Source organism: Pezoporus flaviventris, unplaced genomic scaffold (genome assembly GCF_033815535.1).
Source record: "Pezoporus flaviventris isolate CSIRO_AGI_PZ_B2104156 unplaced genomic scaffold, CSIRO_AGI_Pfla_v1 ptg000016l, whole genome shotgun sequence".
Taxonomy (NCBI): domain Eukaryota; kingdom Metazoa; phylum Chordata; class Aves; order Psittaciformes; family Psittacidae; genus Pezoporus; species Pezoporus flaviventris.
The window spans coordinates 1649376-1937733 of record NW_026892564.1 but is presented as its reverse complement, the minus strand read 5'-3'; the positions used below and the strand labels follow the sequence as shown (position 1 = coordinate 1937733).

Sequence of the window (288358 nt, the reverse complement as noted above, 5' to 3'; positions counted from 1 at the left end):
CCGAATTCCTTTACTAAAATCATTTTAATGGATTTCTGTAGAAGTTACGGATGATCTTCTGGGTTAAATTAAAACAAACGATACAAAACATTTTGCTGGAGTGAATTGTTTAAAGAAACGCTGCAATTTTCATTGGAAGTGCAAAGCACTTTTCAAAATAATTTTAAATGTATAAACATGAACTCTCTTGCATTGGAAGTCTGGCTTAAAGGATTAAGTGAACTGTGACTAAGACCACATTTTATTCTGACTTTTTTGTCTAGACACAGTTAATCAAAACAGTGAACTTTCTTAATCAATGACTTAGAACACCCTTATCATTTTCTACAGATCAAGAATTTTTCTGCAAATTATAATGAAGAGAAAAACATAGATTCCAAAACTGCCAGAACAGTGCCAGAACAAATTAAAGATTCATAAGCCATACAAAGAGTATTAGATTTCAATTATTTCTTTTCCAACAGTATGGGGGAATATTATTTCTATAAAGAAATAAAATGACAGTTTCCAAACAGAAGAATGGCTGAATAAAAGAAGCTGATCTTGCAACACGTTCGTTGAGAAGCCATTAACGTGCTTCCCCATTTAAGACCAGCTGGCACATCATAGAAGACTTTAATGAACATTCTGATTTTAATTATTCCCCTGGGGTTCTGCACTGACCGCAGGACAGTTACACAAGAATGAGATTTGTCTTCTTGTTAGAAACAATTCTGTTTATAAATATGTCTTTAATTTTGGTAGGAGCTGGGTGGATTCTTCACTCTTTCTCTGTGGACCACTATGAGTACAAAGCTGAGTTATTTGTTCTTTGTTCAGCTGCTGCTTAATTAGGCTTCTCAGTTCTAACCAAGTTTGTTATGGAGCTCACCTGTCGCTGGGCTTGTGTTATAAACCCAACTTTCATCACAGGCTCACATGGTCTTGTTTGTTTGCATCTGCAGCATGCTTCCTATGGTTTTCTAGATGCAAGAGGCCAAACTTACGGCTTTCAAAACGTAGGTTAACCTAAGGGAGAGGCGCATAGTCTTATGTGACTTCTTTTTATTCAGCTGCGGTTTCTGATTTCACATGGGCTGGGGACTCCATGCAAAATTAACTGGGAACAAACAAACCAGCACAGATTAAGATCACAGTAAAGCCTCCCATTAAAATCATCCATCTTTGTGTTAGCCATAAATCTTCACATGTCAACCTAATCTGTGATCACTTTCACAGCAAGGAGCTGTGATGTTACAAAGAGACTTGAGGAATGAGTAGCAAGTGCTGTTGAACTTGTAGAGTTACACAAATTCCTATCTCTATGTCAGGAAGCTTGTTAATGTATCAATAAGGAAAGGTGGGGAGAGGAAGGCACATGGGAGAAGAGCCAGCATTACACCTTCTCCTTCAGGGGAGAGTGAGTCAGAAATTTTTGCCTTCCACACATCCTTGCTTTGAAGTGGTTCATTTTGGCTTGATTTCACCATGCAGGAGGCATTGCAAACCAGCGTCTCTGCTGATACTGTCAGCCCTCCGGTGGGTAATGAATCTGGTGCAGACAGCCACCACAGCACTGCCCAAAACGTGTTTAAAAACATCAGTCACGGGGATTACACAATGTATTTCATAGCTATTTACATGCAGAAATCTCACCAGCTGGGTTAATCTTGTAGAAGCAAGCACAGTTAGATATTTTATATGTATTATAAAGGCTGAGCCACAGGGTTCTGTGCCAAGCTCCACTCTCATAAACAGCACCGTAAATCCAGAGCAACTCCCTCAACTTCAGTGGAGATTGCATCAAAGCAGAGCCAGGATTCATATTCTAGGTTGCTTCTCACTGCCTACACACAGCCTACTACGTTGCCTAAACTGAACCCTGTCTGTCTCATTTCTGGCACCTTAAAGGAACAGTTACCAAACACGCACATACATACGTATTTATGTATATGTATATATAGACAGATGTAGTGTGGATTCTTAGGAATGCTGGAAATAGTAACCTAACACCAAGAATTTACTAGTTTGTCACCTACATGACATTCACACAGACATTTACAGCTTTTATAGAGGTGTGTGTGAGCCCTAAAGAAAAGGAAGAGAAAGGGAACCTTAGCAAAACAACAGAGAGAGAGATGATAGGGTGATTGCAAGGCTGTCCTTCCAAACTTACAGTAGTGACAAGCAACACTCAGGATGACTACACTGGGGGAAAATAATCAAGTGTTATATGGTGTGGTTTGGACCTTGGACATGACTTTCAGTCACTTTCCCTGTTTTCTGATGTAGTCCTTTAATGAGGATATTCTGTGGCTTGGGTAGGCCAGTCACACAGCAAGAGCTTACAGATAATTTATTTTTAGTTGAATTTCCTAAAGATATCTGGCTGTTCACCTGATTACAGGGCCTGGGGATCTGTCCATCTTTCTTCTTCTCAGTGACTTTTGGCCTGTTGCAGCCGTATCAAAGAGAGATGTAGAATTCTTAAATACATTAAATTCCTACAGGTTTTCTGACCTTTTGTGACGGGGTGGAGGAGAAAGACCTAAAATAGTATTGTTACTGTGAGCTCTGTTACCAGAGACTGAAGGAAGCCACCCAGGAGGAGAAGGGAAACTTCCAGCCATAGGAAATTCTTCCATCAGCATGAGTCGCAGAATATCATTAGTCACTGAGGCACAAGTAACCAGAGCTCATCGGGTCTTCTGCTCAGGGAACTGTTTCTTAAAACAATGAGAAATGTGATGCTTCAACCACAAAACCTGGTTAGGAGTAGAAGGCTAAATCTGAAAGCAGTTTTAAGAAATTGCCCTAGTTTTCCAATAAATCTCTAGTCATTTTCTAATTGGCAGTGACCCTTTAATAGCTGCTTTAAAAATCTGCTCTAAAATGGTGCCATTAATTTGTTCTGTGTGTTGAATTCCCTTTCCTTAGGGTCTTTAAAAGCGATTTTTTGGCACTTTGTAGTACCTTGCATAGGAAGCTCTAGCCAGCTCAGAAAGATTTGTTGTGGCTGGGTTTTAATCTGGAGCTTTCCAGGAGCCTTACAGATAAAACTTTGACTTAAATACGACATCTGAAACCCACACCCACCTTAGCAGATACAATTTGTATCTCTGGATGAGCTGATCCCTGAGAACTCTTGACATTCTCTGTGGAAGTTCACTGAACCCAGGACAGCCCATTGCACCTCCACCACAGCTCAGCATCCACTTAAGATGAAAGGATCAGGCCAGTTCTCAAGATTTTGAAGAAACTCTTGAAAACAGATATCCCAGAGTTTGAGCTTGCAGCTGTCTGGGCAGTGGCTGGGAAATACGAACTCCAGCTTTGTGCCTCCTTGCAGCTGTTAACTGTAAAGTTTAAAGCTGACATATTAGGCACCGAAGACAAATAAATCATGTGCATTTAATTTAGTATTCAACTAAACAAATTTAGAGTTCCTGTGGCTCATCTTCAGATGGAAAAACAACACACCAAAAACTTTAGTTTTTTTGAATGCCAACAGGTCTAACAGAGAATTTGAATCCAGGTGTCACCAACAGCAAGCACTGCCAGTTCATCCATTGGATCTTTGATGAGGATGTACTGTGCTGGTATTTGGAAAAGAAACGTTCAATTAATTTCCAGGAAGTCAAACTTTCTAAACTGTAAATCTATTGATACAAGCTTAATGCTTTCAGTCAATACTGATAAGCTTTCTTGGCTGCTGAAAGAGACTCTTTCTGGAGCTGCACCCCTTTCCCACAGGACATGCCATGCTTACACCCTTAATCACTGCAATCACAGAGATGTATATTTCTGTAAGGCCTTTCATGATACATCACACTGCTCTACAGATGTGCTTTCTGCCCATGCTGAAATCCTGTGGAGAAAGGGGGAAAGGAGGTTCTCTGAAAACAAACAAAAAACAAGCAAGCAAATAAAATGTCCTATTGACACCTTGCCATGCCAGCACTGCATGTGTTTGCTCTCCCAGGCAGCCTGCTGGCTAAATCAGCCATGCAGTAAGCTGAACTGATTACTCTCCTGCCGCCTTTCCCAGCCGTGGCACTCACAGAGGATGTCAAGAGCATCACTTGGTAGAAGACATTATGTGGGAGCTGTCCCTACCATTCTCAGCCAGCCAATGGGCTCCAGGGGCTGCTGTTCCCAGCAGAGCATGGTGACTTTGCCTGTGCTCCACCTCTCCTCACCAAATGCCGAGCATCTTTAACCTGCCAGGCTGCCAGAGCGGGCATTGCTCAGGCTCCCCAGACGTGTCAAGCACTTTCTTTTGGATGGGGACCAGCAGCAGCAGCCTCTCCTGCCTGGGGATGGCTTGGCCACTGGCTGCTGGCTGTAGCTTTGCTCATTATCCCAGCAGCATGCATGGTTGAAGTTATGATGATTTCTACTTGCTTGAGGATAAAACCCTAAATGTACAATTTCCTGCCCTTAAGGCCTTGGCTTTCAAGGATATTTCAAATGTGGGCTTCTTACTTAAATGAAAAGAGGAGTAAGTGCCTAAATCTTGCTCAGGTATTGATTTTAGACTCTACTTATAATTTTCCAAACAATCCCTCTTAAGCCAGGATACTTAACAAAAACAGGCTTATTCAGTTCCATGTACACAAGCCAACTAAAACTGAAACTGGAGGACAGCAGCAAGAAAAGATCTGGGGTCTGGGAGGCAAAGGCTTAATTAGCTGTGGTGCATTAGAAGAACTGATAACACATAACAAAGCAAAATGGTTTTTAGATGATCTGCATCAATAGGGAAGACTCCTGTTGTTCCTTAGCAGAGCAGGAGGGTAATAAGCCTCTTGCTGCGCCATTCGTTAAGGCTGGAATGCATTGTCAATAAGGAAAAGAAAAGCAGCTCTGACACTTTTAACTGATGACGGTTTTTTAATGAGACTAGCTGGCCTGAATTTCAGATGTTCAATAGACTTGTGCAGGGTCGTGTGGAGGTTACTTCAAAATTGTAATGATACTGCAAATTAAATGAATGCAAAGTTATGTGAAACCAGTGGAATGTGGTACAGTGAGTTACCTTAAGTTACACTTATAGAGTATATCTAATAAATATGGAAACTAGCTGATTTCAAGATAAAGGGGTGTTTAAAAATGGTTCTTTGGAGCGCCTTCTCAGGCTCATGTTTTGACATTTCTTTTTCACCTTGTTCCTGCCATGACAGCCTTCTCCAAATGCAAATCATGTTTGAATTCTGAGGTTTAGTACTGTTTTTCATTTTGGTAATGGAGTTCATTTAGATTTTGTCTGGTTTCTCTGCACTAAAACTACATGAAGCCACCAGTTTATTAGTGGATGAACCTAACAAAAACTATCAACATTTACAACATTCACAACACTTAACATTTACAACAAACAGAAACTTAAGTAAATATGTAGGATCCTGCTTATGATTATCTTGACAGTGAGTCTTCTGAGTTAAAGCAGGCCAAGAGCAAACCCCAAAGAAGCTGGTGTCCACAAAATGTAGGCTTTAAATAAAAGTTAAAGATCTACTTGTAATTTAAGGCCCCTTGGAGCTTTTAGCTTATTTTGTTTAATTCAGGAGTTCAGTTTCTTAATTCGTCCTAAAGAAATAAAAAACAAAGAGAGGAACTGGTCCATCCATACCCTGGAATCACACTGGAGTTCAGGATCACTGGTAACTTGTTTTGATGAACAAGGAAGAGATTTCTACAAAGCGGGTGATAATTCCCGCCCACTTTCTGCAGTGCGTTCCACCAGCCCTGGAGCCACCCCATTGACATCTGCACCATCTCCTGTGCTGCCAGACAGAGGGGACAACATCAACCTTTATTTCCATGCAAGTTCTACAGACAGAGCTTGCAGAAGATGCAATGTGAATGCTACCCCAGGATGTCCATTTGTGCCGGGGGAAGAGGAAAAGAGCACCTTTGGCAGGAGAGCAGGGTGTCCCCATGGTGGGACAGAGGACAGATGGCAAACAGCCGACTGACACACTATGTAGAGAGCTCGTAGATGCCAAACCACCTGCCCTTAGGTGTCCTGAGCGACTTCTAGTGAAATGGTCACTTGTGGAAAATAACCTTTATGCTGGAGTGCAGTCAAACCAGGAGGGCTGCGGCATCCCAGCTGAAAGGCAACAAGAATGCTGTTTCACTGGGTGGATCAGGCAGGCTCACACCACGCAGGCAGTCCCCCTGCAGCAGGCAGGTCTCCCGGAGCCCTGTGTCCCCACCCCCTGCAACCTGCCATCCCCATGGGGAGAGGAGTCCTCACCTTCCAAACCATGATGCAGAAGAAGCGCACATCTGAAGTGTTTATTTGGGGAACAAAAAGTTCCTTATACCTTGACAGCAGGGCTGCCTTCAAAGCCCTTGTTCAAACAGAGCTGTGTTTATCGAATTCCTCTGCGCTGAGTATACACATGCCTGAGATTTTAATTCTTTCATAACTGTGAAACACTTGGTCGTATTTCTATCGGAGGTATCAGGATGGGAATTATTAGATATTTGTGCGAATTTTGGTCTGTTCAGCTCAAGATTGGTCAAATATTAAGTATGTGGGACTTCAGAGGTTCCCCAAGCAGAGAGACTCGGAGGGAAATCTCTTCTCCCCAGTGGCCTGTTCTGTGACAAAGTATGTCATAAAATCTCAGACATGGAATAAAAAAGCCCACATATTGCTTTTGATAACTACTCACCCTCAGGCTTTCTGAACAGATGGGAGCACTAAACACCAAAATTCTTCAGCTTACAAACTGGCAAAAGGCCCGGCAGTGCTGCTAACAGAAGGAGTTGTACGAGCTCTTCATTATTTACAAATTGAAATTCTTCTGGAAAGAATTACTATAATATGTAGGACATGATCCCAGGGTTTTGGCAAAATATATTAGTAACATGAGCTATTGATCCTTGGAATTAAATTAGATTTTGGAAGGTTAAAGTGTGATGTTGTCTAATGTATCAGGAACTTTACCTCTAATGGAAAGTTGTTTACACCTGTTGTGAGTGCTTTGGTTAATACACGAAAGGCGGTCTTTCCACAAGGGAACAGGCCAGCAGTTCCTGTCAAATCATGCCTCTGGAAATCAGGTGAGCTGTTCTGGGCTAGAAGCATGATTATGTCACTGCCACACAACTGAAATGCTACATCTGCTTTAGCTGCTTTAGCTCATTTTTCCCAAACACAATCTTTTGGTCCCAAACATCTCATTGTGGAAACTTCCTGCAAATAATTCAAAACTTAGGAATGTTTATCAAAAGAAGTGGGACTTTTTGCTTCTAGGTACTGTCAAAACAGTTTACTTCTAAGGACAACTGTATCATATCAAATTAGACATGCATTAGACACTGCCTTTGTAACACAGAATCAAACAGGGTTTTGAAACAATGGTAATTAAATGGTGAGAACAGAGGGCTCAGCTATACAGAGTCATTTCTGTGACTTCAGAAAACTAAGGAGCTCTGGGTTCTGACGGCAGTGGGAGCTAGGAGCTGCCAATTCCGGCAGCGGTGAGACAGTGAGGAGATCTGCTGGGAAGGGAGCAGGAAGCATTGTGCAGACATTTCCTGCTTCCCAAGGAGTTTCTGCCAACACACTTCATCTCTAATTTGGGAAGGGAGGATGCCATCTGGCATACCGGCTTTAAAGGGAGTATGTCCACAGTTTATGCTCCAGGCGGCAGCTCCAGTAGGTCAAGGCAAAGGGACACACCCAGGAGCAGATTCAACGAGGGAGGGGTAGATTCCTGCTTGTCAAATAATGTCCCTTCCCATGGTGTACCCATCAATTGGAAGTGGACACATCTCTCTCTGAAATACTTTTCTCGTTAAACTTTCTCTGGCACTCCTATTGTTTCCTTTAAATGTTTTGGTGTTGACAGTTGTTTTGTTGAAAAATTCCTGTCCAGCTCTGCTCAGTATCCCTTCCTTCAGTAAGCTGTCAGTGCTCTTTGATTTGCCAGGCTTACGGCAGTTGCACAACAAGGAAACTTGCAATATGAATCAGTGATATATAAGCATCTCCCAGAGGATGCAAGTGAGAGAAATCCCCGTTATTGGTTATTATTGGACCAGTGGGAGCTTAGGGCTGGGAAAGAGATCATCTTACCAGTCTCACTGTAGTAAAAAGAGCCCCTTCTTTGTTCCCCTGAAGCCAGTAATTGAAATGGCAGTTATGTTCAGGTCCCAATTTTGGGACCATCCACATGGAGTAAGAGAGTCTGAAGCAGATTATTGTGCTTGAGCTTTTGTAGGCTTTGAGTCAGAACAAGCTCTCTAGAAGGCAGTCAAACTGTGATTACTGCAATGCATTTCAGGAATATCCAAACTGGCTTTAGCCAAGAAGCAATAGCACTGATTTTTTGCAAGGGTTGTGCAAGCTTTAGCTGAAGCCTGCTGTTGGTGTGCTGTGTTTAGAAAGCTAATAGTGGGAAGGAGGCTCAGGAGCTGTATCTTCAGATAGTAGCAAAGGCAGAGTGTTTGTTCAGCTGTCCACATGAAGGAGAGTAGGCTCTTCTCCCTGCTGAGGGTTTAGTAGATCTCTCACTGTTTTATTGTCCAGCCTTCACTACAAAAGATCCTGCTGCTATTTTTTTAGTATCTTTTTCTTTTTTTCAGGAAATCTCAGATTCCTACTCCTGCCAGCTTGTCTGTACGGGGCATCAATATAAAGGACGACTGTGTCAGGCCTCCTTCCATGCACTCGCACTTTTGCTTCTGGCAGATCTCTTTAAAAAAGCAAAGTCGAGTTTGACCCGTGCTCTAAGTAGAAAAAACTCTGAAGGACAAAACCTGTTGTCTTTGTTTAACACAAGTATCTGTGGTTTATCTACAGCTATCTGCTGGTAGGCCCTGTGGCAGCTGGGCTGTGTTACTCCCTTCTTACCCACCCTGCTGCCATATTCTTCATTAGCTTAATTCTTTAAATAAATATTGTTCTTTCCCACTGCTGTGAATGCAATTGTCAATCATCTGCCAAGTGGCTTAGCAACTTGAGCCCACGTCCCAAGATGTGCAAAAGCTAAAGGCACTGGCCTGGCCTGTCTTTACACCTGCTGCAAGCAGGCAGGTATGACATGATATAGAGGGATCTTTATTAAGAAGGGAACAAGGTTATCAGTCTGGGAAAACACAACAGAAATTACATTGGCAAATAGAGTCAAGTGCTTGTTCTTTTTTTTCCAGTAACAGCCAGTGCTCTCCCAGCCCCTATCTTAGCTGCCACTGAAAACAGTCCCTTGCACCAAAGTCCTTACAAGGCAGACAGAGCCCTGGAGCAGCCATTACAGCTTCAAAAGGAGCTGCTTGCCCCAGCATATGAGGTCCTGAGGGCCATCTGTACTCTCAGGACACAACTTCTTGGACAACCTTAATGACTTCATGTGGCAACAGCTAATCTGTGAGAAAATAGCTCATGCAAATAAAACTCCATTGCAGCACCTCTCTAGGGAAAAAAAAAGTTTTAAGATGGTGATTGGACTTGCCAGAGCAACATGAATTTGTTCAGAAGAGGATTTGGGTGTTTTGGAAGGTGTTTTCCTCCTTTTGGGGAGCAGATACCAAACTGTTCCGTGTTCTCCGAAAGGAAGTAACAGACATGGGCCTCTCAGATCCAATACCAAAGGCAATCCAGCAGCTGAGCTGTCATGGAGTAGGGCAGGAATACGTATATGCCGACATACATGCACGCATTCATGCATACATCAGGCAGGAGACTGCCAGAGCTTTCTCTGAACGATTTCAGCAGAGTGTTTTGATTTCTACAGTCTGACACATTCCAGCCATTTAATGAGAATCTGGGGATTTTTACTGAGCTCACATTTAGGGAATTGAGCAGACCATTTTCCTGTGGGAACATCAGTCCTGTACCTTGCACGGAAATGGCATGAAGTCGCCCTTAATTTCTATTATTTACTTTCTTAAACCCAGGATCTTGCAGAACACAGGGAAGCGAAACAAGGTGATATATAGCTTACAGAAAAATGTGAAATTCTTTTCAAAGGCTTGACATTGCAACGCATGCCTGAAACTCACTGTTGCGTGAGCTAATATCAGGCAAGTGAAAGCAACTGGCTGTGAATAGAGGCAAATTTCTGTTAAGAATATGAAAACCTTTCTGCAATCAACAACAGCACTGTGAGGTTATTTGTCAGGCTCTCACCATGCTGCATTATTATGAATTGATTTCAGGCAGAGGATCAGTGAAATGATATCTGACTTGGCCAGAGGCCAGCAGTGCTCAAAACGTCACGATTTCCAGGAAAAAAATGATGATTTCCAGGAAGAGAACATGGTCTCTATCACCTGCAGAACCATGAATTGTCAGTGGCTCCCAACTGTTTTGTAAGAAAGGCTTACTGGAAAAATCGATAGTATTATGTGCTTTTCCTTCCACACCTAAAATGTTGCCCCTTTCTTTCTTGACACTTGTCCTGAGTGCTGCTGCTACCACCCCTCCCCTATTCTTCTCTGGCCACCCAGCACAAGATTCTCCCCACATCCTCACCTCCTTTTGTCATTGCCTCTCAGAGGAGACCCAAGTGAGAGCTCTGTCAGTAGTTTTCAGCTGGAATCTACCCAGATGTTGTTGGAGAGATGACTTGACAGCAGCGCATTTTCTTCCTTTACCTGAAGATGCTGCAAAATGCTCATAGGGTTCTCACTAGATAGTTATATCTGTTGAGATGTATGCCTTTCACATGTTAGAAAATGTGCATTTTTCTAACCACTGAGGACTGCAAATAAACATTCTCAGGTCTGAATGTATCCTTAGACTACCTTGATGCTATTGCACTTACATCCACTAGTTACCAACAGAACAGAGGTCACTAAAATACTGAGGAACATGAGGAAAGAGTCTGAAAAAAAAATCTGTAGTTGATTAAAAAAGAATCTGAAACAGCACATTTCTAATGGTGGTGGAGGAGATGTTTGAAGTTCACCACAGGATTAATTGATATCTTGTTTCACCAATACTTTTTATGAGTTTGTATAACAGCAGAGATGCACAGCTTATTTTCGGCAGATTCATCTCAAATCTTATTACAAGAATCAGTTTTTTTTAACCCTGTAAAAACATATGATGTTTATGAAATACCTCTTAAAGTTCTCTTTTAGGTCCTTTTTATTATTAATTCTGCTCACATTTCACTTGTGCACTTTAATAAAAAGCTATTCTTTTGTGAGGAAACATCTTGACTGCAGCTGAACTGAAGTCCATTGGCGACTGCTAGAAAAGGGTTATTGTATGAACCTTTGGACAACAGGCAGCCCCACAAAAACTAGTGTCACAGGCCGAGTTACGGCAAGGCACGCTGTTAAAACTCGCTGGGGAAACTGGGTCTGTCAACTGAATTGGTAGCGGCACCCTGTGGCCAAAATGTAGACTGCAAATTTTAATAGCCCAGAGATTTCCAAACAGCAATTCCAATGTACTCGCGTCCACCAGGTAAAAAGCTTTCATCTAGGCTCAGGGAGATCCTAGCAAGGGGAAACAGCTTCCAGCCTCTCTCGTGAGTACTAAAAGAGTTAGGCGTTGAGTATCTAATCACCCTTGTAATATGCCTTTTTTTCACCGAAACAGCTAAATATATACATATTTTCCTAACATTCTTTTCCTGTTCAACTGCTGCAGTTGCCATGGGAGAGTTATATAATGATTTGTGGGAAGGAACGTGATTTTTATAATTGCAAATAGGAAGCAATATATCTGCAGTGAGCTCCTGGCTATATATAGTCTATGCTATAGCACACACTGTAATATTCCATCTTTGACAGGGAATTTCTATTTACACGTGTCTGTGTATAATTATATATGTGTGTTTGTGTGCACGTATTTTGTAGGAAAACAAATGAACAGACCCAGAATATCTATAAATACCAAGAGTTCATTATCCACTGGTCCATGTTGCTGATGATTTTAAAGGCTGACATGAAGTTGTGCAGTGTTAACACCTTATGAATCGGTGTTTGTGGAAGAAACACTGGGACTGAAACACCAGCCCACTGAATGTATCCATCCCACGCAGGCACAAGGACAGCTGATGCTCATGCTCCCCTGCAGACCTCACCCACCACTCAGGGTAACATGGCAACTGAGCGGCAATGGTACTGGCTATGATCTGTGTTAACTGGAGATGTGTTGTGTCCCTTACGTGTGTGTAGGAAGGCTCTTGCTGACGTACCTTCCCTGCAGCTGGCAAAACTGTCATGGACTTCCTTGAGACATGGGTTTCTCGCTACATGGCCTTGGGCCTTCAAATTGAGCCCCAAGACCCTTTCAGGACCCCTGAGGGCTGAACCCTGTGGCGGGCACCCTGTGGGTGCTTGTCCAAGAGGGCACCTACTCTGACAGTAACAGCTAGAAACATCTTGCTACAATAGCAAATGTATTTCTAAATACTCAGCCAAAGCTTTTAGTGCACCACATAAAATAGCAGTTTCTAGGCACTGTAAGATCAGTACTAACATGAAAACCAGCAACACCCCCTTCACACGAGATAATAAACACAGGGTTTTTGAGGTGCACGCAGTTACAAGTTTGTGGCCACCCATGGCAGTTCATTCGGAGAGATAACCTAATGTGGGGAGAGCTGGGAAGGAGCAGCAGAAAGAGCCATGCACTGTTTAAAAACAGGAAAGCTGGCCGATGCAGAGAGGCAGTGAGAACTCGCTGAGGGCACACCACAGCCCAGACCTCGCCTGCCGGCTTGTGGTCATAAGTACAGATCACTGCGGCCCTCGCAAAGCCATCTGTGAATCTTAAGGGGAAGCTGCCAAGCACACTCACATAGAGAGCTTTAAAACCATGCACCAGCAGGTGCTGTGTTGTTCTGTCTCTGCTGCACCAAGATGAATGCCTGGTGGGACAGTTTCCAACCTGGTTTCTGTTCTAGCTGTTTCTCCTAGTTGTCAGTCTCCCTCCTACCATGACAGATTTGAAGCACCGGAGAGAAAGATGCCTACTGCTCAACCAGTTACAGATGTGATCCTCACTCTGGTGCCTTGCTCTCCTTTGGGAACCACTGGCTGAGAGAATATCCTACAATACAAATGCTTGCTTCCAAGTGGAATGTGCTGGAGTCAGGAAGGAGCAAAGAGCTGGAAACATCCCCATCTCTAACTCAGCCACTCACCTTCATGGGTACTTTCACAGGCTGGACTGTGAGCTTTCTCCGTTTTCACTCTCCATCTGCTGGGCAGACACCTCAAACAGCAGGATGGGACAAGAAACCCTTAGTGATAGTCTCTGAAATAGCCAGAGAAGACCCGGTTCAGCTTATTCATTTAGGTTCTGCCTGTAAGCACAGGAATGGCCTGTCTTCGGAGGCAGAGCACTCTTCACCATTGATGACTCTTAAAAGACGAGAGAGAAAAATCTCTTGAGAATTATTTACTTGTAGCTGTTCCTCCATTATGAGAGAAAGGATGGACTAAAAGATCTTTAAAAGTACCGTTGAGCCCTATTGTATGATCTCTAATTGTGGCTGAAATTTTTGGTCTCTAGAGTTCTCTGACTGACATGAACAGACTTGCTTACTGATTACAATCCTAACAATTTAGAAAAAAATCAAACCCCCAAAACCCCCACCCCCCCAAAAAAAACCAACCAAACAAACAAAGCAACCAACTAAAAAACCAAAATCCCAGTACCCCAAGAATAGTGCTGCTTCCTTGTAGCAAATGTATCCTTATCCTGTCTTAAGTCCATTAAATATACAAAAATATCTTCAGATTAGTTGCGGTCAATTAAAAAAGTACTGATTAATATATGACATAAAAGAGGATCCACGTCCTTTTTTCATGCCTCAGTAACTGCTGGCTTTCATATCTGAGATAATTCCTCTACCTTTAATAAATATGCATTTGTGAAATATTTTCTCATCAGTTTTCCCAGGCAATATTATAAAATGCCCTGCCTGCAAAATCTTGACCTTATTTTGCCTTACTCAAGCTCAGTGGCCCCTGCAGCTGTCATACAACAAGGGACCTTCCCTTTTTTCACAATGGTAATAGAGAAGTCAGAATCCCCAGGTGGACTTGCAAGAGATTTTTCCTAATCCCTGTAAAATGCAGGATGTTCCAATAGCATGAGAGAGTGAGAGCCCCTTTCCCCACTTTCCCTACAACCAAAAAATAGTTTGAAGGGGGAGAAGTAATGGTAAATACAGGAAACTGATAAAGAATGAGAGAGAGAAGGAAATGCCATCCCATCATCATACAGAATGTTACTGGCCCAAGTTTGGGATGAGGATATGAAACATGAATGCATAACACATCTTCCCCAATAAATGGTGTCATCCCTATACATACATACACAGCCATCACCCTCTTCCAATTATTCATTATTCATGTCTGCTCAGGGTCAGTTACTTTCAGCAAGACAGAGTCAGATTTGGTGGGATGTTGTGGATCTACCCAGGCAAGACCAACTCTGCCTGTCATTCCTAACCTAGGTTTACATTCCTAAGTACTGCCCAGCAATTGACCCTTTGAGACTTCACCTTCCTGACGTTTCCTAATGTCAAATCTGAACCTTACTCATTGTAGTTTTCCTGTCATGCAATCAACCGCAGACAAGGGGAACAAACAGTTTCCTTTCCTGTTGCGTATCTGAAGATCACTGCAACCCTTCTCAGTTTACCCTTTCCTCTTTTCCTCTGGAGAAAAATTAATTCAAAACAATTCTAATTAATTCAGTCTTGTCTTCAAAGGCCCATTCTGGTTTTTACTGCTTTCCACTGGTTCTCCTCCTTCTTGGAAGGGGGATGCCCAAAAGCAGAGGCAACACATCAGCGGCAGCCTTGCTGTGCAGAAGGATTGCCTCATGCTCTTACAGGCAGTATTTCTGCTTATACAGAAGTTTTGTCTCCATGTGATTTTGTAAAATGTTGACTTCTGTTCTAGCTTGTGTTAGCATACCCCATGGATACTTTTTTGTAAAACTGTGTGTTTCCTTGTTTGTCCCAGTCTTGTGCCTGTGACACTGGTTTGTTGAGTTAGATGTGAAATGCTCTACTTTCAAGGAACTTGCATCATCTTTCCAGCCCTGGGTTTTACAGCCAAATAAATCATGTGGGGTTTTCTTTTCCTTTATTGAATTTCATTCTATTTTCCCCCCAGGCTACTTCTCCAATTTGTAAAGATCATTTTGAATTATAATCCTGTCCTCCAAGATATTTGAATCCCCTCCCAGCCTTGCAGTTGCCAACACTCATTGCAAACAATGACCCCTGGAGACTTTTTGAACATAGCTGTTAAATGTTGACTTTTTGCTGAGCTGCATCACCTATGGGTCAGTTTTGGAAAGTATTTTCCTTAGTTTGGATTAAGAGACTCAAAGTAACTGGAAAAGTGAGAGACTTTATTTACTACTACTCTTCTAAATGAAGAGACATCTGGGGTGGCAAATGTTAATCCATAGCAGTACTGCAAAGATTGTATTTCTTACAGCTCTTCCCTGTGTAAAAGCAAACTTACTGTTTTGCTCTTTGAACCAGTGTCTGGCCACCACACACTCCTATACCAGATCTAGCTCTTGAACTGTGTTTTTGAACCCAGGCATAGCTGCATATATGATTTTTTAAAGACAATGATTCAAAGGCTTTTTGTGCAAGCTGAGACATGGACAACTCTACCAGACCCTTTTCAGAATGAACACAGTGAAGGGAAATATTAGGAAAAAAAGAAACAATTTCAAGAAAACTCATATTGAATGTTGGTCCCTGTTTCCTTCAGAGACACCTCTATTCAAGGAAAGGGTGCAAGCTCTGGCATTTACTGCATGTCACTAATTAAAAACAATTATTGTTGTAATTAAAATGCTTAATTCCACTGCTCTCTGGTGGCAAAGGTAGTGTATATCTTGGGTCCTTGTATCAGCTAACAGTGAGAACAATGAGGAGATTATTTGATGGAAACTATCTTTGTAGCTTCTGGACACAAAACTGAAAGTTCTTTTGGTTAATTTCATTAGCTTAATTAATTTGGCTAACTTAATTAATTAGACTTCCATTAAAACCAATGCAAAAGCAAACTAAGTACAGCTTTTATGTTGATAATGGTCTTTTTAAAAAATCATCATGAAAAGATTGCTTCTACTCAGACAACTTTGAAAAATATTCTCTATAGGAATTGGGATTTTTTACGTGCCAAGCTAGTCTTTCACTCTGTTCTTTTTAATTCCCTTTAGGTGACCGTAGAAGAAAAAAAAATCAGCTTGTAGATCACAGCCTGCAGGCACTGCAGCACTGAGCTAGCCTCTAATGTTCTGTTTCCATGCAAAAGTCTCTTCAGCACAAAAGGGGAAGTGAGACAGAGATACATGAAAAACAATTGCCAGAATGACAATTAAGGAGTTAAATTTGGGTCAGCTTTTAGCTTGAAGATTTGCTCATGGAAACCAGCCATGAAGTCAGGGAGGAAAAGGTCAAGCGCCAGCAGTGAAAGATCAAGACTGGTCTGCACACCAGAATACTTTTCACATTACCTCCCGAGTAGAGTTAACATCTTTCATTGCCTTCCTACACACAGCAAATCACAAAGTTATTTTTTCCCTGACAAGCCATTCGTTTCACAGCATAACTGCATAGAACTTTAACTTTGGGAAACAATACAGTTATTTTTCTTTCTCTCACCAACAGTATTTCAAAAGATACAGGTCAGTATGCAAAGAGAAGTAGATACATATGTAAATAGGTGCTTGGTTACACAGTTCCTTAAATGAATGCATACTTGGAAAAACATTTTGGTTTTTATACCAAAATCACTTTTATTTCCATGCATTTCTCTATATTAACTTATGTAGCACCAGTGCATTGTTTACATTTTTACTTACAAAAGAAAAATCCAGTATTATTTTCTGCAGCCATGGTTGACTTTAACACAGGTAAGTATTTTCATGTTTTGAACTGGGTATATGGAGGCCTGTGCTCTTGGTAGCAATAGGATGCTGCCGTTGGTGTTTCAGATGGGATCTCTCCTACAGTTAGAGGTTTTGCTCTAGGATGATAGGGCTGTAGGATGGTGAGACTCCTAAGCCAAAGGAGGAAAGATGCATGGAAAAAAATGGAATTTCTGGCACACAAGAGATTGTGGAGGAGCTTTTTCACAAACTGCCCTGGCAAAGCAGGTTTGGTATGCTGTCGTCTTTTAGTCCACATACTAGAAAGGATGCAACATCAGTGTTACAGTGCTGAAAGGTAGACTTGGAAAACTACCTGAGCTTAGATTCAACTGATGCAAGTGGGTCTAATGGTAAACAAAAGTAATATTTCATACTGTAAGTGACTGTCAGGAGTAGTGGAAAGGTATTTTAATACTTCGGAAACTATATATAATTAAGGCTTGTTCCTTTGTACATCATAGCCTTTACTACCCCTCTCTTAAAGTTAACAAACTTTCCTACTTATCTGCTGCAGTCGCATATATCTGCAATTTGATTCAATTCTCAAGTCTCTTTATGTCAGATTATGAAACACTGGCTGTGACCAGATTAACAACCACAACCAAAAACTGGAGTTATAAGTAACAGTGTGTTTACTCACATCTGCAGTGGGATTGCAAGAAATAAGTATCATTTTGGGAAATCAGAGAAAAGAATGGTGAAAATAAATAGTACTTTATCCATTCAGAACCTATTCTAATCCTGGAACATATAAATATGCAATAATGCTATGACAGCTCCTGCACCAGTTCTGTAATTAAAGCTGAGATGGCTATTCTTTAAAGCAGTCATTCATTTTGCTTGTCCTTGAGGAAGATCACAGCATCTTGTTCCCCAACTCTGAGTACTTGGTTGGTTGTTTTTTTTTTCCAATTCTGAGTATTCGAAGTTTAATTAGAATTAAATTTGATGAACAAATTTCAGCATGCATTTTAACTTTTCTGCAGCTTGAAGGTTCTTATTAGTAGAGTGACACAGGCTTGCTTTTCAAATCCGATTAGGTGAATATTTCTTGAATTCAGGTATAAAAAGCTCTTTTTAAAAGCTTTTGCTAAACTTATCCATTAAAAAGTGTTCATATATCCATTAAATGTTTGCTAAAAACTAATAGGGTGAGGACAACATTGCATATGAGAATGGTGCCATAAATAGGAAAATATTTAGGGATTAGCCAGACAGCGACTCTGCAAATGGCTGTGCTGATGCAAGACAGGAGATGGTAGTTTTGTGCTAGAAGCTCTTAATGACAGCTGGTGAGTCTTTAATAAAAAGGTAAACTAAGAAACAATCAGGGCATCTGTGAAAGGGATGTACACATCCCACAGCCTCAGTTCACATCAACAAGACGGTAACAGAGACATACCTAGACTCCTGGGGGGTCAGTCACCATTTCCTTTACCACTTCTTGGCCCATATCCAGCTGTTTACCACCACAACCCTCTGCTTGAATTTATCTTCTCTTCAGATCTGCCAGCAGAAAAACCTGCACAAACTCTCCTACAGCTGTCTTATTCAAATAGGATGGGCTGGTTTAGACAGCTTAAGCAGCAAATGTGCTGACCTAACAGATTTTATTTGAAATGATTTAGTAACCCTTCATATAGTTATCTATTCTGCAGGTGTAAAGGTGCAAAGAGGAAAAATGAAGAGGAGTTTAGGACAGGTTCTTGATAGTTTTCCTTTTCTACTGGCAGAGTTAGGTGCAGCAGATTAAATTTGTTCCTGTTTTACTCGGGGCGTGTTTGTTTCATGCTGAGGAACTGACTTGATGCGGAAGTTTCTGTTTTGTGTTTTGGCTCATACAGCGAGGGCCACTTTATACAGTATTTGCCCTTTTCTCATTTGATCAGAATTGCTCTTCAGACCTCCTCTAGATCCTAGGGCCCTCCACTGTGTATTACCACTGTCTGAAGACACAGCCAGCTCTGGAGCTTGGATCACTTTTAAAGGCATTTGAGTTACATCAGGCACCACCCTTCCTGGCCAGTTTGACATAAGAATGAAGCACTGGAAGGAGCCTTTTGGATCATAAAGTTCCTGCAGGTTTCCATGTCATATACCCCCACAATAAAGTAATGAAATTCCACTCTAGAAGTATTGCTGCTTTCTGTAGGCACTGTTCCTGTTAGAAACTTTTTCAAAGCCCATGTTCTGATGGTCAGAACTCACTTCTAAATTTCCAGCCCAGGTTAACTGGAGCCTGAGTCTTTCAGTTATAGCATGATGGTCCATTCAAGGGAAGCATTAACCAGCATCTGGAGCACTCTGCTAGGTTAGAGATGCCCAGGCTTTGCACATAGCCCCCGAGTTTCATCAGAAAGGAGCATCATCTTGGGCAAGTGGCTCAACACATCAGTGGGACTCCAGCAAAGCAACATTCTCCCTGGTGCCCACAGACATATCACTGACGCCACCCCACACAGATCCCCAAGGACTTATAACAACATAGTCCTCAAGCCTTCTCTTGAGATTTAGCTACATTTTGCTCTCTCTTTTCTAAAAAGGTATTGCTCCCTTCCTATCAGCTGCCTCACATCCTTTCCATGGTTCAGCTCCTCTCCCTCAGTAATCCCTAGTATTATCCCCATAGTTTATCCACATTCCCTCGTCACACCCACAAAGCTTTTCTTTGCTCACACCCTGGCACCTTTTGCTTCAACTGGGGCTTTTTGCCTTTATAGAGAGGCAGCACCAGAAGAATGAAACAATGTGCATACCTACAAAGGATGGAGGGACCTACCACGGTTCTGAGACACCATTGTGCCTTCCTGATTCTGCATTGCCTTGAATATTCTTGAATTGCAAGATACGCTGACACACTAAACCCGTTCCCAAGTGACTATAGGAAAAGGTCCCTGCGCTGGGTACTCTTTGTGTGCATCCAAATGGCAGAAGCAAATACACCAGCAAACAAAAGTTTCAGGCATATTACCACGGTTTGGCCAGTACCATCCTGTCACATCATCTTGCTTCAGCATGGTACAACTCAGACAACCCTACCCATGAATCCTACTGGTTGTGAAGGAAAGAAAAGGAGATTAATACTGTCCAACTCTCATTCCTCTTATTTAATTCATATTGCTTTGCTGAATGCCATGAGACAAACTTTTATAATAAATAAAAATACATCCTAGGTAAAACATAGCTGTTGATATATACCATCTCTGAAAGTTAAGCTGAGGATGAGAAAAACATTATTTTCAGTTATATTACCTGTATGACAAGTGTGCCTTCCGGTAATCCTATAATCTTACTTCCCATGCATACAATGCCTTTACTTGTGTGGATTCCCAGAGCTTCCTTGGAAGGTAAGTCATTTTACTTCTTTCATGAACAGAGGAGACAAACATGGGTTTAGTGAAGGATTTATCTTGTCCAGTGTTCTATAGGAATTTTGTGGCACAGCCTATCTAGAACTCAGGTTTCCTGCTTATATTTCTTGATAAAAAATCAACCTTCTCAGTGCCACTTTAATTTAGATTATGAACATCTTTCAATGTAGAGAACAGCAAAGTATATTTTTCCTTTGTGTGTATTCCCCAGTTCTTTTTCTGTCACATTGCTATTGTATCTCAGAACCATCACATTTGAAAAGAAAGGAAACATAATGTGATTCAAAAAATGTGTTCTGCATATATAATTGTGGTTTCCTGATTTCTTATCCAAAATTTAATAGCATTTAGAATGGAGGTAAGATTAAAACCTTCTTCCTTCCTTTGTTTCTTCCTCTCTGCCTCCCTTCTTTCCTTCTCCCTCCCACAATACAGAAAGCATTAGTACCTGTGAATATTTTAACACAGACAAATACATGGGTAGTACATTCATGAATTCAGATCAACCTCTTCTCCTTCCAGTTGCATTATTTGCAGACCTTTCACAGTTAATTGCTCATTATTTGCAATAGCGACTGGAATTTCCTCTCGAGGGTCACAAAAATGCCTGTTCTTGAATTTGCCATTTCCTCGCGGTGAAGACCACCAGAAAAAATGCAGACAGGTCAGTGACTTTTATATTAAACGATGCATACAAACAAAACTGAAAAGCAGAACTGAAATCCAAATCTGCAAAGTCAGTTTTAGCATTCAAATGCACTTACTCTGCCAGTAAGGGAATCCGTCTCAGCAAAGCTTTTTGAAAAACTGCCCGGTATTTCTTTTTTATTTTGTCAACATTTAGTTACAGTATAAAATTTTCTTAAGTATATAATGAGAAAAGCAGTTATTTCAAGCATTACATTGAGGAGAAATGTATGCTAACATTAATGCTACCTATTACTACTTTGTGGACAAAAAGTTATTTACCCTTTGAGAAAAAAAAATTTCAGAACCAAGCTAAAGTAACCACATGCATTAAATAAATAAATCAAATCAAAACTTAATTGGGCTTGGAGATTCAAAACAGGAAAAATACCAAAGTTAAGCTAAATAGAGTAAACATAAAACAAAAATCTCATTTACTGAGTAATATTTTGTCATTCTCCATGGAGTCATAAATTCACAGGAATTTAGCATGCAGATGAGAAATAAGGACAAGGGAAGCAGACAGATGAACTGCAGTTGGAAAGCAATCGTAAGTCAATTCAGGATGTGTTCTGCCCAACACTGATGATCTAAATGAGAGCTCTTTAAATTGTATGCGTAGAACCAAGCGCTACTGTGATTCACATTCTAACTTCAGATCTCTTACGCCCTGCTGAAATATATAAAGCTCGCTTCGGATGGTGAAGGAAGCTCAATTTGGTTCCCTGGCTTTCTTAGATATTTTGGTTGGAGTGCCAGTTAGACAGCAACGCTCTGTAAAGTGCAACGCTAACAGGCAGACAGTTTATCTTAGAATCAGCTCCATCATGAACTGATTGCACTGTTTTCTGGTCTGCTGTATTAATAACAAATACTGTACTCTGCAGCATTATAAAATAAACCTGTAGCCTCCCTTTCTATTTCCATAACAACCGTAGAAGCTCAACTCTTCCGGAATCCTAATGAATATCTCTGGAAGAACGGGTTGAAGAGAGGAGCTCCTATTTACTTCAGGGGCTTTGAAAGGAATTGAGAATACCTTGTCACTTCAAGAACTGGGCCACTCATAAGAAAAACTTCATGCATTAATTCTCAATGCAAAGCTGCTTCAGTGGCTTCCAGAAGCATGTGCAAAATTAAACACTGCAAGATGAGGCTCTGGTCCAAGCTACTGCTTTCCTAGAAAGAGGGAGGAAGGAACAGAAACAGAAAAGTGATGCAGGCAGGGAAGACCCTGCAGAATTGGACTCCAATGGCTGTCCCTGGGACAGGGGGGGTGCAGACTCCTATCCCATCCCATCCTATCCCACCTCATTGTATTAGTACCTGCTACCCCACACAACTATACTGTTTTCTTGTTACACGAGCTGTATGCAGTCCAGCCTTTCCAGGTCCTAGAGTAAGCAAAATTTGAAGGAGAACACTGTTCTGGCAGCTGGAGAAGTCTGCAGCCTTAGGAAGTGTTGCTGTTCTTGACAAATAGAACAAGCTTGGCCTCACCTATGTAACTAAATCAGTTGGTCCATGGTGTACATATGGATTATTTTAGACATCAAACCTGAGAAACAGACTGTTTAGTCTGCCCTGAAAGCCAAGAGATGCAGAGCTTGACGATTTTGCAAAGAGAGGAATGTCTCTAGAAGACCTATTGCTGGACATGCTCTGTGGTCAAGAGCACAAAGTTTTGCAGGAGGTTGGTATACTTTCCTGGTTAGCCTTATGGGTTATGAGCAAGACATAGATCACGGAGAGCTTTGTACCTGCACTGAAAAGCAATTAGAAGGCAAGGCAGCATATAATACACTCCAGCGTGACATGCTCAGCCTCCTTTGCAAAGCTGTATAAATTGCATTTTTGTACACAATCTCTTTTGGCATGAGGATTTACTCTGCTTACATGTTGACCAGAAGTCCTGCACAGGGAGCTACAGGCAGTGTTAGTATGTAGAGCATTTCTTCACATCTGACAAGAAGTAAAATTGTGCAATGATTCTGTTCCACATCCTCTGTTACATTTTGCAGATTTTGGACGCATTTTTAAACACTGCACAAGACGGATGGAGAAGAGATCTGAATTTCATGGTAATAGTTGTCCTAGATGCTTATTGCTGCAAGACGGTCAAATATTTTTCCTGACCAGAGCAACCACCAATTCTTGCACAATAACCCCTGCTGGGTTCAGCACTGGAGAAGGAGAATGAAAAAATTGCTAACTACATTGCACTTCCTACTTGAAAATGTTGTGCTTGACTCAGACAGAGGTTACTTTTGTTCTAGTTTTGACACTTCCACTTATTCCTGCTGCAAAGATACTTTAAGATAAAAGCAGTGCAAATGGAGGGTCAGATGGCCTCTCAGTTTTGAACATTACGCCCTCTTCTCAGTCAGAGTGGCAGTGGGCTCTATGCCCATCCTCAGAGTTCCCAGAGACACCCAAGAGAGAACACTAAAGTGCATCATTGCTACCTTTCACAAACCCACGTTTTCATTTAAAATTCAGCAAAACAGTAAGTTACCGTTAGCTGAGCATGTCGCCCGTACTTCTCATTTTGTTGAGCCTGTACCGGCAACGGCCCAGTGGGAAATAAAGTAAATGAGTTGCGCCATTCAACACAGCCCGACCTGTCCCGCAGCGCGCTTTGGCTGGGCGTCCATCTCGCTGCAGCACAGCTGGAGAGGGCTGGGCTTTTTGTCTGCCCTGCTGAACTCAGGGAGAAAGCCTACAGCCTTTGTTCTACCTCAGGCCATGAGATTTCTAAGCAGGGCTCCGACACCTCAATCTTCCCGCTCACGGTAGCAGCGACCGACCGCGCTGCGGGGCTGCTGTTCAGCAGGACAGCGGTGCAGAGTATTGAGGGACACAGCCGGGTTGCCGGGCGTGCAGCGTACACATCAGCAGCGCCTGCCCCTGCGCCCACACCCCGCGCCCACCGGCCCGCAGGCCTGCCCCGCTCAGCACCCTCCTTCCCCCGGCAGCGCTGCCCGCACGGTGTCACAGGGAGCGAGACAGACCGGGGTGCGCAGGAGCCGCCCTGCCCCGGAGGGGTCCCCGTGTGGGACCGGGCGGTCGCCGGAGGCGCGGAGAAGGGGCGCCGCCCCGGCTAGCAGCGATGCGAGGCGAAGTGACCCGCCCGAGGCGAGGCGCGTCTCGCCCCCCCTTCGCGTCCCGCCACTCCGCGGCGAAGGAGCCGCCCCCAGCCCCGACCCCCCAGTGTCCGGGTGCCGAGGTGGGATCCCGCCGCGCCGCCGCGGCCGCCGCCGCCCACCGTCCACGGCAAGGCGGGCCGGCGGGGCCGGGGGGCGGAGGGGCAGCAGGGGCGCACGGCGGCGAGGTAGCTGGACAGCCCTCCCGGAGGAGCCCGGCCCACCTCTCCCGTGCAGGCACCCCCTCCTCCTCCCCGCCCCGAAAAGAGGAACTCCCCGCCCGCGCACAGCCCGGTCGCGGCGGAGGGAGAAGCGGCGGCAGCGGCGGCAGCGCGCCCGGCCCCCTTCGCGCAGCATGGCGCAGCGGCGCCCGCCGCCCGCTGCCGCCTGAGGCGCCCCGCGGCACCGAGCCGAGCCCGCGCCCATGGCGGCGGCGCCGCCCGCCCTCAGCTGGGCGCTGCCCCTGCTGGCGGCGCTGGCGGGCGCCGGCGGCCCCCAGAGCTTCGAGCTGCCGGGGGCCCCCATCGACAACATCGAGGTGAGCAGCGGCGGCGTGCTGGTGGCGGGCGGCAGCTGCCTCTACGAGCTGCGGCCCGAGCTGCGGCTCCGCCACCGCGTGGTGCCGGCGGCGGCAGGGCAGGTCTGCGGGGAGCCCCCCGGCATGCGCAGCAACCTGCTGCTGCCCTACGTGGAGGCCGGAGGGAAGGGTGTCCTGCTGGCTGGCTGGACCCAGAAGGATGGCACCTGTGAGGTGTGGGAGCAGCCGGCCTACCGGCAGCGCTTCAACCGCAGCGAGGTGGTCAGCTGCCTGCCCGACGGCTCCACCGCTGGAGTCGTCTTCCAGCTGGCTGGAGCCTGGTACCTGGCAGTGGCGGCCACCTATTCGACTGGCAGCTATGGGAACTATCTGGGCTGCGAGCCCTCCCAGTCGGACAAGGCAACCGTCATTACGGTGCGCAGCATGAACAACCTGGAGTCCAAGGAGGAGCTGGGCATCATCAAGCGCAAGGACGAGCCTTTGCACTTCGTTGACGCTCTCCAGTGGGGGGACCACCTCTTCTTTCCCTACTATACCTTGAAGGCCAGGGCAGGCAACAGCACGGAGCCACCGAGTATGGCTGTCCTGCGCCAGCTACGCCCCTCAGAGGGTGGCCTTACTTTGCAAGGGCATGTGTATTTGGACTGCGGGTGCAGGACTCTGATTGTTTCCTCCAGCCTCGTCCGCCAGGGCGAGCGGGGCTGGTGGGTTGGTGTTTTCCTCTACAAACAGGACGCCAAGGCCTGGAATGCCACTGCTGTCTGCATCTTTGGGATGGAGGAGATGAAGGAGCAAGCCTGCGCGTCCACGCACTTTGTCATGAATGGGAATAGTTGTGTAAGTCTGGGCATCGTTTTGCTAAGCGCTTGTCCTGCACGCCGTGGTAATGCTGTTATTGTGGCTGGTGTCACTGCATGAGTCATTGGGTGTCTCTAACCTGAAGGCACATGAAGTTCATTGGGGAACTTCAGAGCTGCAACAGGTTTGTCATATCAGCCCCGGTTCCATCAGCCCTAGTGATTTCTCCAGCACTGTTTCTGAAAATCTGACCCCTTACCGGATCCTGGCATGTAATTCCCACCTACATCTTGGGAAAGACATGTCTGAGGGAGCACCTGAGGGCATCCTGGGCTGGGCCTGAGTCTCAGGCTCACCATTCCATGTGCCTTTTTCTGGCAATGATTAGTTGTACTTTGCTGTATTTTTCATATAGGCTAGATAAAACATTTCCTACCTTATTCTGTGCATTCACATCTCCTGTCATTGCAGCTACATCAGAAATGAAAAAAAGCCCATCAAATTGACTCCTGTGTGCTGAGCTGTGTGTATTGTTATCCCCATTGCTCACTAGTTACTTACGGTTGCTTGTTTGGTGGTAGGTGTTTCCCAGACCTCCCAGGATTGGCCTTGCTCCAGAGGGCTCGCAGCCACCCCCTTCCCTAAACCCATATGCACAGCAGGCAGCAGTAGGCAATAAGTCTTTGTTGTTGTGGTTACATTTTCCCAGGCAGTGGTATCACATGGAGATCCCCATGTCACCTACTTCTGTAACACACTCTTCAACTGCTTCCTCCTTTTGAGGGTGAGCTGGGCACATGGAGGGCAGGGTGGGCAAGGCTACCGGCTTTGCTGTGGCCTTGGTAAATAGTAAAGAAATGAACTAAAAAATAAGGAAGCTAAAAATATGATTCAGGCAAAGAAAGTGCTCTTGCAAGGCCTGCTTGTGCTTTTAAGTCGCACTCAGAAGTCTCAGAGCTGTGCCTGAAGGAGCAATTCTGGAAAGTGTCAGGGAGAATGGCAGGGGGTCAAGCAAGCCATCATAAAGCAAGTTCCCCCACCATTAAGGCACTTTGCAGCTTAACCCCTGAATCCTTGCTGTGTTGCAATGGGAGTTTATTGAAAACTCTGTGGAAGACATGTGGTAGGTGTACTGTCACTTAGGCTTTCCAAACCTATCCCATAGCAGAGCACAGTGCTGAGATTCTTCCGAATGCAAACTACAGGAGGGCACGTGTGATTCGTTGTGCTCATCTTCCTACTGAGCTGCGAGACTATTGTCAGTGTTAGAGGACATAGTTATAAATGAGAACCCCATATGTGGGTGAAACAACTGTGCTGAAGTAAATAATGAAACTCTTACAACAGAGCTGGAGCCAAACCTTTGATTTCCAATGCCAATTTATAGCTTACTGCATGGTTTACATGCTCTCACAAGGCAGACTTGCTGAATGAATTTGAAGTCTCATCCTTACCCCAAAATGCCTATCTGCTGGCTGGATTTTTAGTTTTCATTATTTGTTCCTTATTACTCACCGAGTTTCTTCAGGAGGTGCTTTCTGAGCTTGCAAACCAAAAAAATAAAAAACAGAAGACTCTCATGGATTTCATACAGTAAATGCAGGTAAAGCTAAGGTGGGTATTTCTGTGTTTGACCAGTGTTCCTCTCCGCCCCTCATCCCTATTGCCTCTCAATGCCTGAATATGAAAAATCAGCAATCCACTTGCTTATGGATTAGTTTGATTCAGACCAGACTCCTGTAACTCCAAAGTTACTTTCATGTCCCAAAAGGCTCGTCCTTCCTGGAAATGTAAATTATATTTGGGTACAGTGCTGATGTAAAGGTGATTAAACTGTAAAGGTGATTAAAAGGATTGTGTGCTTAACATTATGTCCCTAACTATGGTGATGTTATTAATCATGATATTTTGGCACAATAAATACAGTTTACCACTGACAGGGAAGATGGATTTTGTAAGAGAGCAGGACATCTGGGTGTTGTGTAGTAATATGGCCTATAACATTATGTGGCTAATTAGGTTCCCTTTTAAGCTAATTATATGTGCTTATGGTGTATAAACATAGAAATAAATGCATGTAGTTCAGCTTTAATGTTTTTCATACTACAGAAGGTTAGGCTAGGCTATTGCAGAGTAAGTTTGGAGATGACAGGCCCATATGCTGCTGCTTCTGGGTTGTTTAGACCAGATTCTTCTACTGTCTCTCACCAAATCATGGGAGTCCGTGCAAATGTGGAACATGTTCTTTTTGGACTCAGAAGCATGTAGCCTTCAGAACTGGCAGGAGGATGGTGTGCAGCACGTTTCTGTCAGTGCGCAGCTTGTGGACAAAGTGTGTGTAGTAGCCAGCAGTGGCTTTGGCCATAAAGGAGTGCTTTGTAGCACGGAACTGTCATGAGTACGTTGTAGTACAATGTGTAAGAATAGCAGCAAGGAACAGTGCTGAGCATGTGCTTTAAAGTCCAGTCTTTCAACAACAGTGTTGGGACTGAGCAAATGAATGTGTTGCAGTGCTGTGATTGCCTGGGGTGTAAGACCTGTACAGTGTTTGTGGTGGGTGGACCATGCTGAATGTCAGCCTGACTTTTGCATTGCAGATTCCATGTGTTGTAGGTTGCTGTGGGTCTTATCCTTCTTTGCTGGGTACACTTGAATTCTGGAGCTCAGGTGATGTGATGAAGTACACAGATTGCAGACATGGTCTGTCAGTTTATGTAGGAATTGAAAATACACGTTTTTCACTGCAGGAATACAGTGTGTAGTCAGAATATATGTTAGAGAGTAGTGGCACTTTGTTTTCCTTCTGACGTTGTCATTCTTCAGACTTATGTAATTATTCTGATTACCTTTAGGCAAGACATCCTCTACCTGTCTGCACTCACACAGCTGCTTGTATTTGCACTGTGTTGGCACTGGGTGTTGGCACTGTGCTTCTCAATAGTACAGAGCAAGAGGGACTTAGCCCAAGGTATCTGTGGTCCTAAATTCCCTGCTACACTACTGCTGTATGTTCTACTCCAAACTCATGCCTGTAAGGTACTGAGCTTTCTGGCCCTAACCCAATAAAGCACTTAAAGGCATATTTAACATTAAGCATATAAGTAGTTCCATCATCTTCATGCCCATGCATTTAAGGTTAAGCATGAATTTGAGTACCTCATTGGATTGGAACCAAATTGCTCCACATCCTGTAGGAACTTATTGTAGGTTCATAATCTCCTTAGCCTCTCATTGCTGCTTAGGCCAGAGTTGACAGTTGCATGAAGTTTTAGTGTTATATTTGCATCTGTTGTTGAAAGTTTGTTATTAAGATTTTTTGCTTACCAACTTTATCAAAAAGTATGTGACTGCTACAAATTCTGTGGAGTTGCTCCCTGTGAGAGCTAGCCCTGTGAGAGCTAGCTAGTTCTGTTTCATGCAGTAGCGTGCAGAAAGCATTTTGTCCTAGTTGGATGTGTTTCTTCTGGACATAGACAATACTGGATTCTCAGAGACATGATCCCTAACTAGCACAAAGCAGATGGTGTCTTAGATGAAACTACTTTGAAAACATTTTGTGGATTCATGTTCAATTTGTTTTCCTCTGTTCCACATATCTCTTAGTTTGAGTGTACCTACATGCCCGCATTGTTGAGGTGTAGGCGTTAATGGACTCTCTAGTACAACCTGCATGTATGTAAGCGCATCGTCCTCACAGTTTCCCTAGTTAATAAATGTGAATTTGCCAAATCTCATTCTCCATTTTTTTTCAGACAGCTGAGTACTAACAAATGTTTTTGGTGAATCACAATTGTGAAATTGAAGCTCCTTAACCAGTACATAGGGGTAATGCTGGAATTTGCCACAAACTTGCTTCAGTAGCTAGTGAACATTAAGAAAAAAAATCCTTCTGTTGTTCAGTGGCTGAACAGGAGCTAGTAGAGTCTCAGATCTCTTCCAGAGATCCCAGGATCTTGTGGATCACAGCCAAGCAGATGAGTAGGAGAAGTGCTCAAATTAGAGGACATCAACAGGAGGGAGCTGTAGTATGTTACCTAACCACAGTGGCAAATCTGGAAATTAGTTTTGCCATTTAAAAAAGTCACATGGGAAGAAAAGGATTCTGCAGTTTTTCAGAGAGAAAATAAAAAAAAGTGTCAGGCATATACCTGTTGCTGTAGTTAATATCAAAATGTTTATTTTATGATGTGCAAAGGCTAAGTAGCTGTGATAGTTACTAAATGATAAGATGTCTTGGTTGGATTTTCGTCTGCTATTTAATGCAAGTAAAGATATGAAACAGTCTGTTCTTCCATTTCTTGCATTTTTCAGTGGGTGATAAATATGTGGGTTGGTATATGCCCCTTAATTTATTGAGCTTAGTTTGGAATCCGAGGACAAATCTTAGCTGTTAAAACCTCTGCTGAAGTGAGATTTTGAAGTCAACAGAGCCATATCAGTTTAATCATGGACATTAATTTTCAGGAGTGACATTTGAATTTGTGTGGTAACTCATTCCAAAATGATTCATGGTCTTTTATTTAAGGAAAGAATTACAGAGTTCTAAATATCATTTGGTATCAAAATTGATTCTGTAATTAATTTTCTAGTAGCAAAGTCATCTCCTGTGTATTACCAGACTGCTAGTATTTCACCTGATGTTTGATAGATCTCTAGAGTTAACGTTTCTGAAGTGAATAGTTCTCTCTGATTACAGTGAGTTTTCAGTTCATCCCTGTTCTGTGTGGGGAGTAAACCGTAGGAGACTTGTAAATTCTCACACTGCCAGTAAAAAGAGTTGCTTTTAGTCTTCTGACTTCACCAGGTGTTCTTACTGGAAACTTCTGAGAATCTGGGGCTTCCTGAGCACAGGTATTTGCTTCCTAGGAATCACCAAGTCTCTTAGGTTGGAAGGAACTTCAGAGGAGGCCTCCATTCCAGCCCCCTACTCAAAGTAAGGTCAGCTCTGTGATCAGGCAGGTTTGCTCTGGGCTTTGTCCTGTTGGATCTTGAAACTTCCACAGGTGGAGACTGCACAACCTCTCATCTTAATTGTCCTCCTAGTGATGTATTTTAATCTCCTGTCCAGTAGAAATCTCCCCTGTTCCAGTTTGCATCATTACATACATCTAATCCTGCATGCAGCTTATTCCTGGGTCTGTTTCTCTGGTCCCTCTGAAATTGTCTCTTCTGTAGGCTGAACCAGCCCAGTTCTTTCAGCCTTTTCTCATGGGGCAGATGCTCTGGGCTCCAGCCATCATGGTGACCAGCCACTGAAATCCAGTTTATCAAGATCAGTGCTGTACAGAGGGTCCAAGAACTGAGTACAGTATCCTAGATAGAATTGAACATGTGCCAGGCAAAGGAGAATAATTGCTTTCCATGATCAATCTGGGTATTCTCCTCTTGATACAGCTCAGGGTGCTGTTAACCTTTGCTGCTGCATGGCTGTCCTATTCAGCCTACTGCCCTCTGGGACCTCCTCAGCTTGTACCATCACAGGGGGTTAGACCATTCCAGGTGCAGGACTTTGCATTTGTCCTTGTTGAATTTCTTGGGGTTCTTGATCCATTTCTGCGGCTTCTTTAGGTTCCTCTGAATGGCAGCCCTGCAGTCAAGCACATCAACTCATTTTGGTATAATTCAAACTTAACCCAGAAGCTTTCACTGTCTTCCTCCAGGTCATTAATAAAGATACTGAGCAAGACATGTCCCAGGGTAGGTTCTCTGAGGAACTCCACTTGTAACCAGTGACTAGATAGAGTACAAACCATTAACCAATAGCCTTTGAGCCTGATGATCCATCAATTTTTTTCAATGCATCCAGCAGTCCTACTGTCTAAACTGTTAACATCTCGAATACAAGGATGCTGTGGGAAATGGTGTCAAGAGCCTGGCTAAAGTCAGAGTAAATGACATCCGCTGTTCTCCCCTTCTCCACAAATTGAGTCATTTCATCACAGAAGGTGGTGAACCACTAAACCATGTCCCTAAGTGCTTACATCTACATATCTTTTAAATCCCTTAAATTGCTCAGGTGTGATTTATCCTTGGTGAATCCATTCTGGCTTTTCCTAGTCACTTTCTTCTTCTTGTGTCCAGAAATAGCCTCCAAGAGTATTTGCTCCATGATTTTTCCAGGGAAGAAGTGAGACTGACCAGTATGTAGTTTCTAGGTTATCTTTGGCTTTTTTGAGGATGAGTACAGTATTTGCCTTTATTCAGTTGTTTGAGACTTCCCCTGATCTCCACAACTTTAGAAATATGAGAGAATGGCGTTGCAGTGTCATCAGTCTCTCAGCATCTTTTTAAAGATCCCATCTGGTCCCCCTGACACTTCCATAAGCTGAGATTTCTTAAGAGATCCCTGGCTTAATCCTCTTCCACTACTGGTACTTTCTCTCTTGAACTCTGGGTTGAGGGGACCACAAAACCTTGCTGGTGAAGTCCAGAGCCTTGTCTGAATCCATTGTAAGTAAATCACCTGACCTATTAAGCAGCTGATGCACATTTTCATTGATTATTCTTTTATTGCTAAGGTGGTGGTAAAAGCTATTCTTGTTGCCCATAACATCCATAACAAAGTTTTAAGTTGACAAGCCGGTATTCTTTGTTCTGGAGACGGGAGACACAGGTGATAGCTCCACCTAGCGTGTGTCTCCCTAATTGTTACGCAACTCGTCCTTTCATAGCCACTGGGGATACATACATATTCCTGAGGCTACGTATGGATTACATAATTTTCCAGAAAGTTCTTCGCATGCGTACAAAATTGTGGTGGTGGTCTCTGAGTGTCGTTTACTTTTTCCAACAATCTTCATCACTTCTGGCAGCCTTTGAAGCACACGCAGTAGATGCTAATACCAGCTTAATTGGTTTGTTAACACCACAGACATAATAATCCTCCTGTCCTTCTACTTATCAGTTAGTTTAACTGCAGCCCATCCTGGACACCTGCCGTTCCCAGATACTCCTTATCCCTGTGTCCTGTTCTTCTAGACTGTTTTTCTTAAAACTATGTCAACTATAACAATTTATCTTGTACAAGAATTCTCAGTATGTTCTCTAGCTGTACTCTATTTTCTTTTTCTATGTATCATGCACCTCAGTAATTTTCCATTGTTACTGTTACAAAGCAATCAAAATTAACATTACTTAAAACTAATTCTAAAGGTTTATATATTCCATTTTGTGATTTTGTGCCCCCCTTGTCTCACTTGCCAGCTTCAAAACCGGGTGAACTTGAGCTTTCCTAACACCGTTCCTATGTGTCCAGGCAGTTCTTCCTTAGTTGTTTGTTTCTGTTTTCAACACAAAGCTGCCTGGTCTCCAGCTCTGTACTCTGCTGTTCACCTTCAGGATGCTGAACTCAGTTATTGCACAGTTATTGCAGTGAAGGCTGCTATTGATGATTACATCTCCAGTCAGTTCTTCCTAGTTTGTGAGTAGCAAATCCAGAAAAGCACCACCTTTCACTGACCCTGTAGGGTTAACAAAGCTTGGGGTCCCATCTCATTCACTTTTCCCCCAGAGCTCTGTAGTTCTGATGTGCACTAGGCAATGTCTTTAGTGTCTGCATAGATGTGCAACAATGGGTAGTGGTTCAAGGAATGGAAAATCATTGTCAGTCTCTGCAGTGTAATGGATTCCATGGATTCCACCCCCACCCCCCCCCCAAAAAAAAAAAAAAGGAAACCTGTTGTAACAGCATGGCTGTTTAGCAGATGTGTGTATTCATCTTTCACAGGAAGGAACCTCCAACTAGAGTCACCCATTGCTTCTTCTTGCTCTCTGGTAATGCTTTGTTCAAGCTCAGTTGACTTCAAAGCTTCCCTTAACACTTTACCAATTCTATAAACTTAAATCTGAGGATGGAGAAGGGGCATTTCTGCTGCTACAGGAAGTCACAAATTTCTAACCTCTCCATCTTGGCTCAAGCATTGCCTCTGACTGTCTCTCCTGTCTTGCACCATGAGGCTCAGGATCTTGCCTCTGCAAGGTCTCTGTGAAGACCCTGCTATGCAGTGCACAAATTAAAAAAACTCCTGGAAATAAAATCTGGGACCAGTTCATCTCCTCATTCCTTAGCCCTAATAAAGGCTCACTGCATGCACCAGTATTTAAGTTTGTTATGTTCTGATATAATAATAATCATTGATGCAGGTGGTTGAAGGGTGGTGAAGTTAAGAAACAAGAATGAGCTTCCAGAAGTTTTTTCCCCTAGAAAAAACATGTATGTATTGTTCTAGTGTTGACTAGTCTTGTGTCCTTTTGTATAGCTGCATCTGTTCATTCACTCTGATGCTCAAACCCTTAATTTTCACTTTTTGGCCAGCTGCAATATGATGAGGGCTCTGCAAGCTAAAAATGCTGCCCTTCCCTCTGAGGCACGCAGTGTAAAATAATCAGGAAGAAATCAAGACAGAAAGTAGGAGTGTGAATATGGTTGCTGCAGCTGGAATCATATGGAGATAAATCTGAAAATGAGATGCAAAATGAGTATAAATACCTTTCATGCCAATAACCAAACAGTATAGTGGAGTGAACTTAAAAGCAAAATGTAGGTTGACTCAGGAAATCCCTAGGTTTAGCTGTGCACATCAAGATTTTGAGGGACTATAGAATAGAACAGAGGGTAGAACTGAACAATTAAAAAAAGAAAGGTCTTCTAGAACAGTATGGAATTTTCTTTTGCTTTTCTTGGTTTAATATGAGCCTGAAAATGTTACCGGATAGGAAGATAGATGATCATGGAGATGAGTGACTCTTCAAGTACAAAGGAAGTTTAGACTGTAAATCATTTTAAGGATGGATTTCGCTGTGAAAGATGAAGCTTGGGAAGGCCCTACAGTGCTCTAACCCCATTAGTCACAGTGGAAGAGGTAAAGGGCTTGTTAAAAAAATAAATGCACATGGAAAAGGGGTGACAGAAGGGTGGAAGCAGCAGCTGCACCCTGGAGGGAATGGGCAAGCTAGAGAAATAGGTTGCAGAAGCGAGAAGGAAATTTTTGTTGTGACTGCCCACCGTCTGAATTCCCCTTCTTCTTTTCTGTATTAGCTCAACGTTGCATTGACCCTCCCTCTAGCAAGCAGAATGAGGGGAGGAGGCTTCCACACTTGTCAGTATTGGTTCTTCAGTCAGATGAGGAGGGTGCACTGATATGACACTAGTTATTTTACTAGTATGTGGGTCAAAATAAAATCTGGCAGCAAAGCTTTTCAGAGACTGGGTGAGTCCTTTGCTCTTCTGTGATCTGATTGTACAGCCCGCAAGGAACCTGGGGGAGTTTGTTTTCCTTACACTACTACACCATGCACTGCAGAAAAAAAAAATCCTAGTTCTGATGGAAATGAAAGCCTGACAGCTTCACTTTCACACTCCTTAATGGGAAAGAAGGCTCATTGTGTGTGCCAGTGCAGGAATTCTGTTACCTTCTGATCTAATAGAAGAGTAAGTTAACTTTCCCCCCCCCTAAAATGCTCACAATCTTTTTTTCTCTCCCATATCTAAAATAGACCTCCATGGTACTAAAGTTTCATAAATGGGTTTTACTGAAGTTCTGTGCCAGTAAATGGCAATTCCAGTATCTTTTTCCTGCTGCATGGAAAAAATAGTATCTTTAAATATGAAAGTTAATCAAGTCTTCTTTTATTCCAAGCGGCTGTTCTGGCAAGCTAATTAAAATAATTCAGATGACTGAAAAAGATTTTAATTGATTTAGGATTGCAGTTTAGAAAAAAATCTGTTTCTATGTGAAAAGAGTTTTTGGGGTTAAGCCAGCATCCTAGCATGCAAGACAGTTGAATTCAGCTGTTACTGTGTCATGGATGCGCTTCATAACTTTGAGAAATGCCTTCGCCTTTCTGCAAAATGTCAGTTTTAATGGTCCATTCTCATACCTTGGTTTTTTTGTGTGTGCATTTCATTGAAATAGGTTCTTGCACACTCAGAGGGTTCCTCTAGGTTTAAAATCTATCCTTGAGGCTGAGATTCTGGACTTTGTAAGCTGACCCATAGGGCTATTTCCCAAGGACCTAGTCTTACCTGAGCTCTTGCCCCCTGTCTCTCCATGCCTGACACTCCTTTGGGCCAGCACTGGTGCCCATGCAGCCACATGTTCATGTGATGAGGAGAATGGCTCAAATGAACATTTAGGTACACAGGTAGATGGACTTACAGGAAACTCTCTAGCCCTTAACTTGGTCCTTAACTCTAGTCCTTAATTCAGCTCACTGGAAAGCATTATACTAATAGAAGGGAAGGGGAAGTAAAGTTGTCTGGGATTGAACCTGTTTGGAGAGCAGGTGGTATCACCCTTTTGGCAGTATCTGCCATGGAGATTGACTTGAAGCAATTAGAGGATTGCAGAGCTGAGTTACTGCTTATTAGGGAGATACTTTGGCTTGTAGGGAGTTTGTGGCAGAGACCACCTCTCACCTGGCAAATGACCTTATTCTCACACATCAGGGCTTCCTTTCAGCAATCATCTTTTGTTCATCTGCAGTCAGGGTTATTTGGTTTGTTTTTTTCCTTCCACAAGATACAGAGATTTCCTGCGCAGTGTTTTCTTTCATGAGCTGCTTACGTGTGATTGCCACTTTACTTCCTCCAGCTTGGATGGAGAATTGTAGGTAGCATGTTGATTTTAAAGTTTACACAAGTACCTTTACAATCTCCCTGACATGAACTTTATACTGCTTTATCTAAATTTTATGTTGATGTAATACACAAGTCTCCACTTCCTTTAGTGTAAAGTCGGAAACCAGAAAGTAGAGGATGAAGCTCAGCATTTTTTTGACATAAGCACATACAAATGTCTGTGTGCTTGAAGTGGCTCCTTTCTTCAGCATATTTGCATGCCTTTAAAAATGATTACTGAGTGTATCTGTAGCCTTTCGTGGTAGGTTCAGTGAGGTGATGAGTTCTTCATTGAGAAGAACTAGCAATTCAGAACCCAAGGGCTATATTCAAAAAAAGAAAAATTCCATCGCAAAGTAACTTGCTGCTGTTAGGCCAAGTCTGTGTCCCACTGAGGTCAGTGGTTTAGCTGCAGTAGACGTGATCTTTATCACAGATGTGACCAGTTGCCATGTATTAAAAAAAAAGAAGTCATTTCATGTGCCATTTCCAATGATACGTTGCTCTGAAACTGTGTCAGAGTTAAAATGATACCCTAAGTGTTGTGTAAAGCTGAGTTCTCTGCGAATCTTTCAGGGGATTCTTTTTCTTAATGTTTTGCAGTATACATAGATGATTTTGTGATGGTTTTTTCTTATATCTGATTTTCAGGAGGCACGATCAATCAAGAAGTTACCTACCTTGATTCACTCTGGTTTAGTGGCTGTTTATGGCACGGTTGTTTTGAATCAGATAGTTCTCTTTTTGGGAACAGATGATGGACAGTTACTGAAGGTAAGATGATTGTGGTGGTTCTCCATTTCTCTGTCGACTGCTGCTGTGTTCAAGTGGGTAAATGTTTCCTGGTTTAGGCACTGTATTATAAACAGATACAGTCCCCTGAATCTCTATTTCTTTCTTGTTCGTTTGTGAAGTAACTGTTATGTTGTTACTTGGAGAGCAAACTTAACTTTCAGAATCAATTATGTACCCTGCTTCAATTTCATTGAAACATTTCATTCAACTGCTAGTACCCACAGTGTCAATTTATGGACTGTCTTTTGTTTCCTTCCTTATTTTGATTTTCCAGGAGAAATATTAAATATTGTTAGATTTTTGGAAGCGTATTTGTTTGTTAGCCTATCTGTATGATGTGAATAGCTGTCTGTTAGGGAGAAAAGTCTTTGCTTCTGAGTAGTTGACATATTCTAGCTTAAATCAATCACCTGGAAGTGAAAGTCATCTTATCTCATTATTAAACTTTTCAGCTATCCCGTAGAATGTCTTTTATGCTTGAATTTTTTACTGGGTTTTGCAAGAATGTGCATTTCCTGTCTACACTGCAAAGGGTGACTCTAATTTTTGGTTTTAATAAGCAGACACTTGGAGAAGAATATAGTAGAGAGCTTGAAAAGCTTTTGCCCACTTGATTTCATTGTGCTTTTAGTAATGAAAAACGGATAAGAGAAGGCTGCATGGAGACCTCATAGCAGCCTTCCAGTATCTGAAGGGGGCCTACAGGGATGCTAGGGAGGGACTCTTCATTAGGGACTGTAGTGACAGGACAAGGGGTAATGGGTTCAAACTTAAACAGGGGAAGTTTAGATTGGATATAAGAAGGAAATTCTTTCCTGTTAGGGTGGTGAGGCACTGGAATAGGTTGCCCAGGGAGGCTGTGAATGCTCCATCCCTGGCAGTATTCAAGACCAGGTTGGACAGAGCCTTGGGTGAGATGGTTTAGTGTGAGGTGTCCCTGCCCATGGCAGGGGGGTTGGAACCAGATGATCTTAAGGTCCTTTCCGACCCTAACTATTCTATGATTCTGTGATTCTATTCTAAATGGAAGTCTTCCATGTCTCCTTAACACCGTAGAGGTCATGAACATATCTCCCTTTTTTAGTTGTGTTTATGGAAAACCTTCTATCAATGTTGGTATGCTTCTTATATTGCAAAATAAATTTTCTGAGTCTCTGGTTCTCTTGAATTCTATGTGAACAGTGGCAGAAACCTGTGGAGTTGGGCAAGGTAAGAAAAAGAAATACCGTCTCAGATGTATACTCACAGAAGCCACAAAGAACATTCTGTCCTGGAGACAGTTGTCAGTAACGTGCATAAGTTCCTCTTTACATTATGGGTCTCTGGATGTTAATTTATTTCATGAAGGCTAATACTTTCTCCATTTGTAGGACTATGTAGCACATTATGACTGGGATATAGGCATATCTTCTGCATTGAGTTTCCGCATCAATCAGGAACATACTCAGTGGAAGTGATATTTCATATACTAAACCAGTGCCAGATTCAGTGCAAAATGTGTCTAGCATGGATTTGGTTAAAAATCTGTTGTGGAGGTCTTTTCCTCCATCTTTCTGCAGCGTGAAAGCCAATGCAGTAGGTGAATTGAATCAGGGCACAGGAAATCACCTCAGAAGCTTTGATGTAGCTGAAATTATGCTTTTATTTAAAATGCTAACTGATCAGTAAAAGGACTTTTGAATAATTCAATTTTATGTGTTTCAGGCTATTCTTAATGAGGATATGGAATCTAATTGCCCAGAGATTTTATATGAAATTAAGGAAGAAACCTCCGTTTTCCCCAAACTTCGACTTGATCCAGTAGATAACAACTACATCTATCTGTCCTCTGCCAATAAGGTAAGTACAGTATTAAATTAAATAATAAATTCAAGCTAACTGCTGCTTTAAGGATTTCTGTCACTTTATGAGTGAAGCATCAGTTTGGGTCAGAGTTATACCTTAAAATACTCAAACTACAGTTTCTAACTTTACATCTACTTTATGTTATCTAAGTTTGGGCTGCACTTCTGTAGAGCTCAGGATAGCTGAATAGGTGTATTATGCTGTCCACTGATCCAGAAACACCCTTAATTCATGCTTAATACGTCATTCTGTTGAGAGAGTCCTTGTTTCTCTTTTTTCCTGGAGGCATCATGCAGAATCAAGCTAGGAGTAAGCAACAAAACTTGTAGACTCTTTGGAGACAGAGTTCCTCTGAATTAGTAATCCAGGTATTGGCAGGTCAGGGTATGCTAGTTCTTAAGGGGGAGAAATCTCTTAATTTGAGATGGGATTAGTTCTTTAGTTTAGAAGTTTTAGTTCTGTTGAAATCGATGATAAAATTCCTATCATCTTCAGTTAGGCCTAGATTTTAAAACAAAACAAAACCACAATCAGAAGTGATTAATGTCTATGCAAAGTGAGGCGAAAGAGTTCAGCAGTCACTGGAGCTACTGCATGTGAGCAAGCATCTCAGAGCTGCATGTTAAGCAGAGAGCTTCTCGCAGGAGCTGGTGCAGTTGTTGCTGCCTGTCCTGCATCAGGGCTACTGAGCATCAACTCAGCATATTCCTTTGTCTCACCAGCAGTGGGGAAGATGGCAGTGAAAACGTAGGGTTTGTCTGTCCATCTTAGCTGGACAGGATTTTACCCAGCACTTGGTTACTTTCGTTTACAGTTAAATCCCTTTTCCGCTAGTGAACATAGCATTTTAACATGCTGTATGAGTGGGTAAGTTGGTAGGAGAACTCCTGACTGAAATAACCTGTTCATCAAAAATGCATAAGGGATCAAAATTTCAGTCAAAAGTGTATGTAGATATTCAAAGTAACGACTTTCATTTTCTATAGCTTTGGTAAAGGAGTTACAGAGGAACAACAGCTTTTAGGAATAAATGCCTCTCTGATCATCTCTTGGAGCTTACATAAGGCTTCTACACTGTCTTTGTTAACTTTCTAGTAGTCTATGATGTTGGCTGGTTTCTGAACTGGTCATCTCACATGCCTTCAGATAAATTGAATTTTACAAGATACAGCTGAAAACCCCAGTAAATATAGTTTTGCAGAAAGCCATGTATCCTCGTTGCTTTTTCAAACAGTAGGAACTTTTAATTCTTATAAGTTTGTAAAAAAAAAGGTTTGAATAAGGACTATTTTTCTAAGATTATTGATTAACATTGTGATTAATAACAGTATTTGTATTCAATATTTGTAATCAGCTTTCTCTTTTTCTTTTTCCTTTCCTTTTCTGAAAATGGCTGGCTAGGATATTCAAGCTGAATGTACAAGTATAGCTACATACAATATAGCTGCAATTATCTACATTTATTTATTGAAATGGCATTTTCATGCATGCTAAGTAGTTGCATGTATTTGTTCTAGTGTGCACATGCAGGAACCTGACATGGTGATGCAAACACAGATGCATTTTGTTTTGTGCATGCATTTTTGGATGCACCTTCATCAGTCATTTAATAATCTCAGTTTTGGTGAGAGGAAAATGGTGTTCTGCTAAGCAAAGCATCATTTGTAAAATATACCTCTTTTCTATTGTTATCTATAATTCACTATGCTAATCAGTCTTTCTTGCATTAATCTGTCCATGCTGGCCTTTGAGTAATAGAACCAAATTGTCATTATCAGAAGTGTTTCATCATCTGATGGCAAAATACAGCGTGTGTAAAATAGGCTGCATATTTCTATCCAAAGGTCTTCTGACAGAGGGGAGTCCATAGGGAAACTTCCCCAGCGGGATTGTGCTTGGTTGCTGTCAGATTTTTAATGGTAACCCTCAATTTCCTGCTTTATGGAGGCTATTTTAATTCAGTGTGTTATTGCGTTCTTTGGTTTTAGGTGAGAAGAATACCAGTTGCAAATTGCAGTAGATACATTTCCGAGCAAGAATGCTTATCTGTAAAGGATCCGTACTGTGGGTGGTGTTCTTTGACTCAAAGGTATTATTTTTTGTATTTTAGACTTTCATGTAAGAGGAATAAACTATCAGTCAGTGTACATTTTGGCTGCCTTGGGGCTATTCAGCATCAGAATTATATATCTAGTGAATTTTTATGGAATCAGTTACAGCCATAAATGTAAGACAATTTATTGTCATGTGAAAGGGAGCTCTGCACCTTTTAAAGACCATGTTAACCCTCAGATTTTTGAGACCTAATCATGGAATATATGTTGGGCTAAGAAGAAGAAATTACTTTGTTTATAGAACAGCTGGTTTTGCTTTCCAGGTTGATAGATACAATCCTGTACTCATGCTTGAAGTATCATAGCTGGGAGCAACTTGCATGGGTGAATGGGGAAAGAGTGCTCAGTTATCTTAAGTATTCATAGTTCCTTGCTTTGGAATCACCGTCTTTGGTTTAGGCCAGAGGAGAATTTCTTTCTAAGTGTTTAATCCCCACATTTGAGTCATTAGTTTTGCCACTTTCTTTGAAGCAGGTTTGAAAGCTGTTGCATGTCTTTGGCCGGGACTGAAGAAATTCCTGGGTCATCAAGCCTCGTCTTGCAGTTGCAAGCAACCACATTATGTCAACTTATTCATAAACTAATCCTAAATTTAGATATGCTTTTTGTCCTTCCTGACCTGGTTGTGTGGCTGCGAGTCTCATTTTCCTGCTGGTTAAAATCTCTCTTTTTCATTATGTGTAAGTTCATGGACAGGTTATACTCATTTGTTCTGGTGCTCACATTGCCTGGGCTTAAATATGTGATCCCCCCTCCCTCACACCTCCTCAGTGTTATTGCAGAAGCAGTCTCTTTTTTTCAATTCTCTTCTGATGTGCTGGAGCAGCTAACGTCGCTAGTATCTTTTCACATAAGATTCTCTTTTCTTAACTCCGCTTCAGTAGCCCTTCTGTGGAGTTTATGCAACCTTTTAAGATAAAGATGGCCAGAACTAATTATCGTAGTATTCCAGAAGAAATATCAGCTGTACCCTGCTCAAAGGTGTTTAATCAGTCTGTCCAGAAGGCACCTTACTTAGTGTGTCCTTGGATTACAAACGTCTTTTTCATGACAGCATCACATTGATGGGCCACAGTCACCCATCATCAAATAATGCCCCAGGTCATTCTCTTTCTTTGTTTTCTTTCCATCTGATGAGTTTCCACTCTATAACACATACGGGTTGTGAGATTTTTATTGCTCTAGGTGCATGTTCTTGTACTTTATACTTTGATATGTCATCCCATTTCAAGGTTATTCAAGTTTTTCTGTGATTTTCATCTTCCTCTGCATGGTAATGTTCCCAATTTTGTATCATCAGCAGACGTCGACAGTGTAAACTTTCTTTAATGTCAGCTTATCAGTGATTAAAACATTAAACAAAAGTGGTTGTAAGATTGATTTTTGAGGAAATCCACTAGTAGCCTTCTTTTAGAAAGTTAATATGACCCATTTTGGAAGTGTTCAGGGCCAGGTTGAATGGGGCTTTGAGCAACCTGGTCTAGTGGAAGGTGTCCCTGCCCATGGCAGGGGGCTTGGAACTATATGTTTTTTAAAGTCCCTTCCAACCCAAACCATTCTATGATTCTATGATTTTGGTTTGTTTTGGTGTTAATGTGGTTTTGCTTATTTTTTTTGCGTTTGCAAAATTAGTTACTAGAAGAGAGTATACTGTAATGTCTTTTCTTCAAACTCTTTTTTTGCTACGTTGTTAGAAACTGTATATGTTACAGTGCTAACTTTTTTAGTTACCTCATAAAGAGTTGTGAATAACAGTTATTAGTCAGTAAATCCCCTGTTATGAGGGGAATCACCAAAAGTTTCCATCTGGTTGAAACAGAAACAATTTATTCTTTTGAAAAAAAAAAATTAATATGAATCTTGTTCAACACCCACGTAATTTTTCACTCTGAAGTACTTGGCATCATTAAATATTTGGTTTTGTGAACAGAGAGCACTGAGTGAAGCTTTAGAAAAATAAAACATGGTTTTAGACTATGTTTTAATTCAATACATCCATCCATGTCCACTAAAACAATATATTCCGCAATAATTTTGAGATCAATGATATGTTTTGAACTTTAATGGGAAATAAATTTTATATTAAATATGCACTCCATTTTTTAAATACAACTTCCCAGAAGTGCTTGATTTTAAAGACTGTGTCAATACAAATCCAGTATTTTGATAAAAAAAAATCTACACATCTTACTGCAAGTGAAAACAATATGAAACAAAATGTTTCTACTGTTCCTATTTCTACTCTTTCTTCCATAGGGACAAATATATAAATTCTTTTTTTCACTTACAATCATTCAAAACAATTATTCATAGCATTTCATAGCATAGATTCCTCTCAATGTTTATAGATTTTCTCTAGATGAATCAGATTTACCTAAAGTATGCTGAGGTTATTCCAATACAAAGCACTAATGCTTTACATTTATTTTCCATATGGAAATAACATGATATGCCTCATTTATCTGCTATGACCAGACCCACTTTTGAATTTAGTCAGTGTGCATGGCATCTGTGGACTTCATTCAGGGGCTGGCACCCTGAAAAAGGAAGCCAAATCTTTTCCTGAAGCTGTATTCTCGCTCCATGAGGAAATCAGTATGCTTTAGCAAGGCAGACAGGGCAAACTCAATAGGCAATGTAGTTAATACAAGATTAGCGAAGCAGAGACTTAAGTAAATATGAATGAACCGGTATGCATAGGTATTGTGTTATCAAAATAAAAGGAACTCGATCCCAATTGTGAAGAGGAATCCTTAGCTGTATAAAGAACTAGCTTTCTGTAAAAGATTAAAAAGCATCTTGACTCTGCTTTTCACTGTATGCATATCTATGTATGTCTGAAATCTGATCATAGGATTTCATACCTTCATACTTCTGTAGGTTCTGGTCCAGTCCAGCTTTTCAGGAAAGCCAGACATAGCAGTTGTCTGAGTCTGTATGTTAATTTTCAGAACCATGTGGTTCTCAAATAATATTTATCTGTTATATTCATTCCAGTGTGCTTGCAAACAGTGTCAGTTGTCTAAAAATAGGGAAATAATAAAATAATCTCATCTTTTGGTGAGTGGAATTCATATTATTCTTGGCCTGTGCAAAGTTATTGCAAGAATTTATACTGAGGGGCATCAGATACTCTACTACTCCCTTTGTGACTGCTTCCTATGAAATGGTTGTTCTCCAGAGCACATTGTTTGATTGTTAAAGGTCAGCTTTTAGAGCAACAAAAGGCACATTTTTCCTGGTATGAAGACAAGCATGACCCTGCATCCTGGGTGGCAGTACTTTTTTTGCCATATACTCTTAGATTATTCATTGTAGACTGAGGGAAACAAGTTCATTTCCCTCAGGCAGTCTAAGGCAGCAAATAACTTTGTCCTAGGACAGTTTTACATATATAGCTTCATGCATAGTTTTCTTTTTTAATATTTTAGTATTGGTGTCATTGAAATGCATACACTTGTTTAGTTCCAAAGATTTTAAGTGTGTTGCCTTGCATCCTAAATATCACCATTTTCAGCCTGTCAGAAACTGTAGGATGTCTTATGTGTCATTGCCAGTGAGAGTTACCTATCTGTACATATCCAAGCATCTGGTTTCTGCACAGCTGTTGACTACAGATCCCATCTTCTGTGGTTCTTAAACTGTAGTGTTGATGGACCTTTGTGATCTCAGTAACGTGAAGAGAGATAAGAGACTGAAATTCATCCTACTTGAGACAGTTCGAAATATGCAAGGCATAGTCTCAGTTTCTTACAGTATAGTTATGATCTGAATGTGTTCAGATGCAAAGCCCTGCCAGGTTCTTGTGCAGCAGGAACTCAGTTTCCTGAGTAAGACCACAAAGGAAGTGACCTTGTGCTTAACTGCATTCCAGTTGCCAACATCGTGGTCTACGGAGAAGATGGCTTTATGGTTTCTATAGTTTGTGGGGTTGTTTCAGACATTTTGGAAAGAGGTAGATATTTTTCTTGGAAGTCATTCATGTATTGTTCCTTCTGGAGAGAAAACTCATTGTTTGTGAAATTCCTTTATACAGCGAGCTCCTCATAAAAAAGGCCCATGCTTTGCAAGTGTGTTCTCATTTCTGTTTTTGAATGAAGGAATAGTTCATTAAGGTGCATGTTACTGATCACATGACAGAAGCTATACGTTCTTCTGCATTTGGTAGAAAAGTAGTAGTATTAAAACAATATTAAATGTTACATTTATAATTATTCAAGCTTAGTATTTAAAATAGTAAGATACATGCAATTAGCACTTGTCTTTAGTTGCTAGCTATATGAAGCTACTTGGAGTTAATCTATGGATTCTTCATTACCTGTACACAGTTAGTGAACACAGCAGACAGTATTTTAAGGATTCACCTTTCAAACTCAGTGATTTCAGAATTTGTATGCCTGTGTTCTCTTTTGCTTATCATGTTATTAATATATGTCGTCTTTATATTACTTGTGTATCGCAGTGTTTCCTCATTCTTCCTTAATTTTCTGTTGTGTAGTTTCTGTTTCCTACAATTTGGCATCTATAACATTATTTACTTTGTGCCATCCTACTTCTGAAATGGATTTTATTCTTGAAGACAGAGAAATCTATTTTGAACTGCCATTTCAAATTCGGTGTTTTGTAACCAAGTGCACTGACATAAAAGGGAGAGATTACCATTCAGTTCAGTGGGCGACAGAGTGGATTAGGAAGGGGGATGCATCTCATCAACTATGCACATTCATAGCGTAGCTCTGCATCTGAGCTTCACCCCCATCTCCTCTCATACTCATTGGAGAGAAAAAGCAGCTTCTATAGTATGATTCATTTCATTTTGAATGAATGTCTAAAACAGGAGATGTGAATTGCACCCTGAAAGAGCATATTTCTTCCCACTGACTATAGAGGGAACTGGGGTGGATCAGATCTAGAGCTGTACAATGGAGCAGTCAAGTTGGGGTTTATGAATTCCATCCCAGGCTATGAAGCCCACAGTTGCTGGCCAGGCATCTAATATTTGTTTGATTCCCATTGACTTAATGAGGACCCTAAAGCATATATCAATGCATTGTAATTTATTTTGATAAGCAGATTTTACTGATTGTTTTCCTGAAGCTTTTTGTACTTACAACCATATTCCTGTAAAAAATCAATAGTGTTTGTGTAAAAAAATCAATAGTGTTTGTGTTAAAAAATCTATATTGTTAAATAAGTTACGGTATTTGAAGTCAAAGGCATGATAAGGATGAAAATTACATATAATACATATAATATGTATAATATACATATATATGTATATCTGAATATATACATGTATACATATACATATATGTATATATACATATATACATATAATACATAGAAAGAGGAAAATTACATATAATTTTATGTATACTTTTAGGTGCACATTGAAAGAAAATTGTACACATTCAAACAGCATAAAGGGTTGGTATAACATTTCACATGCACATGATAAAGATCTGAAAATCCACCTGAGTTTCCCTGCCAGAAATCAGGTATGTACACCCAGTTTTATGCATGTTTGTTTATTGTGACTTAAAATATGTCATTTTGTCATGTATTGCAGCTTCCCTTCTTTTGTCACCATGTTCCATGTATTAGTCTCTCTTGTCTGGACAATTGGCTAATGTATTGGAAATCCCAATAAGTTGAATGTGTCCATCAGATAGATGTCTTCTTCCTCTTGTATAAAACCTATCCTGAAGCTATACTTCATAATGTTAAGTCAAAAATTCACCCTGCTGACAAAGGCAACATTTTCATTATATCACTTGTCAGCTATTTTAATATTTCCAGTGACAATATATCAAATGCATTATGTAAGTTTTGAGCTTCGTAACAAGTTACAAAGCATTCACTGGGACACATATGCTAACACAAATGCGTCTTTAAGTGCTCAGTATTAGTATTTACTCAGTATCTGTTCACAGCGCACACAGCCTTGAGTATTTGATTATCAAGTATTGTGACTAGCCACTTAATCTGCATGCTATTGTTTCTGGTTTCCTGATTGAATGCACTAATGTGATCATATTTGTAAAGCGCTCTCAGCCAGAAACAAAGGATAATTCATTACAAGTCAAATTCTTTTTCATAATTAAGTGCAGTTTGGTTATGGATGCAAACGTTGTCTCTCTGTGAGGATTTGTATATTCTGGCTCAAATATTTCTAAAGGACTATAGCAGTATATAATGCTGTTATATATAATGCTGTTGTAATGCTGTTATATAAAGCTGTTACAGCAAAATTCTTGGTTTAAAATCCCAAATTGTTCCAGATTGCTCCCCTAGCATACCTTACAGATCCATTTGATTTCTGGAAGTAAGCAATGCTGTTCCTTTCAGGACTCTTTGGGTATTGCTTCTTCAGCTGGGAGAGGCCCTCTCCTTTGAGAAGCTACCTAGTGAACTGTCTGCTTCCACCACAAGCATTTTCATTTTGTGCACTTCCTGATTTGTATTTTGCTGTAAAGACAAGGTGAGAACTTAGCAAACATTACAAGAAATGTTGTATTCTTTTTTTTATTGTTTTATAGGTTGCTATGTCTGCAAGTATAAGCAAAATCCTTACTTCCTGTATGATAAAGATTATAACACCTGCTGAAATATTTTATGAAAATGTCGTACTGAAAAACTCATCCTGTTTCTGCAATCTGACCACTCTGGTGATAACTGATAATGGTATGTTTTACTAGTATGTGTATTTAATGCTTATTCACTGTCCTTTATTACTGAGAAGAACTGAACATAAATACAGGCCTAATCGTGAGAGTAGGTAATGCTTTTTATTAAATGTCACTGAAAAAAAATGTTTTGTCAAGTGATTTGAGTAAACTCACACTATTCTTGATAAAGATTTGATAATATGCAGTTCTTCCTAGGAGTAATAAAACGTGTTAACCTATGGTTAGAAGCAGCTTCTTCAGTTCAGCCTATAGCAGTGCAGTGAGTGCATTAAGAGTATATTTACATGGGGCCATTAATCAGTGTCCAAGGAAACTTTAAATAGCTGCAATGTCAATCAAGCAGGCTGGAGCTGTGTAAGCAGCACGGTCCAGTGCTCTGCCTTGACAGATTAACCCGTCTTAAAACCCTTCTCTCATCTTCCAACAGAATTTGGTTTTGCAAGAAACCGTACTAGCATATGTAAGAGGAAAGTCTGAGTATGAATGCCTGTACAATAAATAATCTTAGCATTCAATTAACTGTTTCAACCTAACTTAGACACTATGAGAAAGTGATTGTCTCATGTAGAGGATTAGCAGAGAAATTGAGGGGCAGTTTGACTAGTACATCTTTTTGGCTAATTTCATTCATTGTTCTGACCTACTGGTTGAATCAACTTGCAATATGTCTTGTACTGCTTTGTTCACCAGTAATTCTCAGAAAGTAGAGATCTGAGCCATTTTTCTTGGACACATGCTGCATGTGGTCTGTTTTGTGCATCTTATGGGCAACTACAAGTTTTAGAATGAGGTGATAAATTACTGAATGCCTAAACATTTGAGTTGTTCTCTAGGCTTTGGTTTTACAGATCAGATGATAAGCCTTACAGTATAATCTTACTTGACTAATAGGAGTAAAACATCCCCCTTGCATTGCTTCAAGGGTCTATATAGAAGCACAGTGCTTTTATAATACAGGTTGACCTTGTTAATTTTTTTATTTGTTTATATTGGAATAGAAAAGAGAGTTTTAATCTAAACTGAGGGACAGAGATAGCAAGCCCAAGGATACCGTGTGCTCTTAAGTGACTTGAAGAGGAATCAGAGAATTCAGATAAATGCCTGCCTTTATCTTTTCCTAGATAATACACCCAAAAAGACATGTAATACTCTGCATGGATCTGATTCTCTTATAATACCTTTGTGTAGTAGGAGTAATGGCAGGCTTAAAATGACCTATTGTTCTGAAGAGCTTAGTGCTGCAAAGAGCTTTGTTTCTCAGGGACCCTTGCCCCTGAAGGAGGTTCCTTGGAATACTGGGAATATTGGGATCTCAGGAGCTCAACCTATGGCCTTTGTATGGGAAAAGCCTCTCTGGCATCATGCAAGGGTTGTGTCAAGTTCCTGTCCAATATTAATTTGTGAATCAAGAAAAGATTGTCACTAGCAGGTGACAGGGTGATATGATCCGTAAGTATCCTGGTCTATTAAGCTGTCTTTAGTAAACACTGCTAGTAGATTTTTAAGAGGGACAAATGCATTAGAGAAGAAAAAAAAAATGTCCTTTATTGACTCAGCCCATGAAGACCTGTTTTCTTAGAATTATGTAGTACATTGCTTTGGTTCTCTGTCTTCCCAGATTAAGGCTTTGTCTTCCTCCATTAGCAGGTTTTAGGAGTATAGTGTTACAGAAGCCAGCTTGCTTTGCCTGTGCATTGTGCCAAAGATGAGCCCTTTGACGGTCTTAACCAGAAGGCTGTGGGTTTAGCTTGTGCCTCCCACTATTATTGCCACTCGTGCGCTCTTATGAGCTGAGATATATTAGTGGATAATGCAAGTGTGGAAATTGTGTTAACTCTTTATGGTACCTTATGTAAAGTGACCTCAGTTTCACAAGAAGGTGCCCTTTCAAAACTCCTTCAGATATCATTTCTGGAAAAAATAAACAACCACTTTGAAATACCTTCTACACAATGCAGTCTGGTGCATTTGAAAGGTCAGCCCAGGCCCTAGAGAAAATAATAGGTTCCATTAATTGCAGCTCAGGCAAAATCGGGAAGCCATTTTTGACAGCATTGTTTTTAAAATATTTGTACAAACTTAAAAGGATTTGTACAAATGTAAAAGAGAAAGCAAGCTCTGCCAGAAGTAGATCAATTCCTAACTTTTACTTACTACTCCTAGAATCATACTATTTTTCAGTAGCTCATGGCTTGAGACCCTTCTTGTATAATGATGTAGGCAAGTGATTTAGGCAATTAGATGCTTGGTGAAGGATTTTATTATGTCTATGTGTGCTCATCCACATCTTCACGCATTAAGCACCTTTAAAAATCAGACTCTTTGATATCCATAAAGGTGTTTAGGCATACAAACAGTCCCAATGGCTGTTTCTAACACATCGAGCAGGTGACCTCTGCAGTGAGCACCTGAGTGCCATGATGACATGTAGAGCAAGGAGATACATTTTATTTAACAGTGTATATGTAGCCAAAGCTGGCTTTCATCTGAACAAGCCAGCCTGTCATGAAGACAAAGCTTTCTCTACCTTTGCAAGGTAGGTATACTTTAAATCTGTGTAACTTTCACAGATTAAAAAAGCTATCTACTTCCTAGCATAGAGAAGCCAGAAAAGTCTGCACACATGGGTTTCATTTGATCTCAGACAGTCATTCATTTCACAGACGTACACATCTGCAGGCACACAGATGAAAGGGAACATGGTTTAAGTGGTACATATCTAACTCTACTTTTCGATGTGGTATTCTGCTCATAGGAGAAGATACTCTTTCATTCCACAGCTGCCAGTGAATTGTCGGTATAGTAATTGCTAGCTGAAATAATGGCAAATTGACTCATGCTATCATAAAAGATTTAAATAGGATGAAAATTGCTATGGCATAGATTACAAAAGAAGACTTTGAAACCAAGTCTCAGACTGAAAGAGAAGTGCAGTATGTTGGGGTCTCTCACATTGAAACAGTCTGTTGTGTTAGAGGGCTAGAATTTGGGGTCTAGCTGTGCCACAGTATACCACTGTGTGCTCTTTGGGAGATGATCTTATATCCTGGCTTCGTGGTAGCATTTCCTTATCTGTATCCTTACAATAACGTTGTTTTTGTATGTCATGCAGTGGTAGCGTCAAGCTTAATTAGTGAGAGTGTATGAAGTCTTGGAATAACTCAGCTGAAGGGGGTGCTATGGGAGGATAAAATTTAGTTATTTTATCAGAAATCAAAAGAGTGAGTGAATGTATGAGAGAAGGTGCATAGCACGTAGAGAACAGGTGAAGAAGGCACTTGAGCTTTCAACTCAGTTATTTTTTACAGTTATTTCTTGTAATATCCAGCATATGTCTAACTGTGACATTTTTCCAGATTGTCTTGTTATCGAAGCATCGCTGTCCTCAAGCTCTTGGAATATCACACAAACATTTCAGTTGAAAAAGTAAGAGCCTGGTTCCTATTGAAGTTCACTGAGGGGTTGGAAAAGGGGAGGGAGGATGGGGGCCTGAAGTATGATAGTTCTTTTTTTTTTTTTGTATTTATTAAGGAAATGCATTTCACTGAAGATTATCAAATCCCTTTTCTTGGCCCATTTCTTGCTTCTCCTCCTTTTTTATTGTCCTCAGAAAGCTACTTCTTCTGATGACTTTTATTTAAGGGGACCCTGGCAGCTGGCTGTAGGGAAGTCGATACAATGACTGAACTTATGACAAGTGCCTGAAGAGATAATGAAAGATGTCACAATGACATTAAAAGTTTTTTTGTCCTTGTGAAAAAGGTGGGCCTCTGGTACTCAGAATAAGACCTAGATTGGAGGAGTCAAGATTCTGTAAAAGTTATTTATGGAGCTGTTTTTTAATAGAGCCAGGTACAATTTAAATATGGTCCACAGGTAACATAAATACAATTAAAACAGAAAATTGCATCTAACTGCTTGTAGGAATAATGAATAACTATTGTTCTGTGCACGTTATTTTTCAGAGCCACACACTTTGTTGAGAGCTTGCAATAGAAAGCATTTCTACCCAGTACATGGCCTAACCCTTTATGATATCTGGTTGTTAAAACTTAGATCTGGTTAACACATGCTGTAGGTAACTACAGTGTTCCTGTTCAGAACCCTCTTCTGCTATATGCAGAGGCTAATTCACAGGCCCTTGGGATGAAATCGAACTCCTGCTTTTTTGGGAAGTGGTACATCACTTCCTGGTCCCTGAAGCAATGCAGGGAAGGAGCTGTCTTTCTCTAAATCAGAGCATTTCTCAGCATGTGTGGAGAGGGCTTGTGCTGCTCTTGGCTCTCCTCCATGCTGATAGATGCATTGCAAAGCAATATGTGGACAAATTAGTCTCTGACAGGCATATTTTTTGGTAGGGGAAGGCAATAGCAAACTAGCAGTACTTGCTAGCACTACACACACGGAACAGAAGTTCAGGCAAGCTGTGAGTCAGTAATGGTTTTCTGCCCCTTTCTAGTTAAAAAGTATTATCTGGCCACTTTTGTACTGGAGAAAACCACAACAGAATGAAATCCAAAGTGTTCCAGCTGCTTCGTGCTTTTTGGAAATTTATGACTCAGCATCTCAGCATAGACTGTATTTCAAACCCTAGATTTGTCCTCAGAATAAGCACAACAGAACAATAGACTTGGAGCGTAAATGCAGGTTATGTGGTTTACACATTTCATTACATATTTGCCAGGTTGTTCTCAGCAGTTTGTGCTGTTTTCTGTCACTTGAAATTTTACATTCACGGCTGAATCTAGATTGAGTTCCTGTGTCTTACAAAACCTCTGTTTTCTGTGTTCCCAGCTGCTTACAATGTATACACAAGGGTGAATGTGACAGCTGTAAATGGACGCGTGTCTCTCCTGCCACCACCTGCCAGGTGAAGTTTCTTGGGGAGAACTGGGATCCCCTGTGATGCCTTTTTCCTTGTGTTTCTCACATCTGAGCAGCAATTACTCTCTTCTTTGTCCTGACATGGAGAAATGCTGGTTGTTTTTTTTTTCAGGATAGCTGTAATGCAGCTGCTTCCAAGGGGATCGCCACTCCACAGAAAACAGAGGTTAGTTAGCATCTTAAGATTGGCATTATTGTGTTTCTGTGGGTTGGGGAAAAAATGTATTTAAAATGAGGAGACTCTGCAGTAGGAGCAGAAATCTGGATGAGGAGCCAGTCAGTTGGTTACATAGAAAGGTGATGCAGAGCTTGATACTGTTTTTTCTATAGTGCTTTGTAAGTCCTTGTATGCTGTATTTAGGCACTCCACAGGAGCCAGCGTACGTGAGTGCCGGGATGTGTAAGCTGACCAACACCACCACCAAAAAAAAAAACAACCAAAAATAGAGGAGAACATCTTGAACTTAATCTCTTACCTAGACTTAAATGCATGTTTGAGTTCTGCTGTCATAGAGAACTCTGCTAAGTTAGGTTTCAGAGTCCCAAACTTCTTCATTTTGTGTAGTCAGATCACAGCTTCTCCTGAAACATAGCTGCCAGGGGAGCAGAAGAAATGGAGGGGGGGAATGTGCCACCCAGTTTCTAAGTGGCTAGAGGATGCACCCAGGAACTGAAATCCCTGGATGTTAGTAAATGCCTGGTTCACATTTCAGAAAAAATTTTGTTGCTTTCAGGCTGTAGACAAAACTGGAAGTGGAGCTACTCTCCGTCTATCCTGCTCAAGGTGGATCACTGAAAATGAAGGAGTGTCACTGGTGCCAGAGTACCTTTTGAATCTGGTTGTTGAGTTTTTGTTGAAATCACACAGACTGTATGTGAGCCTACAGTCTTACGTGATTTGCCTCGTAGAGCAGCCCTTTAACCACAAGGTTATCCCTTCATTCTCTGTGGTGCCAAAATGGTTTTATTTTCTCATAAAACTAAGTGGTCTTGTCATAAGTGGTTGCTTATGACATGCAGGTGTTAGGGAAGAAATGAGCAGTGAAGAGAAATTTGACTGATGAGTAAGTACATAGAGGTTTACTGCCTACACTCTTTGGTTTCTGCTTTTCCATGAGTGATAGCACAGTTGGTATAAATAGCAAGTGTGTTCTTATCCCTAAATGTTTTGTTAGAACTACCCAAACTTTTACCTAGGAAGACAGGTAAAATTCAGCCTCTTAAATTCAGATGTTCAGTTGAGGTTTCTTACACAAAATCACAAAATTCATTTTGTTTTTCACAGAGATGAGTGGGATTATAGTACTTGTGCTTCTGAGCATTAATATTCTAGATTTGGTCTGCATATAAAGCATTATGGCTGGTGAAAGAACAGAGGAAATTCTTCTTTGCTCTGCTTCCAAGTGCATTAATTTGACATTGGTAAATAGTTGGAATTGCCTGGGAGATGGCTTTCTTCCACATGCCTTATCTTGGAAAGACAGTGATGGACAAAGCAGTGAAAGCACTAGAGGCAGTCCAAATGCAGACGTTTGTTTAGAAGTGATTGATCCATTCAGAGGGCTTGAAATTGCATTTGAAATCCTGCTCTCCTTTCACTGCTGGTGCTTTAAGGAGAGCATACTGGAGAGCTGAGAAAGGGGGTTTGTTTTTTTCCCACAACCGCAGCTGATCATTTAGATTAATACAGTTTTTTCAGTGGCAGCCCCAGCCTCCTCCTGAGTCCAGCTGCTGGATTCCATGCATGCACCTTCCCGCTCCCTGCGCCAGAGCAGCAGAGTGGTTGCACAAGTATGGTTGGCTGGGGAAATTTGATTTGTCTGGAAATAAGCATTGTCTTTTGGCTGGTTATTTTTCATCTGGGCTAGTTCCTGATTGAATTCTTCACACGGCCTTGAGGCCCTGTGCTGGCACCACAGGAGGGCTATGCTGGAGCAGGGATGAGCTGCCTAGGGTGACAGAGCCTGCTTAGCCTCAGATGCTGCCAGGTATCTCAATGGTACCTGCAGTCATGCTAATCACACCTCTGAGGATGTGGCTGGCACTGTTTACACAGCCCCGAGGAAGAGTTAGGCCGTCCAGAGGATGTGGCAGGGTGGCTGCAGCTCAGAAATATGGAGCTTTATTGAAGTTGACAGGGCTGTGCTGATTAACATCACCTGAGGACCTGGTGCAGTCTTTCTGTATCTCTCTCTGAGTTTACACTGCTTCCATGCCTCACAACTAGTGATTTTTTAAATATCCTCCCTTCCCTCCCTCTGCCGGGCATCTCTCCCCGTGCCACACAGCAACTGGAAGGTCAAGGCCCTTGACCACTGGGGACATGAGCACTAGGAAAACAAGCACTGCAGACCCCAGTGAGGACACTTGGTCCCTCCCACATTCAATGAGGAAATTCACAGTTTTCTTTTGCTCCTGAGGAAAGTGTCATGGACCATGGCGGTCAAGGCAGGAAGCAGGCTCCCAAGTAGCTGAGGCCAGCTTGCCTTCAGCGCTGTGAATGACTGTGCTGATGCCATGAGTCCAAGGCAGGACATGGCGAGGGAGTCTGTTGTGTAGCTGCAGGGAAGGCATGATTTCAGGGAGGGACTGAAACTTCCAGAGTGAACCATTCTTCACAGGATTTCTTCTTGGTATAAGAAAAGAAACAAGGCGTGCTAAGCTGGCAGGAAGGGGTATCTGACAGGGAGGCCAGCAGGACCCAAAACAGTGTTTTACTCCTTTCTGTAGTATTTGGGTTCTGGATTTCTGTTTGAGGATATTGACTGTCCTTGGTGTGCTAAGGTAGGGCCTAAGCATAGAGATGGGATGCAGCTAGAGAAAAGCACTGGTATTTCACTGGCTTGGATTTCTGCTTCAGTTGTCCTGCTTGCATACTAAGGGTTAAAGTGATCCTCAAGTCAGGGTGGGAGTGAATTTTTTCCCTCAGGAGTTTCTTTTGCCCTTCTTCATTATCCATACCCGAGGTCACCTTGGAGGCCTTCTTGCAGGCCCTCTAGCCCCAGCCTTTGCACTCTCTTGCCCTTTCCTAAGGCACAAGTTGCAGCTTTCAATCAGTTGTGACAAGTCTCAGATTTGCTGCAGAGTGCTGTGGCATTCTGTGGGCAGTGGTAGCATGTGAGGACAGCTCATCTCAGGGACCTTTCTGAAATGGGCAAGGTTGTGTTTGCAACATGGTGATGTGACTCCTGTGGTCCCCTCAGGCCACCAGCCCGAAGTCATGGTGCTGTGTTGAGTACGTGAAAAATCAATGGGAAGACAATCTCTGTGGGAAGGATTTCCTAGAGGCTTTGCACCAGCACGCATCTCACAGTGAGGAGGGCTGAACTGCCCAGTGGACGGATGTATCCACAGGTGTACAGCAGAAATCAGGATAATCACAATACTCTAAAATCTCACTTTAAGCTAGTATTATAGGCAGTCTAAAAGCAAGCTAGTAATCATTTGCCTGAGAAGGTCCCAAACAGTTTGTGGTTTCACATGCATATTTTTCTGTTTTATGAATGTTTTCAGTTTGTTATCTGAAAATCACACAGAAAAGAAACCGTCTGTGTGACCATAAAACTGGGGAAGCAGCAAAACTGATTAAACATGAGATGCTGTCAAACATATCAAGTAAATATACTGGGGGAAAAAGAATCCCTCTTCTAGCTTGGTAATGTTAGTAAGTTACAATAAGTAAATATAAAGATGCACAAAGAAAAACACAGTTTAAAAATCAGCCACATTTCTGCAAGACTGTGACAGCATGAGAGCAAACTAGGATTATTCTTAAATCCTGGAATATAGATTTGTAAATTTCTTAGCATCAAAACGGGATACTAGAAAATCCCCGCAGTTGTGTTGTGCCTTTAGTTCTATGTATGACTTTCAAAAGACTTTCTAGTAAAACTAATTCTGGGGCTCTTTCTTGACTTTTCATTCTAGGAGTTGACCCTGCTTCCCCTTTTCAGGCCACAAGAGATGCCTTCATTTGTTTCTCTGATCTGTCATGGTGATGGCTCTGTGGGTTTTGTCTTGTGTTGCTTCTTAGTTCTTCAAGGGTCACACAAAATAAATCATTTCAAGCTGGGGTTTTATGATACTTACCTTCCAGCATGTTGGATTGTGATTCCTTTGCACAACTTGGCTATGAGATAAATTGAAATATAAAATATGTAGGTAAAAATAGTTGGCTTGTAAAGAAGCTGTAATTGACAGTACTTCCCAGGATCAAGCCTAACGAGATTGAAATTAATAAGAAAAATGTATCTCAGTGCTAAAAAACCCTACATTCCTGAGTGGTGGTTGTTTTCGCAGCTGTTGTTTAACTGCTTAGCCTTTTTATAATTCGATTTTATTTTGCTTTGTTTTTTGATAGCATATCAGCATTCATTCCATTGAGCCTTTGTGGATTTCTACATTAGGCAAAAGTGAAATAACAGTCAAAGGAGAAAACTTTACACATGCATCAGGCATAAAACTGATACTGACTGGAATCACCGGCTGTAAACCTGACATGTGAGTTAAACTTTGAAAAATACTATTTAATTTGCATGGTGAAAATTAAGCCCATTTTGCCTTAGCAATAATGTTGTGTGAACAGTTTGTCAGGGGCCTCTCCTCAAGGGCATGCTTTGCACTCCTTTAGTTATACTTCCACTTTAAATTCCTGAAGGATGGAAATTAATTTGGTGTTTGAGAGGGATGGGGAAGTGGCTGGTTCTCTCAGCAGTAGTGGGACAGCTCTGTACCTATGTCCCTCTGTGCCTTACAGCATCTGTTAGGTCACAGGGAAGCCTCAGCTTTTGTTTAACTCTCCTCTGCTTCAAAATATTCTGACTATATTCTAGGATTCTGCTTGTGAAAGCACAAACAGAGTGCCAGGGAAGGGGATCTCTCATGCAACAGCTTGTACTTTTCTCTGTTGATGATTGCACAGTGCAACCCCCTAGATAATTAGGCTGTCTTAGTCTGAATCAGTCATTTTCAGGTGCAGCTGGAATGGCTGTGTGTGATTACTGAGCCCATTTTGCATAGCTAGCACTTGAGAAAGTATTCATACGGTACTGTTCAATTTTTACTGCAACCATGAATTTCCTGGGGACCACAGAAAACAAAAGGAGAAAAGGAGGGAGAGGGAGGAAGTAGAGAGAAAGAGAAAGGAGTGAAAGGGAGGAAGGAGGAGGGAAAGAGGAGAGAAAAGAGGGAAAGAGAAGAAGAAAAATGAGAGAAAAGGAAGCTTAAGATTCTCATTCATCACTAGCTCATGGACCATATTGGTAGCACAGAGAAGTATACAGTAAACAACAAAATCACACACTGGATTACATAGCCTCATCCCAGGGCCAGAAAACCAATATCTGAATTGTCTTCTCTGATTATTGTGACACACAGGTGTCACACATTCCACAGGTGTCCAGTTTTGTCTTTTCAACTTCCTGTTCTGTCTTTCCACGCCCATCTGGCAGCTCTAAGAGAGATTTCTCTTTTCTCCTTACCCTTTGATTTAGGTTATAGGCTTCCTGTAGAAGCACCAATGAGTAGCATAGTGGCATCTGTGTTTCAACAGTTTTCTTTCTCCTCCAGCATTAAAGTTAGAAATGTGCTAAACGATACACAAATGACGTTTGCTCTACCACCAACACGTAAAGAGGCCAAAAGTATATGTATACAGGCTAATGGGAAAAAATGTTCACCACCAATGACCCTGCATTATGTTTCACCTCCATCATGTCTTGCAATCACACCAAATACCTCCTGGATCAGGTAAGCTTCTCTTTCTATACTTTTTGTACATATATTAAATGTAGGTTTTATGTTTATATTGAAAGGTAGTCCCACTGAGCCAATATGAGCCTCCCTCCTTGGCCAGACTGCAGTTGATATAAACTTGGATGACTTGCTGTAGCCTGTTGTGGAGAATGAATTTATGCTGGTGAACTGATTTAACATTTAACAGACAGATAGAGTGACAATAGCTGCAAGATGGATTCTGTGTTCTGCAGGATTCTGTAAACTCTTTCCTGCCCACCCCAGGTCTCCTTTGTAGAAGTCAAAAATAGTCTCTTCATACTACAGCTAAATCCAACGTACTGGTAGCACACATAAATTCAAACTTAAGTTAACTTTCATTTCTTCATACTCGATAGACCTTTCATCTCCAAAACAGTATAAAGTATCAGTGAATTGGAAATTAAGTGAACATAATCACCACTGCAGTGATACAGGCAGATTTACTGTAGGCCTGGGGCTTGAAAGACCCCCTTTCAAGCCTTTGCAGTGTCCTGTGGTAGACTTACAGCTCTTTACAGTGAAAAACTTACAGGGTGGTTTTAAGATATTCTCAGGCACAGCTTTCCACCTGTCCCTCTGCCTGCACAGTTATTAACCACTTTCACATTCTTAATCTGCTATCTTGGTGTCAAGCACTGGTTAAGTGTGGATTTGAGGTAATGGATTGGGCTGGCAGCTGCAGCAGCTGAGCAGCTAGGATGCATGCCCTCATCTCCAGGTGAGAGTCAGCTCAGGCAGCTGGAAATTAATAATACCTTAAACCACTCCAACTGTGTTCAGCAGAGGTTGTGAGCCAGAGCCCTTAGACACAAGCACCATTGTGTGTGCTGAGACAGATGGTCTGAACACTGCTGAGAATGTTTCCTGTGAGGTGCCTGGCACCATCGGTTCGTCCTGAAGAAGGCAAGAATTAAGCACAGGCAGGGCTGCTCCGGGGCAGTGAAATAACATAATTCTCTTTCTTCTAGACAGATTATTAAATCACAGTCTAGTTCTTTGGCTGCATGAATAGAAAACAAGGTGGAGAGTCCCTGAAAAGGAGTATGCATGTGTATTCATTACATGTCATTTGGTTTTGTGGTAGCAAAAGTATTTACCATTACATGATGAGGAAAGAATGAAAGTACTCTGTATAGCTCTAATTATCTTGTCCTGCAGTTTGACTTTATTGTGTTGGCTGCTACCAAAGCAAAATGTACAAGAGTAGTTTATGCACAGCTGAAGCTGTAATGCAGGACTTATCTGTGGGAAAACAGATAATAGTAACCTCCCTTCCCCCCCCCCCCCTTTGTTTTTTTTACAGTGGTGGTCGTAAAATTACTACGATTGGTAGAAATTTTAATGTTGTGGACAGTGTGATTATTTCAGATGACCAGAGATCAAACCTCACTGTAAGTCTTAATCTCCTTTATAATACCAGATACAGGCCTCTCGATGGATTAGGTTTTGTTCTTAAGGTTTAAGGAGGCTCTCAATAGTTTTTAAACTCTTGCAGGCACGTATCAGTCACCCTACTGAAATAAATATGACCACTTGTAGGATTACAGTTGCTCACATTCTCAGTACAAGATCATGGATACATAAGCTACTCTTCTGCATAATTCCCTAAGCCTTTTTTCTATGCCTTAGAGATTTGTTCTAAATCTGTCATTTTTGAGTCTCCCCAACCTCCATACATGGATCTGTTGGAGGGGAGGGTATGGCTTACTTCCCTCTGGCTTTGTGTTGAGAACCCACATGGTGCCACTGCCTCAGCTGCAGGCCGCAGACTGGAGCTGTTGTTGGGATGAAACCCTTTCCCCAAGGCTGTGAGGAGGTGCAAACCCTGTTGACCCCTGGGCTTGCAGCACAGACACCAGAAAACAGCAGCACCATCCCATGGAGTGAACAGTGGGGTGACTATAGCAACCCCCATCTCTCAGGAGTTAAGCTGGCCAGAGCAAGTGCCCAGGGTGCCAAAGAGCTTGTCCTGCTCTTCTTTTGTCACCTGCATTGAGGGGAAGGAGGGAGAAATCACTGTCACTATTCCTGTCTCACTGCAGGAACTATCTGCCTTAGCAGTGTGCCATCAGCCTTAAAGCAGCGTGCAGAGTGTGTGTTAAATGTGCTTAAAGGTAGACACAGGCTCAAGGCAGAAATTTTCTCAGGTGCTCTGCATGCAGCCCTGATCGGAGAGAAGAGGTTTAGCAGATAATCTGTGTGAAGTCAGGAAGACATTAAAATGGTTTTGAGTGCCTCTGTTTGTAATTGTACCCACTGTTCGGTACTTAATGACTGTTACAGCTTTGCTATTGCATTTCTAGGTCTCTAGGTGTCCTGGAAATGAATCTGAATATCATTACTTAACCCCAAGCCTGAGCCATGCAACAGAGGGTAAAGTTGTTGATATGATGTTAAAAGTGGAAACTACCTTTATACCATGTGTTAAATTACACTATCACCCTGACCCAGTGTTCATTAACTACCAGCTGCACACTGAGCTTGATCCTGATCTGGAATTGAAAATATATGTAAGTTTGAAAGTAATGAACTGCAATTCCTTATTTTAAATAGATGTTTGGGATAATTTTACTGCTTATTGTATTTAATGACTGTTGATTATCTTCAATTTTTTCCCCTCTAGAAAGAAAATGACAACTTGAATATTTCTAAGACTGAGGTAGAAGTTTACCTGTCGTATATGAATGGTGCACAGACTAAAAAGATATGGTTCAGTGTCCAGAATATTACCAAAAAGCCAGATCGTAGCACCATACTGTGCAAATTCAAAAGGGAAGGAACAGACAAGATTGACTTTTCCACAGTGAAAGTTTTTGTAAGTAGAATTCCCTTTGTTGCAATTCAGGAGTGTTTGGATGTTTATACAAATGTAGCAAAATGTAGCATTAATGCTCTCAATGTTCTTTATAGAGGTAGAAACTGGATGCATTTTCTGCTCTCTGGAAACTTGGTAGCACAGTATCTTCTGCATGTCTAAGCATGCCTGACTAGCTTAGGTGTCGCTAGAACTCATTTACGGTATGGTTGCTGCTGTGATGTCAGAGGTAAGCCGTGCCACCCAAACTGAACTCACTGCTGCTGAGCTCCAGGAGAGCAGTAGATTGTCACACCTCTGGCTGCAGCACAGACATGACCAACACAGCATGACTGGCTCTGGGAGAGCTCCTCATTTTAGTTCTGTAAGCAATCTGATGCTGCAGTGTGGCCATGAGGAGGATTGTGCCCTCCCATTTACTTTTTTGTACTGAATTAGATGAAGATCTTGAACAGTTCATAGGGATCACCACTGAGACAAAAGAGAAAGCATTTCTGGACGAAGAAGGGGGTGAAATTCAGTGTGCAGTGGGAAGGACAAAATGCTTTGAAAGCACGGCACAGAGCCAGGCCCAGATGTAAGAACATTAGCATGGGTGTCAGAGCTAAATGGCAGCTTAAGATACTTGCTCCATGAATAAGATGAAGATACGAATTTTTTAAAATGCAGTCATCACCATTTATGAGGGAGAAAAATGATGCCAGACTCTTATTGCAGTATATGGTGATATAAAACTGAAATAACTCTATTGACTTCAAGGCATATGTCTCATAGTAAAGATTAACGAAGCTATTCTCAATTTCATATCACTGCTAACTGATCCCCCATCTGTGGATCCTGCCATCTGAGCCAGTTATGGCATGGAAAAGCCTTTCTGAGAGTGGTGTTGCATTTAAATATTAACATTGCCTTGCTCATCCTGCAAGCTTCATAGGAGTGACTGCCATAGAAAGGTCACCACTTTGCTAAGGCAAATCAAATGCAATAGTAATATAACATTTCACTTCTGGTACCTTAAAAATGGTTCTTTCCAACATCAAGAAAAGTGTAAAAGCAATAAATCATCACGTGTTTTTTCAATCTTATGAATAAATCATCATGGAAGAAGTAGGGCCAGTCTGTAGAAAGAATAAGCTAAGTATAAAAGATAGGTATTGCCTGAGAATAAATGTATGTCTTGCCACAGTTTTCAGGAAGAAAGAGGATATTGAGTGTGGTGTCAAAGACAGGATGATCAGTCTGAATGGCAGTATCAAAGAAGAAAATACTGTTCTTGTGACAGAAGAAAGATTCATATAGATCAAGAGGCTTAAGACAGCAGTAACAGAATCATTCCCATCACAGGACGGAGAAGAAACTGGCACATGATATTGTAGGCTTAGTAGGAAAGATATGAAATAAAACTGCAGTCAGGAGGCAGTGTATGAGCAGAGAGCTGCAAATATAAACCAGTATTTAAAAGAAAAAAAAAGCAAACAACTAGGCAAATGGGGGCTTGCTGATTTAATTCTGTTTCTGGGTAAAGCTTTTTAATGTATTTTGAATGAGGGACTCATGAAAGACCGGGAGGTAAATGGAAAATGGGTAATTGTCAACTTCTTTTTAATAAAAGCAGATTATGCTAGATATCTTTATTTCGTAAGATGAGTGATTTCCTCAACAGCAAAAAAGCAGTAGATCACATGTACCTGGAAGTCATTCTGTAAACTACTTAACATGGTGATTATGAAGACGCAGGTATTAGAAAACCTGAATGCTGTGTGCAGGGAGCTGACTCTGGGCAAAGTTGCTTTTCATACAGATATTATTTAGTATCACTAGTGACTCGAGCACAAAAATAAGGCATGTGCTAATAACATTTGCTGATGACAAAGTTCAGAGGTATTACCAGTCCAGAGGAGGTTTCATAATGTCGTGCAGGAAGAATGAAATTAATTTGGGAATCAGAACTGGATGAATTCAGGTGTACTTTATTTAGTCCATGATTCTTAAGCAAAATAAAGAAATGGGACCACTTGAATGGGAAAGTTATGATGAAGATTAAAGATAATTCAAATATGAGCAGAAAATGAATGCTTTGTCTTAGTTTGCAGTAAGCAGAGATGATAAACAGAAATTTCTGCTTTAGGAATGCTTTGGTTGGACATGACAAGTGAAGAAAGGCAGGTGTATTAATCACACTATGATGCTACCAATGCATTTCAGCCTTAGAAAAGGCAAATGGATCCTAGGAAGGTTCAGACCAAAAGTACTTCATATAAAGGAACCATGAAAAAATATAAATATATGAGGAAAAAAGATTTGATGGAGGAAATGGGTCTGCTTTGTCTTCTGTTCTTTGTAGCCCTAGAAGTATGAAGGCTGTGCCCCTTCCAGCCCTGAGGGGTTTCATTGCTTGCTCATGTCTGTGTATCTGCAAGGGGGCTATCTAGTTGGCAGTTTCCAGCTGCCCTGGCTGCTCACCTCCTGTGACAAACCAGTGATTGAAATCACCAGATCTCTGCCTTCCCTGCTGTAACTCAAAATAATTTCAACCCAACTCTCCTTTTCAATTATCTCAGGCTCGTTTCTATCCCTGGCACTCGGTGGTATTCTTTTTCTGTACCACAGTGTATTTTTACATCTAGTCTGTTTATAGTCTTAGCTACCCTTTATTTATGTGCTTTCACAGTCCTCTTTCAGATCCTCCTTTGTGAAATTTCTTCTGCTATAGTTATCAGTGGTGAGTGAGTCAGTTTGGCATCTGGCAGACCTCGGCCCTTTTGTATATCTTTAAGAAATAATGCCTGTCCTGCCCTTGACAAACCCAGTGGCTGTTGGGGAAAGTTGTAGCTGTATTGTACATTGTGTTTGTTCTTAAGTGGACTTTCAGGAATGCCCTACATCCTACATAAGGAGGTTGAAACTTCTGCAAAGAAATAGGCAAGAGGGCTGTGGAACAGGCATCTATCAAAAATTTGATTTCCCTCATTATTTGCATGATTCTTACCTTACTTTTCTGCTCAGCAAAGTAGCATTGTGAGTGCAAAGGAATGTTTTGTACTATCAACACGTGCTTTCCTTGCCTCAAAGTGCCAGAACGTTTACCAGCAATTCTGGAGTGCATGAGCCCCTGGGCTAGCTGGAGGCCATTCATTTGAGCACGCTAGTTTGCAGTGAAGCAATGGCAAAATTTGGTGCTGCATTAAAACAGTTTGGTCTGGAGGTCCTCCTTGTCACTGATCTGTTGTCCTATTTAAGCATCCAGTACAGTAAAAGTTAAATTTGTGTTGGTTCACATACATTTTTTCCACATTGCTGCTGTCTTCTCAGAACTCTGGAGAGCCATGCCTTCATGTGCCTCAAATACATTTAATTCTTTTTATACATAAAATGTTATTTTAAGCACTGATGTAATACCTGTCCTCTATTAATACAGCCATTATTTTTCTTCAGGTCAAATTAGGAAATTTTGAGCATGAAGTCAAGCCAACGTCATCGCACATATATTTGTATGTTCTGATTTTGCTACCTATTGTAGTGGGTGTCATTATAGGTAAGTACAATAATGTGTTTTCAGGTTCTTATTTGCTGAAGGCTATAATTATGGCACATAAAGACATATACATACATGCACACATTTGGGACTGTCACAGTCTGATGGTTTTCCCCTGTTCCACATAAAAGTGGACAAAGTTAACTCTGGTCTGGTGGTGAATTCCATCTTGTCGGACTACAGGCAGGCCATAGGACTGACATCCTTGTGTCCCAACTTGGGCTGTTCCAGCTGTCCGAGCTGGGCACTCCTCCTGTCCCCGAGGCAGATGTTCCCTAACAAATGGCTTATTCTCAGGCAGTGTTTGTGCTGTTTCTGCTCAGTCTCATTTGGATCATTTGTGAATTTGTGGGTCATTACTAAATCGATGGAGGTAAATAGTTATCCCCTCCTCTTTCTGTCACTCCTTATTTCTGAATGTTTTGACCTGGCTATATATTTGATAAAATTCCATTTTTGTAGTAAGTTTAAGGGGTTGTTTTTTTGTGTTTGTTAATTTCAGGTTTGGTTTTGTGGGGTTTTTTTTTGGGGGTGTCTTTTTAAAAAGTGCATTACCTTTACAGGAGCTGTATCTCATGCCTTTATTCTCTCAAAATAAGCTTTAGAGAAGTTAACCATTTCTGCTTCAGGTTGCTAGTAGTAGAAGTGGAAGAGTCTGTGTCTCACGGTGCAGGTTGTACACTTAGCAGGGTGTACTGTATTTTCAAACAAAGCTGTATTGACAATTCTAAGATGTTAGAAGAAATGTTTCTTATTAAACATTAGGGTTTAGACCCAGATAACCAGAGCTCATGCATACTTGCTCACAGACAACAGTAGAAACTGATCCTCCCGGAGAATGCAAGTGTATGTTAATCTTTCTGTTTCTTAAAATAATATTGGAGCTCATCTTTTATAGGGCTTGTCTGTTTTGCAATGTCTGTACTCAGAATCTGTTTTTGATTCCTTTTTAGCGGCATTCATAGTTACTAGATACAAATCCAAAGAGTTAACTCGTAAACAGAGTCAGCAACTGGAACTGCTGGAATATGAGATTCGGAAGGAAATACGTGAGGGTAGGTCTAAAGGGCTTTATAGAGCTTAAGTACAGCGTAATTTCTCAACTGAAACTGTCAAGAAGCTCACATTATACAAATATTTTAATATTATGGCTGATAGAATATTTTTATCATGTATCAGAGTTTGTCTTTAATGTTGGTGTGCACTGCAGTAGCAGATAGCACTGAGCTAATAGGATTGCATGTAATATTTCCTTCAGCAAAAGTGGGGAAAAAATTGACTGGTACTTTCCCACTCATAAGAGCTTCAGCTAGAAAAACAGCCCTTCTTCCCTGAAAACTATTTTTTAAGGAACATCTACTGGGGTCAAGTTATAACTGTGAAGATGATTTCATGTCAACTAAACTAACTGTCAGTGGTGGGGGGTGCTTTTTCAGGATTTGCTGAACTGCAGATGGATGAATTAGATGTGGTGGATAGCTTTGGAACTGTTCCATTCCTTGACTACAAGCACTTTGCTCTTAGGACTTTCTTTCCAGAGGTAAATATTTACAAGTCTTTCAGTTGTCAGCCCTAGCTAATAATGAAAAAGCTAGGAAGATTAGGGTCAAATAATTGAAGTAAATACTACACCGTAATCATACATCGTTTTCACAAGAAACTTTTCTTAAATCAAGAATTACCAAAGAACACTTTAAGACTGTGTGTCTCTATATTTAACCGAGCCTTAAATGCTGTAGATAAAGCACCGCTGTTGAATTTTCAAGGGTTGTGTGTGCATCCATTTCTTTTTTGCCCAGCCTCACTAAGCTGCTTGCCTTTCAGGCCACCCTAACTAAGCTATAATTTATCCATTGCTTTTTCTGTTCTCATGCTTTCACTTTCCATGCTGTAGCTAATTAAAGTAACAGGCTAGCTAACATGCTAGCGAGCATCATGACACTTCCTAATTAGACCTGTGGGATGAAGAAGTGGCTGTAAGGTTGTGCTGACTTTCTACTCCAAGCTGCTGACAGAAATGGTGAGACCTTGATTCAAAGGAGTGCAGGTCAAATGCTTAAAAATTACAGAAGTACTTAAGTGCTGCCTAGTTTAGAGGTGGATATTTTCATTGTTCTTCAGAGCAGTTTGTGCCTCTATGTCAGAAGATTGAAGGCACAATTCTCTTAAATGTTTTACTTTTCTTTTTTTTTTGGCACATGTGACACGTTACAGTGCTGATAAGTGCATATCCACAGCTTTCAAAATTACTTCATGATGTTGAGCATTTGCTAATTGGCAGAAGCTGTGATCTCAGCCTGGTGGTATTTTGCTGTGTAACTGACACCAGTGAGTAGAAACTCTTGCTTAGTGTTGTGGTGTTGTAGGGTATAGGTCATCTCTATGTGAATTGTCTACTAGCCTTCATGTGTTACTCATCACTGCTGTGGCTCAGTCCTGCAGTCTTGTCTGTACACTGCTTCCCTTTATCGCCATGTGTAATCCCACTAAAAGCTCATTGTGATAAAGTTAAAGACATGATAGTCCAGAATCAGGGCCTTTTTTTTTTGTACACCACCAAATACCAGATACAAAGGCAGAATAATATTTAATAATTAATATATGCATAATCTTTGTACACTTTGATTCCAGTTCTCCCACCAAAGGAAACTGGGAATATCTCTTCTGGTCCTGCTGTGATGCCCCCAGTTTAATCTGTATGGGGTCACTAGGAGGTTTGGAGGTTTGAAGAAAGTGGACCAAGGAAACCTTATTTTCTGCATCTCTTCCCTTTCAGTTATTTTGTTGCCAGGCATATTTGCATTTAAATAGTGGGTTTACTTTTAGGAATGCATCTTTTCATAGTGATAGTCCCCTGTCAAAACAGGAACAATCTGTAGAAGTTGTCTGGGTGGAAGTGATTTGCTTTATGCAAAGAAAAAAGGCGCAAAGTCTGCCACCATGTTGGATTATGTGAGGTCAGAAAGGGAAGGGCTCCTGTTTTGCCTTGGCAGTTGTCATACCACTGTGCATCCTGGAAATGATTCCAATTACATTTTTGGCTCAGTTTGAAATACTGATACCACGAAGGTAAACTTGCCACTATTAGCGCTCTATAGACATGCAGTGTCAGGGAAGTATTTTAACATATTGCGTCCCAATTTTTTCTGCTAAGTACTTACCATTTACATTGCAGGAGTGTTCAAACATGCCTTGTGCTGCATGAATGTGGTAGGAGAGCAGTGCTCTACCAAACAAATATTAGATGAATGGAAAAGGTGATGGGGTGATAGATTGCAGCCAAGTGTGAAACGGGTTGTCAGAAGGATCGAAGAGACAAACTACCAGTTTGCTCACTAACCCATGTGTTTGCATGATGTCCATATTGTACTCTTTCTGCTTTCCAGTGTGTTTGATGGGCTTTGTCTTGTCTAATCCAAGCTGTTTAAACACAGACATCAAAGGTTTTCACAGAGCATCTTCAAGAAAGTGGTTCAACCCACTTGCCTGAGACATCTCTCTCAGGATGGAATGAGTTGCTTAAAGAGGGAGTCAAATACTTAAAATCAAGAGTGACGAACCCCATCTTTATTTGTAATTTCTTTCTTCCTGCTGCTTTCGTTTTCTATATTTGATCTGGCTTGATAGCTTTTGTTTTGTGCTTAATGCTTGTAGGTGTTAAATGGATATTACATCTATTCTTAAAACATTCCTTTTGTTTGGCCCAATTTTTGCTTACTTGTTAGATTTTGATTATTATTTCTGTTTTCCCTCAATTTCCTACATTGCTTGCTTTAATGCTACCATGCTTGTTCCCTGTTCACAAGCATTTTTAACCTTTAATGTGGTTCTGGTTGTTTCACTGTGTGTGTGTGTATGTTTTATTGGTAGGTTGTTTAGGGGCACTGAAGAAGTTCTGGAAAAATGGGAATAGCCAGTGGAGGAAGAAGAGTAGGGGAAAAGAGAACAGGAGGCATGAGGAAATGGAGGGATGAAAAATCAGATCTGTACATGAAAAATTAGATGCGAGCCAGGACTGTGTGCTTGCAGCCCAGAAAGCCAGTCGTTCCCCAGACTGCATAAAAAGAAGCCTGGCCAGCAGGTCAAGGGAGGTGATTCTTTCCCTCTGCTCTTGTGAGATCCCACCTGGAGTACTGTGTTCAGCCCTGAGGTCCCCAGCACAAGAAAGACATGGACCTGTTGGAGTGAGTCCAGAGGATGTTCAGAGAGCTGGGACCCCTCTCCTGTGAAGACAGGCTGAGTGAGTTGGGGTTGTTCAGCCTGGAGAAGAGAAGGCTCGGTCGGGGAGACTCTACTGCAGCCTTTCAGTATAAAGAAAGCCCATAATAAAGACAGAGGCAGACTTTTTACCAGGGCCTGTAGTGACAGGATGAGAGGCAATGTTTTTTTAACTGAAAGAAGATAGATTTAGATTGGTCATAAGGAAGAAGTTATTTACAGTGAAGATGGTTGCAAGAGGTACACTGAAACAGGTTAACCAGAGAAGTGTGGCTGCCCCATCCCTGGGAGTGTTCAAGGCCAGGTTGGACAGAGCTTTGAGCAACCTGTGGAAGGCGTTCCTGCCTGTGACAGTGGGGTTGAACTAGATCATCTTTGAATGTCTTCCAACCCAAACCATTCTGTGATTCTATGATCCCGTAAGGAAGCTTGGGGCTCGCAGCACCACAGATAAAGCAGATGACAGTAAATGTTACTCGTGTGGATTTGTTTCTCAAGGGTGCTGCTTTGGGAACGTACAGCTGGGTTGGGACCTTACAGGCTCTAAGAGTCAGACAAGAGGCATTGACAAGGTATTTGAGAACTGGGTGCTTCCTTTTTTTGTGAGAGCCCTCATTAGGACTGGATGTGTGGTGGCACCTGTGCCTCTCCAGAGACTGACAGCGTGGACCTCCTGGGGAGTTCATTAGTGAACATTCATGAAGTGGCTTGAAATGAATGGAGGCAGATGAACTGAAGTGTCACTCTGTTACAGAAACCCCATATACCAAAGGCTATCACTGCTGTCCAAGAAGGAAGCAGCCTGCAGCACCCCTTGCACACCAGCATGTTCATAGACAAGGGTAATAAACAGCTTTTCCTGCAGAGCGTCAGTTGACTGCTCTGCCAGTGCAGCTCAGCAGCCTGGAGTAACACACAGGGTAACACTGAAGGTTACCTTAGAGAGTTCACTTTTCAGTGAACCTTGGCAGCACCTTTGCAGAAGTTATTGTGTAGAGCTGTTACAGTGAAGCCATGTTAGAAGCCATGTTAGATTTCCATTGTTCTCTTTCAAGTTGTACACCGTCAGGAACATGCTCGGCATGTTTAACATGTTCATGTGTTAGAAACTTCTGGTATATGTAAGAATGATAAATATAACCTGTCTTATATTTTAGTCAGGAGGCTTTGCATCCATCTTCAGTGAAGACATGCCACAGGTAAGTTGATGTAGTGTGTTATGCCTTAATAAGTATTTTTTCAAGAGTGACTGTGTCCTTGTATCTCAGTGTTGTCTGAGAACTCATCAGATGATTGCATCTTCAGTCTGTTCCCTTTTCCCCATGAGGAGGGTTACATGGTTTTATATGTAAAAAGAAATTGATACCTAGGTTGCTGTTACCCAATATGTACTATGACTTATTTAAATAAACATAGTTTAGTCATGGGAAATGACAGGCAAACTTACCTATTGTCATTACTTTGTGTGCATGACAGAAGCTGTATGCTCTGCATGTGTGTACTCTGTGTTGTACACAAACCCAAATGCATATTCTGTAAAATCCTGAGACCTATGAAATAAATGCAAAATTCCCACTACTTTGAATGAGGCCAGGATCTTACCCCATATGTTGCTTACCATTTTTCTGAGCATGAAGAATCCATCATAGCCAAACTACAGTTTGCTTATTTTTGTTTAACTATTCCAGAGCAGAGACCAAACGAGCAAGGATGAAAGCTTCAACATGTTGCATGCTTTAATTTGTAACAAGAACTTTCTTGTTACTCTCATTCACACCCTTGAAAAGCAGAAAAATTTCTCTGTGAAAGACAGGTATAGTATGATTATGCTTATCATCTTCAAGACAAAGAATTAGCAGGAAAAAACCACATGGATTGTAGCTCACAAATGTAATTTCGACCTCTTGCAAAGCAAGCTTGCATTACTCCAGAGCATTTTTCCATCTTCTCCATCTGCACACACTGAGGAAGAAAAACATTGCCATTAAAACAAGCTATTAAAGAGAAATCAGAATGTTTGTACATGTAAACAAAAGGTCAAAGGAGCAGGAAAACTCACTTCAAAACTGTAAACACTTCCTGCAGTTAGATCAACAGTTGTACAGTTTAGAAATGTTCTGTCGCTGAAGCAGGTGTTGTTCAGCAGAATTACATTTAGAGATACAAATTGTGTTTGAAAAATAATCACAAGAGCAGATGGACTTGTGTTTTTTTATATTTGTGTAGAGATCAGTGGACACTTTCTGTGCCGGAGAGGGAAGCTTAGGATATGAGCTGCATTAAAGTGTGTTTTGTTTATTAAAGTTGACTTGGAAAAGAAACTCCAATATTACAGCATTCTCTTTTTCTCCTTTTCTTTTTTTCACAGGTGCTTGTTTGCATCCTTCTTGACCATTGCACTACAGACCAAGCTAGTTTATCTAACCCATATTTTGGAAGTGTTGACAAAGGACTTGATGGAGCAATCAAGCAATGTGCAGCCTAAGCTCCTGCTCAGAAGAACAGAATCTGTGGTAGAAAAACTCCTGACAAACTGGATGTCTGTCTGCCTTTCAGGGTTTCTCCGGGTATGTGTACATCTTTTCACCATGCAAGATACACAAAGAATATTAACTGATTTCTTCCATAGGAATTGTTAGAGGGAATGGTTTAAAGCACTTGATCTAACATTTAACATTACTAATATGTGCTTTTCTAGTTTAGGTGACTTAGCTGTCATCAATGGGGTGTAGGAAAAGAGGTTGTCTGTAAGCAATGACAGTATCCTTTCTTTGGCTAAGATTTGGGTAATTTTGCAATTCTAGCATATTTTTGTCTTGTGTCAGACATTATTTCAACTCTATGAGATGTGTAGCAATCATACTAAAAGACTGACACTCTTGTGAAAATGCAGCTGTACCTTTCTACGCAAGCTGTTGGAAAGCTACCAAATAATGGACATATTAGGAATACCATCTTTTGGAAAACTGAAGTTCTTTCCAAACTTTTTAACCTCCGAACAGCATTGCAAATTTCAGTAACTAAGTGACTAAGCTTTTAATCTTTTTGATTTTACCATTTGTTTATTTTTGTCCACTTGGTAGCACTTCGTTCTTGGTTTCAGTGCTTGTTATGCTTCCTGTCTCTCTTACCAGTATGGCAGTGTTACGGTGTTGCACTGTTGGTATCACTCAGATCAGTCCTTGCATTAATACAGCAGCAGAATTGTTGAGGCTCAGCAGCTTTGCACCAGTTTTCTGTAACCCCAGAAGAGAGCCAAGGAACTGTCAGAGATCTGTTCTTGGTACACCAGTCATCTTTACAGAGATGTGCTAGTGAGAGGCTGTAGCCAGACTGTGGGAATGGTGTCACATGGAAACAGATCCATCCTTTCTCAGGTGCTTTCCTGAAGCCTGGGGTTGAGGCTGGAGAGGGAAGCCCTCTTTCACTGAAAGACCAGTGAATGTTCCCCTACAGTTCCCAAAGCTTTTTTTCCAGGGACAGCAAGAGGAGACGCCAATTCAAAAAGAAACTAGTTGTTAGCCTGTTTTCTCACTAGCATGAAAAAGGAAGAAACAGCTGAAGTATGCATGTGAACACATGCACGTCTCACCCCCCACCCACTCTTTGGTGGAACTGGGAAGCGTCTGCCAGGTGGAGTAGGAGCAGCTTGTCTGTTGTGTGCTTGTGCACAGCGAGGGGCTGTGAGCTTATCTTGCCACACGCTCCAGCTGTCCCTTGCTATTTGCATGAGACTTTCACACTGAAAAGCAAAGGATGGAGGTTAAACAAATAACTGGATAAATCTGCTCAGAGGGATTTGCTTTTCTAATTGCAAGATAACAACTTAGTTAAAAGGAAATAATTTGTTACACTTGAGTTTTTTCTAGCTATCTGTGCCCATTTAGTGATTACAAAAATAAACATGTTCCTTGCTTTTTCTCCATGTCCTAGGAGACAATTGGTGAACCTTTCTATTTGCTAGTGACAACCCTCAATCAGAGGATAAACAAAGGACCTGTTGACGCAATAACTTGCAAAGCCCTGTACACGCTGAACGAAGACTGGCTGCTGTGGCAAGTGTCTGAATTCAAAACAGTGGTATGTTTGCCAGTTTGTGTTCCCTCCAAAAGTGGACGACTACAATGTTTTCTCTTTTTCTGGGAAGCTAAATTAAGGCTCTTGAACACTAAGGTGATGGTTAAGTACCCAGATAATACAATTGCTATTGCTGACAAAGTTTCAAAATGAAATAGTATTTAGCTAGCTGGTATTTCACCACTATACATTTCACAAATAGCACTCTCTCCTTACTTCACAGTATGCCTTAATTGCCAAAGGTTAGGTTTAATGAAGTCTCAGGGTATTAAAATTCCTTCTTATTCTAAAATGTACTACAAAAATATAAACGTATGCTTAAAATTTAAACTAAATTACACTTTTCCAATGAATGAAAGGATGGAATGCAGAGGTTTTGTTTTTCTATTGTATTTACTTGTGGCTAGTCTTCAGGCAGCAATAATTTGCTGTGGGTTTCCATGTTATTAGCTCCAAATTAGCAAGGTTACACTGTGGTGAATTTTACTGAGTCGCTTGGTTAAAAACAAGGGATCTGGGAAGTCTGGCTGAGTTTCTGAACTTTACCATAGGTTTCTTCCCTTTCTCAAAGCAACTACTAAGTGCTTCCTATTTTACACTTTTACCAGGAATTCTTTGAAAGCTGGAATTCCCTTACTGATTGTCATTCTGACACTGAGGAGAGAAGGGACGGCAAGGGTTATTGCACTTCAGAGCACGTAAAAATTGCGACTTTCGAGTAGGAGGTCTGAAAAAGGTTTTCAGAATAACCAGAGTCCTTTTTTTCACAGAATTTCCAACTCATTTTGAGTCTGAGAACTTAAAAATCTGCATCTCCAGTCATTTCCATGGCTTCCTCACTTCTTAACTCCTGGCTTCCTGTCAGGGTTACCAGACGTACGTAGGAGTATGAGAAGCGCGACTGAATAGTGGGCTTCAGAGCTTGGGATTCAGAGCAACTGCAGTGGTAGGGACACTGCAAGTGCTGGTGGCTTTGGAGGAGAATTCAGTCCTTTTCAGAGCCCATGTCCTGAGCTGCAGGTAGTGCTGGACCTTCCAGGTCTGCCCATCTTGTTTTGTGGGAATAACCTGAAGATCCTAAGATACCATGCATACGTCAGTAGACTGCGTGACCCTGGAAATTTTGGCTGGTCAGCAATCCCTTGGGCTTGGCTCACTGTGTCATGTAGGAAGCTCACTGAAAGCACAAGCTTTCTGTGAAACATTTTCTGCTGAAAGCTCTTGGACAGACAGATTTATGGTCAAATCTTCTTATAGTAATTTACAAAGCTGTTATTGGAAGTTTCACGTGAAGGTGCTTCAAGCTAAGTTACCACAGTGCGCATTTGGAAAGGAAGTCTGTGACTAAAAATTAAATGCGTAATACCGTGTTTTTGGTTTCCTTGCTTGTGCACTGCATTCTGGCATGAATTTGGAATCCAGGGTAAATTTAAGTATATGCTATATATATCCATAGGATACAAAACCAGTAGTTATGCAAAGCAACAATTTGCAAGTAAGCTCAATATGGCTGTTACTAGTAGACTATGCAGGAACATCTGGTCGTGTGGAATTGATTGACTATTTCTTATTTATAGCACAAATTCAAGTTGAGGGAATTGTAGGGAGATGTCTGACTCTGAAACTGCTGAACACTGCCTTAAATACGTTTTTCTAGTGTTATTTCTATGCATGCAGTCACTGGTAGGGTCTTGTGGGCAGCCTGCAATGAAGGGGAGACAGAGGAAGTGGTCTGAAGGACTCTGTAAGTGGGGAAGGCTGTTTGCAGATGGATGAGGAAGTGAGAGATCAGATAGCCTTTCTCAGATGTTGTTCACTGCCTTTGTATCCCAGCTTTTTAAATAGGAGATTATGATACTGTTACAGGGTTAATAAATTAGCTTTCCCCACTAAGGTTCAGCAGTTTGTTCAACTCAGTTGAGAAGTGACTGAATGTTCCCTTTAAAACCATCAGAAAAGGAGGGAGGATCCTGCAGTAAAATTACAGAGATGGAGCCCAAGGACTCTAGTTCTGTCTGGAAAGAGAAACAGTTTTGTTTGGTGTTTTGTATAAGATTTACGCTGGAAACTAAAACTGTACTGTGATAGAGATTTAAGTGGAACAGCAAGGCTTTCTGGGCTGAGGAAGCAGGCCAGCTATGAACATTTTCTCTTCAAGAATAGCTTTTAACAGGATGCTAAAGTGGAAGGAGTCAGCTTTTCTTCTCTCACTAACCATTTCACATGCAGTGCAATGACATGAAGGACCTGTGAGTATACAGAGAGGGAACCAAGTATTTTCTCCTTTCTTTGGAAGAAGATTTCCACCTGAAGGATTTTCTAAATGGAATAAATCCTGAGCAGAGTTTTAAAATGCATTTGCACATTTTCTCACTGCAGTTACATTCTGAGTATTGTAGTATTTTGCTGATATTTTATTTTCCCCCTTTCCACAGACCCACAAAGCAGTACATTAAAACCTACTTGTCCAGAGCAAAGTATAAAAACAGCCAAACAGCCAAAGTAAGGGGGATAAAAAGATACTGAAGCACATCTGTAGACATTTGATGTCCAGATTTTTAAGCTATGTTGGCACTTGAAGACACAGGGCTGCATTTGCTAGGAGTTCGACACTGAAATCAGTGGCAGGGCACAAACAAGGGTGTAGGCATTCTGCATGCAAATTGTCCTTTCAGGATTTGGATTTCAGTTTCAAACCAGTACAAGTAGGATACAAACAGGCTCCTAAAAATTAGGGGGAGGTCACACAGGTCTTCTCCTAAACACTATGCAGATAAAATCTTGGGGCAGAAGAAGGAAGAAGCACTGGACATAGAGAAAGAAGGAAGGACAGGAGAGATTTTCTAAATTTCAGGCCATCTGTAGGAAGGAAAAAAGAGAACTGAGAAACATGTTGGTTTTGAATTGTATCAGAGCTGTCCCTTGGCTGAGCCCCATGCCTTTTTTTATAAAAGGCCACAGACCTCAGGACCAGCAAACCCTGCTGTTGTTATCCTTCTCTGCTGGAAAGGGTCAGATATTGAAGAGAGATGAGCTGCTCAACTAAATACTCAGGCAGAGGAATTGAAGGAAAGATGCTTCTAAAAGCACTGGTCCAGTATGAGCTGAGGAGCTGTTTGGTTTCATGCTGTGCTTATATTTGAGTACTGAGAAATAAAACTGCCTTGAAAGAGACTTGGATGTGTCATGGAGCCTTTTCACGGGCCGAGGAAGCAAGCCTGCTTTCTTACAGGCAGACAAGCAGCTGCCCCCCTCTGTGGATAATTCACCCCATGACTGATGAAGAAGTGCAGTGCACAGCTGAGTGTTAGCTTTTCACTAAAGTGTTTCATTTTAAATAGAAACGCTGTACAATGCCAGCCTGGCATGGGAGAAGTTCTTAGTGGCATCTCTCCTGTGGAAAACCAAGGGAGACTTCTTCATTTGGTAGACTTGGAGCTTTGGCATTTGTTTGAATAGTCACTGCTTATTTTAAAAAAGGGATTGGGGCTGTTGAATTCTTTGCTAAAATGAGTTTGCATTTTAGATGGGAAGAAATTATCTAATTCACCTGTTCACCAATAACCTTTTATTGAAAGTGAAGCAAAGCCACGTGGTGGAAGGTTGTTTAAAGTATGCAGCTGCTTTATGAGTTAAAAGAAGGTTGTTAAAAGAAGTGGGAGGGCTGTAGGGGAGTAAAGCAGAGACAGGGAACCCAATTTCCTAGTAAGATGCCATGGTTGTGGTATTATTAGGCACGCTTTGTGAGAGATAGAGAAGCTACTAGAAGCATGTGACATATGGGGATTTTTGTCAGCAGAGAATGAGACAACAGCCCTCTCTAGGAAGCCAGCAATGCAGATGTTGGTTCTGGGAGAGTCATCTGAATTAGATACAGATTGAGTATCGTGTGATAGCATTGAGAGTACAACCCCTGCTTTGCATAGTCCCTATCCAGCCTACATTTAACTCGTAACTTTTTTCTCATGCCAATTTGTTAGCTGTTCTGTAACCTCTTCATGGGTAAGTGTTCTGTTCTGGCTGCTACAGAAGGAACAGAAAATCAATCTGATTTTTTCTGTTCATTGTATTTCATAGTCTAGGAGATAGGGGAGTAGGTTTAAGGCAGTTTCATTGTGCTTTATGTCATGGTGCTGTCTCCTTCACCTCAAATTCTCTTTTACCAGTCAAAAGTTTTTCTTGTTTTTTGAGTCTGTCTGCTATATGGAAAACTGCTTTGTTCACATGCACAGCTAAATAGAGAACAGGCTAATGAGTAAGAGCCCTTGAAAATCCCAGATGATTTTTCTTGGAAAAAAATTTGTCAGTATCACATTTCTTTATTAAACCACATCTCATTTATTATCTTCTATGGTTATGAATAGCTTTACTAAATAAATCATTGTTTGAAATTAATTTTCAAGAAAACTACAAATATGAAAAACCATCTGTAAACATTGGCTTCAAGTATCATTATTTCTGCCACTGCAAGAGTGGAAAACATGCTTTTTCAAATTTGCTCCTGTCTTCTACCTAGATTCCAAGCCTGTTCCTATAGAGGTAGTTGCAGGTGCTTGCTGGTGCTCCTTGAGTAGCCTTTAACAGTTCTTGCAACCTGTCTTAAGCCTTTGCTGAAGGGCACTGTGACTTTGTGTTGCTAATCACTAATTCGAATGCATAGTCTCGACTCGAGATATTACTGGGTTGAACCACACGTCCAGTAATTTCCTCCTGAATCTTCCCCTAAGTTGACTTGTATTTTCATTTCCTTTGGAAAGTGAGAGTCAAAAAAAAGGCCTGATGATGTTTCCTCATGACTTCCATGTGTCCTCCTGTCATTCCTCTTAAATGTTTTCTGACCTTCAGAGCTGATCATAAAAGGTCTTTCATAATTCTACAGTAATTTCTGATTCTTTTTTCAGTGCTGCACTTTGTGTCTAAGTGCAGTGATTGTGACTGTCAGGTTCTGATTAACGGTTTCCAAAGTCAGGATTGTGCTGTCAGACAGGTTGAATCTGATTTATGAAAACTTCAGCTGCAGAGGGAAGACTTAGTAATAATTGGCTCTCCTAGCTTCTCATCAATTGCTACATCAGTTAAGATTAATTTCTGCAGGAAATCGTTTCAGCAAAACTGTCTCTCTTGGTTTAGGGACTTCTGTGTGTTTAAATATTTCTTCCCATCTGACCACTTCTTTGAGTGGTAAAGTGTTGTTATTATCCTCACATTGTGGATACTTTTGATTAAGGAGTTCATAAATTACTAGTATTCCACCTACATAAAGGACTGCTGCTCTCTTTTTACAGTCCTGTCATCCTGCAGTGAGTTGAGTGAGGACGGGAGGACTGTCACATGCTAATAACTGAAGAGGCAGCACATTTATGTGTGATCTCTGTGAGAGCATGTGCTGAAAAGGAGATGCAGCAGAAAAAAAGAGACAGTTTCTCTTGACAGTCTGAAAGGAAGAGGAAATTAAGCAGTTACATGAATATTGCAGTGCAGGAATAATGTTAGAAGGAAAGGATCAACTAAAGGAAGGAGTGATTCCGAGGATGTAAAGACAGTTCAAGGTCAGTTAAAGTGTGAGCAGCTACTCCAGAAAGATCAGTTTGGAGACGAGAAGAGACAAGGACTTCGATTAAAATGAGGTTTTTCAAAGACAAAATACAGTTGGTCCCTGTCCACATTTTTGTCCTAGAAGACCATGACCTCAGGGCAGTCAAAGTCAAGGGCAGGACTGCTGTCTGTTCAGTTGGTCTGTGGGCCTAACCAAGCATGACTCCCTCATTCCTGTTCCAATATATTTTTTACTAATTTTCCGCATGAAATGCTGACCTGAGGCATGGCATCCAGTCTGCTTCTCCTTGTGCAGGCACCATTCCCACATACCTTCTTCTTCTGTTCCATCTGTCCTTTCCATGGACTCATTTTCTCCACAATTAAACGTCTTGGTGCCCTGATTAAGTTATTCTCTGTTACTTCAATTGCATCCTACAGTCTTTATTAAATCCTGATCTTCCGCATTTTGCAACCCTGGTTTTAATCCTCATTTTGCTTCTGTAGAAACAGTGAAGTTAGTTCATGTCTCATTGGACTACTGTTTTTCACCACCAGTGTGTTGTAGTTTCGTCTTTTGCTGGGTAGTAAAGCAGAAAATAGCATTTTACAACTATTGATAACTACCCATTTTTCTAAGAAGAGAGAAAAGTTTTCCCTGCAGCAACCTGCACAGAAATTCTTTCTTTCACATGACAGCAGGGAAAAAAAACATGTTTAAATTGCTTCCTCTTTTAACAATCACTCCTTCACTGAGTCACACCTGCAGTCCTCTCATTTCACTCAAAAGATACAGATTATACCAGAAGTGTCCAACAGCCACAATGGTTTGAGTATGTAGATTTTCCTGTGCTTCTTGCAGTCAGGTGAAGGCACCTAAAACACTTGTTTTAATTCTGCCCCAAGACACCTCCAGCAGTATCTGTGTAGCTGAACTGTGATTTCCTGCAAGGAGCAGGCTGTGGCACTGCAAATGATGGTTATCAATGCCCTGCACTAGCAGTTCTGTGTTTTCCCCTGCCTTTTAGCAGTTGATCTGCCTGGTCTGACCAGAAGTACAACCTGACTGAAAACATTCCCTGGATATGGTCACACAGACTCATTGGCACCTTCCTCTAGCCCATACTCACCTTGTGGGCAGCCTAGCAGATGAGTTGTGTCCCAGCTAAGAGCAGCTGTGAGCTAAAGGGCAGGGGTGTGGGTGTTTGATCTGCAGCGATAACTTAACAGAATAAATCACACTTTTTGATGCACGCTTTGGGTTCTGTCTGCTGCAGCTTGCTTTCCCTTTCCTTCTGTTTCTGCAGTAGCCCTGTCCCTGCTGCCTCTAGAGACACGGCTGTATGCAGACACTGATGTCTCCAAGGGAGGTGTATTTTTTTTGTATGATACAAGGCACTCAGCATAAACTGCTGGTGTAAATACGCATTTCAGCACTGCTTCCTCTCCACTCAAAATCAATCATGCTTACCATGACAACTTACTTAGCAACCCTATCAGATCTGTAGTTGCTTAGAGTTTTGCTTTTAAGGCCCTCATTTTAAATAAAAGACATGCTCTTTTTAGAACATGCATTGTAATTTTTCCTGGTCTCCTGTCTTTTTTATTTTGTTGATAATTCACTGAAATACATTTGCACAAAAGCAGAATACCAAATAAAGTTTTGGAAGTACATCGCTGTGTATCTTTGATCCTTTGGACACGAGGAATTCTAAATGCTTCACTGTGTAATTCCTTCATAATCTTCATTTGAATTAGCTTAAATAATAAATATGCTGAAAATCTCTCAGGTTTGCTGTCAGGAGTTTGTAGGTTTCCCATGTTCCCTGTAAGTCAGATGTGTTTTTTTCCAGACAGTGAACATTATCTTTGAAAAAATCCCAGAAAATGAGAGTGGAGATGCCTGTCAGACAATCCAAGTTAATGTTCTGGACTGCGACACCATTGGCCAAGCCAAGGAGAAGAGCCTTCAGGCTTTCCTTAATAAGAATGGCTTTCTCTATGGTCTTCAGCTGGATGAAATTGGTCTTGGTAAGAGAGTGTCACTGTGTTGTATTTTCATGGTGTTCGCTCGTCTGTCTGTGGAGTTTTCCTGTTAGGAATTGCTACTGTTGGCTTTCATTTCTTTTTTTTTTTAGCATTTAGGCAGAACATAGCTTTTGTAAGGAAGTTATAGGGAAATACAAGATCATTTATACTCCTGCTTAGAACATTGGAACTGCATCTGTTTCGCTTCTGCAAGGATTTGAGCATGCAGTTGACAAACACGTTATTTATTGAACACATGTAATGTATATGTTCCTTTTCTGGGTTAAGTAAGGTGGTCCATCCACCTCAATACAGGTGATTGGTAAATTCTGTCAATTAGATGGCATGTCATGGTTACCAAGTACTTTAGTCCCTACCGGCTATCCCTCCTACCACCGTTCCTTCCAACAGGCCTATGTTTCCCTTGATCAGGAGAACCTGCAAATATAGTTTATTTACAGCCAGATTAGGTTTATATAATAGCTCACAAGTGACTCACAAAGATACATACAGTATCTACAGAAGTAAATTAGGCCATTCCAGCAAATCAGTTGAGCCATCATTTCTTGTTGGGTTTTCAAGAGCCCAAGGTCAGATAAAAGCCTGAAGTTGCCACCATGCCGCTTCCACATGCTCCAACAGGAAATCTAACAGTCTTGTACAGTGGCTTGTGAAACCTTTCTTCTGGTCCCAATGTGGCCATAACACCAAGGCACACTTGTGCAACAGAATAACTAGATCAGGTGAAAGCACCTCCAAAACCTCTGCCTTGACCAAGACAAAGTGAGGCACCAGTAGCCTGGTGGAAGCCACCCAGGCTGTTATCCCAGAAAACAAATCTGTAGTGTGGGAGTGCAAAACCAATCTTGTGTGACCTAGCACAAGGACAGAGAGAAACAGCTCAGTTGGGAGCCACTGGTCCAAAAATAATTAGGTGTTGTTTTTCTTTACAAACATCTGTGCAGTGAGAATGCCATTAGAATGTAATTGTTTTCTGTTGCTGTCATACTGCAGAACTGGTGTCTGAGGAGCAGCAAAGAGAACTGTTAGATATTGATGGTTCCTCTGAAGTGATGGAGGATGGGATAAGAAAGCTAAATACCATCGGTCATTACGAGGTAAGCATGGAAGCCATACCAATGAATCAAGAAGCAGTTTCTCCCCAGCTCCAAAATGCTGTCTGCACAGAAGTATCTTGATTGATCAAACTGTTGAAGAGACAGCTGAGCATCGTCCACAGAAGGAAAGAGCTGTGTGACACACAACTTTCTTGCCAATGAGTCATATGTTCTCTGTTAGTTTTCAGAGGTTTGCTTGCTGCAGGGTTGTTTGGTTCAAGCATATCAGATAAACTGTTACTGCTGTTGAGCATTTCAGTTGCCCGTCTAAGGCATTTCCACTGACACTAGTCAAAATAGAGGGTGATGGGCTGAGGTAACATGTTCAGCAGATGATTGGTCTCAAATGATACGGGAGCTCACATTTTGATGCTTACATATAGATTTTAGAAATTAGGTTATCATGTTGAGTGCGTTTAGTAAACGTTCTTCGTGCCTCTTTGTTGAATCTGAAAGTCTGGCTCAACACATAGTCAATTTTTATTTAGTTAGAAGTTTTTCTGATGAGTATATGTGTGTGCCACGCAATGCAGTATGGTGCTGAGAAACCTGAGCCAGCCTTGAACACATTGCTCTCTGTGTGAGCAAATACAGTGCTATACACAGAGAGAAACAGGGGCTCCTAGGAGGACTGTTTGTAGCTTGAGCAGAGCACAGGGCTGCTCAGAGCTGGAGCAAGCACATTTGGAGTTGCTTGACAGACAGATTTCTGGAGGCATTTTTTGCTTTCCTTACCTTCTGGTGAGGCAGCAGTGAACTCAGGTGTCCTGAGTCACCCTCCAGTGTCTTAAATACAGCTTGTCCTGTGCCTCTCTTGAATCTTGTCTATAGATTAACATGGGGCTTCCTCCACTCTGTTTGTAAAGATTCTGTACAAATTAAGACATTGCAGCAAAGGTCAAAGTAGATCTGAATATGATTAGGTGTTTGAACTTCTGTCTAATGTGGTAGTACCCACCCTTTTTACTACAGGCAGCTGTTACAAGTGCTCCCTGATTTTACCAGGCAACTTTTTGCACTTCCTGAGCTCATGCCATGCCATGGTGAAAGGTTGACATTCCTCATGGCAAATGAGTCTGCTCCAGTTGGTCAGTGACATCCCTGGGTATCTTTTCCCAGCCCTTGTTTTTGTTTGAGGTTTCTGCAGGCAGATGCAAGTTAGGTTGGAGGCTCAGCTGTTCTTGCAAAGCTGTAACTACACTAAGTATAGCTTAGCAGCTGCCTCGTGGAAATTGTACTGGGTATCTGTCTCTTAGATATTTTAGTTCACTTCTTCTGACACCGACAAAATCATGTACATGTTAGGCAGAAGCTTGGTGACATTTTAGGCAGTGGCTTAGTGTCAAGTATCAGCCATTACCATATATAGTTTATTTTCTTGTATGTATGCATATTAATACAAAAAGGAGTGTAAAGATGTCCAGTTATCACGACAAAGGAACATTGCATGCACAGTATGAGGGCAGTAATGTTGCCTGAGGAAATTCCAACTTACATTTCAACAGTGCTTGAGTTTTGTGGCAAGCCTGATTTTTTTCCTTTTATTTGCCAGACTTAAATGTTAGAAAGGAACCAGGTTTTTGAAACTGGGAAGTACCCTCAAATCTTTTTAAGGCACTGGAGCATGAGGGTTGTGCTGTAAAGGTCCCAGAATCACCGGTCACTCCGGAAAAAGCAGACTTAATTTCTATACCGATTTTAAAATGTTCAGGTAGTGGATGCTTGAATGTTTGTGTAGTGTTTCTGAGGGAACCAAATCCACTGTACTCTTATTGGACTTTCATGTGTCTCTGACTTACATACTCCTTTTGTTCTAGCTTTTTGCTCCTGGTAGGGTTACTGATGTGATTATTCATGAGGTCTGCACTATTTGCCTGAGAATAACCACAAGCCTTGACAAGAAAGTTGCTGATTATCGTGATGTCCTATTTCCCACATGAGAAGAGAGCTAGAGAGCCACTTTCAGATCTGCTTTCCAAGTCAGAGGTCAATTTCTCAATCTGTACCTGCATTGCATGTTCCAGGAGTAGGCACAGCCCCAGATAGCAAATCTGAATGATCCAGGGAGCTCACTGACAAGACATGAATTACAGGGAGGACAGCAAGCCTGAAGAACAAGGAAGAGGGGTAGAGCCACACTACTACATCTTCTGTTTTGCAAAGTAGCAGTACTCCATGTTGGGTGGATCCAAACAGATCTCCCCCCTCCCTGTTTTTCCCCCTCAGTAACACACCTGACAAAGTAAAGATGCTTTGAGGTGCCTATGGGAGCAGCCCACCGTGAAAGTGTAAAGGCAGCAGGATATGAAAAGAAGGGCTATTTTTTTATTTAATTGGATCACACTGTATGGCTGTTGCAAGCGGTGGCTGCTGCAGCAGTGATAAAGATGGGAAAGCGTATTCCGCTCAATGCTAAGAGCATAATGTATCCCAGAAATAAAACCTGAAGTGGGGACTGGGATCATGGCTGCGCTGCACCAGCGCCTCTGGTTCCTGGAGGGAAGCACAGTTCTCCCACTGAGCTCTGCCTGTCTCCCTCAGGACAGGAGCCAACACATTTCAGCATCGAGCTGCTCTCCTGCTTCTTGGAGAGGGAGTGGAGCGCGCATATTGCCCACGTTGCTGTGGGGTAGGGTGAGCTGCTGGGTAGCTGTGCTCCTGTTTACCTATCTTCAGGGCCATGTAGGAAGACTCTCTGGGTTTGTGTTACCTCACAAGCCAGACTTAGAGCATATTCTCACTTGTAGTGTGTTTTAAAGCACTCTGTGTTATCTGAAAGAGCTCTTGGAACACTGTGATAAACGGAAACCCTGCAAAAAGTCATACTTATAAAATAGATTGCATTTACTTTCCAGGAGCAAGTGTAAGTGCAGATTTCTTTGGCGCGAGACACAGCTCTTGATAGAGTATCTTAATGTTAAAACTGGTTTCTTCCACCAGGCTGGCTGCCAAGGAGGTTTAAAAAACACTTAAATTATCTTGGCAGAGATCCCTTCCTAGGACTGGCCAGTTGTTTTTGTAATTATAGAGGGAAGTACACAGCACTTGGCAAAACACAGTATTTGACAGCAGAGCAGTGGTGTAGTTCTCAGTAGGAGCTGGTTTTGCATGACTCTGATAATAAAAGCATGACTTGTCAGTTTCTGTTAAAGATAATAGTTACTATCCTGGCAGCAGTGTACATTCAGGGAAGGAGGAGGTTAGATTTTTCCTAGAAATCACCAAGTAGCTTTATTCGGATCTTGACCTTACAGTGCACAGGGCGTAAGTATTTTGCTCAGTTTGAAAATAGTTGGGAGCACCAGGCTGGACCCTCAACATGGTCCCTCCATAGGGCATGGAGGGAATGGACTGAGCTGAAAGAAAGGGGGACAGAAGAGAAACCATCCTTGTGTCCCCCTCCCTTCCTCACCTTCCTGTAAGAGCCTATTGCTCTGGAGCCAGAGAATTCAATCAGGGCAATCTGTAGAAGCAGCACGAAGCAGTATGTGAAAATGAAAATGTCCAAGTGGGGGCTGAATCAGAAAAACCAAAGAAAGAGAAAGGTGTTAGAGGCCGGTTTGTTGGAAGAGCTGCCTGCATGCCTTGCCAGGTAAGGCTGACAAACTGCAGCCCTGGCTGCCTGCTGAGAGCTGCACACACCATGGTGAGAGCAAAGCAGGCTGGCATGCTCTGCAGTGCCACAGACTGAGGGACAGAGGAAATGAAACCGAGGGCTTTGTGAATTCTTCCGTTTCAGTGTGATGTGTTTGGTTTTATGCTTTCAGATTTCAAATGGAGCAACCATTAAAGTCTTTAAAAAGAAGGTGACTACCCGATCAGGTAACAAAGGAACTGCAACTTGTTTAATCTTGTGCGGAGAATGGGCTGGGAATGCAGAGAGCTGAGCTGCGGCAGGTTGTATCTTTGTCATAGGAGGTCAGAAAAAACTGGTACTTTGATACAGCTGAACCAAATGAAAAGCCATGTTACCCTGGCTCTGGGTGTGTGGCAGGCACAGGGGTAGTGGGAAGAGGAAAGGACAGAAAGACTTACAGTTGTCAGCAAATGAATCTTGAAATACTTGGAGATATAGACTCATAGGCAGCAAAGCAGGGCAGGGAAGCACAGGTGGCACTGACAAGACCAACACAGGGAACATGCCCTGCTCCAGTGCCTGGTGGTGTGCATCATGGATATAGCGGTGTGCTGTCCAGAGACAGACATAGCAGAAAAATACAGTTTGGGAGCTTATTCTCCTGACTGTGTTTCTGAAAGCTTTTACTCTGCTGTCTCAACAGCAGGTCAGGAGTTACAGGGTGCTTACAAGGGGTCAGTTCATCTCACCTACCCCTGTGATGCTGGTTGCTCCCACCCCAGTTGTGACTTGGAGGAGGTGTACTTTCTGAGCCCTTGGGGGAAAACAGACACACCATCAAAGTGGACATGTAAAGTTAGGAGAGATGTGTCCCTGAGGTGCAAGTCACTGGGATGGCATTGCTCTCTCCCTCAGCAAGGACAGGGCTGTCTGTTCTCAGCCATTGCTTTCAGGCCTGACCTCAGCCTGCCTGCACAGAGTACTCTTAGACTAAAGAAATGCAGTCATCTCGTGTGCTGTCTGTTGTCCTCCTTTCAGAGGAGCTGCAATTTGCTCCCAGCTTATTCCAGCAGCAGATGATGATGCCCTAGCTTAGTGGTCAGAGCTACAGGCTGGCACTGGGGAAGTGGGCAAGGACCTGTGTGTTTCTCTGAGGCTTCCCCACACTGCAGGCAGGAAAGCATGATGCTGAGCTTGCTTGCTCGGCATCCTGGCATGAGCAGCCCAGAGCCCAGCAGCATTCAGAAGCATGTAGCTGTGTGTTTTATTAATGCCTGTTTACTCTCTGCTTTCTGTTGTTTAGATGTGGACTACTCGGATGAGCACTGTCATTTGGTGAGTTCCATCATTACACTGTTAAGTGGGGGATTTAACTGAGCTGTATTTATATCTGTGTAATCTCCTTAATCTCTTCACGACAGATTTTACCAGACTCCGAAGCAAACAAAGATGTGAAAGGAGCAGGTCACAAGGGAAAGCAAAAATTCAAAGTGAAAGAAATGTACCTGACAAAGCTTCTGTCAACCAAGGTAAACTTTAATGGCCTTGTTTTGAAGAAGGGCTGGTGTTGGGCTTGGCTAGTTTGCCCCAACAGAAATAGAAATTAAAGCAGAAATAATGCAACTTCCTCTGCATACAACATTGTGCTAAATACGGATTGTGACCATTTGCAAAGACAGACACATTTTCTAATGCTAGAGCTGTAAAACTATCCACTACTCGCACTACCTGCTCAGTAAGCACAACCTTTCTCCTCGGGTTGAAGAAAAAAGATAATTATTGAGCTTATAGAGAGTGAATTTTGCCAATGGGTCTCATGGGGTGTGAACAATCCCTTCTGGAGAGACAGTTTAGAGTCAACAATCTCCTGACTTTCTACTAGAATTTCCCCAGCTTAGAGACAACTTCCAAGACCTGAGTTTCACAAAATACTGCCCATGAAATTAAATCTTCTAGGGTCTCAAATTAAGCATCCAAAGTGACTAGATTAATTTTAAAAGCAAGGTCCTTAGGATTTATAATACGATTACCTAATTTACACAATGCACATTTTTTAGGAATAAACCCTGCTCACTGCCTCCAGTTTCTGACTTAACTCAAAAGGGTTGTAAAACTCTTTGCAACAGTATGTTAAAATATTAATCAGTGCACAACACCGAGAGCTGTGTGATACAAGAGGCCAGAAGGGATGGTGATTATGGCCGCCTTGCATTTAAAAATCTATCAATCATTATTTCAGACTGGTCATTTCTCATTAGCTGTGGAAACTAACATAAGCCCTTAGGTACTGCTGGAGTAAACCAGTAATATCTTATCATGGAAGACTGGAGTACAAAAGAAAAGATCAGGCTCTTAAGAAACAGCCCTTTTAAAAGGTTTTGAATTAATCATTTCATTCTCCAAAGGAGAATAATGCTCCAGACAACAGTGCTGTGATATCCTCACTGTGAAATTCCACCCATGATGCACACTGCACTAAATGAAATTGCATAGAGCTGTGTCTCTCTCTGTCTCATCCATACATGCACACAGAAGCAATTGAAGAGTCTGTAACATGAAATGAACTGGCCAGTAGCACATTGAGGCCCTGGGGTACACTTGAATCCTTCCTGCTGAGAGAAGACTGAGCCGAACTGAGCTTCAGAACAGATGTGAAGAAAAAAAACACAGAACAATGTTCTGCTTTGTTTGTCTCTACTCATAAATACTCTGTGATGATGTCAGTGAGTCCATCAGCAACCAAACCCTTGCATTTGTGAGCCAAATAGCTTCACTTCTGGATCAGAAATGCCCATTTTTTTCAGTTCTTCTCTCTAATACTGGTGTCTCCGTATGCCACCCAAAGCTGTTATTCCTGAATTAGATCAAGCGCCACAGTTCCTTGGCTGTGAAGTGTTGATGATCACGTGTGTTCAACATGTGTCACAGATGGCACCATGAAGACCAGTGCCCCAGAAAACTGGTTAAACTTTCGCTCACCTCCCTTTCACTTCAAGTCACAAGGTTCAGATGCCTTTAGCAATGGTGCCCACAGCATCTGAAGAGTTGACGTCTTTGATGTAATGAGTGATTCCTTCCACCTATGATTTATCACAGAGTTCACCACAGTCCTCATGTTGGTAAAGTGATAGGACGTGTGACATGTGAAAGCAGCTCATTATGGTGTATTTGTAATTTCTTTTTTGGTATTGACTCTCCTGTTTACCAGTAATCCGTGGGCTTGGTGTTTGCCGCAGGCATATTATAGTTCCTCTGTGTGGTTACCTTGGGGCATGCTCAGTGCCCTGAGACAAGAAATCCAGTTCTTTGCTTTTGTAACAATAGCACTGTTCCTTTTCTTACTTTTCAGGTTGCAATTCATTCGGTTGTTGAAAAGCTCTTCAGGAGCATTTGGAGTTTACCCAACAATAAAGCACCAGTTGCCATCAAGTATTTCTTTGACTTTCTGGATGCCCAAGCAGAGAGCAAAAAAATTACTGACCCTGATGTGGTCCACATATGGAAAACCAACAGGTATGATATGCACAGGAGTGCATGCACCCTCTGAAAATATAGTGGCAAAGGTAGAACAGGTCAGCTGTCACCAGAAAAGTAAGATTTTTGGCATGTCTAGGTGAAGGTGTGGTTTGGCTTTGTAGATCCCATTAAATTTAGTATGTTGATTTTAGTAATTTTAGTATATTGACAGGACACTGATAAAAACCACCATAGCTTCCAGGGCTTCTCAGTCTGCATACTGACTTCACACTTAGAAGCACCTGCAGGTTGAGAGCATTATTTAAAGATGGAAAGCTGACTGACTGATGTGTGTGCCCCCTGCTCCCTTTGTTCCCTGACCCCTTTTTTAACATGAATAGGCAGACCAGAAACGTGCTTCTTTCCATGAATGCAGTGTAATTAAAACACCATTTCAAAGCAGCTGTGTTACCTGAGCGGTTAATTTTAAACATGCTTGTTCTTTCTCTGTCTAGTCTTCCTCTTCGCTTCTGGGTGAACATACTGAAGAATCCCCAGTTTGTCTTTGATATTAAGAAGACTTCACATATAGATGGCTGTTTGTCTGTAATCGCACAAGCTTTCATGGATGCCTTTTCTCTAGCTGAACAGACACTGGGGAAGGTAATGCTGCCCTACCATTCTTTTGCTAACTTCTCAATCAATGCCTTTTTCAACTGCATAATGATTTAGGAGATGGATCTGCTGACACTGGGCGCAGAATTGTCTGGTTTAAGCTGGGTTTCCATTCTTTGTTGCTCCTTCTCATAACACCTTGAAGAATTCACTGGAGTGAACACATAGAGCTACTAGAATGCCTTATTTATAGTTAGCTGCTGCTTGTCTTCTCTGCAGTTAGTTTCTCCACAGTGTGTTTATAGAATATGTGGAAGAGGGTGGAAATGAGAAAAACTTAATGAAGTTTTAAAGAATTTTTAAGCAAAGGTCTAGGAAGTATTAACATTATTTGATTAGTCCAAATTTTGTCTGCTGCACACCAGTGTGCAGGAAGCACACATAGTAAGCTCCTGGCAGCTGTAAGAATACTTGAAAGAGCTCTGAAGTTTGAAACAGTTCCTTTCACATGTATTAGCTGCTCTCTTTTTATATGCAAAATTATGTGCTGGAGTAACAAGTCCAGAAATCTTACATTCAGAAGTTCTTCAGTACGTTGTCCAGAACTCCGGGGGTCAGAAATACTTCATTTTTTCCCAAGGGTATTTTCCTTTTCTTTGGACCACAGCAGGAAGCATTTGCTCAGGCTCATGCTACCAAGAAATACAGTCTAGAGATTTTTTTAGCCTAAAAAGATGTATATAAAAAAGGACTGATTTCGTGTGTGATCTGAACCAACTGCTCATGTGTTAAATAACAAATAATGTGCGTATTTATCTTACTTTAGCAGTGAAGTGTAATGAGTTAAAACTAATCACATCACTTAATGCAAAAGCTGCAAATGAGCATGCTCTGTTAGGTTTGTGCTGAATATCCATTGCGAAGTACTGTTGATACAACAGTTCCGTTAGCCATCTGTAAAGGGATGCTGAAACCTCATAAAGGTTTGCAATGCAGTAAACATCCTGTGGCTTTTTAGTACTAAAATGTATTTACTTTCATGATTTTCAGCCTTTTACCTTAAAAGCTTGTAGACACTTAGAAAACAAATATTTAAATCATTTCATGACATGGTGGAAACAGTAGTGACAAGGTATCACGTGGCTGTGTCATCTATTCCCCGGAATTTAAACTAGAGCAGTGACAGGAAACTACCAGCACCCACTTTTACATTCTGAAAACATGGTTTCCAGGCGGGGCTCCAGCTCCTACCACAGACATCAGCACTTATTTCCTCAGATGAGCCCAAAGCTACTGGTAGGTCTGTGCTGACCTGAGCTGCTGAAGCCCTGGGGAAAAAAATCAATCCCTTTGGCTGTGCATGCCTGGCAGTCAGCTCTCTGTGCTTGTGAACCCCTGAGTGAAAGGAATAGTAGGGACCAAAGAGTTTGAGGCGATCCTCTGCTGTGACACGTTACCCTAGGGAACTTTGACCAGCACTGCTGTATGCTGTGTGTAAATTGGGGTGTCAGCCTCAAGCCCTTTGGTTCAGCTTTCACAGTTTTTCAGGTCTGAGGAGAGGTGAGGAGGAAGAAAGAATGAAAAATATATCTAAGGGGCAGATGATCATCACTCCCGATGTCAATAGAAATAATTATATGGCAGCTGTCATGAAACACAGCGCACTATTCCTGAGGTCCTGCATCTGTGGTTCATCTTTATTTCAGCCTTGATTCCTTGCATATAACCACTGCAAAGAGAAATGAGTCACACAGAGAACAGACACAATTAGATGCAATTAACTGTGTGGAGGTGGAAGCTTAGGAAATCTGTGCTGTGAAAACTGACAAAGCTTCAAATATTTTCTTTTAAGGAAGCACCAACAAATAAGCTTCTCTATGCCAAGGACATTCCACACTACAAGGAAGAAGTAAAAGCATACTATAAAGCCATCAGGGATCTGCCTCCACTGACCACTTCAGAGGTTGAAGAATTTCTGACTCAGGAATCTAAGGTATGGCTGAGAAGCAGCAACTTCATTTGCTTTTATGGTAAGGTTTTTAAAAAGGAGAACTATCTGAGCAGAGCTGTTTTCTGTTTTAGAAACATGAAAATGAATTTAATGAGAATGTGGCCTTGAATGAAATCTACAGATACATAGCGAAATACCATGAGGAGGTAAGCATGTCTCCTATTCCTGCTTGACCCCTTAATGTCAACTTGCTACCTCAGGCTTGAAAGTTGGACTTGACAAAAAACTGGCCCATGTGAGCCACTGAGTGCCACTTCAGAGACAGCTGTGGATGCTTCTCCTACTGAGCTGAGCTGTGTGGGCCAGAGCAGCCCCCACAGTGGCTGGAGCCCCCAGCTCTCGGAGTGGTCACAGGCCAAAGGTTTGTAAATGCACCTTTACTGTCACAGTGCGTTTCACAGAGATGGTAGCAGCAAAATTCTCTCCGTGGTTTTGAGAAAGTTCCTATGTAAGCCTAGACTTCCTGTTGCACTGTGTTTGCAGGGTATCTGCTAACGCCTGTCACAGCTCCTGTGCATGCGCTCCATTTCCCTGGAGATTCAGAAATCAGACAAGACTGTAGCACCAGGGATCTCAGTTTAACAGTCAGTACAAACACCCCAGCGAAGCACGCTCAGCCTTACAGCAAGAGGTGTCTGCTCCTTTCCCATCATAGCCCTCTTATGCTGTGCTCTAATAGTCTCTCTTAAAGAAGCTCCAGCTTCCAGTCCCTGCTATTGCTAACAAATCTTTTCTCAACTGAAAGCATTTAGTCACAGGCTACCTCTAAGCAGCTTTGTAAGAAAATCCTTGCCCTCTGCTTTGCATGGTAGGATTCTCCACTCCATTTTGCTCAGCATCCTTAACAGAGGCTGCGTGTGCCTGCGCAGGGAGGCAGATAAGAGCCAGCTGGGGCGTGTTGCCTGAAAGCCTCATTACCGCTTCCAGCAGGTTGTCTGGGTCTCCCAGCAACCAGACCTTGCTCTCTTTCATGCCCAGCAGCACAGCATCAGCACTTACTATAATCATTCAGCTCTCAGTCACCTGTTAGCTAGCTTACCAGTTCAGATCTCTAACATCTCAAATTATCTGGGTTCAGCATCACATCTTCACCTCTTAAAAGATGCTTGGAATGATACTCAGAGTGGTACTACACTTTATTGAGCTCATTAAGATTGTTGGTAGAGGAGACTTCAGAATACTTTCTAATCTTGTTGCCCCTTTATTTCTTTTTTGAAGCTAGTACTAGCTAAACTTACCCCGTTCTTAAAAGGAAACCGTCCCTGTGCTCTTCCTCCTCTGGCTTTTGACTGGGAGCAGCTAAACCTCATTCATAGTTCACTGAGACCTCAGTCACTTTGTAGAGTTGCCAGTAAGGAGTTTCCAGACAGCAGGAGTGCGCCTTCCCATCCCCTGGGCCAGTGCCAAGTGGGCCAGTTAGAGGAAGAGAGGCAGTTTGCCCTCAGATTATAGGGCAAAGGAAGAGAAATAAAGTTTCATTTGCAGATCTGCTCTAGGCTAAAACTGGAACACTGGCCTCGCCTCGCACTTGAAGAGATGAACATGTGTTGGATTTGTTGGGGTTTTTTTGCTTGGCTCTGTCATTCTTTTTGTGGAAGTGTTGCAAATCAAAATGACTTGAAAGGAAAACTACCAAAAGAAAGTGTTAAAGTCAGAAAAGAATGTTTGCATATAGTCAGGCATTCAGATGGGTTTTTCTGCCAGTAGTTGTTAGAATGCAGCAAAGCAGGCTTTAAAAACCAGCAAGCAAAATAAGCACTGAAAAAATTATTCTCTTTTCTGCTAATTGTTAACAGATTGACAGCAAACTCGAGCGAGAACGGGGGTTTGAAGATGTCCAGAAACAGCTCCGGCAAGTAAAAGCCTTATTCGACGAAAAGAAAAAATGCAAATGGATTTGAGCAGAGCTCTGACTCACAGTGTCACTGTGGGGGATTTTAAATAAGTGCTGCTGCTCCCAAAACTGTTCTGACTGACTCTATGTACAGGGTTTGAAACATTTGGACACTCTTCTCCACTCTGATCATTCCAAGTAATACCTGCATTTGGGAGAGAAGTACGGGCAGGGTTACATATTCAGACATGGGCACATGAAAGCAAAAGTGCATCTAGAGTTGGCAGGGCCAGCATTTTTAGGTGTTTGAACACACATACATACCTTTTGGTTCCAAAATACTGCCTAAGTGAGCTTTCTGCTTACTTAAAAACAAGCTCATAGAGGATGTGCAACACATCCCATGTGGACTTGTAAGCTGCTTAGCTCTTTGTTTTGTAAGAGAGAAAGCTGATGTTTCACCACATCCTCTTCAGCAGCCTTGACAAAATGTGAGGATGAGCTCTGGCTTCAGAATACGGGTCAGCTGCAGTTTCCTTCCTTACAGACAAACGTACACTGATTCCTGACTGGGGGGGGGAAAACCCCACACAAAACAGCACCAAAGTGACACTTACGACAAGTGTGTTTAGCAGAAAAAGTAGGTCTGAGGTTTGAAGGGCAAATGCCACACAGCTGGACTTACCTTCCTTAAGTTAGGATTTTCACATCCAAAGTGAAGCGAGCCACTGAGCCTGGGGAGAAGCTTTTGAAGCAAGGCACTAGCCTGGCATCAGTCTGTGTTTACATTTCTACCGTCCCATCCTTAAACAAGCTGTAACACACTCATGAGCAGCTTCACATGTGCAACCTCTGTGCAGCTGCACCCACATCAGGCCACCCCTGCCATCTGATGAGGCAGCTGACGAGGGCTGCACTTCGGTGCACAAATCTGCAGCCGTGCTGACTGTCCTGGCCAGTCTTGCCATCCATGTACAAGGGCCTCACAGATCTAAAGCCAGCATATTTTTTTTTCCAGGCTTTGTCAAAAAAAAAGTGTTAGTTTAATAATATGTGAGACCTGGAGGGCTCTGTGTATGAGAAACTGCTACAAATATGAGAGCTGGGTTTGGGGAGGGGTGATGGACCTCTGCTGGGGTGGTTTTGAGGCCTGGCCGGTTTAGAAGGAGGACATCCATTAAATTTGCATTGGTAGCTAAAGCCACACCTGCTGGAGAGCAGGTGTGTGCCCATGCTGCTGAGATGAGACTGGTGCAGTGGCTACAGTGCAAAGCCATAGCAGCTGTGGCTCTGCTGCCACACCAGCACAGTTCTGCCCTCCACTACAGAGCTGAAATGGTTAGTTGCTGTGAGCTCTGCTCCAGTCACAGGGAGGCACATAAGGCTACCACCTGCCCTTAGATTTGAGGTAAGGTGGTGATGAGCCAGAGCTACCGTTCCACAGTTCCCAGAGGGCTCCACCACTGGGGGTGAGTGGCATAATACAGTGGCCCACGGGAGCAGGAAGAGCTGTCCGTACCTTGGTGAGGCTCCTGTGGTACACATGGCCCAGGTGTAGTATAGAAACCCCGTGCTGGGCTGTGACCAGCTGGAGATGCCTATGTGGGGCTCCCAGGCAGTGGAGCCCTCAAACCATTTCCTACTGTGTGCTGCTGCTTTGGAGGAGCCCAGAGGCTGCAGAAGAGCAGAACTGAAGCTGGCTGGTTCAGGTGTGAAGGCCTCCAGAGGCCAGGGCTGGGCCCAGCGCCGGCACATGCTAACCACGCTTTGGCAGAAGCAAGACCGCTGTGAACGTGGAAGACAAGGAAACACAAAACCACGTTGCCTACTGGTCTGCCCCCTCCCTACGACGTGATTGCACAAGTTGTACCTCTTGCATATCAGAGAGGGCAGCCACTAACCCATACTGTGATGGCTTTTGTTTTTGTTTTTTAGTTTTAAATTCAAGTCTTACACTTGCTGTTACGTTTACACTTTATACTTGATGGAATGTATGGCTTTGTTCAGGAAACTGCACTACGATGTTGCAGTACTTTCAGCAGTTCTCTTTGCTGCCTGGCACAGTGTATTTTGATAAGTTTTAATTTTAATTGGAAGAAAACACGCCACTCCTAACCCTAACCTATCTTGCCCACTGTCCTAAAGGAATGGCCCGTGGCTTGAGTAGCACTTAAGCTTAGAATACCTGTACTTAAGGGCTTGATTTTTATCATTCTTAACCTACCACTTTAAAGCAGCAAATAACTAAAGCACAGTCATTAATATTAAAGAAGGGGCATGAGCACATTAATTACTCTTTCCATTCAGCCTGAGGTTTCAGCAGTTCCGTTCCACCTCAGGTGTTTGCTGGCAGTGCATTGGGATGAACTGTGATAGTTTTGTTCAACAGTAACTTTCTGTACAGGCAGAAAACTAAACCCCAACATTTCTGCTTGGAAAAAAAAAAAAGAAAAAAGATAAAAAAAAAGCTGTAAAATATAATGTTTGCGTGGGTCTGATCCTGTGAACTTCACTCTATGTGTTTATATGATGAGGGAACAAAAATCAGTCCTATTCTGTATTTGTACTACTGCTTGTTTGCTACAATAGCTTTAATAATTTCTAGAGATTAAGTATGTGTTGAAACAGGCCGTGTAGCTTTAGCCTACAGCCTGGAATAGGATTATTGCCTTTTATTCAAGCCTCCTCAACAGCGTCACTCTGTTAGTAAACCATTTAAAGTCATGTTGGGACTTTGTAACCCATCAAGTGGATCTCACGAAGTGATGTGAAGTATAATGAAGTGATTGTGGCTCTTTTTGGTAGGTTTGGGTCAGCACACAAAACATTGGCACACCTTCCATATCCGCACCTCGCTCTTACTGCTACACAGACAAAAAAGAACGACCTCTGAGTAAAGCTGTGTTATGGCAACCTAACAGTTCTAACAGCAGTCTCTGAAATGAAAGCAAACTTCTCTTTAACTTATGTTCACATGTTTACAGGCAAACTGGTATGGCAAACAGCATATTTTCTAACACTAGCTTACAGAGCATTACTTTGCAGACATCTAGTTTAAAGTCTTACTAATGTGTAAAGTAATTCCTGTTGTACAGAAGTTAACCTGTTGTTTAAAATGAATGGTTAAAAAAAGTGCAAATGACAAATACATGTCGGTGTTTGTATGGGTTTATCTAGAATAAAATGCATTTGGAGGTTATTTTGATTGACGTGTGTTATTTAAAATGTTTAAAAACAAACAAGCACAGCTTGTAGCAATGCTGAGGTCACGCAAGGAACAGAGTTTAAGACACTGAATGGCAACCCTGAGGAAGTATGACTGCAGTTCCAGCCCCATGAGGTTCCAAGGGAGAGAAGAGCCACATGGATCAAGACCGTGCATGGCAAGCCTCTTCTGCCACTCTGAAGTTGGAAGGTACTGAGCTGCTATGACCTCCCCACAGAGCTGGAGCAGGGGGCTGCCAGCAGCCTTTCTGCCTTTGGGAAGCAGCAGTAGCCAGTGGCCCCTTCCCACAGACTTCAGTGACCACCATGTCACTGCTTCAAGGTGCTAAGGCTGATGATACTCTTAAAAAGCTACAAGTGTTAAACCCAAGGATAACTGATCACCCTGCTCTCAGGAGAGGCTGCTGCAGGGACAGGAAATTGACTCTTCTGCAGAGCCAGACTGGCCAAGGAGCCCACCACCCAGAAGGTAACCATCATTCTTCCCCATGTGGTTACCCTTTTTCTGCCCCCAAGGCTTTCTCACATTTATATAAACTGCCCTCCCTGCCCTCCAACATCAGCTGATGGCCTACTGAAAACCACACAGTGGGGGTCAGGGTCAGGGCCTAACATGCAAGACTGCCACGAGCCAGTTCTTGGCCCCCGTTGCACACTGGTAAATCAGCAAGCCTTAGCTTGGGCAAAGCTAGCTCCAGCCCAGAGCCTTATTTTTCCCAAATTAATCCTGCAGGGGAGGGTTGAAATAGCTGCTGTTACTTCTAATCACAGAATCAACTAGGTTGGAAAAGACCTTCAAGATCATGGAGTCAGACCATTGCCACCACTAAACCATGCCACTAAGGGCTTCATTCACACATTTTTTCACACTTCCAGGATGGTGACTCCACCGCTTCCCTGGGAAGCCTGTTCCAATGCTTGACAACCCTTTCAGGGAAGAAATTGTTCCTAATATCCAATTTAAACCTTCCCTGGTGCAGCTTGAGGCCATCACCTCTTGTCCTATCACTTCTAACTTGGGAGAAGAGACTTGTTACTTAGGAAAAGCGGGTACAAAGGATGAGCTAATGACCACTAACAGCAGGGAGAGTTTGATGCTTTTATTTGTAGTCCTCGCTCTGGGCATTGCCTTCTCCAGTGACCTTGTTTGTAGCCAAGTTCATGTGTGCACCCACCAGTACTGACTCTCTGGATGGTGCAAGATCTTGCAGCTCTTTTCTCTGTGTGATTTCTAGTTCTTCCAAAGGTTTGCAAAGCAGGGATAGCTCTCTTTAATGCTGCTCCTCCGTGAAATTAACAACAACAAAGTAGCTCTATTACATTTTGCATACTTACAAAGGACCAAAATGAGCAATTTTCTTTCATTAATGATTTTGAAATAAAAATTGTGAAGTCCAAAATAGTTTTATTTGTTAAATTCAATGTTTTGTAGGGCTCTTTCTGACATTCATGATGAACAGCATCAGCAAGAAATGTGTATAAATAAAACTTTTTCAACCATACAACATGTCAAGAGCAGCAGTGCTGCTTTTTAAGAATGAAATTGTGGTGTGAGAACACCATTGTGGTATTTCTTGCTGAGGAGAATCCATTTGAAGCCTCTCAGGAGCAGAACCAGGTATGGAGAACCAGGTTAAAACTGCCCGTCTGTTACATTCTGTAACATATCATTCATCTTTCAAAAACTCCTCCTACTGCGAGGAAGGGAACATCACTAGAAGTGTTCCTCAAAGTTTCTCTCCCTCTTCAAAGATCAAATGTTCCTTCCTAAAGACAAAGATCAGTAATAAAGGACTGTTCAAATACCCTCTTTTGTTGTATTATTTTCACAGCTTGTAATACATCCCCACCTGAAAAAGGGAGGACACTTCAGGCCCAGGAGGCAAGGCAGACAACAACATTGGACCAACTGGATTGAGGGACAGTATGCTAGGATTCAGAATTATACTCCGGAATTCACTGTGCCTACGTTGCAAATCCTTTAGTCTCTTCTGGAGGCGCGCATATTCTTCATAGGAAAAAGTCTGCCTAGGGAAGAAGAGATTTCTTAGTGCTCAAAATCAGCAACACACCTCTCCACAAGCCCAACACAGCAACACACCTCTCCACAAGCACTCTGGCTTTTCCCTATCCTATGAAGCAAAATTACATACTAGAATGGGAGGGTGGAAAATCTGTGTATATTCTTCTGCCCAAATGTCCATCTAAAAGTCCCTCTACATATTTTACAGCTATCTGCAGATTAGAGATTAGAATTTACATGGAATAAATTAAGCTTTTAATAGCATTCACAGTAGTGAGCCACAGGAGCCACATTACATTAATTATTGAATCAAGCCCTCCACAGGTGTTCAATGAAGAGAAAAAGAAAAAAAATAGGAGTTTGTATTTCAAAGAGGATGCTAAGTAAGTCTGTTTCTCTTGCAGTTCTGAAGTCTTTTTCACTTCCGTCTTTTGCAGGGATTCCTGTAACTGCATCTATTGGACCATTTTCCTCTCTTTCTGAGGAGACAGTCCTGGAGTTGGCTTACAAACTCACAGATACCCATCATAATGGACTCCATGCTAAGAATTCTAGTGCTTAAAATGCCACTAGACTTTATTACAGTTACTAAACCAAGTGTCATGTATCTTCAGAAATACTTTATAACTCAGCCCTTGAGCATGTGTAATTTTTCAAGCAAAGGAAAGCAAAGGTTATTACCTCTTTAGCAACTGATTTTGTTTTTCTAGTTCTTCTATCTTGGTTTCTAAAAGTTCTAGCTTCTCTCTCATCCTCCTTTGCTTATTATCATTGAGAGTCTTTCTCTGTCAAACAGATATTTCAAACAGTTAAGTAATGCCTTGATACATTGATACAGGTCCTGCAAAAATTACATCTACACTGTACATCGTTTCAAGCTGTGACTGTTTTTAGGATTTTCTTCCCTTAAGAAAGGGTGCTGGGCTGTTTGAAAGTTCTGAATCCTGTGATGGGAAACAGAAGAGATGGGAAACAATCCATAGCTGTCAGTTACTCACTGGTCAGTGACCAGCTGTACTAACAAGCACTAACTGTATTTGAGAATTATAAAATTCATTCTCTAAATGACCACATACAAATAAGTATAAACATGACCAAAACAATGTATTCTCTTCCTTTTTTCCTCTTGCTGATCTCAATTGTTTGCAACCTTAAAAGCCACTGGCAGGTTCCATAACCTGTTTATGTCCAATGTAGAAAACTGTCAATTAATCTCAAGCTTTTATAAACAATTAATCAGTTTTTCCTTTCAAGTTATTTCATAAAAAGCAAGCTTAGGAGAAATACAATTTTCATAGTCCATCAAGAAAAAGTAGAAAATCATTTGTCTAGTATCAAAATACCATCCTTGCTATTCAAGGAGTCCACCTTTTAATCCTACACACACACGCACACAGAAAAGAGCGTCACAACATCTTGATGGCATTATAACAAAGTTGTTGGCTGTAATATTCTTTTGCATATTACTTCAACCAATTTCTATGCTAATCCTTAGGAGCCTGATGTATTTTGCTATTATATACAATAGACTGCAAATAAACTCTTAATATTAAAACAATGTTAGATGGCCAAAGTAAAGTTGAACTTTTCATAAGCTAGAACACTGATGAAAGAAGAGTCAACCTGCCTTTTCCTGAGCAACAGCAGCTTGGTATAGCTTGCTCTTCACTTGGTTGTATTTCTCTTCTTTCTCTGTCATACGCTGAGTAAGCAAGCGCTTCTCCTCCAGCCATTCCATTCGTTTGTATTCGAAAGTCCTTTGAAAAAATCAAGTTAAAAGATGAAGAGGTTATACAGACAGAGCAGTGCATTTGGTTAATGCCTTAAAGCTCTTAAAGCAGATGCATCTTTTCCTACCTTTATATACTTGAAGGATCTGATTTAAATTTGATGGTGGTAACAATCTAATTGTGACTATTGACATTCAAACCCATGCATTAACATCACCTTAGGTTTTGTCCAACCACGAGGCAAATTTTGAAAGCGATTCCAAGAAGCAAGTTAACTGTTGGCTGCTTGTTGGTTCGGCATACTGCCAAACTGACAGCAGAAAATTCCTGAATCTGGATAAAACAATCCCACTGGAACATAAGAGCAGACACCTACGCCAAACATCAGTTGTCAGAAGAGCTGACAACTACCTTCTCTCTTTGGGTGGTAAGATGTAAAAGAACGTGTTGCTGCCCTGCGCAGACTACTATGCCTTTGAAACAGAGAAGTACAGGCTTGACTGTATGTGCTCCCAACCAGAACAAACACTAACACAACAGGAAGCTCACGGCAACATGGCTCTTTAGACAACACTCCAGCCGAGAACACACCACTAGCAGCATACGTTATCTGGTTAGGCCTTTGCATAGTTAAAACATAATAAAAATAGGCTGTGGTCTCTAGCAGTGGATAGGAAATGAGCCAGCTTCTCTCTGCTGCTGTGTTTGGGTTATCTGCATTGTGGGTCAAAGTAAACTAACAGCATATTTAACGATATGATAAAAAAAGAAAAAAAAACAAGAAAAAAAAAAAGGTGAGACTCTGCAGCAGTTTTTAAGAAATGCAGTTCAAGGTTTAGTATCAGGGAGTCCTTACTACTCCAATCCTGGGCCAGTGCTGTTTCCCTACAGGGACTCTGAATATATCTCCATCAATTTCTCAGCAGACAGCCTTTCCCTTCCCCATAGCTAAAGTATTAATCATCATCCATTCTTAGGACTAGGATCCTGATCCACCTGGTACCTGTCACAGTTTCTTCAGTAGACCCAGTGTGGTTTGTACCTTGCTGTTGACTGTAAATAACTATCTACTACCCAGGAGCCAAAGAGCTTTGTCAAAAAGCACTGCTTACCAGTAAAAGAATTTCAGTGGAGATAGTGGTTAAATGCCACAAGTTGGGTTGTTTTGTTTTTCTAAATGCTATCACTGTTTCTGAAATGCTTCACAAGTGCCTGATTGAGCTAGTCTCTGATCTGTATCAATCTGTTTGCCTTCAGCCCTTTTTGTCATTTCACATTTTCATTTCCAAGCCTGAGACTGACAGGTCAGGCAGCTGCTTTACCTGCTTACAGCCCATTATTTTATTCATCTGAAACTTTATCTTAGGCTTTCTTATCTTTTGGTCTTTATTTCACTTCCTCTTTAAGCCGAGTTGCTTTGGTGCCACTTAACTCTTGGAGTTCAAGTTTATAAGAATTACTGAGCTGAGGAAGGAAGTCCTATCACCACAGAGTCAGAAAAAGAATGGAAATATGTCCCACGGCTCCCAGACAGACCTGGAGGACTTACAGGTAGCCTGCAAAGCGGCTTAATTTCTGCAGTATCAGCCTTGGTGCATCTCCTTTATCTACCTACTTATACAAGATTCTCTGAGGACTGCCAAGCTCCTTCCACTGCCTTCTTCAGAAAACCTACTCCTGACTTGTCTATAGCCCATAAATATCTAAATGATATTGTTAGTCTCACTCAAATAACAATGAAAATCTCACTCAAAACGGGAATACATCTTCCTAAAGTAAACATCCAAAGTACTTAACATCCTACTGACAACTGAACATAGCCTGCAGTCCCAATGCAGTAATTTCTTCAAATGTTAAACTGAAAAGCAATACTTAAGCTAAAGACAACAAAGCAATTATAGTACCAATTTGTAGCAAAAAGGTAAGTTAAAACAAAACATGTCCCATTATATCTTTTGGAAGTTTTCTATTTAACTGGGAGGCTGACTTTTTTAAAAACCCACCACACAATAGTCCAATACAAGCTAGACATGTGTTTGGCTGTATAAATACACACACATACAGACTGGGTTCCTGAAACCTACAAAAGCATAATACAATGCTTAAATGCTTTATTCACCCTTGATGCTTAAACATTCTTAGAAGAACTGTGTGTGAAACTCTAGATCCACTTAAACTAATGTAAGTTTGACATTCATTTCAGTAGAAATAAGATTTCATTTTATACAAATAGTATATTTCACTATTCAATAAATGGAAACACACTCCTATTTTGTTATTACTCCCACAGGGGCTTGCAGAAGTGGACGCCATGGCAGGGGGGGTGGAACTCCATGATCTTAAGGTCCTTTCCAATCATAACCATTCTATGATTCTATGATTTTTGAAGTTACCACAAGCCAAACTATTACACATCCTGCATATCAAAATGTATAGCCATTTATTACAATTGCCCGCTATTTCCTGTTCATTTTTAACTTCTGGCTTTATTAAAAATCTACAATCCACAGCCAGGTAATCTATGTGAAAGGAACACAAGCAGTATGAAAAGGAAAAGTAAAGCCAAAAGGAAGAAAACAGAGTATTACTCTGCTTCTAGTTGAGCTTTTTTGGCCTGATTCCTTGCATGTTGACATTCTTGTTTCAATATCTCTATTGTTTCCTGCAGCTTCTGATTAGACTCCAGCAAATTCTTTTCTGATTGAGAAAGTGAGGTATTCTGGAGTTGCATGTCATAAATTTGCTACAAAAAGAAAAAAAAATTCCATTTAAGAAGGTATGCAAATAACTAACAATTAATTTTGAGATACTGAGATAAAACAAAACACAGACACCAAATGACTGCATTAGCTTTTCATAAGCCTTTCTTATTTGTTCCTTATCGCCTTACTCAACAGCTTCTCCAAAAGCATTACAGTATATCACTACTAGATAAAGAAGGTTTTCTCTTGCAGTTAAAATGAGAAAGGGAGGCAGCAGTCTTCAGTCATTGATGTGTCCCCCAGAACTTCAGAAATCCAACATTAAGCCCCAGGACTGAACAGAACTAGATACCACACATTTAGTAGCAGTGCCTTGGAGCTATGCAGACTCTTATATCTCTATGTGTTACAGCCAGCCTTGGCTGTTCACAAAAACAAGTATAGAGCCTGAAAAGTCCAGCCTCTGCAGTCAGCACATAGAAAGGGTAATTTCCCTTTCCTTTGCCTCTCCCCACATGGATACTCATACCCTAATTTCTGATTTGCGGAGGAAAAAAATATTGCCTAGAACTTCAAGTGCACACAGCTTGCGGAACACTTTGATGCACAGCTATGGTCTTACCTACTAAATGACATCATGGGTGAGCAGGAGTTAAAAGAGGTTTTATTTTCAACACTGCCATCAATTCACTTTGCAATAGAAATATACCTCTTTACACTAGTTTATTCATTTATGAAACATCTGTTAAGCACTTGAAGAACCTCAGATGAGAGATGCAGTGTAAATGCAAAGCATAACCTAGAAACAATTTATAAGTCTCCATGGAAACTGAATCTCCAGTTAAATAATCCATAACTGTATTCAATATACCAGTCTATAAACATTCAGCTTTGAAATCCTTGGTAGCCACAAAACAAATCAAGCAAAAAGCTGTAATTCATTTATAAAGATCTAGGAAAGCATGACTGATTTCTGAACATTTTTGTTTTAAGTATCTGTTTTATGTGTTTTGTCCCTCAGAAAAAAAAAAAGGCCTTAAAAATTCAATCTAATCTTCACATGCGGGGCATGGTGACTGCAGAAAAGATTTTTTCTCTATCAAGCACTACAATGTAGTAATAGTAGTAGAAACCTTACTTGTTTCAGATGAGCACTTTCATGTTTCTTTTCTTCCAACTCCTCTATCTGAATAGCTTGCTGTTGAATTTTTAATCTAAAATTGTACAAGACATCCTTATTTCTATCTAATCAAAATATAGAAGTTAGAAGTTAGGACAAATCAGCGTGACAATAGAACATGTTCTATAATTTGAAAGGCTGCTAAATATGCAACTAAGCAATGATTTTAAATGTATTTTGACTATTAGAATTCATACAGGAGTAAGAAATACATTTATTTCTTTGCTTTTTTTGGAGCATCACTTTTGCTCATTTTATCATATTGACCTTCATAAAAATACTGTAGTATAATGACTTCATCAAGAACTCAATGAACTCAAAGAGGTATCATATTAGGATCCCAATTTGCCGATTGCTGATATGGTGCCATTGTACAAAGATAAATGGTTTACTCTTGGTTGCTGGCATAGCCCCAGCATTACATGGACCCAATTTTATCAAACATGAATATTGCAAAATTATGTCTTAAAAATGTTCAGTAAATGATAATCATTACAGATTTGGATGAAAATTGTTCGGGGTTCATTGGGTGTTTTTTTTTTAAACAGAGCATTTTTTAATGCTGCCCCCTTTTTACACAATGCAAAATATAATGTTGTTTAATTTAACATAATGAACATTTGCGTACCTATGAATAGCAAACTTTTATATTGACTCCTATATAGAAATAAGGGGGGAAACTTAAGAAATCCATATTAAAAGTTAGAAAAACCACTCTACCGCAGACACTGAAGTTTCTTTTTGCTAGATTCTTCAGCCATCTGTAACACACGTAGTTTCTCTTCATACTGATCCTTTTCGGATTGTCTCAAAGTGTCCCAGTTTCATCTTCTCTAGATCAGCTAATTTGTTCTCGAGTTCTAACCTGAGACATCATTCAACATGCACACAAGAATCATGACAAAATGCGTGTTTAGTTGCCAAGAACGACATTTTAAGAAGTTACTCAAAATACTCTTCTGTTAGAAGGTGAGCAGTAAATCAACAAACATACTTTTCAGCCTGTAAGACTGCAATTTTTTCAGAAAATTCCTTTTTGCAAGCTTTCACTTTACAAATTAGATCCCGATCCTTTTCTACTAAAAGCTCCTTATGTTCCAGCTGCCTTAAGAATTTCCATGTCTGACAGCAATTCTGTATTATATAATTCAAAAAAGGTTAAAATGTCATTATGAATATCAACCTGATGAAGTTCAATATTAAAATAGTTTTATAAATTGATAAAAGGGAGCTAAAAACCACAATTCACATGACAGAATGAAAGAACGGGAAAAATCCAATGAAACAGTTCCACTTAAACTTGAGAAGAAACTTCTTCTCAGTGAGGGTGACGGAACACTGGAACAGGCTGCCCAGGGAGGTTGTGGAGTCTCCTTCCCTGGAGACATTCAAAACCCGCCTGGACGCATTCCTGTGTAACATTATCTAGGTGTTCCTGCTCCGGCAGGGGGATTGGACTAGATGATCTTTCGAGGTCCCTTCCAATCTCTAACATACTGTGATACTGTGTGTGATACATGGCCTTTCTTAGTATAACAACAGCAACATTTTGAAAACTTTTGAAGAGTAATAAGTGCACTGGAATCTCTGCCTATGAGGGTTTATTATTTTAACACACTTGGAGTACTGTGCAAAGTTCTGGTGTCCTCACCATAAAAAGGACATGGAACTGTTGGAACGAGTCCAGAGAAGGGCCACAAGGATGATCAGGGGACTGGAGCACCTCCTGTATGAAGACAGGCTGAGAAAGTTGGGGCTGTTCAGCCTGGAGAAGAGAACGCTGCGTGGAGACCTCATAGCAGCCTTCCACTATCTGAAGGGGGCCTATAGGGATGCTGGGGAGGGACTCTTCATTAGGGACTGTAATGATAGGACAAGGGGTAATGAGTTCAAACTTTAACAGGGGAGGTTTAGGTTAGATATAAAGACGAAGTTCTTTACTGTGAAGGTAATGCTCCATCCCTGGCAGTGTTCAAGGCCAGGTTGCACAGAGCCTTGGGTGATATGGTTTAGTGTGAGGTGTCCCTGCCCATGTCAGGGGGGTTGGAACTAGATGATCTTAAGGTCCTTTCCAACCCTAACTATTCTATGATCCTATGATTATTATAGATTTAAACTCTAAAGCAATTACTGTTAAGCAGTTGTGTCTGGATAGATTAAAAAAGTGTTCCACAATAGCTATAAAAAGGTCAAGCAAGAAAGTTTTCCTTTTATGGAAAAGTTTATGGGAAACAGTAATTGGTTACCAGTGAAACTGTAGTAACCTGGCTACAACAAATCTCACATTTTAATCCACTCATATTACCAAATGAGGCAATTCTAAAATGATGAATCTATAGGCTGGGACATAAGATGCAAATTAAAAACTGGTGGTGACCAAGGCACCTGTGTTCACTGGCAAATAAGCCAACATGTGCAACAATGACTCCTGGTTATATAGCTAATTCAGTCATGCAAACTGGATTCCACAGCAAGCTCAGGACAACTTAAATCATGTCTGTATTTAGTTTCGTATTTCATAGGGTTTGAGATTCTTAATTCACAATATACTGTGTACGTATTGTCAATAGATGAAACACTACCTTTCAGTAGCTCCTAGAGAACTTAATATTAAAGCAAGAAAGCAGAAAGATTAAAGTACTGTTTTGGGGTTATGGCACATCTGTGAGGACAGAAAGATGAAGGTACTGTTTTGGGGTTATGGCACATCTGTGAGGACAGAAAGATGAAGGTACTGTTTTGGGGTTATGGCACATCTGTGAGGACAGACCACCAAAAGCTGTGTAGTAATTTAAATCAACACATAACTAGTACTAGATAGCTTTGGACTTTTCACTCTAGAAAGCTATTTCAAGTTGCCTACATACTCAGATGTACTGAGTAACTTTGAACATTGCCTACTTTCTTCAAAGAATGAGCTAGAAATTGTATTTTGTTTCACATGGCAGCTGTACCCAATTGTTATCAATTCCATGGACACAGAATCAGAAAACAAAACAACTGCTGAAACCCTATGATGTGTTAAAGTTTCAAGCGAAGTGTAGAAGACTAGAATTTGGCAATAATAGAAAAAATAACCAGATGAAGTACGTGATTTGAAGCAGATTATGTTCAAATTGCGTCACAGATTCACTAATTTATATAAATGTAAAACTGTTCTGTAACTGCTCTTCAGTAGACAAAGTGAAACAATGCAATTATTTCACATACAAAATAAGTTTTCAGATCTATGACCTAGACCAGAAGTAGAAGGCGAAGATTGTTGGGGAATGTTTGGAGGAAAATAATTGTAGTATTCTACCTAGAAGTTACAAAAGAAATAATTAGAAAATAATTGCATGTTTTATGATCCATTTTGCTTTGAATCTTGTTTCTCTCTTTTTCTGTTTCACTCTTTGTTCTTTCTGCTTCCAGTTTGATGTTTGTTACTTCCAATTTATGTGAATGTGTAAGTTCTTTTACCTATGAATTTTGGGGGGGGGGGGGGGGGGGGGAACCAAAATAAATGTATATACATATTCACAGCTTTACTGCAATTTTTTTCATGTGATACTTTGCTAACAAGAAAATCTCCCAGATAATCATGGACGAAGCTTATTTTAAACGTATCTTAAATTTTTTTTCATCTACTGTTTTCCTAAAGGCAATCCTGAATATCCACTCTTGTAGATAATTTTTAATGGCAATACAAATTCTAATGGTGATGATATAGATACTGTAACACTAAAGCTGTTAACATGATCTGATTCCCCAAATTATAGTAAGTACTATTACAGGTTTTTATTAACTCCTCAAGTCACACACTGAAGATTACTGAATCATCTTGATTACTGAGTCATCTTGAAATGCTATTTTCTATATTCTCTGATTAAAAAAGTGCTCAAACACAACATCCATTCCAGGAACCAAGCTGTCCAACTATTGATGTGTATTTCATCTTTAACCAGCCAGTTATTATAAGCTACAGTGTAGAAAAGTTACTGTTTCACAAAGTCTTGATGATATATGCACAGATGCACAGGATTGCCTCTGAAAACTGGGTTTCTGAGTAAATACTATGCACTCTGCAAGCCAGCCTCTGAATATTTGGTTATTTCTGAAAAGACTACTCATTGGGAATATCTTGATATGACACTGATCCAAACTGCGTAAGACCCTGATGCCTCGCTAACTCAAGCATTAGCATGTCAGTTTACACATACTTCGCTTCTGACTACAGATCCCTCAAACTTACACAAACTTAAATATAACCTCCCTGAGTAAAACAAAACAATGATATGCAAAACCGAATTATCGATTGCTCCCCCAGCTAATTTCAATTGGTAACTACTTATAGTGACTCTGGCCTCCTAGGGTGCCACACTACTTTCTCAAAATCCAGGTCTTTATAGTTTTTTTAAGTGTATTTCAAATCAAATACTTCTCTACAACTGCGACATACATAGAAAATGGCCCCAATAAAAGCAGGAGTTTTAAGAACATCAAATCAAAGAAAATTACTGCTTGCATGGAAACTTTCTATAGTTTAGGCATTTGTACGCAGTAATTACACGGTCAATAAGAATTAAGTATCTAGAGGAAAGCAATTACAATGAAAATCTATTCACAATGACAAACGTAATTACAACCTGCTTGCATATACAGTGGCAAAAGGTTAAGAATGACATACTAGCTTATTAAGTAACTACATGGTGGCTTTGGTTCCTTAAATACTAAGTTGTGAACATTTCAGGGCAACTTGCAAAGATTTAAGGTGTTTTTTTTAAGGCACAATGTCTGGAAGACAAATGTACTCATGAATAATTTTGAGTGGGCGCTGAAGGGGGTGGAGGTCAGTATAGAAATTAGTATCTACTTTCTTCCCTTCAAGAAACACCACTCAACATTTTACATTTCTCTACTTCTTTCTGGAAGTGAGCAGAAACCACCACTTGATACAAAAAGTAAAGACTTTAAATGATCCATATATTCTGATAGACAATTGACTAAAAAACGTTTAGCAGAAGTTTTCCTCTCCTATTTATTACTCCTGTGACACAAGTATGGCACATTGTATAAAGTGGCTTTAAATAGTGGTAGAGGTTTTTAGCCTATTCTTAAGGTAAATTAAAACTTTTTTGGATTAAGGACCAAAATGAAATCCCTCATAAATGTGAACTGGAAAGACTGTTTTGAATTAAATTTGAGATTGTTAAAGAACAACTATGGTAGAAGTTAAAAGTTTTCTTCCTGTATTGTATCTTTCTTGAGGTATCTTACGACAATACTAACTTCTGTACCCATACAAAGCCCATAGCTTTGTCATTTTGGAGTGTACATTCAAAAATGCAGGACAGCTTTATGTCAACAGAGAGCTTAAAATAAATCTCCATTCAGACACATATAGAAGGCCAAAGTGCCTGGCTTTACAGTTACTTCATAACTAACTAGAGCTTCTCCAGGAAGGTAAGAAAACAGGGGATTAAATTTGCTACCAGGAACTGACAGATGTGACAAAAAATTATCTCACAGTATTCTCTAGAGAAAGGAGGGCATAAAAGTAGAAAGCTACTATTTACCCAAGTAACTTCCATCAGTTCCATCAGTTGTCCAGATAATTTATTAATTTCAGATTAGCATGATGTCTCAAATTCCATCACAAATGCAATTAAAAAAAACATTAAGCAAGGCTACTGACTGTCATTTATCAGAAGGCAAGTCTATTCTTACTTACAATAGCACAAATGATATTGTGATGCATCACTGAACAAACCCACAGAGACAGCTTTAGGCTAAGTCATAAAAGTGTTTTGAGAATTGAGAGAACAGAAATAAACACTACATTATGAAATGGCATCATACTGACAAGCCATCAAGTGCCAACATTTTCACAGTGTTCAAGCAGCTTTGTCATCAGATATATTTTAAGCTATGGCAATTTTCTATGTACCTCAGCTTCATATTGTATTTTCTTCTCTTCTAAAATACGTGAATGTTCTTCCTGTTGATGTTCAAATTCTGACTTCAGAAAAGCATGTTCATAGCGAAGTTTGTTATACTCTGTTCTGTACTTTTTCAATTCCTAGGTTAGACAGAAAAAACACAAAAATATCTATCAGTGATGTTTTCAGCTTTATTTTCTTCAAATGTCCATTCAGTGTTCCTATCATTTCAAAAGTTATATTGATGAACTGAATCCCTTCCTCTCCCTCTTCCAGGGTTTCAACAGTCACTGCCTGGGGCAATAATACCAGAAAAAAGAATGTTATACTTTGCTCCCCTTTCAGTTTTGATTTCCTAAGGTTTGAGGAACAACTATAAACTGGTGATCACAATTCTAAAAGAAACAGAATTTCAATACATACTACTTACATTTCCTAGCTTCCGAAGAAGTTCTGTCATAGAAGATTCTAATTCCTCCTGTATTTGTGCTTTTAACAGTTCTAATTTTTGAGGAGTTATCACCTTAAGATAGAAAAGTATCATAAATAACTAGTCATAGTAATTTATTTGCACTGTCATACGACAAACAGCCAGGAATAAAGTATTTCAAATATGATTTTAGGAATCCTGCTTAATATTCTATGTTTTTCTAAAGACTTTTCAGTAATAGTTACAGAAGAAAAAAAGATGTATTAGTAAACTACAAATATTCTGGGAAGATAACAGAAGCATTTAAAACATCAGTATTTACTGGTAGAAGCAATGCAAATGTCAAGATGAATCGCCAAGAGATTTATGTCCTGGAGGGGTGGGGGGATAAAGAATTAGAGCTTGGGAAAACTTAAACAGTAAGGGAACCAACCCCAAAGAATCAAAATGAGCAATACCAACCCAATTATTTGTAAAACATTAGATACAAGGTATCTGTTGGAGCTTATGTATTAGACTGAAATGAAACTAAGATCAGGAAAGATTCCCTGCTTTAAGCTCCAAGCTACATAGTAATTTGTTAACTTTTCTTGGGTATGGCTAATACAGCAAACTATCTACAAAGAAAAAGTGTTATAAAAAAAACAATCTCATCCACAACCTGTGACATATTCCATTTATTCTACTTTCCTTCCACTTGTATCCTGAAGTCCCTGAAAATTAATTCTAGTCATAGTAGCAGGGCATATGTCCTCCAGTCAAGAGTCTGGGATCCTTTGTTAGATGCTGAATTTGTTTTCTAAGAACATCAGAAATGTTCTTAGAAATGTTTGTGTATTAGTTTAAGGAAAAAAAAAAACAAAACAGTTATAGAAAGTATCACCCAAGTTACCTTAAAGATTCAGGGGTTTTTACTTGTTTCTGTGTTTCTTGGTTTGGTGGCATTTTTTTTAAGATAGAGATGATTCTCCCCATAACAGGGGAGCATGCACAAAGACCTAAAAGTCTTGCTATTAACATAGGACATAACAAGAGAATTTGGAAGATTTGGTTAAACTAGAAAACAATAATTTCAATCCATAGTCAGTCACCCTGAAGAAACTTTACTCAGGTTGGGTGGATTTCCAGACACCTGAACTATATTCAATCTAGGTATATACATGTTACATAACCAGAAATATATACATGGCCCTATTAAAGGACCTAACACCATATTAGGTCCTGACAGTAAATGATCTCACTTGCATCTTCAGGTTTTCCAGCTCTCGTGTTTTATCCAGCAACACCTCTTCATATTCAGAAAAAAGCTGCTGAATATTCTCGTGTACAGTCTGCTTTTCAGCTAACAGTCGTTGTGATTTTGTATATTCCTCCTGTAATCTGCAAGATAAAAACAATTTATTTTACATTTACTCTCTAAAATTAGATATTAAAGCTCAAAAACCTCACATGCAGAAGCAAATGGCAAGTTAGAACTAAACTATTACTATCTTCTTCCTGTAATATACTGAAAAGGTATCCCATATTTACAAGCATAACAAGTATTGCAAAACCATAATCTGAAATGTCCTGAGGTATTCTGAATTGTTTATTCTCTAATATGAACAACGCTCTGTCCTTAAATACAGAAATAGCTAACACACGCAGGCACAAATCCCTCCCACATATTAACAGTTGAGATTAAGAAACCTGTTTAAATTACCTTAGAATTTCTGTCTTCACATTTTGATAATATACTTTATTGTATTCACATTGCATTCTTTCCTCAATCAGAAGTTTTAGTAAGTTTTCTGAATCAGCGGTATCACTACTTTCAGGCATGGAAGGAAGAGGGCTACCTGAAGCCTCCATTTTATGATTGACTGTTCACAACAAGTATGGAGAAGACAAAATTAACTTATAACTAATCTACAATGCCATCCACTTTTTCTGCTGTTATCCCAGAAGATCAAGTCACCTGATGAAATACAAAGACATGAAATCAGCAGTCAAGCACATTCACTGTTCAAAGATTTCACATGCCACTTTTGCTTTCAAGTACAGAAGACTCCTGGCTCTGCTGTAACCTGGGTTAGAGACCTTTACCGAAAGAGCAACTCTGTTCATTCTGCCTAGTCCCTACCAGGGACATGAATAACATGGATATTATTGAAGTCAATACAAAATAAGCACAAGCACTTCTATCTGACAGATTACATGGAATGTTATTTTTCCTTATGCTGTACACTGAGAATCAAACTGCGATGCTAGTAATGCCCTAATTATGCCCTGTTAATCAGAGTTCAAGCAAAGGCCAAAGACATCAGACACATAGTACTTTTACTACTACTGATTACAAGGCACAGTCTGTCACACTATCCTAACAAGTTGCACTACTCAGTACAGTCATTTGCACATACAATACGTTCATCTTCCAACTGAAACGATGGTACTACTCAATACCATCATTTCAGTTGGAATAAGAGGAGATCAGTTGGGGCTGTTCAGCCTGGAGAAGAGAAGGCTGTGTGGAGACCTCATAGCAGCCTTCCAGTATCTGAAGGGGGCCTACAGGGATGCTAGGGAGGGACTCTTCATTAGGGACTGTAGTGACAGGACAAGGGGTAATGGGTTCAAACTTAAACAGGGGAAGTTTAGATTGGATATAAGGAGGAAATTCTTTCCTGTTAGGGTGGTGAGGCACTGGAATGGGTTGCCGAGGGAAGTTGTGAATGCTCCATCCCTGGCAGTGTTCAAGACCAAGTTGGATGAGGCCTTGGGTGATATGGTTTAGTGTGAGGTGCCCCTGCCCATGGCAGGGGGGCTGGAACTTGATGATCTTAAGGTCCTTTCCAACCCTAACTATTCTATGATTCCATCATTCTCACTGCTGAATTCTTATCAAGCCCTCCCTGGAGAAGAGTTAAGGTTACATGGACAGTCTGGAAGATACCAGTCCAAAATTTAGCCCTGAAATACATCATTAATACATGTCACTTCCTTGTTTTCTTGTGGTTTCTTGTGACCTTTCCAGAAAGTTTTGCTAAATGTGACAGCATCAGACTGGTGTGAGAAAGCTTCAAATCGACAGATGCCAAGAAATGAGGAAGTGTTCTAACAAGCCTCATTAGTTCTTTTCAGTATTAGAAGCAAGATACATTAATCTGATCATTACTGACACTTCTAAAGGATCTAAGAGAGTGAGGACTGTAAGTGAGTTTTAGGGAAATTAAAAAGCTTTGAAACTAACTCCTCTGCCATTTTAGCTTTTGGCATAGCTGGACTGATGCCTAAGAACACCATGGTTGCAGTGTACAAAGTGTAATTCAGAGTTATAAAGTGTAATTCTGTACAAAGTAAAACTCAGTAAAAATGTTAGATCTCCACCATCACTGCAAATACATCATCTTCTTTACATATACACTTGAATATAAAATGTTTTCTTCCATTCCACTCTTTAAATCTTTCATGTATCTATCTTTAAACACTTACCATGTGATTTCATAAATCCCTGAACTATAAGCAAGTTGAAAATCTATCTTCCACATATGAAAATAAACACTGCATGGCAGTGCCTATTCCACTAGAAGACATAATAATGTCAAGAGAGTCTGATATTTAAGTTTACTTTCCCATTTTTCTTTTCTCCATTACCAAGATGGTGTACTGGGTTTTGCAAGGTTTTGATAGCAGGGGGGCAACAGGGGCAGCTTCTGTGAAAAGTTGCCAGAAGCTTCCCCCATGTCCAACAGAGCCAATGTCAGGGGCTCCAAGACAGACCCACTACTGGGCAAGGCTGAGCCCATCAGCGACAGTGATAGCACCTCTGGGATAAGATAGTTAAGAAGGGATAAAAATAGTTACTGAGCAGAAGCAATTGCAGTCAGAGAAAGAGGTGAAAATATGTGAGAAAACCAACTCTACAGACACACAGGTCAGTGCAGAAGGAGGTGAGAAAGCACTCCAGGCACCAGAGCAGATTCCCCTCCAGCCTGTGGTGCAGCCCATGGTGAGGCAGGCTGTGCCCTCACATGGTGAGATGCAACACTTGGAGGCCCACGGTGGAGCAGATCTCCACCTGCAGCCCATGCAGGACCCCACACTGGAGCAGGGGGATGCCCAAAGGAGGCTGTGACCCTGTGGGAAGCCTGCACTGGAGCAGGCTCCTGGCAGGACTGTGGCCCCATGGAGAGAGGAGCCCACGCTGGAGTGGGTTTGCTGCAGGACTGATGACCCTACAGGGTACCCACGCTGGAGCAATCTCCTCCTGAAGGACTGCACCCTGTGGAAGGGCTCCATGCTGCAGCAGTCCATGAGGAACTGCAGCCTGTGAGAAGGACTCACATTTGAGCGGTTCTCCTATGGGAGGGACCCTACACTGGAGCAGTGGAAGAGTGTGAGGAGTCCTCCCTGAGGAGAAAGAAGCTGAAGAGACTGTGTGTGATGAACTGACCACAGCCCTCATTCCACATCATCCCCCTGTGCCACTGGAGGGGAGGAATCAAAGAATTTGAGAGTGAAATTAAGCCTGGAAAGAAGGGAGAGGTGAGGGAAGGTGTTTTTAAAATTTGGTCTTATTTCTCATTATTCTACTCTCGACTTTGATTGGCAACAAATTAAACTCATTTCCCTGAATCGAGCCTGTTTTGCCCATGACAGCAACTGGTGAGTGATCTCTGTCTGTGTCCTTGTGTCGATCCACATGTCCTCCCCTCTATCCAGCTGAGGAGGTGAGTGACAGAGAAGCTTGGTGGGCACCTGGTGTCCAGGCAGGGTTAACCCACCACAGATGGAAAAAGGTCAGAGGAAAATCTATACCAGTTACACCACCAGTATAGGCAAAGTGACAACAGCAACTTTGTATTCTGCTTTGCCCAGATTTGCTGAGAGACTAAGGGGGAAGAACTCCAAATAAAGAATGTTCTTCCCAGGGATTGTCCTCTACATACAGTCAATTTCAAACATTAATAGCACAAGTTCTGAAGAACCTTCTAATCTACAGAGTATCTGTTTTTCATTCCTGAATTTTTATTAGTTGTTGACAAACAAAAGACAACAACAATTTCCAAATTCAATGTAAGACATTTTCAGTTGTTAAACCAACAGCTGTATGAGGAGACCTGGTCAATGATCCTAAGGACAATAAACCATATGAAAGAACAGAAAGTTCTGGTACACAGGGAAAACCCAAGATAGCACAACCCTAAGAATTTCTAAGCATACCAACATGATCACTGTAAAAAAAAACACAAACAAACAAAAAACCCCACCAGACAGTAGTACCTTTCTCTGTCTCAGGTCTTTGCTTCCATAAGCTATAGATACCAATGTAACTATCAAACTGTAGGCTAGAACTCACAATTAGGAACACAGGATCTGAAGTCAGGTCTGAATCCTGCAGCTTATGTAAGTAAGAGGTATTTCTGAAGTGCCATAAGAGATACAAAGTCAAAGACCAAAAAAACATGACTTATTCTGAGAGCCTATCAACCAAAAGAAAAAGACAAATGGAAATGCAACCTTTCGGATTCTCAGTTCCAAACCGCTGTAGGTGAGAAGTATATTCTCTCCTCGCAGCTTTTGCTAATATCAGAAAGTGCACAAATTATAAATCAAGACACACACCTGGTCAGGTATTCATCTGCATGAAGATTTCATGAAAAATTAAAAAGGAAAGAACAGAAGGGGGAAAACTGCAGCTGACAAAACAACTGTTTCAGACGGCAAAAACCAGTATGTTTTCTAGGAAACAAAACTATTTTGGCTTGCAGGGACATCTAGTGGCAAATTTCATTATTTACATTCCTGGTGACAACTGAAACTAATTACAGTAACAGAAAGATTTCGTTACTTCAGGAGAGCTCTTTCCTTGAAATCACTAATAGAAACTTGTAATATTTAACCTAATCACATTCTTACAATAAAAAACTCCCACTTCCCCCACGCAAAAGAAAAAGGAAATATGTAAATCATACAATAAATCCTGGCAGTGAACTGTCAATAGCAAACATTGCTTAGGGCTACAGATATTGTAAATATATTACTATGAAGAATTTCTTCAGTGCTAATGGCTTGCACTACTTGCTTATAGTCAATGAATGAACCTTCGATAATCTTCAAAATTACACAGACTACACCCATCATTTCTGAGAAATACTTCAAGGAACACAAGTTAAAATTTGTTCCTCTCTTGGAGATCTGTTCAAGAGCTAAAAAAACAAGCCATAAAACATAATTTAAAGAAACTAAAACCACATCATACCTAAAATTAATCCTCCACCTACACATTGGCCAAATTTTATCAAGTTACAGAACTGCAAATTCGTATCAGTCACCCTATACTTATACTAGGAAACCTTAACATAATTTTTTGCAAGCATAAATAAAAACGTATTGCTACAGAAACCTGAAACGCAGGAACTGCACTCTCAGTAGCTAAAATAGCAATATTTATTTTAGAATATCTAGCTAAGTCAGTCACATTTCCAAGCATCACCTTTGTTTTTCATCTCCAATTTCTTATTTTCATACAGAGAGAAACATGGCTTAAAGACCTCCTTCACACCTCTCTCTTCTTCATATCTACACATTGTGAAAGGGACTTTCTTCTTTTAAAAGACTTTTCAGCTATATTATTTTAAACTTTTGTTTACTACAAGCACTTTAAAAGGCAAGAATTCCTGCATTTAGAGAAAAATATGAACATATCAACATAAATACATTTATTTTTATTGTAATCTGTTTATAACAATGTGGCTTTCTTCTAGCTTACATGGTATAACCAGACTACATGATTTCAGCATGTACTGGTAATTTACCTGGGTGACATATGTAACTCACTCACAGCAATGTTTTCTCTACCACAGCCACACTTAAAGCATGTAAATTCATCATATTCAAACACCATTTTAAACAGATGATACAATGAATGTAATTTTGCAGGTACTGATTAAACCAAACAAAAGTACTTAGCCTTGTGCTGTGTTTTGTTCAAGCAGTAAAAATCTCAGTAAAATCTGTGGAAAGCCAAACAGCTGTTTCACACAATGTATAGTTCAATCCATTTGCCTGCTTCTGTCAGAACTCTACACTGCTTTATATGCTCTTTCTTTGCTTTTTTTTCGTGAGTCAGCGAAGGTCTTTTGAAACAACAATTTGCCACAAAGGATAAGTGAGACACTCACAAGCAGCACAGGCTCATGAAAGCGAGCTCTTCAAACACTACCCCTTCTCATCCCTGCTTAAGAGTCTACAATAAGACTAGATAATGCACTAATGAAAGTGTAATCCAATACAAGAGCTCACTGCCACCTCGCAGGGGAGGTTCCACTCCTCCTTTCTTCATTCCCACTCCAAGATTTATTATTCATCAGACCCTTTCATGAAATGATTTAACTCAAGAAGCCAACACACTTAAACAAGCAGAAAACACTCAATGGTTTTTCTGTGATGTCAGAGAGTCACACTAGCTCATGGAAGCATCCAACAAGCTACATCATCAGTGAAAGGAGGCAGCTGGTACTGGGTAAGAGAAAGGAACAAAGAGCCAAGCAAATAGGCACAAGGAGGAACAAGGCTTTCTCCTCTAAGGAGCAGAGAGTTGTCCCATCATGAGCTCATAAAAAACCAGCCTTGAACTAGACATCTAGTTTTTAGACAGTCAAAGTTAAGTGAAACAAATCCTACCTTAAGAAAATATGCCAGACACTCATGAGAGATCAGACTTCCCATGAACACCAAGTGAATAAAAGCCAAAACAAAACAATATATCATTTGAGAAATACGATAACATACCTCTCATTTCTGTAACAGTCCATATTCTACCAATCTACCATAAGCAACTTGCAACGGCCAAAGTAATCAAATTAAAAAAAAATATATAGGTGGAAAAATAACAAAGAGAAACATGAAAACCTTTATTATAGGAGTTCCATAATCTGGATGCTGCTCAGATATTGCTGAAGAGAATCCAGTGAATATAAACGCTTAATACCTTTACGTGCCCAAGTGCAGAAATTTGGAAGAACATCTGTATGATTTCTGTATTACAGAAGACATAAATGTTATTCAAACTATCACTTTCTCCACAACACTGTTCAAAATACACATCCCAACAATAATTAAGTGTACATTATTTAAGTGTCCATCCCTACACATCGCACGCAGCATTAATCACCCTTTCAATTTCTGTCTTACACTAAGAGATAGTTAATTATTTGGTGAAAAGCAATAAACAAGTTTGCATCTTAGCTCAGGATTTTTGCTTTAGCCACATACACTATTAAGTCAAACTGACAGCTGTTACTGAAGAAGCTGAAATGTTACAGGGGAGCAACACTTGGTAAATCTAGCTGTACTCAAGAACAGCTACTCTACATATGCCATGTATGTTTTCCGCTGTTTTTTCCTGACAAGGGACCTTCAAACACACATGAGAAACCTTTGCTCACTAGAATTTCACTCAAAGTTTTACTTGGGCCTACAGATGACTGCTTGATACAAACTGTTCTATATGCTACAATGAAAAAGCTCTTCTGAAAAATCACTTCCCTTTCATATTGAGTTAAAAAGACAGATGCTCAGACACAGCAGAGGTCTTCTGTTAGCATATGTATTCTACACCTCCTGGATATATGGTTATATGTATCTTATGGTACATGGACAAAGAGCATGTGAGAGGCCGTGCAAGCTGTATACCACCATTTTTGTTGTTGATTTTCCTATGACTTACAGACATAGGAGCTTGGTCAGAGGAACAACACTACTAACGGGTGCCCCACCTCCAGAGGTGCAGAAAAATAATCATTTTCCTCAAACTGCACACGGCTGAAGCTCGCTGGTGGAAAAGAAAGCATGCAAATGTAAACATCTGGAAGCCTGGCAGCGAGCACGCGCTTCCTACCCTTGACCTTGCGCTGGGTGACTCCCAAACCCACCACCCCACGGCCAGCCAACAGAAGGCTGTTACCACCACACGGAACACAAGACAAAGACGATTGCTCCCCACGATCTCTCTACCTATCCCTGCAACCTTCTGCTCTGCAACTAATGGTCGAGGGGACGACCGAGCGAGCAGGGCCGGAGCAAGGGCTGGAGGGCCTCCCAGCTTGTAGGCCAAGAAATGAAGCCCCAGTCAGGCCGGCCACAGCCCGCCCACCCCTCCCGGCCTCCCCTCACGCCTCGGCCAGCTCAGTCTGCAGCAGCGGCCGCCACCACACCAAGGAGTTTAAAAATGGCGCCCCATCTTCCTCCGCCCGTCGGGGTTCCGCGGGCCGCGGAGCACCCTGGGAGCCGGCTGAGGGCGGGGCAGCTTTGCCGCGGGCTGGCCGCGCCCCGAGCTCGCGGGCTTAGGGCGGTACGGGGGGCACCCGTCGCTGTGGTGGTGTGGTGAGGAGGGGTGTTGGTGGGCCGCTGTACCGGAACGACACCCGTCTGCTCAGCGCCGGGGGTTGCTGGCCCGTCGTACCGGAACAACACCCCTCTGGTGAGCGCGGGCTGTTTTCTAAAGCGCCGGGCTTGTGCCGCTGTGTATAGTGGTTTCCAGCCTCTGCGCCCGAGTGATGGGCTAGTCGTTGCAGTTCTGCTTAAGAAAGGAGGGGAAAGCGCTGGACCTGAGGCTCACAGCAGTTTATGGTAATAGGTATCTGAGGTAAAAAAGTATGCATTATGTGGCATTTCACAACACAGACTCAAGCTGATGAAGAGACACAAATCCAACTTCATTGCAACCAAGCCCTTTTTTTCCCCTGTTTGGTACTTTCCCAACCAGCATATACATACAATGTTCTATCTCATTGCCCCCTGTAAAACTGTTCAGGTAAATAGTCTATCACAATGCTGCAGACCCTCTCACAACCCCCACATCCTCTGGCCTTCAATGCCCCAAGTCATCGCTCCAGGGTTTGTCAAAGCACCAAGGCCTCAGAGCTCCTTCCCAAACTGTTCTTCATACAAATCTTATTGCCTTCACTCCCCACAGCATTATGTTTTGTATTCAGTGGTACTAAGTAGCTGTTGTCTGACTGTTGTCCGGTGGCCAATACCGAGGTGAGCGCTCAGGCTTACGTAGCCAAGTACAAACCAAAACACATTCCGTGCTTTCCTGGCAGTGGCCGCTGTTTTCTGACAGAAATCAGCTGGTAGGAGCAGTTAGGATGCTGTAAACATGATCTTCTCATACACGTATTCAGTTTTTCCATAAAGTCTCTGGCTAAAGCGGGAGATTGATCCAGACGAGTATTGACACTCTCCTAATAAGATTAACAATCCTTTAATAAGGATTGAAATTGTCTTCAAGTAGTGTATTATAAGGTGGGTATTACTGATGACACACACACATCCCCAAGGAACACGAGAAAAGAAGCCAAGTGTTAAGTTTGCCATTAGCTTTATCAAGATCTGGAGATGACAATTGCCGTTGGCTCCCCTAGAGGTGGTTGTAAGCTCAGTTTATAAGAACGTGTCTGAAACATACTACAATCACTTCCACAGCTACAGTGAATGACAGGGGTTTAGTACTTACTTCACTGAAGTCTGACTGTGCAGACTGATGTTGCTGTACAGACATGTTGCGCTTGCGGTCAATACCTTTGCGATACTGGAAGTGAAGTAACAGTATTCAGTGTATACCAATGTATACCTATATTAAGTAGGTAACATTACAATAACTTGAAAGCTCACCTTCCAAAATGAACTAAAATTTAATTTTGATGCAAAATGGCAAAAGAAAAAAAAAGAGAAAAAAGAAGCTGCAGTTCTACATGGCTTTACAATGCAAAAAATCTTTTAAAAAGAATGATGAGGCTGCATACCTGATTCTTGGTTCTGTATTAAATTTGCTTAATTTGGTATCAGTCTTAATTCTGCATCAAATTTGCTCATTTTAAATTTTTTTTTTCCACTATCAGCTGTAACAATATTAATGGTAACTAAGGTCAAACAGAAGTCTTCCTCCCTCTTACATCTTCATTAACAGGAATGGTAGCATGCTCCAGACTCTTTGGTTCTATTAGTGTCTGTTCACATCAGGGTTATACAGCTATAATTGATTGGAAAACTATTGATTTACATGAGAAACATGACATCAGGAATCTATGTCACTCAGCGTGAGCTCTGAGGGAGACATAGCATAAGAACTGCAAAATTTAAGATTATTTAACTAAAACCAACAGACAGGGTTGGCTGTCTCTTCCAAGCTGATTTGGTGATAAGGGTGCAGTTTCTGTGTAATCATTTCCAGTGTGTAATCTTATTCTAAAAGGATGACTCAAGATGGTGGAAATCATGTTACTTTATTTTTGCCTCCACCTTTTTCACACTCATTCAAAAAGGGTACTTGTTTCCCTCTGAGGCCCACTGAGTCAGGTAATTCCAGTTAATCACCTGGTACCCACAGTTTTGAAGTACAGGTGGTAATGATACTGCTCTTGGTCACAGTGACCATCTCCCTCCATGTCTCACAGCAATGTGAGAAGCAGCGCTAAAAACCTGCTCCTACCTCTGCTTGCTTTAAAAATAGAGCTGCTGTAGTGACTGAGATAGATTTGACCTGGGAGTCTTGTAGAGTACAGAGAAAGAGAGAGAAAAAGCAACAGACAAAATGGAGTCCAAGGGCATGAGGAGGAGAGGGCTGAAGGAAGAAGGAATTTAGAGCAGGCGTGTAGGGCTTATGGGTACAGCAAAGAGGGTCGAGCAAGAGGGAGAAATAGCTAGAAAATTAAGGCTAGAAATATTACAGGACAACTGGGGGGAGAGTAGAGAGGTAAATATCATGTGAAGTTATCTTGTTGAGGAGAGAGGGGAAATATATATAGGGGTTGGTTTGTTTGCTTTTTCTTTATGTCAGTCTTCTAATTAAGTCAGTACCTAAAGGATGCTGGTATAGTACCTTTATAATATGTTAGGTTTTTCCAAGTGGCAAGTTCCCCTTTTTGAAACATCTCCCACAGCAGAGATGTTTTTCTAGAAATAGAAATATATGCAGCTATAGATATCAGTAGTTTATTTTACAGAAAGTGAAGTCTCTTTAAGGTACACTGTTTCAATTCACTGTGGGGCTTAAGCAAAAGCAGATAAATCCTCAAGCTCCTGTAGCCCAGTGGTGTATCTTTAGAGAAGGGTTTTGCTGTTATGCACACTTGCTGTTGGTCATACCTGTAGTTTAATCCCCGCTTAGTTTACGTCACCTCAACCTGAATCCAAACTAGCAGGATAGAGGTCATGAGGGGAATTAGTGTTGGGAATACAAGCTCTGTTCAGCCTCTGGGTCAGCAGAGCCTTAAAGCATCCAAATAGTTTCATTGTCCAATACAATTGTGGCAGAGGTGTCTGTGACCGAGTAGTGTGCTCTTTGTGGTGGAGAGTTAAAACCAGACATTGCTGTGTGTAGATTTCTTGAGAAAAATAATATCTTTGCCATTACAAAATCAGAAGACAAAATTGCTTTTAAGTGCCATAGTGTTGATAAGAGTGCTAAGAGTCTTCCCTGGTTAAACTTGGAGGAGGTTTCAGCATTGAGCTCAGTAGAGCTGGAATGTAATTTTTACCACATAGAACATCAGTAGATATAAAGCATGAGGCAGTTTATGAAGCCATTATTCAGGCAATTGTGTTTGTCGTGGTTTAAACCCAGTCAGGTAACTCGTTCACTCACTCCCCCCTTTCTTTCCCTCCCCCTACTCCCAGAGGGACGGAGAGGAGAATCGAAAAGAATGCAACTCCCACAGGTTGAGATAAGAACAGTTTAGTAACTAAGGTATAACACAAATCACTACTGCTACCACCAATGATGATAATGATAAAGGAAATAACAAGGGAAGAGAATACAACACCTCAGCACCAGCTGACCGATAACTCGCCCCCCAAGCCTGACCAAGCTCCGACCGATACCTCCTCCAACCCTGCAGTCTCCCAGCCCTTCCGGCTAACTCCCAGTTACATCCCGGGCATGACGTGCTGTGGTATGGAATAGCTCTTTGGTCAGTTTGGGTCAGGTGTCCTGTCTCTGCTTCCTCCCGGCTTCCCCTCCTCCCTGGCAGAGCATGAGGCTCACAAAGTCCTTGGCCAAACCAAAACATCGCTATCAGCTCTGTTCCCAGGCCGAAAGTCAAAACACAGCACTGCACCAGCTACCAAGAAGGAGAAAAATGACTGCTACTGCTGAACCCAGGATAGTGTTCTATGGGACTACTGATCACATACGCAGTGTGTTCTCTATTTTTCTGTTCAGCATGTACGTTAGAGTATCTTGTGCTTATAAATACTGATCTTCTGCGTCCTTCCATTTCAAACATGTGTCTGTGACTGTGGGGAAAAACAATGTTTCCCAGACCAATTTATTAAAATGGTATTCAACAGAAAAATGAAGAGGGAATTCACTGGGCTGTGAGATTTCATGTTCATGTATATTGTTCTTATGTAACACAGGCATCAGTCCCAACTGTACTTTCATTTCCATTGGATTGACTCCATTGTAGCCACTAACGGAGTTTTTCCAAATTTAAACACACAGATGGGTAGAATCATGCACTGACAAAGTGAAGGGATCACAACTACATCAAATGCAAGCTCAGTTCCTACAGTTTCTGTCAAAAGTGTGTCAATGATTCTTTCAGCAGCTTAGTGCTGGCCAGCTTCAGAGATTAACACAGGGGAGTCCAGTCTCTGCTTTACTTCTGTCTGAATCTGGAAGGCTGCACATGAAAGGTAACACAACATCAATCTACTGGGTAACTTCACAAAACTAATGAGTTGTCACATCAGTCAACAGTCCAAACAGGAATTGAGGAGAATACAGCATGGAGATTTCTTCTTCCAATTACATCAACTCTGTAATAGCTGCTGTGGGTGGCAGAACCTGTGCTTTGATTGCTGTCCTCTTCCACGGTAGCACAATGGCACACATGCATTCAGGAAGCATCTATAACCAAGTTTAAACTGCACTGCTCAGCGTCTAAACCAGCAAGTTCAAAACAGGCTTCAGTGTTGCAAAATGAGTTGCGATGTAGCAGCAAATGAAGTCTTGGGTGTCTTCAGCTAGTTTCTGCACATTAGTGCAACTTTGGTTCTCAGGGGCATTGGGGGCACCAACACAAAGCATTTTAGAATCATAGAATAATTAGGGTTGGAAAGGACCTTAAGATCATCTAGTGCAAACCCCAATGCCATGGGCAGGGACACCTCACACTAAACCATATCACCCAAGGCTTCGTCCAACCTGGCCTTGAACACTGCCCGGATGAAGCATTCACAGCCTCCCTGGGCAACCCATTCCAGTGCCTCACCACCCTAACAGGAAAGAATTTCCTTCTTATATCCAATCTAAACTTTCCCTGTTTAAGTTTGAACCCGTTACCCCTTGTCCTGTCACTACAGTCCCTAATGAAGAGTCCCTCCCCAGCATCCCTTATAGGCCCCCTTCAGATACTGGAAGGCTGCTATGAGGTCTCCACACAGCCTTCTCTTCTCCAGGCTGAACAGCCTGATCATCCTTGTGGCCCTCCTCTGGACTTGTTCCAACAGTTCCATGTCCTTTTTATGTTGAGGACACCAGAACTGCACACAATGCTCCAGGTGAGGTCTCACAAGAGCAGAGTAGAGGGGCAGGATCACCTCCTTTGATCTGCTGGTCACGCTCCTTTTGATGCAGCTTTCTGGGCTGCAAGTGCACACTGAAGCTGGCTCATGTTCATTTTATCATCGACCAACACCCCCAAGTCCTTCTCCGCAGGGCTGCTCTGAATCTCTTCTCTGCCCAACCTGTAGCTGTGCCTGGGATTGCTCCACCCAGGTGTAGGACCTTGCACTTGTCATGGTTAAACTTCATGAGGTTGGCATCAGCCCACCTCACAAGCCTGTCAAGGTCCCTCTGGATGGCATTCCTTCCCTCCAGGGTATCAACCAAACCACACAGCTTGGTGTCATTGGCAAACTTGCTGAGGGCGCACTCAATCCCACTGTCCATGTCAGCAACAAAAATATTGAACAAGACCGGCCCCAACACCGATCCCTGAGGGACACCACTCATTACTGGTGACCAGCCGGACACTGAGCCATTGACCACAACTCTTTGTGTGGGTTGTATTTCCCTTTTTCCAATTGTCAGGAACTTCACCTGACTGCCATGATTTCTCAAATATGATGGACAGTGGCTTAGCAACTTCATTTGCCAGCTCCTTCAGGACCCATGGATGGATCTCATCAGGACCCATGGACTTGTGCACGTTCAGATTTTTGAGATGGTCTCGAACCAGTTCCTCTCCTACAGTGGGCCCAAGGTCTTCATTCTCACAGTCCCTGTGTCTGCCTTCCAAGACTTGAGTGGTGTGGTCACAGCCTTTGCCAGTGAAGACGGAAGCAAAGAAGTCATTCATAACCTCAGCCTTCTCCAAATCCTGTGTAGCCAGTTCTCCCGAGAGCTTCCTGAGGGGGCCCACATTGTCCCTAGTCTGGTTTTTATTTGCTACGTACCTATAGAATCCCTTCCTCTTATCCTTAACACCCCAGCCAAGTTTAATTCTAACTGGGCCTTAGCTTTCCTGACCTGGTCCCTAGCTTCCCAGACAACATCCCTGTATTCTTCCCAGGCCACCTGTCCTTGCTTCCACCTTTATAAGCCTCTTTTTTCATTTGAATTTTCCTCAGGAGCTCCTTATCCATCCAAGGAGGTCTCCTGGCCCTCCTGCTGCACTTCCTTCTGGTTGGGATGCAACACTCCTGAGCTTGCAGCAGGTGATCCTTGAATATCAACCAACAGTTTTGGGCCCCCCTGCCCTCTAGGGCTGTATCCCATGGAACCTTCCTAAGCAGGTTCCTGAAGAGGCCAAAGTCTGCTCTTTTGAAGTCCAGGGCAGTGAGCTTGCTGCACGCTCTTCTCACTGTCCTGAGGATCTCAAATTCGACCATCTCATGATCTCTGCATCCAAGGCTGCCCTGGAGCATCACATTTCCAATGAGCCCTTCCCTGTTGGTGAGCACGAGGTCAAGCATGGCACCTCTCCTTGTCAGCTCCTCTATTACCTGCAGAAGGAAGTTGTCTTCCACGCAATCGAGGAACCTCCTGGATTGCTTGTGCCAGGCCGTACCGTCCTTCCAACAGAGGTCAGGGTGGTTGAAGTCACCCATGAGAACAAGGGCCTGCGAGCGTGAGGCTTTTCCTATTTGTCTATGGAGTGCTTCATCCGCAGGTTCTCCTTGATCAGGCGGTCTGTAACAGATCCCCACAGTAATGTCTCCCATAGCTGTTTTCCCTTTAACCCTGACCCACAAACTATCTGTTAACTGATCACCTGTTCCCAGGCAGAGTTCCATACTCTGTGTACATTGCTGGTAATGGTTATTTGTCTCATCCGCTGATCAACAACGCTGTATTGTGACCACTACTTGGCTATGAGGGACACTTCTCTTGGTGTGCCAAGTCAAACAGCACCATTTTCCTCTCTGCTTTTCTATTTTTGTGTGCTAAAACAGTTGCCAGGGTGTGTTATGCATGCTTCAAAGCCAGAGTTATAAACAACTCTGAGCATAGCTTATGAACGAGATGCATTTTTTCACATCTGGTTTGCCGCTGCAGGGATTATTCAGCCCATGCCAGAAGTGGGCAAAAGTTATTGGCGGCAGGGGGGAACCTGCTGCTTGTGGAGTCAGCCATAATACAGGCTGAGTTCCAGGCGTCCATGGGAAACTCAGCATAACACAAGCTTGAAAAGTCTGCAGGTGACATGGGGAGCCACTGTGTGCCATTTCTTCAAATAGGTGGAAACAGGAAGTACAACATGAGTGCAAAGCCACATGCTGTCACTGCACTGTTTTTACTCTGTTCTTGGTATAAAAATATCATCGTTCCCCAGGCTGCCAGTGCCAGCTGACAAGACCTCTGCTTTGTGAGAAACACATGCAAATATGTTGCTTTATGTCAGCTATTGTTAGCTATTAGGCATGTCAGTATTACATTTTTGGCACAAGTGACCAAGATTCCTGACAAGAATGTAAAAATTCAGCTTAGGTTTCTAACTCAGTTTTCCAAAACTAAACCCAAAGCGAGTCCAACCGCCTGGCACACTGCAAACATTTGCTCAGCATGTTCACCCAAGCTCATACCTCATTTGATGTTTGCAGTTTTGCCATGGCATAGCTGTAAATAAAATTCCAATTACCACTTTTGGTCAAAGCTGCAGAACGCTCAGTTTTATAAGGATTATAAAGCTGGGGCCTGTGCTGAAGTGAACAACTCTGTCACTGTCTATTGACTAAATTTGTTAGCAACAAATTAAAATGAAGGGGGACTCGAGTGATCAGGCAGTATGTTTAAGAAACAATGCTCATCATCAAAGAAATGTAAATATTTTTATTTTAAAAAATGTAATGGCACCTTAGAGGCAGTCATGACTACACAACAAAATATACAAAACCTACATTGTCGTAGTTGCATCTTTCCACAGTGCTGCACAAAATGAAGATGGTATGAGAAACATTGTAGGTCACACACTGAGACAGTACTTTAGTCAATAAAACCAGACAATTTTTGGTACACCTTGACACTACCAGACCCAGTCTCCCTGGGTAAAAAGGAAAGGTGGCTTTGTGCAAGACTTTCCAACGATGTACAACTTAACGCTAAACATACAGCAAATCCACTGTACAAGGTAGTTTGACTAGTCCTCATGCAGTCTTTATATACAGCATCAGCTCAGTTCCCTCAGTTTGCCTTTTCAGGGAAAAGAAGCAATTGCATTAACTAAAATGAAACTTTTGTCTTTCACTGCTGCAATGTAAAATTGTCTGATTCTTTATTCCGGATTCTACTCAGCATCAAAGAGACCATTCAAACTTTCTCTAAAAGCAAGCCTTTTATAATCTCTTGCATTTTAAAGGGGAGCAATGTAATTAATTAAAGGCCACATTCTGGCATGATGGTAAATGAAAAAAAAGCTGATAAATATTTGCTTGCTTAAAAAAAGATAATAATCGTGCCTGATCGCTATTCCTAGATGGACTTTCAGAAGTAATTAAATTCTGTTATCCCAAGTTAAAGTGCTTAATTACATTAATCTGTGTTTACCTTCTGTTGTACCACTGAATCCAGAAGTAAAATGTATTTGTAAAAAAATCTGTATCGCAGAGGAAAGTGACTTGGTTTGCGATTGTGGTTTCCATGCCATCTAAATGAACCACAAGCTTCCATGGGTTAAGGTGATGGGTTTGGCAAGTTTTTTTGAAAAAATGATTTGTCTATTGATTTAAACTTCAAAAAGCACTACCTGTGATTATGCACTTGACTTTGTATCAAACAGAACCTGAAACTGATTCCTCTTGGAGCAGCAGCGTTCATCTGCTGGAGTCCATTGATGTTTATGTTACTCAGCAGCTACTAGCTACCCTTATGAGTACAAAACTGAAGCTTATGCTTTCACTGGATTTCTCTAGCTTAGACTTGTAGTGAGTGGATTATGTCTTTCCTACAGCAAATTGCCTTCACCTATTGAATGTCTATTCTCCAGATAATTCCCCAGATAAGCAGTCATGGTTTGTTCAAAGAAAACCATTGGCCTTTAAATGTCCTTCATGCAGTGTAGATATCAGGTCTATATGTGATGGTCCCGCAACATGGGCACTGCACAATGCAAGCATTTTGATACTAAACTAAAAACCAGATTCGATCGTGCTTCTCTAAGGATTCAGAACAAGCCAACATCACAGGAGTGCACTGAAATGAGAAGTTGCATGAACACATATAATGTAGTGCAGAAAGGAGAAGGACTTTAAACTAGGTCTCATTCAGTGCTGTCAGTGACTAATTGGGTGTTCAGCAATAATGGAGTTATAGTCAAAGCTAGTGGAGGAAACCATTATACAAGTTTCAGGGGAAAATTAATTTAGACCTGAATTCTGAAATGGGAGAGACCAGGAGGATTGTGCTAACCCTCATGAGAAAATAAATCTCCAGAAACCTCTGCGGAAAAAAGCTGCCAAGAGCCTACAGAACAGGTATTAACAACTAACTGAAGGGTTTTTCTGTTGGAGAGCTACTGTCAAAGGGAAATAATTGACTGTCAGGCAGCATCAAGTAGAAACTACACCGTCTGGCAACTTTCTGTTAAGTGGGAGTGTTTTAGAGGCTCATGATGAGTAAGTGTAAGGAGAACACCAAGAATGTCTAATGTGCCGTATGAGAACATAAAAGCAAACGATATCCTTACAGAACATGGTTAATTCATTGAGAAACTGCACTAAGTTCTCATTAAGAGAGGTCTGGTAATGGTTTGGGATGGCCTAGGTACACTTCCACTGCCGGCAGAGCTCTGGCTGCAAGCCAGATACACTCACATAATCCCAGCTGGAGCTGGTGGCAGTGACATCAGCCCTGGCTGGCCCAGCCACCAGCCTACTCTTGCACCTGGGTACAGACGCAGCTGCCTAGCCTGCACTACCACAGCCTAGTGCTATTTGTATCTGTTCCCCGTAGGCAAAAGCAAGACCCTTTCTGCACTGAAGCTGCCCCATTATTCTGCAGGGAGGCTGCCTAGGGTGCAGTTTTAGAGCAGCTAATGATTCACTGCAGCAGAAAATAAAAAGGCTCATCTCCCTTTTTTGTCCCTGCTTTGCACTCATGAGACCTTTAAGTCTCCAGCTGTGGAGAGCTGTGCACTCCCCACTTTGGCTAGGTTTTTCTTCCAGCGTCCTGAGCTGGAATGTGATGCAGTCTTCCGGCACACAGAAGACTGCATCACACCCAAGTGGCAGCACCAGGTAAGAAAGGGGAGGGTGAAGGTAAGAGGGGAGACCTCTGCCCTCCTTGGACAGCCTGCACTTGGCAAAGCTCATACACAGAACTACAGCAGTTCAACTCAGAAAACAGGCTTTTGCCCTTCACAACTTTTTTAATTCCTTGATGTGTGTCACGTCCTCCAGTGATTTAAATCCAGCAAGAAGAATAACGTGGAAAAGTGCTTTGTCCAGTTAGGGTTGTTTTAATCTGCAAGAGTAACATTATGCAGCATTTACAGCGTTTTCTGTGTCCATTTTCTGTGTCCTCTGCCAGCTAGAAGGCCACTACGGAAAGAAGAGACCCTTTTGTTTCTAATTTGAACCCAGTCAGATTTTATCAAGACAGTGAGCAATCTTTGGTAGGCCCCTGGACAACTTCTGCCCTCAGTCTGCACTGAGATCCTCTTCCAGGATTGTAATAGAATGCCCTGGGAGCAGAAGCCTTCACCTCCCCAGGTTGTACCATACCAACTTCCTTTGTTATAAGAAGAATGACTTTTTCCTGCCTGACCTTGAGGCTACCTGACAAGACATTTTTAAGTATGCACACTAGCACTAGGAGGATTCTCTCTTTAAACACATGACCATGCAACAGGCAAAAGATGGAAATTGTAATGAAGATGGCAACACACCATCCAGAGACACAGCTTTCTGAGGATCAATACTGGCACTCTTTTTTTTTTTTTTGTATAATCTTGTGGATCAGTAAACTGGGTGGTGGAATTTAGGAAAAGGCTTCAGACGGGAAAGAACTCTAAATAGAAGTACACTCATTGGATAAAGTAATGGAAAGTACAGACTATAAATAGATATTGTATGCCTTTTCAAAAATGAAGATAGGAACAAATTATTTGAAAACAGTGGAAAAGACCAAGGACACATCAAAAGGGCATAAAAAACAAAGCAAGGGAAACCCTATCTTGTGATGTAAAGGCCAGGAAAGAGCTGCTACTTTTGTTCCTTTTAATCTTTTTAACATTGTGGAAGTGACCTTCCTGTGAAGATAAGTTCATGAGCTTATCTTCAGTGGAAGCAATCCCCTCAGTTTATTAGCCAGCTGTAAAAGGAGGCTAAGTGCAGGTATTTGGAATTTAAGGGTGAAGGCCAATTGCAATGCATGCATACAGCACTGAAATGGGTGAAGAGACACTAGAAGAAAGGTCTCCCTGATCTTTCCTTCTTCAGGGGATACCAGGAATATTGGGGTAAAGGCAAAGAGAAAAAAATGATAAGGAAGAATGTATCTATATAATAATTCTTCCTGACACAGCCAGGGATAAACCAATTGGTAAGTCTGGGCTTTAGAAAGTCATATCCCTCTTTGCAGGACTTTGGCTTTCCACTCCACCTTCCTCTGAAGAGGAGGCAGGGCTGGGTTAGGATAACATGGGTGTGCCTGATCTGATCTATTTCCAGTGCCTGTAAGCCAGCACAATCCTTCCTGATTTCTCTGTTCAAAGATGTAGCACACATAAAAAATAAGTGTTTTAATTGAATTTTCTAAATGCTGAGTCATATCATTATTTATGCATCTAATTCTGTCCTTCCTTCGGTCCCTGAAGTCACAAAAAGTAACTGTATTCACTGTTAATCCAATCATGGTAAAATGTCAAAGCTCTTCCCCTGCCTCCCCGTGCCCACTTCCTCCCCTCAGAATAAGGTCTTCCAAATATCTACGTCAACTGTTGTACTCGATTAAAAACAAATACACACCAAGTAACCCCTTTCCCCCCTCCTCATAAAAGCAGCATAACAACTGAAAAGAATTTCTGTCATGACAATTTTTTCTAAGCAAGTAACACTGAACATCAAATAACTGGAGATTGCATTTAATGGAGAACAGAGAAGAATTTTGCTTGTGGTGGTTTGTTTCATTTTGTTGTTTGGTTTGTCTGGTTTTTATTTACGATCTTGGTTTACATCAGGGCTGAGAGCCACGGATTTATTTTTTTCTTTCTGCAGTTCTTAAATCAAGCAAAATAAATTCCAGTAAGAAAACAAATCCAACCCTGTGTCCCAGTAGTGGTACTATGCTAACACATTATTTTCAGGAATGTTTGTCAAGAGAGTCTGCACAGTGTTTGGATATTTACAGAAGTTTAACTCCCTGCTCTCCTAAAAAGCTGTTCCCTCATCCTTCCACATCCTTAATTTGACATAGGAGAAGAATCCACCGTACCCAGAGTCCCACCACCTACCTGTTCTGCATTCAGTCAGAGCACCCCAGCAATTCAGTGCTCACACAGGCTAACCCGAGTGTCACCTTGCTGTGTATTTTTTTCCCCTTGCCAGTTTCAGGGCTGGAAGCAAGTGAGTGCTTTGGTCTGCATGACAGCCTCCCCACCAGTACTTGCTTCTATACTCCTTAACATAGTGGCCTGGAGAGCTCATCATTCAATTCAGTGCATCTTTGGAAGTCTTACACCACATTTATGTCTTCCCTGAATGCAGTAGTGAACAGTGCCAGGATAGAACAACCGATGACTGTTGATCACAGTTAGCACTGGTCTAATTTACAAACAATATACTCTCTGTGCAAAAAGGTTACTAGCAGAAGCATCAAGTTTTGCTGGTCCTGAAAACTAAAACTCCCATATACAGATATGCCTGAATTTAGAATCAAGAACTATTAACACATGTGACACTATCATTTGGCTTATCATTCTAGTTGGATCCATTAGTTATTAGTCTAACAGGGCTGACAATACACATTGCAGTGCACTCCCTCCTGATCACTCTCTCTGCACTCCAGCCTAGCAAAAAGCACGCCTCACACTTTGCAGTTGCCTGGATCCCTTGGTGGAGCATCACGCCATCTTTTGTGGGTGTGGATTTGCAAAGTGGAAAACCCGTTGGATTAAGGCAGGAGACTGATATAAGCAAGCAGTTGGTCACAGATACAGCCAGTTAGACACAATCGGATTGAACAGGCAACAGACTGCCAACAAGTATGTATTTACACCTCAAAGTCCAGGAGTCTTTGTAGCCTTCTCCCTCCAGTCTGCACATTGAAACTGACAAAAATAATTTGTATACACACTGCACTTACAAAACAGCAAGGGGAGCGGTAACAAAAAATAAAAAGGAACGCAGCCAGGCCAGCGGCTTCATCTCGGTATGATCATCCTTTCTATGGCACAGACAATATGATCCCAGTTTTTACAAAATATTGCCAGCAGCGTCACTGCGAAAAAAGTGCAGATGATATGAAAGCGGCTCTTCATCATCGGAGCAATGAACTTCGCAATGGTAGAAACGCACACCAAGATGACAGTCATGAAGGCCAGGATCACGTTGATACATTTCCCCAGGAGCACTTTGGCATTAACGGTTTCGGACTGCTGTGCTTGCTGTTCTTGCTGGTGGAGCTCCAGTTTGGAGACCCGGGTCTGGCATGATTCCAAGGCTTCCTGGAGACAGAGAACAAGAATTAGGGCAGCTGGAATTCCATACACCACATTCCTGTTTTAGCTACAGAGCCACCCAGCAGCTAGAAGTCTAATTTATTACAGACTCCTAACATATGAATGAACCACCAACTTTTCTAAAGAAAATGAATGCACATCTCTATCTGCACATGTGTATGGCTGTCTGCTCAGGCATAAGGAAGTCTGACAGCACTCTCCGAAATGTAGTTTTTATATTTTTCATGCTTGAGAAAAAGGATTATAAGTGTAATGTCCGTGATGGATGTTTTCTGCATATGCTGATGTGATGAAACACTGGGAAAGCTGTTGCCATGGCAACTTTCACTACATTAAAACAGCAAAGTAAGTTTCTTCTTATATGCTATAGAAGACGTTAGGGTAGTACAGGCTTGCTGCGTTACTAATTAATCTACTTTGCAACACGTAGCATTTGATTTACACCACCTCTCTGGTCTACAATACTTTTCCTCTCAAAGCCACCCATAGTACAGTGCTGCGATGCGTCACAGAATCACAGAATGATTTAGGTTGGAAGGGACCTTAAAGCTCATACAGTTCCAACCCCCTTGCCATGAGCAGGGACACCTTCCACTAGACCAGGTTGCTCAAAGCCCCATCCAGCCTGGCCTTGAACACTGCCAGGGATGGGGCATTCCTCCATGCAACCTGTCAGCATGAAGGCTCATTAATCCATACCCCAAGCGGCAGCTGAGGCAGTGAAGAAATCTGTAGCGATACTTTAAGATATTCTCTCCGTCATGTGACATAATCCACTTAAAAGTCGTAAGTTTTGCCCTAAAGAAAGCAGACCTCTCTCTTCTGCTTGAGTGTGGACTAAAAATGGTTTTCAAGTAAAATGCTTCCTAAGACACTAAGCCACACTTAAGCCCTCTCAAAGTGAAACAGGGAAAACATTCTGACTGTTCCATATACTTGCCAAAATGCCATTTTTTGCTGAGTTTGTGATTTGGGCACCATGAACTTGACAAATGTTTACCACCATGTAAAAAGGAAAAATCATGCTCCAGCATCCCAACTTCCTTCCCCATTCTCAAACTCCAGACATTTTCTTTGCACTCCAGGGGTGTTCACCTGGTCATGCAGTAAGAAGCCGATTCAACCCAACCTTTTGTGTGAAAATAGACAAAACCACTGCACAGAGTTATCAGCTGCACACTGAACTGCCGTACCATGTGACCAGCCTGGCACCAAAGTCAGCACCAAGCATGTGGCACAGCACCTTACGAAAGATGGCTTCCTTTCATTGGTCCAAGAATTAGTGATAATACAGAAGATAGTTCTTAATGGGTGGCACAAAGTCCCTTACAGTTCATGCATGCTCTCCATTACACACTAAAGAACTTCCCTGCTTCTTTCTTCTACTCTGACCATAAGTTACTCCCAAATCATCTCGTGCTACATAAATCTACTCCCTGCAGTTCTGCACTGAGTGGTGGAGCAAATGTTTTAAAAACAATCTATCCATCCCTTCAGGACAGAGCACTCCAAAGGTAGGTTGTTACTTAAAATATCCACAATTTAAACACTTTTCCTCTATTTTTGCCTCTTTGCAAACCCCTAACAAGACAGGTTTAAACAGGCCCAACTATACAGAGATAAAAGAAACAAGGCTGCATTGGTGTAGCAATTCAGTCAGTTTTAGAAGTATCTGACACCCCTGCAGGGTTCTGCTAATGAGCTAGCAAACATTTCACAGCCCTTCTGCTGGAGAACTCTGGTCTCACTCCGTTTTCACATCCTCAGGATACCTTCACAGGAGTCCTGCATGAAACACCTCTCTTCTTTAAACCTACAAAGTAACCTATGAAATGCTTGGATTCAGTACCGTCCTTGCCCACTCTGTTCCCAGGAGTTTCCTAACTCTCACAGCAGCCAAGAAACAGTTTGATTGTCCTGCTGCCTGCGCTCTCTACACTTAAAAATGGGAGTGTAGGGGGGTACAGGACAGGGTTGGTTTGGGGTTTTTTACCATCTGACCCAATACAACAACAGCCTTTGAGCATTCCTCAGTAGTCAGTGAATTTAAACCCAAGGTAGGGCAAGCTAACGTTTTCAACAGTTTTCCCCACCTGCTCAGACTTTGCGCAGAACCATTATGCATTATGTAAATGCTTATATTGTATTCAGGTATTCAAGTCTGTAACTACATGCTGTCAGGACAAACTGTAGACATTATTACTGGCTTTTAAATGAAGCCAGGCATGACTACAGCTGCTTACTGAGGTGTACACACCCTACAGCTTTGATTACAGGGACTCTTGTGACCACAGAAAGTATTAAATTACAACTGTCAATTCTACAAGTTTATTTATCAATTAGCTCTCTTTTGACCTTACACTCAATTTATAATAAACCTTGCCAGTGATATGACTACATACAGGAGAAAGCCTGAGCAAGAGGTTTGTATTAGGACATTATCAAATACAAGGAGATTCAATTCCTTCCTCCTCAGGTGCAACAAATTAAACCAGGCCATTCTTTGTCCATAAGTCTGCCTAGGCTACAGCATCCATTCCAGCAAATAAAATTCTAAATCCATTGAAACAAGTGGAGACTGTCACCAATTTAAAAGTGCTAGATTTTCAACTTAAAACAGACAAAACATGAGCTTAAATGTTTACCCAGATTCCTTAAATACAAAGATGTAGAGAGAAGCAAGTGTTTCACAGTACAAGATCTGTGAAAAATCTTACAAGTTTATTATAAGGAAAAACAAGTACCTGAACATCCCGTGATCGCTCATACGCCTGATAGGCCACTTTCTCCTCTATGCTGGCTAGCTCTTGTTTCAAGTTTGCTGTCTCATGTTGATGTAGATCAGTGAGGTCATTTAACTGGTCCTCCAATCTTTCATATCTTATTAGGAGAAAAGGTCTAAATTTAGTGCCTTCTATTCAAGTAATGCTTAATCATGAAAACAATTACACATTCTAAAAGCTAATTTCTGTGTACTATGGATTCATCTGATTGGCATTATAGAGCACAGAGAAATCAGGTGGAACTTTGGAAACCCTCCATAGGCATTTATTCAGCAAATTGAAAGCCTTTTTTGAGTATTTCTTGCTGGCAGTGGATGTTAAAAAGCAAATATTTGTACATCATTGGCAAATTATATGAACGATAAACAGTGCCTAAGGACATCCAACTCACATTTTTCCACTTCTCACTCTTCATTTAGAGAAGAAGATATGTTTCATAAGTGAGCTTGAGCCAGTTAACAGCTCACAAGTAGTGAAAGGAAAAAATACATTCCCCTGGATCCCCTCTCACAACTGCAAGGTCCTGCCATTCATGTGCACTGCCTGTTCTGTCACATCTGTGTGCAGTAAACCAGTTCAACTAAATCAGAAAACTAAAATTGGGGTTTTTGTGTGAATTTCTAAAGTGATTTAATATACAAACAGGCAAACAATGTGGTCACAAAAATGATAGAGGCAAATTTGTCTAGCTATGGAAGCACTGGTGGCAGGAGGCTTGAGACATCAATGGCAGTGAGCTGTCAGAAAAGGCTGCTCTGCCTTCTCCTGAAGCCCAGTCCCAAGTCCAGTAAACCATTTGCTCTGTTCTCTCCTTCTCCATGTTACCACCTGATACCCACCTTTCCCTTCTATTTCAAGAACTATAAACAAGGCAAATGTTAAATATTGCATTTCATACTGTTTGCCCATTAGTGTAGTAAAGACTTTAGGTGTCAACACTTACTTTAACAAGTGATATGACAAATGGGATATAGGTACAGGAGGTGCAAGCCTCTGCAGAACATATCTCTCTTCCCACAGTGGATGGTAAAGGAATTAACTACCAAGTAACAAATGCAAGAAGGGGTTGTGCTACAGCACTTAAAATCACATTTCACAGCTGTGTTACATCAGGGTACAAAGTGACATTGCATCCATGATAGCAATGCTTCTGAGAATTGTCTGGAGAGGTAAGCAGGACTGAAGGCTACACTTAACAGCTCTAAGTCAGCTCTGCTATACTGTAGACTGATTAGCAATTTTCAAGCCCCAGTAGATTACAATCCTTCCATCGGTTCCAAATCAGTTGGCATCTTATATGTGGTATTCATATAATGCAGTATGTCAGATGAGAGAATTTTCTGACAAGCCTTCAACAAAAGGCAAAGAGCTACCACATCATTTGATAGGAAATTTTAATGTTCTACATGTTTTTTCAGTTAGTGGAAGGAGTGGAATATTTTGGTACCAGATATTGACTGGAATTATTTTTTCCTCTTGCTTCTGAAATATCACACACACAAGCACATGCCACATTTACACTTTCCAAACAGCTTCTATGCTCATTCAAAAGTCATTTCAAGACAGCAGTTAAAAAAAAATAAAATACCTATATCTTTCCTCTTGTAACATCTGAGAAATAAAGCCATAGTCTCTTTTAAACTGTGTTTTTAAATTCTCTATATCATCAGCTAATTGGGACTGTGTCTCCTTGATTTCTCTTATTTCCTCCAAAATCATGGAAAGCTTTCCTTGGCTGTCCAGAGTACTTGCCACAGCAGGACCAAAGGAAGTATTCCCATTACTATCTGCTGAGCCAGAGGTCCCACTTGAGCATTCATCATCACTAACATATTTTGGTTTGGCAACGATAGTGGCACTGCCCCCGTATGTTCTGGAACTTGTTTCTGGCCGAAATTCATCCAAGGTGTTTTTGAGATGAGCAATGTTGTCTGCACTACCAAATTTGTTTCGGATCAGGTTTGCAAACTCTCTAGACTTGCTGAAAACAAAGACAGGTGGTGTCAAAGACACACCTGGCACACCCGACTTGCTGCTCTCTGTTCCGTGCCCAGAGGTACGAGATTTGCCATGCTGAACATCTTTCAAGTTATCTTTGGAAGTATCCTTAGTAGTTTTGGAAGATCCATTTTGTTCAATATCTTTGAGCTTTTTGTGGTACTGTTCCAATTTCTTCTGTAGCTGGGCAATGGAGTGGGCAGACTTCTGGTTCTTTTTCTCAAAGACTTGCTTAATGCGCCCAGCTTGTTGCTTGTCTGCACTATTTACCAGTTTCAAATACTCAGCCACATTGCCATCTCGAGCTGTTTGTTCAACTTTGATTTGTTCTGTAACCTTGAGGATTTTCTGTTTCAAGCTATCTGCACTGAGTTTAACTTTGTGAAACTCCAGGACCCCATCTGGTACATCAAAGTTCAGGTTAGTGTCAGAGCCTCCACGGCGGATATTAAGTGGTAAACTCAGGGTATTCATGTCATGTCTTTCCACCTGAGAGAGAAAAAGAAAAAAGAATTTGAATTTTACTTCTTTAAATCCAACTTTCGGTTTCCTTTTCCACTTGTAATTGTAACAAGTGCACAATACAAAGTAGCTAATAGTAGCAAAACAGAATTAACTTCTCTTTGAAACCAAGCAGTGTTTTTCTTGACTTCCCTAGGTTGACGAATGGCCTAACGAACTGCCTGTCTCTAGTAAGAAAGCAGTGAGATGAATTAAGAGTGCAAAGCATTCCAGTATATAATTTATCAGAATCACTTACTTTTATTCACAAAATCAGAACAACACCTGGTTAGAAAAGGTTCCTAAATATATTGTTTATCATTGAGAGTTTCAAGCAGATCCTGACTGATAATCACTGCATTATCTCTCTCAGAAATCAAACACTGATAAGAGATGTGAGCAGAGTTTTCCCTCTACAGCAGTGTTACACTGTTCAGTATATTTTACCAGATTAAAGTCCTTTTTTGGTACATGCTCCTCCCATTCCAATCCCCCACACAATTCAAAGTTTTTGCACAAGCAGCTGAAAGTTCTTGGAAATTTACTGCATGCTTCTGCAGGAACCAGATGCTGGTTTTTAGTGAAAGACCACAGTGAAAGAACTGGCTCACAGTTGACTTTGCATACTTGATAACAATGCTCAACAACTTGGTCTGCTGTGGTTCAGTCTGTTTTAAAAGCAAAGTGTGTGTGCGAATAGCATATATATACTATAGCATGTATAGTGAAAGCATATATAGTATATATATGTAGTGAGTATATATATACACATATATACACCATATATATACTATACATGCTTTCACTCAAGTATAAGATCTGTATACCTTCACCATGCTCTCAGGAAATGTAACAAAACCAGGCAGGCAACTTGGTCACCACACAAACACAACAGATTGTTTTTCTCAACAGAAAGGCAAGACAGTCTGATACAAAACATTAAAAGTATTTATTCGTATAAAGTCAAAACCACAGAGGAAGCATGAGACAAGAGTGATCCAACCAAAATAGCTTCATCCCTGTTACCATATTGTGCTAGCCTCTGTGACAAAGACAGCACATGTCATTAAAGCTGTCACAGCATCATGTCTACAGAGACTGCTTAACAGATGCTCTAGTGAGAATGGGTTCTCAGGGCTTTGACACCAGAGGGAACTAACACAATTGCTCAGGCAAGACCATGCAGAGGTAAGAGAGAAGCTGTATCAAAGTGGCTTTCAGTGAAAGCATTTCAGAAATGCTTCAAAATGCCCGAGGTAATATGTTAAAAGTTTGATTTCCAACTGCAGTGTTTGTTATTGTCTGCAATACTGAAGATCTTTTAGCAAGACCTGTCCACACATAAATGTCCAGTGGTCTTTTTCTTGATTAAAAACACCCATAAAACATCATTAAGCACTGCTGTAAGGTTGGTTTTCCCATCCTGGTACAGTTTTGGTGGCCAGCCCTCCTGGAAATTCTCTCCAGCTTTCGTATGTTGCCCTTAAAATACAGGCTCATGAACCAGACATGGTGTCCAACTGTTAATGACACACATACTGCACAGATTGATCAAGATAACTATTCTCACCCCATGTCTATCATGCTGGCCTATAAACGCAGACGGGGTAATACATCCATAAAATTGAATCTGTACTTGACCATTTCAGAGACAGGATCATCTCTACTCCTACTTTATATTCTTATCATTATATTCTTATATTACTGAGGATTACAGTACTCTGTAGTTTGTTTGCTTGTTTTTGCTACTGCACTACTCAGGATAGAAACTAGGCAACATAAAAATTCACATTCACCAGCCTCTAAGAAAAATGGACACTCGAAAAAAAGCAAACTAAAGAGTTTTGGAGTTGACAATTCCTTGGGGAGAATACTGGTTAATGGTGATCTCCATCTATTCCAAGGCTTAAACCAGTGCTATGGCCTAATAGCTCTGCACTTAACCAGTTTGTTAATCAGTGGAGCCATAGGCCTAATTATTAAAAAGAGGTGCAAGTAATCTTTACAAATGCATACAAATTGTATACAACGTATCATCAGCCATATGTCCTTCACAGAAAGTCTACTTTATTGATATCTCATTTTAGTATTTGCACAGATCTGACACATATGGATGGTGTTCTATATTCAGGGTGATACCTAATTGAAAGAGTAAAAAAAGTCACAAGTGTCAAAACTATCTTCCTTGTTTTGTTATATTTATTTTTTTAGTCTTAGAAATATAACTAATAGGAAAAAAAGAGCTTTTACAGATCACTTTAAAAAGTGATAACATGCATAATACTGTTGTGGTAGCTAAAACATGCACTTAATATAAGCAAAAATAGTTTGACATCAGACTTGTATCTTTTCAAGCTCATAGAGCAAAGAAAACCAGTCAAAGCAAAGAGCTGAAAAGCTGAAATACCAGATCTGTACCCCATTTTGCAAACATTTCTTTAAATGGATTTACTGTGTCTGGACAAATTGAGTAAAGAGAAAAAGCTTGGTATTTAACAATAGTTTCCTGAAAGAACCTAAGACATTTCTGAATAAGCTTTGGCACAAAACTACTCTGTAATAAATAAAAGAATTCCATATACACACAAGACAGATCCATCACTGATGTCATTCAGGACAAGCTGCACATACTTCCAAGAATGGGTGAGTCCGTCTCTAACCTTTACACAGCATTAAGTGTTTACTTCCTTAGTACAAAAATAGTCTAAAAATGTATTTTAATAATTGGATACAAGCCCAAACCAGATCCCTTCTCCCTTATGTCCTCTCCCTCACTAGAGTCTCTAGTGTTCAGCAAGCTCTATCATCATCATGCACCCCATGCCTTCCTGGAACTTCAAGGTCACAACAGCAATAGAGATAAATAGAACAATAGCATTGAAGGAATACATCTGCTGAAAGCCACGTTGTTTTTGGAGCTGAGGAAATCAATTAGCATATGGCAAATCTGCTTCTGAAATGAGTAAGACCAGTCATCGGGTCAGTGCAAATTCAGTGACATTTAGAGAAGAATTGTGTCTAAGTTCCCAAAACACTGCTAGGAGTAGGCTTTTTAGCTCACTAGATGAAGAGCTCACCAAGGGTACAGAAAAACATCCAATACATTCCTCTGTCTGACTGTATTTGGCCAAAATGGCAGGTGTTCTCTTGCCATCATGCTGCAAGGTTGGGTCAAGCAAGAGAGGCTATTGAAATCTTATATATGTTCACGTAATGCACCTGTTGTTGTTTGGGCTTTAGTTTGGTTTTGTGTTTTTTTGTTTAGAGTTTGTTGTTTGCTTTGTTTGGTTGTGGTTTGGTTGGTTTTTTTTTGCAGGGGAGGGGCTGTTTATTTGGATGTTTGGGAATGTTTTTTAAGCAAGCAGACACTGAAGAACTCAGGTATCTCTAGACAAGTGGCCTATTACTTGTCTCCTACCTGGATGAGGTAGAACACTTGTGCAAAGATCCATTTGTGATTGCTTTACAGCTCAAAACTAATACACCAGAGGTCAAACTTCAAATCCACTCCCAAATCCTCCTTGCTGCAAGTCTCATCTTGAGATGAGAATTGCCCTGTGTTCCCAACTAGCACTCCTTCCTGAAGCACTGTAAGGATAGCATGCACTTTCTGCTGTATTGAATACCCAGTTCCCTATACAGAGCAGAAAACTGTCAGTAGGAGTCTGAGATGCTGCCTCACCCTGCAGGGACAGACGCACTCTCCTGCGATGTGGATTCAAATCCTCCCACATGCAGGAGACTGAACACACATCACCCTCAAACTATGGGAGTGCTCTTCCAGCTATTTGGGGAGAGATGATGAATGCCACCCATGCCATAGTTCTTTGTTATTCCTGGGTCACTAGCACCTGGCAAGGGCACCAAAATATTAATAATAAAGAATTTGGTTGATTTTATATAAATTTTAAAGATTTTCATTGTGGTTGCCAAAGATAGATATAGCTATAGATATATATACACACAGAGTGGTGGCCTCAATGGCCAAAATGGGACCATATTTTTTTTCAGGAAGAAGCACTTAAAGAAAGAAGTATGGAATAATCATACATCTCTCCTGTGACAATAACAATTAATAGGGAGCTGGGGATTAGCAATAGATGAGAGGATGCAGTCTTGAGACAAGTGGTAACACAAGGAAGACAAAGCACTAGCCCAGGGTCTGAAGAAATATGAGATACGCACAGGATCTGGCTTCTAGGAAAACCAGGATAAAAAAAGACCAAAAACAATCTGCATGTGATAACTGTGATAACCCTAGCTGGTGTTAGCTTGGAAGAAGAAATCTGGGGCTTGGAGAGACCACTGCATTTTGTGGTATACATTTTGTTAAAACCCAGTTGAGAACTAATTGTAATGTTTGTGCTGCTTGAAGACTAGCTTTTAAGAACAGTAATTTGGGAGTGCAGCAATTCAGGCTCTTTGCCTGCATCACAGCCAGACACCACAGACTACTAGATAAGTACCTCTTAGAGGCCAAGCAACTTCCTTCTGCCCCAACCCCCTTTTTCCAAGGAGACAAGCAGATCCCTGACTGTGTGGCCAAGCTCATCATGCAGCCCATCCCAACCCAAAATCCAGTGCTTCCAAAGGGATAGCAGAGTAACTGCTTGGTTCAACAAACATAGGCACACTGCTAGGTACCTTTCATTACACATGAACAGGCAGGTACACTTTCCATCTTCAACAGTAAGTGGAGAGCTGCGTAAAAGGTAACATGCCATTCATAAAGAAGCACTCTGAGCACAAAAGCACTTTGAAAACCCAATCACAGAAGCAAGGATTGGGATTTTATTGGCATCATAACAATCTACATATTGTCTCACTGTCTGCAAAAGCAACCCAAAGCTGAGATCTGGAGGCCATGCTACCAATGAGCCCAGAGCATGAAAGGACCCATGTGCCCAAATGCCCCCAGTAAGACTGATGGAAAGGGGTTCCACATGGACAGGAACTGCTGAATGGTGAGAACACCATGCTTAACAGCCTGTGTAGATTGACCATTATAGCCTTTGGCTGCAAAATGTAAAGCAGATGTAGAAGGTTATTTCTTCCCCAAAGATCCCATGTGGGATCCATTTGGGAAAAATAAATCAGTAGAGAGCATGCAACCCACCCTCAAGCCCACATCTTGGCTGCTCAGATGAATCACTTCCTGTGTTCCACTGGCTGCGTCAATGGCTCTCCACCAACAAACTAGAGCTCAGCCACCTGTGTTTAGGTGTCAAACTGAACTCTATTGTTTATTTTATCATTTTTTTTTCATACTCTTTCAAGAACTGGCTGAAAGAAGCAGAGAGGAAAAGCATTTGCAAGACAGTCCCTTGACTGCAAATATGGATCAGCCTCCAGACAGCACATATCTCTAGGTTGCCTCGCTAACAGAAGCATAAAGACACAAAGCGATCTACTTGCTCAAGTGGCTTAAAGGTGGTTCATTTTATTTCTCTCCCCAAACAGCCTCATTACCATCCCCAGTCATAGCTGGGCAAGCTAAACAGAAGCATATAATGACAATTTAAGTCTATCTTGCAAGACTTTTAGAGGGGTATCTGATTAGAGTTTAGGAAAAGGATCCCATAAGAAACATACAAGATAGGATTAAGGCAGCTTTAAAGCTTTTAGGGTTTAGCAATAGCAACAAAAATAACCAGGAGTAATTCTTTTTTTGTCAACAAGTATACATTCACTAGAGGCACAGGGGTTCCAATGGGTAAAAGAACACGCAGAGGAGCTTTTGTTGCTTTTCCAGCAGAAATGTGGGGAGAGTTTTACTGCCTCTTTCACATTCGCTGCTCCTTCTAGAATCCATAGGAGAGAAGTCCTTCATGGGATGCTTAAAATAGTGCTTAATTATCATAAAAGACCTTAAGCTATAGAAAATCAGCCCCCCAAACTGCTGTACAGTATGTTACAGCAAAACACTTTCTGCCCATGTTTTTTTTAAAGAGCCACTTAATAGTAATATCCAGAAGTACCTACAGAGAACATTGTACTAATAATCATGCAGAGGGTTGAAAATACAGGAATGGAGGGAAACTGCTTCTACTTTTTTAGTGGGGAAACCAGAGACCCAGCTCAGGTGATTTGTCTGAGACCACATGGCAAATGCTGATGGAGTCAACTAACACAGAAGATTGTTCTTTTACCATCAACAGTTCCTCTATCACCTACCAAAAAGACAAACAGTAAAGCTGTAAGGTGTCTCACTAACACACATCAGGGGATTATTCCACGTGGTAGCCAAAGATAATCCCAGATACCTTTGGCAGGTACCTTCCCTTCAGTATTCAAAGGCTGTGGAGCTTCAAGGCCATTTCATGAGTGAGGCATCATACAGAGGCAGACTAGCTTTGGACACTTACCAACATGTTCTCATACTTAGGAAAATTCAGTTGTTATACTAAGCAACTTAGGCAAGACTTCAGCTATAGCACCCACTCCTCAGGGCCAGTTTGATCTCCTATCTTTCCCTTCCCTCCATCCTATTTCCTTTTATTAGCACCACAGAGCTGAGACTGTGAGCATCAGCACCTCGAGGAAGATGGAGATGTGCTTGTAAGTTCAGTTTAAGCAGGAAAAAAAATGCTTTAAAACAAACTCTGTAGAAAGCAACTCAAAGAAAGCATCTACATGTAAGCTCTGGTGTTACTATAACGACAGCTTTTACTCTTAATTTGGTTGATGCTAAGTGGCCAGGTATAAGCTGTAACCCAGTTAAGTTCACATCAACATTGTTTTGCCCCAGTTCAAAGTAGGAGTATCCAGAAACAACCTTTTATCTGATTTCTAATTAAAGGACTGAACTAAGGCCAAATTAGGTAGATCACTGCTTGTGTGTAAATACGTCTCTAGATATGGCACTATTCCAGATCAGACTAACAATGGAAGAAGAGAACAATGGGGGGAAGAGGCAGTTTTCTGCTTCACTGCCAATGCCAGCTCCTTCAAAATCCAACAACATCCACTGAAAAGTCTCTCGTGTCATGACTTGCGCTCGGTCCCGTTCCAGATTTTTCCACAGCATAAAACTGACACGAGTAAACCAGTTCCAATATAAACAATTTTTGTGCCTAGACACTGCAAACTTCAACAGGCCTTTATAAAAGTAAGTGAGTTGCTTCCCATTTACTGTCCAGCAGTCATCAGTCATGTAAAAACAGAAACATCACTGTCCTGGCCAAGGAAAACAAGAGAGTGATGAATTAACACTCAGATCTACCATGCTCAAGTTTCTTAACAGTGGGCAAGAGATAGGTTCCACACCCGACTGTTAAACTATTTTGCTTCAGATCAGTCCCACTCTTCAAGTAAGTGCCATTAACTGAACAGTCGTTCAAATACTCTCTCCTGGCTTCTTACATAAAAATGTTACTTTTACATGTATGTTCCTTCTGTCTCAGGTTTCCATAGCAATAGAAGGAAATTCTTGGGAGCCATAGGTTCTACACAGGGGATTCCATTGTGAAGTGCTTCTGAGGAGCCTGCACTCCCACTCCCCTGGAGTAGAGTGCCTTTCACCTGACACACATCCCTCAAAATGCAGCCACTATGAATCAGTGTGGGGGTGGCATGTCTTTGAAGAGTGATGCAAGACATTCTGTATCTCTTCCTGTAGACTGATTGTTCAACTCACTTTTAGTGTTTCCAAGAAGTGCTCCTTCCCTCTCCACAGCTTTCATGCATTTTCTCCCCCCTCCCATTCAATAACCTTTCTTTTGAACAAAATGCTCAGAGGCAAGAATAAAATTTTCCAGAATACTGTGAGGCATTCTGCAAAGCCAACTGCTATACATTTTCGTTTATTAAAACCTTTCCTATAAATGAGAATTTGATAAAAAAAGCCAGCCATGTCCCTCCTATGACTAACCACTTCTCACAATTACAGCAGATACTCCTGCTTTCCCACCACTTGTGATTTAGAGTGTGCTTTCTTTTGTATCATTCCATTGTCTAACCTCACATCGCTAATTACCTATTCCATGTTGATAAAGCCACAACAGGTCACCTGCTCTCTCCACCTGGTTATTACGAGTTGCACAGTCAACTCTTAATTTCACTATTCTTTGGATTGCCTAAGCATTTCCTGAAAATCCCAGCTCCTGGAACTGTACAGTCATACAAGAGACTCACAGGGAATATTACAAAGTTTCTTGCCCTCAGTTACAGAGAAACTACTCCCACATCTAATTTACTAGTCAACAACCAACTGAGTCCTCCTTCTCCAAAATATAAACAACATTAAGGCAATTTTAAATATATGATTTACAGATCTAGAAAAATGAAGCCCACAACCCAACATTGATGTTATAAAGTCTAATTCATGACTTCTTGTTACTTTGAGTGGCAACACTTATATAAAACCTCTTTTGTAAGAGGAACATTAAGACTTTACAGCAGCAGGAAATTTTGGAGGTGCCACCACTCGGAGATTAAACATTCCAGATCCAAACAAATTGGCCATCATAGGCAAAAGACCTGGACATGGGGGTTTTGTTTGGTTTAACCATCACAAAACTTTCATTTATAAACAAGAGAACAATAGCTCCATCACACAAGATTTTTTCACTTGCTTTAATACTGCAGCAGCACATCCGGAGCATATAAACAATTACATCTTGTCCTGTATGTGAACCAAGTCACTTACTCCAAGGAGCCTGCACTTGCTTCTTCCCTTTTCCTTCCCCTTCTCTCCACACTGGGCTGATAAAGTGAAATCTCAAAAATAAGTTTTTCTTACATCAGCAGCTCTGCCATACAAAGGTCTTTTAGTTCATTTTATGGTAGAAAGGCCTAATCAGAAGATAAGGTCTGCTTTACTACATTACGCAAATAACAACCACAGGCTGCCTAATAAGCAGCTTAGATGTCATTTCTCACTATTATGGGAACTACTAGAAGGCTTAGAGCTGGGGCTTTGATTCCTCTTTAAGAACACTTCACACATACCTGATATTCCTCCATCTCTCTAACTTTTAAATTTAAGGGGCTTTAAGCTTTGCTTGTCCATTAAGTTCAATGCCCAGTAGCCCTCCTGCCAGGTGTCAGCAGCAAACAAACCAACCTGTTTGAACTTGGAAGTGTGCTGAACACTACAATGTCTCTCTTTCACCTCTCCTCCTCTGCACTCCTATCCTTACACTTTAGGCTGCTCCTCAGGAAAGGAGCTCCATTTTGAAAAGTATTTTATTTACCTCTTTGTAATACCTAGTACCTCTCTCCACAACTTCATTTTTAAAAGCTTATTATATACTCAAAGTTTCGCTATTTGCACATTACACACGTGTGCATATTTTTGTTCCACATCTGATATCTAAGGCTTGTATTTGTACTTAATACCAGAAATAAGACCAAAGGCAGAGAACTGCAGGGAGACTGGGCCACCACAAATCCAGAGTTTGGCCATACTTCATGATCTACATATACTGAAAGAAATAAAAAGAAAAGTCCAGGAAAGACAAGAGACATGAGAGGTTTTATTTTAAAGCTTACTTTATTAAAAAAAAAAATTGTTTTTATTAACAAAATCGTATTTCATTATGCAAGATGAGGACAACTAAAACTGGAATCACACAGATGTATTATTTTACAGGTCATTTGTTATTCAAAACCACTACTGCAATAATGGCATTTTAAGCTGCTATACATAACTGATTAATAGTGTCCTGAACAAACTCTGGAGAAAACACCTTAATTGCAATGTAGTATGTGTCAAAATTCTCTGCATTTCCAATGAATTTAACCCTCTGCCTCCTGAAGAGCACAACTACTGCACTTTAAAGCTCTCTCTGATTCAAGTTTCATTTTAAAACAGCAGAAATCTTTTCCTTTCTTTTCACTGAAGGGTTCCATATAAACCATGAGTTTCCTGCTCGGGCAGTACCCTGCGTATTTTCCTTCTGAAATAAAATGGAACACTGACCCCCAAGTTAATATAAACATTATTTTGAAAAGTAAAAATATAGTGGCACAAGGGTGTCTACTGTGACTGTGCTACTAAACTGGGTCACAGGTGATGCTTCCCATTTATGAATAGAACTGATCAACTCTTCCAAAGCAACTGTAACTGTTCTCCTTATTCTGGATGAAATGTCTTAAACTCTTACGTGTATGCTTACTATCTTCTTGTTTATAAAATGCACACATATAAAAATATGCTTTTAGATATCTTTAAAAAAATATACATGAAATTATTATTACAAGCAAGTACAAGTCCACCAAAAAAAAAAAAAAAAATCTCACATACATACAGCCCTGGTCCTCATAGGGGACTTCAAGCACCCCGGTATCTGTTGGAGGAACAACACAGCAGGGCATAAGCAATTCAGGAGGTTCCTGGAATGTGTTGACAATCACTTCCTTCTCCAAGTGATAGGAGAGCCAACGAGAGATGCTATGCTGGAACTTGTTCTCGCCAACAACCAGAGGCTGGTGGGGAATATGAAGCTCAGGGGCAGCCTTGACTGCAGTGACCATGAAATAGTTGAGTTGAAAATCCTTACGGCAGCGAGGGGTGCCCACAGCAAGCTCCCTACCCTGGGCTTTGGGAGAGCAGACTCTGGGCTCTTCAGGCATCTATCTGCCTGGTAGAGTGCCATGGGATAAAGCTCTGGGGGGGGGAAGAGGAGGGCCAGGCACCTCTCCTACAAAGACAGTCTGAGAGAGTTAGGGTTGTTCAGCCTGGAAAAGAGAAGGCTCTGGGGAGACATTGTAAAAGTCTTCCAGTACCTAAAGGGGCTTAAAAGAAATCTGGAGAGGGAGTTTTTACAAGGGCAAGCAGTGATAGAACAAGGGGGAATGGCTTTGAACTGAAAGAGGGTAGGTTTAGATTAGACATTACGAAGCAGTTCTTTACTATGAGGGTAGTGAGGCACAGGCTGCCCAGAGAAGCTGTGGCTGCCCCATCCCTGGCAGTGTTCAAGGCCACATTGGATGGGGCTTTGAGCAACCTCCTCTAGTGGAAGGTGTTCCTGCCTGTGACAGGGAGGCTGGAACTGAATGAATGAGTTTTAAGGTCCTTCCAACCCAAACCATTCTGATTCTGTGATTCATTTTGAACAAGCTTAAGTACTAACAGTTATATATTGCCAGGGTAGTACTGGCAAATAAAAGCAGATTTTTCCTTTCAGAGATGTCTGCAAACTGAAAATACATTTATCTCTGGTCAGAATTAAAATGTCAAGGGTGGAATGAAGTACTGCAGAATGAACTCCTGCTGACACTAAAGGCTCATTACAAAGCTCATTGCCTTTTACTCCGATGGCAGGGAACATTTAATGAACATCTCTTCATGTAGCTTAAATACAGAGCAGAATGTGTACTACGCACAAAATTTAGTCACAAATTTGGTGCTTGTAAACTAAATACAAAAACAAACCAAAACAAACCCAAACAAAAAAAAAAACACTCCTTTCTCTCTGCCATTCAACACAAAAAAACATTCCCAAATGTAGAACTGGAAGATGAGAATCACAAGCAAGAAACAGTAGTGACTTTAACAGAATATTGGAAACTGCTCAGAAACTGTGCGGTTGCACAAAACATTAAATTACCTTTAACAGATTCAGTAGAAAAAAAAACTGTTTTGAGGATGATCTTTCTGAATCTGCTAATACTATGTTGTTAATCTAAATGTCCCTTAATACAGTGAAATTAAAACACCTAATCTTAGATACTGTAATTGAGAAGGTTGGTAAAACACTATAGAGCAACTTTATGCAACTTCTTTGCAAAATTGTGCTCAGTGTGGCACAGATCTAGTCAAGAACTACCATAGGAGAAAGCAGGGATAAAAAGCCTGCTCCTATGCAGCAGCAACTGCAAGTGTCACAGGCCCCTGTCCTTCCTATTTAACGCCTTTCAAGTGTTTTATTTTTATTAAAACTATCTAGGAGGAGAGAGGGGGTTAAGGCATTTATAATGTTTTTGAAGTCACAATTTAATTTGGATCTCAGCATCATTAAGGGTATCTTGGGTGTTTTGTCCCAGCCCTCCAGAAGGATGCGATGGTGTCAGAGGGATTTATTCAATTGAATTGGGGAATATTAGCACTGTACAACTGTCCTGGGAGAATGTCTCTTGGGTAAAGTTATTCTTCAAATAGTGTTTGTTGGAACATGATTAAAGGTCAGAGAGGTTTGCTTTACCAAGAAGTTTATATGGCCGGACATCGTACTCACTGTAACTTAGACTCTAAAGACAAAACAGGCAAACCTGTTAACTCATATCAATGAGGACCACCGGCTGACCAAACAGAGACTTTTTGGAAGAGGAAAGCTTACTGTCATCAGAATATTGTAGTACAATCAACTTCACATATAAAAACCATTATAGCTTGCTACAGAAATAAGACCTACACTGACAGTTATGTATTTATTCATGCTGCATGTTTATACATTTTTCATTTCAGTTATATCCTTCCTCTTCTTGCTTTTGCTCTTCAAATATTTGCAACTTTATCTTTTAATCTGAAATAAGTTTAACAATTTTATTTTTTTTTTTTAATCTGGGATATATTTTACCGGGTACAATAATTGCCAGGATTTACAGAAATTGCTATTTTTTGCCATTAATTTTTCTTAAGAGTCTTATAGAAGGAGATACAAGAAATTAAGACTATCCCAGAACAATCTGCCTTTTTAACAGAATAGTGATGATTGATATTACACCACACAAACAACAAATGTTTATTCTGGATGCTGTGAACTCCAAAGCACATGACTTCATGGAACCCATACATTTCAATTTGGATGGATACTTGTCACAACAACTGATGATATTAATTAATAAAATACAATCTTAAGAGAATGGATTTTGCTACATTCTCAGTAATGCCCATTACACACTCTGTAATGATGGGTAAGTCAACTGCTATAAATGCATATGATAAAAAAAAAAACAATTTTCAAGCTAGGCATTAGTACAGAATTCTGTTTTACCCAAGAATCTCTTCCAGCATTGCTGGCAAGCTTCACATGCTACAAAGGAACATAAAGATACCTATATTGTCTAAGCAGAGATGGTAATGGAAATTATTCACATTGTATCTAACAAAAACTTAATTATGCAAATAGATATTTCAGATTCTTATATAGCCATAAGCCATATAGCGGGAGCAGGACAGCACTCCTGAAACAAGAGCACAGGCTATTACTTTTCTGTATGGCTGACTTGTCACACACTCGCCATCCATGACTTACATATCCCAGGAATTGAGTCACAGAGTTCACCAAGCAACTTCTCTACCAAGTGTATGAAAACAACAGAAGATGCTCGAGAGCTTTTTTAAGAGTTATTTTTCAGTCTACTGAAAGTCCCTGCCTCCCTTACCAAACCACAGAGAATTGGAAGAGCCTCTCTCAAGGCACTGCCAATGCACAAGTCAACCAATTGCACTCATCCCATTTTCACACTCTACTCAGCTCTTGTTAGGTCACACCTGGAATTCTGTGTTCAGTTTTGGTCCCCACTATACAAAAAAGATGTGGACAGGCTGAAAAGGGTCCAGAGAAGGGCCACAAAAATGATCCAAGGACTGGGTAGCCTGCCATACAAGGAAAGGTTAAGAGAACTGGGTTTGTTCAACCTTTAGAAAAGAAGGCTCAGAGGAGACCTCATCACCATGTTCCAGTATTTAAAGGCTGGCTACAAAGAAGATGGAGACTCCCTTTTTACAGTCAAGGGGTAATGGGCACAAGTAATTCCTGGGGAGATTCCAGTGAGATACAAGAGGAAAATTTTTCACAATGAGAACAGTCAAGCCACCAGAATACTCTCCCCAGAGATTATCCCAAGTGGATTCCCCAGTGTTGGACACTTTTAAGATTCAGCTGGACAGGGTGCTGAGACATCCAGTCTAGGTCATGCTTTGCCTTGATGATCCTTGAGGTCCTTTCCAACCTGGTATTCCATGATCTTTTATAACATTTTTGTATGAAGTTACAGACTGCCCCAATTCAAGTTTGCTCCCCACGTTCTTTGGCCATCACAGCACAACAGAACCATTTAAAGCTGGATGCAGAAGTTCAGTCATGTGTTTCCCTAGCTTCCCTCTCCATATAATTTTATTACACCATAAAACACTGCAATAAGCTTGATGGTCTTTTTCAGGCAGCTTGTGATCTTAATTCAGAGCATTTAAAATGGCATGTGTTCAGCTTACATTCAAGCTAAACACAGAGGGTTTCTCAAAAGCCCATAAACGTAAATGTTAGTTGCCAATTCTGTTTTAATGCTAGTTCCTACATACTAAACTCCTATTAGATTTTTCTGTTTTTAGAGTTGTGGAGATGCTAGCAGCCTATTCACTAATAACATTTGATTAGAAACGAAGCAGCAATCAATAGTTTGTTCCTCGCCTGCCTCCCTCTCCTTTGAACTTCCTAAATAAATTCTGGTTGTTTTTTTCCCTCCTCTCTTAAGTTTCTACTCAGTGTAAAAGGATATGCTTTATCACATGTTAGCTTGAGTGTAAAAGATTTATAAACACATTACCATATTCAGTCATAGCAACAGCATAGAAAGGAACAAAACTGAGCTCAGTGGGAAAGGAAGCAGACAAGAGTTGTGCTGTCCTTGGAGTCCAACGACATTACTGGCACTGCATTGAGATGGAGCTCTGTACCTGAGCAGGGAGCTCTCCTTGGCTACAGGCTCCGGAATCCCATAGGAAACAGTCTGACATTTGACACAAGAGACCTCACACCTTTGCAAGTGGAAAAGCAAAACAAAACCCAAACCACAGTACTCATTTTAAAGGATCAAGGCATTAGAAACCTGTCTTTTTTTCCCCTTCTCACTCATTTGGTCATGTCCCTAGAGCAATTTAACCTGCATGAACTGCCATCTATAAATCAGATGTTTAGGGGTGTTAACAGGCAGATGAAGCTCTATATCCACTACTAAACCCCCAAAATATGCCTCCTGTGAGATCAGCCCAATGATGCTAAGACCGACTACAACTTCTACACAATATTCTATACTGTATTATATGTTGAAAAAAACACTTTCTAGATATTCTCCCTAAGGAAGCAGATTCACAAATACACTTTCTGTAGTCAGTTACTTGACAAGTTGAAGCACAAAAATTGCACCATAGCTCTTTCACAATCCAATGGTGGCGACAGTTCTCAACCAAGTCCTGCTCCTCCTTTTAACTACTGCTCTTTGCTCATTCATCAAGCCTGTCATGTCGTGATTTCAACTGTGTTACTTTTAAGGAATGTTTTTACCTATTACCTCACAGAAAATTCCGCAACATACATCCAGGTTTCACAACCATGGGCAAGGCCAAAAATTCCAGAGCTGCACATACAGTGGTTTAGATTTCAGAGTCCCTTCCCAGAACAATTTGTATTTGCTGCTATGTCAAGAAGCTTTTGCTGATATAACTTTGAATTCAGAGAAATACATAGTTGTCCAAGAAATCATAGTGCAAATTGCAACGGAAACTACTTTAGCTCATCCCCCTAGTTGCTGGTACATACATTACAGTCAAAGCAGACTGCCTGCAAGCAAGCGGAGGAAACGCGTTAGAGGTGTCACTTTCTGTACACAGGAGAGTAACATGCCCCAACCTAGCTTCAGTTTGGATTTTGGTTCCTGATTACCAACTATTTCTAAAGCTGAGAAAAGTACTTGCTACTACTGAGTTTGGACAGCAATATACTTTAAAAATTATCTTCTGTAGACCTAACACTGCTTATAATAAAACAAAGTGGGGGGAGGGTGGAGGAGAGGCAGGCAGTAAACTAAGAGTACCTAACATTTTGGCTACTCAAGGTGGCCTGGAAGGCTTATATTCTGCCTTAGCTCAGGAGGAAGCTTGGAGATTCGCAAATATTCATAAAATGCCTTGGAAAGTTTAATGAGTTGCAGTGATTTGCAGAGGCTGAAGGCCTTCTGTGCAAACACGAAGTGGGGAATTCTGCCCCCCTCACCTGAAAGAGCAAATAACAAGTCACTTCTTGAACTGATCTTCTCTCCAAATTAAGATTTAAAAAGTCTGTCTGTGCAGATGATTCTGGTACTAACCAGACAACACTGTGTCATTTTAACTTCATGGAATAAAGTAACACAGTTAATTATTCAATCCATTTGGTCTGTAGGGATCTTATTTGCTTTTGATTATCTATCTTTCTCGTTCATTTACTGCTTTAACGAAAGTGTTATAAAGGCTGGTACAGAAATAAATACACCAGGTGTTATGGTCCTTTGTGTCATTTTACCATATTTAGACAATATTCATAGAGCCTGAAAACAAAAGATGAAAATTACTGGAAAAGTCTGGTAGAGCTGTCTGCTAGCTAACAGCCAAAGAGCCACCAAAATAAAAGCAGCTGGATGTTCAAATGTTTTCAGATGCTTAGCCACACAAACTAGGGCCACTATAGTGTAGTATATCCATGTAACAACTCTTAAGCACATTTAAAGTAGTTTCAAATAGGCTAGTAAAAAAGCATCTCTTTGGCATTTATTTAAGTGCTTTATTGAGAAGCTACTTCACTCTTATTCTGATGAAGGTCATGTTTAGTTTCTGGTACTGACTTTACAATGCAGGTTTTAAAAGATTCATGCACAATGCAATGCAGGCATCCTTGTTTCACGTGCAGAGCTGGGACAAGGCGAGAGCAGACTGTGAATAACTGAAGACATTTATGAGGTGGTGTAATTAAAAATGAATACCATTTTAACAATGCTTAGTTCTCTAGATGGCTCTGGGTCACATGAGGTAACAGACAAGAAGGTCCTACTTTGTTTAAAATCTCACAAAATAGTGAGATTTGATTGCCTAATGTATAAGGGTTGAAACTTGTGTCTGAACTGATCACAAGTATTCTTACAATTTTACTACTGCCTGTAGGGAAAGGAATCTTCTTGGAAATACTTCCTGGAAAAAACATTGTTCCAGAAGTTTCATTACACACAGCAACAACCCTGTAGGCACTGTGTAAATTTTAATCCCATCACAGAAGTTTTGTTACAGCCTAGAATGCTGAGACCCAACTACGAGTAGTTATTTTGCTGCCAGACCAGATCTCAGTGTAACTAAAGAAAATCTAATGGATTCAGTAGGTGCACTAACTGGTCCCGTAAGAGACTGCTATATGTGTGCATACATGAAATCACTACCCACAGGCTTGCAGCCTGCCAATATCCCATGCAGTGAGCAAGTCTAGCAAGGTCAAAATAGTCTTAGAGTAAAATTTTCCGAGTTGGGGCATTCTGCTTTTATGATCACTGTATGAAGAGTTCACAGTGTTAACAGAATTGAAAGTTATGGTAGCGGTAGTTCTGGCAGTTCTAGTTATCTGCCTCTGGTCAGCTGCCCCAGTGATCTGAGCAGTATTTCAGACCTGCAAAAGGCAAAGATTAGCAAATCTCCACTAATTTCAAGAGAAGCCATAGTGATAAACTGTATGTCACAACTTGCATTGAGATAGCCATGCCAGCTGCACTCAATGATCTGTTCCATAGGAATTTGCCTTTCCCCCTACTGCTAAGGCACTCAGACACAAGGGTGGGCAATGCAAGCCAGAGATGAAAAGAACAAACTCACTACCACATTGTTCTTTCAACCTAATTGTGAGTTCCAAGTATTAAAACATGATCTATTCATTTCCCTTTTGGTCAGTGTTGCCTCCTGAACCTGCTCAGCACATATCTGTACTATGAAAATTTTGGATCTCCCACCCACACAAGATCAAGTGTCACAAATGCTTTCATTGTTGAAGCATTCAAGTACTCCTGTTATGCCAAAAGTAAACAAAGTGTGTCTTTGACAACCACAGACACTTCATCTGTGCTTACATTTCGATGCCACAAAGCTCCTGCAGCCGCCTCAGGTGAAATTTCATCCTCAGCCTGATACCACAGGCATCTGACACCTTGCACAGTCATTCTGCTACCTGCAAAGAATAACCTAGGCTCTTCTGTCTTCACTTTTCATCTCATCCATGGGATGGCTGGTATCCATAAATGATGATGGTAGCCATTTTGGCAGATGGAAGCTGAATCGGTCACTATTTTGAGCGAAGCAGTAAGGGCTGGAATTTTTCTAAGCATTAAGCTCAAGGAGGACACTGCAGCAACTGTTCTGCTGATCCTGGAGGATGGGAGGATGCCACATACAAGAACTTTGCTTCAAATCACAGCTTACCAGTTAAGCACAAGTTCAGGAGTCCTCATTTGTGTGACAAGCAGCTCATGTGAATTTCTGCCTCACATGAGCTCAGGTTTTTCCCCTTACTGTTTGTCACCATTCCTTTACCTCCGTATACCTTTTTCATGAGCTCTTCGGTTCCCAATTCCTTCCCCGTCACTGGTTTCCCCCACTTTTCTATCTACATACCCTGTAACAGGTAGGTACCTCCCCCTCACCCAGAATTCCTGCAGGTTCTAGGTACTCCCCAAAGCTTCCTGACTCAGCTTAGATTGTGCTCATCTCTGAGCCAAGGGGTCTTAAAGGGATCTAGCTTTATAACATTTGTAGCAGAAACATAAAATTTGTCATTACTGGTACAACTTCTTGTAAATCATATTAGTGCCCATTCACATTAGGAAATTTGAAGAAAATCTCTATCTAAATGCAATCTTCTGGTAGGTCATTTTCAGTCTCTCAAAAGGCACCTTCTCAGACATACAGATTCTCTGGAGCTTACGTAACTTCACAGAGGAAAGCAACAGCAGCTTTAACTCTAGGAGTCTAACAGTTAACAGCAGTAATACAAGGCAGTGGCAGAAAAAGAACCACTGTGAATGCAGAACAAACAGCTCTAAGCCATGTAACAAGCTCTGACACTCAGCCTTCCCCATCAGCCTGCTGGTGCCTGAATGAAACTTTCTCCTCTCTAGTCTCTTGTGTACACGCCTTCACTTCTGAGAAGTGCAAAAAAGCATGAAAGGGATCATATATAAACCCCAAAACAAACAAACAAACACAGGCCAGTGTTGAAAGCTTAAATACAACATTATCATCAGCCCTAATTTACTCATGAGGCTGGCCAGGCTGCCACTTGCCTGTCAAGCAAAAATGATACCCACTTTAAAACCGACCGTTGCACACTAGTGTAGATACTGCATGAGGGGTATATGATTGCAATTGCATTATAAAACATACTTTCAATATTTTTTTTTAGCTAAACTTTTTTCTTAAACTTACAGCAATTAATAAATTTATTATATCTGTGCCACAGAGCTTGAAAACAATTATTAATGTATTTTTGTCTCTCTTCTGTGCCACTCAAATGGCACAATCCGATGACTGGAAGGATGGTAAATAATACTTCAAAAGCAATTCTGTCTGGCTGAAATGGAGCTGTGATTCTAAACAACCTACAAGAGAACTAACATGGGTAGTCTGAAGACTTTACGCACTTAGCCAGTCATTTCCTCAAAATTGTTTTCCTGTTATTTCACATTCTTTAAAATATGTTTTCCTGAAGAGTTTATTCCCTCATTCTCCAGGAATTTCTTTGCAGTGACTTCATAATAGTCCACTAACAGGGCACTGACATCACAATCTGTTGCCAGGGGAATCCATTCAGGTGCAAAATGTGTCATGTCTTCACTGCAAAAATAAATGGGGGAGAAATACTCCACCAAAGACTAATTGTGTGTTGAGTTGTTTGTGCCTTCAGCAACAGGCATGGGGAAAGAAACAGCCTGGAGGCTTACCAGTTAAGATTGTTCATCAAGGAACACTTGGGTTCTCTCCAGCTTAAGACATGCTCAAACTCAATGAGGACACCTCAGCCACCACACTGATGGCTACAACAGTGGCATTCCTCTGTCCCTCCTGAAGATCTCTGGCTATGGGATCCTGAGATTCATGGAGCAAACACAAAAGACAGTAGGGCAGTGAGGACATGCCCCTGAAAGGGGAAAGCTGGCCTCACACCACAGCAGTGTTTTGAAGAAATGCGCTGTCACTGCACGAGGGCATGCTGGTGTGTTGCCTTGTGCTCTTGGGCTTGCTCTTGTTATTCTGCTGCAGGAAACGTGTTGCCCTGAGCCCCTGAAGTGCTAGAGCCAACCTGCCTCCAGAGGCAGAGAAGTCTTGATCAGATTTCACACCTCAAACACAGGCTCCCAGGCAGTTCACCAAGATGGCAGGGAATACTCAAGGTGTCCAGCAGACTCCTTTCCTCAGTTCAGCAGCAGCTCGCTTATGCTGCAGTATTTCCATGAAACATGTTGAGTCTCATTTTTATCCTATCCCTGTAAAACTGTATTTTGGATGAATCTTTCAGTACATGATTAATCAGCAGGGTCTAAGCCACACATCTCTCCCTTTAAAAGAGCAATTGTGCTGTCATGTTCCCACCAGCCATGACCTGAATGGAGCTTACCAAGAAGCTACATCCATCACTGCTTAACAGGATTAACTTGAAAAATGGTACTGTAGGCAAGCCAGAGTGCTTAAACAGACTTCAGGCAGACCCCGATTTCCATACACTGTTCTTATCTCTTCAGTATACGCATAATACAGGTAATGCCATCTAGTTCCCTCTAAAATCATGGTAGGCTGAAATTGGCTTATATACCTAAATAATTCACTGCTAAAGAGGTGACTGCACTCTAGTTTGCAATCAAGCCGCAGGAGTCTTGTCACTGTTGATACTCCTCTGTGCATATTTCCCCCACTTAAGAACTCCAAGCTGTTGGTTCCAACTTGAACTGTTACGCTTGAGCACTTCATGTTAATTTAAAACTGTTTGGTTGGTTTTTTTCCCCTCTCTATTAAATATACTCATTAAAGAGATTTCCATCAACTAGTCAGAGAATGGCAAAGTGCCTGGGCAAAATAGCTAGATAACAAAGCAAAACCTGAATCAGAGCTAAAAAGTTACCTGCAACATCAAGCCTTCCATGAAGCAAAGACCAACATTTAATAAAAGTTAAAATTTATATTTAAATAAAAGTGCACAAAGTGTAGATGGGCTGTGAAACACTGAACACTTGCTAAGACACTACACAACAACCCATACCAAAAAAAGCAACATTTGTTAATTTTTTATGAAGGTTGTGATTTTCTTGCTTCAGTGCTTGTGAAAGTGAAATATTAATGTCATGCACAGGAATGAAGCATACATTGCTTCTTGAAAGAGAGCTGTCAAGACACCCAGATCCAGAGTTTCAGAAGCAGCAACCAGAGCTACTTCAGTAAAGCCCATCCTTCCACACTGTGTGGCAGCCAAGCAGTGCAGAAAGGCTTTTCAAACACTTGACTAACATCAATTGCCTTTTGCATTCGTAAGCATGGATGAATCCAGCCTCCCAAACAAATTATCAGGAACATCATTATACTATGCACCTGAAGACAATGGAACACTGTCAAACATGATTAAATGGGCCTACTGAAGAAAAAAACTCCCCCACAAAATAAGCAAAACACCAGACAGCAATAAGTATGCTATGTGCTTGGAATAAGAATTCAAAATATAGATTGACAAAAATTTCCTGTTTATCCCCTGCCACATGAAGCACATGCCCAAATGTAGTTAATACTAGCCTGCTGTGAATCTTAAATTAACTCAAGGAACATGGATAAAAAAACCAAGACCAACAATTGTTTGAAACTAAACCCTAAGATTTTAGTTTCCAATAACAAATGGAACTATGGAAATGATCAAGAAGAAAATAGGAATAATAAAAAAGGAACTAGGCCCCTTCTAAAATTTCAGTGACATATTCTATATGTATCAACACAGACACGTCCCATGGCACTTGTTCTCAATGAAGACAGCAATGGTGCAATAGGAAAGAGGCGCATCAACGTGCGGTGTGCATCAACTGTGGCAGGAAGCACTTTCGGTAACACCAAGCACCACACCAGAGAAAAATGGTCTGCTCTTAATATCTGCTTCTTCACTTGATGTATTTTGCCTACCCAAAGGCACACCATCAAATTTGGAAGTAATTTCCCTTCCTTCACAGTGCTGCTTCGGCCACCTATTCAATGCTACGATCACAAGAGTTGGCTGGGATGTTGTGTTCAAATCAAACTTGCCTTCCCAGGCGTCCTAAAGAGTGCTCTCTGGTAGGCCTGTTTTCTCCTTCTACACTCCTGCATGACCCACTGAAGATGCTAGAGTACCTTTGCCCATGCATTTAGGGCAGATCATTAACTGAGCTTTCACTATTAACACACTTTTATCAATTCATCACTAGCCAGCTGATATGAAAAATTCATTCAATTAGAGTATAAAGCTGCCTTTTGTGCAGAGTTCCATGCTACAGGCAGAGACACTATCAGAGGGCACACATTACACCTCATCAGTGGCTGAATAAGCACCAGTTACCCATCAGTGGATAACCTGATCCCACTTCAACTCCATGCTCCTTCTGAAGGGTATCATTATTGTAAGCAACACAATGCAGAGGACACCATGTATTATTAAAAGTTTGTTTCCACAGAGAGAGAGGGCTCTTCTGCAGGGCCGGTTAGGTGCAAACTGACGGTTAACCCAAAGACAGCAACATCAGACTGTGTTCAGAACTAGGAGACAGGCATTTACTTCTAAGGTTACTAAAGAAGCTAGATAGGAAGCCTCATACATGAGCACAGCCTGTATATTAAGCACTTCTACAGTTTAAATGCAGATAGCAGTAATTGCTTTAAAGACACTAGCACCCGAACTGTCTTGCAATGGACAATTCATAGAATCACAGAATAGCTGAAGTTGGAAAGGACCTTAAGACCATCTAGTTCCAGCCCCCTGCTATGGGCAGGGACAACACGCACTAGACCATGTCACCCAAGACTCTGTCCAACATGGCACTGTCAAGTTATCACTGACAGATGAGCAAGTACTATAACAAGTTGTATGAATTTTCCAAGAAGCAACTCTAAATCACTGCGAGAAACCACATATGGCCACAGTCTTTCCAATCCATTTTTAATAATAGATTAGATGTCCCTGGAACATTAATTTTCTGTTACGCTGTGACTTGTGAGTGCTATGGGCAAAAACATCTACATGTTAACACAGCATTACTATTTTCAAGCAATAATTTGTGTTTGGCTCCAACTACCACAATGCCCATCATGTTACTTTTTCCAATACATCTGGAGGGTATGAGGCCCAGCAGCTAGGACAGAGGGCTACAGTGAATATGGATTCTAGTCTAACACTGTTAAGTAAAATTAAGGCTTACCCATCACTAAATGGATTGGATTATTAGTGGAGCAGTTTAACATAACAACTGCATTTGAACTGAAATATATTCAGTGCACATATATTCCTGTATGTGGAAAAGTGTGTGAAATAGAGGACCTGACAGTTCTCTACTACAAACAAAATTCCTGAAAGTGTCCCATAATGCAGAAATATCCACTACCTCAGAGATCTAAGCCTTAGGTCAGCCTAAACAGCAGCATGTAACAATTGCTGTATTTCCTTGGACACATTTGGATTGCTAGAGAAGAAGCGACAGAGACTCTCTTCTGTATAATTCCCAGTCCAGCAGAAGCACTAGCTCAGCAAAAACAATGAAACATGGTATCATGGACTTGTTTCCTACAGTGCGACTGCTCCAGATCCCCTCACTCCCCACATCTCAACACACTCTGATTCTCTTACATGCCCAAAATGCTATAAAATATTTCCTGCTTCCTCCAGTTTCCTTAACTGTCCTTTATAATGGCTCCAACTTCATTAGTGTCCCTTGCACCACCTTTCTGGCCCAGCAGGTGTGTAAGAAAGCGTATTATGTGGATAACTTTAAAGGACCTGTCTACAGAGGGATCAGCATATGCCAGCCAGTGGTATCAGCCAAATCACCTCTGGCTTTCACTCCCTACAGGAATGGGCAAGTACCTGGCGAGGACACATGAAAGTTATTTCCACAAGATGCCTGGCCTTGTCACCTCTGCAGCCTCTAGTCTCCTGTCAGTATATTCACTTCAACAGACCTGAATGATGCAAAAGCCTCAGGAAATGTGTAAAATAATTTCCAGGACAGAAACAAAGGACTTAATGGTAGGAGCCAGGAATTTCCTTTAAGCTGCATTCACAAACTTATCAGGCTTCCTTCCAAAAGAAGTCATGCATTCCTCCTGCTACTCAAGTTCAGAAAGTAATTTCAGAACATGATTATTCCCATGAATAATATTTTAATCTTGATTTGCTACCTTTACTTGCAGTTACATCTTTCACTTCTACATCTAACTTGATTATATTTGGAAGAAATTCTTTACTGTAAGGGTGATGAGGCACTGGAAATGTTGCCCAGAGAAGTTGTGCCTGCCCCATTCCTGGCAGTGTTCAAGGCCAGGCTGGATGGGGCTTTGAGCAACCTGGTCTAGTGGAAGATGTCCCTGCCTGTGGTAGGGGAGTTGGAATTGAATGAAATTCAAGGTCCCTTCTAACCCAAACCATTCTGTGATTTCAACCATTTCTCCTTGTTATTGGTGCATAGGTGCAGGATAACATATATTACATGAAAATTAATTTAATAGTAAAAGCTTCCTCTCTTTGTTTAGAACAAAATTATACTAGATGCTTTGCAAGATTACCAACCATCTCTAACACCATCTCTCTTCTATTTCCTAATCACCTGTGAAATCTCCCCCTTTACACATTTATCCCATGGCACCATAGCAATACTTCGACTCGGGGCCACACAAATTCTAAGCACAGAGAATTCAGTAGACATGGCATTTACCTTTGCTAAGATAACAGACTATATTAACTGGCAGGATCCACCACTGGTTAAACCAAAACCTAATTTCATTTTCTATTTACCTCCAAAAGTCTTTAATTAAGTTTTTCATTATTCTCTCTTCAAAAATTTGCTCAGAGATCCACTTACTTTAAAGCCTCCCACATCACTGAGGTTATACTAAGGCCTTGAAAGATTTACTCAGAGGACTACTTCCTTTCTTTTACAAAGTGATCCTAACACTTGCTGTTCCTCCTGGAGGAGGTTAGTCCTCCTGACTCCTTGCAGTGCCAACATAAAGACTGACAATGTCTTATTTTCACCTTGATTACAAGTACCTCTCATTTCTGCACATGCACTCTGATTTGCCATTCTGCCTCCACTGCTCAACACCAGTGTCATGCCAAACGCCCAGAACAAAGTTAACCATTTAACCATGTATCTCAATAGGCTAATTCCCAGTTTACCTTCACCAGGAATTTACCTATTCTCTTTTTATCTACACAGCGGAAAACATGCTGTTGTAAGAGATTAAAAAAGTGAATACTTTGGAAAAAAGTATCTGAATCACTTAAACCATATAAAGATATCCAAGAGAGATGAAACCTAATGAGACAAAAGACGCAAGGATACATTAGTCCAAAATGAAACGGATGCAGCAAGATAACAAGGAATGTTAGTCTAGGAGTTGATGGGAAATCTGCATGCTTCAGACTGGGGAAAAAAGTGCCCAGAGAATCTGAAAAATGATGCATCAGTTTTATAAAAGCTCTGGACAGGATGTGGAGTTGTAATGTGGGGATGTTTTGGGGTTGTTTAGAGGCTTTCTAGGTTTTCTTTAAAGTTATGAAAAATCCATGCTGAAATAATAGCACAGGTTCTTTGTTACCACATCTAAGCACTGTCAGCACTACAACCACCACAGTGCATATTCAATTTATGAGACTTCTGGCTAAAATCATTGTGTCACATGCACGAGTAGGAGCAATTTAGCCACTGAAATACTAAAGTTTTAATACATGTTACCACTGTAACTCATATTTGCCATTAAATCCCAACAGAGGATATGTCCTGAGCCAACAGCAATAACATTCTCTTTTCTTGTGGTAGAAGAAATACTTCCAGGAAATATTTCCCAATCTTCATAGACCTTCGCCCCTATTCTCCCAACTGTGTTCTTTGAAAATTAGACTGATAAGCTAAAATTTCCACACAAATTTTCCCAGAGATGGAAAACTCCAGGAACTGGTATGAAATACATGTCTCAGAAAAAAGAAAAATAACCATATTCCATGCATTTCACATGGTGTAGTTTGACAAGTTTTTCTTTTTTTCCACAAACCATTGGAGGAAAAGATCAGCCTGATTTTCTAAGGTAAATACAATATTCATCCTTCAGTTCATAATCATTTTCATATTGGTGCTTCAAGGAAAAGGTTAAATAAAACATAGAAAGAGTATAAAGAATTTAAATACACTCATGTGTACACATATGTATAAAAATATAACACACAATGGTACATGTTATATGCCATTTTTATGGCAATAAAATCAGTGTCCTCTCTTCTCCTCTCCCACAAGACACAGATTACCTCAAGACTAAAATTGTTACTACTGAAAATATGTATTTCATGCAAACTGGTTATTTTAAATTCATGTCTAGCACTTAGGGAAGCCCACTTGGCACCCAGCATGCCAAGCCCATGAAGTTCTGAGTATTTGAGGAAAAAAAAAAAAAAAGAAGTTATCCTGAGAGCACCGTATTGCATGAAGAACACACCTTGCCATGAAAGAGTAGACAATCCATTACTTGGGTGGGAACACAGGGATGACTTGACATAAGGCAGAATAAGGAGATTAAAAATAGGAGTGTATCTTCTGGGAAGTTCAAATACCAGAACACAGCAATATTTTCACACTGTCAATTTGTTCAGTTCTGAAAAATCTATTATATGGAAATGATGCAGAATATATAACATACAAAAAATGCATGAGCACCATGTTCAATCACTGTCCCTTTTATAAAAGGCAAAGTGCTGAATAAAGCCAAGGCCTATTAGGGCAGAAGAAAGGTGAGCATAGTGTTAGCCTAAGGAATACTTCAGAGCATTCAACATGCAAAAAAGCAAGCATGTCTGCCATGATAATGATGAGGACTTTTTGTGTTTGAAAATGAGCTGCTGAATTGAGGACACTTTGTACCTTTGTTAACATGACAGTCTCCTAAATCTTATTGCTGTTGCGAAGATAATGTCAACAGATAGACCTGTCTGCCCCAGGAGGAAAAGGCATTTCAGAGAATGACGTGATTTTAGCACATAAATCACAGAGCACTCAGAACTGTATCTTCTCAGGATGTTAATCACAGCACTCCTGCCTAGACTGCTAGGAGAAGGAAAAGTAACTCCAAACCCAGGCAGATGGAGCTCGTCTAGCCTTGTAAGGACATCCATCTAAAAGAAGGACACTCTAACCAAACCTACGACCTAAGGACTTTGCTGTCGCCGTTCAAGCTAGCTAGGCCCTGGCACATAAACCTCAGGTGTAAAGGGTGGAGCCAGTTCCACGCATGCTGTGCCTCACTTAAAAAGTCCACTGCACAGGCCCGAAGGGTTTACTCACACTTGCAAAGCCCTGTAGCGACAGGCAAGGGACTGAAACGGCAGGTGATAAGGTGCACTGGAAACTGCAGACCCAACCCTGCATCCAGGCGGTTCAGGACATTGGTCGCTTGAGATTGACCCAGGAGATGAGAGTCTTGCTCAGAAACATCCCGAACGACCAAGCAGCCTTTTTTCCAAACAGATTTGCCTATCCCACATTGCCCTTTCAGTCCTCATCGCGCTTGTAGAAAGTGTGGGTAAAGCCCTTCCCAAATCTTCGTTTGTGAAGCCAAGCCATCAATCAATCATCAATCACAGCACTGCAGGGTACCAGGCACTAGCTTTCTAAAACTGAAGTTTCCCCAAATCTAGCAAAGAATAACTACTACAGGAAATAAAGCTATTGCTTTATATGTTGTCTAGTAAAATATATGACAAGTTCACCACCTTTTACACGGAAATTTCAAAAGCTCAGTTCAAATACAATACTTCCAAGCCAATTCTAACTCTGCAGCATTAAAACACACTGATATGATCATCTGGTATACTAAGACATGAGACTGTTCCAAATCATCTTGCAATGAGAATTTCTTCCTGTTTCCAACTCATAAATCCTATTTTATGAGAGCATGATATCTATCAACAAAACAGTAACATTATAAGCAACATATTTGGCCCTACAGAGAAACATGGTGATAAATTTTAAACAAGTATTCAGACACAGCTATTAAAACTTTGTCTCACTAAACCATGAGTTCACATCCCTAAAATTAGTAAGCTACACTGCATGTAACTTAAAAATAGAAATAAAGACTCTATTGCAATGTGCAAGGGATATTAATAAAGTGAAGTTAACTCTATGTGACATTTTAAAATCATCTTACTAGGCAGGCTACAAATTAATAGTAGTCCTTTATTTTCCTAAAATCATATATAAATGTAAAACAAACAAACAAGAAACAAAACCCAGAACCCAACTCAAACCCAAAACAGTATGAAGGCTCTATTTGACACATAAAATTACTTTCTCCACTTCTAAAAATGTAAATTCTAACCCTTAAGATTTCAGTTTCCATATTAATAACTCCAGTACAAGTTAATTCAATCAGCATCTGTAATAATGGTATGCACCTAACAACCTTTATTTTCTCACAGCTAGAGAAAGACCAAAGGAGGAAAACTCCTCTGTGTCTGCAGGGACAGGAACCAGTGCTGCAATTCCCTACATACTGTCAATCACAAGCAAGCAGGCACATATATTAACTACACAGTTACACTTGAGGAATGATGAGCATCAGACCCAGGTTTCCTTAACTAGCACTGTAGAGAAAGGGTAAAAATTTTCTCATTCCCCCAGTTCCCTCCTTTCCCTGCTTCTCTTCAAAATGTCTATTCAAGAATAGCAAAAGCAATTACAGACTGAAGATTACAGGCCACATTCTGAAAAGACAACAGTACAGTTTTGGGAAATCACTGACAGATCAAGCTGAAGAAGCACTTACAAAGGTAACTAATGCATTCTTATTCTGAGGATTGGAACAGAGGAAATTAGAAGATCAACTGAGAGCTTCAAAGGAATTAGGGCACAGTATTATCTGTCTCTGGAAGGGCAGGATTTATGCAAATTAAGTTAACATTTTTTCAGACAACCTCTAGCTTGGACCTCTGTTGAAGCCACTGAGTACAAATCCTATACGCCCTATAATGCAACAGCAGTACTCCAAGACAGTCATTCAGCCTCAAACTTCAGCCTTCCTTGCCCTTCCACCCCTGTCACTATGCTACACACATTCCTTTTTCAGCCACACTACAACATTGACATGACAGTGCTAATACTTGTCAGTGTCTGAACACAAAGTAGTCTCATGTAAACAACATGTAAGTGTCACCAAAAACATCATCCAGTATTTCTTGTCAAGCCATGAAGACTTGCTGTGCATGCTCAAAACACTATACAACTAACTTTACATCGCAGCCCTAGAAAACCAGATTTCTGCTCTTTAGGGAGCATTCATTTTAATTGGCAAAACCTGATGAAAAGGTTAAGGTAGACTGAGGCCTGAGAAACACATGAGGAATAACCTCTAATATGATCTATTAGTATATCTTTTGCTGTCATTTATGCAAGGCCAAGGTGAACTCCTTAAATTAATAGAAAAATGTACTGAAAAACAAACCAGCTTATTTCAAACCCAAAGTATACACAAAGGAAAAAGTTCAATCGCACTTTCCAATCACACATTCTAAGAATTCCTACATAAATTCCTGCCTTAGGCTTTTTAAAAATCAAGTTCTGAATTTCTGACCCTTGTGATACATGCTTACCTTGCTGAAAGGGTGATTTCTTTCCCCACCACCAGCACCTATAACAAGACAATACAAATACTTCACCCCATGGCTGTGTGTGCCCAGTTCCCATCACTAGAAGCTTGCCTCTCTGACTACTTTCTGACATGCTAAAAGTTCATAAATACCTGTGTTCATTAATGACATTATTACAAATAGCATCTGCACAAGGCCTAATCCTGCACCACCAAAATTGCCCACCATGCTGCTGATTTACCCAAGAGCAGGATACAGCTGACACGACTCATTTGCTTGCATCCTCAAGTCTCATACAAGATGACAACACACGTAAGTCAGTTCCAGTCTAATTCCAATTCAATGCACCACTAACAAAGTGCAAAACATTGTTAAACTTAACATTACCAGAAGCACTGCTGCTACCATAAGTAATAAAAAAAGCCCTACAGATTTACAGAACAATCTTTTACTCTCTTGCAGTTAACAATACGGTAAACTTAAGATTACTCTCCTTCTTTCCAAATCACACATTAGTATCTTCTGACCTTTCTTCCTTCACAAAAAAAGCAACCTTTCCACAACTTAATTCTGGCTTACCTACCCAAAGAATGCTTTTCTGTACAGTACTCACAGCAGGAGCACTCTACAATAATTATAATAAAGCTAAAACAGAGAGAAGAGGGAAAAGAAAAGGCAACATCCTGTACTGCCAAATTTCTGAGCAACCAGAGACCAAAGGTTTCTATGCATAACGGCAAAGCTGGCAAAATACAGATTTTTTTTTTTTTAAAAAGAAAGTTTTCCTAAAACAGTAGCTCTGCATAAGTGAAATGAAGATCAGTAATATTAAGAATGCACTGTGCAAGAGGCACAGCCAGAAAAGCCTTTTGCTTTTCTGCCTTTGAAAAAGAACTGCAAGTTCTTCAAGAGTGAAGCTGATTTGGCACAGATGCCTAGATATTCAATACATACATCTTGTTCTATAATGTATGAAAAACGGTGAAACTTGCATCTTTTATGCAGTGCTTGCAATATCCACTGCCATGCAGCTATTTAGACTGGATTTAGTCTCATCCAGCTTCAGATGCCCCCCGTATGTGATTTAGTTTAAGCTTCTGAGCTTCTACCAAATTAACAGAGATCAGACTGATTCCTGCAAGAGCTGTGCCCCTCTCAGCCACAGAGGGTGCCCTACACAGCTACCTTTAAAGCAAATGTCCAATTTCAAACACTTACATGACATACACACTTTTTGGGGGAAGAAACACCTATGGCAGATAGTCTCAAAATCTGCCTGCTGTGGAAAACAGGAACATGCATCCAATGGATATTTCTGGACCACCAGCACCCCCCAAAAGTCAGACTAAGTATCCACCCCGATGGCTAAGGATTCTGAAATACATATCCTTCAGGGTATTTATCCCCTCCCCTGTCACACACTCTTCAGAGGTAACTGACTCCTGTCCTCACACAGTGACTGAAAGCTGCCACAGTAGCCTGAAGCCCTGCCATCAGAGCCTCAGGCCAACAGTCACCACTGCTCCAGACTTCATTTGAAAACATCGATTCTCTTCAAGCAAATCACTGAACTTCATCAACCTTCCCTGACACTAACTGCCACAGCACATAATGGTGCAGAGCACAGAAATACTAATCTAGTTGACGCTCTCAAGTCCAAACAAGAATAGCTGAAACAAGGGCTTGGCTATTGGTTTCAAAACACCAGAAATGGGTGGATTTTCATTGCAAGAGTACTTCTTAAAAATTAAAAAGTAGTTTGCATATATGCTACAGTGCAATGTACATACTTACTAGTAAATAAGAAATCCCACCTAAAGCTTGCATGAGAAGTGACAACATAGGTGAAAACATTTCGTGAAAGAATAATTCGTAAGCTACTGCTCTCAAAGCCCAGCTTCCCAAACCTAAAAGAATATCATAGCTTACGACACCAACAAACTGCAAACAAAAGCTTCACACCAAGTTTTACGAATGTCACTAGAGATTCCACTTGATCACTTTCAGATCAAGCTTTGTCAACTCATGTCTCATTCATCCTCCTGAATTCACTGCAATCTATCCCTTGCAGTTCCTCAGTGAAAAGAGAGAAAAAGAGTTGCTTGGAATCAAAAACCCCAAAGAAACAAACAAAACCCAAACTACACAACAAATAATGCATCTTTCTTCTACATTAATTTTGTATTGCAAGACCAAATGATGCTCCTCAGGTAGAAATCCATATGAAGCCAGTTTCATAAATATCAGAAATAAAAGGTTTGGTCAATGGAATCTCTCTGTGCACTAGGGAGAGAATTCCGTAGCAGTTAACACTGGAAAGGCACAACGGAATGACCCGATAATGGCACATCTGTTTTACCAGTAGCAGTAAGCACTAGCTAAGACCACTTACTTGCAACCACATCCATACAGTTTATGGAAATAAAATATGCAAGGGCCAACAAGGACAGGCTCAGAATTTATTCATATATCTACTGGCAAACAAAAGAGAACCTCTCACTGACTGTCAAAGATCTCCTCATTCTCTTCACTCTTCTTAAATCTTCCTTGGGTCTTAATAAATGCTTTCACTCTCTCTCATCCCCCAGCCCTTCCATGCCTGTGGTATAAAAGGCTACAAAATCCAATCCTCTTGCACAGGACAGAAGCAGCATAATTCTTGTATAGATCACAACCCCTCATCAGGACCTGCCTGTGATGATGTTGTATGTCAGAAGTGCCAGAGTATCACCCATTGCATGAATTCATGTATGAAGAAAAGGTTCCACTGTAGAGACCGTCACAAAAAGCTGAGCAGGACATCAACTGAAAAGTATGGCAAACTCACTGACAACCTTCTGGATCCATTTTAGCACAACAGGAGCCTGGCAGCTACTGAATCAGTCTGCTGCTATTTACTATGTGGCTTTAAAAGAGACTCCTAAGAATATCCTTTTAACTCTTATCTTAGGAGCAGGCTGTCATCCTTCTTTTGTTTATCAGCATGAAATTTTGCCATCTGCTCCAAGAAAAGACAGGTTATAGGTGACAAGATGTAGCCAGATTTCTTCCTTAACATATGGGAAGAGGGCTAACAAAGAAAGACAACCACTTTTTCTGGACATGGCAGAAAACAGGGAAGAAAGAAATCGGAAACCTGATGAAGTGATCAGATACTTTGCTGATCTAGCAACAAATATCAAGGAAAACTATGAGACAGAACTGTGTTGTTCCTGCCAAAACCTCTAATAAAACAGAGATTTATAACATGGTAAGAACCACATGCTCCGAATATTCTGCACATGCATCAGCAACTGGAACAATACCAAGTATTGGAGCATTTTATTTTCAAGTCATCTGTGTAGAGTCAAGAAGTGAGACAAAAAGATTACATCTGGCCTTTGGAACATTTTTTTTGCCTGATTATAGCCGAGTTGACACTTTTCATTCTTGCTTTAACACACTGCAGATTCTTCTTAGTTGCTCTGGTACAAACAGGCCAGAGATATAATTCAAGAACTGTAGTCAAGTTCATTTTACAAGACCAAAGAGAATCCAAAGGTATGTGATAGAGGATGTGTCCTCTTCGTAACCCAATGTATCAGAACATTACTGGTAAACAGTAGAATTGAGGTAAGTATGAGAAAAAGGGTTATAGAAACTGACCATTTAGAAAGCTTTCCTGCAACAAAATGCCATAATAAAAACACTTATGACAGCAACAGTGTACATTTCTTGCTTAGTATTTTTACTGCAGTTAGACACTCTCACACTAACAATGCTTTATTACCTTTTCTTCCTCTGCTTTTTTATTTATGCCCTGCCCCCTCGCACCAAGAAGTGCATCTCTTGTCCTTTCCTGGTTACTATAATTTTCAGATTTGAACTCGTGTTTCTTCTAGACTTACACAAGAAAATGATAATTTATTTCTTCATAATAATAATCGTAACACATTAACACTAGTATAACACTATGGACACTGATAATTCAGTGTCCACATACAGCACAAACATCAAAATGTGGATTTAAAGGCTCCAGACCAGTACATTCATTTCCTGCCGATGGAATTCTATGTTTCTCTCACAGCATCTACAACATTTAGATACTTCTCTTTTTTAAAAAGTGAAAGAGAGACTGACAGCAAGTGGGAATGACTCCATCCTGGGCAGAGCATGGGAAGCCGTGCTTCTGCTCACGTCTCCCTGCTGCTCTCACCATTCCTTGCTATTGCCCTGCTCATGCCCAAAAGCCACTGAAAGCTGCTCAGTCACACCCCCACAGTGCCCTGCTCCTGAGCCCTGTGACAGGGAGTGAGGAAGCTTGGCACTGGGAAAGGTGCAGAACCTGCAAGCACAGTATATGACCACAGCGTGGGTGAAGGAGCTCCATGTTAGCTAGGGTGCGGCTAAGGCACTTGATACAAGATAGCTCTGAGCAGTATTGAGTAAGTAAACAGTCAGTCTTCTTTGGCCCTTCTTAAATAAGAAATGTTCCTCACAACTGATCTCGGCAACTCTCACTCAACAAGATCTGTTCATACAGTTTTCTCTAAATGTTTCTTTGAGACTAGTACTGGGTCTGATCCTGCTTGGTTCCGATGCCTCCACCTTTCCTTGCAGTTATTATGTAGGAAGTGAGGGTGAAGCACTGAATCTTTGGAAGTCCTCAGCACACTTACATTACAATATATGCTACTAAACTGTACTGCCCTGAATTAGAGAAATGTTAAGGAGTCAGTTCTAATTGGTCTGTCAGTTTGATCTTTGGGCGTCACTCACCTGTACAGACATGCTGGTATAAGGCAGAACATTTTCTGCATAGTTATATCATCTTACATTCGAACAATGAGCACTAGCTTAATTTTAATTTCTGTATTACATGCACTGGAATAACTTGGAATTAAAGGAGTGAATGCTGCAAAACCAGAGAAACTTGCTGCATCAACTTAGCCTAATAAGGCTTCTCTTTCTGTCATAGTATTTATTGTAGTGTTGCACTGAAAGCCCACCTAGAAATTCACTAATAATGTACAGACCCCAAAGCACTGACTTCTCACATTTCCCGTAAGCCATGTTACTTGCTGTTTTGGTGCTGGTAGGCAGCATCAAGTTTTTCTTAAGAATGAAGGACTTACACTTCCACCAGCACTGTGAAACACTTTGTCTCACTTTATAAATCAAATCAACACCTCCTGTGGATATAAACTAACTCCAGAGCAATGCGGTCTTCCCTACTTTTAAACACCAACTTCCACCTTCATGCTCCATCTTCAACTGAAAAGCCTTGCTTTAAACACAGGATTAGCAAGTCAACAGAAAAAATAATGCTCAAGAAGCCAATAGTGTAGTATCTTGGAAATGTGAGTAATCTTTCTGAAAGCCATAGTGCTATTAACCTTATCTACGTCATATGATTATTGTTAATCAGAGTGTTTAGCTGTTGCAATCCTTATATACACACATACACACTGGCTGCTTTTTTCATCACAACTTTTGCCAGAAAGCTACGCAAGTTTCCATACCTCCACTGCAAGAACATGTATTTACAAAACAAAACCAAAGATTAAAGCCTATCTACACCATTCTGGTTTAAGCTAAATGAGACTGTAATACAAACTGGAAGCAGAATCTTCCACCCTATAAAGAGCACTTAATATGTATGCAACTTTCCATGAGGCTGTTCTAATGTGTCTCAGATTGGTTCCACAGGCCACTGATGTCAATCAAAAGCTCCCAATGGATTCAGCACTACATGATCACAATTTTATTTTAATTCAATAGCACAGTGTTAATTCTCTACATCCCCAGGTAACTTCTTCATCCAGAGCTACTGAAACAAAAATTTACAAAGGAAAGTAACTGTTACTAAATTGTACACAAGCAGGTAAACCAAGGCAAAGATGCCTACTGCACTTAAGGTTAACCAAGAAGTATTTAGAATTGATGCCAAACATTTTATATCAATGGTCCATTAAAGTACACCATAGTCTCAGTGTCCAATACAAGAAAATATTAATAGCAGTGGTTTCTATAACTTTTCCCCTTTGAAATCTTATCTAGCTGCAACACTGAAACAGAGCAATAATAAAGTTAGCCAGCTCTCAATGTTACTAAGCTTTTTCTGTAACTTTTTGGAAAACAAAAAGCGTCATTACAGCATTCTACAACAACAGCATCACAGCTCACAATCTGTAGATATTCTACCTCAGCCAGTAGTGACATCCCTCCACTCTCATCCTTGTTCCGAAATTAAAGCTTAGACTATATACAGTGCTATTAAAGACTGCCTTAGAGGAGTTCTCACTTGCTGAGTGTCTGAAAAAGGTAAGATGCACAGTTACAAGTCAGCCCAGTTGCATATTGGGTCCCTTATGTCCAGGCCTTAGAATAGCAGGTTTATTTTTGGCTTTGCATATTAATCATAGAATAGTTAGGGTTGGAAAGGACCTTAAGATCATCAAGTTCCAACCCCCCTGCCATGGGCAGGGACACCTCCCACTAAACCATGCCACCCAAGGCTCTGTTCAACCTGGTCTTGAACACTGCCAGGGGTGGAGCATTCACAACTTCCTTGGGTAACCCATTCCAGTGCCTCACCACCCTAATAGGAAAAAACTTCTTCCTTATATCCAATCTAAACTTCCCCTGTTTAAGTTTGAACCCATTACCCCTTCTCCTATCACTACAGTCCCTAGTGAAGAGTCCCTCTCCAGCATCCTTTTAGGTGCCCTTCAGATACTGGAAGGCTGCTATGAGGTCTCCACGCAGCCTTCTCTTCTCCAGGCTGAACAGCCCCAACTTCCTCAGCCTGTCTTCATACAGGAGGTGCTCCAGTCCCCTGATCATCCTCGTGGCCCTTCTCTGGACTTGTTCCAACAGTTCCATGTCCTGTTTATGTTGAGGACACCAGAACTGCACACAATACTCCAGGCGAGGTCTCACAAGAGCAGAGTAGAGGGGCAGGATCACCTCCTTTGACCTGCTGGTCACGCTCCTTTTGATGCAGCCCAGGACACGGTTGGCTTTCTGGGCTGCGAGCACACACTGAAGCTGGCTCATGTTCAGTTTCTCACCAACCAACACCCCCAAGTTCTCCTCCGCAGGGCTGCTCTGAATCTCTTCTCTGTCCAACCTGTAGCTGTGCCTAGGATTGCTCCACCCAGGTGTAGGACCTTGCACTTGCCTTGGTTAAACTTCATAAGGTTGGCATCAGCCCACCTCACAAGTGTGTAAAGGTCCCTCTGGATGGCATTCCTTCCCTCCAGCGTATCAACCGAACCACACAGCTTGGTGTCATCAGCAAACTTGCTGAGGGTGCACTCAATCCCACTGTCCGTGTCACCAACAAAGATGTTGAACAAGACTGGTCCCAACACCAATCCCCAAGGGGCACCACAGACTGGTCTCCAGCTGGACATTGAGACATTGACCACAACTCTTTGCGTGTGGCCATCCAGCCAGTTCTTTATCCACTGAGTGGTCCATCTATCAAATTGGTGTCTCTTAGTCCAAAAGAGCAAAGAACATTCAACAGTAAAGATGTTTACAACCGCTGCCAGCAACAGTGCAAGTGCTCTCTGGCAAAGTTTCATCTATCTGGCTACATAAATGAAAAGCAAGATTTACATTTCCTTGCCCAACGCTACATCAAAACTCATCTCACACACAGGTCTTTCCCAAAACCAAACTCACTGTGGGGGTGAAGATGAAAGCTGCACATTTGCTAGTGGTGCCAAAGCCTAAAGCTGGATAATGGGCAATGGCTGTCTTTTTAGCCTGGACAATGCCAGATGTCAAATCCACCAAGACCTTAAAAACTCAGCCTTTATGCAAATAATGTGCCAGCTGGTGCCTAGTTAAAGCCTTACCTATGAAGATGACGACAATAAGCAAGCTAGAGATCTAGAGCTGTTGGCATCCCCCTGGCAACCTGACAGAAAGACAATTACATGCCCTTCAAAAAGAAAGCAAACCAGAAGGTTGGTGATTTTCCCCTAGTGACCTTTTTTTAATATACCTAACATTTAAGAGGCGATATAGATGCCCCAGTCCCGCAAGCAATACTATCCACTTCAATAAGGATGAACCAGAAGCATAGCAAAGCAAAGCAGACACTGTACAAGCTTCAGAGACATGAATTTTCCAGGTGGGCAGCAAAAACTATGAAAGGTCTAAGTATAAAACTTCCAAACCTAAAAATCAGCTTAAACCTTGAAAGGAACATGCATGTCCGCTTTCACCCACATAGCCTGTGTGGCTTGTAACCCTACCAAAGAGGTCCACCTTGCAGGATCAAGGAGCACAGTAATACTACAGTAAGCTGTACAGCAGCAATTTCCCTCTTTATTTAATTTGACAATGAGAAATTACACCCAAAATTGACCTCTAGCTTTTAGATGTATTTAATCCCAAAACTTGAAGTATACTGAAAAGAGATACTAACTTTGTAAGCCTCCTAACATTTCTTTCTAGGACTAACAAAAAAATGAGTTATTTTTCCAAACATTTCTACAATGACAAAACAATCAAAACATGATTACTGTTTAAAATTAACAAACCAGGCTTTTCTTCAGTTCTCACCAGCTGATTTTTCTTTTTGGGTTCAAACTGCAATTATGGCTTCCCTCTCTTATTCCCAATACTCCTGCTTTATGCAGCCTACTCTTTGGCAGGTTTCACACATTTCTAGATACACCATGGATTTAAAACCAATGCTTGGAGGTCTTAACAATATTCTGTCTCATCAAATTACCATCATCTTCTGTCAAAACAGGGAACAATAGGAAAAGTGTTTAAGTTCTCTGAGCACAAAATATCCAGAGATTTGGTTATAAGTCACAAAAGCCCAGAACAAGCATTTCTTCTACAGTGCTCTCTGAATTTGAAGGAGCACTGGGAGATTAAATCTCCCTTTCTCCAAAAGCTGAAGGTGGGGTGGCTTTTTGTTTTGGGTAGAGGGGTTTTGTTTATTGTTAAGTTTGGGGGTTATTTTGTTTGAGTTTGGTTTGGGGGGGTGTCTTTGATTTATGGGGTTTGGGGGGGGGGGTCCTGTTTGTTTGCTTGACATTTTTAATTCTTCTATGTTACTTCCTCTAAACATACTAAAGATTTTCAGAAATAAAGGGAATTCAAGGACAGATGATGAAAGTGATTAGAGGCTTAGAAAGAGAACCACATGAAGAGAGATTATTAAAAAGACTACCTCATTTCTAGACAAGATGAACGGGAGGGATCATAAAAGAGACATGGAAAATGAGAAAAGACATGTCACACAATGTTTTTTCACCAGCAGAAACCAAGTGGACTTTATATTTATTTTTAACGTAAGCCTTTTTGTGTGTTTGATCACGTAATAATCAGTTCATCTACAAAACACTGACTCTATTGCTAGTCTCAGTATGGCTGAAAGCCCAGAAAGATTGGTAGCATTATTCTCTATCTGTTAATAAATTAACCATGTGTGTTCCAGGTAAGACGTTTTGGGTTTGTTTTTTTTGTTTGTTTGTTTTAAATAAAGGAAGAATTCTTACCATTTCAAATGTAAGTCTACCTCTAATAAAGTTTTGAATAGCCTCCAATGTGCAAGAAATTACATAATTAGGAATTGCTGTACTTCTCCTTAAAGCATCTATCTCATACTTGTTAAAAGCAGGAGTTATCTCCGCATAGACGTCTGATGAGATGCAGCAAAGGAACTCATTTAGTTGAGTTTAACTTCAGTCGAAAAGATAAGTCATACATATAAATTTATAATCCTGATGAAATGTGAAGGATTTTTGTTGTGCAAGGGGCAAGCAATCAAGAATGAAGAGTGATGCCCTGATCAGTACCAAAACCAACTGTGTATACAGGTTCCTGAGGTCTAAATAAGTCAATCTGGTGAGCATTCAGAGGTGACAGCTTTAATAGAACCTTGAAAGGCTGACACAAAGTTCTAGAAGCAAAAGTCAACACAATGAGGCATAAATTAGCACACCCAAGCTAGTCTGAGCATAGGGAGTGTTGCTATTGGAATTGCATAGACCTCCATGTGAACTCACTGTCCAATGAACACAGTGTAGCCAGAATCAGAGCATCTGCAATCTCCCGCAGCACTCACTGCAAAAACAAGTTTCTTTAAGAAAGCACCACAATCCTCTAGCTGTCCTGCAAGCTACATTCCAGCAAGAACAGTACCTTGCCCATGACAGCTAAAAATGCAACCCTGGCTCTCCTGCTTCATGGCTTAGGTCCTGATTTGGATTAGTTTTCAACTAGTAGTAGATGTGAAGCAGGCATTAGCCCAGAAGAGCTGCAACATTTTGCACAGCTGTCTGCCCACCTTGAACCACCTGTACCATCAGTGAGCTGCAGGAATCCAGATTATAGTGACCAGATATTACTGACAAGGAGAGAGGCAGGGAGGATTTACCAGAACCAAGGTAACCACGTAACTGTAAATCTACACTCACCACGTAATATCAGAACTATAAGATACTGATATCATTACACTACAGGCAACAGCAGTTTTATTCTCCACTCTATGCTGCTGTACACAGCACAGCTTGGCTCTCTTGTGACTTGTCTAAGGAAGAGAGAAGGAATCCAGCCTCTCCCTCAAAACACTTGGCCTCTTTAGGCATCACTGACCCCCCCCGCCACCAAACCCCCGGGTAAGAATGACTCAGCTGTTCTTCATTAAAGTATTCTATCTCTTTCAGGCACTGGGAACTTTGCAGAAAATGTGACATATGGGTCATTGGAGAGTTGGTAGCAGAGCCCAGGGTATCTTTGATGCAGCATCAAAGGTACTGAACAGACCTGTTGACACGCAATGAAAGAACTTTTTAGCTGCGGCAGGAATTTCAAAATCCTTTTCCCCCTCTGATTCTACTATTTTCAAACTCCGATGGCTATATTCACAGTCAGCACTTCTGCAAACTGAATTTGATGATGTCCTCCTACAGCATAAACAGCTGCAATTTCGGAACTGTCTTCTTGCCTGTCCATAGAGAAGGCTTCACTTTCTCATAAGAAAAATCTTTAGATGGGCTTGAAAGACACAGGCAGTAACCTATAGGGCTGGAAAAGATCTTTAAAAGCTGCCCACCTAAAAACTGGACCCAGTAGCCTGTTATACAGACTATGGGATGCAGCAACTACTTTGACACCTCTCTCTTCCCCAGGCTTCACTAAATGGCTCTCACTCTACTTACTACACACTGTCCCTATCCTGCTGACACAACCAGCTCCAAGACCTTCTTCACACAAGCAAGTCTCCCTTCCTTCATTCTTTAAGCATCCTCCCACAAGCTCTGTATTGGTGGTTTTATGCTCCATGTTGCTTTTGTCCCTGAATGTTTGGGAATGGCAGCTTTAATTCCAGCTGCTCTAAGGCTTTTTATTCAGTCGCTAAAAGAAAAACAGCATTCTGCTTTCTTGTTTCTTTTCTACATTATATCACCAGTTGTTGCTGCTCTGGTTAAAGCAGTAAGAGGAACGCTGAAGTTATCCAACCAATTTACCCTTACTTGTCTGGAATAAGCACAAATGGATTTAATGCAAGCTCTTGACATAATCTGGAAACTGCTCCTACCAGATCTAGCAATTATTTTGCTCTGCTATCAGTCTCTTACTCTGTGATATCTGGCACAACTTGTAAAGCCCAAACCCTGGAGCAATGCAATTGCATACAACTCTACAAACTTGTTACAGACTTAATCCAGTTCTCATGGCAGCAGGAAGGGATGGAGCAGCTAAACCTGGTTAAAAGAACCCCCAAATCAGACAGAAAACCCAATGCTTTCATGAAATTGTCTTAAGCATGAGATTTCTTCTATTTTTCAATATACAAGTACAATACGCAACACTGAAATTAGCCATAATACTTCATGCTTTTAAGCAGATCAGCTAGACTATGGAGCAGAGACTTAAACTCTGCAGTATACCAGAAGACATCCTTGAAGGTATGCAACTTTCTTCCATGACTAACTACAGCAAGCTGGGTAGCATATTATTCTTACATCTAAAACAATGAAGAAAACCTAATCAGTTCAGCTTTCAAAGGGAAAACCAAATGAAAGACATATAAATCTTAACTGGGTTATGACTAGCATGTGCACCCAGCTTATGTTATGAAGACCACTGCAGACTCCAGTAGTAAAGCTACACTGTATACTGCCTATTTTTAAAACATTTCATTATGCAGCAACAATCTGAAGCACACCATCTCCTTTCCAGCACTGTCAATCAATGGGCTGTAGGGATAGAAAGTATTGCCAATGTGCAGGGGGGAGGGGGAGGATAAAAAAAGCAGCAAAAAACACCACCCAAAATGCACCTACCCCCGAAAAAAAAAAAAAAAAACCAAACCAGTCTTTCTTCACAATTAGCTAATCCTACACTTCACACTGTAGGGCTTATTTATTGACCAATGCAGGATCTCAGCACAGAACACAGAATTTCTGCCAGTATCACACAAGAGCAACCTCCTTTTCTACACATCTTCCTGTAGTGCATGGTAAGAAAACCCCATTTGTTTTACACCTGCTTGAACTGAGAATTTAGGTAAGAATTTGAAATCTGTGCATTAATAAGACAGCTACCATCACTGGAAGGATATTCACCGCAAAGGCTAGTAGACACATGAAAGGATTACCAGCATTGCCTATATGTTTATCTTATGTTGTATGAGGCAAAATATCAAAGTAGTAAGGTAAAGATGAACTTTCCAGACCAGAAGAAAAACTATCCCATAAAGCCCTTAAGTCACGAGTATACAGTATATTCTTACTTCATCCCTAGTACACACAGATACACCTTTTCTGCTGATATCCATCCTTGCCACAGCCCTCTTGCAACTAACTTCATGAAGGGAACTGTAATCATTCTCTGCTGGTAGGTACAATCACCTGATCCACAGTTTACTAAACAGACCTTGAGAAACTAGACCAAAACCAAGTATTCACCAGTGTAATCTAGACAGAGTCACTTCATTAAATCATCAGCACTGTTGACTTTGGTGAGTAAGTTCTGTATTACTCTCACTCCAAATAGTTTCTGTTCTGGCTATATCTCGAACACTGGTTTCTGTCATGTCAACACCCCGTTTCATTTCATTTCCCTGCACCTAAGAGTACTCCGAAGTAGGAATACGAGAGAGGCACCGATAAAAAGACTTCCTTATAGACAGACGGACAACCTAGTAAATAAACACGGAGACTTCTTGGGGAACACGCTGCAGGTCGGCGGCTGCCTCTCAGCACCCAGACCCACCGAGCAGCCTCGCCTCCTGTACGCAGGTGCCCTCGGCAGCCCTTCCCCTACCCGCACAACACTTACCCGGGTCTTGCGGCGCCGGTGCCTCTCCGGGTCCGAGTACGTCCTGTCCACGGCCAGTGCCGTGTCGCTGCCCGGCATGCTGCCCTGCTGCCGCTGCCTCCTTCTCCTCAGCAGCGCCCGCCGAAACCCAGCGCAGGTACAAGCCCCGCCAATGGCCGCCCAAACGGGACTGAGGGGGGTCGGGGCCGCCGCCGCGGTGCGGGAGGGACCGGCACGCCCGGAGGGAGGGGAAAGGCGGGCCTCTCCCCTCCCTCCGGGCGTGCCGGTCCCTCCCGCACCGCGGCGGCTACCGCCGCTCCGCTTCTCCTCAGCCGGCACACCCGGATCAACCCCCGACCGCTCCGGCTCCCGCCGCAAGGGGCGAGGCTGGCGGCGGCCGCGCGTTGTGGCGCCTATCGGTCGGGTCGTGAGGGAGTTGGGGCTGTGGTATTTCCCCCCCCTTTCGAAACATGGAGGGTATCTGAGGGGAGAAGGTGGGAGCAAGCTTCAGGCAGAGGGAATGGGCCATAAATCGCGCTTGTTTTGAATTTAGCTTTAATTTGGTCCGTGGGCTGGAGCACCTCTCCGATGGAGACAGGCTAAGAGAGCTGGGCTTGTTCAGCCTGGAGGGGAGAAGGCTCCGGGGAGACCTTAGAGCAGCCTTTCAGTATCTGAAGGGAGCCTACGAGAAATCTGGAGAGGGACATTGTAAAAGGGCATGTAGTGACAGGGCAAGGGGCAGTAGCTTTAAACTGAATGGGAGTAGATTTAGATTAGATATTAGGAAGAAGTTCTTCACCAAGAGGGTGCTGAGGCACTGGAACAGGTTGTCCAGAGAATCTGCAGCTGCTCCATCCCTGGAAGCATTCAAGGCCAGGCTGGATGAGGCTTTCAGCAACCTGTTCTAGTGGAAGGCGTCCCTGTCCATGGCAGGGGGGTTGTAACCAGATGACCTTTAAGGTCCCTTCCAACCCAAACCATTCTGTGACTCTATGAATTTTGAACACCAATGCTTCTGGATGCTGGGGAAAGGAAGAGGAGCTGGGGCAACAATGATCTCCCACAGGTATAGCTGGACAGAAGGGTGACAGCCCCATTCCTGACAGTCGGTGGTTGGTTCAGGCTTTTTGCTAAATCTTCCGCTCTTGGAGGGGTTTGCCATCAAGCAGCCATCTTGACTCCCATTAAAAGAGACTTAGACCCCGTGGCTACAGCAAAACCTGACAAAACACAGGAAATCCTAAAGGCTCAAAAGTCCAAATGGCAAAGAAAGACAGAAACCAGAAGTATTAAGTATGTTGTTGTTTTGCGGCAGACTCACTTGAAAGGTTTTGACTGTCTGCAGCAGCATAAAGCACTCTGGATGCATCTGAGCGCTGCTGCTGGAAAGCCCTTGATACCTACAAGTTTCAACAACAAGCATATACAAAAATTCTGTCAAACCAACTAAATAATCAGGGTCTACATTTTACAACAGGGTCAGTGGAGCACAACAACCAATTCAGTCTCCACTTCTGTACATTACACATACGAAATAAATCCTTCAGTGGCAGCTTCACACCGTACATATGAACACCTAAGGAAAACTTGGTTTTGGGGGCATGTGTATGCCAATGCACTTAAATTCCTAAGAGTTGAGTGGAGTTCCTGACTGTTTTGCACATATCTTGAGAATACATATGCTGAGGAACACACTAAATCAGTAGCACTTATATAATTTAATTGTAAACTACTCAGAAGTGTAAGTAGAATACTGGTTTTGTAGTCACTCAGGAAGCTGTACAGGAAATTTACTGTTTTCTTTCCTGGAATAAACAGAAAAGTTGAGTTACCACTTCTACCTTTTTACATGAGGCAGTAATATGAAGTTCCTTCAGACTGACTCCCTTACAATAGCAGCAGGATTTCACCTTTTAAGTACAGTTGTTACAATGCCCATGCATGAGTCTCGCTGCTTTTCTTCTCAAGCTGGAGACGGCACCAGTCCCAAGGCATGTGCATATATAGACATACATAATCAACACAGCTAACTATCCTAGGGGGTCTTGCAGCTCTTAAAAAAAAAATCCCTGCCACCATTTACATGTTTATTGGAGTCCTGTGTTCTGAGATAACACTGGGATTTGAGGTTAATTATCTGACCCAAGGGTTTCCTTAGTGTTGCACATAATGTGGTCTTCAAAAATGAAAGACCTGAAATTCCAAAGCAAAAATAAGATCCTAGACCTCACCTGGCAGGTGTTCCTTCTTTGATTTTAAGACTATTTCTTTACAAATTTATCCCAAATTAAGCACCAAGTGGGCTTACTAAAGGAAGCACTATTTGCCCAATGCAGTATCAACCAAACAACACAGGATACTGGCACACAATGACTTCTCATGCAGCTTAACAAGACAGCTTGAGTTAGAAGGCTACTGCAAAAAAAATTTAAAATGTGAACTGAATTTCTTCAGTCCTTCAGCTCAGACATGAAAGTTAACTCATTACTCAAAATGTGCCAGAGGGTGAGGAATTCCAGGGGTAAAGGTCAGTAGGAAATTCAGTAGGCAAATGTAGGTTTGGGGTTTTCATTGAAGTCATAATTGCCCATTTCCAAAGGGAACTGTGCAGTTTCCAGGACCTAGGATGAAACTTCCTTATTCCTCAGATACTTTGGGGAGTGTTTTTAAGCCTTGCCAGGTGTAGTTGATCAAAGCATAGAGAGGGAAGTAGCTGGAAAAGGGGCACATAAAAGTCTTTGACTGCTTGACTCTTCAGTAATACAAGGCTTATTATAAATCATGCTTCAGTCAAAAGTTTGAGAGTTTTATTTTAAATATAAATTTTATTTAAATAATACCAGCAAGCCAGCCACAATATGATGAAACTTCAAGATGAAAAGAGGCAGGGATGTGCAATATATATTTAGAGGTGTATCATGTGTGGTTGAGCTCTGTAGGATTAGCACACATATGAATACATTTATGAAGAAAGCACTCTCTCCTAACGTAGTTTCTAAGAAAAGAGGATAATACAGTTAGTCTCATAATACCTAGGTGCGGCACTGGTCACACCTTCCAATCAAGGCTGTGGATCCATTTGCTTGGGTGCTGTTCTCAGCAGCAGCAGTTACTGCTATGCATACCAGCAATGATAGCTCTAATGCCCTGTGCCAGCAGTGAAAGCCCTGGCACTGGGAGGTTCCTGGAGGAGCTTTAACCACAGGCAGCCGGCTGGGCGACTAGGAACAAGTGCTGCACATGGCAGTGAGTGATGGTGAAGGAGAAATAGCTCCGTGGGTAGAAGCACCTGTCCTACAAGTCAGGAGAGCCCTTCAAAGACAAATTAGAGGGCTGGAGCACCTCTCCTATGGAGACAGGCTGAGAGAGCTGGGCTTGTTCAGTCTGGAGAAGAGAAAGCTCTGGGGAGAACTCAGAGCAGCCTTCCAGTACATAAAGATCTAAGGGAAAGCTGAAGAGGGATTTTTTGCAAGGGAATGTAGTGAGAGGACAAGAAGGAATGGCTTTAAACTGAAAGAGGGCAGATTTAGATTAGATATTAGGGTTGGAATTAAATGATTCAAAGCAGGCCTATCACATGGAGCCTGAGCTTTCTACAGATGACTCCTGTCTCCTCTCCAAAAGGTATGCCTTTGCCATCCATTTCATGCTGTATGATCCTGCTCAGCAAACACAGCAGTCCCAACTGTGAGCCATGAATTATCTGCACTGATTTATGTGTAGGCCATGAAGGGAGAAGCAGCAGCAGTGGCAACAGTGGGATTACTTAGCAAAACCCAACTCCCACACAGTGTAATCCCGTAGCTGGTGTTGTACACACACTGGGGAATATAACAAGCAAGGAATCCTCTATGGAGATGGAAGGCATGCAAATTCTGTCATTAGGAGACTGGCTTGAGGTTTATCCTCGTTCTCTTTCCAGTTTTATCTTGAATCTGGATCTTGGCAATTTACTTGGCTTCTTTGGACCTCCACTACCACATTTGTAAAAGAGGAAGCACAGCAAATCTTCCTGCAGAGAACCTTGAGCTCTCCGGAATTAAAATGCTATTATTAAATGTTGTTTTCTGAAGTTTGTTGGGAGGAATTAAACATATGATGTCAAGATCATATTGTCAAAGGTACAATCAGGAAGAAGGCAAAGGTCCCTTTTTCCACAATGGTAACATTTGTTCTCTAAACAGGATACTGGGGCTTCTTATAAGAGAGATTTTAACATGCCCTTCAAAGCTTTTTCCAAGAGCTTGTAGTAACTAGCCTCTGGAGAAAAGGTCTATGTGTCGACAGACTGTCACCATGCCATTTCTAAGTCTGACAGCAAATGGGACAGTCCTGAGTGACGTCAGTCTTGCAGTTATCCATGAGCCCACTGTCATGGTTCTCAGCTTATCTGCCAAAGCATGAGCCATTCACACCCACAGGAAAGGAGATACTCCGCTTGTCTGTACCCAGCACGAACCACCAAGGGATCACACTGACACTTACAGATTGCACTGACTCTGACGTACATTCAGAAGATGTTGATAAACATTCAGATATTGAACTAAAATTTGACATCACCTCCTCTCCTCCCTCGTCCTCTCCTCACTAAGAAATATTTTGTGTGCTTGCAGGATGTGAAAGACATGGGCGCTCTGTGAATACCCATTTTCTACACAGGAAAAAACCTTCCAAACTAAGACTGCCATTGTGTATTACTGAGATACACTGACAGGAGTTGAAGGATAGAGAAGCAAATGGAAAATTCCAGTTGAGCGTAACAGTTCTCCCTCTTCCTCCTTTCCCCTGCCTATTATCTTGTGTCCCTTGCTGTCTGATGAGAGGCAATGTCAAGCCCTTTCCTTTTGGTACTGCATATGAAATTTTTGCTACATAATTCCTCGTTGCTGCTGCTGAGTGACAACCATAGTGCAAACAGAACCGACAGGATGGTGGCAGTCTTTTGCATTTCAAATGCTGTGAATAAGAGCCACCTTTTTAGCAGACTTGAATGCTAGCTGTTCTGTGTACCCAAGAACTTGCCTGGAGCCCAGCTATTTACACTAAAGATGACCCATGTTACAGAGGCGAGTACAGAATTCTCCCTTGGGCAATGTGAATGGTTGCTGCTCACCAGTTTACAAATATTCTGCCTCACAGTATGCGATTTGAGGCTGCATAAGTGTGTGCAGCCTGTCTCTCCTGAATCAGCCACTTTGGTATTGCCATGAGGTATGCAGGACCAATAGATGCAGCCTCTTGGCACATAAAGGTTTACCCCATTCCAAAATATGAATGTGAACTTGCATCCAAACTGTTTAGACTGCAGCCAGAAGGCAGCCAGCCTGAATCTCCTATTACTGTATATCCTGGTAATCACATCAGTGCAAACTTTTATCCCAAAGTAAAATAAACAAGCCAAAACCTCAAACTAGACATAGCCCATGAGCACAGGAATTGCTCTCAGGATGTGCCACCTCTACGCACTGCTAAGGGAAGTGCACACAGCCCCCCATCATGTGGCCTGTAGCTGGGTAGCTGATATATGAGCTCCTAAAGGCTCTGTAAGTCAATACACCACAGCTTTCACCCTACTGCTTTATGGCCATAGCCTCACAGATATCCCAGCTCAATTTGTGGCTGATGGTTGCACACCATGCTGGATAGGAACCTGTCAATTTCATTTGTCTATGAAGTGCATTGCCTGGCTGTGGCTCTGTATTAGTTATGTCATGCTAAATGTGTGACATCAATTATTTCCGTATCAAGAGACAATGTCAAATGCAGGAATAGGACTTCTTTGCCAGTCAACCAGAAAACACAGATGGGTTATGAGAGGCCAGAAAAATTAATGATTACCCATATAAGCCTACAGCACTTCCTGATGAGCATTGTTACAGCACAGCCCTTTGGGTTTTACTGCAGTGACTACAGAGGTGCAAGTTACAGGGACGTGAAGCTCAAGTTCCCTCACCACTATCAAAGTTGACCACCTACAACTCATCTAACTATTGTTCTGCCAAATCTAATTCAATGCAATATAAAAGCTTTCCTTTACAACCAGGTGAACAGGGAAGCATGATAAGTCAGATATCCGGTAGGTTAACTGGGCATTAATACAAGATAAATATGGTTAAGTGCCCATTTAAGGTGAGCATAATAAAACCAGAAAGCTCCTTCCAGTCTACTTCTCAATCTGCCAGACCTAAACATATGGTGTTCAGCTCCAATTTGGGTGACAAGCACTTGAAAGACAAACATCAACTAAGCAGAAAAGCCCAAATGCTACTATGTTTGATTGGCATCAATTTGCCAGGTACCCCATTTTCACAACAAGTATTTTAAAGGCAGCAGATTACAAACAAAACAACACAGCATAGCACAGACATGTGCATTAAGCTACGTAAATTTGCATCAACCATCATTCCTAACTATCCAGCAATACACTCCCTTTACTCATTGAAATTTAGTCATTTATCAAGGAGCCAGTTCTGGGTTATTACTATGAATTGATATATAATCCCACAGGATAGTTTTCACTGAATAAAGTATTTGCTGTATTTGTTTCTTGGTTGTATTGCTAACAGGTATCACATTCATTTTACTTTAATTTTATAATGCTTTTTATGGAAAACATCCAGGTCCATTGATTAAAGTTTTCCAATTGCTCCAATGTGCAAAGTTTTTATCGCATATTTCTGCATATTCCACAGCAAATTCACTCACTACTAATGTCCCAAAGACAGGAGCAGAGCTTCATAACTTCTTGCATGTAAGTATTCATTCTTAACAGTATCAAACTGCAGCATCTTGTATTCATGCCTTCCTTCATCAGATCTATACAGTTCATAACTATTGGAATCATGATTTAGATTAGAATTTAAATTTACTGAGATTAGACACACGATTAGTTGACCGCAGAATCAAGTGATAAACTACAGCATGATTCCTATTTTTAACTATCCTGGTGCTGTCAGATGGTTCAGAACTGCTTGTGAGAGAATATAGATTTTAAGCAGAAAAAAATAAGTCTGAATTTTTAACACATGCTCATACTCATCCTTTTGGGCCTTTAACAATCAGATTTCCATAATCTATTATTCATTATGAAATTTGGGGGACAATTTTTGAAAGACTGAAGTCTTCTGCTTTGCTCTTATACAACTGGTGAAATCTATAAGAAATCATTCAGTGTAGTTTTCTTATCCCTGGGACCTTGGTTTTAGCAGGAATATATAAGCTTATTTTGCAATGTTTTTGGAAGCTGTAGCAACACAAGATAGAGTCCTAGCATTTCAGGGAGTTTTCCCCTGAAGTTCCATTATGGAGAATGTTACATCATGAGATCACTAGAAAAGGAAAGGGTGGAGATAGAACATTTGCTGATAAAAATTCCTATACTACTATATAAGAATGCAATTTTCTGAAATAAGATTAACACCTTTTTTTTTCCAGCACAACTGTAACTTAGCTTTTCTTACTAAAGTTAAATCCATGAAGGGTAGGATTTGTTTTTCTTTGCTTTCCTAAGCAATGTGAATATGTTGATAAACCATTTACATGTAAAGCAATCCTAAGCAACAGAAGTGCAGAGAAACTCAGTGTCTGCAGACACCTGACAGCATTGCTGAAGGTACCCTGCAGCAGCCAAACGGTTCTGTGGCTGAAAGAAACTGAAACCCCTCCGGCCTTCCAATGCCCACCATGTGCGGAGCCTGCACTACCCATCACCAGCTAGCCTCAAGTGTCACTGAAGGCTGAAGCTGTCCCTCTTCCTGCCTAAAAGCCCCACAATTTTGGCAGCAGGGTCAGCTCTGAAGCAAGGAATTTCATCTGCTCAAGCTACCAGCACCTCCGTACTTCTTTCTGTAATCACTTCAGGACAACAATTTTACTGATGTCATACAGATTATACAGATTTTTCCAGCCCAGTATAAAGCCATGACATTATTAATAAGAATCTCACAGGCACATGCTTACAAATCAAAATGGAGGAAAAAACCTGTAATAATTATAGGCTTAGTAGTGAAACTGGTCTTTTACAATCTTCCCTTAAATTGATTTGTGTTTGTGCGTGTATCTCACACACATACATAGCCTTATAAACAAATACACAGCTTTATAAACAAATTTATTTCAAGTGTTTTAAGGGAAGAAATGGAATGTTGCAGCTTTCCTATTCTGCTAATAAAGATTAATTATTACATCTGGGTTTTGAAACATTTGTAATTAGGAGACTCAGTAGGAAACACTGGAGCAATATATAAACTCTAATAGCAACGTAAGAACTCTAATAGCAACATGGTATATATCATGAGTAATTAAGAGTTCTCAGGCCCAGGCATGTAAGTTACCACAATGTAACAGCTGAGGAGAAGTTCTGTTACAGACATCAAGACAAACCCTTCAGAAACAAGTGGTATCACTAGACATAAGACATGAAGGGAACGTGCCTACCTTGCAGTTCACTCTGACACTCACCATTTCCCATGATTTTCAGCTTTCCAAACACACATCTGATACATTTATGAAACATCAGAGCATATTCTTCATTAACACTCACCAAAACCTTACATTTCTTTTGATGAAAAGTTGTCTTTTTTCTAAACAACACATTTTCTCACATCTTTCTATCTTTTAAAACAAAATATCACAAACCTATCACTGTTTGAAAGCAGGAAAAAAACTCCTGAGCGTTCTTTTCATTTCTCCCACAAGTTTTTATAAAAATAACCTACCATTTTCCAGCAGTCCTGTTTTGCACTGCCAAAACCCTAGGTATGGTTTGAAGATTGGCTTAAGCTGAAAGGCGCAGTTCCGCCATGGCTGTTAAAGTTGCTCTAACCACATACCTGTAGCTCTGCTGTAGCTGCACAGGGAGTAATAGCAAGCACCTGCACAAGGTCACTCTCTATATACAGCCCTGTTGCGTAGCTGAAGGACCATCCCAGCTACAGGAGGGGCTTCCTGGTGGCACTACCACCAGCTGACATCAGCAGCCTCGAAACTACAGGCAGCCCCAAAACTATAGGCACAGGAAGATAACAGAGGGCCATAAAAAGAAATGGCCAGTTACTGATACCAACCCGGAAGGTACCCATGTGAGCTGCTCACAGGGAGTAACATTGGCAGAGAAGTATTTATGCTATGTACTTAAGCTGCCATAAAAACTACTGGCTGTTTGGATGCCACTTCTTCAGAGTTAGTATGTAGAATTCACGACTGGTAGCCTGTAACGCTACCTGTGTATGTATTAGCAGTGCAGAGAGATCTGCCCGTGTTTGGTCTAGTACCTTATCTTTGAGGCAGGGTTCTAACAATGTTGAGTTGCTCAGAGACTGATCCAGGTGAAAACTACCTCTGCCAAGACAAAATAAATTTTATTAGATAGCAAAAATACATACATATGAGTTTTATTACCTCTCATGTGACTGGCTGCACAGCTCCTTAAGCCCTGGTGTTGACTCAGTGAAGTGGGCAGGGAATCAGGCCTGAGGGCAGAAGGCAGAACCTAGCAGAAGTCAGAAGTGAGGACTAAAGGTGATCATGCAATCACATTCTCAGTTGTCAAGGGTTTAACTGTGTCATAGCATGCTGAGAATTCATAAAGGTTAATTATCCTTGTAAAAGATGGAGTGAGGACACAGTCAAATGTTAAGCCATTTAACATTTATGGATATCTGTAAAAGCATAGGCATCCAAAAATGAACTATTAAACCTTTAAAATTAACTATTTTCTCATTTTCTAACAGAACTTCAATAATAGTATGGTTTAGTCAGGCCTTAGAAAAATAACAAACAGCTTAATCCAAGCAAAAACTTAGTGGGAGGCTTCAGAATGAATCTTCTGGTGAAGCTGAGATCAGCAATTATATCTGAATATCATAATACCAGCTGCTGAGGAGGGAAAGATGAAAACTAACAGGACTGCCTGAAAGACCGAGAATAATGCAAATGTGGCATTAGAACATCTAGAGCATCCATGGAGATAAAGCATCTGAGGTATGCGAATGCATATCTGGTTTGCTAGAAAAGGGAAAAAAATCTTTCTATGTAACTCAAATAACTGACCCAGCCTGTCTTCTCTAAGAATGTGTCATCTCCAGAGGATGCTTTGCTAAATCTGTATAAACTTTCTCCTGGTTAGTGATAATGAAATTCCCTTTAGTTATCAGGACTTCATGTGGTCAGTCCCCAAAACCATAATGCATTTATTTTTCTAAGGCATCCAATAGTAAGAAATAAGGGCACAACTGTACACAATACAGCTCAGTGATGCAGAGAAGAAGTAGATAAGCTCAAATAAATCAACAGGGAGCTTTTGCATTCTTCTGTAGTGAATGGAGCAGCAAAATAAACATTTAAAAATTAAACAATGTCCCTAAGCATTTAAATAGCTTAAAGTGAATCCTCTTCTTAAGAGGAGAATAAAAACAAACTTTCAGTAACTGCTCTCAGCAAGACATCTTCAGCCCATCTATCAAACTCACACAGCAATTTTAAACCAGAAGAGATTAACAGATCTCAAATCAGCAGGTTTTTCCTCCACAAGGTATGTTTTCTATTTATGGATAATTTTTTGTTTCCTCTTCGCATGCACAGAGCTAAACCCCCTGCAGCTTGTTTGCATTGCAACTCACTTCCCCCAAAACTTCTTGACACAACCCTCGTTTCCTTCTGTAACTTCCAGATCTATGCACATACAAATGTGATATTGGTAAACACATGTACATGTGCATTTATGTCCCCATCCCCTACTTTTCCAATAATCCTCAGCAGCTGTGAATGACATTTCCAGCAAACAAATCTCTACCGTTTCCAACATGTCTTCATACTGCCCTGTAATCTCAGAAATAAGAAAAACACTAGACAGGAAACTAAGGTTAAAAACATACTGCTCAAGCTACCTTTTCTTTGTTCATTTGGTATTCTACAGACATACATATATATAAACATGCATTATTAATTTATGCCTCCCCAGTACTTACTTAGGTGGAGCAAGCAGTTTACATATGGCACTGAGTGGAGTGTAGGGGGGAACACCCACATCAGAGGAGGGCCACAAAGATGCTCAGAGGGCTGACACACCTCTTCTGTAAAGACAGGCTGAGAGAGTTGGGGTTGTTCAACCTGAAGAAGGGAGACCTTGTAGCAGCCTTCCAGTACCTAAAGGCGGCCTATCAGAAATCTGGAGAGAGACTTCTTACAAGGGTAAGCAGTGACGAGACAAGGAGGAATGGCTTTAAAATGAAAGAGGGTAGGTTTAGATTAGATAATGGGAAGAAAATCTTCACTATGAGGGTGGTGAGACACTTGAACAGGCTACCCGGAGAAGTTGTGGCTGCCCCATCCCTGGCAGTGTTCAAGGCCAGGTTGGATGGGGCTTTCAGTTTGCAAGGTGTCCCTGCCCATGGCAGGGAGGTTGGAACTGAATGAGCTTTAAGGTCCCTTCCAACATAAACCATTCTATGATTTTATGCCATCCTGACTTCAGTCTGCCAAAAGCCTGAGCAGTTTTAAGCTGTGCACTCTATTGGACGCACAGTAAAGTGTAAAACAGGACAGGGAGAAGAAAGTTTACAGTTTCTTTGAGAAAGGACCTACCAGACTTGATATATTTTTACCACAAGAAGAAATAAATAAGTGGACTTGTTCTGCATGTTACAGGTTGATTGGAGGGGTTTGTGATTTTTAGTGGTTAATTCTTCAGTAGATTTTCTTGAATGTCATGAAATTGCAACAAACTTTTTGACTTCTGTGAACATTACCAATTTCCAACAGCTATGGGCCCTCCCAAATCTCTTCTAGTGCTGCTGATCGGGTTTTAGTTCAATAAATTTTGGACAGCCATTAAAGTAGGGAAAAAATCAGTCCTGTAATTGAAATGAGCAAGTTCTTCTCATGTTCTGTAGAACTATTCAAGTAAGACACAGCATCAGTGTCTGAAGTTTACCATATTACTGCTGTAGATGTGCCATAAAATCTTGCCTTCGGCCACTAGTAAATTTGAAATTCTTTTCACCACAAATTCTGTGGTGAAATGTCAGGTATAGAGCCCTCAGTCACTTACTTGTGTGTGTCTAGCTATTTCAAGCTAGAATTTATGTACATAAATACATATATTTATAGATACATATACACACTTATAAAAGAATATGCAATAGCATAATTTCCTGAATCAGAAGTATGAGAAGCTGTATGAAAACATGTAGTTTTAATACTGAGCAGCTGCAGTGTTTTCATATTAGTAGGTTGGTTGCAAGCTACAGGAGCTCTTCCACCAGGACGAGGGAAGAGGGAAGAAATACATAATTTGTTCTAGCTGGCTTTTCCTAATTCCATTTTCTAGGAATTAACTGTACAAGTGCAGAAAAGGTACCTAAGAGCCATATACATGAGAACAAGAAATTCCAGAAATGTCTCTAGATTTCTGTATGCATGTTACTTTCCCAATTCAAACCTAATGATAGTAATTGAACTGATTTGGACCATCAAGGATTTGATCAGCATATAATGCTACTGCTTAGACAAACCAAGATTCCTGCAGATGAGACATTACAATTCAGTTAGACCTTGTAGATAATGCTGTCAGTATTGGTCAGCATCAGCCTCTGCTGTGGTAGAATTTACCATGTAGGTGAGATATCTGCTGCAGTGGATGCTCAAGACTAATACTCTGGACTCTGAATTTCATATAATTTTGCAAAGACACTGATGTATTTATGCAAGTACTTTGATGGCTATCCTGACCTTCTCAGATTGTGGCACCTGAGAAAGAACATGGAAACTATTTTAGAGATTTTATAAATGTGCACATACAAGTTATTGACTTAATTTATGGCCAAAGGCTCTTCTGTGAGGTTAATTCAAAGGCACACTGATATTTTACCAAATTACTCATCATTCAGGGCTATAGTACATGCATCATTTATTAAAACTTCAGTTTCCCTGGATAATCTACTTGGTCTTTTCATTTTTCATCTGTCTTTCCTTAAATGGGATCTGGAGAGTATAAAGGTAAGGCACTACCTTTAAGTAGCACATTTTAAAAAACAACAGGAAAAAAACCTTTAAGTTTCAGATATGGCCATAGCACTAACACTGCTAAACTGGGGAGTTGAAAAGTCTCTTGCTGCAACCTTTTATTAATATTCAACCTTGATCTTTCTGCATACTTTGATTTTGTGGCTTACTTGGAATCAAGCCTTGATACCTACAGGATCTTTGAAATAGTTTTTATAATATATATATATAAATTGTTCGTGGCAACTGTGCTTTAGTGTAACACAAACAAATATATCTCAGTGATACTGTTAAGCAAATAAAAGATGACACTGTTCCCAGAGCAGAACTTCTTGAAATCTTTCTGTGTTGACCTCCATTCCACTGTAGTGTCTTTTTGCAGTCAGCACAGGATGAATTTCACCCCTCAGAGAGTTTCCAACCAATCTAATTTCTGTCAGCCTCTCTGAAAGATGGAGAACAGTGGACGGATGCCTTAGATGAATTTGACTAAATCACAAGGAAGATAGATGCTGTTAACTGGGTTTCTTCTGCTGCTGAAAGCTGATGTCTCAGCTGTGTACTAATGGAAATTCTTGTCAGCACAGATGGTTTGTTTTGACCATGCTATGTCATTTAAATGTTATAATAATAACAGAAATTGGATTGTTTTTTGGCAGCAGCCAGCTCTCAGAGGGCACTGAGATAGTTATAATTGATACTAAAAATGGCAACAAAACTCAGCAATCTGCTGTGTAGGTGATACCGCAAGACACATGAAAGCTTGCCTGAAACAACCCACCACATCTGTTGGCATGCTGTAATGCAGCAGTAGCACATTTTAGATTTGCTCTGAGGTGAGAAAACTTGACGTAAACAAGTGCTTGCATTTGTCAACATCCACCTCTCAATGTGTATTGATCACTGGAAGCCTGAAAAATAAAGCCACTGTGTAGTGCACATGTTTTAGCTGCAGCTCCGGCAAAAAGAGTGTTTTCTCTTCCCAGGCGGAGGACAGCAAGCACTTTCTTTCAGCCTGAAATTGCTTCATTTGCCATGGACTAAACACATCTGAGCCTTCCTGCAGCAAGAGCAGAGGAGGAGGGGGCTGGGGTGGCAGATGTCACTTTCTGGGTCCTCGAGGAGGTGACGTGCAGGGCACGTATTCTGCTCCCTCCACTCACAGAGTGGATGGAAACTCTACTGAGAGATACTGTTGCCTCCACTGATGTGATATGATAAATTCTTATGCTGTTTTTTTTCTGTTCAAATCTGCCTGTGGCCTTATTTACTAATGCCAGTTACCCTGGATGGATGCCCAGCAAGGAAAAATTGGCACCAGATCATCAGAGGAGGAAATAAGATGTACCATCAGTAGCTGTGTCTTTCTGTTGTTAGGTTTTTCAAGTATTTTCAGGTGTTACACTGCTTGTACAGGACCTTGGGGAATGCTACGGGAAGTTACTGGAGCACATATGATTTTATAACCCTTCTCCAGGTGCATTTTTACAAAATGGAGTCAGGGATAGATGGCGTCAGGAGAACAAGCTCAGCAGCTGAGGCTTACTTGGAGGCCTTTATGTAAGAAGCTGACAGTAGGAGACAGCACGTGGTACTTGGTGTCTGTTCTTGTGCAGGATGGTACAGGAATGGAGGAAGGTACCTAAACCACTTCAACAAAACGTTTCTGCTCCACGGGCAGCCTCCAAAACCAGCTGTGACTTTGCCTTCATCTGTGCTTCCCAAGAATGAAAATAAAAATCGTTGCAACAGGAAAGGAAATCTTTCAAAGTAAAAGAAGGTAACCTTTCAAATCCCCAGGAGCATAAATATGCACCAACACTGTATTATGCCTTAAAATTTTTATGGAACTTGAAATGTCCATGTAGCCTACAATGGCCTCACAAAAATACCAAATCCCTTTAATGCTGAAGACATTAATGAAACCGTGACCCAGAAAATCATTTCTATTGATTTTTATTTCTCTTCCCTGCTGTTGCTGTAAACATGCTTCTCATTCAGAAGACTTACTTTTAACCCATGTTTGCACCATTATCTGGACATATGGGGAGGAGAAACTGATAGGATATGGAATAGTGAAGGGGAGGAAGCAGCAGTATGTGAAGAGCAAGAGAGGTGATGTGAGCTATATGCTTGCATTTTTTTCAAAGCAACAAGCATGTTGATTTTTTAATACATCATTATCCTTGCTTTAAGTTCCCTAGGGAAAACACTAACAGCTGAGAGGAAACAGTGAGACATGGCAACACCACCTGGCACACACAGCATGGGAGCATGCAGCAGTGCCAAGCATGACTTCTCTCTGTCTGAACTGCAAAGTCCCCAGCCTCTGCGGGTATGCAGTGGGCTGTGCAAGTCACATACTGGCCAGTGGAGGGTTAGGACAGGTTATAGGGGCTGTTAGCTACATACCACAATACGCGGAGGAGGTGTAAGGTAGGGAGATGGGAGCTTAATGTCCAGGTCTGAGGCCAGTTAGCTCTGCCACTGTGCTAGGCCCAGAGGACTGTGCCATCCCTCCTGGCAGTTCATCCCCTAACGCTGCGCTTTGGTAACCCAGAGCAGGGCAAAAGACAGATGCTTATCATGGAGAGAGCTGGAAGCAATACCTCCAGGTGTGCTTTTCCCCAGCCCTGTGCCCACCATGGCCCACGACAGACCATTTTTCTGAGGGCTGCTGCAAGACAACAAGAGTTGGAAAATGGCAGCATAGCAAACATGGAAGCCTATAACTTTGAATTATAGAATGGTTTGGGTTGGAAGGGACCTTAAAGATCACCTGGTTCCAACCCCCTTGCCACAGGCAGGGACACCTTCTACGAGTCCAGATTGCTCAAAGCCCAATCCAGCCTAGCCTTAAACACTGCCACGGATGGGGCAGCCACAGCTTCTCTGGGCAACCTTTCCAGTGCCTCATCACCCTCACAGTAAAGAACTTTTTCCTAATATCTAATCTAAGATGTTAGGAAATCTAACTTGCTGAAAGATGTTTTGGTTTTCCCTATGAACCCTGTACCTTATGCGTAGGATTTGCCCATGTTGTAAAACTGAGAAGGTGCAATGTGTTTTTAGAGCATCACTGCTGGTCTCTAAACCATTTATTGCCTAGCACAATTGCCATGGGTTGGGTGGCCCTCAGGTTTCTCTGCAGTTAAGTAACCTTTGCAATCAAGTCAAGATTTTAAATTCCTTCAGATCCTTTTAAAACATCACTATTAAAACACCTCTCAAACACAGAGCTCAGATTTGAAGTGTGCACATACACACAAAAAAGCTTCAGCTTCTATGTAACCCAGTAATTCCTTGCCCAGCACATTCATACAAGGACAGCAGAGACAGTATTTCTCAGCCTCTCCCTTTTTTATGATCATTATACAACAAGGTAATTAAGGTCACCTGAGGTCATCATTCTTTAACTGAGCTCTCAGCCCTGACAGCAGAAACTTGCGTCTGATCTTTGGTTTACAGGAGGATTTTTAATCTTGTTTCCACCCACTGCTACCACTCCTGTGTGTTGGCAGCTCATTTTTGTTAAACTCTGGGGGCTGTAACATTGTTCCTTCTCAAGGCTGAACTCTCAGCAAGACTGCCCAGAAAGCAGGCACGAAGGTACGAAGTAGTTCGAATAATTTAGTGTCAATAATTAAATACAAGACCTATACACACCAGTTGCAAGCTTAGTCTTTGCTGTGTTTCCACTGATGTTTGACCGCTGAATTCCACTACCATAACATTTTTCTTAAAAGCCTGGACTATTTTAAGTACCAATGCAAAAAGAATTGAAAAAGGAGGGATAAAATACGCCAAGAACAACAATATGGTCACCTTCCAGGACAGCAAGTCTACGCAGTATCGTGAATCACAGAGAGAGAAATCACAGCCATGCTTTAAGCTGCCATCATGGACTTTCCTTTACAAGCATTTGGGTAACAACATCAACAGATGTGGAATTTGGGGTTTCAGCTACCAGGATGACTAATGCAAATAAATCAGCGCAGCAAAGTAGGTCACAGAGTCCCCACCTCACCTGCTGCGCCCAGACTCGCAACACGCTTGGTCTCTTCTGCTTTAACTTCACATGTTAGTCCAGCACTTGCAACTATTTCATTATTTCAGATAACTCTCTGGCATTTTACATGGAGTTTATTTCTCTTACTTCTTCATTTTAGTCAGTGGATTAAGGTGCACAACAAATGCTTTTACACTGAAAGCAGAAAAGCCTTAATTAAAATGCCAGTTAAAATAGTAGCAGAATTACAGGGATAATTCTGTCTGAGCAATGGGCATTCACAGCTGAAGATAATGATTAAATTCCTGCAAAAATGTTCTTTATTTTGAACTATCAGCCAGCAAAGTACTCGGAATGCATAAATTAGAATCCCCCAGAAAATAACATTCTACACAAATAAGTTATTCCAGTGGCAACTAGAATTGTGAGGGGATGTGTCACTTGCCCATTTTGTGAAATTTAATAAAAATGCCACCAGAGGTAATGGGCCATAAACAGAACTTAGATTTTTCTATTCAGTTAGTATTGCCTCATCTAATGCAAACTATTTGTGTCAAAATAAGATCTTACTTAATCTTCAGTAGGCATTTAGATAACTTACCAAGTAATAATGACGCAGAAGTGCTGATACAGACTGTAAATTAAGAGTTGTTTGTTAGTTTGTACCTGTGCACTTGTTTGCAATCCTTATGTAATCCTAGTTGATCTTTAACCACTGTGGTGATAAAACCAGAGCATCACAGAGCAATGACCAACTGAATTAGCAACTTCTGACACTTCAGCTGTGTTCCTACTCAAGAAGTGCATTATGAAAGTCATTGCATATCTCACTGAATACAGTTTAAACAGCTGACATGCTGCTCTGAGTCCAGCAGAACTGGGGCCAGCGCACCTCCCTCACTGTTGTTACAGCAATACAATCCCTCCTGGGTTACAGCAGCCCAGGTATAAGACGGCTGAAGCCTGTCCTGAGTGTAGCTGAAACCCAGATCGCACCAGCCCATCACCAGCTAACCCTGACAGGGTCCCTCAGGCTGCTACTCATGCTCACAGCTCACCTTCTGTCTTGGCGGCCCTCAGAGCTGTACCAGTACTGTTACACTCCACGGGTATTGCTGTTACCCATCGGCACGGTGAGTTCAACTTGAAAGAGCAGCTGCAGGCTAGAACTTGGGCTTCATCCATGGACCGTGTTGATTTTTGGGTACACACAGCCTTTTATCTTTCCAGTTCATTGACAGAATTCTCTAATTTGTGAGTATATTATTGTACTGTGCATTACAATAATGACAATGATTAAAATGTCACACTTAAGTCAATGATATCATTAAAAATCCATGTCAGACCCTCACTGCTTGAAAATGAATAAACATATAGATAGATAAATCATAGAATCATAGAATGGTTTAGGTTGAAAGGGAACTTAAAGATCATCTAGTTCCAAGCCTCCTGCCATGGGCAGGGACACCTTCCACTAGACCAGGTTGCTCAAAGCCCCATCCAACCTGGCCTGGTTGGACTATTTCAATTAACAGATGAAAATATAAGTTTATTTAAGTTCTTTGCTTGTTCAACTAAATACTGAAACAAAATTCCTAAAGCCATCTGTAAATTTGCCTAAGCCAAGCTGTGGTAGTGGGGAATCTGGCATTTAGATTTGCATTCAGACATTAGAGACCACGCTGTCCTGGCCTTCAGCATCAGTCAAGAATTGGAACTACAGAAAGCTAACTTTAAAGTTAACTTGATAGTAACCTGCTAGTTAAAAAGGCCAACAATGGTGTGCAGCTACAGCTTCAGTACTATTGCCACCTACAGGTATTCTTCTCTTCCTTCATTATGAAAAATAATGCAGTGAAACATGCTGTCCTGGCACTATACTCTGATAAATTCAATTGCTACCATGTAATTCACTAAAGACGTAACATCATCACCTCTCTGGGTACAAGCTACAATCTACTGAAAGATTCAATAAAGTGCTACTCACTTGAATGAGAAAAATGCTAAAAAAAAACACTGGCAGAAAGGCTAAAAATATACATTCTGTTTAGTTAGACAAAAAAAAAAAGACTTGCTGTATATGATCAGGCACTATTTTAGTAGTTAGCTAGTTTCTGCAGACAGTAAAATCCCATAGAGGATATGCTCGATGGTGTACCCCAGGCAGTGAAGCGTGCCAGTGTTCAGGTTCCTCTGGGGCAGCAAATATCCTACAGCCAAAGCTAGCTCAGGTCTCTGCTGAATGAGGAACTAGCAGGTTTGGTAACCCTGAGCTGCAGCTGAGAACACAAAGTGCACAGCAAGGATGGGGCTGGCTGTTTTCACTGCCTTGTCTAATAGGGGGAGCAACAATCTTCGTCTTTTAAAGGTACACTTGGACAGTGCAGAGTGGCTTCTGAGCAAGTTCTGTAAACTTTAAACATTTTTCTCTTAATTTGGAAATATATTTATTTTTAATAAAAAGGTAATTTAATAACCATTTTTAGTGGTGACTACAAGACTTGTTGCTTAGACTCATCATCACGTACAAATAAGTCAATCACAAAGGTTTCCAAATGAATTGTAGAATCATAGAATGGTTTGGGCTGGAAAGGACCTTAAGATCATCTACTTCCAACTTCCCTGCCATGGACAGGGACACCTCACACTAAACCATGTTGCCCAAAGCTCTCTCCAACCTGGCCTTGAACACTGCCAGGGATGGAGCATTTACCACTTCTTTGGACAACCCATTCCAGTGCCTCACCACCTGCACAGTAAAGAACTCCTTCATTATATCTAACCTGAACTTCCCCTGTGTAAGTTTAAACCCATTACCCCTTCTCCTATCACTACACTCACTGATGAAGAGTCTCTTTCTGGTATCCCCATAGGCCCCCTTCAGATACTGTGGAAGGCTGCTATGAGGTCTCCACGCAGCCTTCTCTTCTCCAGGCTGAACAGCCCCAACTTCCTCAGCCTGTCTTCATACAGGAGGTGCTCCAGTCCCCTGATCATCCTCGTGGCCCTTCTCTGGACTTGTTCCAACAGTTCCATGTCCTTTTTATGTTGAGGACACCAGAACTGCACACAATACTCCAGGCGAGGTCTCACAAGAGCAGAGTATAGGGGCAGGATCACCTCCTTCAACCTGCTGGTCACGCTCCTTTTGATGCAGCCCAGGATACGGTTGGCTTTATGGGCTGCGAGCTCACACTGAAGCTGGCTCATGTTCAGTTTCTCACCAACCAACACCCCCAAGTCCTTCTCTGCAGGGCTGCTCTGAATCTCTTCTCTGCCCAACCTGTAGCTGTGCCTGGGATTGCTCCGACCCAGGTGTAGGACCTTGCACTTGTCTTAGTTAAACTTCATGAGGTTGGCATCAGCCCACCTCACAAGTGTGTCAAGGTCCCTCTGGATGGCATTCCTTCCCTCCAGGGTATCAACCGAACCACACAGCTTCGTGTCATCGGCAAACTTGCTGAGGGGGCACTCAATTCCACTGTCTATGTCAGCGACAAAAATATTGAACAAGACCGGTCCCAACACCGATCCCTGAGGGAGACCCCTTGTTACCCACCTCCTGCTGGACACTGAGCCATTGATTGCAACACTGCGTGTGGCCATCCAGCCAGTTCTTTATCCACCAAGTGGTCCATCCATCAAATTTACGTCCCTCCAGTTTACAGACAAGGATGTCGTGTGGGATAGTGTTGAAAGCTTTGCACAAGTCCAGCTAGATAATTTCAGCTGCTTTGCCCCTATCTATCAGTTCTGTAGCCCCATCATAGAAGGCCACCAAATTGGTCAGGCAGGATTTGCCCTCAGTGAAGCCATGGAACTACTTAGTGTTACAATCTGGTTTTAATAGTGTTTCCCAGATTTACACAGGTGGATGGGTTCAAGTACTGACAGAGATGAGTAGTGTTGTCTGGAAAGGTGAATATTCAGTACAGCCACAGATTTATCTTCACCATTGCTGCCTCACATCATATTAATAGTCTGTATGTTCCCTACATTATCGGCAGCACTAAATCACTGTGACTAACACTGCAGCTATAGCTGAGGCTGTAATTATTTCAGAGTCAGAAAGTCATAGTCTATCCACTCTGAAAACAAAATTATTTAGCATATGTAAGTATACAGAATACAAATGCTGCTGATATGCCTTAGTCTTTCACGTTAAGGTATCACTTCAATCCAAATGCAGATTTTTCTTTTGGTATGCCTTTTCTCATGTTCATGTACATTAAAAAATACAAGCTGATAAATGAAACAACTATCACTTAAATACCACATACCAGGTAAACTCAATTGGATGTGAAGCTCCATGCAATAAGGTACAAAAGAGGTATATATTACTACCTTGGACATCTCCAAAATACTGCCTATTCAGGAGAGCCAGGTTTACACTACCTAAAGAGAAACTACAGACATTTCTTGCTAGAAGTACCTGCTTTTCAATGTTCTACATTTAAGGTAAATGGCCAAGTTTGAACTTTACCAGGCTGAGGCCCCTTTACTAGATTTCAAAGAGGTGCTGAAAAAAACATTTCCTTTTCCTAATTTTCTCACATTTCATTCAACAATATTTAGTGCACAACTGAGTTCTGGCTGTGTCACCTCTTTTGCATAGGGTCTTTCCATGGCACAACAAAGGACAGGTTGTTTTTCAACAGTAGCAGTAGGGAGGAAAACAGGAAAAAAATATATATGCAAGCATCATCCTTAAAGCAATTATTCCTGGTTTTGTAATTAACTACATTTCAACCTGATGGTATCTAATTAATCAGAAATTTCAACTGAGTGGTCAGGAAATGTCTCAGAGTACAAAACATACAACCTTTGAACAGACATAAACAGCATGGAAAAGCACTCATCTGAAATCAGGAGAAGCTCACAAACCACCGCAAATCTCACAGTGGGGATAGCACGCTGGCTAAATAGGGGCAGTGTGATAGCCAAAGAGCTGTTGGTCATTTAATCCCTAGAAAATAACACTTGTTTGAGAAATGATGGTACATCTTTCTGAAATAGTATGAAGCCACTGACCAAGGAATCCACCATGTGTTAGGAGAGACACAGCCTGCATCCTCTGCACTGCATGAGAAGGGCCACGCAACCAACAGGGATGGGGAGGGCAGGGCTGGGAGCTGATGACTATGCTGACAATGCCACCGGTTTGGTAGCTCTGAGAAGACAACACAGAGAGTCGGGAAAGGCCTGGCATTTTAAAAGCAAGTGAAAAAGACCTTTTGAAGTGCCCCTGGAGGCCAAGCAAGAAGGTGGGATTTTTATCCAAGTGGCTGGGACCTCTAAGATTCTCCTGCTCAGGCGCTGACAAAGATTAGTTTTGGCTTTGATATTAATACACAGATGAGAAACAACCAATATATCTGCACATGTTGAATAATCCAAGCAAATAAAACCACATTGTTCAAGCAATAGTGTCTACAGTGGTGTTTAGAGGCTTATGCTGGTAGAGTGACTTCTTGCTCTGGTGATTCTGGTGTTTCATTCCAAGTGAAAGAACAAGATTTTTTTACAAAGAGCAAATATACTTTTAAACACACTAGGTAAACTGACTTCACTAAACTAAGCAAACAGTTTTGCCTCTGACTTCAATTATGCTTTCCCGCATCTTCCCTTGTACTGTAATAGGGATGCTTCCTATCTTCTATGCAGATAAAATCTCATCAAAATGCCCTGTGTCAACACAAAAGGAAAGTAGAAGTGCTGTTAAAATTTGCACTAAAATGTAACACAGTTTCACTTTCATGTTTGTCCAAAAATGTAAAGCATTTAACCTTTAAAATAAAACCCTCTTAATTAGAAATGTGAACCAGAAACAGAACACTCACTGGGAGTACACACAGAGGGTTTTTTTGATCAAGAATATTTTTTACAGTGTCCAAATTGTATAAATTTTTAAATGGAATTACAGTATTTTAGGTACAACATTGCAAAGTCTAAGTCGTACCATCAAAAATAACTTAAGAATTTAAGGGCTGGATCCTTAAAATTACTCAAGTACAAACCTCTTTCAAAGTTGTTCTGTTTAATTCAATGGGAGTTAAAGCTCTGACTCATTAGTATATTAGATCTAGATGAGCTTAGGAAAGCTTAGAAGAATTTTCAGTCCCAACAATCTGTCCATTTTAGATGACTCCCTCCCTCTTTACAGGACCAGCTCAGTTCCTGGTAAAGTAGATTCTGTACCACTCTGGTATATTAACATAAACTGTTATCAACTTTTGTCTTTCCTAATGCATCCAACTAAGATTTAAGCAGATCTGCAACTGTTTTATGATTAGCTGAGGAATCCCAGCAGCAGGAGCAGAAATCTTTGAAGAAAAACAGAGTGAAAAACTTGGGGCCAGGATTGCCGCAGCAGACCTAGTATAAGCTGTCTCTGCGAGCCATAATCTTTGAGCACTCAAATAGGAACCTGAGTTTAATTGCAATGAACAGACTCTCCCTAGTATCTATGTCATTTTTGCTAAAGATGAGAATTAAACCAGCTGAAAACAAAAGGTTATCTCTATCTTGTTGGCAAACACAGACATGACCTGTACTTTTAATTCACTGTTTTTTGTTTTACAGCAGGTCATTATTCTCATTAATTGCTAAGCTGCTGGCAGATTCCTTGACATTTCGGATGAAACATCAATCTGGATTTAATAAAGAGCTCCAGAGGAAAGAAGTTATAATTCTTTTGCTTAAAAGTCTGCCAAATCAACAGCATTGTGCAGACTGACATCATGATAGGCAGTAGCTTGATACAGCAGTCCATTTTTTAATCAGGGTGATATAATACAGCTATTGTCGGGCATGACATGTAATTACAGCATGGCCAAGTTCAAGGTGGGCAAGGTAAGCAGGAAGAAATGAGAGGATTTCCACAGGTATGTTTTTCATCTGTGGACACAGAAGTTCTTTTGTTGGGTTTACACGTACATGTAGAAGGACTATCTACAACAGAAGGAGATGCAGGTTCAGGGAGTTCTAGCTTTCAATTCATTGTCATTCAGAACAACTAAGAAATTTAACAAGCATCAGATCTGAACATACAGTTTTTTAACTTTATGTTGTCCAGTAACTGTAGCTTGCTTTCTTTTATCTCTCTCATTCTCCAACACAAGAGCACCATTCCTGCTTCCACATTAACACAAACTTCACACTGCTAAGTAAATTATATATTTAGCTTCAGGCACATCTGACTGAATCCATTTTATTTTCCTTGCCCACTCCCAATTCAGACAGTGTAGTAAACATGCTCCTTTTTGCATCCTGGAGCACAAGAGCTCACTTGGATGGGGTTAGTACCATGTCCTGTTCCTTTGCTTTGCTGGTCCTGACAGAGCAGGTACCCACCTCCAGCAGCTCCCACTGGGGATAGCCTCTGACATGAGGGCAGAGTAAGGGGCTCAGACACATGCCTCCAGCTCTGAAATGAGACACACTAACTGGTGTTTTGTAGACTGACTAAGCACAATTAGCTCTTTCAAGCAGGTAATTTATCTTGGAGAAATGAAAACAAACCTTGTTTACTCTATAACACACATCCCATGGCAGAAACATCAGACAGCAGACACTCAGGCTCAACTGAAAACAAACCCGGCAGAAAGATGAAAGAAACTATGACAACCTGCTCTATGCTGGGCTTTGGGCAGGGAAAGTTGGTGAAAGGGCTGTGCTGCTTCTGCAACTGACTGGAGTATGCTCATCACCCAGAATAAAGCCCAACAGGAGTAAATAGAAAGGTTGATTTCAAAAAGCTCTAGGTCAAGCCTCTGCAATCTTGCTTAGAAGGCAAGTTCAGCCACAATACTTGAAAGAGTATGAGACATACACCATCCACCTGGAGTAGGAATCAAGCTTGTGGAGACAGGATTTCAACACAGCATAGTGAACTCTGAAAAAAACTAAGTATGTGCAAGGAGGAGGAAAACTCCGAAAACTGCTTCCAAGATAATGTGTTCCCACCGTGACCCCTTGCTGAACCAAGTATCTGGATTCCACCAGAAGTATCATTAATCACATATTCCTATAAGAAATTGACTATTTCTAGAAAATGAGATTTAAAATTCAACACAGTAGAACTACAGACTCTAAAGCCAAATGACATTCACGCTGGGGTATACTGAATATTTAAAAATTTGGGAACTGAAAAGGGTTTTGTGGAAATGTCCTCTACAATTGCACATTTGAAGGTAGCAGCAAGATGCACTAGAAGTAGTAAGGCATGTAATTGCCTCATAAAGGAAATCACTTTTATAAAACATGACAATAAACATCCCAATGAATTTACAGGTAATGATCAGTATCTGACACTTGTGCTGAGTCCTTGAGTAACAAACTTGTCTCCAGCCTGTGAAACCAAGAAGGAAGAAAATCCATGTTATCCTAGTTTGTTGTGTCTTGGTGCATGCAGAGATGAAGCATGTGCCATTTTGGGGTATATCTGAAGTGACAAAGCAGGTACCTTCTTTGGAGAAAGGCTTGCTTTGGCTTTGTGATACCTTCAACAGCTGAGCAATCAATCATGTTTCTTTCTTACCTGTTCAAAAAGCTTCCTGCTGAATGTGCCCCCCTACTTACTGAGTAGGCCTCTCACCCCTCAACTGCTTGAAATGGGACAACTGCTGTTAAACAAAATGAGGATTTAATGTGTTAAATTTAATGTGTGCAAAGGTTTTCAGAATCAAGTCTAGGAACACCTGCGCTACTGGGACAGGTGAGATAGAACTCAATTCTCAAGAGCTAACAAGTAGATCAGGTGAGAGCAAATAACAAGTTACACACAGTTATGGCTGGAAAAATTATTCTCCATGTACAGGTTAGAATAAAAGCTTGATTTGATTTCATTTGGGCCAGTGGAGTTTTAATGGCTGGAAGTACAGTTAAATAATGCTGATTACCCATATATACAAGCACTCTACACCTGCAAAAAGCTCTTCAATAGTTGGATACAGTGAGTTATTCTACACAATATTCTTGTGTTGTATGCATTAGTCTCATTTTTTAGCAATGGAAATTGAGGTCTTTAGATGAGACACCCTAAATTACAGACAATTATCCTATTTGCAGATGGCTTACCAATAGGCATGTGATGAGTCAATGACAAAATTCAGCTGCAAGTCTTCGAATCTGTGACTTGGGTTCTTGTCTGGTGAAAAAATCCCTTCCCTATTTCTGCTAGGAAAGGCAGAAATAAATAGGCAAATACATTTAGCTGATTTGCAAAAGGCTGAAGATTTAGCTCAAATCTGCAAAGCGGTCTTTTGGAAACAGTGCACTTGTAAGGTTCCTCACTCATATGTCAAAACTCCCACATAAACAAAGGGTTTTCCTTTACCTGAGCTGCCACAGAAGAGGCAAATACACATGCAAATCTATGGGGAGCTGAAAGATAATCTCAACTGGTCCTACCTGATACTCTCCTCAGTAGCAACCAAATGGCTGCCACCTGGGATCCCAGAGCAGTTAAACTTGACTTCAGCCTCCTCTAGGTCTTCTCCTCAGCAATCTCAAACCTACTCACCCTCTCCAGCTACTTTTGTGCCACATGCCTGGGGGCTGCCAGTACAAGAGGAAGACTTGCACCTGAGCTTCCCTGTTTCACCTGCAAAAGAAGGTTCTGAGGTATACCTAAAACCCTCGTCTAGCTCAGATCAGCATGACACACTTAGAGATAAATTATTGTAGTCATAAGTGGAATCTGCATTGTTAAAATGTCCGTTCTCACCAACTTACCAATTGCCTGGATTCTTTAAATTAGGTGTGGGGACAGAGAGGAACAGTGTCCCTCACCCAAACATAGTATCCCAGTTTTTCCCAAGGTTTTCATTTGACAAGCACCATAGATGAGCATTTGCCATTCTAGCAAAATAACCAGCATCAGGGAGGGTTGGCTTGCACTCTACAGGAACAAATCAACTACACAAGGAGAAATGGCTAATTATTATCTTTTTTTTTTTTTCCCCAAGGAAAAAACCCAGTTACACGAATGTCATTTGCTGCAATTTTCAGTAAAACTTGAGCAACACAAATTTTGCTAATTTAAGCTCAGAAAAGCCCTGACTTACACCAAGTGCATCTGGGAATACAGAACGCTAGTTCATTTAAGACAGCTTGACATACCTAAAAATAATCCAATAAAGAACATTTCTGGGATCCTCAATACTTCAGCAAAAGTTAGGTCCTATTCTTCTTACCAGCCTTGGTGGCCAGGAACTGAGTTGGACTGAGGTATAAGAACAGAGATAACTTTGCCAGCCACTTTCAAAACAATCCATGTGATTTATAACACAAAAAATAAAGTTACCTGTAGCAGATCTGATGTGGGCTTTCTGATTTTACACAAAGATCACAGAATCACAGAATGGTTTGGGTTGGAAGGGACCTACAAGATCATCTAGTTCCAAGCCCGTGCCATGGGCAGGGACACCTTCCATTAGACCACATTGCTCAAAGCCCCATCCAACCTGGCCCTAAATACTGTATTTGTGCTTAGGACAGAGTGTAAACATACATGATTGGAAGATACCTAAGTTTTTGGGAAAAAGCTGTTTTCCTTTGGCCTGATAGGTCTCCCATTGTTTTGCCCAGTTCTCCCGTTTTCCCTCTAAATTTCTTTAGCCTTCTGAAATCAGATTATCTTCTCCAAGGATTCCTAACTGGGTTCAGTAAGAAGTACAGACAATTCACCACAAAAAGTCCTCTGGGCACATACTAAATATGATACCTACTGCAGATCTCAGCGCAGGTCCAGATCTTCTCAGTTCCTTGGTAAAGCTCTCATTGTTATACCCCTCAAGCAGCTTTAAAAACAAAACAACAAACCAGCAATTTCTTGTGCATCTGAGCAAACACATCTGACAGGACAGAAGCAGGAGAAGACAATGACCTACCTCTTCCTCTCAAGCCCTCTTTGCATGCTGAGTGTGGTTTGTGCCTCCTCTCCCTGACAACCTTCCCTCTAGCCAACCCACTTCCATAAGCAGCACCGCACTAACAGCTGACTGTTAGCACACAGAGTGTGCTATGGAGAGTCATAGGAAGAGCTCATACATAGTGCATAATGAGAGAGCTGATATGAAGTGAAAGCGTACCCGGGGTGGGGAAATCAAATACATAGTGTATAGTATAGTCACCACATCTTGCTCTAAATGCTCATTTCTCAACTTCCCCCAATTCCAGAACACAACCTGTGGACTCTGCACGCCTAGACGGACCAAAGAGCATGTGTACATCTTAACCAAAACGCCTAATCTATCACATACTCAATTGTTAGCGTTTTGTTTTTTAATACACATCACCCAAGTCTTAGCTTGACTGATGGAAAAGAGAATATTTGAGTTCTGCATGCAAAGCTGACACTTTTCACTGGTATACGTCAAAAAAAAGGAAGTGAGACTGTAATACAAATACTGAAAGGAAACAGTTTTATCGCACACATGCTCGTTTGGCCACTGCCTTCAGATTTCCCACTGGGTGGGAGCACACTACACAGCAGTAGACTACAGAGAAAAGATGCAGCAGTGAGTCAGGCTAAGTAACTCATAAGGTAAGATTGTGCAGATCTTTAAGGACTGGATATGGACTGTAGTTTATCACCAAAGGCTGTAGCAGAGTTCTCACATATAATTACACTGCTGCATTTCTAACAAAAGCCATTCCTCATCCTAATGACTTTTCAGCAGAACACAAGCAGCTCCTGAAACGTGTTGTTCAGATGATGCACAGCTCTTCCTTGAGATAAAATAATCAGGTTTTTTTTTAAATTAGGGAGGTATATTCACAACTTATTTAAATTGTATTAGGAAACATCAATTTCAAATGTGATGCAAACATGGAAATTCAGAAAAATAACAACTTTCTACTGTATTTCTGTGAAATACAAGAATAGTTTCTCCCTTGACATTTTCTCCAGTCATTTTCCTATTTGGCCATTGTTAACGACCCCCCCCCCCCCATGTTTTTAATTCCTTATTGGAGGCAGCTATAAAATCTTGAGGGGGTCAGAATGTGCAACTGCAAACTATTATTGCTAATTTTAGGATTACTCTTGTGCCCTTGTAGCTCAGACTGCAATCATTTTGACAAGCTGTTGAAAACCAGCTCTGAATGCCATCAGGAGCTCTGTCTTGTAGACACTTGTTTTCCTAACGTTGCACAGTTCTCTATTAAGAACAAGTAAATCCCTATGCTCACTACCAGAGAGGAAAACCAAATATTTACTTTCTTCTATCTTTTTAAAGGGCAGATAAACACTGCAGCATGCTCACAGACAAAGGTTAGGTCAGATCATGACCATTCCTACAAGAGTAAGAGTTCTCATGGCACGTAACTCAGAAGCATGTGAAGACGAGCTGTCTCCACAGTACAGCTGCACATGAGCCAAGTAATCAAGTTTTTTTTGCCAGGGATTCACTAAATTGAGAAGTAGGCAGTTTTTCCCCCAAATTCCCATGCATACACAGCTAGCCAAGATAGAGGATATGGCCAAGTGGCTGGGATCCCACACAACCCCTCCAACGGGACCGTGCTCCTTGTGTGGATCTCCTTAGTGTCATTTACTTGTCAGTTACTCCTGGCTTGTGTCTTCCAGGGTTCTTGGGTCAGAAGGCCTTGATCCCTTGACAAACTTTGATCCCTTGGTATCACTGGGAGAGTTGTGCCAGGCCTCCTGCAGGCTTGCATGCAGAATTTAGGGAGGGTTCTACTGTCCTACCACAGCCCTGGCACCTCTCATGATTTTACCCATTTAGAGTTTCTCAAAACTCCCAGTCCCAGAATGATAAAATCAAGTAAGAGTATAAGCTTTCGTAATTTTTAACAGTGTAAATTTGTGATTACAAAGAAAAGCTAAAAATCTCTCAGGGGTATCACCAGGTGTCTCACAAAACAGCTGGCAAAGAGAAAAAAAGTCACTGCTTTTAATCTCATTACTTTGGAAGGTCTGACTCACGACTGCAAAGTACTAAAGCTGGCAGAGGCGATGTAATACATCTAAATGCTGCCGCAAAGAAGTTAAACATCCTGCCTCCAAACTTTGATGTAGCTAAAAACTAATGAATATTTTGGACTGTCTTGGCAGAAACAACTCATTCAAGTCATGAAGTTCAACTAAGCCAGGAACCAGACTCTATCTGCAGCAGCCCAAAGATACCATTGCCTTGGCACTTGCTGAAAATGAACAACAAAGCAAAGCTCCTTGCTTGTTTTCATATTTTCTGACTCTGAATCTCTAACAAATAGATCACTGAAGCTGATGAAAACTGGGCAATTAGCAAGGCAAAGCCCTAAGAGGCAATCAGCCCCCAGATGTTATTGCAACTGCTTGTATGGTTCCTCAGCACTCCTTTGCCTCCAGCGATTGGGTAGTAACAACTTGCATGAAAATGTATTTCAAAAATTCATTAGTAACAGCCCAAGTTAATTGTGGTATTAGTGCAGCTCAATGTAAAGCTTATAATTAAAAGATGCCAAATCTAACTAGGTCTTTCAAATACCTTTAAATAATACCTATGTGTTTGGCTTATGTATTAGAGACACATTGGTTTGGTTTTGTTGCTCTTCTGTTGCTATACAAACTGCCTCATTTAAGGCCATTTAAATGGTAATAGCTTGTTTTAGTAACACCAAAACAGACAGTAGAAACCACCTTTATCAAAGATGGAAATGGTTTCTTGCATATTTAGGGAAAAAAAAGGATTATTTAAGGCACTGCAAGCCACAGTACTATTATGAAATAATTCTAAAGGAATTAATCCACAAGGTGTACCTGTCTGCGAAATAGCATCCATCTCTACTAGTTTGTCTGAGGGGGCTGGGAGAAAGTGAGACACAGAGTGTGCCCCACTTCATTTAACCCTTCAGTGAGTACTTTGGATTTCTAATGAGTGTCCACTTCACAAATATGCTGCTTCAACCAATGTTACTTAACCTTTCTACCAAACTGAAACTCTGACAGATGCACATACTTCTCCTGTGTCCAAAGTAATGCCTCCATGACAGCCCTGAGAAACTGATAAAATTTCTGATTTACTTATCAGTTGATGAGATTGATTAAAAAAAAATAGGAAACATGCATATTCTATCAAGGAAAAGCTGGTTTCAACTTGCTGTAAAGAGGACACTAGACTGGCATGAAAGACTGGATCAGTATATTAACAGTTTATTTACAGAAAAAGAATGCAGCTTCAGTTGACCTGGCAAAAGTCAGAACTCAGCCAGAAGTCACTGAAAAGTTATGGTTGAAATTTGTAAAGAAGTCACGTATTTGTAAAGCAGTTAGTTCAATTGCTATAAAGCAGTTAGTTCAACTGCTATAAAGCAGATAGTTCAATTGTGCTACAAAGCAATTTAATTAAATATTTATGTCTAGAAGTGTTCAACCCTGTAGCTCAGTTCAGAAGTAACTTGCATATCTTCCACCAAACCAAGGAGGGGGCAGTGGTATCACATCCTTTTGTGGGCAAGTAGTTAGTTGGCCTCCTAAAAGCATTACAAGAAAATACCAAATACCAGAAACCTAAAAAAGAAGTGGGAAGGCACTAAAGAGACCCAGAGCTGCCCTTGGGGACCAGCTAGCTAAACAGTCCTTGACAGATGTTTATTGATAAACATGTATGTATTCGTTCCCCCCCCCCCCCAAACTGAGGAAAGGCCAAAGGCTGTTGAACCTCGAACAGTGAAGGACTGTAGAGAATGGCTTTGGTCAGAAATGTGTGTGGGAGTGACATCTCAGCATGAGTAAGCCTGGAGAGATGACTTTCAGCAGAAGAAACCTCGAGCATGGCTGAACAAGTGCAGCAGGAGGTGACTGAAGAAGCTTTCAGAGCAGGATTTGATGAGTTACTCGCTGTCCAGAGTGTTTGGGGACGTGAGCCAGGACACTGCCTTGAGTTACTGACTGACTCTTCTGGCATTCAAGGAAGTGGGATTTTGACGCAATTCTGTTTATTTACAAGAATATACAAAACCACCCAATTCCATTGCTTTTGTGGCTTTTTCCAAGCTGGACTAGCCAAAGTGTGCAGCCTCTACTGTGTGGCCAGGCCCACCTCCTGCGGAGGTGCCTCATGCATCAGCACACATTTCAACATTTTGCTGACTTGTTGACATCTGTGTAAACAGAGACCTGACGGATGGAGGAAACGAAGTTCACAGCCTTTATGTTTAGCTGTCGAATGCTCTGGGTGAGATCAAGCACCCTGAAATCCTGTTAGGTTCACTTGAGTGATGTGGAATGTCAATGCCGCGCTGTGAACACCTGACTCCCAGGTAGCTAGTAATATACTGAGGAGTGGCAAACATGAGCTGGCAGGCAATGGTCACTAGAGGTTGGATTTCCCATAGAATAATAGGCAGTAAAGGTATTTCCACTCATCCTGAGACACATTCCACTGTCACCAGATAGAATTATATTCCAAGAATATAAAGATCACAAGAACTCTCCTCCTGCCCAATCTGATACTTGGTTTCCTTGCTATGCAAGGTTAATTCCCAAATCTGTTTACTCCTAGCTTTTCTGCATGGTTTGTTTCTGTCCTAAAGACATTTCCCCTCCCTTCACAGACATCTCCCAGACATTCTACATCTGTTGTGGTTCCCTGGGGATAAGCTGCCACCTGAAGTCTGCCCAGATGGTCAAGACCTAACCTGAAGGGTTAGGAAATGGCTTCAGACAGGGGAATAAGCAGGACTTGTGGACCCAAACAATTCTGTATGAGCAGAACTCTGGAACAGCTTACAGGTAGAAAATTTCAAAGCAACGTTAGGAAGTACATCTTCAAAATTGAAGGAGGGAAGGGGAACAGACAGAGGAGGTTAAGAAGGTCATTTATGTGGAGACAAGTTATGAAGCATACTCTATGCTGAATATTCTACTTCCCTCTGATGCACTCAGGTGTGATCATAAGCAGAGCTGGTGAAGTACGAGCGTGATCCAAATCAGTAACTCCTATGTGCCCTCAAGCAGTCTGCTTCTTTCAGTAAGTAAAAGTAATGAAACAGAAAAAAAACACCCAAGCCAACCAAACCCCAGAAATATCTGCGGACAGCAACACCACTATTTATTGACACGCTGTATGTGATTCAGCTCTTTTAAAACAGATCAACCTGCCTGACAAATCATCGTCCTGTCACCTCTTACAAGAATATTGACCTGGCAAAGTATGACACAAAAACTTCTCTGCTTACTGGAAAGCTCACATAACTGCCAGGCAGAGCCACAACACCGCCTTTGATTCTGTCATGGTAAGGACTCTGGGAAAATGAAATTAGGGAAGAATTAAGCATTTTTAAATATTTATTCAACATAAGTGAAGATATATTAATGTAAAGAAGTTTCATATAGTTAAAAATGAATAAATGCTCCAAGTCCAACATATTGCAAAAGCAGTTCTGCTGCTGCCAAGTTAAGCTAAGATGAAAGATGTTAACTCCGTTTCTGTACAGAGTCTTGTTACCTCCTATCATGTCACTGTGTCCAGTCAAAACAAACCTACTGAAAGTAAAAAGTGTTAATAAGGCGTTTTCTAATCTAGCAATCAACATGTTATTGAAGCCAGAAGATGTAGGGCTGCAAGAATGATGAGCAACCTCCCTGATAAACACCATAGCTGGGCTCCACCTCAGATGTCCTGCTACACTGCAAGCAAATGATCCAGTAGATCCAGCCACTTGGCTTGCTTGAAAAATGTACCCAATGAGCTTAAGCACATTTACATTTCGTCTGTGGCAATACGGCCTGAGATAGGATTTCTCTCTCACCATGCAGATCCCAGTCCACTTAGCACTTTATATCAGTAAATTTTATATTAGTATTTTAAAAACCTAATGAAAAGTCAAGAGCCTTCAGTAAGAAAGCAAAACCTTGTATAATGTCATTGAAGCAAGATGCTCTGTTTAGTGTTGCACATTGGTTAGTCCTTAGTGGAGCAACTATGAAGCAGCTTGAGATATAAATCATTGCAAACACCTCTAATGCTGAACAACGAATAGTAGCAAATGAATACAAATAAAAGAAGCATCATAAATGAGCCCATGCTGATTCTTTGCCATATCTGGGAATCTAAGTGAGGCCCTCAGTGTCCCATGGGTCCAACCACTGCCTCCAGGTAAAGAGGGCAGGCATATTTAGGATATTTTCCCCAAGTCTTTAATATCTGTGCTGAGAATGAGCCAGCTCACTCTATTTTCCAGTCTTGACATGATTCTGAAAAATTTGCTCAGCCGCATATTAGCCATAAGCAATAGGAAGAAGATATGTGCGACACACCTTTTAATGAAGAAATAAAACAGAAGTGAAACCCATTCAGAGAGAACTCATAGGCACATTTATCATAAAACATCATAAGGGAAGGAAAACAATTTTCCAGTTCCCTCCTCAGGATGTCTTCACAGATTAGTAGAGTGGTTGCTTGCAAGAGTCCCATCCATTTCTCATGCTCCATGGGAACATCAATAACCCCTCAGGAGGGACTGCGTGAAAGGCAGATATATGCACTAGGAACAACATATGGGTAATTGATCTCTGTGCATCATTAGGAAAAGAGAGTATGAGTCAAAGCAACTAGCAATACAACTGTATCACAAAGTGGCAGCTAGACAGATGGGCTCCTAGGGAGGAAATTAGAAGCAGCTGGAGTTGTTTCCCTGCACCATATTAATCCCCAAGCTGTATTTTGTCACAGAACAAAGGTAGACTGATTGGCAGTGACCAGTTTTCAATTCTGGAGCCTGGAGCACCCCAATAGCAGTCAGCAGCCTTCCATTTTCTAGGACACTCTGGGAGACTCTTGTTCTCCCCATACACAGCACCTGCCTGTGGGTTTCCAATGGCCGAGAAAGACAAGAACTCAAAATGCAAGATCTGGCATAAAATTACTTTGATTTCTCAAGACACAGACACAGCAGGAATGGTGCAAGAGGAGTGTTTGCCCAGTGCACCTTCTAGCATAAGGGGAAGCAAAAAAAAAAAAGAGGCTGACTGGATCAAGTGTGTGGCAGCCTCCTAAGAAGAAAACCCAGCAAGCCCAGGAAGCCAGGAGCTGCAGCAGAGGACACAGAGCAGCAAGAGGAAGGAGAGGACGCACACGTGGTGCCTGTGAAATCCTCCTTGTCTTCCTGCCCTCCCAAACATACACTCAAGGAAATGAAGGAGAGGAAAGGCACTAATGGAAGGCCCTACCCAGCTGCAATTCAATTTGTGGGGTGACGTAGCATGAGATCCAGGAACCCTCTGATGGCTGACTGGGGTACACAACAACTTCCAGAGGTTTGGAAAGAAGGCGCTAGATTCAGCTCACATAAGACAAGCAGGTTGTGCAGTGAAGCAAAATAAGGAGTTACATTCATCACTGGGAAAGCTCATTGAGGCCTAGAAATTTCACATGTGTGCATTTAGAAATGAAAAGCTAAAAAGAGATGATGATCTTATTAGTCTGAACATTACTTCCTGGGAAGGTTAATAAAGATGTATTTATTTCCCTAAAGAGAAGGGATATTTTCAGAACTAAAAAATACATTTTAAAAAGCCCCATGACTTTCACTTAGTAACCAGTTTTTTAGGAGGGTTTCTCTTCTGCTTTTCTGTGGAGGACAGATGGCTCAGTAGTCAGAGAGGAGAACTGACCTGACAAAGCTCTGTTCTGTTAGTTGCAGTCCCTTACTGAAGTGAGGCAGCTTTTCATTCCAGTGAACAATCCCATCAGCATTTCACATCTGTGCATGAGTGTCCACAGGATAGTTTTATCAGTGCTATTAATTCTTTGCATTTACCCATGGAGGAGGCTTATGTTCACATCCAGAGAAATGAGGCTGTGATCACTGTAGCTGGAGGTGCTCAGGAGTGTCCTGACTTCATTTTCACCAGATCACAACAATGGCTTCAGCTTTTGTGACACAACATCACAACATTCAGCCACTCCAGTCATGAGGACTTCTCTCTTCTGACAACTGGATACAGAGCCTCTGTGAAGGGGCTGAAACATCCTCGCTCCATCCACAGAACAGACTTGTGTTTTCTACAGGGAAAGCTGTTGGGAGCCCTTTAGGCGGTGAAGCCACAGGGTTGGACCCACAGCTTGCCACACACTGTCTGTTCACAGTATGCAGCAATTTCAGGCCTCGTCAGCCATACCTCAGGATGTATTTTTCTCACTTGAAATGTAAGTAAGGCTTAAAACACCACTACGTACAAATGCAGGTCTTATAACTATCATTAAATTTCCTTCTGAAGCACAGTATCAGACTACAGCAGTGTACAAATTACTGAAATCTGAAACTGAAAATGTGCCCATTGTCACCAAAGTGCATGGGAACATGCTAAAATAGAAGTGCTTATCATTATTTTTATATTGCTGCCATCTTTTAGCACAGAACATGAAGGGTCTTTAACCACATTAATGAACTAAGCTGCATAACACTCCTGAGATTTAAGCAATAATTAGCCAGCCATTATAGTAAAACAATGACAGACTCTATAGAAAAAATCCAGTGCTCATTTGCTGTTGATACCTCTGAATGCTATCAAATTCTAATTTATATTGTTTGCAACATCATAACTGATTAACTGCACACTCACTCCTGGGGTATTTTTCAAAAGTAAACCTTTCAAGTAATTCTCTTTCTATGAAAGTTTCCGCCCAGATCCATGTTTATTTTAGGGTGAATTCCATTTTGTTTTCTGACCCCACTTCTATCTTTATTTGGGAGGACTTCCTTAGTATGCAGGGGCAGTGAGCATCCATGTTGAGGGTAGCCTCCTGGTATGTGTTTTTCTAGTTCTGTGCTCTGATGCCTTCCTTTCTAATGTAAGTATTTTCTAGGCTGCTAAAATGACAGATGGAAACTGCCTGTTTCTAATTTAGCTTTAATCACCTCTCATTCAGCCTGCACCTCTAAGTAGAGCAGCCTGCTCTCTGGGATATTAAAGTCTTAAAAGTTCCTTCTGCAGTATCAAGAACTGTTACCTTCAATAACTCCATGGTTTTTTCTTCACTGGGCTCAGTGAGTTTTTACATTTAGCACCTCTTGGTCTTGGTTTAGAGGTGTAACAGAAAGCAAGTTCTCTTTAAGTACAGTGCTGAGAAAGGAAAAGAGCATACAGTTTGATTTGTGAATAAAACCTCAGGGTGTTCAAAGAACATTTTTCAAAATAGAAAACCGACAGTTATTTACAAAAGCTGCACCATCTATGATTAATACTAACTGGGACTCAAGGACAATACAGCCACTGGAGGGCTAACATTTTACTATTCACAGAGAAGATGAAGACTGAGACAATTCAACATTAGCTGTAGGGTTCAGACACAGCATATGCCCTAGTTTCTACACAAGTTTTCATTAAATCAAGCTTCCTGTTATTAGTACTCCACGAGGCATAAACTTGAGTCTTTCTCATTAAGACATTAAGAGTGTTTAGCTTCTTGACAAACAGTTCATAGTTTCAGTTATGGTAGATGTTACCCTCATAACCTGTATGCATGCTGAATATCTGATTTTGCTGCAGATTAACTGCAGATCCACTCAACTACTGGGTCCATGGGCAAGGTAGGTACCTAGTTTTCCAAGCTACCAGAAAGGAATATTGACCACAGCCCCACCCCAGCCTGGGGCTGGATCTCCATCTGAAGACAGGTTTGTGTAAATACTAACTGGTATCTACAAAAGTCTGCACTAATTGTTCTAAAAACCAGCAGTATTTTATACTCAGCAGCCTACTGATTCATGATGAAATGAACTATGCAACAAAGACCTGAATAATGTCATATCTAAAAATAGCCAGTAGTTCAGACCAGTGCAGTAAAGCATCGTAATGTTGGCACTAATTACAGGTCAACAATTGCAGACTTTAGAGCTAAGAGCAGATTTCTGAAACAAGCCAGAACAAGATGTACTCATAAAGACAAAACACTGTGGGATGCTATCATGAAGATGGCTGCACCAGATCAGCCTCATACTGAGATGGCAAGGAGAACCTCTTAAATCATTAGTGAAGCTGCAGCATCTCATTATTTTTAATAGCTCTTGATATAAATACTGTTGCCAAAGTACCTACAAATAAGCCTACTCAGTAATCTCCAGGGTTCAGCACTGGAGCTTGCTCCACAATGCTCCATGGTAGCATTGCTCCACAATGATAGAACTTCATTCACAGAATCAGGCAGGCTAAAACAAATGCACCATTAATAACTCACTGAATACTTTCTTCTCCAGCTTCACCTGCCACATTTGAGATCGGCCTCCCAGAGCTGCTTATTAACTAATGCCAGACCTTCAGCAGGCGGGTCAGCATGACCCCCACTGATCTCAACAAAGCTGCATCACCACCCACTGATCTATGGTTTAGCCACAGGACACAGCATGCACAGAGGAAAGGTTTAAAGGTGCCCATTAGCACTCTTTGCACAGGAGACAAGGGGAAGACAGTGTGGAGTATCATGGGCCATCAGAAACCCAGCAAGAGAGGACTGTGAATGAAAAAGGAGGCTCCAGTAGACCAAGGGCAATCAAAGATGAGAGAGAATGGCAAAGTGCATTTGCCAGGAGTCTAGGGAAAAAAGGGTGTTTGTGAAATGCAAGAGAACTGTCAGCTCTCTCAGAGGAGGAGGAAAATCAAAAGCTGGGGAAAAAGAAAGTGAGAAATCACATCCTGAAACAAGGAAGCTTCTACAGTGCTTTACGGCTCTCCTTGTTAACTGAATGACAGTGCAGGGCACACCAGCAAGTCACATTAACCATCTCTGCTGAGTGGAGATGCCAGGGGAGCCTGCACACATTGGCTTCCAGGAACTCCCCAAGAAGAAGCACATCTTAGCATACGCTTGTTTTCTCGCTGCCCACACTTCTTACTTCAATCCTCACTCTCAGGAGCAGCAAGATAAAGCCTGCATTAGAAAGCCACATGCTTCCTCCTAGGTGAGCAGACCTGCCATGCTCTGCCATGCTTCACAGGACTGCAAAACATGCCCTGGACTTCTAACCCTTGCAGGGAACTTGGTTAGAGCATACCACAACAGCAGTACTTTTGATGGATACAGAAAAAAAGGACAATGATCAAACAAAACAATTGCATCATTCACCTGAATAAAGAAAATGGCATTTGCCATTGTTTTCCATCTAGCATTCTAACTGGTTTTATACCCATAATTTTATAATGTCACTCCCCAGTCCCTATATCCAAAACCAGAGATACCCTGTGTCCCAGAAATGCCATTCCTGCAAAGGCATTACTGTGGGATCATCAGACTTCCAGGGTTCTCAAACTTTTCTAAAGTTACCTCAAATTCATTAGAAAATTACAGGGTACAATTTTACAGAAGGGAAAATGAGACACAGAAATATCAGTGCCATAATATCAACCAATTTTGGTTTCATTCTGCACAGAACTTCACACTCTTACAGCACTTAATACATTCAAAGTGCATCTTTAATTGATACGGTTTCCAGTTGAATCACTCAGTTCTACACTAATTTTCTAAGGAGACAAAAAGTTCTCTGAGGAGCAGCAGTGAAGCCTGGCTTCTTGAACTCTCATAATCTTGTAGCTGGAAAGCCTTGATGCTTGTGAGCTCTGACTTAAGTTCTTCCCAGAACTAAGAATTCCATCCATTGGCCTTTTGATACCAAACCTGGTGGATTAGAGCTAACTGTCTGCACAAAGGAAAAAAAGGAAAAAGTCCTCATCCTCCCCTTTCCAGACTAGGCACACCAAAACGCTGCACTGCAATCCACACACCTCATGGGGCTGAGAGATCTTGTGCCTAGCTGTCCTCAGAGGAATAGAAACTCATCAGCAGCACCTGGGGACTTTCTTAACCCATAGGCCAGTAAGGGGTTAAATTAATATTTGTACTTCTGGATTTTTGCTTTGGAGCAGAGGGGAGTCTGTTGGCAAATATGGGAGCAGAGTGCCTTCCCCAAGCCTGTAAGACAGGAGGCAAAACAGCCACAGTCACAGGATGGAACATCCTTCATTCCTTGCAAGGACCAAAAACCATTCTGTTGTGTATTACAAAAAGCTTTTGCTCTTTTTCCTCCCAAGATACCAGCTCCTTGCAGCCCACCAGCCTACTCTCAAAGACCAGCAAACAGACAAAATCAAACTATTTTCATTAATCTCGCCCTTAAAATGGAGGAATCCCTCTTCCCACCTCAAATTCTAGATAAAGAATTCAGCCCAAGTCAGATATTCAGCATTATCGTCTCTGCTCAGACACTTAAAGGATTGAAGTTATTACTGCAGGACTTTAAACCTTCCAATGCACTGTTCCAGCTCTCATAACTATAATGAATCCCACAATGATGTTAAAGGACCAGTGTCTGGATCAGTGTCATCAGAAGAACATATCACCTGCCAATAGGAAAAATTACAATACCACAGTTTAAAATTTTTAGCTCTCCTAAAGTAAATATGAAATGGGATCTCAGTACATCTGAAAGCTTAGGAATATGAATGAAGAAAGCAGGGGTTTTGGTCAGTCTCAGTTTTTAAACACTTGACGTCAGCAATTCTGCTATTTGCCCCAAAATATCACTCATACAGAAGCTAAATATATTGGCATTTTCAAAACTAAAAAAGGAAAGAGAATACAATTAGAGCTAGTTATAAATATTAAAAAGTAGATAAATAATGAATAAATGCTAATTTTACCTCTCTTCCTGTACTTACTAAAATTTGAAATATGCCTACTGGTCCTTTCTGTATTATATTTCATAGGCCTTTTTCCTCTACATGAATTTAAAACAGCACATTTGAATTCTGCTTGTGGAAAAATTTTGACCCATCACTGAGCACAAAGACATATATTGAAAGCAAAACCAGAAGCTGACCATGAAAGTCACACTTCAGTTAAAGACATTTTTGGTTACATAGCAGGATATTCGCACCTTGTAAATGGAGCTAGAGCTATTTTCCCTTTGAGCAAACGCTCTTGCATCTGTGACTTTATTTGCATGCATTTAGTGTGGTAATTCTTGTAAGTAGAAGTTATTTACACAGTTCAGTTTACTTCGGCTCATTTTGGAATCAAAATAGATTTGAAAATACACTGAAATGTCAAAACTTCTCACAGAGCAAAGGAACTATCTGATGCTGAGCACTATGTGCCACCGAGCTATTCTGTGGCTTCCAGGATCAGTAACAAAACTCATAAAAATGTCATTGCAAAGTTTTGCAAACTAAGAGCTTTGTTAGGCTTTCCTGCATTACACTGCTTTACACACTACATCCCAGATGACTACTGACTGCCCAAACTGCTGCAAGCCTGCAAACTCCCCAAAACCAAGCTTGATCTATGAAAGTCTGGCTCAACTGGAGTTCAAGGGAGGGTTTTGTAGCATATGGCAAAATGTGTTTTGGCCCAAAGAAATTTTGGATCTCCTTGATCCTAACAATTTTTGTTTTATCTCAGCATGATTTATTTTTATTTCATTTTTGTTTTCAGTGTGGTTTGAGAAGTCTCACTGGTGGCACCCAAGCACAGGAAAGCCGGTCACTAGGCATGAACTCTGCTTAGCACCAACAGGGTGGAAAACACGCAAGAAGAAGGTTCAGTTGCCTTTCAGCTCTCCCATCTTCAGTGTGCAGGGGGGTCTTGGCCTAAATTATAACAGTAATTGCCTTCTGGCTGCCTCTGCTCCTGGCAGGGACAGGGAGAGAAGCAGCTCCTTGGCCTCAGGATCTGATGAGTAGGGATGACTCAAGAGAAAGCAATTACCGTAACACAGATCATCTTCCTGTGCCTTTCTCCAAGACCGCGATTAATGGTGATGCTGAAATGACAGGAGGAAAATGAATGCCATGTTTTTTTTTATGATATGCCAGAACCTCTGTTGGAAGACAGTGTGAACTTCCCTCAGCTGGGGACAGGGCTTGGGCCATGCCCTGCCTGCACATCACATCCAGAACTGCCAGAAGAAAACATCTCCCAGGCACATGAGGGCACTCACAGCTGGTGGAGTAAGAAATCCTATTTATGGAAAGCGAACACCATATGGCACAATTTCCTCTCATTTCACTCCATTTCATATCTTGTAGTAGAAAAAGAAAATATCCCATGCTGTCTAGTTTATTGAAGGAGAGAGTCAGGTTACAATAATAGCAGAGATTAATCCCATCAAAGCAGCATTCACTCACTTCAATTAATAAATGCAGAGAGATATCAATCTGTGACCAGGGTAGAAGATAAAAACTGAATTGAAAAACATAATGGAGAAAAGTGGCATTCCTGTCAAAGGAGGATTTAATCATAAAGCAGGAAAACAATTTCCAAGCTGTTGAAAATCATCTATGCAACAAGAAATTAATATAGTGATACATATGAGCCCAGCACTCCAGTCAGAATCACTGCCCCTTTTAGTAATGATGGAAACTCTTGAGAAATGCATCACTGCAGGGTTGACACGTCTTTTACCCCCATAAGAGGACAACAGTGTGGATTAAGCATCATTTTGCAGAGACAAAGCAAACTTTTTTTTCGTAATCAGTAAAACGCAGAAATGGTCCAAATTACCTGAAAGAACATTTGTGGGAGGAAACAGGACAAGGTGGTGGGAAATTAGAGGAAATTAGTATTTCCATGGTTCTTTGGAAACTTGGAGAGAAGCAACTTGTCCCAGGCATCACCAGAAACGTGGCAGAACCAAGAGAGTTTCCAATTTCAGACTAGTATCATGTGTCCATTTAACAATAAAGCTAACCTGCCTCTTGGTGCCCCTGGCATGGTGAGGCTGTCTCTCATGGCCAAGGCAGGGAAGAGGACCAATAAATACACCACTGGTATGGCCTGGAAGGCTGTTGGAAGGGCTGCTTTGTGGCTGCAAGGGCTGGGAAGTCAGAGCCAAGCTGAGGTGATTGCCATGCCACTCTCCCTTCTCCTCATGCCTCTCCTGTCATCTAGAGGCACAGGCTATGACCAGCATATCTATTTCACTTGCCTGGAACAAGTGGAGAGAATCCTAAATCAAGCCATGAAGTACTAAGTCCAACTTATTTGTCTAATTTACCATTTGTTTTTTTATTTATTATGATGATTAATGACTTCCAGTCTCCATTTCAGTACAAAGACACACACAAGCCTGGTACACTCTCTTTAATGGAAACACAGAGCTGAAAAACATGTGTGTCAATTAGCAAACCCCTAGTAAAAGGTTGGACTGTTACAGTAATGAAAGGATTACTGTTAGATGTTGTTATTATTAGTTATAACACAGTGGCACTTTCAGTCTAGGGCAAGACCGCACTGTGTTGGTGAAACACAAACATTGAACAGAATACATAATCCACATGGTTCTGTTTGCAGAGCTGTGGCCTTGTGCCTGACCCGACTGATGCTCTTTAAAACATACAAACAAAAGTGTTATGCATATTAAAATTAGCAATGGTGATAGTAGCAGTTATTTCTCCTATCATTAGGAATGCAGGTTATTTAGTTTGGGAATGCCATTTTCCTTCCACAATCAGTACTGCAAAGAGTTCACCCTGCCCAGAAGATGGGAATGCAGGAGGAGAGCATCACAGCTGCTGCACAGGCTTTTGCTTCTGGTGGATATTGCTGGAAAACCAAAGCAGAACTTGCCATCACTCCTACATTGAAGGCAACTTCCCTTTTAAAAGGCACGGGCAGCCCCTGTCTCATGCTAGCCTGGGAAAGGAAAAAGGATAATGCTTGGAAGCAAACTCCACAGAGAAGCAACAGCCCATGTCCTCAAAGGTCAGCTCAGGTTTTCCAAGTAAGATGTTGTAAACCTGTCAGCACAGGATGTAACCAACAGTGAGGGTTTCAACAGTGAGTGGGAACATGGATGCTGAGCCTTGGGGTGTTGACACGGGAGTCACGGACAACGCAGAGATGATCAATGTGATCAAGCGATTGCCCAATTTATTACAAAGCTTAACCCCTTATATACTATTTCTTAGATGCACTTACAGTGATTTGGCATATTATGATGGGATACATGTCCTGAAGACCCTTAGTGACTAACATATAATTGGTTAAACACAGGTGTGAGAACTCGACCTCGAAAGCTTGCCAACAGTCCACGGTTCTCATTAACTCAGTGAATTCCATCTTCTTATCTTGCTTGCTTAAGCTTCTTTGGGCCTCTCATGGCCTTGCTGTATCTTTTAGGATTATTCAGAGCTTATGTACCAATTATGCATTCTCCCGTGAGAACACTGTCTCCACATTGGGGAACAAAGCTCTACCAAAATTTGGCATACTTTCCTTAGGCAGATGATGGAGGCTTCATTGCTGAAGCAATTTACAATTAGATGTGAAAAGGATCACATAAATATAGTAGGAAAATTCACAGTGGATTCACAGTGATGAAGAACATGATTCAACAGAATTTCCCTATATCTTAACGTATGTCCCCTGAAGATAAACACTTAACCTTTTAAAATACCAATGTGATCCAAATCCTGCTGAAGCCTCTAGAAAGGCAAAACCCAACACAGCTTCAAAATGAGGCCATAAATTTAATGGAAGAGCCATGTGTTTTTTAATTTGTTTAAACAATAAAAAAATCTAACTATAGATTTTGGCATCAATCCCAGTATACTTCTACAAGCCAGGTGCTGGAAAGCTTTTGCTCTTCTTGTCCTGAAGGTTTTTGGATGGTCTAGAAGGATCACAAGTGACCATATTTTTTGTTTCCATTCTTCCCACTAATGAAAACTGAAGAGATAAAGTTCTGCCAGGGACATGGAATGCAAAGTCTCTGATATTAGCCACATCAACTAAATCCTACCCCTCCAAAAGGTGGATGCCATCCTTCCTTCTGTATTTCTCCTCTTACAAACTTCTCTTTTTCTGCCTCCTGTTTAGTAAGCGATGGAATTAGTTGGCGAAGTCATCTCAACTACAAATAACACTGCCTGAAGGCTGTTAACCATAAGGCAAGAGGAAAGCAGTGGTTATTACAGCTCACAACTGCTGTAATTTTGCAAGGCCCAAGTGTCTGACACTTTGCATTATGTTTTTAATTTTCCAGAAGACAGCTACACATGCAAGTGGGTGTCAGATGTAGAAACTTCATTGCTTCAGCCATCTCCTTTACCTACCTTTTTCCATGTTAATGGAAAAAAGAACAAATTTCAACAGTAGTGCCTCATCATCTCATCTAATTCTCCATCTCAGAAAGACAAACACCACCAGCTATGACACAGTTACATGAAGGCTCGTCCCTAAACATGCTTCAGTAAGGTAGTAAGAAAAACTGCTGCAGTGAAAGCCCTACTTAAGCCTTTATGTTTATCTGCTAGTGGAAGCCTTTCTTTCTCTCATGTATTTTCTTACAAGGTTAAAAATACCTCAGTGGTGAAAGCCATTAATAATGGAGATAATTGTGTTGCAGGGTTTGGTGTCAAGTTAACTGTTTAAAGAAGTAACAGCAAAACAAAGGTCTGGTTAACACCACACTGCCTGTTGAACTCAAAATAGCACCTAATTAACATGATGGGGTTTGAATTAAACTCGGTGCTGATGTGGTCTGTCACCTTTTCTGACAAACTGCTCCATTTTTTGCTGTTTCCCAGCTCACAGAAGCGCAGACACTTTAAGCATCAAAGAGCACAACACACAGCTCTGATCTCCTGCACCATACGAGCCACAGAAGTCACCCACAGTGAAAAGATGACTTCTGAGCCTCATGAGCAAACACTGACCAAAGGACTTTGTAGATGAAATAAATCCCAGGCCTGGTTATGATTTGCAGTATATGCAACATCCATTCAATGCTTTTTTTTTACCCTGCTATGGTAGAATGGAGATGCAAGAATAAAATCCTGTCCCTCTTGGGAAGGCATCGCTTGTTTTGTGTCTTAACCTCTTACTCTCTTAAATGTAATTCACTGAGGTGCGTAAGTGGGAGGAGAAGGTGAAATTCTCAGGATGCTGCTACTAGTGACTTAAATCGTTACATGAACCTCAACCTAGAGCAGCAGAGAATAACCCAGCACACCTCTAGCCTCAGGAATGATATCCATGAATGCACAGTTTTACAGAAAAGGCTCCAAAGCCGGAGGGGAACTGCTGTCTTTCAGATGGAGTTACTGACAAAAACTGAACTGGATGTAAACGCTGTAGTCTCAGTCTTATAAAGAGGAACCACGTTAAGTCAGAGGAAGCCAAGGGCAACTGCTCACTGATATTTGCGATGATGTTGCTATTGCAGTGAATTACATTTAAGAAGTTCAAAATCCAAGCACAAGTCAGGCTAGTTTATCCCCAATGGTTTAACAGCCTCCATTCACCTGTATGTTTTTAACACACACACGCACACACTAAATTATTAATTATTATGGCTAATTATCCCTTTTTGTGGATTTGAGATTCTATTTCTTAAAACTCCTCCTACTAAGAAAACTAACAGATGACACAAGAAAGAACCAAGATCTCACAGTATTCCTTCGTGAAAAGCAGATATGGGAGAGCCCTAGCGCACCTCATCCACACCGCTGGACAAGGGTTCCAGACTGTATCTACACTGTCCTGTATGGCCTTGTAAGACAGATGCATTCAAAGAGACAAAAGCATTGGAATAAGAATAGGAATAATAAATGCATTGCTTCCAAATACAGCCCTGTACTGCACAGACAGATCCTGCCAGGTACCAAACTGTATGGACACTACACAATGTCTATACAACTCTGGACCGTCAGGACTAACATCCAGGATTTTGCTAGCATATTTACACACACTAATTACAGCAACATCTAATTAGAAGGAAATATGTTCCCTGGGGTTCCCACCACAGAGCAGAAAGAGGTGGCACAGCCTTGCTATCTCTGAAGCATTAGCAAAAGGCCTTCTTTCACAGTACCTCTGAGGTGCTTGAGATATTTTCATCAACAGGCTGTAGCCTGATGCTTAGATATTGATAATAAGAGTTCTCACAGTCCCAGGAGAAATCCAGTCATACACAGCCCCTTTACCCCATTATTTGAACTATCTTGTGCATGCTTATCAACAGAACTTAGAGGCTGCAAACTGTCATCTTTTAAACAGAGTGCAAATTGTGTTATTTTTACCATTGTATGGTGGCTTTTGTATATTCAAACCCCCTTTGATTACCATTGGCTATTAGATGGCTTACCTGGGCTATGACTGTGTAAGTTTCAGCTACCTAAAATTAGCCAAGGAGTATCTTGAGTTAGAGAGTCAGTTCCAGACTACACTGCAACAGAGCAGGAATTCCCGCTGGGCCACCCAACTTCCAACATTTTCTTACTTTGCATATAAAGAAAAAATAAGACTAATTTCTTTTTAAATAAATTTTGCTTACCTGTTTGCTTTCTGCTTCTGGTGTTCCTTCCCAATTCAATTTTCCCAGTTCCTACTCACATAATGTCCAGTACTTTCTATTCTCTGTATGTATGCATTGCTCATATAAACTATCTCTATTCAGGTTTGCTTATAAAAAAAAGCCTTGCCCTGCCCACAACATACATTTACTATGGATGACCACACAGTCAGGGGATAATCATGTGAAATAATTTGTTCCACTTTCAGTTAGTGTCCTCTGTCCCTCACCATCTTCCACCCCTAAAATCCCAGGTTATTGCATTGTTAACTGCTATTCAGAATCTAAAGAGTCATTAAATCCAGAAGTATGTTCTTATTCTGAAGAAATTTCACATTGTCTCCTTACAATCAATGCAATAAAGATACACATACGGTGCGGAGTATCTTGGCTATTATATCAGAAAGGAAAAACATTACATTTAAAGGAAGGAAAGTGACAACTCTCAGTGATTTTAATGTGCTTTAAAAATTAGTACGAGATAAAACAGGCTAGGACCTTTGATAAACTTGTTGCTTGTGTATACCACTGTGTTCTGCATGTGGGCATTCAAGTCAGCGCCAGTGAAACTCTTCTCCTGGCCAGTTTTTCAGGAGCATACAGAGTCATCCACTGAGTCAACTGCTACCTGAAAAATGAAGGCTCAAAACTAACCCTCACAAAACAAGAGATGAGTGAGGAACATTGCAAATTCATTTGGAACATAGTATATGTAAGTCTTTTCCTGTTTTTCCAAATTAAGGGAAATTGTGAGGAACATACAGTCATAGAATATTTCAAGTTGGAAGGGACCCATAATGATCAACCAGCCCAAATACCTACTCCTTGCACAACTACATAACACTAAGTCATATGACTACAACTTCATTTACCAGTGCAGAGACAACAGAAATGGTGATTGTCCTATTTTCTGATCTTGCATGAGCTTCAGAAGTAAAACAACTCCAGTAAACACTGGTATTATCACACAGATCTCATGTAATCTAATTCATCACTGGTAGTTATTACTGCCAAACGCTTGACAGTCAGAATACAAACACAATCCATGCTAAGTTAACAGTCACCTCTGCAGGCTGACTACTACTTGTTTAGCATGTACACAATACAGCTTGCTGTTGTGAAGGAAAAGAATAAGGCCTTTGTAAGAGGGCAGAAGACATAGTCAAACTAAAAAGGGTTTGAGCATCTGGAGAACATCTTTACTCCTAGACCGCAACCACAGCAAAACACCCAGTTCTGGCTGGAAAAGCAGATGACAGCAGTATCTAAATAGAGATGAACTGTACTCAGGAAGCCGACAGTGTTACCTAAGTGGTCCAGAAGCACAAGGTTCTCCCAGCAAGGTGAGAAGGGTTAAGAAGGTACCGTTAACTTGGAGAGGTAGATGGTTTCTGCCTTGATGTAGGAAGATGAAGCGTTCCAGGTAGAAATTGTCAATGTCTTTAAGAGTTGTCCCCCGGAGAGAAAAAGTGTGAGCTGAGCAGCAAGGACCTGAACAACACTGAAGTCAGACTAGAGGGCTGTTTCTGTTTCTAGAAGTGCAGCTCAGTGGTGTCTGTCTGCTAAAGATAGCCTGAGAGCCTTCCTCAAAACTAGACTCCTCCTCTTGCATGAATGCAAAGCCTCTTGTGCTGCAGGAGCATGCCCTGCGCAGCACCGAGCCCAGGCAGCCGGTCTGCCAGCCATCAGCCCACTTGTCCCTGCTGACCAGTGTGGACAGGAGGTGCAAGAGGGCACGCAGGGCTTATGGTCCTTCTGGAGGCTGCTCTTTCTGAGCAAAGTTCTATGGGCAGTGCTTCCTGGCGGAATTTTGATAGCTGAGTATTAGTGAAAAGGCTGAAGACCCCACAGGAACACACAGGAAGCAGAAACTGCAAGAAGGACCTAGGTTTGCTTTTTCCAGTCATGCACTTTTTCTTTATAAACTTCATTAAAAATTCTATAAAAAGACATCAACTGGTTTCAAATTTCACCACAAGAGTACCAAGGCCAATGAGGGAAAGGTAAACCCTTTGCTCCTACTCCTTATAGAGTCACACACAATCAAGTTTAAAGTTCAACAAACACAAGCACTCATAGATTGTAGATGTCCTAAGCTCTCTCAGGGAGAGACCAACCATGTCTCGTTCTCAGGCTAGCGTAAATAAGATCAAAAGAATAAACCAAATAATTTGACTAATGCACTTCTTGATAGAACAGAAGAATAAAGCCATCTTCATTGTTCCTGCACTGCAGAGCAAGCTTCTCTGAAGGAGTACAACCACCAGCTTGTGGTTGGTTTTTTTTCTGTTTTAAAATGCTATTTTAAAAAGATATTCTAGGTCTTTTATTCAGGGCTAGTTCATTTCTGCTCTCTCCTGCTCTCTGCAGAACTTGCAGATGCCCCATCCCCGGCAGTGTTCAAGGCCATATGATTGGATGGGGCTTTGAGTAACCTGCTCTAAGTGGAAGGTGCCCCTGCACATGCAGGGGTGTTGGAACTAGATCTTTAAGGTCCCTTCTAGCCCAAACCATTATGATTCTTTGACTAGCTGCATCCAAGAGGCACCCTATGCCCTACTACACCCATTTGGATGCTGCAGGTTGCATTAGCTGTACCTTAAGGACATAGCACTTGTTCTGCACTTCACTGAGTGCAAGGCACACACTGACTTCTATCCCACTCCTGTCTTCAGCCAGGCCTGCCATGTTCGGCACCCATGTACCATACACAGCTCACTGCCATGATACACAGCTTTCTTGAGCAGCCAAACCCAACACAAGGGGACTTAGAGCAGGAGAGGGACCAGAGCCCTATATTCTTGCTGAGGATATTTCAGATGGTGACACTGTTCCTTCCTTCTGTGGCCATTACCTGTTCACATGACCAACAAGTGGTCCACTGCATCACTCAACACATGGTGCCTCTCTACCAGGAAAAATTACCCTGTGCTTGAACATGAGGTTTCTGACAGCTGCCAATGCTTCCTTTGTTCCCACATTTGGCTGCCCTTTATTCACTGGAGCCTGCAAAGAGGCTTATTACTAGGTATGAGTTTATCTCCATCTACTGCCTCCTTCCTGGCACCACGATCCAGGTTCGTTTCAGAGGAGTCTGCTGGGGGAGGAGACACAGGAGGGAGGGAGCACCTGTTCCTCTCCAGCACCACCTCTGTTCCCACAGAAGCAGGCATACAGGTAGGGAAGGGAGATGTCCAGGCTGTGGGGCGGAAGAGAAGTGAATGTGGAGAAGTCTCTTTTGTGGTCACATTAAAGGGATTAAAAACCCTGTCCCTCCTGAGGTTACAGGGAGCTTTTGCTTTTGATTTTCACTGTTTGGATCTTACACAGTTCCTGTTTAGGAAGGGTCAACGAGCTATTTGATAGACTGCTCCTTTTTCCACACAAAATGGAAACCCTGGAGCACACATAAAAAAAGACTTTATTTATTTATTTAAATACTCTCTAACATTCAAAAGGAATTAGATAACAGCTATAATGGCCCCACGTCCTCTTGATCCTTTCTGCTGCCAGAATGTTTTGTGCAATAAATCATGAGAGCACTACATTACTCCGAAGCTAAAAATGGAACAGAGTCAGGAGGTGGCACAGAGCTCTGCATACAGAATACAGAGTCATAGTTGATAACATCTGCACTCAGTCTGATTTTAAGCTTCCTTGGGTGGGATAATGAACCCAAATGAGGAGGGAAAGGTTCACAGGGTGATTACAGGACAGGCTGGTATTTAAGCTGTTTTCCTTTCAGCTTCACTTTCACCACATTTTGATTTAAGGTTAGGTTAGCTCCTGGAAAAGTTATGCTTAACAGAACACAGACAGCATCGCTTGCATTTCCCTAAACCCAAGACAGTTGTTGAAGGGTGGTGAGAGAGCTCAGCTGAATGTCAAGATGCAATAGCACCTTTCCTCAAATCACAGGGGTAAGACCAAATTGTTTCCTCCAGACGTGGAGAGAAAGCTTCTGAAAACTCAGTCTCAATAGCTGTACAGGGGCTAAAAGTATACTGATTTAGAATTCAAAATGAGTAACAGTCACTGATCACAGTGGCGGACTTGATAAAACAGCTCATTCTGGCTAAGAGCTGACACATTGTGCCAGCTGCAGCCCAAAGGGCAGCCCCAGGCAACCTCACTGTAGGTGATAGTTATCCACACTTTTAAGAAGCAACCTGGTCAAATGCGATTTGCCTGCCTTTCCTGTGCTAGTTTTAACGTCCACTGGGGACAAGCCTGGGGTAATGGTCATGAACTGAAGTTTTAGTCTTTAAGAACAGTTTTAGTTAAAATAGCTGAATTTTGTAAATGCCTGAAAAACAGACCCTGAATGCTAGCACTTGCCTAAACTGGATAAAGCACTATGGTTACAGCTCCTGACACTGAAAAAGATTTTGGGACAGATTAATACCAGGGCACCACAAATAATAAATCAAATGAGATGGCTTTTTTCCTTCAAGTAGTCCTACCATCTAGGAATTGAACTTCAGTGAGAGCTAAAATTCACAGGGAGCCAATGGAAGTACAGCTCCAGGTTGCCTGTCCAGGGAGTTTCAACACCCCCAGCTACTGAGAAGCCCATGGACCAGCTTGCAGATTTCTGGCAGGCTTTACTGCTGCACATTTACCATGTAAATAACCCTGTATGACGCAAAAACATCTGAAGGGTTCTTTCTATATCCAGATGGTATTGTTCTTTCTAGGGTCTGCTAGATGTCCGATCTTAAGGAATGCTGGCAGGCTACTTAGATCTTCCCCTCAGATAGCTCCACATTTTCGTCTGTGACTGATTTACTGGAACAAGAGAAAATGAAAAGCAAAGCTCAAAATCGCTACTTGCGGATGTGCACGAACTGCAATTACATGAAGAAATCAAATGGAGCTGCCTCATCAAGAGCTGATCAAGTATCTGAGTACCTCTTGTAAAAAAAAAAAGGAGAAAAGAACAGTTAATGACTCATATAATTTAAATTAATAGACATTAAGGCCTGCAAGTCTCTTATACTCATCAGCCACTCCGATCTGCAAAACACAAGTCAAACAAAACCACAGGACTTTTCTATTTCCATTGAATTATTTTTAAGTCTACACACAGGCATTCATTAAGCACATTCATTTGGTCCTTTCATCACCCTGCACTATTCCAGTTTTATTATTTATTAAATATACAAAGGAAGATTATTTTATTGCTCATACCTAGTACTTTTTGTGCTTTTCTCTGAATGCTGTAAAATCAGCAGACTTGTGTGTGACCTGGTCAAATGCTTTCTATGGCACTGCTGGGCATTCTGGCCACAAACTAGCAACAAACTGTAATACCTACTGAGGAAAATTAGAGGGACAACTAAATCATACCAGTAGCACTTAGCTCACTAGCACTTTCAGTCTGTTTCCCATTCATTTAAGTTTCCCTTTTTAGAAATAATTTTATCTGTGTTTCCTGCAAATATATTCCCTGGACCATTTTCTGTCAGGTATCTTAATCAGATTTTAACTCTACAGTGATATAAATGAGTTAAATGTCACATTTACTGTCCAGCTATGGACCATCACACTACCTACTTCAGTGCAAAGCGCATTAACATTGCACAGCACTCACTTAAGCACCTAACACATAACTGCCAGTTAATACTAAAGCATGGACCATCGGTGATAGCATCCATCTTCTTACATAGAGATTACATCTGCATGTCAATCAATTACCAGTATGCATCCTTAACAAATGTAACTCAAAACAAAAAAACCCACCCAAACTTAGAAACTATTTTTTTACCTCTAAAATGCAATAATTTTCCCATGTATCTAGCAAACCAGACTCATTAGATCAATTGCCCTCCTTCAGCCACTAATCAGCCCAGGAGTACTTCCATTTAGTCTTGCTGGGCTTGAAGCCAGAGCCAAAATATACTTTGAACCTGGGTGCACAGAAAACTTCAGGAACAAGAAAAGCTCCACGTATGGGCATCGCCCTGGCTGTAGGGTGGAAATAGGAGATGCAAGCTCCAAAATGAGGTTCCAGGAGCTCATATTCTGTTCTGACCACAGCCCCAGGCTGCTGTGCAACCAAATACCATTTCTCATAAACACTATAGTCATGAGCATGGTATAAAGGCCCTTGCTGCATCTTCCACTCCCAGAGGCTACCAGGGCTTCACAGATATCTAACCCATGAGAACAAACTCCCTAGCTGATCCCAAGTATTGCATACAGTTTAAGGTAAAAATCAACACAAATGCATAACTTCTTGAGCTAGATGGCAAAGATAGATTGATAAAAAGTATATGCAGTGCTATTCCTATAAAGATGGAGGGGAATAAGAGAGAAAAGAGCCAAAAAATGGTGTTGAAGGAGGTAAGCAAGATCTCAAAGACGAAGGTGTTTCTAGGCTTTTTTTAAAAAAAAAAAATAAATAAAAATGAGATAATTGAATTCTGGCGCAGGAAGAATATGCAGAGTCTGTATTAAGGATCTCTGCTAGAAGGTAAGGGTGGCGCCTAACTTTCTTTTTCATACCAGGAAGTATTGTTTTTTAATGTGTGATGGCGGTTTGGTTTTGGGGGGTTGGAGGATGGTGGTATTGGTTTGTGTGTGTTCATGATAGGATTTTTTAGCTCCTTAAAGCATTGCTTTGATTAAGAGTTGAGCTCTCCAATCCAAAGACTCAGTATCATGCATAACCACTGGCTTAAACAGAGTTGAATCATGAACTCAATCACATATGTAAAATCCAGAGACAATAGTGAGATGAAATGCTATCTCCATTAAGACATGTTTTACAAAGTGTCTTCTACTGAGGATGTATTTTGATAAAATATGACTGTTACCTCCATGCTATGGATATCTGGTCTGTTATTCTAAAAATAATTGAACTATTTCTCTTCAGCTCAGGAGGTTTAATTTTATTAAGTGACTGCAAAGCAATGTACGATATTCATAAAGTAAGTCATGAAGATTGCAGGCTAATACTGGCACCACAAACTTGCACAATAAAATGTTGTCATCATTTCACTTGTGTAATCAATTTATTTTGGTTACTGAAGAATTGAAAAAACTGGTGCTTTCATTTAATTTAAGCACTAACAAAAATTAACATTTGGTCTTCTAGCTGACCAGCCAGGAATTTCTTCCACTGCTCACAGTACAGTGCTCATACTCTTGCTATAAGTAAGTAGCCTAATGACATCCAAACAGTCCAATCAGTCAAAATGAAAAGCTACTTTATTACTCCAGCCATTTTAGCAGGCCAGGAGTTAATTAGTAGTATTAACATCTCAGCTTTGAGACCCCAAAGAAGTTGGCTTCAGTAACTCTAGACAGCATAAGGCTGTAGAGCAAGGCTAGTCAGTGCAGAATCAGTTTAAAATACTGAGAATTCCTGAGATTTAAGATCTTGTTTTAAGAAAAAAAAAAAAAAGGGAGACATCAGATTTTTTATACTTTTAAAGTTTTTGCCTTATAGTTTACAGGTCTCCAAAATCTTATTTTCCCAAACCAATGTTACACACACACAGAAAAAATGCCACTGTGACTGGGTCAAGGCAAAGGACTAAGCTGCTAGTTTAGACAGTTCTACGTTCACCATAGCTTCCTGGAGATCTGCACCCTAAATAGCAAAGTCTGTAGCAGCCAATAAAGAAATCCAATCAGAAAAACTTCATGGGAGATACAGTGGTCAAGCTGAGACTGGGTTTTCTCCCTGTCTGAAAAACTCCTACAGGACTAGATGATCTTAAGGTCCCTTCCAACCCTAACTATTCTATGATTCTATGATTCTATGACTACAGAGGACAGTTAAACCCTAACTGAGGCTATAAAAAATATTAAGATGAAGTATCGATTGCACATTTCATCTCTTTAGGCCTTTCTACAATTACGAGTGCCTGCTTGTTTCTAGAGGAAACCCAGGATACTTGTCTGTCCACTGAAATTATGGCATTGTCTTTCAGCTCTCCGGTTTTGATGTGGTTTTGATGTCATCTGCTGAACAGAGTGCTGTTCTGGCTAGACCATGGAACAGGTTGCCCAGAAGGCATGGAGTCTCCATTCTTGGAGATACTCAAAACTCAACAGCAAGAAACCCAAGACTCCCACTCTAAGTGGGCCTGCTTTGTGCAGGAAATGGGAATAGAGACATCCAGAGGACCTGACCAGCCTACCTGATTCTGTGATTCATCTCTTCCCTAAAACTATCAAGCTGAAACTGTGGAAGTCGGTAATGTAAAAAATAATTAAGGTCAAGGGTGGTTAGGGTTAAGATATGGAAGAAATCTTAAGCTGAAAAATGGAGGAAAGACAAGAATAGACAAAGGTTTCACTAACTCCTGCTCTGCTGCAATCCAGAGCAGTCATTCACAGTTCACCATAGGTAGATACTATTTTTAAAAAGAGGCTTGAAACTTTTAAACTAAATACAACTTCAGAACAGCGAGAAAACTGTTCTGCAGTGCCCTGTGCTTAGTGAAATCTTTTATCTATTAGAGCTCGATTCAGTTCTCACGAGGTCACAGTCCATCCATTAACTTTAGTGCAATTTAGATCACAACCTGAATTAGTTGGCTGATTAGCCGTCTTTTTAGTCTCAGCATTTTGGATAGTCATAATTGTGGCCAGAAGTGATTACAGAGTCCCTCTCAGGTCATTCCACTTTTAGTGAGGTGCTCATATATTTTTTAAGGAGGTTAAGTGACAGCATCAATTTGTGCAGTAAATCATTGACTTCAAAGTGCATTTACTGGCTCCCTGTTGCCCAAGTTCATCCACCTAACTTGTTTTCTTTAACTGTGGCTCCTAAATTGCTACCCAAACACTCTCTATATATTGTGCAAAGAGAAATGAGTTGTCTTAAAAGCTTCAAGTTTTTTGGAGTGAGTTTGCACTGATGTATCTAGATCTCCCAATAGTAACAGCTACAGATTGAGCAGTGCTTTCACATCAGAGATAAGACTGCTTTCAGACTCCCACCATTTGGAAAGTCAACTACCACAATTTTCCCTGCCATAGTAACTCATTAAATAAAGGGCACTCTATTCAGCAGTGGTTACTGAAAGTAAAATTAACAAAAATTTTCCATAGTGAATCCATTTATACTTTTCAAAAGTATAAATGGAAAACACAGTTTCTATAATAATGCAAGGAAAATCAGAATTAAATAGCTTATAGTTACTTCCACATAAGAGAGAGTGGACTGTGATTGGGAAATTCCGTTCAACAGAAAAATTGCTGTCTTTCTGGGAGCAACAAATAAAGTAATTTCCTAGCCCTGTTGAACTTCAGTTCACAGGAAACATGGAAACAGGACAGGAAATGAGCTCTCTCTTTGCAAGCACCCAGAAGGTTATAGAGTGTTAAGGAAAAGCTAATGTGGGTTTATCAGGGACAGATCACGTCACTGTTCCTCCTACAATAGGATGGATAACAGGCCTTTCTGTAAGACAGTAGATGCTTTGTATCTTCAGTTAATTTACAGCTTTTTTTATGCTCCTTCACAATACAAATCTAGAAAGTCTCGAAAGTGCTTCTCAGTGGTTTGCTGCAAACAGGAAGGCCATACCATGTGATACTCACTTGGGTCTTGACTGAGACAGTTCAATAGAGAACATGCATTTTCTATACACAGTACAGACACAGCATCTGGAAGGGACTGGAAGCACATGGGAGGACAGAATTAGAAGTTAAAAGGATTTGATAAATCGGTTGGAACGGGCTTAAAATAAGATGATAATACTGTAGGAACAAATGAAGAAGCAGTTATTAGCTACACAAATGCAACATGGAGAATGAGTGGATGCAGAGATCAGACAGGGTCACAAATACACGTCCATGTCATGCTGTTGCAAAAACAAACTTCAGCTTGCAATCTATTTGTACATGTTTCAGGCCATGTTTCACCTGTAGACAACACTTTAGTAAAAGCACTGCACCCAGCCTGGGCACCACACTTCTCAGAAAAATGTAGAGCACTGCAGGGTGGCCAAAGAACAACACAGATAAACAAAGGTAATGGGAACAGTAACCAGGGTGGTTGTGTTTAGTTCAAGATTCTTCTGTTCTCTGCTACGGCTCAGACCCCTGACCATATTACTTTTTGCACATCACTACCATTCCCATTACTCATCCTGCATCACAGACTGGTCAGATGAGATTTTCCATATTACAGCATAGGAAATTTTGTTCTACAGAAATCCCAGTTCCTTTAACAAGCACTGTTGTCAGCAGGAAATGCATCTACAAGTTATAAATGGGACAGTCAGCATCAGAACTAGAACTGAGTTCCAGGGTTCAGATAACCCCACTAAAACCATGGCTAATTTCCTTCTTGCCCACACCCTGTATTTTCACGTACAGCCAGAGCAAAGGCGAGGCTGTGACCTTCAAGGCTTTCTCTCTTTCCTAGATTGATTACAGAAAGGTCAGGGAGGCACTGCAGTGGTTCAGTGACATTATAGCTTCTGCTGTAAAATGACAGGGGGAAATCAGAGAAAAGAGAAAAGGAGAAGCAAAAGTGTCATACAGAGACAAACCAAAAAAAGCCACTGCTATTTGAAGAACTTCCTACATCTGGTAGTCCTAGAGAGTCCAAATGTAGTCATGGGCAGCCCTAGCACCAAAAATTGCTCCAAAGCATCACTTTTCTTTTTGTGTTAATTAATGTGTCAACCAAACACACAAAAATCAAAAGCAACAGATGTCTTAGAAGCAGCATGGGAATTCACAGGGGCATATGCCTGTTTGTTGTACTTGCATATCAAAGACTCAAAAGATGCATCAAATAGCCCTGACACTTTCCTACTGTGTGATGCTGCAGATACCTGTGTTTTCAGCCCACTAAACGCTCAGGAAACACCATGCCTTAAGAGGTGACAAGCAGGAGCATTGGTTTAGGAATCTCAGCTCCTCAGGCTGGGCGAAAGTTATGGAAATGTCTGGGAAATGTAAGTTTATCTCTGAGCAGATAGCATAAACCATCATCATTTCAATGCCTGTGCCTGTAGAAAGCTCAGGGCACCCTGCACTGCCTCAGGCAGTGTTTTCTATTTACTGTTTTCAGTAACGTATTACCTTCTTTTGCCATGGGTTAAGATCTCCACAGCAGGTTGTGCCTGCTCTCCCATCAGAGCCCAGCAGTGGGGCTGGCTGTGCTCCCAGGCAGAGAGCAGGGAAGTGATGAGGAAAAGCTCCACCACCAGCCCGAGAGACATCTCTGGATACTTGCTTCCCCTGAAGCCCCCCGGCCCTGTGTGGATGCCCAGCTCTGCTCATGCTGCACCACAGGGCTGGGAGCATGTCTCCTCCTCCTGCACTGCCGTCCTCTCCCTTACATAAGCAAAGGTAACCCAGAGGCCACGGCAATTTCTGCATGAATACATGTCATACAGGATATCTGCTGGCTCACAAGACCTTTTTTGTTTGCTTCAGATACTGCTGCCTGATACGGAAAGCAGAACCACTATAGCCTTGGGAATGAACTGTGCTTACAAAGGCATCCCCATCACCTATTCCTTACTGACAGCAGGCTTAGGCTGGAGGACAAACTCAAGACATCTCTTCTGCAGTTTGCAATGGGGACCAAAGGAAAAGGCTTCAACCTTCACCATAAATCAGCATATTTAATACATAGTTGTCAGCAGCAAACTCCTGGTTAACTACACAAAATTAATTCATTACTGATTTTCTATTTGCAGGATTGTTCTGAAGGCAAATGAGGGATGAATCAAGAAATATAAAAAGGGAACACCAGTAAATGCCATAAATCAGACAAAATTAAAATGAATCCCTGTCCAATGGCCTTTTTCAGGATAATGCACAACCACATGGCGCGTTTATGGCTACAGGTTGAATATTTGCTCCACAGGGCACAGAAGAAAGAAGAAGACCCCAACAGGTTTTGTCCCTTTTCTGCCTAGCTCTCTTCCCCATTCACCAAAGCATGGCTGCTGCTGCAGCATGTGTAGTAGCAGCTACCTGAGCAAAGAGCTTCCCTCTCTTTTGGATCTTTTCTCCATCTGTAAGCACCATTCTGTAACTCTCCAACAGCAAGAAATGAATCAGAGACCAGCCTGTGCCTGCACGGGTGATACAGATTTGGGAAAGGCAGCCTGAAAGACTACAAACCAGACAAATAAAAGTGCAAAACCTACAGGTATCAAGAGAAACCTGTAATAACCTGCTGGGAGCAGACGGATTCACTGAAATGAGATTATGTGCTGTCATTTGCTATCAGTCCTCTCAAATGACTGCAGCATTTGATACATGCAAGCAAGATTCTCTGGCAATGGCAGAAGAACACAACTCATTTCTTTCATCATTTGAAAGTCATTAGGATTAGAGGACTGCATGCACCAGAAGCATCAAACTAAGCACCCATCATAGGATCAATCCCCACCATCCCTTGGGGTTTTGCAAATTAACACTGCAAATTAAATATTTTAGTGAAAGAACTGATTTGTTTTCTGGGTTAGCAATGATTTTATTATGCCTTTTAAAACACAGATTTTAAAAATTATACTTTTAAAACACAAATGATCAGAAGGAAGTTCTTTTACATAGCTAACAAAGCTGCAGCTAACAAAGCAATGTTTTATTACTCTATGCAAAATTATGATCTGAATGTAGAAACTAAAATTAAAATTAAACTCATGTCTCACTTGGTTGTTATTAAAAGTGTTAATAATACTTGCATTACCAAGGATTAGTAGGAACAGTGGGAAAGTACAGTTAACAAACAGAAGTATCAGTGAAGTTACATACATCACTAGATCAAAGCATTCAGAAGCACAACATGGACTAAACAAACTTTTATGATACTCTGATCTGTTGACCAAAGACAGATAATGTAGAACACCATGGCACTACAAGCACCACTAACCGGTGAACAAACAGGCTCTGCATGTTTGCAAATTCACTTGACCATCATAATCTTTAACATAAAATGTGATATCCTGGCTTAGGTTTCCTGGATTTATTTACACTTTAAGGCAATAAACACTGGGAGAATAAATCTGAGGAATACATCTCCTCATTCAGTACGCCTCAAAAAGAGAGCAAATCTTTTTGAAGTGTTACCATGTACAAAAAGATATTCAGAACAATAAACAAAGGAAGCAGAAAAACACACCACAGTGTGTGGTTTATGTAAAATGAAACTGAAGTCTGTATACACAAAATGAGAACAAAATGCAACATTTATTGGATTCTATTCACTTGGAACATAAAGCTGGAATTATAATCGCAGGTGTTCTCAGATAATTGTTTGAATGGCAGGAAATTACTCCAGTACAATGTAGTACATACTACTACAAAGTATGTGTTAGTAATTTAGCTTAAAGGGTGACAGTATTTCTAGGTCTCCCAGGCTTGCTTTTTTTTCCTATGCCAATTTATCTTCTGCTGCTGCTCCAGGTACTGTACACACAGCATCTTTCACACAGTATGCCCCAAAAGACCTGAAACCTGCTAAGAAAAACTGGTAAACAAAAACCTTTTAAAACTGTGATTCTTTTCCCAGATACTGTTACTGATTAACGCCACACACCCCCTACAAATGGAACAGGAGAGAAGGCAGATGTAGCACGTACATAATGCCAGACCTATGCATTTACGAAAGGAGAGGTTACAACAAAGGATCAAATTATTTTCTCTCTGTGCAAAAAGTACACAAACAATACCGGAAGTAAAACTATTAGCCTCTTCATATCCCACTCTATGCAGGCCACTTCTGAGCAAAGTGCCCCCTCTTTCACAGCTGTATATGACCCCCCATGTAGCTGGTATGCTGACAGACTCAAAACACTATTTGGGAAGTCAGTTTTGAACCATTATTGTATTGTGGAGCAGTTGCAACTCCAGTTCAACAAGGTGCTGCAGTGTGTAGTCCCAGGAAACCATTGAAACAAAGGAGCTAGTTTACACAATTCATCTTTTAATGAGTTAGATAGAAGAAATGATTTCATACAAAAAAAAGCCACCTTCATGCTCCTCCCCAAGCCACACACACTGCCCTAATTACTTCAAGTACCTAAATTCAGTCGTGTAATACTGAATCACTTTATTTTTCCCCCCAAGTAGGAAATAAGGACTCTAATGCAGAATGTGCAGATGTGCATATCCAAATGTGTGCATTTGTTTATGCATATTCATGCTTCGTAAATCTTCTACTAAGATCTAATTCTCACTTATTCATAAATATCTGAAGAAGACTGAACTGAAAGGATTTTCACAGCGCAAACACTTTAAACCTCAGAACTGGATTCTATTTCCCGCTGTTATGCAAGCAGTTTAAAGCAGCAAAATACCTTCTAGAACTACCAAACACTTGTCCAACTACTTGTCATGTAGCTAGTGATTTCTCCATCTTCCCAACCAGATCACAGATAATCATTTCAGCCAAATACTGACTCTTCTGATCATCTACTACAGCCGGCTGGTTTGGGTTTTTGTTGTAGTAGTTGTTTGTTTTTTGGTTTGGTTGGTTGGTTTTCTTAGTCTATGGGTCAGATACAAGTTTGTTCTAACCTGAGATCAGAACTCATGGGAAACACTCCACAGTGAATGAATATTCACCAACCAAACACCTCTCTTGGAAAAGATTAGGCAACAGTTTTTGCTGTCTGATCTCCCCAGACAGTGAAGGCAGTTTAGTTTAGCTTGCTCCTTAAGAGCAAACTGCTCAAGAATTCATGCAAACATGCACCCTGCCTGTAACTCCAATCTCACCTTTCTCCCAGCCAGGACTGTCTCCCTCAAATAGGTTTAGCAGAGGAGATTTTAATCTTTATGACCAAATCCTGAACTTCTGTGACAGGATTTACAACCAGCAGAAGCAGCTGTTAATAATCCCATAATGAACCTGCAATGAATTCAAGCCTGAATCCAATTCTGCAACCATTACCTCTGAAGCCATAGGGTCACCTGTTAAGGGGCAATATCTCTACGAATATCATCAAAAGCTGTGCCACTGAGTCACTGGTTTTAAGCTTGTTTCATCTTAAAAGTACTTTCAGGAAGTTTGTGTCTGTCCACGTTCTCTCCTGGGAAAAAAAAAAAATCTCAGAAACAAAATAATAAATTAAATACGTTCTTGTTTTGACTGCAAAAGAATAGGCAAATCAATTCCAAGAACAGAATCAGGCTGGAAAGTAACACAATAATGTAATTCCAGTAAAAGCAGATATCCGGATTCTAAGAAGTTTGAAGGCAAAAACACCTCAGATAAGAATCTTGCTTTAACTAAGGGAGTCACTGGTACTTTCCCACTCAGCTGTAAATCACAATGCTGTATATGCAGTAAAAAAGGAAGAAGCTCATATAGCAGCTGGCAAAACAAACAAAAAAAAACCAAAAGCTATTCCAAACGAATAAGAAAATGGTATCATCTCTACAAGCTCATAGGAATATTTGCCCTCTATTTACACTTCTTAAAATCATGTCTGTCTTTTTTTTTTGCTTTGTTCTCTTGTTTCCAAATTATTTTTTCCCAGTCTTCTTGAGAGCTACATCTCTGGGGTGCAGCCAAACAAACTCAATCAGAGTAAAAGAAAAAACCAAACAATTTCTCCTCTGAAACACACAGATGAACATGTGTCTTCAGGAAGGGTGCAAATATTTCTGTACTTAGAATCATAGAATGGTTTGGGTTGGAAGGGATCAGGGACACCTTCCACTAGAACAGTTTGCTCAAAGCCCCATTCAACCTGGCCTTGAACACTGCCAGGGATGGGGCATCCGCAACTTTCTTGGGCAAGCTTTTCAAGGGTCTCACGACTTCCCACTTCTCTAGTACACCTCAATATCCCAGGTAACTCAGGAAGCTTTCTAGACCCTAATCTGTCATGACATGTACTACACTGTAATACAGAACCAGCTCAAAGCTTTTTGCTTGCCAAGTGCAACTCCATGTGAAGGACAGCAGAACAGATGCCCCAAGCACCAGTCTGAAAGGAAATTAAAGATTTTTCAGGATCCAGGAAAGACAACCAGTGGGGAACAAGGAAGCTGTGACAGAAGCATGAAGAAGCCCTTCTGGGGGCTGTGATCAGTGTTTTCTTTTCTTGGGGGGTAACTCACCCCAGTAATCTGTGCCCATTATGAGGCCAAAACAGACGCCGAAACAGTCCTTAAGGACTGTCCATGCTACACTGGTGGCTGCAGCTTGGAGCAGCAGGATTGCCAGAGCAACAGGCACATAGGACAACACATGCTGCTGAGACAGCAACATGAAGATTTCCTCCTCTCCTTTCCCATGGAGTACGAGACACTGCTCACAGTCTGTATACATCCAGGTACAAACATGCTTATTCATCCTCTGGGATCTTTCCAAACAAAGGCAGAGCTCCCCATGCTCAGTGAATCCTTGCTGGCATGTGCAGAGCTGCACACAGGACCTCAGCTGAGGATACAGAAAGAGCAAGCTGGAAAAGTGAGCAATGAATGGAAAGAATAAATGTGACATGAGAGAGATGCTTTGCAGATCCGTGTGAGAATCCCTCAGTATCATTTAAATCAGTTCTTCCCAGCAGCCAGAGAACATGCAGCTTTAGGATTCCTGATGCCTAATTAAAGTGCAGGCAGACCTACAGCTTTAGCACCCACAAAACAAATTTTGCTCCACCATCCACTTCAATTTGTTGACGATGACAACTACCCCCAGCTGCCTGCTGTTAAAAGCCACCCCTGTTGTATAGCACCATTTAACTGTGGTAGCTGTTGGAAGCTATGTTCTGCAGGACAGAAGTATGAATGGGCTAAAATATGGAGGCTGTGACTGTGAGTAGCTAGTAAGAATGGCAATTTGGACACAAACTTTGGTTCAGGACGCTCCCCTGACAATACCGATTACCAAAAGTGGGCTATCATAGCAATGATCCCTTCCATACATACCGATAGCTGTATCTGTATATACACACCTTGCAACCTGATGCTTAAATTTGTGGTTTAGTGTCTAATACTGATCATCACAGAAGACCTACAGTGTGACCTGGCAGGACCATTATTCCACTAGAGACAAATAATCAATAGCATCTCTTCTTATGACTCTTGCAAGCCTAGGGGTGCTGTTGTAGCAGTAGGTGCAGGATGTGCAGTGATGTCCCAGAGAAGGGGTAGCAAATGGCCAGCCAGATGCAGATACAGATGCACTAGTAATGTCCTGAAGTACGCTGCCACCTTGTTGTAGTTTAGAGAGATGACAGTGAGCACGCCTTACCCCTTCCACTTCATTGACAGCAAGGTTAGCTGGCACCCAGACAAGTGCTGCTGTCTTTGTTGTTGCAGTGGAGACTAACGGTGATGTGGGTGCTGGCTATTTAACAGTACAGCCTGGGAGTCCTGCAGCACACGCCAATTCGATTCAAAGGCACTGAAAAAACCCGAACAACTTTCTCTCTTACAGCCCTAATATTAAAACATACTTAAAACCACGTATCATTTGGCTGGTACTGGTTTGTCTAGAGCAATATATGCTTGTCTAACAACAGGAACAATGTTTCATAACAAGCAGGACTATGCATCTAGTTTGTCAGTAGGTTTAATTCAGCCTAAGGAGTCTTTGACTTTCTCAAAATCTGTAGTGGGCTGCATATTTCAACAATAAATGAAGTATTTTTGCTCACACCTACACATTACATGTTGCCAGGGACTAAAGTAAGTTTCATTCTATTCTGGAATAAAGGATTAGGGAGGAAAAGGGTGAGAAAAAGAGCCTTGTCTTCACTCCTACCAGTCACCACTAACAATTTAAACAAAATAAAGGTGAAAATCCAGTGGCCTTGTAACTTCTGCTACAGATCCTCCCTCCTGGGACATCCTGGTCCTTCTAACCAACACAGTGTTTACTGCGTGAGCACGGTGATGGTGGTAGAAGAAGAAGTGGTGGGTTGGCAGGGGATGTTGTCCCTGCAGCAAACCCAAGCTCAGCTTCCTCTTTACCATCTTTCACCAAAGATACTATCTTAAACCAGCCTGGACAGTCTGCTGGGGATTACAGTCTGGGTAGGAAAAAATATGTCCTAACCACAAATGTTTTAGCAACAACAGTCATTTCTTACAAAATGGAGGGAACCAGAGTCATCAACAAGCTGAAAGATGAAGAAAGCAAGGATCTGCGAACAAACCTTTCGTGTAAATCAAGACTAGCTCCAGCAAATTCAGACAAGTTACACGGGAAGAAAGACTGTAACAGGTTCAGAATCTGACCCACAGCCCTGCATTTCATCACACTGGTAATATATAAAAAAGAATAAAGTCTGAATGCACACACTGAAAAAGAAGCACAAACATTTTAGAAGCCAAGGTTGCAGAACTGGAGGCTTTGTGGATGTTGTGTCACTCTGGATAAATTCAGTATGAAACACTGTCACTCACTTCACACAGACGTGAAAAGAAACCTATAGGATGCAAAGAAATTAGAAATTCAGTTCCTTGGATGATCTGTGGCCTGTTGACACATCTGCCTGTTGAGGACATCCCCCCACAGTTCTTGGAGTTCTTCACAGACACACAAGTTTAATGGGTGCATCTTAAAATAAATAGCCATTTTTAAGAGCTGTGATTTTACCTACATAACCCAGGACAAAAGTGGTTTGAAAATATACAGTCACATAGCTTTATCTCCACTGATACAGAAACATTCCCTTAACTGGCACTACTCTGTATCACAGTTAGTCTTTCTCAGTGATCTTCTCCAAGTGGGGAAGATCAACGTGGGGCTTTTCTTACTATTTCCTGAGATGCTTGCGGAGCTTATACCAAGACTCTGGGACCAATTACCATGAGACAGCCAAAGCAAGAGAGTAAGTTAATTAGTTAAAGGACATGAAACTGAAATCAAATCCTATCAAAAGGATAGGATTTTGGACATTTTCTAAGAAAGTGGAAGAAAAGACAAGCCAGTAGGACCACAGGAAATATACCTTAGCACCGATGATTTGAAAGCTCTGTTTTCTGGAAACCAGAACAATACAATTCATAAGTAAGGTGTTTGAAAAAGGGTTGGAAAGAGAAAAGGCTACAGGTTAACTAATATTTTTAGTTTAATTCATTTAAAATACTTGGAGATTGGAGATTAGAGATTTTGTTTAAGTAAATAATGTGATCTGTTCAGACCTTTCTCAGTATCTTTTATTTTCCCGCTGTCAGCAAGAAGCAACGCTATCTTATGCCATACAGTCTATTGCTGTGGGAGATGACAGCAGTGTTTGTCCCATCCTTTCTTTCCTTCATCTTGATTAGAACTGAAGACTGAAAATCCATGTCTCTCCACACCCAGGAGATATGTAAACTACAAGAGAAACAGCTAAGGTCTTGCCTGCATGTGTTGCACACCACATAAGGCAACACTCTACTTTCCCTCTTCTATTTACTGCATTTCTACTACAGCGTGTTTGGCTCTACTAAGCCATACAGTACAGCAAAAGCTATATATGAACTCTCACACCTGTGCACACACAGGTAACAACACAAGACTGTACTAACTGGGAACATTCTGATACAACATTTTCTAAGGGAAACCTTATTTCCTTGATTTTTGCAGGAAGGAGGAGAGGAACCTGCTCAAGACTCATTTAAAGCACACTGCATTTAAAGCATTGATGGGAGACCAAATCAGGCATTGAAAATCCCACTAAGCTTCACCTTTGAAGAGGAAATGCTGTTTTGGATGCTCATTTAACATTAGGTTTAGTTGATCCAGATGTCACTTGCGTGACAGAGAGTAGCTCCTGAGCAAAGTGCTCACCAGAAGGAAATGAAACCACTAACACAATGTGAAGAGCTGAAAATAAACAAGGAGTGATGCAGCAAACACGCTTAAGTCATGGACACTGCACATCTTGGGTGGCCTCTGCTAAAGAATGTCAGTCAAAGGCTCTTCAGAAACCCAGAGCTGATTTTTAAAAAATCCAGTCCTGAAGGACTCTGAGACACTTCACCTGTCACAGAATCCCCTAAAATCCTTCTGCTGGGTCTCTAACTTGAGAATCACAGAACCATAGAATGGTTTGGGTTGAAAAGTACCTAGTATCATCTAGTTCCAATCCCTCTGCCATGGGCAGGGACACCTTCCACTAGAGCAGGTTACTCAAGGCCCTGTCCAACCTGGCCTTGAACGCTGCCAGGATGGAGCATGCCCTGTGCTAGCTTTTGCTGTTGGAGTGAATTAATAAAAAGAATTATCATCCCCATAGCACTGGATTGCATTGGCAAGTGAAAAATTGATTCATGTTCTTCCCCCCCCCCCCCCCCCCCAAGATTATTTGGCTCTGTTACAAAGGGAAAAAAAGCCTTTTCTAAATTGCTAGCAAAATAAAAATTTCCATGTATTCTCAACTTCCAGAAAATCACTCATTATTATTTAAAACTTTTTACTTTAAAAATACAGTGATTTTATAGAAAAACAATGATACCTTGGCTTTTCAGAACAAAAAAATCTAATGTCTCATACATATGTAGTGTTATAGGGCCACCAAAACTGCTTTTTCTCTTGGGACAAAAGAATCTGTTCCACTTTGTATCTTTGAAGATTTTATTAACTTTTTTCCCCCCTAAAGGAATTAAACTAAGGTAAAGTAGCACCAGATAACCAGAGGCATCACCAACATTCAGCGACACTACTTGAGCTGATGCACACTCCTGGTCTTAAGAGGAAGGCTGCCAATCCGTGCACAGCCCTGTTTCCCTTCTCTTTCCCCCAGCCTTACGTTTGTATATGGCCCTGTGCTGTGGAGTGACAGCGTTGCCTATCTTGTAAAACCAGATCCTGCACTTGTAAAATACAAATAATATTTCATCTGGTATAAAAAAAAATGCTCAGGTACCTACAGCAACTTCGTTTTCTTCCTATTTATTTTGGGTTTACTACTGTGCTGTATCCTCAGGGATTTCAGCCTTTACTTTTAGGTCACTTGATACAACAAACCTAATAAACCAACCCAAGATAAACACACTAATGGAAGCTAATCCCTTTACTATTAAAAAAGGGCTATTTAAGTTATAGAGTAAAGAGGAATCAAATACTTCAGCTACTCTCAGCCACCATTTGGGAAAGGAACATCATGCTAAAGACACACAAGTATCACACAGTTTGATTTTACTTGCCATAGCTGAGGAAACTCCAAACTTTTTCGAAGCACAAGATGCTAACAAAGAATAGCATGGCCTGTCTCATTTTCAATTTATTTTGTGCCTTTGATGGCAATTTGTATACACTTCAGAGCTTCCCCTTTCTCTTTCAGCAAATCACTCTTAGAAATATTGCAACAGGAACAAGTGAGTCCTTCAAAACTATGCTAATAACATGACTACTAACCGCATCTTTAAATAAACTATCTTCTTCAAAAGGAAGTACTTGCTGTGAATTATTCTAATATGTAAGACAACAAATGGTATTTTGACTTGCATTTCATAGGGCTTTCCCAACACCAACTAGCACAGCTTCCCAGCCCTTCTCTAAGGATGGCAGCTGTTCCTTCTGCTGTGGAGGAAGAGGGACTGTGAAACCCCATGAGTGCCTTGGGGGTCACAGAGGAAGTCTGGGGTAATGCTAAGCTCAGCTCCTGGCTCTCTCAGCTGTCAGATCCTCCTTCTGAACGAAACCCAGCTATCACTTCTCCCCAGGCAAAGCAGTCACTGCTGCTGCCCACAGTGAGATCCTTCAGCCAAAATGGAAAATGGATGAGAAGGGAGGAATCTTCAACACCTTTCTACCTCTTTTCTAGCTCTTCATCTTCTCAAGATCTTAAATCATTGATTATCAGTGGTAAACAAGGAGATCGACCAACCCCTCCCTTCAAGCCAGCTGGTGGTTAAACCAGCAGCACCTAAACAGGCGCTGCATGACTGCACCAGCCAATTCTACTTGTGACTTCCTGATGCTACCACACAACAGGAGCTCAATTCGTCAGGATCCTTCTTTTTCCAGACTATGCAGAAACTTTGCTAGTTATAAAAAAAAATAACAGGCTGAAATGAAACCCTCTGCCCACCTGTTGACTCAAACAAAAAATCAGAGGGCTCAGATCCTGACCTGGCACTGCTGTTCTATAGCACAGGAAAAAAACATTTGGCAATGAGCTGTTCATTACTGAATCACATCACATTCATATGTATCCTGAGCAATCTGTTGCTAGCTGCTGATTAATTTGATAACTCAGTGGACTTTCAAGATTTTTCCACAAAGGAATGCTGGACCTGAAGGTTTTGTTGTTTTGTTCAAATGAAGCAACAGTACTTGAAGAAACTAGCATGACTCCTGAGCAGAGGTAGGAATAAAGATAACTCTGTTTGCATTGTGGCAGACCTTGAAATCAGATCAAACAGCAACTGTGAAGCAGCCTCTTCTGAACTGCAAGAGCAGGTGTAAAGCATTATTTAACCTTGCACTCTTAAGGTGAGATTAGATCCACAACTTGGAGAGGCTGGTTCACAAACAACCCTAACCAACAAATCTTTCACAGGAGGTATACTGTTCAACATAAAATACGTCTTTGAACTTGGTGATCTTGGGAGATTTAGTCTATCATACTTTCAGTCCTATAATTTTGCATCATCAAAGTGAAACTCAGCTGACTAGTTTTAGTCTTAGCTAAATGTAAACAGATATTCTTCCATTTCTGTAGATGGTTTTACATTTAAGAATGTCAAAATACGCTGCAGAGTCCATTAAATGGCATTCTTTTTTGTAGGCGAAGGGGAGCAAATGGTGCAGAGAGAACTGCAATGATCCCCCTGCAAGTCAGGGAGCAGCAATGTTTAGAGGAGACCCACTGTGAGCCCTTGTGCTTTCTTTAGCAGGCTGCTATGCGTACCAGAGGCTGCTGTGCTGTTGTGACTCCAGAACACCAGCCCTTCTTCAGCATCTAAAAACAGGACCTGGGGAATGTGTTTCTTTTGATGAAGCAGGCTTGTGGCTGGTGAGACTACATGTAAGCTAAGGTCTAACATGTGCCTCCCAAAGGCTGTTATCACTGGCATCCTCTTGCTGTACTGGGCAGCTGGCACTCCATTGAGTAACTCCCTTCCAGCCATGGGGATGGTGGGGCATAGAATCATAGAATGTTTTGTGTTGGAAAGGATCTCAAAGCTCATCTATTTCCACCTCCCTGCCATGGGCAGGAACACCTTCAACTAGGCCAGTTTTCTCGAAGCTCCATCCAACCTGGCCTTGAACACTGCCAGGGATGGGGCAGCCACAGCTTCCACAGGGAGCCTGTTCCAGTGCCTCACCACCCTCATAGTGAAGAATTTCTTCTTTATATCCAATCTAAACTTCCCCTGTTTAAGTTTTAACCCGTTACCCCTTGTCCTACCGCTACAGTCCCTGATGAAGAGTCCCTCCCCAGCACCCTTGCAGGCCCCCTTCAGATACTGGAAGGCTGCTGTGAGGCTCCAACTTCGTCAGCCTGTCTTTGTAGCATGGCAGTGAAGGAGCCTACTGGAGAAACATTTGGCACATGCACTTTAGCAGGGGAGCCCCATGTTGAAGGACCAAGCCACAGAGCACAGCAGGTGCTGGAGACACACAGAACGTGTGGTGGGTGCATGGGGCTGTGCGCCCAGGGACAGTGGGCATCAGCACGACTGCCCACACAGCTTCAGCTTTCTCCACTGCTGGCTGAGCGATCCAGGCTCAGCAGAGGCAGATCCTAGGTATGGTCTTCAGTAAGTGAGATCTGAGTATCAGACAGAACCAGGGACCAAGCTTTCACTAAACACTGGGAAAAAAAATAGAGCTGGGTTCAAACCTCACTGCCTCTTGCTGCTGGTAAGGAGATGGATCTGGATTTCTTAGTCACACAGCCTTGGTATTGGAGGTCTCAGCATGGATCTGAACAGATCATAGCTAAAATTGCCATAAGAGTACAATAAAATTCCATTGCTAAATCCAGAGAATGGCACTGCATTTCCCCCTAAGAATCTCTGTTTCATTCTGTGCTGCTGGTCAAGTCCTTGATCAAGAATAAAATAAGTATTTGCCAGTTTCAAGGCCAAAGCTATACAGGTACAGCTCATTTGTGCTTTGGCTCTTCTGGGAAGATGGTTACAGTGGATGAAGTTACTTTATAGTCTCCCTTTGTAAACACAACACACAGGTTTTTCAGTCTGTGCATCATTACTGTTGTGTAAAATAAACGTGATTTTGTTATTTTTACAAATTAAAAAAGTATAAATTTACTAGTTCATGGCATTTTTAAATGAAAGTTTGTATTCACATCTTGGAGTACTACCATCCGTCCCTGAAAATGGCCTCAGTAATTGCCCCAGATGAGCTAGGAAAAGTCAAAATGCAGCACCCACCTGAACTGACTGTAGCTGATGAAGGCACAACTGTCCGCTCTCCCCCTCAGTTTCCCAGTATTCCAGCTCCATTTCAAAGCCCCCATACTCTTAGAAAACACGGTGCTGGCGAGCTGAAGGCAGTAGTCTCTTCTGGAAGCGTACACACAGAACCGAACTTCATTTTTCCCTCTAAGCATGCTAAACCTCATGCAGATCTAAATGTCTGCCAGACACAGTGTTCACAAGAAAGTAGATGGACTAAGCCTGTCTCCTGAAGGTCCACGAGGAACCTACCTGTAAGAACACCACAAGCCGTTGTCTCTGCTAATGGTTGATCTGAAATCTCATTAGAGATGGCAGAAAAAATTACCGCATTTGACTTCTGTGGCTCTTTGTGTAACCAAGGCCTTGACTGTAATTACATGTTTCCACATAATGCATACTCTGTATATTTATAGAAAGTAGAAAGTTGTATTATAGTCTCACATCACAGACGAGTTTCATTATGAAATCACAACCCTTAATCTGAGTAGAGGCAGTAACTTTTAGGACAGATGAAGCAGAAAGACTTTCAAAACTCCATCTAATCATTTGGTCCTTCAAAAGGCATCGGTGAAGTTAGAATCTAGGAGTGGTCCTAGAGCCCACAGAAGTCCCTGGGTACTTCATGGCATTCTGTAAGCTTTGGGTTCAGACTGCAACATCCATACAAAACCTAAACCTCAGAAAACCGAGTCTACAAGGACAAATGGGACTGATCGCACTGGCAGACACAGAGCTTGTGGCAGCTAGAAGTCATTTTGTATACAGGGAATTTAGGATACAGCACAAAACAGGCTCAATTTCTGCAAGAAGACGGGGTTAACCTGTCTCTTGCAGGCAGCCTAGCTCCTAGTATGATCTCTCTTATGAACAGTTCCTTTTCTTTTTCTCTTGCAGTGCTTAGAAGGATGCAACAGAGCAGGAGGCTGAAAGCTCAGCTACCCAAAACTCTCCAGCTTAATGCACTCCTGCTGAGCATGGAAGGGCCCCAAAGAAAGAGGAAGCCAAGTGGAGAGTGTCCAAGCAGTAGGATTTACTACAGAGCTCAGAAAACAAACTGGAAGACAAAGCACTATATTGCATTTTAGACCCTAAGCCTGCCACTTCCACAGGCAGAGCATCTCACCCGGCTTCACATTCACATCACACACTGGAGCAGGAAGCAAGCATGAAGTCCTATATAGCATTAATTACCCGTTGCCCTTTAGCAGCATTACTTTTTCCATACAGGTTGTAGCATCCATAATAATTTTCCAGGGGATACACCAACAGGTGTAACTGAAACAAAATGCCCTCACATGAGAAGCATGTATACTGCATTACCGTCTATGTCACACGCTTCATCACTTTGCAAATATTTTTGTACATTCGTGCATCTTTGCAGTAAAAAGGGTGAGAAAAGAAGCCTGGTTCTTTGTATTACACAGATAACATGTTCCAAAACAAAACCCCCTTTTAAAACTGTGAGAACAACACAAAAGTTTCAAATGCATTAAACCGTAAACAGCATAAAAATAAGCCATGAGTATTTACTGGTGGTGCAATTAGAAGCAGATCACAGCTCAGGTGTCACATGCTACAATGCTCTGGCAGATGTATAGAGCACTAGTGAGACACAGCATGGTTTTCAGTCTCCTCATCTAGCACAAAGCTGAGATATTTTCTAATGTAGAGAAATAAAATAAGATTCAACTATATACACAGTGGTGAGATCTTGTACCCAAGTGTAAGCAAACCACTAAAGCTGACAATCAGAGATGCTATAAACCCGTGAATATTGTTTGAGGCAAGTAAAGATGAGCCCTTCTTTAAATCTGGCCACAAATACAAATGAGAGGGTTGGAAAACTAGCGCGTTGCTGCTTCACACTTAAAACCATACTTAGATGTCAGGGAATGTTAAAACAAACAACAGTGAAAAAAGACTACTCTTTTAGGTAAGAGAAGAAAACCACGAGAACACTCTTTGTGGAACAATACTCACTAGTGATGCCTTACTGACAATATGAGTCTTCCTACAGATATGAGCCTTCCTGAACATGGGAGGTCGTATAACCTCAGGAAATGGGTCTTCAGAACTAAACCAAACCCCACTTTATTTACTCACAAAATCCTGAATCCTTTCCAAATGTTTTCCTTCATATAGGAAAACCTGGCATTAATGAACTTGGCAGAATCTTTAAAAAGTTTCTTTCTCTAACTCTCTAATCATAGAATCATATAATCATAGAATGGTTTGGACTGGAAATGACCTTAAGATCATCTAGTTCCAACTCCCCTGCCATGGGCAGGGACTCCTCACACTAGACCATGTTGTCCAAGGCCCTGTCCAACCTGGCCTTGAACACTGCCAGAGATGGAGCATTTATCACTTCTTTGGGCAATGGTTCCAGTGCCTCACCACCCTCATAAAGAGAAGAACTTCTCAAGTCATGTTAACTGTAAGAAATATTTTATAAAAATAACCTTCTGTTCCCATAAGTGTTTATAAAAAAAAAAAGTCCAACCTGTAACTGCGGTCTCAAAAATACATATAACAAAATAAATTTACACACTTAAAATGCTAACAAGTCAAATCAGACTTCAAAACAAAGCTATAGCAATTACTCCATTAATATCACGCTTTTAATGAAAATATACACATTTTTTAAGTCAGCTTGTTTCCTAAAATTTAAAACCTTTTCTTATAAAGAATGGGAGGGGTAAAACCATTCTATTCACCTAATAATGCAGAGTGAATGTGCAAAAATGCACACATACATATGCTGCTGAACACAATCAGAATTATATACCTGTGAACACAGGGTCCTATTCAGCTGAGTAAGGTTCCTGTTCACGTCAAGAGAAGCCTGTTGAGCCAGGAGTTTTGGCACCCAATCCTTGCAATAAGGGAGCAGGGAGCTCTGGTACCCAGCTCTTGCAGTCAGCAGACCAGCTTGTCACAGCAGGCTATGCGTGCTATGCGTGGTCACAGACGTGTTTAGATATTTCAGAGTTTTTTTGAATGAGTTACCCGTATGTGTCCAAAGTCACTTGCATCTGCACTGAAATGACTTACCAGAACCTCCACTGACACTGCAGTTATTTAATTCCCCAGACGTATCATTTTGATATAAAATAGTTTGTGTGACACTAATAAATCAGAATGAGAATGCACTCCTTGAATAGATGATGCAGTTGAAAGATTATATCGAGGGCACAGAGAAACACTGCAAGTTCCCCGTTGGTGAGTTCTCTCATTTGGGATAAATCTTTTTTATAATACATACAATCACTGTTTGATAAATAAAAGAAAAAAAAGCTTGCGACAATGAAAGGGGAATACTGACTACACATAAATAATGTCAAGCAAAAGAGTAAATCATAGCTAGGCCTGACAACCCAGTGCCAGGTATTAAAGTTGGATGCCCCAAGGCAGAGCAGCACAGTTCATTTGAAGTGATTTGGAAATACACAATTGAAGGCACATTGCAAAATTGTTCCAAAATGCACTCACCCTTGGCTGAATCACGGCATTGAAACTGCCATCAGCAAAGCTGTAACCATCTGTTCCCAAGAAGAACCTGACCCAAGCCTGTCAAGACATTCAGAAGTAAAGTTTGCAATATTCCTTAATCATGGAAGGCAAAAATGTGAAGGGTTTCTTATGCTCTTACAAGGCATCTGGTGTAGCATCTCCTACATTTCTGCACTGTTTTGTTATATCTCCATACTCTCATACTCTTTTTTTTACTTACATTGGTTGTAACTTCCATACTTTTGACTTGGTTCAATTAGCCTGGTTCCCTGTGGAAATCAGATCTCTAGGATCAGTCTATGAATATGTCTGTAATAAACTTTTGATGTTGATTTCAGACCAATCACATACTGGAGATGTCAGATACGATAAGCTCACTATGTATTTTCTAACACCAGAGTGAGAGAAGGCCAAAGGTTTTGATTTTGTTGGCCAAATCAAGTGAGGCAGTCTGCATGTAGCTGTCAAAGTATTTGACAGAAGAAAGGATGTAGGAGAAGGGATGGGAATTTCAAAGGATACATGGTGAGAGCAGAAAATATTATAATTTATTTTTTAGAAGTCTATGATTGAAAAAGCTCAAGACCATATGAAAACAAGTTTCTGCAGTATTATCTCCAGCCACTGTGCTTAACATACACACCTTTGTGAATAAATAAATTCATAGCAGAAGCTATATGTAAGCTAATATTGAGATTTTCATTACTAAGCTTTACTATCTTCCACAATAAATGGGACTGCTGCTGCTGGAATCTGAGGGAATTTAGCAGTCTTGCACAATACTCAATAAAGCTTCTGTGTATTGCCTGTGTGCTTAAAAGGAAGAAGAAAGGGCTCTATACGAATAAACTGGTTCAACAGAAAGTGTCAAAGCCTAGCTGATGGCTTCTATTTTATTTTAACCCTACTGCAACTGGTGGGGAGTCAACACTGAGGACAGTGGAGGTGATGGCTGTATAAACTGGACTGAGCTGCAGCTCAGTAACAGCTGAACATTAGTCCCAGCTGCTCCTGTCACATCCATCCCTGCGCCACTTCTCATTGCAGTTCAAAAAGTAATTTCCTAAAGAAATGGACTTCTTCTGCATTGAGCAGTGTAGCGAAGAATCCCATATTCCTTAATCCCACTTCTGGGATTTAGGCATTGCGGTTGTTGGAAGAAACTGCTACTTTTAAACCTAGAATTTAATTAAAGCATCCCCAGGACTTTTCTTCTGTGATTCAGTGACCCCTCCCTCACTGGCTAACCAGGATTATTTGCAAACCATTACAGCTACTACAGACGAAAGAGGTCTCCAAGCTGCACCAGTAGCTGTAATTAAAACATGAGCATATGTCAATATGTAATTGACTTCTCAGGGAATTCAGTGCAGCCACACAAACAAGCAGCTCTGACAAGCTTTTGGCATTCAGGCAGCAGCTAGTCCTGCCAGAAACGGGAACAAGAGCAGGAAGAGACTAAGAAGACCAGTTTCTTCTGCAAAGATTTTTCTAAGATCATCTTGGGACATATCCAGGCCCATGAAACCCATGCTGCTTAGAGATCGGGGATCCAGGTGAGCAACAGTGCTGCAGAACTTCAAAGCCTTTCCTCCTACTTTCGGCCAGTTAAAGATTATTTACTGTGGTGTGAATGACAGGACCACAGGAGTAAGTACAATGAATATGGGCTGTAGCTATCAAAATTATAAATAGTGACTTGGGTTGGAGCACATCAGCTCACCAAAAATGGGAGCCCTGAACAGTCTGGGAGGGAAGGACTGGGGGAAGGATTTTTTGCCCATGTGAGCAATGCCATGGTTACTTGTACAGAGGGAACAGCACTTCTTTGAGAAGGAGGCTAATAATGGCATTTGTTTCACTGCAGTTAGCTCTGATAGTGATAGCTATAGGCTGTCACTGACCCCACTGACCATAAACACAGAAAGTTAGCAAGCCCAACCAGATCCATGGTGTTTTTGCATGTGGGGAGGCCACATGTTCCTGTTCTGAAATAAACCATAAGGTGGCATTGCTTTGAAACATTACATTTGAATATTTTCCCTGACATTTTCTGTACAAGAACACAGAGAGTCCCCACTGAAATCGAGGGAATAAAGCCATCCTACAGAAACCTCAGTGATACAGTGAGGATTAACATCATTGTATGTTAACCCTCACTGTATCACATATGTTACATGCACTTTCAAGCCTATTATTTACTCTCAAATTGTCCAGTTTTGTCCTGAAAAACAACATGTCTCAGATACTTTCGTTCAAGCACTGTGTCTCTTACTTCAAGATGTATGTTTGTGTGTGTGTGTAACACACCCACACTGTGTACAACAGACTGTCCTCTGACATGTAACAGGTACCGCTCCTTTTTTGTGCCATATTAACATCCAACAAAGATTCTTGTAAGAAGCAGTTTTCTGTTTCACATCTAATGTGCAGGTCAAAACTGGCAGAGTTTGGGAAAGCAGGTCACAGGAAATGAATAGTAGTTATGATAAAATAAACTATAAAGATTCCCTGTGACTTGATCTGCTGTTGCAAAATAATATGGGACCTAAAGCTGGCTAGAAAAAGGCAGGAGATTATGACAGTCTGGGTGGGGATAGTGCAAGACTGTGATTCTTAAATCTTCTCGAGTGCAAAGGTACGGACTCTACTGAATCTCCAAGTATCCTGTGCACACACAGAGAATGAGATGCTGGTTGTATGTCTGTGGACAGTGCTAGTTATACATAGCACAAGGAAGAGAAATGGGTCAGAAGATAAATACACATCAATTGAAGAACCTTCTGCAGGGCTGTCATGTAGGAGCCCTATTGATCTGAAAATAGCAAGGCCATGAGTTCAGGTCCCCCTTGATCTTCTGAATCCAGCTGGTCTCTGTGGGTGACGGTGGTTTTATATACAAAATCACAGGTCTCCTGTACTGCAAAGAACTCCTCAGCTCTCAGGTAGCCCTTTACTAGGAACATGCAAGGTCTCAAACCACAGTTATTTTTGCAGTCTCTACCATAAAGTATGGCTTGCTGTCATGGTTTATACCCTAGCCAGACAGCTTGATGGCATCAGGGTACACTGTGCACCGGTATCTACTAGAGCCTTATACTTCTGTGGGACTGACGTGCCAGGTCAGCTGATCCACACAGTCCAGTAAATCCAATTGTCTCCTACCTCCACCTGGCTGGAGGCAGGGCCCCTCTAATGGTCATCACAGCATTGGACACTTAAGTCGTGGTGAAAGGGGTGGCCTGAATGAAGTCACACCACCATTGAGTGCTGCCATACCAGACATGTTAGAACTTCAGTACGAACTAGGAAAGAAAGGTTTCCATACAAGGATGATGTTATGAGTCATTCGGCCAAGTGGACGGCTGCCGGTATCTCTTTCTCAGTTGGGGTATAGCTGGCCTTCCAGGTTACTGTTGCCAATGAATGGGCATATGATGATGGTGCATTCCGTGTAAGTTTTCGCCACACTCCGTATACACACAGACCAAGAGAAAGAGATCATTTTCTTAGTCCTCTTCCCTCTTTGTTTCTTTTATCATTATTATTATTGGTGGAGACATTGATGAAGTAGATGTACTTATGGCAGAAGCACTCAGAAGAATTTGGCCCTGTGAGTGCTGGGTGGATCCCATGGAGGGTCACCTGCGCCTTTTGCTGTGTCAGAGACTGCTGTGGAGACTTGGACATCTCCAGGTCCCTCAATGGCACTGTAAAATGGGAGTGGTTGTGAGAAACATTTTGAGAAGTTAGGGCAAGCGGGTCCTGCTGATCACTCCCTGACTCTCCTTAGCAACAACCAAAAACATCGGTATCACTAGCTCTGTTCCTGAGCCGAAAGTCAAAACACTGCACTGCACCAGCTACCAAGGAGGAGAAAAATGACGGCTACTGCTGAACCCAGGACACTTGCCCACCTCCAGATACCACATGCTATGCAGAAGAACACATTAGGGACAGATAGCAGAACTACCTGAGCCTAGCTTTAGATATTTTTTTTCTTACAGGTACTTTTGATGTAGCATTACGTCCCAGTAGTGACCCTGAACTGCCATCCTTTCAACCAAATGATTGAAGTGTTTAAAAAGCCAGTGAGATCATGGATGGGCCACAGACCACTTTCCAAGCACACTGCACATTGGAATAACGAAGCAGTGTCAGCTACAGATTTGACTTCAGGACATGGAGCTGCCACTGAATTGACCCAGGCTGCATCTCAACAGACAAATAACATCATTCATTCATGCATCTCTCTGTTTGGATTCACCTATTTGTTCTGCCTATGGAGCGGAAGATGCACTCATACACAGTCTGGCAGAATGCAAAGCAGTCAAGCAGAACAGCTAGAGATCCACCAAAATAGTCCACCCATACCAACATGAGGATGTCCTCATTTACTATAAACTTACTGGTATTTTGAAGAGGAGAATATGCTAATTCTTACCAAGAATGTAAACATAGATCTCTTCAGAGTGTAGCGACCCAGATGATTTTGTGTTGATCCCTGCCACCCTGGTAAAGTAATGTGAAGCTGATTTCTGCTAGAGTTGTTTGAAAAACCTTCCATGCATTTAACAACCAAAAGGCAGTGATAATAGGAGGCAGGAGGATGGAGGAATCTGTGAACATCAGAATGCAGAGTTAATATGATTCTATCAGTAAGACTCATATGATGAGTTTTAGTCTTTTTTTTTTTTTCCCCTCTTTTGGGCATCCAAGATTGTCTTTATTTCAAGTATCACCATAGGAGTAGTAATTAATTCAAATGAAGTGGGATTTACTGTAAAAGAGCAAGAAAAATATTCCAAAATATTCTGAGCTCCAAACCTTAACAAAAAGAAAAGGATTTCTCTTTAAAATACAACTCCCAGAGAAAACTAAGCCCACTATTTTTTTTTTTTTGAGTCAGCAACTACACTGTGTAAAAATGGCACATCAGCTTTGAGAAACAGGCTATCAATTCTCCTTTTCTGTCCCTAGTAATAGCTACCTGAAGGCTACAGTGCCAATGAGAAGCACTGGGACCTACTTGGCTCTTATCTTGGATCTTCTTGACTTGGATACTAATAGCAGTTACTGAACTGGAGCCCAAACATTAAATACTAATACACACTTTGAATCCAAAACAGAACCACTTCAATTATCAGAGCCTTGTGTTATCCCAGATGAGGTCATTATTCTTAATGCTGATCATATTGAATATTCCTATCATTTTCTCAAAGCTTCATTATCAAAATCACCCTCTGTCCCTTGTGGTATATGGATAATTGAGGTTTATACATTTCATGCAAAACAGGTCTTGTGCCTCATTAAACAGAACCATCTGCATTTCCACAGTGTAATTCCTGAACATAATCTGTGCAGTTTATATCCTGATGACTGGACAGTGTGATTATGTTAACTATAAGATAAACACAGCTCTGAAACTGCTAAGTCTGAAACTGCTAGAAACCGATAAATCAAGTGGCAGAGCTCCAGTTTTGGAAGCAGACTGATTTTCTGAGCTCTGAACAGGCATGCAAAATGGCACCATTTGTTACGTTATTCAAGCTGTTTAGCTGAACAGCATTTTACTCATGTCTAACTTACACTGGTAATAATCATCAGTTGTTTTTAGTAGGAGTGAGAAAGCAAATCATACACAGCTCAATTAGTTTAAACTACAAAAAATGTGACATGCAGATACTAATTCTTTGTCTGTTGTAGCATTGTAGGATACTTAAACAGAGTGAGCTCAGCTTGAGTTCATATCCCCCTTTTCTATATACTGGAGATGGACTACACAGAACGCCTCAGCATAAATTAATTCCCACATGTTTACCTCAAACACAGACCATACAACAGTACCGGCTTCAGGCTCACTCGTCACTATTACTGGTGTTCTTAAACAGGGAAACAAACCCCACAAGAAACACAAAGTCATGGGGGAAACTGAATGCTTTACTTATCAATAGCCCACCTTCTTGAGAAGAGCCCATGGAGAGCATATGGAGGTTCACACTTCCCAAGCGTAACAGGATCCTTGTTCTCAGGAGCAGCATCTCCCCAGCACTAAGAGAACAATTCTCAAAACATTATTAGTGAAAATTGGGACATAGGCTTCCTGTTTTCAGGAAGATGGGTTTACAGGTGATACACGAATCTAATCCAGTTCTTTGAGTAAATTGTGTTGCTCTTTCGTACCTCATTATCTGAAAAGCATCCTAGCAGTGTAAGATAGATGAGAGAGACTGGCACACAAAGTCCTAACCACAAGGCAATGCCATGCCAAGGCGCTGGCTCTGACAAGGCTAATGGGAAAGATGTGGGATTCAGTGAAATGAGAGGGAAAAAAAAAAACATCATGCCATAACCCACTGACTGCAGAAAAGATACAGCAGCACTGAGAGCTAGAGAAGGGACAACAGAGTAGCCATGAGGGAACGAGGAAGAGCTACACAAGCATCACATAGCAGGAGACAGGGACGAGGGCTAAGGCAAGCCATTACTGCAGAGGCTGCCAGTGAAGTGTGAAAGGTCCCGGCACTGGTGGATGGACCCCAAGAGGACAGGAGTACAAACGAACATGGGAGGTAGTGTCTGTGAGAGCACCTCCTTTGGCAGGAGAGCAGAAAGTGAAGTGCCTGCAGAAAATAAAGGCGTTATCATGGAGCAACCTAAGGTACAGAAAGAATGATTTTTACAGCTTCTGAAATGATGTTCCTGTGAGCCAGTCAGCCTTTCTGTGAAGTCACAGTGTCAGGCTGTAGGGCTCAAAGTACACAGCTTGCGATGGGCATTAGAATCAGCAGGGATACAGCGGGTGAGTTCTGTGCCATTTAAAATGCCTCAGAAGGGCTGCTTCTGGATATTTCAGTGTGCAGAAACTTAATTTGATCAGAAACACAATCATCTGTGCCCTAGTTCCTTGCTATACCTCAGTATTTGTTTTACAAGATATTACTTATGACACATCTCTAGATTTATTATATATACATATATATATACACGCATACATATAAACTTAATGATGTTCAGTGACCACTGGTCAGAAGATACTAGTGTTTGTAAAATAAATATGTGACAGTGTTTTAAATTTAATAATACTGAATAGACTTTCATTTTTACCTTTTTATTCATGAAAGAAGATTCTCCCCCAAGAAGTGATTTTATACAGCCAGAATTCATTTACAGACTTTACTTGAAAAATTAAATTCATCATACTGATCTCTACTCTACAGCAGTTAATGTAGTTCTATATGTGCTGCTCTTAACCATAAATCCATCTACCTGGGAAGACAATCTCAGCTAAGGGTGTCTAGTTTGAGTTTAGCTCTTTGCAGGATTAAGCCCTATGAAGCAGAAATAGTCTACAATACAGAGGAGGTCAGATTAGAGTAATTCTCTAAGTGAGGCTGCAGACTGTATCTCGTGCAGCAGGTTGCCAAGGAGCTGCTATGAGAACAAATACAGATGGGAGGAGGTGGATGCAGCAACGGTGGAACTATGCTGTAAAGGCTTTGGCTACAAAGAATGACAGTAACGGGCAGTAGGAGCAGACAACGCCCAGGACCTACAGAGCCCAGCAAAGGATGCTCCAGCAGAACCAGTAGAAGGGTGCCTGAAGGTCTCAGCAATGCCTCCTCCCTTAGTTGGAGTTTAAGCACCACAGCTCTCTCAGGCATCCTCAACCCTGAACCACCTTCTTCAGTTGCTCTCTTTTCTCCCATACAGTGCCCAGGGACCCAAGTACCACTTCTCACATATTCTGGAGATGCTGTTCTTTTCCCTCTTCTCCATCCTCCTTTTCAAACTGAGGTATGGGAGAAGTTGCATGAGAAAAGCCTGAAATTGCTAAATAAGCTCTAATCTTAAACCCTATTAGGATGCAGAGCCTTAGTAAGCTCAGTAACAGAGAGAAATAAAAATCTGACAGCTCTTCCTTGCAGAATCACTCAGCTATTTCAAAGCTGCACTGGTTTCCCAAGCACTAGTTTAGGAACATTTCCCTATTCAGGACAGCACTGATGCATGTGCCTAGACAAGTATATGCTTTTACAATGCAGCATCTTAGAAAGACAAATTCTAGCTGTCTTGTATAAGACAGTCATTTAAAACTACTGGCTTCTTTGGCAACACAACAAAAATTCATCTCTTGCCCTCTTGTGAACCATAGCAATAACACATATCTACATCACTTCATAGTGGTGTCATGAGGATTCGTTAATGCTTATAAGAACTGTGAACGTGAGAAGTCCTACAAGCATTAAGGTATATCAAGACAGTAGGTTTTTAATCTACATTTATCCCTGTGCTGAGTATTACTGCCCTTCCACCACCCTTTAGAGATCCCACACTTCCACACTTTAGAGATTAGCATCTCTAAAGCTGTTTGCCAAAATCTGTCCTGTAGGACAGCCACAGCTGAACGCTGTATAGGCCCAGGGGACTGAACCAAACAGTAAGAGCAGTAAAGTTAATAGTGCTGATCTCAGGCACAGCAAAAACGTTGAGAACACACAAGAAGTTTCAAAATCCCTACAGCAGCAGTGCCAAGGAAGAAAATGTGCTTATGAAATCAAAACGGGCTCCAGAAGCAAGGAACAAATGAACTAATTGTTATATAGCTTGGGGAAAGCACTACTTTTTCTGCATTTGATTCAATGCCATGCTTGCCTCTGATTTAGTGATTTGTCTCTTTCATTTCTAAATTATATTCTGTCTAAATTTAGTTACCATAGAGAACAGTAAACCCAGCCTGGACACCTGGGCGCTTGTTACAGGCAGTCTATTCTGGTGGTGGCTGATCGGCACACCAGGATCAGCACACCAGAACCAGCAATTAAAAGCCACCTCCAGTGCACTCAGCTTTGCTGAGACTCATGATGACCACGCTTGGCTCATCAGGCAGCTCCTCTTCCTCTCCCCAGTCCCACCCTACACATGGAAACCTGACCCACACACAGTTCCTAGCCCTGAAGCTGGAAATAGCTATGTGTTGACCCATCCTGCTCAGGCACAGTCAGTCATTTCTCATCCACCCCCATGGTGCTGCAGTCTGACAGTGCCCCACATTCTCATTGAAATCCACTGAGGAACTACAACTGGGGAACCAGAGCAGGCAGCACAGGCTGCAACAGACTCCAGCGATGAGCTTTTGAGGGCATATGAGGTGAGGTACAGCTACCCCACCTGGATCATTGAGATTCAAACCATGTGAGCATCAGGATCTACCCTGGCTCCACAAGCCGTGTACGAAGGAGGCACAAGCACCCCTTGCAAGCACTAATAACGCATGTTACTCTTACAGTGGTGCTCTCACAGCAGTGCTTCCTATGCCCAGCTTTTCCTATTGCCAGCTGGTAAGAGCCACCTTACCCTCTCTTACAGGACTTTTAAAACTGTACCCTAACCTCAGAGGCTCTAGCAAAAGAATGCCATAGCTGATCTGTAATTCAGCATCATGTAGTGCTAAAGTAGGTTGGGGGCATGCTGCTACTGCCCCGAGCTCACCAGGAGGTCAGCACAACCACTGTGCGAGGGCTGTGTAGGGAAAGGCCCTACCTCACTTCGGGTAACCAGCCCTCCTGCAGGCAGCAGTTCTCCCTGTGGGCAGGGGCAGGCAGTAGGAGACACAGCCTGTACGTTCTTGTCCTCGCTCCTGAATAATGGGTCCCAGAAAAAAAAAACACATGCTAGGCAGCAGGGAGGAAGGTCAAAGCTTTAAAGAACTGGCCAAGAGAACCCAGCCACTTGTAAACCTGAACACTAGTTTGTCACAGGAGACTTCATATGATTTCTGTGATTCCAGGAAGGTATCTGCCTTGCTTTAATGAAAACATTCTGTCACCACCTGTCAGGAATAAATTCAGGCAAAGAAAACAAGACAATATTGAACTAGAAGACAGGATCTTGCAAAACATCAGAGCTGATTCATCCTTTCCCATCCCTTCCCCCCATCGTACTCCAGGCACCATACCAAGAATACATTAACTTAACCTGCCTGGAAATTTACATTAGATTACTATCCACTACCAGTGATTTAAAATTCCTTTATTCACCACCATTGTTGTATTCCTGCAAGATATGTATTGAATAAAAGTAACTTCATCTTTTTCTTTAATTATTTCAATTTCTGAAGAGTCTGGCAGCAGAGGTGCCAAGTACAAAAGTCTTGACTACTTACTCCCACATCTAGAACTGCTATGCCAGACTATTAGGATATAAATCTGTTATTTTTCTCTCAACAGGTGTGAATTACCAGAGTATTACGTATGCAGATACACATTCTTGCTTGCTAAAGATGCACTCCTACTTCTCAGGATCTGAAAAAAGTAGTTAAGTCATCTGTTGTAGAGCTAAGTTAAAAATCCTCTTGGATAAAAAAAAGCCTTTTGGATTACACATTAAAAAGAGGAACAATAAATAGCTGTGCGGAAACTGTGGCTTCTATCATCACCCAAAGCCCAGGATATTTTAATCTGCACACCCTCAACCACTTCTACACAGTTTCTGCAATGACACACTCGGGGTTACAGTTACAGGGCTCTCTGGTTACGCTTCTCCCCAGTAATTAAAAAAATCAAACTTTATTCATGTAACATAACACTCACCACTCTGCACAAGGACCTTCTTCCTTCTCCCTTCCCTCATCAACGCAGTCTTTGCGCTCAGCTGCCCTCCTGTACAGGTGCTCTGCAAGCCACAGAAGCCCAGTCTGCCTGCACCAGTAGCTGACCTGGCAGCAGCGAGCAGTGGTGAAAGCAGCCCTCTTTGCTTTGTGTTCAGAAAAACAACTTGATCTACCTGAGCTTTCCCACGACCCGAACCGCCATCCTGAGCAACTGGCTGCCCCGGTGCCAAGGGGATGGCACGGAATTGGAACGGGTTTATCAGCAGCAGAAGGAAAAAAGCCTCTGAGGCTGGGCACAGCCTCTTCACTGCAAGGCTGGGTAGAGTTATGCCTTTGCTGAATGTGGATGCAAAGTGCAAAAAGCTTAGATAAGTTGTCCTAATTTTTTCTTACTAAAGGTCAGAGAGGATCTGTTTTCTGATAAGGTATCCCAAGTCTGTACAACCAGCCCTGCTTTCAATAACAGAACAGAACAGAATAAGAATACTATAAGATAAAATAATAAAAAAGTAAAATAAACAAACATAAAAAATAAAGTGAAATAAAATAAAACAAAATAAAGCAAAATAAAATAGCCCGGCAATTTAACTCTCATGAAGACCTGAACAGACTCAGTCTAAATGATAAAAAGCAATGGAAAGAGTACCTCTTCAGGCTTCATTTATACACAAAAAGGCAAGGAAAAGGACAAAAATCTCCCTTTATTTCTGAGCAAGTCAATATGTATCATACAGCCATTTACGCTCATTACCTGAAGTAGGCCAGTCCCAAAGGCTTGCCACCAGGGGATATTTCCTTTTTAAACAGCTAATGGAGTTTTAATTAAGTGTGTTACCTGAAAATATATCTTGACAAAAAGCAAGATAATTGAAATGCATTAGAAAGTGTGCTTATTCATCTGCCTGAAATAAGCTGAGAAAATCAAAAAGACACAGAGAATGTGTAATAGAATAGTTTTGAGAGCAGCTGAAAAGGGTGGGAGATGTGCAAATTCAATTACTGCTATGAATAATTATATGCTAGCAAATGTCCAAGATGAACAATAATAAAAAAAGAAAAAGCAGATGAAAATACTGACTCATTTACAAAACAATACCCGAATCAAACTAGCAAGAATTAACACTGTATTGCTGTTTGGAAAAAAAGATGTTTTCCCCTTCTACAGAAGATTTTGACTTCCCATTGAGAATAAAGAGGTTTAAGCCTTTTTTTTTTCCAACTAGAGGTTAGGTTTTCAGGGAAAAATCAGTATGTACAACAGAAACAGATTTTCTGTGGGTTCTTTTTTAAATCAAAACCTTATTTTCTATTAAAAACACCTTTGAAAAAATGATACAGGCCAGTGAAGCATTTCCTTTTATAATGGTCTCTGACATTCAAGGTCAGGCTCCACTACATTAAATACGACAGCTTAAGATCAAGTGTTCAGAAACCAGTGACCAAAGAGCTAGTGTCCTGATTTTATAGGTCCTGAAGCCACATGAGATCTGTCAGGGCATGCACAGATTTGTACTAGGACAGAAAAGGTGAGCTTTAGCCATTATTCACCTTACAACTGGAAACTATCAAACATTTCTGGAAGTCTTACTCTTCAATGAGAGAAAAGGTTTCTCCACCAACAACATGCCCAATACAGGCTGTAGCAGAAAAAGATCAAAGAAAGTTGCCTGAAAAATCCCACATCAGGTCAACAGCCCAGCGAAAACTGTACCTGTTTAACCAAGCCCAAACCCCAAGCCAGTTATCTTCTGAAGATGGAAATTACTCCTTAGGCAGCAAGAAGGAGATATGTTGAATGCTTGGTGCTGTTTGCAAACCATTGCTGAGGCTTCAGAAAATAAATGGTGCACAGACCATGTAACAGTTTCCAAATGAAGAACTACTAGTGTAATTCTACAGGGGTGAACAACTCACAACAATCTACTGGTCTGAACCAGTAGATCTGGTCTGAGCCATTTGGGGTATTTGGCCTAGAAGTCCCACCACAAAGCAGTCAAGATGCTACATCAGTCAGTTGAGTATTATAACTTAAGAAGACCTCATTCATCATCAAACTACATAGAATCTAAATCCAAACCATTCTATGATCCTATAATTAAATAATCTGGTAGGTCCAGGAAATACCCAGATTTGCTCAATCTCATCTGCACTATTTGGAAGAGGTATGTTAACTGTCTGGTGCATGGGGCAGACACACTGGCCACATCCTCACCCAAGCAGGACTTGCTGCTTCTCTCAAACCACAAACCAGTTTCTAAATGTACCTCTGCTACATGGTAAAGCAGCGGCCTGGAGAAATCCATTTTTGCACTAATTGCTAACTACTGCAGGAAAAGCTGACAGAGAAAAAAAGTCACACATGGCTTATTTATCAGGAATTCAGACCAAGATGAACCTATTAACTCCATTTATTTGGCTGCTCAGTCCAGCACAGCCATACCCCAAACAATGAAAATGAAAAACCCTTTGGAAATTGAAGGTTTATCGCTGGACAGAGCTGGAAATGATCTTACTTAAAGGAGGCTAAATTTTCCTCACAACCAAAAAGTTCAATCAGCATATCTGTCACTTTTTTTGCCATGCTTGGAGATTTTTTCATTTATATTTCTTAAAGCTAAGACTTTATGGTCTTCACACCAGGACAACATTCCAGCAGTGGGGAACATAGAGAGGAAAATATATTAGCTGTTCTTTTTTTTTGTACCTTTTGTGCTAGAACCTGCTTTGTCCCTACCTCAGAACACGAGGACAGGGAAATGTTGGTCCTGGCACAGGTAAGCTGTGGACAAACGTGCAAACAGCCACTCTGACCTACCACTGCCCTGAATATGAGTCACGCACACTAGAAATGACTTTTAAAAAATTCTTCTGTTTTCAGTTCAGTGAAGTCAAGGGATCTCAGTCTTCCTCCACTTCTTTTCCCACTGCTTCAGTCTTCAGTTATGCACTCATTCTCGGAGGTGACATAGACTAATAAAACATTTCTCATCTCACCTGCTTAATCAACATCCTGACTCTAATAGGTTCAAGATCTCACAAGCAACCTCAGGAGAAAACAAAGCTCAGTTCTGCAGTGCTGGACCCTAAGGAGCATACTGGCTCGAACTAAACCCAGGCCTGTATCTTGGCTGAAACACCAGCCGACAGGAAATGCCTTGGGAAGACTCTCAAGACCAAACTAATCATGTAATGCTCCTCCCCAGAATACTTTTCAGCCTTTGGGGATCTGCAGGTCAAGGGCTTTCTGAGACAGTGGTGTTAATTTTGTACTCAACGGCTTTTGAAGTATTCTTCCTGAATTTGCTTGTTTTTTGAATCCATGGAAACTCATGCTCCACACAACGCCTAACGGCAAGGGGTTGCACAGCTAAATGAGGAGCACATCTTTCTGCTCCGAACCTAGGGCCTGACAGCTTCACTTGATGGCTACAGTTCTGCTGACTGAGGCAGTGAACAATCAGTCACTCCCTAATTCTTCCTCCCTGTGTCATTTATGCCTTGCTCTCCTCTGCTTACCAACAGAGGTGGCAGGTAAAAATACAACCAGTAAGAAAGACAATTGAAAACATGTCAGCCATTTAAATCCCATTTTCAAAAGTGAGCCCAGGGACTTCGATACATAAACCACACTGACTTTCCATCAGATTTTGGCTCCTGACCAGCCCAACTTCAAAGAATTTTACTATAGAATCTTAAGAAAATAAATTTTAGGATAGAGATTTTAAATAGATGGTAGATATATTTGAGACAGCCTAGCGACATTTATTTATACCAAGACACTTCCAACTTAAAACCTCCAAACCTGCAGAAATACCAGCCTACCTTTTCAAGAACCTTATTTGCATTGCAGAGCAGAATAAATTGCCCTTCCATTGTCTATTGCCTGACACAGCATATACCACTGCCAAGCCTGAAGCCTTAGCCTCATTGCCTTGGTCCTCTTCATTCCCTTGCTACTGCTTCAAGTCTTTTGAAGCAATGGGAAATTTCAGCCCTGTTTTGCTCCATATTTGCATCACAGATACCATTGGCAGAGATGGATCCTACTGCTGATCAGTTGAGTCACAGTAAAAAAACAAACAGCAGAAGCAGTGATGGGAAAGATTAACTCTTCAGCAAATAGGAGTGCTTGAGGTAAAGGCTGGCCATCCTCTTATCTTTAGTCCTTCAAAACCAATACTGACATCCCACCAAAATCCTTGCTTGCACATCACATAATCCTGTAGGCACTTAAACACCTCCAAGAACCTAAATTCACTAAAAATCCACTAAAGCACACTTAAACCTGCCCCAGTCACAGCCTGCCCAAGCTGCAGCAGAAACCTCCAAATGCCTGACTGTCCTGTTTCTCCCAAAGGCCAATGACCCTTATTCATAACCACTGCTATGCTTGGAGCCAGAATTTATTCAGTGCTCCCTCATGCCAGGGTGGCCTGCGTCTTACCCAGTTAAAGTGCCTGCACATCAGCTCAGCTAAATCTAATGCTTAAGTTATCTGTTGTCATGGATTTAAATGCTAACAGATTTCATATTCCCTGAGGGTAGCCGAAATAGTAGAGCCTCTAAAATAGCTGAATAAGGCAAATCTCATTATTACCTCAACCTCAAAGAAATGAAGTCTGACTGACAGTGCTATATCCTATTTGAAGACAATATCTGAGCAACTACAAATACCAAAAGGGCACGGTTTTTCCTCAGCAGAGCTATGGTGTTACCCCACTCCCATTAGTCCAAAATGCCCCAATATGTGCAGTTTTGCCCAACAAGTTGTAAAAACCAGACAATGACCACTTGGTTAAAAATAAAACTTTCATTCTGCTCAAACATCTGGTGAATAAAATTTACAGCAACATGCGACACTTCTCTGTACTTGTCAAGGTGTATATGTCCCTCTTAACTACCTTATGAATTAAACAGCATTACCAAGCAAGGCTGTTCCCTTTTCCTCCTCATTTGTATCTACAAGAGTAGCTACTGATTACTGAGCATCAAGCCAAAACCAGGTACCTAAGAACATTAAACAATACATAATAAAACCAGAAGTAGCACACAATTTCATCTTTATCACACACATTATTTAGCCCAGCATGGATTTTTAATATATTCTGCCCATGCTAATTTCTTTTTGTTGTCCCTAAATACTAATATATTCTTGCTGTGCTTGATTTCCATTAATTTCCAAGTGCGGGTACATCTTGCCTGAAGATAAAACTACAGCAGTATTTGACATGTGAATTTGTTTTCCCTAGTGAAAATGAACAAGATACACAGAGCTGATATCAAAAAAGATAATAAAAGCTGATACAAACGAGAATTTACATCTAGTATGTACTTCAGTGACCTGGTGAAAGGCTATTGAGGCTGAATAAATTAGTTCTTATTACGGTCAGTTAAGACAGGTAGGTCATCTGGCAAGAGAAGCTGAGGGAAACAAGTTCAAAGAGACAAGAACGCTGAGGTTTGGAGAACTGGCTTTCCATCTGTTGCCTGGAAATGTAGTCTCTCCTCTCTGTTACCAGCTTCCTGCAATGTCTAATAGACAGCTTGTCTGTATTAACTAGAACGTCAATCTATTTTATTTGAATGACCAGGAAGGGCGAGGTACTTAAAAACAGGCAAAAAACCTCAGGGATTTTATTCCTGCTTATATATGCATTAGTATTTTCTTCCTAATAAGAAACTGAGTGAAAAGTGAGTGGCACGTGGAGGGAAAAGAATCAGATCTTTCACCTGGAATGAAATCAAGTGGACCAACCTCAGCTGACATTAGCTTACATCCAGCCGCATCACCTAAATACTATGCAGTGGTGTTCTTAAAATGGGTATTCATACAAGCATGAAATTACTTGGAAATGCCTACATCAACTTTAACTATTTTGAACAGCTTGAATAGGGAGGAAAAGCAGTGGTGGACAGGAAACTTCACACATTCTCAAGTCTTTAAAGAGTGTGTAGAGACAAGAAAGGAAGGGAATGCCCTCTGAAAGGACAAAACTGCAAAGCGTCTCAAATAAAGTGTTTGGATAATGAGGAAACTTCGACCTCACTAGCACTGAGAGGATTTTAGAAAGCACTCCCTTTGTGCAGAACAGGTTGGACAGAGGTAGCGGGAGAGGTCAGAAAGGAGGGGGTGGGGATGGTTGGCAGAGGGGTCTCATCTGCTCCCTAGCAGGAGCACTCAGTAAGAGCTCCTAAGCTAGGCTCCAGGTTCAGCAGACAGCCCCAGAGCAGCAGGCTAACAGTGTCTTCCTGCTGCCCAGCCTTCCCTGTGATGGTCTCTCTTCCATACTGCACAGCTCTGCTGTCCACAGCACCAGACCCTCCTTAACCCAAGCTGCTCTGCATTCCCTCACAGACTACAGCAGGGACCTGAGGAACACATGGAGGGTTGTCTGCTTAAGACGCATCTCGGCATTGGTGAGCAAAAGTGCAGAGGAGGTTGCACAGAGCGTCACTGTGTCATTCTTGAAGCCACAGGACTGCCAGCACCTGCGTATTACTGCTGCCTTCAGGTCACCACTGCCTAAAGGACTTCACACCATTTCAGAGGAAGCAGGCAGGCTCCTCAGAGCAATCAGCTCACCTCAGGAGCCAAGGTCTCAGCTTAGGGAAAGCCCATCTCACACACACAGCAGCAGCTCTACCAAGACACTAACATTTCACTGATTCCACCCACCCTCACAGGTCTATTTCCTCCATGTTGGAGTTGAAATTCAGTACAATCCCAAAAGAAAGGGCAAGGACATATTTCATCTATCTCTGGCAACAAACCTTGAGTTTTTACCATGCTTTTGAGACATCCCAAACAACTCTTTCATTTCTTGCTCCTTTATGACAGAAGAGGCACTGGAAAACTAGATCCAAATGGATAGTGCGGATTTAACAATGTGCTGCTTGACCTATACTAAACCCTGTGCAAGCATTTCAGCTTTATAGCTCATTGGCCCAGTCCTCTCCATCTTAATTTATTTTTGAAGAAATCAATGAAACATCAACTGCATTTAGGGACAGCAAAGTCAGAGAGGTCCCACATATTAGGCTTCCTCTTCTTGGCTACAGAATCACACGACAGGCAAAACAACAGAAGACCAAGGGATTCTCCCAATTTTATCTTCCCTTCCTGACAGATATAAGAGCAAGAAGGGGATGCTAAGTCACAAATGGTTGAAAATTCTCTGGAGCAGCAGAGAATAAAGAGCAGACAAACCAAGTGGCACTGAGGTTTCACACTCCAGCCTAGAGAGCCATGGCATGAAACTAATTTTAACTGTTGGTTGGCCACATGACTGCGGTTCTTTCAAGACATGTTAAGGACCTGTCCATGAACTCAGTGAGGAAGGCTGTCCAATGCGATGCCCAAAGTAAGATCTGGGCACTCATGATCCAAAGTGAGGGCCTCAATTCTAGGGTATTTTACTTCTTGCTCCTTTAGCCTAAAAGCAGATTCCCTCTCTCATATGTTTCTTCATGCAGCCTTCATTAGCCCCGAGGTGTTCCTGAAGAATTAGGGGTTACAAATCATATAATTTTAAAGCCAACGTTATCTTAGTTTAACTTTTCTTGGCACTATTCTAGTTTTTTGTGCACAGAAGAGGAATTCAGCACAGGTGGTCCATCATGCCCACAGAGGTCAGTCTGCAGTGGATAGCTCATGAAGATACAGCACAGAACAGGTTGCCAGTGTAGACCAACCCTAAAGCCTGCATTCAGCCCTCGGGCAGCCATGAAACTAGGTATGAAAAGGAATCAAAGCTTGAATACCTTGTATCCACAATCCCCAAGGTCATCTTGACCTTTAATAAACCCTTAATTTCAAAACTTGACCATCTCTACACTAGAGATTTCCCGTACTTTTATCATGAATTCTGAGGGCTGCCTTGCTACTGCAGTTGTCTGAGCTACTGCACACTTAGGCTAACAGGTCTAAAGCCGTAACAACAGAGTTTGAGAACACAAAATGAGAGCAAGACAACAGCCGGACAAGAATCCCGAGCAGTTACGTGATTCATTTTGTTGATAGTACTCTTTATACACAGGCACTTCCCTGTTACAGCTACTTTCCAGCAATGATGGAAAGCAGCCCAGGTACACCTAGAAGGAAAGCTCACCTTTTGGAAGGAGTACTGAAAATTGCGGTAGAAGCTGGGAGATCTTTGTGCAAACTCTCTTATGCCAGGGAACAGATTCCTACTACTTTAACGGCATTTGGTTGCAGTGCCAAAGCGGGCTCCGGTGTTGCCTGCTACCCCCTCCCCTTGGCTCAGACCTTCAGGGTGTTTTTCTAAAGCTTATAGCAGCGATCTTCACCAATCACGAGAGCCTTGCGCTCGCCTTCACACAAAATAAACAGCGCCGCTGCCTAGCGTACAGCTCAAGAGCTGTTCCATTCGCCGAGCAAAGTCTGTCCCTGCTGAGACTTCAGGGAAGGGAAGGTCTGCCGCCGCGCGAGAGGCACCCCGGCAGCCGGGAGAGGCTCGCACCGGCCGTCCCGCCGCACGGCGGACGTGCAGACCGCCGGTTCTCTCCCGCAAGCAGCCCCGGCCGGCGGAGCCTTCCCCGCCGCACCCGGGTTGGCAACCAGCGGCGGCGGCCTGCTGGGAGACCCCGTGCCCCGGCCCCGCCGCACCCGGCGGTGCCCCTGTCAGAGGCGCGTCCACGGCAATCCCAGCCGGCACACGGCGGGCTCGGGCAGCTGCCCCCAGCCGGCGGCAAAGTTTGCCGGGTCCCGCCGCGCCGCGCCGCCCGCCCGCCCCACCATGGACAGCGCCCCGCGGGCTCCCCGCCGCCGGCCCGCCACCCCCGGGCCCACACGCGCCGCTCCAGGCCCGGCCGCGCCCCCTGGCGGGGGCCCCGGCAAACACGCCGCTGCCGACCCCTTCACCCTCTTGCCTCGACCCCCCGGCTCGACCCCCGGCCGCGGCGCTCGGGGCTCCCTGCCCCCGCGTCCTGCGGGTCGGCGGCAGGGTCCTTACCTTGCGCAGCATGCTGGGCAGGCAGCGCCGCGGGCCCCCCGCCACGGCGCCGCGCTCTCCCGCCCCTCACGGTGCGGCCATGCCCAAGAACCCGCGGGCGACGGCGGCCCTCCTCGCGCGCCGCCCGCCGGCCCACACTGAGCGGCGGCGGCGGCGCGACGGCTGCCGCCCGCCACGAGGCAGCGCGGCCGCGAAGGGGGCCGGGCACACCCGCCCCCGCCGCCCGGCCCCTTCCCCAGCGGCGGGCAGCGCCGCGGCCGCAGACCCCTCCCGGGCCGGGGCGGGAAGGCTCGGTCGGAGCGAGCCTGGTGGCGGACTCTGGGCGGCCCCGCGGCGCCTGGGGGAGCCCCGGCAGCACCCCACGGAAAGCAGCGTGCGGGGCTCCGTCCCCGTGTCAGACGCTCGCTTCCCGGCTCGGCAGGGCAGGGCTGAGTGTGCTTCCCCTCCTGGGGGTGAAGGAGCTGACAGCGTGGGTGGCTTCATCCCCCCAGACTGAGCCGGGTGCAAGCGGGAAGCCGCTTGGACCACGGCGGTTTGGTGCTTAAACGTTCTGTACGTGGTCATAGTGCTCCCATAGCGCTTACCATAACGAAGCAGTTCTCACGCAAAGCAAATTACACCTATTCCAGGAGCAATTTACTTTTCCTTCAAGCTGGAGTACACTGTCAGAGCTACAAGCTGTTCTCGAGTTAAAATAGAATCACATCTCAAAAGGTATTCAGTGCTAATTATAACGTACTTTCTGCATTAACGTTAAGTACAAGAACCCAGGGCGCCTGCTGTCCGGTGTGCAGAGGTGAAACATTACTTGGTGTGTTACATCTGCACACACGCACACCAGGTGAGCCTGTGTGCCCAGCAGCCAAACCAGGACCACAGAGCAGGAGGTTGTGCCGTGTCTTGGGAAGACAGGACCACGCATTTCAGAATCCAAAGGATGTGGCTGATACCAGGCAACTGCTTATTTCAAGTCTTCCCTGTGTCCTGGTGTGTCCTCAAGTAATTTCATGAAACGTCAGTCCTGTGAGCATGTAGTGACCTGTGATAAATTAATTTCCAGCAAGCTAGTTAATAAGTAAAAGCAGTCAAAGGAGTTAGAGCAAACTGTCATCACATTGCATTTGGAATTAGTTGTACAGGAGCCGTTTAGCTGAAGTGATTGAATATAAGCTGGCTGGTTAACACAGAGTTCATAACTTCACATCATGGAGGGCCAGCTGCCACACCACAGTGCTCAGTCTTCAACCCTCTGCCACCACATTTGCAGTGCTGAGCAGATGGAGTCAGGTGCTACTGCCTTTGAGTTTGTAGTGTAAGGTATTACCCAGCACAGTGTTGCACTAAGGTGCTAAAATGGAGGGGGTCACTTGAGCAGAACCTGCATGATGAATGCTTTTTCATGCTGGCTGTTTGCTGTACTCCTCTTAGCCTGTTAATTTGTGTCTCATGCTGCTAGTTATTAGTACTTCTCCCCTCTCAGGTCTGATTATAGACCTGATTCAGGTCTCCTGAAACTGAAGAACCCTCATTTTGTCAAAATTTCTGTATTACAGGTATGACATGGTGCTTTCATGATCACTGTAGATGACTATTCACAGAAATCGGTAATGTTTCCAAGGATACTACCTCCTACAATCATTGACAACTCTTGTCCACTGACCAGTGTAAAATGCCACGGACATATCCTGCTGAATGTATTTGCTGTCACTCCTGCTTGTTACAGACTCTCAGAGAGCTTTCTTTTCTTCCAGACATTTCTCACTGGAGTGCAGAGTCTTTCTTGCATGAGGGTTGGTTGTATAAGCTTGGTAGAATTACTGGTTTGTCTCTAAGTGAAACAGGATAATCAAGAGGAATAATAACATCAGCAGTAATTCTGGATCATAGATGTATGGGAATCTGCTCTGGGCATTTGGGTTGTTTTCCCTGTAGCTTCACCCACAAAAAGACATGTGCTCTGGAATCACTTCTTTTCTGAGGAAGATCTCAAGAGTATGATTAAAAGAGTTGGAACCCTCAGATTCAGGTGTTGCAATGCTTGAATTGTAGGTATGGCGATCTTTAAGTAACCCAAACCTCAGTGTTTAGTACCTTGGCTTTTTATGCATTAGGAGAGTTCAAGACCTGGAAACAAGTTTCACAGCAGTCGTCCCTTCCTGATGAACCAGTGCTGTGGTTTAAGCCCAAGCCGTAAATCAACCACGCAGCCCTCTCGCTCACTTCCCCCACTTTCTTCCCCTACCCCGCTCCCGGAGGGATGGGGAGGAGAATCGAAAGAATGTAACTCCCACTGATTGAGGTAAGAACAGTCCAGTAGCTAAGGTATAGCACAAATCACTGCTGCTACCACCAATAATAATAATGATAAGGGAAATAACAAGGGAAGAGAATACAATACCACCCATTGATACCCAGCCCAAGAGAACAGTGAACCAGCCCTTATGGGTAACTCTCAGTTACATGCCAGAATGACATGCTGTGGTATGGAATACCTCTTTGGTCAGTTTGGGTCAGGTGTGTTGTCTCTGCTTCCTCCCGGCTTCGCCTCCTCCCTGGCAGAGCATGAGATTCAGAAAGTCCTTGGTCAGTCTAAACATCTGAGCAGTAACTAAAAACATCGGGGTTATCAGCGCTGTTCCCAGGCTGAAAGTCAAAAACACAGCGTTGCATCAGCTATTAAGAAGGATTAAAAATGACTGCTACTGCTGAACCCAGAACAGCCAGAAACTATCAAAAGTCAGCAACTGAACATGGCTTTTCATAGAGCAGCCTCCTTGGAATCTCTAATGACAGGTTATTGGAAATCTGGCTCCCCACCCTAAGGCCAGAGCTTTTGTCTTTTCAGGACACAGAGCTGAGCCATTTACCCTAGAGGTAGACCCTGATGTCAGTATCTTTCAAAAGCTGTATTAGATAACTCATCTCAGAGCATGGGTTTTATTTGTTTTCCCACAATAGCAGGAATACTGCTGCTTCCTTCTTGCACTGGTGACCTCTGCATTTATTTTTTGGCACTATAAAGATTCAAGTCCATCCTTTAATTTTGAAAACATAAGCATTTTAAGGCAGATGAAAAGTTTGGAATCCAGACCTATCAAGAAATGTGGTGGGCAGGGATTTTTGATACAACTCCAGGGCCATTTGGCTAGCCAGCATCAAATGCTGCTGACTTGTCTTGTCTGAGGTCATATCATTTCAGGGTACTAGGATTGCTTGTGTTTCCACTCTTTCAGCTCATCACTGTCTTTTTTTTTTGGTGATCTTGATCAGTTGTTATGACTCTGCATGGTTTTTGGCACCCACCCTTTCACCATGTTCCTTTTCTGTCTGCTCACTCTTAACATCACCCTGTGTGCCCCTTTTCTCCTCCACTCATGGCCAACTTATCATGCTTGTGAAATACCAGGCGTCTTCAGAGGAAGTGTAGGCATGAAGCAATGCGTGATTTGGTGGGATTGATCCATGATCTCCAGGAACATATCCTTTTCCAGTTTCCCTGTACACAAGCTTACTTTCTTTTCCAAAGACCCTCTAATAAAAATTACGACTGACAAGTCTTGTACAATTATTTCCAAGCTTGTTTTGACAAAGCCACGTCAGTTTGCTGGCCTCCAAAGACCTTTACTCACATACAGTACTGCCACTTAATCAGAATGTGATAGGTGGGAGCTCCAGCCCATGCTGGTCAGCTCAGATGAGTCGTAGATAACCAGAGAGCAATCAGCATTCAGTGTGACTATGCCTGCTTTGCATTTCCTCTGGCTTTCACTCATATTTTTTTTGGTGTGAGGTGTCTTCCTTCCACAAAACTTCAGAAATCCCTCTGGCTGTATTTCCATCCCCCAGAAAAGCTTTAGGTAACAATTTATCACCTACTTATTTGGGGGCCATTCGACAGTTTTGTTACCAGCTGAATGGTACTATGCTACAACAATGTTCTCTCAACTTGTTCCCACCAAGGTATTTGCCAATAACACCAACTCTTTTGTTATTCTTAATGTCATTACTTTACTCACCAGTGCCCAACAGGCAAACACAGAAAAAAAGGTGACTCAGTTTCACATTACAGTATCACTGTATATTCATATTACACATAATTCCTAAAATACTCACTAATATTGACTCTATGTGGGCATTTTATTTGCAGTTCTGTCCTCCTGGGTGATCTGCCTTCATTTTTTCCTGGACCAAACCACTGCTTCTGATATATGTGTACACTGACATTGAGCTGTGTACCTTCCAAAGTGAAATTTTGGATAAGTATGTAGAATCTTCTAGTCCTGCCCGAACAAGATTTGTGTTGAGTGAGAGGTTATGTGTGCTGAAATGCAGATAGATGGCAGCTAAAGAAGAAAGGCCAGTTTATATCATCATTAAAGATGATATACTATATATTTCTACTGCCCTGTACTTCTTTCCCACTGTTTCATAAATGAATCAAAGGTTCTGAAGTGAAATACATTCCTTGTCTTGTCCCTCTGTCACTGAAGTCTAATTCCATCCTCTTTAGCCACAAAATTTACCCCAGCTGCCTCATGATCAACCTTTACAGGGTGAAGTGTAAAAACCAGAAGTGCAAAAACCAGAAACTAAATTGTGTTTGTCCTCCATTCTTTCTCCAGCGATGTCTTCCTTCAGCAGCTCCTTGCATTGAGAAACACTTTTTCCTTGGTCTTATGTGCCACTTCTGCAAGGATTCAATGGCCCCTCCATTACTGCTGCCTCGACATCTCTGAGATACAACTTCCTGCATGGGTTTTAGTTTTTCTCAGCATATTAGCCGAGAAAGTTCCCTGCAAACACCAAGCTTGGTGGTATCTCAGCTAAAGGTAAAAGAACTCTTACAAAAGCAACATTTGAGCTTTGGACTGATTTTTACTAAGGGTTGTGGTGTCTGTTCAGACAACTGATAGTAATGCGGTCAGGTTGTTTCACTGCATGCATTTCACAAGAGCAGCTCAAGCGATGCTCTATAGCATACCAACCATTAGCAGGCTAATGTTTCGCATATGGTGACGCAAAGATTTTGCTCTTTGTTTCTCTGGTGTTTACTAAATAATTGTCAGATGCAAAAATGAAACTACATTGTAGAGCACAACCCACTGTTTAAATGCAGCGTGTTTGAAATGCCTCTAGCCAGCCTCATTTCTGCAGGCTCACATGCAGAATGTTGCTATGGGAACAAAACCTTCTCTCCACCCAATCAGCCCAAGCAAGAGGTGGGGTTTTATGAAAATAAAGAGATCGTCTATATCTGCACCTCACCTAATCAGTCAACACAAGACAGGGAACAGTCACTGTCACAGCCAAACAGTGGAAATATGTGACTTGTTCACTGCCAAAAAGAAAAAATCCTGTAAGCTTCTTAGGGATGAGTGATTGCCGTCTCTTAGGGGTGAGAGGTGTGATTGCCATCTTGATGAAGAACAAGAAGAGAAAGTGAGACAAGCTGACAAATCAATCTCATTTGGCAGTGGAATCAAGGAAAGAAATGGGTATGCAATTGCTCAAATAAAACTAAAAGTCTTGCTGTGGGAGAGAAAGCTCAAAGAATTTGGAAGAGGAGTAGTTGTAACAGCAGATAAGACTTGACAAGATTGTGTGATTGCCTCCTTTACACTGCATGCATGCTGAGACTGGGTTTGTGTGGTGACTTTCTTTTCTATGAGTGGTTACCATGTATTCCAAGGCAACAGCTCTGCTGCCCATCCCTCCGCAGGGGTGTCCGGGCTGCTTTCATGCAAGCTACAGCCTGGTAGCCTGCAAAAGCCAAGGTCAGGAGTGGCTTCCTTCAGTGACCAGTCTGTACTACTCCGGAGGAGCATGGACCAGCCCGTTACTGAGCACCAGCTCCTCCAGGAAAAGGAGCTGCGGACAAAGCTGCACTGTGAGACAGGGCTCATTCCCTGCTCTGCCAAGTCCTTCACAGCAGACTCTGGCATTAGTCTCTGTCATAATGTTTTAATTCAGTCAGTGTGAGTCAGAGACCTCTGTCCACAACAAATTAGAAGTAACATAGCCCAGCCTGATCCTGTCTTGTCCGGAGTGGTGCATATTAATCCTTTGGCTCTGCTGAGGTTTAGCGACCCTTTGAACTACAGAAAGGATATATTTAAGTCCTGCCTCTTGTCATTCTGTAAGCAGAAAAGATATTTCCCCAAATTAAAAAAAAAATAAAAAATAAAAATCAGTAATTTTGGGGGAGTTTCCGGATTAATTCAAATTCTGTTTATTGAGAGAGATTTTTCTACACTGTCATATGAGAGGAAAGTACTAAGTTAAACTTAAGTAATAATAGTATCCTTTTAAAAATGTTTTGGAATTTGATTAACACATTCATGAATGGGAATACAGTAACTCTTTATTAATGAGTGATTGAAGTGTCAATCTTCACTTCTTCTTAGTCATTATAATGAATGAAAGCATACCCTTATCAATCTCAGATTCTGTACACATGTCACATGCTGTCTCTCTCCTCCAAGAGGTGTCAGTTTAAAGCTATGAGACAGTCCATAGAAGAAAGGGAGTAGCTGTCTGCTCATAAGGCCCAGAATAAAAATAAAATAATGCTATATACACAAATGAAAAGTAGAATATGAGCATCATCCTAGTTATTCATACCAAATACAGACTAATGAGCTGTGCTTTGTGATTCTTACAGGTGTACAGGAAATTATAGTGCCATCAATTACTGAATTTCAGATCAGCCTACAGGCAGGTCTAAAAAAAAGCATTATTTAACTAAACTTTTTGAAATCTGCCAAACCTGATTCAATAGTATGTCTTAAAGAAGGAGAATTGCAGTGGTCTATGTTATGGTGAGACCTCAGTGTCTCATGTGAGTCAGGGTGTTGTCAAATGTGGTGCTAACTCTGAATGAGAGGGCAGGTTCTAGGCTCAGACCATTCTGCAGAGATATTAAGATCTTCTGTCACAGTGGGAAGTGCAAATCCTAGGATGTGCAAGACAGGAGAGATGCACAAAGGAGCTTTGTTCCTACATACAACATAAATAGCCAGAGAAGTGGAATTGCCCAAGCCCAAGCCCAAAATAATGGGATATCACCGAGTGGACATTAAGAGGCCTGACTTGAGGAAGGCTTTGAACAATAGAGTGCTCAGCATGCAGTGGACCAAACAGAGCTGCTGCCTCACTTGTACTCTACATTGATATGAGGTGATGCCCAGTACTGCAGTGTGTGAACCATAACACCTTAAAAATGAGAAGAAAGATGATTCAAAATAAGCATAGAAGAAGGTCCTAAGGCCTTTTCTACATATTACAGTTTTATTAGCCCAGTTACTCAATTAGGAGTATGAGCACTTGGCTATTGCAGCTATCCTAATTTTAAAAATGTGGGTACAATAGGGAAGCTATTTGGAATATGGCAATTATGCCCGGTTCGTGAATATTGGTTTGAAGGAAAAGTATTTCCAATGTAAGTACTCCCATTAACAGCAAACATGTTGTTACCATTGTGCTTATCCTTGGAGTGTTTTGTCAGTTCAGTTCTTAAGCTGAACTTGCTTAACTGCTGCAACACCTGCAGCAGAGCTGAAGGAAAAAGCCTGTGGGGTGCAGGAGAGCTGGGAAGGAAATGGAAGCACATCTTTAGAGCAGTTTTGCTATCAAGATGCTCACATGGTGGGGACACAGTCTCAATTCCTGCTGATGCATACTGTAGTCTCACTTCCAGAGGTGCCTTGATGACAATGGCAAATGGTGCACCTGTAACTGAAACTTACAAAAGGGTTTTGTTTATAATTTGCAGTATTGCATCTTACTGTAGTATTTCCAGCTCTCTTGCCATTCACACTTCCTAAACTGCACTAAGCAATCTGAGTGAATCCTCTGTCCAGAACTGTCCTTGTCACTACTTCCTGGAAGCTGTCATTTAGAAAAAAAAAGAGGTACAATTACAAAACACATTTATTTACTGTGTCCTTCCTAGAAATCTGGAAGGTGCATGATGTTGCTCAAGTAACTGTTCCCATTCTGCCTGTATGAATGCTTCCATGTGTATTTATACAAGGAAATTGATTATAAGTGTAAAAATTTAGTGTTATTCCACATTCACAAAGCAAACAAATTGGCTTGTACTTGCTAAACAGTATGCTACCACAATTGTGGTATAACTTCTACCTTGCTGTGACTTTAGCTGTCATGTTTGGGATCATTAAAAAGCACTTCATGTTCTTGCTTTTGAGACAGCTACTTAGTTGGGTTTGTGGCTCCTACTGATTTGCCTAATAAATTTGCATACAGGAAGCCAAATCCTTCTATTATTTATGTACACATTTCCCATTGAAGGAAATCCAAAGATTTATAATACCAAGACATTATGCTTGCAGCATTGGTAGAGGCAGATACAAAGCTCCTCATGTTGGGAATGAATTTAGGATACTGTTAGATCCTAGAACACACCAAGTCAGAATAAAATTGCCATATTTTAAACAGAAATTTAATAGATTGTTTCTCTCCTCTGCCTGCAGAAGAGTGAAATACTGGAAATACTGCAATGTATGGTTCCCAGCTTCTGTACTGAAGGACATGGCAACTTCTAACAGCTCAGTAACAGACGTGTCATGAGATCCTTAGTCATCTGTGCTGGTTTTGGCTGGGGTAGAGTTAATCTTCTTCATAGCAGCTAGCATGGGGCTTTGTTTTGGACTTGTGGAAACAGTTATTGGTAATACAGGGATGGTTTTGTTATTGCTCAGAAGTGCTCACACAGAGTCAAGGCCTTTTCTGCCACTCACACCACCCCACCAGCAAGTAGGCTGGAGATGCACAAGGAGTTGGGAAGGGACACAGCCAGGACAGCTGACCCCAGCTAACCAAAGGAATATTCTTCCATACCACATGGCATTATGCTCAGCAGATAAAGCAGGAAAAAGAGGAAGGAAGGGGGAATGTTCAGAGTGATGGCATTTGTCTTCCCAAGTAGCCATTAGGAATGATGGAGCCCTGCTTTCCTGGAGATGACTGAACACCTGCCTGCCAGTGGGAACTGGTGAATGAATTCCTTGTTTTGCTTTGCTTGTGTGTGCAGCTTTTGCTTTACCTATTAAACTGTCTTTATCTCAACCCACGAGTTTTTGCACTTTTACTCTTCTGATTCTCTCCCCCATCCCAACATGGGAGGAGTGAGCGAGCGTCTGCATGGTGCTTAGTTGCCAGCTGGGGTTAAACCACAACATCATCATAAAGCAGATAATCTATCCAAACCCATATGTTTGTGTTCACTCACCTCTGAACTCAGCAAATGGCCATCAGCAAGCAGTAGGGAAAGCAGAGAAGTCTCAGGAGCCCTAGCAAGGCTGACCTAACTAATGAAGTGTGCATAAACAGCAAACATCCATCATCATAAATTACCCTCAAACACCCCTTTCACATGCCAGTCCTATCACTGCAACTAATGCTTCTCAGACAACCTATGACATCCATGACCTGAATTCTGTAAATGACTAGGTTGAGTAGGAAATGTGCTCTGTAAACATGCTGTTCATTATAGCTGTTCTACCTACTGCCAGACGGATTGATTTGAAATGGTTTATTGCTTGCTCACCCTTTCCTATATTTGAATTAAGATGAGTTAGCAAACTGCCTAGTAGTCAGGAATGAAGTGCTTCAGGCCAGCAAAGATTTTGAAGCTGATTTTGTTTCTGCCTCCACAGGCTGTTGCAGGGGAGTAGAAAATCTTACATGGGAATGCTTTCATTTGAGTTAATGCAAGATGAAAGACATTGACTTTGTTGAATAAACATCGTATTTAAAATAGAACTTGTACTTCAATCGTATGTGCAGAAGAAATGAGTATGAAAAGAATGCAGCTTAATAACTGGCTATGGTGGTGTTATTTTGATATATTTTGAACAACAGAGGTACAGATCTAGATAGATCGATCTTAGTAAAGAAACTCAACTAGAATGCAAGAGTTGTTGCTAAACTAAGTAGCAAACATACATTCATTCAGTATCATCGTTATTTCAATGTCATCCTGTAGTCATGAGATCAAAATGATTACACTGATGGCATTAGTACCAGGATCCAGCAGTTATTAGTAAAGCAGATATAGAACAAGCAAAGAACAGAAGCACGTATTTTGAAGCACATGAATAAGCTCAAGGAGTAAAAACCTATTGGAAGAAACAATAGTCAGGTAGAATAGATCAGTATTAATGGAAATACATTATCCTGGGGCTAAAGAAATAAGCTCAGCCAGGATTTATGTTCCCCTCCAACGTTTTCATGGCATGATGGCAAGGAGCTACCCCTACTACTTAGGAAATTACCTAAATGTAACTTTGCTGAACTCAGCACACAGAGCTGCATTTGTAGCAATTTCAGTAACTGCCATTCTGGTTCAAGCCTGTATATATTCTAAAAGATACAAAATGGGTTTGCATTTGGCTTAACCTGCTCTATAGATACAGCAATCCTGCCCCATGGATGCTGTGAAAATAAGCCCAGCCTTTCCCAGAACTGGGTAACTCAGGTGTAGCGCTGATGTAACCAGGAAATATTTTGCTTCTCCTCACTGCACTGTCCCTTGAGAGTGTTTGCCCTCTGGAAGGCTGCCTGGGCTGTAGAGCTTTTATCAAACTGGGTTTTGGCTTCAGTTTTGCATTATAGCTAAGCTTACAGAATTCTTAATTTTATATAAATGGTCAGATATTAATCCTGACTCAGGAAAGCATTTAATAATACCCTTGAGTCCCTTAAGCACTTGGTCAAATAGCTTAAAGTTTACTATGTGTTGAAATGATTTCTTACACTTACACCATATATTGCTAGGCTGTCCTGAAATGACTTTCCTTCTCAGCATTGCTTTCCACTGCCTCTGTAGAAGAAATGCTATTAAGAAATATTCCTCCACTGTATTCCTCCCCAGTTCGTTATCAATATCTTCTTCACATGAAGGGCATTCTGAGGGGCAGATTCTCTCTCGTTACAAATTGCCATACAGGGCATAGCTCTCAATAGCCCCAGCAGGTGGGTACATCATAGAATCATAGAATGGTTTGGGTTGGAGGGGACCTTAAAGATCATGGACTTCCAACCCCCCTGCCATGGGCAGGGACATCTTCCACTGGACCAAGTTCCTCAAGGCCCCATCCGCCTGGCCTTGCCAGGGATGGGGCATCCACAGCTTCTCTGGGCAACCTGTTCCCGTGTCTCACCACCCTCATAGTGAAGAATATCTAATGTAAATCTTTCAGTTTAAAACCATTCCCCCTTGTTCTGTTGCTACAGGCCCTTGTAAAAAGTTTCTCTCCAGATTTTTTGTAAGGCCCCCTTTGGGTATTTGAAAGCTATTCTAAGGTCTCCCTACAGCCTTCTTTTCTCTAGGCTGAACAAGCCCAACTCTCAGCCTTTGTAGGAGAGGTGCTCCAGCTCTCTGATCATCTTTGTGACCCTCTTTTGGACTCACTCCAACAGGTCCACATCCTTCTTGTGTTGGAGGCCCAGAGCTGGACACAGTACTGCAGGTGGGGTCTCATGGGAGCACAGCAGAGGGGCAGGATCACCTCCCTCGACCTGCTGGTCACACTCCTTTTGATTCAGCCCCGCATATGGTTGGCTTTCTGGGCTGTGAGTGCACACTGCTGGGTCATGTTGAGCGTCTCATCAACCAACACCCCCAAGTCATTCTCCTCAGCAAAACGACAAATATGGCTTAACTTGAGGCATGTAAAGTACCATGGTGCACTTCAAAATCTTAACAATGGCCTACTTTTGATAGCAGCGAGGACTTGGGAACATGGCAATTCAGAACAAATGGCAAAGAAGTATTGCTCTGCTTTTCTCAGCTTGTGTACCTTTTGGTGGGTGAGATGCTTAGTGCCCAGCTCAGCTGCTCTAAGTTGCTTAGCTCTACCTTGCCTATAGGGAGACTCCTTACAGGACAAATGAGGGAAATGTACTGAAAATAGGTATTGTGAATATCCCCTCCGCTCAACACCCCACCCCAAGCGAGCGGAGCCAGTTCCCTTCCTACAGAACAAAGACTGTTTTAAACAATAGGAGTTATAGTAATATAAAGCAAAAAATTGGCAAAAAAAAATGGCAGCATTTTCCAGAGCCATTTGGACATAAAATCAGGCCCTTAATTACCAAGTACAAATAAAGCTGTCAGGCATCTCACGACAGCTTTTTTAAGTGATCTTTAGC

The 288358-nt window shown here is 41.5% G+C and overlaps 3 protein-coding genes across 5 annotated transcripts; 1 reads left to right on the top strand and 2 right to left on the bottom strand.

Annotated features, from left to right (window-relative positions):
* Positions 1-24474: 24474 nt before the first annotated feature.
* On the top strand, positions 24475-96142 carry PLXNC1 (plexin C1). Its single transcript, XM_061454600.1, has 31 exons — positions 24475-25443; positions 36674-36796; positions 38522-38656; positions 40651-40751; positions 46160-46274; positions 47316-47460; positions 50822-50891; positions 52260-52335; positions 52462-52515; positions 56710-56849; positions 57918-58097; positions 59428-59515; positions 60428-60634; positions 60748-60939; positions 64375-64474; positions 65428-65529; positions 65911-66014; positions 69850-69891; positions 70381-70505; positions 71061-71259; positions 72626-72772; positions 80158-80335; positions 81347-81450; positions 85218-85272; positions 86331-86362; positions 86449-86556; positions 88377-88540; positions 88999-89146; positions 90951-91091; positions 91181-91255; positions 92906-96142. Exons 1-31 carry the CDS (start codon positions 24493-24495, stop codon positions 93008-93010), a joined length of 4506 nt encoding a protein of 1501 aa, XP_061310584.1. The 5' UTR covers positions 24475-24492; the 3' UTR covers positions 93011-96142.
* Positions 96143-102505: 6363 nt separating this feature from the next.
* On the bottom strand, positions 102506-104923 carry CEP83 (centrosomal protein 83). Its single transcript, XM_061454515.1, is given in 6 exon segments — positions 102506-102664; positions 103762-103837; positions 104524-104622; positions 104624-104668; positions 104798-104902; positions 104904-104923. Coding segments are annotated over 6 exon segments (504 nt in total).
* Positions 104924-132785: 27862 nt separating this feature from the next.
* Positions 132786-276315, bottom strand: TMCC3 (transmembrane and coiled-coil domain family 3). Of its 3 annotated transcripts, none has more exons than XM_061454607.1 (4): positions 276185-276315; positions 137694-138592; positions 136067-136202; positions 132786-133307 (listed from the first exon to the last, which is right to left on the bottom strand). In XM_061454607.1, exons 1-4 carry the CDS (start codon positions 276194-276196, stop codon positions 133005-133007), a joined length of 1350 nt encoding a protein of 449 aa, XP_061310591.1. In that variant the 5' UTR covers positions 276197-276315; the 3' UTR covers positions 132786-133004. The 3 variants fall into 3 exon arrangements, with proteins under 3 accessions (XP_061310591.1, XP_061310592.1, XP_061310590.1); XM_061454608.1 differs by lacking the exon at positions 276185-276315 and adding an exon at positions 190302-190317; XM_061454606.1 differs by lacking the exon at positions 276185-276315 and adding an exon at positions 181492-181695.
* Positions 276316-288358: the final 12043 nt, after the last annotated feature.

Excerpts from the sequence above, each read along its gene's own strand:
- TMCC3 (XM_061454606.1), bottom strand. The coding sequence starts at position 181,569 with ATGCCGGGCAGCGACACGGCACTGGCCGTGGACAGGACGTACTCGGAC. Across the intron at positions 138,593-181,491 it reads ACCGGCGCCGCAAGACCCGG|GTGGAAAGACATGACATGAA; the intron begins GTAAGTGTTGTG and ends TTTCTCTCTCAG. Across the intron at positions 136,203-137,693 it reads TTACAAGAGGAAAGATATAG|ATATGAAAGATTGGAGGACC; the intron begins GTATTTTATTTT and ends TCTCCTAATAAG.
- PLXNC1 (XM_061454600.1), top strand. The coding sequence starts at position 24,493 with ATGGCGGCGGCGCCGCCCGCCCTCAGCTGGGCGCTGCCCCTGCTGGCG. Across the intron at positions 36,797-38,521 it reads ATGATGGACAGTTACTGAAG|GCTATTCTTAATGAGGATAT; the intron begins GTAAGATGATTG and ends TATGTGTTTCAG. Across the intron at positions 50,892-52,259 it reads CAAACATTTCAGTTGAAAAA|CTGCTTACAATGTATACACA; the intron begins GTAAGAGCCTGG and ends CTGTGTTCCCAG.